The sequence below is a fragment of the Abramis brama genome, assembly GCF_963993115.1.
Source record: "Abramis brama genome assembly, chromosome: 14".
NCBI lineage: Eukaryota > Metazoa > Chordata > Actinopteri > Cypriniformes > Leuciscidae > Abramis > Abramis brama.
The window spans coordinates 29,985,790-30,274,147 of record NC_139976.1 but is presented as its reverse complement, the minus strand read 5'-3'; the positions used below and the strand labels follow the sequence as shown (position 1 = coordinate 30,274,147).

At 37.2% G+C, this 288,358-nt stretch overlaps 11 protein-coding genes across 17 annotated transcripts; 6 read left to right on the top strand and 5 right to left on the bottom strand.

Annotated features, from left to right (window-relative positions):
* The first annotated feature begins 27,992 nt into the window (after window positions 1-27,992).
* mki67 (marker of proliferation Ki-67) lies at window positions 27,993-45,039 on the top strand. 2 transcript variants are annotated; one of them, XM_084134859.1, is made up of 16 exons: window positions 27,993-28,178; window positions 28,679-28,785; window positions 29,725-29,806; window positions 30,042-30,157; window positions 30,290-30,362; window positions 36,443-36,512; window positions 36,663-37,385; window positions 37,938-38,170; window positions 38,255-38,777; window positions 38,893-39,014; window positions 39,184-39,358; window positions 39,440-39,562; window positions 39,656-40,662; window positions 40,863-40,917; window positions 41,079-43,490; window positions 44,519-45,039. In XM_084134859.1, the coding sequence occupies exons 2-16, from the start codon at window positions 28,694-28,696 to the stop codon at window positions 44,611-44,613; spliced, it is 5,901 nt and encodes a 1,966-aa protein (XP_083990985.1). In that variant the 5' UTR covers window positions 27,993-28,178; window positions 28,679-28,693; the 3' UTR covers window positions 44,614-45,039. The 2 variants fall into 2 exon arrangements, with proteins under 2 accessions (XP_083990985.1, XP_083990986.1); XM_084134860.1 differs by lacking the exons at window positions 28,679-28,785; window positions 29,725-29,806; window positions 30,042-30,157 and having other exon boundaries at window positions 28,027-28,178.
* A 1,104-nt stretch (window positions 45,040-46,143) lies between these two features.
* On the top strand, window positions 46,144-59,265 carry ndc80 (NDC80 kinetochore complex component). The gene is made up of 17 exons (XM_084134683.1): window positions 46,144-46,309; window positions 46,839-46,948; window positions 47,089-47,169; window positions 47,533-47,659; window positions 48,057-48,229; window positions 48,392-48,494; window positions 50,657-50,746; window positions 50,853-50,946; window positions 51,669-51,769; window positions 52,610-52,754; window positions 53,481-53,686; window positions 54,905-55,051; window positions 55,177-55,266; window positions 57,422-57,514; window positions 57,668-57,798; window positions 57,878-57,980; window positions 58,923-59,265. The coding sequence occupies exons 2-17, from the start codon at window positions 46,860-46,862 to the stop codon at window positions 59,046-59,048; spliced, it is 1,899 nt and encodes a 632-aa protein (XP_083990809.1). The 5' UTR covers window positions 46,144-46,309; window positions 46,839-46,859; the 3' UTR covers window positions 59,049-59,265.
* A 3,130-nt stretch (window positions 59,266-62,395) lies between these two features.
* tut1 (terminal uridylyl transferase 1, U6 snRNA-specific) lies at window positions 62,396-75,310 on the top strand. Its single transcript, XM_084134559.1, has 10 exons — window positions 62,396-62,590; window positions 63,491-63,681; window positions 64,670-64,870; window positions 64,967-65,081; window positions 68,733-68,857; window positions 68,961-69,187; window positions 69,319-69,428; window positions 69,750-69,872; window positions 71,028-71,120; window positions 73,863-75,310. The coding sequence occupies exons 1-10, from the start codon at window positions 62,458-62,460 to the stop codon at window positions 74,999-75,001; spliced, it is 2,457 nt and encodes an 818-aa protein (XP_083990685.1). The 5' UTR covers window positions 62,396-62,457; the 3' UTR covers window positions 75,002-75,310.
* Window positions 75,311-90,308: 14,998 nt separating this feature from the next.
* pyyb (peptide YYb) lies at window positions 90,309-93,759 on the top strand. The gene is made up of 4 exons (XM_084135871.1): window positions 90,309-90,436; window positions 90,678-90,865; window positions 93,149-93,226; window positions 93,498-93,759. The coding sequence occupies exons 2-4, from the start codon at window positions 90,678-90,680 to the stop codon at window positions 93,517-93,519; spliced, it is 288 nt and encodes a 95-aa protein (XP_083991997.1). The 5' UTR covers window positions 90,309-90,436; the 3' UTR covers window positions 93,520-93,759.
* Window positions 93,760-98,730: 4,971 nt separating this feature from the next.
* mpp2b (MAGUK p55 scaffold protein 2b) lies at window positions 98,731-143,590 on the top strand. 4 transcript variants are annotated; one of them, XM_084135585.1, is made up of 13 exons: window positions 98,731-99,099; window positions 111,259-111,332; window positions 130,251-130,351; window positions 130,674-130,826; window positions 130,919-131,074; window positions 132,445-132,672; window positions 136,226-136,357; window positions 137,002-137,104; window positions 139,981-140,034; window positions 140,354-140,515; window positions 141,365-141,567; window positions 141,762-141,890; window positions 142,606-143,590. In XM_084135585.1, exons 2-13 carry the CDS (start codon window positions 111,302-111,304, stop codon window positions 142,780-142,782), a joined length of 1,629 nt encoding a protein of 542 aa, XP_083991711.1. In that variant the 5' UTR covers window positions 98,731-99,099; window positions 111,259-111,301; the 3' UTR covers window positions 142,783-143,590. The 4 variants fall into 4 exon arrangements, with proteins under 4 accessions (XP_083991711.1, XP_083991710.1, XP_083991709.1 ...); XM_084135584.1 differs by having other exon boundaries at window positions 139,966-140,034; XM_084135583.1 differs by lacking the exons at window positions 98,731-99,099; window positions 111,259-111,332 and adding an exon at window positions 122,062-122,615.
* A 4,644-nt stretch (window positions 143,591-148,234) lies between these two features.
* LOC311096602 (uncharacterized protein) lies at window positions 148,235-152,502 on the bottom strand. Its single transcript, XM_084135859.1, has 4 exons — window positions 152,391-152,502; window positions 150,241-150,287; window positions 149,909-150,161; window positions 148,235-149,580 (listed from the first exon to the last, which is right to left on the bottom strand). The coding sequence occupies exons 2-4, from the start codon at window positions 150,267-150,269 to the stop codon at window positions 149,449-149,451; spliced, it is 414 nt and encodes a 137-aa protein (XP_083991985.1). The 5' UTR covers window positions 150,270-150,287; window positions 152,391-152,502; the 3' UTR covers window positions 148,235-149,448.
* A 1,656-nt stretch (window positions 152,503-154,158) lies between these two features.
* On the bottom strand, window positions 154,159-163,627 carry psmc5 (proteasome 26S subunit, ATPase 5). The gene is made up of 13 exons (XM_084134920.1): window positions 163,545-163,627; window positions 161,450-161,574; window positions 160,853-160,924; window positions 160,136-160,205; window positions 159,913-160,010; window positions 159,769-159,825; window positions 157,925-158,155; window positions 157,676-157,802; window positions 156,491-156,681; window positions 155,787-155,885; window positions 154,631-154,741; window positions 154,441-154,527; window positions 154,159-154,306 (listed from the first exon to the last, which is right to left on the bottom strand). The coding sequence occupies exons 2-13, from the start codon at window positions 161,471-161,473 to the stop codon at window positions 154,253-154,255; spliced, it is 1,221 nt and encodes a 406-aa protein (XP_083991046.1). The 5' UTR covers window positions 161,474-161,574; window positions 163,545-163,627; the 3' UTR covers window positions 154,159-154,252.
* Window positions 163,628-165,232: 1,605 nt separating this feature from the next.
* Window positions 165,233-176,337, bottom strand: smarcd2 (SWI/SNF related BAF chromatin remodeling complex subunit D2). The gene is made up of 13 exons (XM_084134916.1): window positions 175,882-176,337; window positions 174,662-174,858; window positions 171,599-171,641; window positions 171,387-171,509; window positions 170,888-171,007; window positions 170,159-170,254; window positions 169,911-170,012; window positions 168,675-168,836; window positions 167,643-167,740; window positions 167,419-167,554; window positions 167,196-167,318; window positions 166,987-167,088; window positions 165,233-166,878 (listed from the first exon to the last, which is right to left on the bottom strand). The coding sequence occupies exons 1-13, from the start codon at window positions 176,044-176,046 to the stop codon at window positions 166,825-166,827; spliced, it is 1,521 nt and encodes a 506-aa protein (XP_083991042.1). The 5' UTR covers window positions 176,047-176,337; the 3' UTR covers window positions 165,233-166,824.
* A 1,434-nt stretch (window positions 176,338-177,771) lies between these two features.
* Window positions 177,772-186,530, bottom strand: atxn7l3b (ataxin 7 like 3b). Its single transcript, XM_084134924.1, has 8 exons — window positions 186,240-186,530; window positions 185,418-185,538; window positions 185,043-185,175; window positions 181,264-181,435; window positions 180,981-181,078; window positions 180,832-180,854; window positions 179,867-179,912; window positions 177,772-179,387 (listed from the first exon to the last, which is right to left on the bottom strand). The coding sequence occupies exons 2-8, from the start codon at window positions 185,466-185,468 to the stop codon at window positions 179,383-179,385; spliced, it is 528 nt and encodes a 175-aa protein (XP_083991050.1). The 5' UTR covers window positions 185,469-185,538; window positions 186,240-186,530; the 3' UTR covers window positions 177,772-179,382.
* Window positions 186,531-187,107: 577 nt separating this feature from the next.
* Window positions 187,108-216,186, bottom strand: slc4a1b (solute carrier family 4 member 1b (Diego blood group)). Of its 2 annotated transcripts, none has more exons than XM_084134912.1 (17): window positions 216,089-216,186; window positions 210,585-210,765; window positions 209,429-209,564; window positions 207,296-207,362; window positions 206,793-206,835; window positions 206,472-206,656; window positions 204,340-204,550; window positions 202,865-203,068; window positions 201,734-201,882; window positions 201,443-201,637; window positions 199,676-199,924; window positions 199,464-199,553; window positions 199,078-199,244; window positions 188,976-189,217; window positions 188,711-188,880; window positions 188,418-188,591; window positions 187,108-188,271 (listed from the first exon to the last, which is right to left on the bottom strand). In XM_084134912.1, the coding sequence occupies exons 1-17, from the start codon at window positions 216,095-216,097 to the stop codon at window positions 188,191-188,193; spliced, it is 2,553 nt and encodes an 850-aa protein (XP_083991038.1). In that variant the 5' UTR covers window positions 216,098-216,186; the 3' UTR covers window positions 187,108-188,190. The 2 variants fall into 2 exon arrangements, with proteins under 2 accessions (XP_083991038.1, XP_083991039.1); XM_084134913.1 differs by lacking the exon at window positions 216,089-216,186 and adding an exon at window positions 215,440-215,500.
* Window positions 216,187-233,243: 17,057 nt separating this feature from the next.
* ngfrb (nerve growth factor receptor b) lies at window positions 233,244-275,384 on the top strand. 2 transcript variants are annotated; one of them, XM_084134919.1, is made up of 6 exons: window positions 233,244-233,631; window positions 243,540-243,681; window positions 253,332-253,691; window positions 267,224-267,392; window positions 268,545-268,705; window positions 270,950-275,384. In XM_084134919.1, the coding sequence occupies exons 1-6, from the start codon at window positions 233,599-233,601 to the stop codon at window positions 271,276-271,278; spliced, it is 1,194 nt and encodes a 397-aa protein (XP_083991045.1). In that variant the 5' UTR covers window positions 233,244-233,598; the 3' UTR covers window positions 271,279-275,384. The 2 variants fall into 2 exon arrangements, with proteins under 2 accessions (XP_083991045.1, XP_083991044.1); XM_084134918.1 differs by having other exon boundaries at window positions 233,259-233,631; window positions 267,122-267,392; window positions 270,950-275,383.
* Window positions 275,385-288,358: the final 12,974 nt, after the last annotated feature.

Sequence of the window (288,358 nt, the reverse complement as noted above, 5' to 3'; positions counted from 1 at the left end):
AGGGCCTCATCTTTCTCTCCGATCACATACACGTTCCGAAACACTCAAACTGCACTGCTTTCACAGATGCTTTTTTTACTCCAGTAATGTGCCGCCAGATTTTTTAGCTGTAAATCCAACGAAATTGCTGACTTCGTTTAAATGTCAAAGAACAACAAAAAATTCTCACTCAGGTGATATGGATCAGGCAGAGAACATGAACCCTGGTTATATAAAAGCTTAATTATATCTCTTTTTAGCTTCTTCGGACAAATAATTAACATATGCTGACAAAACACAGGTAGACTGCTGCGACATGCGACATGTTTTGGTTCTTTCTGCCAACCAGTTCGCGCCCACGCCCATATCGTGACGTCACATTTGACTCCGGCGAACATCCCTATAGGTGCTGATACTGCTGGTATTATGATTTTGTCTTTTCGTAACGATTTTTTACTGCACGAATCGTAACTACCACAATGTTAACAGAAAATAAACAAAGTTAATAAAAGGCTGATTTGACGTTTACTTGTCTGACAGGACAGCGGTTTCTGTGTTTGCCTAGCAACAAAAAACGCAGTTCACTGCTCGTTCTGTGTGATTGGGGCAGTGCTGTGCGCCTCGCGTTTTCGAACCGGAAAAACGCGTTAGGTGTGATTGGGGCTTTACTCTATTTTGATCGCTATCATAAACATCAGTGTTTATATTTGAAATTTTAACTTTTATCCTAGTACTTCTATGATAATTTTAACTATTGTATCACAGAAATAATGATACTATGAGGTTGAAAAGACTGTTTGTGAAGCTGTTTCATGACGACTCTGAGTCAGCACAGCTTTAAAGGCCATGTTGCAGGTTTTTTTTTTCATCGAATTTGTGCAGTTTACTTGTTGGTAAGAAACATTTAAACTGTTATCCATTGTATTTTATGTTGTTGGGTATCACAAAACGCAATATAATACGAAAAAGTAGGCTATTTTACAGCGGTTTCCAACGATTCTCCTTTCCGCCACAATGCATTCCATTACGTCACGTTGGGGAGAGAATATTCCAAAGCCCGCCTTGAGAGCGTTGAGAGTGACTAGAGAGACGAGTAGTAGACGAGAGTATTCAGATAGCGCAGATTATACAACACATCTCTAGTCACCTATAACTGTTTAAGCTGGTTCATAAGTAACTATAAGATAGATGTTCTAGATAAGATATAAGTTAGATTCATAACTATAATCGTATTAAAACAGGTGGCGTACGCCGTTTTTAACCATGTAAACACTTGAATCGCACTAACTGAAGTGCGCGTGTGTTTTTGTAACGCACCTTAAGCGCGTATTCATTTTAAACTTGACATTAGGAAGTTTTCCCTGAACTCTGTCAACACGACTCACTGTCAGCAGTCTGCCTTCATCCAGAAACAGCTCAAATAACGTGACAGCAGTGTATAAAACTGTTACAGGCACCGACATAATATTTCTGTCTTCATCACGGCACAGAATAACAAAATACGTCCATAAGAACCCGTTTGTTATTTAACGTACGTAATTACGCGCATGCGTGAAACGGATCGTGTACCGACAACAAGCTTTCCAACGCAGTTTCCATGGGACGGCACCGCCGGCCCGGCGCCCACACAAGCACCTGCCAAACAGCGACAGACACGCGGCGGCTGTGTTTGCAACATTTTCACCGGAGGAAGAGGTAAACGCTTAGAAACACTTGGCAATGATGCTGTTACTGGAGCTAGTAGGCTACCATCAAAACGTGGGATAACTAATCATTAATGTGTTTACAACGTTGGGGGAAAGACTTAATTAGGGATTATCTGGAGGGGGTGGATAACAGGTGGGACTGGCAAATTAGCCCATAGCTAGCATGATGCCTTCTATTTCTAGATGAAGACAAAGTTTACCGGTACTTATCTGAACTAATGTCATGATCACTGCCACTAGATATAAAGAAAACGTTGATTTTTTCACTCATTTTTCCCAGTCAGTCGCCATAGTTCTAATACAAACTGTATTGGCTGAGGCTACCTTTCCTCCGCTTCTCCCCAACGTGACGTCATCACCGAATTGCGTAAAAAAAACCGTTCATACCAAAAAACGTAAAAAACTGGTCTTTAAGACCATTTTTGAGACATTTTAAAAATGGTATACATATCTTGAGTGATTAATGTACCCATTGATCAACAGTGGTGGTTAACCTGCAACATGGCCTTTAAATGTTGCGATGTGATTTTGTCAAAGGTTTAATAGACAGACAAAATGGAAGCAGATTGCGTGGGTGTTTGAATCGAGATCACATTTTTTTAAAGATGAATCGTGCAGCTCTATTGTCTTATCTCTCTCCCAGTATATGAGTAGCGCGAGGGCTTTTCAATGCATTCAATCTCACGTCGCTTTTACGCATCCACTTGAAAGGGATATTACGTTACTCGACACTCAAAATTTAACAACACATTTCATCCTTTGTTGGAACGAAAGTGACTTACTTCGGTCAACCTCATCTATAAGCAAGGACAAAAATAAAGCAATTTAATTTGAATTAATATCGATTCTGTAATAAAAAATTTTTTTTAAGATCGTTTAAAAAAAAAAAAAACGCGATACCTAGGTGAATCGATTTTTTTCTCCCAGCACTAGTGAAGTCACTCAGAGGCCCATACGGGAGAAAATTAATAGTTGAATAAAGTCTTTATTTTTTATTTTTTTTGTGTGTACAAAAATTGTTGTCGTCGCTTGATAAACTCGCCAGAATAAAATTGCCTAGAAGCCTATGGAGGAGTGAGCCAGCTCTCATATTTCATCAAAAATATCTTAATTTGTGTTCTGAAGATGAACAGGAGTCTTACGTGGTTGGAATAACATGAGGGTGAGTAATTACAGACAGATTTTTTTGGTGAACTAACCCTTAAACACCGTTTTCATTTCATTTAAATGTTTATATGAAAATATTTGTTGTTGTTTTTTTAAGCTATAATGTAGCGTTTAAAATGTATGATAATCATATGAAATTTTCTGCTTTTTGATATACTGTAAAAGTGTGCACTTATAATTCACATGGTTGTGTTAATAAAAAAATAAAGTTGGACGAATAGTGCAGAATTTTTTTTCTAACCTTAAAATAACATTTTAACTTGAAAGAAAGTGGACATTTTATCGTTCTTTGAATGTTGTATTGATAATAACATTTTGGGGGAAAGAACGTTGCAGGAACGTTATGCTTACCTTAAGATGATGTTCCAGCAACGTTATGCCAATGTTCCAGCAATGTTATGCTAACCTTAAGATAACGTTGCATGAACGTAATGCTAACCTTAAGATGATGTTCCAGCAACGTTATGCCAATGTTCCAGCAATGTTATGCTAACCTTAAGATAACGTTGCATGAACGTAATGCTAACCTTAAGATAATGTTCCATGAACGTTATGCTAACCTTAAGAATGTTCCAGCAATGTTGTGATAACGTTCCGGCAACGTTATGCTAACCTTAAGATAACGTTCCAGCAACATTATGCAAACATTAAGATAACGTTCCAGCAACGTTATGCAAACCTTAAGATAATGTTCCAGCAATGTTGTGCTAACGTTCCAGAAATGTTATGCTAACCTTAAGATAACGTTCCAACAACGTTATGCAAACCTTAAGATAATGTTCCAGCAATGTTGTGCTAACATTCCAGCAACGTTATGCTAACCTTAAGATAACATTCCAGCAACGTTATGCAAACCTTAAGATAACGTTCCAGCAACGTTATGCAAACCTTAAGATAATGTTCCAGCAACATTATGCAAACCTTAAGATAACGTTCCAGCAATGTTATGCTAACCTTAAGATAACGTTCCAGCAACGTTATGCAAACCTTAAGATAATGTTCCAGCAATGTTGTGCTAACATTCCGGCAACGTTATGCTAACCTTGAGATAACATTCCAGCAACGTTATGCAAACCTTAAGATAACGTTCCAGCAACGTTAAGCAAACCTTAAGATAACGTTCCAGCAACGTTATGCTAACCTTAAGATAACGTTCCAGCAACGTTATGCAAACCTTTAGATAATGTTCCAGCAACGTTGTGCTAACGTTCCAGCAACGTTATGCTAACCTTAAGATAATGTTCCAGAAACATTTTGCAAACCTTAAGACAATGTTCCAGCAACGTTATGCTAACGTTCCGGCAACGTTATGCTAACCTTAAGATAACGTTCCAGCAACATTATGCTAACGTTCCAGCAATGTTTTTTCTAACATTAAGATACCATTCCAGCAACGTTTCGCAAACTGGACATTTCAACATTTTTAGAACGTTTCAAGTCAACGTTCCCACAACGTTCTTAGCAAACCTTAAGACAATGTTCCAGCAACGTTATTCTAACGTTCTGGCAACGTTATGCTAACCTTAAGATAACGTTCCAGCAACATTATGCTAACGTTCCGGCAATGTTTTTTCTAACATTAAGATACCATTCCAGCAACGTTTCGCAAACTGGACATTTCAACATTTTTAGAACGTTTCAAGTCAACGTTCCCACAACGTTCTTAGGACATATTTTTGTTAGCTGGGATACGGTCAACTGGACCAAGAGCTCATTAGTGCCCAGTCGTTCAACCTCCTTTCTGGGTTTGGAACTGGACTCTGTGGCAATGACGGCCCGTCTGTCGACACAGCGCGCGCGTTGCATTCGACGCCTGGCCGCTTCCTTCCGGTCGGGCAGCACCGCTCCTCTAAAGACATTTCAGAGGATGCTGGGTTGCATGGCCTCAGCTGCAGCAGTGCTTCAGCTGGGTCTATTGTAGGGATGAACGATATCTCGTTATCGTATCTATATCTAGATATGAACTTTCAAGATATTACTATCGAAAAAAGCAACGATATAGATGATATAGATTTCCCCTCTCCGCGCTCGCCCTGCATACAACTCTGGCATCTCTTTTTTATTCAGAATATTCACAAATGTGTTAGCTATGGCATGAAATATCTGATATTCCGATTGTCAAATACATGCAAGTGGAAGTATATTGTTGTTTAAACACCTTTATAACGATCGCGTTAGTTGAGCTGTATGCGCGATGGGCGCCGCCGTGTTAGTTTGTGCCGTAGACACAGTTCAGAGAATCGGATCTGTTGGATTTACAACCTCTATGTTTACAACACGTGAATTCATCCACTTCTCCCGAAATACTTAAAAGTAAGTGGCTGGTGAACTGGGAATCAGAGTTTCCGCTAGAAAAAAATGGTGCCGGTCAAAGTGACCGGCAGAGGTTTCGTTTTCCGGACATTTTGATAATATGCCGGTCAAATATCGCCTCTCAATTAGTCAAGTTGAGGAAAACTGGAGGCAGGCTATGTAACTTAAAAAATGACATAATCAGGCCATATAGAATGCAACATGTTTATTAGCCTAACTTTCAAATAGACGGAAAAAAATATGAACGTCCGATTGGCGTCAATCAACGCCAATTGTTTTTACTAGGGTTTCACATTCATAGTTTAACAAACCATTGCCAATCCCCCTTCCCCACATAAACTATCTGAAGCCTATTGTTTTTACTCAAGCGAACTTCCCAGTGTCTCCACAACTTGCAATGCGCATAAGCCGCGTAACCTTGTTCTCCGCAAGGCGACTTCGCTGCTTCGTCTTGATACGATTCTGCAGCGAGAACCCCCTCTCTGCAGGAGCACTCGAGACCCATTTTCTACTATGGTTTTGTACGTTTCTTCATTCGGATCTATTTGCGATCCATTCCATTCTAAACAAACAACGCAGTTTATATGCTTCGTCCTTGTTTCATTATTCATTAAGATAATAATTAATAAATGCACGCATAATTATCAGTGAACTTGATAAATGTTGCAGATATGTTTTGCTATGCATGCACAAACATGCCTTTCAACTTATATGTGCAAAATTCAGAATAAAATGAATGTGCAGCAATTTGTACAAATAGAGAGTCTAGGTCTACTATACGTGTTGTAGCCATTAAATAAGCTCATTTAGTTTAATATTTGTTAAAATATTATAATGTTATTTTTTTTAATTTATGTGGATTATGAAAAGTGAACCGCGCGTGTAAGATAGTATGCGCAATATCGGGAGAAATGGAGCGGGTCAGACATGATCTTGACCACTTAATTAAGTTTTTAGTTTTGTAGAAAGCCTTTTTTGAAGTGAATTTCGTTTTGTATAAATTGTATCTTTATTTTAATAATTTTTTTATCAACCAATTGCCTAAATTTAATATAATAATAATATTTTTTAATATAGCAGACCATAGGCCTACATGACAGCGCCCGCTGCATTGCTCGTGAACTGGAGCGCATCTCATCCTAATTTAACGAAACTCAGCGCGTAGGCCTCACAGACATGAAATATATCTTAAGAAAGCTTGAAATGTCTTTTTAACAATTTAAAACTAAAAGAAATAGGCTACTCTCTGATTATGTAATCCATGATGTGCATTTCTCTCTATAGGCGCGTTCACTACGGAGATGGCGATCGTCAACTTCATCTTTACAGCTGTTGTTGCTGTTAATAAACTAAAAATAATAGGCCTATAATTTTAGTCGCCGTCCTCAGTGTCCAGAAAAGCGCTGAAATGGAGATGAAGGGGAACCCGTTTTTATTTATTTTTTATTTTTTGGCTTATGCAGTTTTCTGGAGGCCAACCTACAATCCAAATCATGGCGCCGCTAGTGCTTCGCAGCGGTCTGATATCAAGAAATAACAGACCGCATTCCACATTGGAATTCAACCGAGCCATGTAATAATGTTTAATAACTTTCAAACGGTAGAGCCTTTTCCTTTATAACATAGCCAAAGGTCGGTGTATTTTTGCTTTATACATTTTAGGCTTATTCTGAAATTCAGATTGTGTTAGGGGGGCGGGATTATTAGGCAATTTTAATCGGACAATTTGACCGGAGAGATTTAATTTTGTCGGACATTTCATTTTTTTTCCGGCCAATGTCCGGCAATTAGCCTACCGGACAACGGAAACCCTGCTGGGAATAGAATAGAGTAAACATTGAAGTTACTTACACAATGTGTATCTGATATGAATAAAATGTGTCGAATTATAATGGAAAGGATTATTATTACCTCTTCCATAGACATCATGCTTGGTTTTCACCGAACCGTAGTCATATCGTATTGTATCGATATCGAGATACCTGGCATGAAAATCGAGATATGAAATTTTGTCCATATCGTTCAGCCCTAGTCTATTGCGTATGCGCCCGCTTCAACGCTGGTTGAACGCCCGAGTGCCTCACAGAGCCTGGGCTTCCGGCGGCATTCGAATCAGAGTGACTCAGAGCTGCGTTTCAGCACTGAAGCCCTGGTTAGCGGCCGACTGGTACCAGCGGGGAGTGACAATGGGAGCCGTCTCGCGCCGCAAAGTTATCTCGACGGACGCTTCCACCTCCGGTTGGGGCGCTCTTTTCGAGGGCAAGCCGGCATTTGGCCTGTGGTCGGACCAGGAGAAATGCCTCCACATAAATTGTTTGGAGATGATAGCGGTCGAGAACGCGCTCAAGCGCTTCCTCCCATTCATACGGGATCACCATGTGTTAGTCCGCTCGGACAACATGTCAGTGGTATCCTATGTGAACCGACAGGGCGGTGTCAGATCCAAGAGCCTGTGCAAACTGACAGAACGCCTTCTCGTGTGGGCTCACCGCTCGTTGCGCTCGCTGAGAGCCGCGCACGTGCCGGGCCACTTGAATGTGGGACCAGACAGACTGTCCAGGGACATCATTCCCCCGGGAGATTGGTCCCTGCATCCTCAGACAGTCCAGCTCCTCTGGCGCCTATTCGGCAGAGCGGAGGTCGACCTTTTCGCGTCGAAAGACAACGCTCACTGCCCGATATTTTTCTCGAAAAGCGAGGACGCGCTGTCCCAGACCTGGCCCAGCCTCCCGCTGTACGCTTTTCCCCCGATCTCCCTGTTACCTCAGGTTTTAACAAGGATCAGGGAAACACAGCACCCAGTGCTCCTTATAGCCCCGCGCTGGGAGAACCAGATTTGGTACCCAGAGCTGGTGAGGCTGTCGCACTCACCCCCATGGCCGATCCCGGTGAGAAAGGATCTCCTCTCTCAAGCCGGTGGGTCAATCTGGCATCCCCATCCGGAGCGGTGGTCTCTGCATGCATGGGTAATCAACGGATACCCGTTGACCTGCCAGAAGGGGTCGTGAACACGATCACGCAGTCTAGAGCTCCCTCCACGAGACGGCTCTATGCGTCTAAGTGGTCTGTGTTCTCTAAATGGTGCGCTACTAAGAGCTTTGATCCACGCACATGTGGGGTTCCGCAAGTGCTCTCCTTCCTACAGGAGCTGTTGGAAAAGGGTAGGTCCCCTTCCACGCTCAAAGTGTATGTGGCGGCTATTGCAGCGTTCGCTGAGACGACGCGCAGCCGGGCAATCGGAAGGAATGAGCTCATTATCCGTTTCCTCAGAGGAGCCAGGCGGATGAATTCCCCGCGGCCCCCCTCGGTTCCTATTTGGGATCTGTCCTTGGTCCTGGAGGCCCTGAAGGCTTTTCCTTTTGAACCGCTTGAATCTGTGGATCCTAAGTACCTTTTGCTCAAAACCGTTTTTCTGATAGCTCTGTCTTCAGTAAAACGCGTGGGGGACCTGCACGCGCTATCTATTAGCCCTGCATGTCTTGAGTTCGGACCGAATGACTCTAAAGTCATTCTCAGACCGAGACACGGGTATGTTCCCAAAGCGATTGGTACCCCCTTTCGGGCACAAATCATCTCCCTCTCGGCTCTGCCAATATCCGATAACGAGGACAGTGATAACCTCCTATGCCCTGTTAGGGCGCTGAGAGTTTATATCACGCGTTCCGCCGCTTTCAGGCGGTCCGAGCAGCTCTTTGTTTCTTTTGGCGGACGCACCAAGGGTCTCGCCGCCTCGAAACAGAGCCTGTCCAGGTGGATAGTGGACGCAATTGCAGCAGCTTACGCCTCCAAACACCTGCAGTGTCCTTTGGGTGTCAGAGCCCACTCCACTAGAGGCATGGCCTCTTCGTGGGCCTGGTCCAGCGGAATTTCTATTCACGATATTTGTATGGCGGCGGGCTGGGCCTCCCCATCTACATTCGTGAGGTTTTATAACCTGGAAGTTCCCGCCCTGCAGGCTACACTGTTATCAGTATAAGTGCAGACTATGTCCACATACTGGTTTATTTTCTGGCTGGCACCAGGGGAAGGATTCTTTTCCACAAATAGACCAGTGTTTCTGCTCTATTCCCTTTCCCTATACGTGTTTATGCACTGTGTGGGCCCGCGCTGCCGGCCACACCATTTACACTGATGTATACAGACCGGCTATGCCGCTCTATCATTTATGTGAAGTGAAGTGCTTGGTACAGGCGTTGGCCCCACCGGCCACCTGTTTCAACGCTATGTTTTTCCCCGGTCTCCCTGGGATTCATGTGTTGGATGCTCGGCGCGCACGGCGTTGACAATGGGTTCCCGAAGCGTAAGCTACTTACGCAATACGAGAGAACCTCTCGTAAGAGAACGTACTCGGTTACCTAATGTAACCTCGGTTCTCTCTAGAAGAGGGAACGAGTATTGCGTAACCTGCCGTGACGCGCCGCGTGCTTTTGCGCTTCAGACTATGAAAACCAGAGTTCAGCCTGTGAGCCCGCAATATATACACACTGGCCACACCCTTCTTGACGGTTAGAAGGGTGTGGAGGGCGCGACCCTCATTGGGTGTGACGTCACATAGGGCTCACTGATAGGCTTAAGCAGTTGCCGCCTGGCAGCCAATGAGCACGCTGATACAGCTTGCTTTGGTCTGCCTGCTGCTGCACTGCGTTGACAATAAATGCAAAATTAAGGATAATTTTTTGGCTTCAGATCTCGAAGAAAGAGAACTTTCCCGAAGCGTAAGCTACTTACGCAATACTCGTTCCCTCTTCTAGAGAGAACCGAGGTTACATTAGGTAACCGAGTACGTTTTATGACTTGCTCTAATTTTGCTGGTCTTCGTCTACAACACGCGCTGTTGCACCTCCTGCTGGTGAGATCGACTAACAGCAGATGGAGAGTTTGTTCGGTAATCTAGGCTACTGCTTTTCCTGCAGTTCCTGGACGTCAATGTTGAATTTACTGTCAAATTTGAACCACTGAATTTGTGGAAGCGAATTTGCAAAGCGAAATAAAATGGACCGAAAATTGCCTGTTGAATATTATAGGTTGTATTTTTAAACAGTTTGAATATTTTGGAAGTGAAATATGAAAGGTGAATATGGATTATTGAATTTTTAATAATGAAACAGTGTTAAAATGTTTTTAATTGAAATATTCACAGCTTAAATATTCAACCATGTTGAATTTCAGCCCATAAAAATGCAAGCCCTAAAAATACAATGCATTAAAATGCAAGCATGGTTAATGCAATGCCTATTTTTTTCAAGTAGTGCAATTCAACAGGCTTTTTATTTAAAAAACATTTGACATTATTTTACTTCCATTGATCAGGTGATCCTGGATAGCAAAACATGGGATTTCCAAATCCGGATCAATTTGATCCAGATTACATTTTTTTTTAAACTGGGCCCAGGGGTCTCATTTATAAAACTGTGCGTAGGAACCTTACTAAAAGTGTACGTGCGCCTGAAAGCCAAAAATGACGTACGCAAAAAAAATATTCAGACTTATAAAACCGTTCGTACGCCAGAACCTGCGCAGAATTCACTTTATAAATCCCAGTCAGCGGAAGATTGTGCGCACATGCGTCTCCACCCCGAAATAACCATATATGGAGCTTACAACGCCTAGTTTTACTATGCATATCCTCATCTGCATATCATTTGCATATGATTATTCATCCACGTGATAACGTTTAACGGTACAAGACACATTACATTAATAAAAATCATGTACTTGCCTATCCTTGTCTTGTTTTGAATACATAAATCAAATAGTGTAAAATACATTTCATCTTTTCCACTGGCCGAATAGTATTTTTAATTGATTTATATTTTTAATGGAAACAGATAGGCCTTGGGCATTATTTGCACTTAACTATTTTCTCAGACAATCTTGTATTATCATGATAAGCAATTATCTCTGTGGTTAAAACATTAAAACATAGCACGCTACAGGAAAAGTGTTCAAAAACATCGCATCCACAACAAATATTTCTATTGATTGAATTTGAATATAAAAAATGTTGTAACTTCTCAGTAATGATTTCATGTTTAAGTGTTTAACTCGATTAATTTAAATGGCATATTTAATCTAAATGTTTATATCAGAAGTAAAACATAGTTTAAATCATTATTTTATTTATTTAAACTGTTAGGCTATTTGCGTCAGTTTCACTAAACTGAAGTTGAGATTTGATTTTTCACACAAAAATAGACACTGAAAAGTAGTGAATTTCCACATGACACGCCACATGACATTTCATTAGCTTGTAGACTAAGATATTATCAATCAATAATACCCTAGTTTATATTTTCCACAATTAGCTCATAAAAATAAGGTGCTTTTTGTCTCAACTTTGTCTCAACTGTACCAATATGTGGTACAGTTGAGACAGTGGTACAGTTGAGACACCCATTTCTAATGATGTGAAGGTAACTAACCATTCATTGTTAATATAAAAAATAAAGACAAATAAAGAAAATAACAATTGGGCAGCATTTTTGTTTATTCATCAATTTATATTCATTCATTTTATTTAAATTAGCACTGGTTAAAATGTATAAAGCAGGAACAAGATATGTAACAATATTTATTAATAATACACAGTTTAAATATCACAAATATCAAATTTTATTTTCATTTGCGTCCTATGCTGGCTTATTACGACGTTTAACCTGTTATCATAACGCTGAACAACTAAACAGTGTGTTTCCTAATAGAACTCTATCGGGGGTACAGTATGTGTCTCAACTATCCCCCGCTGGCCACCTCGCACATTTCTCTAGATTTTGCAATTACCTTGCATGACACAATACCATGAAATATGCCAGTTTTTAGGGCACAGAATAACGTTTGTGGTGATACCAGTTACGTTTAACAGTCACATAAGGATAATAAGCTATTCATTGTGGAGAGTGCATGGTGAAGTGAACGTCATATCTTAGAAAAAAAAAACTTTTTCCGATTTCTTCGGATCGGAGATGCGTCCGTTGTTCAAATTTCCCACGATCAAAGAGGACACTAATACGCACGTGCACAGCAAAAATCACAACTTGCTGCGAACGCAAGTTATTTAAGGTGTCTCAACTGTACACATGCCTCAACTGTACACAGTCTACCCTAAATGACCTTAAAAAGAAATGGTCTGATATAAAGGTGGACATTAAACCAAAGCTGTCATTGCCATAGACTAAGGGTTGTATCAATTTGCATATGCTTTTATATGTTCTTACTTAATTGCATAATTGATAGAATATTTCCATAAGGCTCGTGTGACAATATATGTCATTTATTTTATAAATTGCAAATTAATAGCAATGCTTCCCACAGGTGGTGGTGGTGCGATAGACTTGTAGAACCATTCGTTGTGTAATGTTTGCAACTTCACTTCATTGCCTGTAAGAGTCGCCAACGGACAAAAACAATGAGAAATGTACGTACGCCAGACATGAAATTGGCGTGGAGGAACGCACATTCTCGCGTTAATTTCACTGTTAGTACATACGACCGTGAGCGTGAAAGCTGGCGTACGCAAAGTTTTTGTGCATACGCAAGATTGATACATGAGGCCCCTGGGGTCTCATTTATAAAACTGTGCGTAGGAACCTTACTAAAAGTGTACGTGCGCCCGAAAGCCAAAAATGGCGTACGCAAAAAAATATTCAGATTTATAAAACCGTTCGTACGCCAGAACCTGCGCAGAATTCACTTTATAAATCCCAGTCAGCGGAAGATTGTGCGCACATGCGTCTCCACCCGAAATAACCATATGGAGCTTACAACGCCTAGTTTTACTATGCAGATCCTCATCTGCATATCATTTGCATATGATTATTCATCCACGTGATAACGTTTAACGGTACAAGACACATTAGGCTACATTAATAAAAATCAAGTAGTTGCCTATCCTTGCCTTGTTTTTGAATACATAAATCAAATAGTGTAAAATACATTTCAGAGAAAGTTTTTCTCAATCTTTTCCACTGGCCGAATTTTATTTTTAATTGATTTATATTTTTAATGGAAACAGATAGGCCTTGGGCATTATTTGCACAAAACTATTTTCTCAGACAATCTGGTAGTATCATGATAAGCAATTATCTCTGTGGTTAAAACATTAAAACACAGCACGCCACAGGAAAAATGTTCAAAAACACCGCATCCACAACAAATATTTCTATTGACTGAATTTGAATATTCAGTAATGATTTCATGTTTAAGTTCTTAACTCCATTAATTTGAATGGCATATTTAATCTAAATGTTTATATCAGAAGTAAAACATAGTTTAAATCATTATTTTATTTATTTAAACTGCGTCAGTTTCACTAAACGGTCCAACGCGCTCGCTGGCGCGGACATTTAAGAAGGGATGGATATTTGCTTCAAGTGACAGGCTTGGTGAGTGAAATTATATTTCTATTATCTTTCTGTAGATGTTAAATTTTCTTTAGATTTTCTGTCTAAAAGTGACCAAAAAGACACTTAACTCCAGCTCACCATCGGTGTCGCCAATTCCCTTTGTCTCCAGAATGTGCGTACGCATGGCTCAAAGTTTGCTTAAAGGTGCGCACATTGGCCCTCATTTATCATTCTTGCGTAGAAACAGGCGTATATGTTGGCGTAAGATTATGCTTACACTCCTCTCACCGCCTGATTTATAAAGCTGTGCATACCTTTGAAATCAAGGTGTAAGCAATACCTGCCTTTGATAAATGCCGCGGCTTAAAACGATCGTCATTAGAATAACACGCCCCTATATATTCAAGTCTCCGCTTCCCCCACGCCCTCATTTTACGCCATGGACACACGGAAGACGGCAAAGAAGAGAAACTTGGATGAGCAAATGACCTATCACAATGCATTATTTTACAGCACGTGTTTTGAAACAATTAGCATTTAATTTCGTATCACCTCACATGTATTGGGGTGTACAATAGTGATGATGATGTGATGTGGAGTACCATTCATTCACATTAATAATTGCATGACAATTTGTAATATTCTTCTTCTTATTATTATGATTTTTATTATTAATGACGCTTATTGTTATTTAGAAGAAGAATGTCGTTATTATTATTATTTGTATTATTATTATTATTATTATTATTATTATTTAAAAGAAGAAGAATGTCATTTTTATTTTGTCAGTCTGAATTATGTTTTGGTCATTGAAAGCCTTTCATTACTGAACCCAGTCCGTGCGCACCTGCCGGGCCTAACCCTGGCCTAACCATCGTTTCAAAGAATAGTACGATGGCGAGCGCGTCGAGTATAGAGTTTAACTCGTCCGTTTGGGGAGGTGCGCGCGCAGTCTGCGGAGACTCGCGCTGCGGAGCCAGGCGAAAGTATAAACAAGGCTTGAAACGTCAGTTAAAGCGCAGAGGCTCGCAACTGAAGGAATACATATGCCTACAAATCAAATGCTTTGGTAAAGTCACACAAATTAAACATTTAAGTCCATGTTGCACAAAAATAAACACTGAAGTTTATAATTAATATATTGGTGTGTTTTTTTTTACAGTGGGTCATAATATATCATATCTTTTAGTTTGTCAGTGCGTTTTGTGGTGTTAGGAATTGTTTTTCTGCGCATTTCCACACTAACTCAAAACGTGCGTACACCACCTCCTGAGCTGGCGTAGGATTTGAGCGTGCTGTACGCCAACGTCCATATTGATAAATCTCAAAGTCACCGTGGTTTTGGGTGTACGCCAGGGGCCTGATGTATAAACGTTGCGTACGCACAAAATGGGCATAGAAATATGCGTACGCATTTTTCCACGCACATATCGGGATTTATAAAAAATAAACTAGGCGTAGATAAGTGCGCACCGTAAGGATGCTCTTGACCGTGCGTACGCACTCTTTTAGAAGAGTATGTGTTTTGGCGACACCAACTGGCCCAAATAGCAATAACTATTTAAAATGAAAAACTTCTAAATTATCCTATTACATCACCCAATAAATCAAATTGCATCAACCTGAATTATCATTATGATATGATTATGATGGAGTTTGATAGATTCATTGATTTTAATAAAATTTTGACTCTATTTCATTATAGCTCTGCACTGGTGTCTTGCAGAAGATCACTTTTAGACAGAAAATCTAAAGAAATACAAGATAATACAAATATAATTTCGCTCACCAACCTGTCACTTGAAGCAAATATCCATCCCTTCTTAAATGTCCGCGCCAGCGAGCGCGTTGGGCCGTTTAGTGAAACTGATGCAAATAACAGTTTAAATAAATAAAATACTTCTGATATAAACTATGTTTTACTTATGATATAAACATTTAGATTAAATATGCCATTCAAATTAATGGAGAACACTTAAACACGAAATCATTACTGAGAAGTTACAACATTTTTTATATTCAAATTCAATCAATAGAAATATTTGTTGTGGATGCGATGTTTTTGAACACGTTTCCTGTAGCGTGCTGTGTTTAAATGTTTTAACCACAGAGATAATTGCTTATCATGATAATACCAGATTGTCTGAGAAAATAGTTTCGTGCAAATAATGCCCAAGGCCTATCTGTTTCCATTAAAAATATAAATCAATTAAAAAAACTATTCGGCCAGTGGAAAAGATTAAATGTATTTTACACTATTTGATTTATGTATTCAAAAACAAGACAAGGATAGGCAAATACATGATTTTTATTAATGTAATGTGTCTTGTACCGTTAAACGTTATCACGTGGATGAATAATCATATGCAAATGATATGCAGATGAGGATATGCATAGTAAAACTAGGCGTTGTAAGCTCCATATATGGTTATTTCAGGGTGGAGACGCATGTGCGCACAATCTTCCGCTGACTGGGATTTATAAAGTGAATTCTGCGCAGGTTCTGGCGTACGGACGGTTTTATAAATCTGAAAACTTTTGTGCGTACGCAAATTCTGCCTTATGTGCGTACGCACACTTTAAGGATGAAATCTACGCAAAGTTTTATACATGAGGCCCCAGGTGTACGCTGGAAATTTGGTGTACGCACTTTTGATAAATGAGGGCCATTCTCCCGTCAAGTTTGTTTTTTATAGATCACAACCTTTGCGTGGGAACTGGCGTACGTACGTTTCCAGCCCCGTTTTGTGCGTACGCACGCTTTATAAATGAGAACCCTGGGGCCTCATGTATCAATCTTGCGTACGCACAAAAACTTTGCGTACGCCAGCTTTCACGCTCACGGTCGTATGTACTAACAGTGAAATTAACGCGAGAATGTGCGTTCCTCCACGCCAATTTCATGTCTGGCGTACGTACATTTCTCATTGTTTTTGTCCGTTGGCGACTCTTACAGGCAATGAAGTGAAGTTGCAAACATTACACAACGAATTGTTCTACAAGTCTATCGCACCACCAACCGTGGGAAGCATTGCTATTAATTTGCAATTTATAAAATAATTGACATATTGTCACACGAGCCTTATGGGAGTATTCTATCAATTATGCAATTAAATAAGAACATATAAAAGCATATGCAAATTGATACAACCCTTAGTCTATGGAAATGACAGCTTTGGTTTAATGTCCACCTTTATATCAGACCATTTCTTTTTAAGGTCAATTGGGGTAGGCTGTGTACAGTTGAGACACCTTAAATAACTTGCGTTCGCAGCAAGCACAAGTTGTGATTTTTGCTGTGCACGTGCGTATTAGTGTCCTCTTTGATCGTGGGAAATTTGAACAACGGACGCATCTCCGATCCGAAGATATCGGGAAAAGATATGACGTCCACTTCAAAATGCACTCACCACAATGAATAGCTTATTATCCTTATGTGACTGTTAAACGTAACTGGTATCACCACAAACGTTATTCTGTGCCCTAAAAACTGGCATATTTCATGGTATTGTGTCATGCAAGGTAATTGCAAAATCTAGAGAAATGTGCGAGGTGGCCAGCGGGGGATAGTTGAGACCCATATCTACTGTTCCCCCGATAGAGTTCTATTAGGAAACACATTGTTTAGTTGTTCAGTGTTATGATAACAGTTTAAACGCCGTAATAAGCCAGCATAGGACGCAAATGAAAATAAAATTTGATATTTGTGATATTTAAACTGTATTATTATTAAATATTGTTACATATCTTGTTCCTGCTTTATACATTTTAATCAGTGCTAATTTAAATAAAATGAATGAATATAAATGGATGAAAAAAACAAAAATGTTGCCCAATGGTTATTTTCTTTATTTGTCTTTATTTTTTATATTTTACAATGAATGGTTAGTTACCTTCACATCATTAGAAATGGGTGTCTCAACTGTACCATGCACTGTCTCAACTGTACCACATATTGGTACAGTTGAGACAAAGTTGAGACAAAAAGCACCTTATTTTTATGAGCTGATTGTGGAAAATATAAACTACTTGTGGGTATTATTGATAGATAATATCTTAGTCTACAAGCTAATGAAATGTCATGTGACATGTCATGTGGAAATTCACTTCTTTTCAATGTCTATTTTTGTGTGAAAAATCAAAACGCAAAAAGTGTCTCAACTGTACTCAGTCTACTCTACAGTGCGACTTTCAGATCCCACCGCATTGACGGCATCAGCCAAACTCTCCCACTCATATTTTTTCCTTTTGTTATTAATTCCGGAGGACAAAGTTCCAAAAAAAAAAAAAAAAAAATCCGTTTCTACCTCCGATAGTAGCACCTCCAATTCACTTTCTGTAAAGTTTCGTTTCTTGCCGCTATTTTCTTACTGCTTTCTTTTGCCAAAGTGGACTCATTACCATATTTAAATTAGTTTAATTAAGGGAGGAGACTGGGTGGGGCGTTGTGCTCGTGCATGTGCGCTCAATTTTACGTTAACTGGGATGTACAAAGAGAATGGCCCTGTCCCAAATGGCACACTCCGGACTTGTGGACTTCCTCAGAGTCCACACTTTGGTGACGTCATGTAGTGCAGACCTATAGGGCCCTTGGCGCGAGTCCACGAGGGCGCATTGAGAGGTATTTTTGGGACAGACTCGATCGGCACTCCAGAAATAACTGCCTGGTTGTTGTTGGACAGGAGAAATCACATTTTTGCGCTCCGATGTCTTATTTGCATGTCAACTACACATCCTAATTTTACAGTTCTATATTTTGATATTGTGCATATCACCTGGGCATTAAACAATAGATATATCATGCTTATTTAAATGATGTTTACAGTTGTACATAATAATAGGCTACATAATGTTCCATTTGAACTAAGATTACAATTTTAAAACATAATTTAAACATAATTTTTTCAATTTACAGGTTTCAATATTCATACTATGTTTACATATGACTCAGTAAAGCCCTGACATTCGGTACTATTTATTTAATGAATCATAACACGATCGTATTATTAAACACGCTATTATTATGTTTGAGACATCAACCACTGGTCGATGACCATAATGTTTGTATAAACTGTAGGTAACAACTGGTAAAATGTACATTTAGGTCATAAAACCCGTAATATTTTCTTCTCAGCCATGTCAACAATTATCCGTGAGTGAAATCTCCTCCCATCTGTTGTCTGATTGGCCTTTCGCAAGGATTCCTGGGTAGTTAAAGTGCGTGGAGCCTGCTTCTATGCGGGCTTCGCGGAAGACCGCTTCAAGGGTACAAAGGGGGCGCTGCTGAGCACACTTCAGAGCGGTAAAATGCTGAATGGGACGGCCTACGGACTCGTAGACTCAGCGAGCACGCGCAATTCAAGTCCACGAGACCGAAAGTCCGCATGAAGTGCGCCATTTGGGACAGGGCCAATATGCGTGGGATCATTCGTACGCTTTGATTCATACATCTGGGTTTTTTTGTGCGTACGCACATTTACAGCTTTGTCCGTACACAATGTTTTAGTATGAATTCAACGCAAGTCTTTATACATGAGGCCCCTGGTCTTTTCACGATCATCCGATCTGAGAAAACGCATGAAGTGGCCAGGTGTAAACAGCCCCCGAGTGTCTAAAAAAGCGCTATAAAAAATAAATGTATTATTATTATTATTATTATTCCTGGACCATGACAGATCATACTGCCCACCCTTGCTACTGTGCAGTAACCCACCCTGTAGCTAAAAGCTATTGATCTGAATGAGTTTCCTGTTGACAGATACCTGAAATAAATACAGAAAAAGTTGCAAAGGGCCCTTAGTTATAAATTCAATAAAACATCTATTTAAATAATACTTTCATTAGCTATAAATTCAATAAAACATATTTTTAAATGATGCTTTAATTCTATTAAATTTTATTAAAGGTGCTCTAAGCGATGTCATGCGTTATTTAGGCCAAAACATTTTTTGTCACTTACAGCAAACATCTCCTCACTATCTGCTAGCTGCCTGTCCCCTGAACACACTGTGAAAAAACTCGGTCTCTGACAGCCCAGGCTCCACAAATGGCAACAAAAACTGGGCTAACCTGCACCACGAAACATAGCAAACTGTTCCAGCCAATAACCGACAAGAAGGATTTGGGGGTTGGTGCGCGGATGAGGAGGGAGGGAGGGTCTAGCTAGCCTCCGTTTTGTTTGACAATACTTTGAATGTCTACAAGAAGTGACGTCACCCAACATCACTTAGAGCACCTTTAAATGATAAATGTGTTTAGATGTGTAAAATATCTTGTATCACTGAAACTTAATTAGGCCTACCTAAAAATAAGTAAATTAGTAAATTAAGCAATGTCGTACCACATATGCAGTGATGCCTGTAACTAAGTACATGTACTAGAGGACAATTTTGAGGCACTTGTACTTTATTTGAGCATTCTTCATTTTCTGCTACTTTACTTTTACTCCACTATATCCAAGAGACAAATAGGCTACTGCAATAGTGCACAAAATTAAATAAGTTCTGAATACTTCTTTCACCTATGCACATACCTCAGACAAAATGCAGAGACGTTCTTCCGAGCTGATGGCCTCCCAGACTTCTCCCCATCTTAGTTTTCCGAACTTCTTGATTTGGTTTGTATAATAATTTCCATTTATCCAAAATGTTTTGTGAGTTTATAGATTTTTAAATTTCTTCAAACTGGTTTTGCATAACATTGTGCATTTTTGAGACAGAGTGTGGTTTTAGTGCCCCACAGTAATGAAGGTGGAGGTCCTGATTATCTGGTTGTCTGTATTTTGGATTTGATACATTTCTGAGGTTTTTTTTTTTTTTTTTTTTTTTTTTAGAGACTTACAGTCCAAATCAAACCATTTGTCAGTATCTAACTATTTTTTGATTTAACAGTTGTCAAATGACTTTTTGTGCTGTTTTGTATGTTGTTTAGTATGTATGTTGTAATGCCAAATTCATTTTTAGAGTATACCTGTATTTGGAATGAATGTAACAGTGATTGAACTGTTCAATAGCATTGGTGTAATTAGTGGAACTGTTTTCTGTCCATTTGAATGACATCATTTTGTTCATTTGATATGATTGTGATGTTTCTGATTGCTTTATATAGAGGGTGATTTGGCTGTGGTCTGAGAAAGGTTTGAAGGGTTTGACTCTGAATGCTCGCAAAGGAAAGATTGAGATCTGTGATTGTATAATCTACGGTCCTGTTACCAAGAGCTGAGCTGTAGGTGTGTCGCCTGAGTGAGTCCCCTCGCAGTCTTCCATTGACGATGTACAGAGCCAGTCCTTGGCACAGCTGCAGCAGCTGCCTTCCGTGAGCATTCACAGTTTCATCACAGTTTTGTCTAGAGGGGTAAGAAGGGTACAAGTTGTTATTTGCCAGTGATGAATCTGGCACCGTGTGATTCTTAGAAATCAAATTCTTCTCCGGTTCTAGCGTTTAAATCACCAATAAGCAGCACATTTCCCTGGGCCTGCCCAGGTGAAAAAGACGTACTATTAAATATATAAAAAATGTACTTGAGTATGTTTTTAGTACAATACAAATATACTTTAATGCATTTTTAATACATTTACCAGTACATCTTTTTCACCTGGGTGGAAATGGCTGATTCCTCGTTCTATGTTTTGAAAAGTTTCCTCTTGGAAATACGGAGACTCGAGGGGTGGTATGGCACAAAGGAAAACAGGCTGAGATGCTGATATTATTCTTTCTTTAATTTTCAGCCACAGGTGGTATTGTTCTCTATTGACCAATTCTATGGACAGATTATTATCCCTCCTGAGTTTCTTGACTGATGTGAGTCTGACTGATGGTAATAGTATTTCTCTGTATCCTGAGGGACAACCAGTGAACACATCTCCTCTACGCCATGGTTTCCTGAAAGATGATGACATCTAAGTCTTGACGTTCTCGCATAAAGTCAGAATTTATACTTTTTAGGCAAAAGACTGAGGAGTTTAGACATTGGATATTCCATCCAGAAAAACTTTTAAACTTTTAAAATAATATGTATGGTTTGTTTGCCATTGTGTGAAAAGAGAATGACACAAAAAATTACAATAGATTAAATGAAAACAATGAATGATGGAAATAATGTTATGGTAACTCGAGCATCAACAAATAAAAAAAAAAAAGTACATGTACTGTACACCACTTACATTAACTATGTTTTTTTTTTATACCACTGTCCACTGTGTGTTAGTAAGAGAGACTTAGAGACTCAGCCTGTGCGGTGCCTTGCGTGGTGCTTTGGCTGGGACTCTAGATGAGGTGTTGGCTGGGATGTGGTTTCCTGAAGTGTGTCTCGTTAGCTTGGTTGGGTTAGGGCTGGTTCTGCTCCACCTGGAGCTTGTCTGGTTGGTCCTGTTTAGAACGACATCTTTGAGTTTCTTTGAAAGAATATGTACCAAATTCTTATATTGGTGGATGTGATCAAATAGACAGTCAGTGTCCATGTCTGGATGGTGGGCCAAGTGGACATTATGCAGGAGGGCATAGCGTCTGGAGATTTGTTCCAGCGGCTAGAATTTATTTTATTGATTGTGTTGGGATGTAAATTTTTCCTCTGAATTAGAGTGGACAGGATGATTTTGAGTTTTTCTTGCTTTTTCCACAATCGCTCTGAGGGAGTCAGACACTCTGTCCTGTTGGCTCCGCAGGTCGTTGGTGCCCGTATGGATTATGATGTGGCTGGGCCGGCCTAGATGAGATTCTGTCAGGAGCTCCAGGGCTTTTTTCAGTGGTGGAACACTAGAATTTAACAGCTCTGTGTTGTGGGAAAAGTTTCTTTATGTCAATGAATTTGCCGTTTGAATCAATGAGTAGTGCTATTTCAGGTTCCTTTGTTCTAGTTGGTGCTAGGCTGCTGTGATGCAGCATTGTAGAAAAGTGAAGCCGCCAATGTCTTAATATGGTGCTGACGGGTCATGAATGAGCGCAGTAATGAACTCGGGACCTGAGTCTGCGCAGTAGTGAGCATAAAGTGGAGCCCTGGTATCAAGGCCCCGCCCACACTCCCGCAGAATCGGTTGGAACAGTTTTCTGCAGAACATCTCATTATGTTGGTGTGAAATAAACAGATATGGAAATTAAAGCTCCAATCTCCTCCAATTGACAGAAGCTGTCAATCTCAGCTGTCAATCATGACGTCACACTCCTTTTTTTATAGCATCAAATTGAATCATTGAATAATTTATTCAAACCTGTGTTATGTCCCACGTGAAGTCATTGGAAATGTCTACCCCGAGACACTTGAAATTGGAGACCATTTCCACAGATGCTCCTCCAATGAAGAGGGGAGAGGGGGTGTAACCTCTCCTCCTAAAGTCCATGACCATCTCCTTCATCTTCCCCACACAAATGCAGAGGTTGTTTACTCTGCACCAGTGCACAAGTTCTTCCACTTCCTGTCTGTAAAAGAACTCGTCCTTGTGGGATATCTATCACCACAGCTGTGACATCAGCAAACGTCACAATATGATTACCTGGATATTTATCCGAGCAGTCATATGTTAATAGTGTGTACAGCAGGGGACTAAGGACCTCCCTGGGGGGGAAGCCGGTGTTAAGGATGATAGGTGAAGATTAAATGCTATGGACTTTAATAGTCTGTTTGTTAAAAAGTCCAGAACCTAGTTACAAAGTGATGGTTTCAATCCAAGCAGCAGCAGTTTATTGCCTTGCCTGTGGGATAATTATATTAGAGGCAGAATGGAAGTCCCGGAAGAGCAAAATTACATAAGAGTCCCTGCTCTCCAGATGAGTGATAGCAGAGTGGATGACCGATGAAATCGCATCCGATGCAGACCGGTTCTTCCTGTAAGCATACCGATGGGGGTCCACATTAATGTCAGTGTATCCTTTATGTGGTCCATAACCAGCCGTTCAAAGCATTTCATGATTATCGGAGTGAGAGCCACTGCACGTCAGTCATTCATGCAAGTCACGGCCAAGCTTTTGGGCATGGGGATGATGTCTTGAAACACACTGGCAGCACAGCCTGGGAGAGTGAGGTGTTAAAGATGTCAGCCAGCACCCCAGCAAGTTCATGAGTGCAATCTTTTAGAACCCTTCCTGGGATATTATCTGGGCTTGCTGCTTTACATGTGTTCATTCTCAGCAATGACCTCTTCACATCCTCAGCGGACACACTGAAAGGCAGCTCACCTGGCTGGAGTGTCAAGGTCACGGTGTCTTTATTAGTACCCAAGGGTAAATTTGTTGTGCAGACAGAAGATTCAGCAATCCATAATTAAGACAATCCAAAGAACATCAAAACAAACAATAAACATAGAACATTACAAAATATCCAAAGCATAAAAACTTCTAAGAAAAAGATCATGACAATGTGCCTCTACAAACCACGCCCTTTTGTTTTAGTTATGTTTAACTCCAAATAAGATTTGTCACACCAGGTGATAAACTCCTCAATAATAGGACCATGACCGGACTCATTGTCACTTAGCAGACTCACAATAACTGTGTCATCAGCAAATTTCAATATCGTCTTATTTGCATACCTGCTTTGGCACATGTTAGTGTACAAAATATAAAATAAGGGTGAGAGAACACAGCCCTGGGGTGAGCCGGCAGATGTACATAGTAAATCTGATAAAATGCCATTTACTTTCACCCTCTGTGATCTGTCAAAAAAATCCAATATCCAACCCACAAAATGCTTTATTAGTCTTGTGGCTGAAATGTAAGGTTGGATAGTATTAAAAGTCAATAAACAACAGTCTAGCATGACTATTTCTCCCTTCTAAGTGCTTAAACAAATGATTAAATAGAGTAACTGTAGCATCCTCAACTCCTCTATGTGCCCTATAAGCAAACTGCATAGGGTCTAGCTTGCCCAGTTTGCCTCACAATCTCCATCTTCACAAGCTTTTCAAAAGATTTAATTATAAGAGAAGTGAGGACAACTGGCCTGAGATCATTTAAAGCCTTGGGACTATTATTTTTAGGGACCGGGATAATAACAGCCTGCTTCCACAGGTTAGGTACATGTTGTAGTTATAAAGACATATTAAAAATATCATATAAGATATAACTTAATTGTCCTGCACAATATTTCAGTAGTTTGCCACAAATATTGTCTGGACCAGGACTCTTATTTAACTTCTGTGAAAGAAAAGATTTTTCAACTGCTCTCTGATCCAGGACGAGATGATGATTATCTTTTCTCAATTCCTCAGCTTCATCCTTAAAATCAAACTGATCAAATCTCAAATAAAAATTATTAAGAGCATTGGCAAGCTCACTATTTGAACTGAAACCATCCATGACAATATTAGCTCTATTCACACTTTGCTGTACACCTACTATAGTTTTCATACCGAACCAAGATGTTTAGCCTTTAGAATTTCCACTTTAACCTCCTTTTTTGCTGCTTCTCTTTCTAATGTCCCTCCTTGATTGTAAGACAGCTTCTTCTTCTGTAAACGACTTAACTGCTTTAGATCTTTTTGGTACTAGACTTGCATGGTTAAATAAAGGTTAATATGGAATTGAATGTCTCAAAGCATAAAATGTTATTAGGGGGTATCAGTTTAGGACACAATGACAATGTTTGAAAGAAGACCCGGAGTCAGAATTATAAAAAATTGAGGAAAAGTTTTACTGAAGATAGGTTGCAGTTTCATCAGCAGAAGTCAGCTTCAAGACTCACACAGGAGTTTGTAGGCTGCCCCGCTTACAGTTACAAAGATCACAGCAGTTATACCGTTCACCAAGGTCTAAGCTACGTCCTTGCTTCAGGTTGAATGATTCTCATTGGCTAAGAAAAGGCTAAACATAGTAATTCTCCACACATATACAGATAGACTGAAGCATATCTTCATCGATTAGGCAGCTGACACTCAGACCCTGAAGTTAGGCACGTCGTGACCTTCCAGGTCGCCGATTTGGGTTGCTGGGCGCCAACATGTCCAGAACAACAACTCAGTCAATCTCCAATAATGCCAGTGGTTCCTTAACCTGTAACCAAGAAGACTAACACACACACCGACACACAGCTTTTCCAAGGTTGAATTTGGCCAGGCTCTAACTATAAACAGGAGAGTCTTCTCTAAACATCAAAATAATACATTCTTTCTCTCAAGGAGAGCTACACTTTAGTCTAACTGGAAAGTAAGGCTTTAACAAAGAAATGGTCCCTTAAATTATTGGCTTAAATGACCCCTATATGTTTTAACACATGTTGAAGACCTTTCTCAAACACAAAACAAGTCCCTATTTCATTTCTGGAAGCCGGGCTAAATAAGCAAGCACTGTTACTGCGTTCAAATATCAAATACAGACATTAAAGAATACATGAAAAGAACATTTCAGTAATCACACTGGTAACTTCTATAACAAAGTAAAATCTCCAGAGATGTCATTCAACTCATTTGATATTTAGAAGGAAAAATATTGATTCATATCTTGATTATAATCACTCATTACATATTGAAGCAGCAGTGGATTCTAATCCACCCCCTTCAATGTATTCAGGGCATCGGGGAGAGATAGATCTTGAGGGCACATCTATTCTGCTGTAGTCAGTGATGCTCTTGATTCCCTTGCACATTCTCCGGGGATCATTGGTGAAAAAGTGACCCTACATTTTCCAAGTATAATTAACCTTTGCCCCCGACCTCTAGTTGCCTCCTCGTCGCTCTCAATGCAAGTGCATCTCCTGTCCTAAATGCTAAGTTCCTTGCCTTCAGAAGACACTGCACCTCTCCATTCAGCCAGGGTTTCTGATCATGTAGTTCCCTGAGAGCCATGCTAGCGTTAGCACTCAGGGGGATGCACAATAAACACAACTGTAAACTCCTGAGGCAGGTAGTACGGTGGGTTTGGCATTTATGTGGCAAATATTCCACCGCTTCAGGACAGTGACTGCTTACCGGAGAGCAGTTCGTACACCAGCCTTTGTTTATGTAAACACAGATTCCTCCTCCGCGAGTAAGCTATATTTGTCAGTTGGTCATTATGACAAAATACATCCCTTCAGGGTGGTATAAGATTCTGATCTCTCAGTCTGGAGTTTTAAAATAATGCCAGCATAATGTGTGCAACATAATGTAATATCTTACATAGACAGTTTAGTATTTGTTTATTGTCCATTATTTTAGAGTTTATCAGAATTCTTTGAACCTTTTTAAATTTAGATACAGTTCTTGGACTGTATTGTTATTAGGCCACTGACTCATAAGTGAGGCAAAAGAAGTTAGAAACTATTATCCCTCACTCAGATAAAATAAAAGAGCCTGTTACTCTTGTTAGTACCACAAAACCACTTATCCTTACATACTTATTATATTGCTAATTACTAGAGCATTAACATTAACATTTATGCATTTGGCAGACGCTAGGTAGCCTATACCATTATGCATTCCCTGAATCGAACCCAAGACTTTAGCGCTTCTAGTGTCATGCTGTGTTGGTTGACCTACACAGCAATAATCAATAGGCTACTGATGTTTGTTTTTTTCTATATATTTTGAAATATTGTAACTTATTTTATCCGAATTTATCCACATTTATATTCCTTACTGTACAGGCAAGTGATTTAATTTCTGTGAAGTGATTTTAATAGCCTATCTAATTTTGTATATGTATTTTATTTTTTTATATATTTATTTTTACTCATTTTGTACACAACAATATTGTATTTGTTCTTGTTCTGCAATTAAAAATAAATAAAAACGAAAAGAATGTACGTATTCATTCAGTTACAGTGGCCATCTCATTTTTGTAACAAGTTACAATTTTAGTGACCATAATTTTAATTTTGTGTGGTCATCATCATGCAGTGGTTAGTAGATTACTGCCCAGTTTCACAGACAAGCCTTAAATCTAGTCCCAGACTAAAATGCATGTTTGAGCTGTTTAACGTTAAACTGGACGCAACTTATGACATAACTTACAATATGTCAGTGCCATTGTTTTGTCTCAAGATGCACGCCAGTAATTTTTTTTCTTCAAAGGCATGTTTATAAAAGCTACATAAATGTCCTAATTTAACTAGGCCTACTCCTCGTGTGCAACTGTGCATATTAAACTCGGCTCTTTTGTGCTGCCTGCCAGCTACAACCCACGTTTACAGACTAGGGCGGATCGTGTGTCGAGTTTAAATGAGCGGTTGCACATTTAACATGATTTAATTGGCCACCTTTACTGTCGCGTTACGTCAACACTAAATCCTATTGGCTACGTCAAGTAGCAAGTATTACTACTAGCCAACCAAATGCCTTCGCGCGGTATTTTGAATAGTTTTCAAACATTGGAAGTTGTGCGCCTTATATTCCTCCGCAGATTGACAGGGAAACTAGTCCCTCACTTTTATAATGTATTATATGTTATATGAATCTTTGAATAAGGCTCCGATTAATTATTTTCATGGATTATGTGATATTGTGTTTATATGTAGTAAATAACTCTTAGTTGTTTTATTGTATTTTATTTTGCGGAGGGATATATGCCGTCAAGTGAAGACGGCAACACGCGCTGACTGTCGATGCCTCGATAGACAGTGTTAATGTTGGCGCTAGTAGTTTGTGCTAACGGTAGGAGCGACAAGGACAACTATCCGAATGCTGGATTAATCTGATTTTAATTATAAAATCAGGGCTTAACATCGATGGAATATACTTTGACATTTTGATTTACGGAACTTAAGGTAACTTAAAGAGACGTTTCATTTCACGAATACAAAGGAACTGTTTAAACTGATACTATGCTAACGACAGATGCGTGACGTTATTTCTGTTAACAATCAAAATAAATCGATAACTTTAATTTCAGTGATTATGGCCACAAATAGTGTGAACAATATTTGATTCCAGTCGGTCACTAAAACGAAGCCAAATGTGGATTTATACCTGTGCTTTTTTCCTGTTATGTAATGTTTTAAATGTCTTTGGCCATGTGTTGATCTTGCGTTTTCAACTGTGTATGTGAATGTGAACTAACGTTATATGTAGAAACTATACATTGATATGGAATATTCAGACTTTTTTCTTTGTATATAATATTTTTTCTTTGTGTTGCATTTATCTTCGCTTATGATATTCGAGTTATGTTTATGAAACTTTATTGTAAAATACGGCATTTACAGTGAGTTGATGCAAATGTAATCACTCAATTAATTATATATTTTTTTGTCTTTTGCTAAACAAGGTAAGTAGTTTTAAAATGCCTTTGCTGGGGAAGATAGTCGTGATCAAAAGACATGGAGGAGGAGATGGGACTGAATTTCCCCTCACAGCGTCCTGTATGTTCGGAAGGTCAGTAACACATCTTATTACAATAATGGCTTAACATTACATGATGGGTGTAAATATTTTCAACTTTAACGTTACTACCAAGTTTTTATAGTGAGGAACGTGAAAAACAAAATCAAAGGATAAAAATATTACTATAGCACATACACACTATGATTGAAATTAAAATCCAAGTACATTTGTTTAAAAACGTTAACATTTGGTTTAAAATATCTGAAATAGCAAGAGCCAAACATTTATAGTTATTCTTTTGATGCCAGGCGGGCTTCATTGGTGTCAAATTTGACGTAGAGATCTCTCCAGCCAATCAGAATGCGTTATTACTTAACGGCATGAAGTACATGTCATCGTGCTCATTTGCTAATTTGCTAATGCGTGTAACGGGTTATAACCTTTGTGTTTATTTACTATATTTACAGTTATGTTTGGCAAAATATTCACTTACCTAAGTTTTATCTGTTGATGATAGTGGTTTCGAGGAAATTTTGACAAAGTTGTTTAAATATGCTGGTTTAATGTGTATAATAAAAAAAGGAAATTTTGAACAAAAAATTATGTACTTGAATGTGTGGTGCGTATATGGTTTGTCATGCTGTAATTTATTTTTATTTGATTTTTTCTAGACATCAATGAACAAAAACAATGTTGCCTGCAAAAACTAAGACACTAATGCAAGAAGCTATTGCTAGAATATTTCAATCTATTTTAATAACTTATGGTGAAACTAGAAATAACCAATAAATGGAAGATAGATTCGTGTATCTTTGAATATCAACTTAGACCACATGCAAAACAATGTATTGAAATTATATTTTAATCATAAATTTGTTTGAAAATGAAATAACGTTGATTTTTGCATCATAGTTCAATATTTCTCATTCACCAAAAATGAAAATGGGCTGTTTTAAAAGACATTTTAATGTGGACTCTTTACCTTTTTAGGAAGCTGGACTGTGATATTCGTATTCAGCTGCCGCAGGTGTCTAAAGAGCACTGTAAAATAGAGCTGAATGAGAACAAGGAGGTAATTATATTGTGATATTACACTATGACCCTAGTTTCAAAGACAAGGTTTAAGCTAGTCCCAGACTAAAATGCATGTTTGAGCTGTTTTAACTTAAAGCAACTTGCACTGGCATATCTTAAATATGTCACTTTCATTGTTTTGCCTCAAGATGCTCACCAGTAATGTTTTTTTTCTGTGGCACATTCATAAAAGGTACTTAAATGTTTAATTTATTATCTCTCTCTTGTTTAAGCTCATTTTGACCAATTTAAGCTCTGTGAACCCCACACGTATTAATGGACAAGTGATTAATCAGTCTGAACGTTTAAAGCATGGTGATCTCATCACAATCATTGATCGTTCTTTCAGGTGAGTCTGATTTTTATTATAATTATTTTGAAAAAAACATTAAAGTTTTCTTTCTTGTAGAATCTTTGTTCTGGGAATAATTTTAAATTTTATTCATAAATTTTATGTGGTTTCATATTGTCATAATGCTAGGTTTGAGTACCCACCTCCAAAGACACCGAAGAAGAAGAGGCTGTCCACGGCTGGAAAAGACAAAACACCTCAGGTATGTAGTTGATGTGACTCTTCAGGGTTTTTCCTGGGTCAAATTTTTTTATTTATTACTTGATTTCATAGCTTTGTAAGATAAAATCCTTCTTTACTAGACCTGATCATTATTTTGGTATATAATCATATCAATATTAAAAAGTAGCATTGAAAAGTTTATTTTAACTAATAGACTAATTTTCTACCAAAAGTTTTTTACTATACAATTAGCAGCTAGCTAACAACTTGTATGTATTTATTTTTTTATTTTTTCTGGTTTCACCTCACTCCAGTCTAAGCCAAGGTTATTATAGTTTTGCATTTAGTTTTAATTAGTTTTTAAAGTGGGTTTGCTGAAAATGCTTAGTTTTATTTTAGTTTTTATTAGTTTTAGTGTTAGTTTTAGTCTTTTTTTGTAATTTGGGTTATTTGTCAGGGGCAAGATTCAAAAAGGTCAGAAAAAGTATTGTGTAATAATAACTCAACAAAAACATCATACAATTTTAGAAGTATGTATTCAACAATAACACCAGTACATAAAATGTACATATGGGCACAAATATGTAAACAGTCTACACAAGACTCCGCAGTAAGTGCAAAATGTGTAAGTGACGTGTGCCAGGAAAAAAACTAAATAGCCAACAGACTAAAGAAGACATGAACAGCATGTTTTCAATCCATTTTTGAGCCATACAAGACATTGCTGTCAGAGTGTCAGGGAGCTCAATCTGACAAAAGAACATGAAAAATGAAAAAACTCTAGAGGGTCAACACATTTAGATGAACCATCTCAAAATTAACTAGGCTACTTAATGAATTGGACTGCCCAGCATTTGATGCATGTGCTGCAGCTCTATGGCAAATCATTGCAGTTGAATAGCAATACAATACTGTATATACATTAAAGGGTTAGTTCACCCAAAAATGAAAATTCTGTCAGTAATTACTCACCCTCATGTTGTTCCAACCCCGTAAGACCTTCGTTCATCTTCGGAACACAGTTTAAGATATTTTTGATTAAATCTGAGAGCTGGATCACTCCTCCATAGGCTTCTAAGACATTATAAATTGCTGGCCCAGAAAATGTATTAAAGACATCGTTAATATAGTCCAAGTGAAGCCTATGGAGGAGTGATCCAGCTCTCAGATTTAATCAAAAATATCTTAATTTGTGTTCCAAAGATGAACGAAGGTCTTACGGGGTTGGAACAACATGAGGGTGAGTAATTACTGACAGAATTTTCATTTTTGGGTGAACTAACCCTTTAAAGGGGACATATCATGCCAAATGCACTTTTTTAGCCCTTATATGCATTTTGTTGTATATTTGGAGTGTTTAGAAGTACAGAAAATATGAAATTATTCTCTTCAGGTGCTTCGTTGATATCTTTATATTCTGTTTTGGTCATATTTTTCAACCTGTTCCGATTTTTCTGTTATCTATGACGTTTTTTGAACTATTACGTCACAGTATTTGCAGCGGAACTGCCAAATAAGGACATTGACTTCCGGCCCAACACTTCGAGCAATCCGCCATTTTTATTTCTCGCTGCAGTTTTGTAGTCCAAGCTAAAGGATGCAGAAGTTACGAGAGGGTAAGTTAAAATGTTCGGTTGTTGGATGTAGTAACCCACACGCTTCATTACACCGTCTAATGTAGATGAAGTGCCGCGCGTGACAGGGCGCATGTTTAACTGAAAGAACGAGCAGAGAGAGAGAGACACCCCCGGTCGCGCGTGCGCTCACTCTCTCTCTTCAGAGCCAGGCGAAAGTGTAAACAAGACTTCACCGTCTCCAAACTAGACGCTGTCTTGCTCTCTCTCCCTCGCACATATTAATCAAAATAAATCGACACGGTGGTAAAAGGTCGGAAGACCAAAGTTTCATGTGTAAATGCAGTACACACCATTGCAATACATCCATATGAAGACGTTGTTCTACAGGTTCGTCGTCTTCATTTTCATCTCGCTCCGGCTCCGACACTGGCTCGAACATGTAAGGCTGGCTGGACAAGTCTTCCGTTGTTGACATTTTGTTAATAACGTGTGAATAAAAAGTTTCTGTGCCGCTAGATAATCGTATCTCTGCTATCAAACTACAAAAATGGCCGAACGGGGTGGAGTTGAACCGCTGCAACATGGAGAGGGGGCGGGGTATGAAGTGTCTCAATTGTATTTAAAGAGACCGCACCAAAACGAGTTGCTCTCAGACGCACATCAGAAAAGGGGTAGAAAAGGGGCCTGTGGAGCTATAATAATGAGGAATTCAGACCCAAGCATTGCAGTTCCGCTTTATATAGACTACAAATGTATGATTTGTATGTAAAAAGGAACAATTTAAAAGCATGATATGTCTCCTTTAAGTAACAGTGAATATTTTGAACACTTCAAGTACACTGAGATCCATACAGCTGGCAAGATACTGCACCATCTCAGCTGGAAGCTGATTTGGTTTGCTTTTCTATGTTAAGTTTACATCAACTTGTGTCCAACATGGTAAACAAAAGAATGTAAGTCCCCTAATGAATCAGCTGTTTCAACTACAGCTTTTCAATTGTTTTAGTGTGTGTGTGTGAGTGAGAAAGGGTCAGGGTATCCATCTCTCTATACAAAATCCACAAGCCATACCAAAAATCTACACATCTTCTATACAGGGATTAAAGTTCTCCGTCGCTACGACGGATTTCCGTTAATTGCAGCAAGTCTATGACGGATTTCCGTCAATATGGTTCCAGTCTGTCCTTAATGTCTTAAATTCACTTTTCATAATTTTAAGGCCGTAAATAGGCTTTCATTTCTCAAATAGTGTAATAAATGTCTTAATTTTAATTAATAGTTTGAATAGGTCTTAAATTAAGGAAAGACGAGGTGTATTCACCCTGCTGGGGGGGATGTGATCAAAGCCTGGAGTGGAGCAAAAGCACGTTCCTCTCTCCACTCTAAGCATTCTGTAATCACTTCGCTGATGGTCCACTCCGGGTTTTCAATTACTGCTCACGGAAAGTGCATGTCAGGCTACAGTTGAGCGCTGAGGTAGAGAACTATATTTCAGTTATGGACACACTTATAATGCAGGTAGGGCTGGGCTATATATATATATATATATGTGTATATATATATATATATATATATATATATATATATATATATATATATATATATATATATATATATATATATATATATATATATATATATCGATACATTTTTAAAATGCGATATGGAATTAGACCATATCACATATATCGATATAACGTTAGTTCAAATTTGCGCTGTGATCTTTGCTCCCCGCGCCCCCGCTCCTCCTATTCCACTCTGCGTGCGTGTTTAGAGCATGTTATATTATGAGAGGCGCATCATGACTAACGTTACTTCAGAAAACCCAGCACATTAGGAACTACCAGGCAGTGACATAAGTATACGCTGAAATAAAGTTTTTCACCTCAGAAAAACAGACTTTCTTGTCCTGTCAGCCATTATACTGTTCTCGTAGCGCACACTCAATTGCACGCGCAAATCAGCGGCGCGCGCTGTATCGCCTCACTGATCAAGCTAGTGCAAAAGAAACTACGAGCATGCAACGCCGTTACGTTGTAAGTTACCCGAAATAAAAGCAATGCAGGGATGATTTTCATTCTATTCACCAGGAGGAGCAGTTTCCATGTTTCATTAACAGTTATTGTTAATATTGTGTATTCACCATCGTAACTGTCGTTTCCATATTAACCTCAAAATGCCACTATTTTTCTTTGTATTATTTTTTATATTTTTAAATGACTCTAGTGGCTCATACCAACATTGTATTAACAAAAACTAGTTTGGGACTGCTATTTAATAGCTTTAGCATAGGCCTAATGTTTATTTATTAGTACTAGTCTTTACTATTAGTCATATTCTTACAATTTATGTTAAGTAAAGGGGAAAAGTACTTGTGTGTGTGTTAACAAATTTTGTGTAAACGTGTTAGAATTTGCCTATATATAATATATATTTTCCCCTTTACTTAACGAAAGTTTAAGTAAAGGGGAAGGCTTAGCGAAATGGGGGGAGAATGGCCAGCCTTTTAGTTCGTGGACTAAAAAAATCTAACAGCCAGGTATGTGTCTTTGCACAGTATGTCACAGGAGACTTCAATATGGCAATAATGGTAAAAAAGTGCTAGGTCACCATCAATCAGAAGCTAGTCACAATGCTGCCTTTCGTGCTCTACAGTAGCCTACATGCTCCCTGCCTGGTTTTCATAGATTAAAATAGCTTTTATAATACGCCTACTGGCAATATTAAAGCGGTTTAAAACATCTCCCCTTAAAACGCTATTGGTCTCGACTATGTAAAAAGTTAAAGGAATATGACTTGGCCTAAAAAAAAAATTTCAGTCAGAAGAATTTTTTACACTTTAATCCCTGTCTATACAAAATTCACACCCTATACAAATCCCACAGCTGTACAATTTTCACACCCTAGGCCTATACTAAATTTTCCCTAAACAATACTCATCTCGATTGAAGCAGCAAACATTCAGTAAGAGTAAAAAAAATAGATGACATTATTTAATATTTGAATCACAGCTTAATATATAGTGTTCACATCGACAACCCAACTGCATTTTACCTCAAACTTAGGACTAGTTAACTTTCTAAAGAAGGCGCAATCACATCTCGGTTCGACATTAAGTAACACATTGACAAAATTGTATTCAGAATTTTAAATATTTTTATATCACTTTTTAATGTGTGATTGTTTTAAGGTGTTCACGAGATACCAACCTTTCGCAAACTTGTTTTCATGGAGACGCGGTGTGCACAGAGGGGAGGGGCTGTGTGTGTGTGTGTGTGTGTGTGCGCGTGTATGTGTGTGAGAGAGACAGACTGAGGGAGAGCAGGGATGAGAAAGGAAATGCAGCTGAACGAATACACTGCTTGCGGTAAAAAAATTAAAAAATGAATAACGAAACGCAATATGTGGCGGCCGGTGTTGATTCTCGCTCTACATTATCCCTTACATGATTACTGTCATTAATAATAAAATCATTGAATTGAATTGAATATTTTTATTTTTTCAAATAGTTAAATAAAACCGAAAAATAGTTCCAACAGATTTCGCTGTGGTACCGAAATTGCTACCGAGAACCGTAAAATTTTAATGGTATCGGTACCGACTACTGGAATTTTGGTATCGTGACATCCCTAGTTAATATATTAGGTAACCAACATGAACTAACCATAAGCAATACATTTGTTTTACTGTCTGTATTAATCTTTGTTAATGTTAGTTAATAAAAAATACAGCTGTTCATTGTTAACTTCACAGTGCATTAACTAATGTTAACAAATACAACTTTTGATTTCAATAATGTAGGCTATTAGTAAATGGTGAAATTAAGATTAATAAATTCTGCTAAAGTGCAGTTTATAGTTAATGTTAACTAATGTAGTTAACTAAAGTTTAATAAATGGAACCTTATTGTAAAGTGTTACTGATTTGTTATACATCGATTCAGACGTCTCGCGAGTTCAGTGTTGGACAGATCAGTTGTTTAACCATTCATTAAAGTGAATCGGTTCAAATGAGTCATCAGTTAATGAATTGGACGTGTCATTAGCGGACGTGTACGGCACGTGTTGTGTGATTATCCCGGCAGTTAGGACATCGCACAAGATTGGTGTCAACACAGAAAACATTTCATCACTGGATAGGTTTTTTCATTTATTGGAAGTGTGGTTTAATACAGCTGAATGTGCGGAACGCTTTTCAGCGAAGATAATTAAGGCAACTTTTTTTTTAGCACGAAATTCTCGCCCAGCGGTAATTCAGGAAAAAAATAACCTCAGAATGTTCCACGTGAGACTTCGGTCTTCTGACCTTTTACCATCATGTCAAAACTGTCAATTGATTTTGATTAATATGTGCGAGGGAGAGAGAGGCAGTCATCTACATCACTCAACAATCAAATAAGGTTTTGGTGGGACAAATTCGCTTTAGCAGCCGCCAAAAAATGTTCAATGCAGGAAAAACCCTGGTGTTGTGAGACAGATGATGGGTATTTTTTTTGTTAATTTATCATTTATTTCTTTGTAAAATTGATTTTGTCATCCTGTAGGCTTTGCAAGACCAGCAGGAAAAAAGCACACCCGTTCACGCAGAGAAGAGGAAGTCGGAGCATTCGTTTGGTTAGTGATCATGAAATTTATTTTCTATGATATTCTATAAAGTTCTTTGTTTGCAACATGTTTGCTGAAGTTGTTTTTTCCCCCTAGTTTTGCTAATTCTGTTAGAATATAATTTCATATCTGTGATTGTCTTGTGTGCTATATTTACAGACACTTGTTTAAAAGATGGGTCAAATTTACCACCATCTGTGGATCAGTCTGTTGAGAATGAACCAGAAGATGGCAAAATTAAAAAGGACAATATGTCACCTTTTTGTGAGCTCTACCAAATGGTCAAACAGGACCTTGTTGCTAAATCACCATGGAAATCTGAGCTATCAAAAACACCTCTTGCAAGACCTCAGGTTGATCACGAGGAAGCTTCCGCTGCAGATGTTAAAAGTAGCCCTAAACCGGTCACAACTCCATCTACCAAGAAGCGAAGATCCTTGAAATCCAGTTCTGAAGATATTACTGGACCAGCTATCCCTCAGAGCTCATTTAATGCAAATCAGGAAGAGAAACCTGCTGATGATATGCCGTCTGAAGGGTCCATCACCCACTTGACAGAGAAAAGTGTAACTCCTGTCTCCCAGAAGAAGAGAACACCCTTGAAAACGCCTCAGAATTTCAGTGCTGGTGAGGTTGTCCAGCAAATTCTCTTAGAGCCTCAGCATGAGGACAAAACTCCTAAATCCCCGAAAGGAAGGAGAAGTGTTGGATCACAGGATCAGATGCCTTTGGGCCAGCCTCAGACTCCAGGCCCAATAGGTAAGAACACTGAAGTGAAAATGTCACCAAGAACATCCCCAAGATCAAATGCTGGCAAAAGGTTTCAAGTCCAAGGTGGTCCACATGAGATTAAGGCTACAACATCAAGTTCTAAGAACAAAGGTAAGACCGTAAACACTGATGTCTATGGTAGTGATCATAAAAGAGCAAATCACCTTTTAAAAATAACTTGGTGCATCAAATAACGATTGTATCAATTACATTGTTATGCCACTAGGTGGCGACAGGTGACTGTTTAAAACATTTAATTGCCTTTGAATCATTCAGTCAAGAGATTCATTCAAAAACGCTGATCCATCCAGTAATGAAACAAGTGAAGTATTTACGAGTGAGCCATTGAATCATTCATTCAAACCGATGTAAAAAAATAAATAAAATTAATTCAAATTAATAAAACATTTTAAATAGACTGCAGCAATTACATTTTGTTAGAACCGCTGGCAAATTACATGTTATTTTTAGTTGTCTGTTCAGAATAGTGGGAGAAACGTGATCTCTGTTTGAAACAAAATAATCTTGATTCTCAATTTATCCAGAATCGTGCAGCTCTACTTAGTGTTTTCTTGGCATGTACACCATTTGTCAATTAGGTAAATGTTGCAAACATATGCCGTTATTTAAAAATATTTCACCATAATTTTGTTTGTCCTGCAGATGGTACTTCAATTAATGAGCTGTGTGGGGGAAACGAATCTCACACCGAAGTAACGGTTCCAAAAGCAAAGAGAAAGCGAGTGTCCTTTGGTGGACAGTTGACCCCAGAGCTATTTGACAAACGTCTGCCCCCAAATTCCCCCCTCCGCCGTGGGGCAACTCCACGATACAGTTTGGGACCTTCCCAGAAACCTCAATCTCTCCTACGACGAGCATCCACCATTGGTTTTTTGGTAATACTTAAAACCAATTTTTAAGGACAACAACATTTATCTATTGAAAACTTTCAAAGGTTTTTAATGTTTATTTATTTTCAGGCTCTTCGACTTGAAGAAACTGTTCCAGATGTTCAAAATAGTTCTCCGAAGAAAGCTTCACCCAAACGTGCTGCGAAGATTCCATCACCTGCCAAAAAGTCACCGAGTACCAAGGCTAAAACTCCATCACCAAAACATCAAAAGTCACCATCTGCTCCACCCAAGGTACCTGCAACATCCTCTACTCCTGCCACACCCAAGACACCTGCATCTGCTAGAAGAGCATCAACTTCAGCTGTTGAGGCTGCCAGTGACATGTCTTTAACGGAGACACCCAGGGTGCAGGGGAGGTTTTCAGTCTCTCGCATCAGTACTCCATCGCCTGTCCAGGACCAGGAGGAGAAGTCTGAAGTAGAGTCAACCGTTGTAGAAGACATGCCTCAGAAGTGCGAAACACCAAAGATACCCTTAAGGAGGAAGAGCATGAAGTCTTCTGCAAGAAAAACTCCTAAGAGTGCAATTAAAAGTGCACTTGATGTAATTCGTTCAAGACGCAGTGGAGCGTCACGTGCTAATCTAAAAGGTGAAAGATTTAATCTGGTTATATTCATGTTGTCCTGTTTTGAAGTTTTAATCTTTAATTGATTTAGATGGTTTAAATAAATATTTAAAATGTATGTTTCTTTCTCTGTTTTAAGTGTTGACCTCTTGGGCTGATATTGTGAAGTTTGGTCAGATCAAACCTCAAACAGAAGTTACAACTAAGAAAAAACCCACAAAGAGCAACGTAGTCAAAAGAAATGTGGTGGCAAAACCCAAGGTAAAATGTGAAATATTCTTATCAGTCTCAAATGTTTCCCATAAGTTTTCTTCTTCTTTTTTTCTGATTTGTTCCGATTCATTTTTCTCATTTCTGTTGATGGGTTTTAGCTCATTGAATGGCTGATTAATCTGACTTAATTACAAATTGCATTTAATTACCTATGCAGACACCTGCACAGAGGTTGAAGGGTGATATCAGCACTGGGCATGCAGCATCTCCAGTCACCATTGTTGTTGGCAAAGCCCATGTGAGGACTAACCAGTCTTGTGGTGCTGCACCTAAAATAGTCACCAACATGGCACTATTCAAGAAGGACATGAAAATGGACGAGGACTTTACAGGTTTGTTCAGTATTGAAGAAAACAATGTATGTAATAAATGTTCTGTGAAATTGTTAGTTCAAATTCTAAATGTTTTGTTAGGTGTTGCAGACATTTTCAAAACGCCAGCCAACAGCAGGTCTAAGAATATTGTTCCCGTAAATAATGAATGTCCTGAGATGCCTTTGGATGAGATTTCAGTCATGAGAACACCAGAAGAATCGGGTTAGTGTTTTGGACTTGTCGCAAGTTAGTTATCTACTGTGTAATGTTTTGATATCATTGATTTCATGCCCTTGTTTTTCACTGCCCACACAGGAGAAATGATTGTCTCTCCAATAAGTGTGATCTCTACTGCCAAATCTGGACAGTACAACAATGAAGCAGTAACACGACTTCTTTTGGACAACCAGGATGGTAGTTTATTGGAAGATGAAGGTCTTTCTCAACTCACTGACAACTCGAATGAGGCAAGTGGCCATGACATCATTCCAGATCAAGAGATGTCCCCCAATGACCAAACAGAAGAAGAGGCTGCCCCTGAAATGGTAGTCAAAACCCCAAAACAGAAAGCAGCACCATCCTTGTGCCTCACTGGAGTAAAGCGACTCATGAAGACACCCAAACAGAGGGCTGAACCAATTGAAGACTTAAGAGGAAAGCTGCTCAAGACCCCCAAGGAATATAAACCTCCCCAGGAAGAAAGTCTGGAAGGCATTAAGGAACTCCTAAAGACTCCCAAATACAGGGGAGCTCCAGTAGAAGACATGGTTGGAGTGAAAAGAGTGATGCAGACCCCAAAAGAAAAAAACAACCCTGTACTGTGCGCAGCTGGTCTTAAGAGGCTTATGAAAACTCCCATAGAAAAGTCTGAGCAACATGAAGAACTCGCGGGTTTGAAAGAATTGATGAAAACACCAAAATTAAAGGGAGACCTGGAGGAGAATCAGTTTGGGCTGAAAAGGTTGGTGAAAACACCTAAACAGAAGAGAAGTCAAGTTAAAGAGGACCTAACTGGTGTTAAAGGACTGATGAAGACCCCCAAACACAAAGAACCAGTTGAAGATCAAATGGGTATTCAAAGGCTGATGCAGACTCCCAAAGAGAAGGTTGAACCTGTAGAGAACTTGGCTGGTGTAAAGCAGTTAACACAGACCCCTGATCAAAAAGGAGAACCTTTCAGCAATCAGTTAGTAATCGGTAAACTGATGATGACCCCTCAAAATGGAGTGATGGCAGAGGAAGTTATCACTGGCTTTAAAGAACTTGAACCAGAAAATAACAATACCCTGACAACAGAAAATGGTGTGACTGAGCCTTTTGAGGTAAACGGTTAGGTTATTTCTGTTAAACATGCACATCATGTATATGCAGTAAATAATTTAGTTGATTACAATGGAACTTTTTGCCACACTGCTGGCTTGCAGTGTATATATGTAAACGTTATTCTGATAGATGGTATAGTCATTCTGTAATCTAGGTTTTTCAAATATAATTAATTGATCTTCATATATTTAATGTTTAGATTCAAGAGCCTCTTCTAGCAGTGGAAAGTGGTTCTTTATTCGTGCCAGCTAAAGGTGAGTTAAAATTGGGAAATGCACATATGTTCTCAACTTTGTTGTTCTCAGTCCTAAAATTTGGGAAATTATGTATGTTTTGTTTAATCTTAAACAGTAGGTACACAACGTTTAACTACTTGGATTGAGCTAAACTTATGCTGTCTTGACTTATCCCGTAGATTTTGATGAGGAATGCGACAAAGAAAATGTCTGTCCAGTTGAAACCATGGAGACTGAAGTGGATTCCCAGTGCACCACTGAAGTCATTGATTCTATTCACAGTGATGTAGAGACTGATGCTGTAATCCCCCAGGAAATGCATCTTAACCAGATTGAAGAGGAGTCGGTTTCAGTTGAGGCTATTGATGTCTGTTTTTCTGGGACTGATGAGAAAAATGAAGAGCAGTCTGAAGAATCTGTTTGTACCTTTGAAAATAGCAGCGCAACAGTTAAAGCTACCCTAACTTCATCCACTGCTGAGGAAGAGGAAGGAGAGATAATCAAGTCTTCACTTGCCAACAAAATTCAGCGTGGCAGTCGAGGCAGAGTGCCACAGAAATCCAAAAATGCTAACAATGACAAGGTCAAACCTCCTGCTGTGCTGTCAGTAACTGAAGAGAAAAATATAAACGGTCCACTTCCCTCTAGCCCTGCCAGGGGAAGGAGAGGCAAGAAGCTTCTCGAAGTTCCAGAAGTCACTGCCAGCCCAGTCAGAAAATCTGCCCGTGGTAGAATTCCCAAGCACCACTTTGTGGGTGAAGAGGAAAAGAACACTGAGGCTTCCCAAGTTCCTGTAGACTCCATGGAAACTGAGAGACCAGACTGCCTACCTGAAGTTACCAAAACCAGGAGAGGAAGAAAAGCTAAACAAGATGATGTTGCAGTTGAGCTCATTGATGATATAAATGCTGGTGACCCACAGTGTCCTGATGCACCTGCAAATGAAGAGCTTGTCCAAGCCCCTGTTGTAAAACCTGGGAAGAGAAAAAAAATGGTTAAAGCAGGAAGCCATCCTTCAGAAGAACTTGAACAGAAAACACCTGAAATTGTTTGTGAGGTAAATGCTGTTGCACCAGGTGATGTCAAATTGTTGGCTTCACCAGTTACTGAGACTGCCTCTGCACCTAGATCTAGGAGAGGAAGGCCACCAAAGAAGGAACACTTGAAAACTGAGCCAACCCCTACTTTGGAAAATGAAATAACCAGCACTCATGCTGCTGTAGTGGCTGAGAAGCCACTGACACCTGTAGCAAAGTCAGGGCGAGGAAGGAAGGCTAAAAAAGAAATTGTCAAGGAGCAACTCTTGGATAATGATGATGCCATGGTTGTTTCTCAAACTGCGGCAGAGGTGAATGTTGAACAAGATAAGCCTGAAGCACCTGTGATCAAGTCTGGCAGAGGACGAAAGACCAAACAGCAGAAACCACAGATGGCTGAAGAGGTTGTTGACCAACCAGCTGTAGATGCCAGCACACTTTTACCAGTGACTAAGGAACACACTGAAACAGTGGTGAAATCTGTGAGGGGAAGTAGGAAGACAAAGCAGTCAAAGGTGACCGTTTCAGATGAGACTGAGGAGAACATTGTCAGCCTTGTTGAACAAGCAGAGACCCCTGTTGTGAAATCTGGTCGTAAGAGGCCTGTTATTGCAAAGGAAACAGAAGTGGAGGCAGAAGTTTCTGTCAAAAGAGGTCGCCGTGCTGTTGCAAACCCTGCACCACCAGTTGCTGTGGTTTTCAGCCGTGGACGTAAAGCAGTTGCCAAGGCAGAGTCAGAGGTTACTGAGGATGTAGCTTCATCAGAAGAGCCAGCTAAACCTGTCAAACATACCAGGCGAGCAGCAAAAGTACCTGAATCAAAGAGAGAAGAAAATTCCATGACACAGGCAGGTTCTGAATTGGTTGCTGCTGAGAATACAGCAATTGTGGCACTGGAGAAGGTGGGAAGAGGAAGCCGTGGCAGAAAACAGAAGGATTCAACTAAAGACATCCCTAACACCCCAGTCAATGAATCTTCTAAAGCCAAGGAAGCTAGTGAAATTAAACCCTCAAAAACTGTTAACTGGAATCCAGATTTGGTGGTCTCTAAAGACATTGAACCTACTTCAGATGTAGAAAAACAGCTGAAGAAATCCAAAAGGTTAGGCAAAATACCAGCTGAGACATCCTCCACATCAAATCAGTCAACTGGTCTGCCACCCAGAGGCCGCAGAGGAGCCAAAAAAGAGGAACATCCTGTTGAAGAAGTTCAGATAAAAATCAAGCCATTGAGGGGAGGAAAGGCAGTGGGCTCTGCTGCACCTAAATCAGATCTTAGTGATAGTAAGGCATCAACTCCCCCCAAAAGGAAAAGGAATGATTTGCTGGAGGTAATTGACGAGTCGTCAAATAAGGAACCTTTGCCTAAGAAAAGAGGAAGAGTAGCCATCAGCGCTAAAGTTCCAGCTGAGGTCTCCAGCAAAGAGAAAATGCCTGACACTGAACCAGAAAAGGCTGAGGTTAATCCCAAGAAGACTGGTAATAGAGCTGTAAGAGGGCAGAAAAAGACCGCACAGGAACCAGATCCAGCACCTGCTCAGGAGTCCGTTTCAGGTACGCATTCTAGAAATGCTGTCTCTAGTGTATTCCAGAATACAAGAGAACTTTACCTTGGGGTCTAGTAAGACGGGTGTTAAGTCAACCCGATTGTGCATCTTATGACTGTAAAATAGTTTTGTTTTTTTTAGGATGTAGCTTTCATATCTTTCAGTGAATTCTATTTATCACCTCAGTCCTTATCCCTATTTGGACAGGACTAGTCGTCATGGAGGATGTTAGAGAAATTCGTGTTTCACAGGTGTACTTTGTGATTTTAATCCTGTATGAATCTGCTATGTCTGTATTTTTCTCATAAAACCTTAGTAAAACTTCCAGGGCAAATTACCTAAGTTTTTTTTCGGCAAACCCTACAGTCCTCTGGGAAATCTAATCCTGTTCAAATGTCTGTGATTTCAAATATTGTATTATACTAACACTTCATGTTTTTTGACCTACCTGAGCTACCTTTTGCACCCCAATCTTTCACAGACTTTCATTTCAATATGGATGATGTCCGAAAAAAAAAAAAAAAAATGATATGCACATGCACACACAGCAGATGATCTTCTGTAAAACCCACGGCTAGAAAACACTCCCACTTCTGTAATAAACATGGAGATGTTAGTACTGTTAAATCGTTACATGAAATCAGACATTGATTAATAATAATTTAAACTGTTAAATCGTTACATGAAATCAGACATTGAGTAATAATAATTTGAACTGAAACATCTTTTTAAAAACTAGTGCCTTCTGAATAGGGCTTTGTGTCAAAAAGACGTAATAAGCATTGGACCCACTAGCATCAAATAAAGTACAAAATATTTTGCCTGTTTGATCTCACAATAAATATTTATATTTAGCTTTGTGGCATGTAAGGCCACAAAAGCTGATGGGCTTGACAAGTGTCGTGTATATACTGTTTAGACCTGTTTTATGTACATACAGTACATGTTATAATTAGGCTTTCTATTTTGAATTTGTTGTGCTGTATCATTTATTCACGTTTTGAGAGTGAAAAGTTAACATTTGTTTTCTCACAGGGACCACCACTCGAAGAGGAAGAAATGTTAAAAAAGTAGAGGAAGTGGACATCTCTACTGAGGCAGCTCCCGTCAGGCGTACCAGGAGGAAGTAAAGCACTGATCCTACAGAGTGGTCTTAATCTTCAAATCTCAGAAAAAAAAGTTTTAGTTTTATATGTTTGTACTATTTCATTATGATATTTTTCTATAAATTTCTGTGTAATTTTAGCTGCTTTTATTTTTTAGGGAAAAGTGTTTGTGTACACTTATCGAGTGTTTTAATTCAAGAAAATGTTTAAAGACCATTTCTACAGTTTAAACGATAAACTTCTCTCCAAAACATTTATCTTCTATATCCCTTTGTGTTCTTTAATTTGTGTTTTTTTTACTTCTTTAAATGTATTAAAAGAATAAAATAAGCGAGGTGTTACAAAACTTGGCTTAAGCTGTCACAATTTGCATGTAATTTGGTTTAGTGGTATGACATGTTTGATGTGACATGCATTAAAGTTTTCATTAAAAAGATATTTGTAACCTCATGTTTTATTTCTTCTTTTCTTTCTTCTCTCTTTTCAAATTTATTCTGTTCGACTTCATGTTTCAACTTTTCATCCATTCATTGTATCTAATGCAGGTGTGTCAGAGATCAGCAAGTTTCAAAACTACATGTGTGAGGGGAAAACACCTGCAGTGTTTGCAGGTGTTAATAACTTGGTACTTTGATACCATGAATACCATATTCTAAATAGGCTATTATGTATTTTTACATGGTACTCCATTTACTAACTTTGTTTTATCATGGTTGATGTCCAAATCTTAACAGGAAACGTAAAGTGTCATTTCTGAGGTGGCCCAAGATGAATTTCTTTCTTTTGACAGAAGGGCAGCACCTCTAGTGTAAATAAACAGAAAAATTTGTTACAAATTCTGTAAATTCTTTTAATAGTAATATATATATATATATATATATATATATATATATAAATAAAAAGTACTATGTGCTACCATGGACCTGAATGATTGCTATTATAATTTGGCACCATGGTATTTATTTAATACCAGGTACTTCTGTGTGCAATAAAGGTAGTATGGTAGAGTAGTAAGATATCCTTGCAACCTTTAATTTTTCTCTTATGTTAAATGTAAACTCAACATGTTTATTGATTGGCTCTGCTCTTATTAATCTTGAATTTTCATAAATTTGAGATTTATTAAAACTGCCCACTTAAGCAATCTATTTTTTTTTTTTAAATCAGTGGGTAGTAGTTACCTGTGCATTTATTTTGAATATTAAAAGTTTTTAGGTCTAATTGTTAATGGTGGTTTGTGGACAGTAATTCATTTAGATTTGTATAGTAACAAAAGGTTAATATTTTAAAGTGGAACGTTAAAGAGACAGAAGGTCATAAAGGCATGTGGCTGTTGCGGTTTTTATGTTTTAATTTACTAATTATTATAATTCATTGAGCTATCTAATAATTCGAGTGGTGAGGTATTGTAGTGTAAAATTAGTTGTATATTATTATTATTATTATTTAAAATATTTTTTACAAACTTCGAGCCTTGATGCAGAGCGCCGTTCCGCCACACCAGCAGGAGGCAGTACTCCGCGCAGCAGCTCAAACTGAGGCGTTTACGTCATCAGAGTGATCCGTTGAACCGCGTTCGCGGAAATTTTTGAAATTCAACCGAAGCATCGACGGAAGAATAAACTATATATTCGTGATATATCTGGTATGCTGATATTCATATCTGGAGTATAGTACGTATTAACCGAAAATCGTCCTCCATCTGAAGTTTATATCGGAGGTAAGTTGTTTTGTCCATAATTCTCATTTATTGCGTTAATAGCATAATAAGTAAATTAACGTTAGTTACTTTGTTATTCATTTAGCACCATTTAATGTAATGCAGTTTCGAAAGAAACTGATTATTTCTCAATCATTTTAGATGTTGTGTTTCAATGTTTGTATGTGTGGGTTTTAAGCTTATGTTCTTCACGTCAAAGCTAACGGACAAGTTTGTCATATATTGCTAACATATAAGTTACTACAATTACAGTATAGTTTTGCATGGTTGTAAGGTTCAAAGTTCAAAGTAACTGCGTTCTTTGTTTTTACGCATTCCTTCTATTGGACAATACCTATGGTTTATTTACGTTACACGGCTAAGTACAACACCAACGCATTCTTTATTAGTAGTATTTTAAGTCATTAAGTAAGACAATGGCCGAAAATATTAAACAAATCCAAACTGTCTTATCCTGGACTTGATCACTACTTTTCTTTTACTATTACTATTGTAGTAACTGAGTCTTTTCTCTGTCCTACATGTGAAGGGTGTGTTTATAAAGGTCAAGATGAGTCGGCGACCCAGCAGCAGATATTCTGAGATGCCCATGCGAGTGACAGACAGCAGGATGAGTCTGGTCAATGCCACCCCTCAAAAGTACACCCCATCTACATTTCCTTTTACATTATATTACTGTAGATGTATTTAGTGCACATTGAAGTGGTTTTATTGGCCTAAACTGCTTTCAGCGTTCATGCTTCAATATATATGATATGTTAAATTGAATTTCATTACAGCAAGGACAATGTCTTTGGCAAGCTGAACATACCTAAACCTCAGTCTACCACATCTGAGAGACGAACAAGCTTTTTTGGAAAGTGAGTCTGGTAGTTACTTGTGATTGTGTATTGATCATGTCATTTAGGCCTGGTTTCACAGACAGGGTTTAGATTAAGCCAGGATTACACCTTAGTTCAATTAGAGCATTAAAGTTGCTTTTATAAACATGCCAAAAAAAAATAAAAATAAAAAAAACATTACTGGTGTGCATCTTGAGACAAAACATTAGCAGTGACATACTTTAAGATATGACAGTGCAAGTTGCTTTCAGTTGAAACATGCATTTTAGTCTGGGACTAGTCTTAAGCCTTGTCTGTGAAATTGGGGGATAGAGTTTTTATTAAACCACAATTGGTTAATCATATACTGTAGTACAACAGTGTCCGCATCTTTCTCCACAGAGGCATCGGGGCAGGTGGCCAGAGGAACAGCATGTTTGGGGCATATGGGGGCCCAGAGAAGATGAAGGACCCCAGACCCCTACATGACAAAGCTTTTGTCCAACAGTGTATCAAACAACTTTGTGAAGTATGATTTAGTTTTAATGTCATATTGCAGATTGGATTGATAGTTCACCCAAAATTAATAATTCTGTCATCATGTACTCGCCTCTAACAAGTGTACACTTGTCAAGCCTCCATGTGTCAGAATCCTTGTGGAAAACAATATTTCTTTAGAAGGTTCATAGATGTTTTTCAGTGTTTTCACCATCAATGGGTTTTCTATTAGGTCTGTGAACCGATATTTCTAGTTATGGTCAGCTTTAAATGAATAAATATTTTGTCAGCTAGAAATTGCTCTTTGAGGAGGCACACTATATAATATGATTTTTAAAAAGCTTATCTTGTAATTATAAGCAACTTAAAAAGTCAAAGTAATTGGGCCAAAAGTCTTTACAATTAATTTATTTTTCCATTATTTCTAGTTCCTGGTGGAGCGAGGCTTTCCAGGCAGCATCACAGTGAAGGCTCTCCAGTCTCCATCCACAAAAGAGTTTTTAAAGATATTCGAATTCATCTACACTTTCCTGGAACCGTCTTTTCAGATGCCCACTGCCAAAGTGGAAGAGGAGATCCCAAGAATGCTCAAAGATCTGGGGTAATCACATTATCATAAAAACAAAGGATGACAATATTACTTCATTACTACGCCCTGTACGAAACGCTACAATAGTTGTCTGATGTCAAACACACTTTGCTCAGTGTTAACCACCCTGTATTTTGCCCTAATCGTTAAGAGATGATTATCGTTTTGTTTCAGATACCCGTTTGCACTCTCAAAAAGTTCCATGTACTCCATTGGTGCTCCTCACACGTGGCCACAGGCTCTCGGAGCTCTTATCTGGCTCATCGACACAGTCAAGGTGACTCTTCTTCAGACCTTTAACATATTTACGTGAGATATAATCTGTACATAGAACTATTACTGGTTTCCATTTTAAAGTTATGAAATAAGCAAGACTTTCACTGTTGCTCATAGCAAAGCAAACATTCCATAAATATATTTACACTACCATTCAAAAGTCAAGGTTTTGTAGAGTTAAGGTTTTGTCATCATTACCAAGGCTGCATTTCTTTGATCAAAAATACAGCAACAGTAATATTGTGAAATAATATAACATTTTTAACGACTATTTTCTATTTGAATATATTTTCAAATGTAATTAAGTCATTTGATGGCAAAGCTGAATTTTCAGCATCAGTCTTCAGTGTCACATGATCATTCTTAATATCATTCTAATATGCTGATTTGCTGCTCAAGATTTTTTTTTTACAATGTTGAAAACAGTTGTGCTGCTTAATTTTTATGGAATCTATGATAAAGTATTTTCAGAATTATTTGATGAATAGAAAAAAACAGCATTTATTTTAATTAGAAATCTTTTGTAACATTTATTTACTGTCACTCTTGACCAATTTAGGGTAGGGGTGAGCCAAAATATCGATATGGCGATATCTCGCGATATTTTCTCCCGCGATCGATTCTCGATGCGCTCATGCCAAGTAGCGATCTTAAAAGCCGTTAGGGCGGGCGTACACGGTGCGAGTTCGGGCACTCGGGAGGTCGTGAGATCAGTTTAACTGATAATCGCGTCAAAGCAGCTGGTACATGGCACGACTGTCCTGCATGAATTTTATCCCGAGCCGGCAGCAATCACGTGGGCTTTCGCGCTAAACCGTCATGTTGTGAATGGGAGGGAGAGAGAAAAGTGTGTGTGTGTGACAGTGACAGTGCATGCGCACGCTGTATGGTTGCTGCCACTGAGGTATAGCCCCATCAACGTGGTTGTGTATGATTTGGCAATAGGGGACAGCTGGTGAAAAAACATGTTTAAAAATTATCGGGAGGTCAGGAGGTGCTCGTAACGTGCTCGGCTCGGCTTGTAATTCCTCTCACACGCTGCGAGCCGCCACCATGCGAGCATCACCGATTCCACTCAATTTCTCCCGAGTGAAAAAAATAATCTGCAGCAAAACAAAAATAGTGTCTGTGACTGTTTTGTTGCAACTGATAAGACACAAGTTGTTTTTGTTATTGTGTTTCATCCAAAAAAATAAATGAAGATTCATTTTCCTAATTAAAAAAAAAATCTTTTTATTTCTTAAAACATGATATATTGTGAGTTATTACTGATAATATATCGATTATCGCAGTATCGCCATATCGTGATATTATCGGTATCGTGAACAATGTATCGCGTATCGTATCGTGAAGTACCCAGTGATTCCCAGCCCTAATTTAGGGGGTGTTCACACACTTGGCATGTTTGGTTCGATTCAAAAGATTTCTGTCGTAATTGCTCTGTTTGTGCGGCTCATTTGAATATGTGTGAACGCTGCCATCCGACCAAGTCTGCTGAAAAGATGGGGCTTGGTCTACTTCCAAATGAACTCTGGTACGGTTCGACTGAAATATAAATGTAACACGGACCAAAGACCGGATGAGACCCACAAGATGAGACCCTAAAAAGGACCGAATTCTCAAGCATACCTGTTTTTTCTCGTCATAGTCGCGATGTTGTCATCACAGTTCAGTACATGTGATGGAAATGTGGTCTCCTTGTAGCAGATGTTTGTTTGTGTGACGGGGGAATTCTTGCCGCTGTTTTGACCCTTTTACACATTTTCTAAGCTCTTATTCACGAGTTCTCAGCTGGTCCAAATACCATCATACGTACACACATAGACTGAGCGCATTTAGCCCAGAACACAGCATTGTTTTGGATGTTCGTTAAGTTCCGTAAAACAAAAACAAAAAATTCCCCCCTCTCTCTCTTTTTAGGTTCGGCCTTAAAAATGACAGTGTGAAGGCTAAAGAACCAAGAGAACTGAACTACAAGTGTTAACACCCTTAATGTGTCCTTCCTGAATAAAACAATTATTTTAAAACATTGTGCCCTTGAGTTTTGACGACAAGGACCATTTTCACTTGAAACTCTGAAAATCTAGCTTTCCTTACTATCCCAGACTGCAATGTGAACAATAACGTGCAGTTTTGACTGACATGTAAATATTCTCCCTACAGCTCTTCAGTGGTCAGAGAGACCAGGATCTGCTGTTCTCTGACTTCTCAGATGAGCTGTGTGATCTAGAGGAAGGGGCCGAGTACAACAAGGTACCGTATCAGACAAAACGTCTGCTTTGACTGTGTATTTCACTCTTCTGCATAATTGTAGACGTCACATATTTGCCAAATGTGTAAATGTATATTATCTCTGTAGCTCTTTATGGATTACTGCTCTGACACCTACAACAAGTTCATGCAGGGAGCAGATACGTTTGAGGATGAGGAAGATGACTATCTTAATAAACTAAGTAAGTTACACCACAGTGTGATTATGTAAAGTGTACACTGAACTTATTTGGATGGGGGAAATTTAATGGAGAAGATTATGATGGAGATAAATTATATCGGCCCTTCTGAACAACTTCCAAATTTCAGTAAAACTAAAACAAAGTTGGCGGGAAATAAAAATTCACCCTATTTTCTAAATTGTAAACGGTTATTGTAAACAATTTATGTGTACGTGTTTTTTTTGTTGTTGTTTTTTTATTAAATAAACCTCATAATGTTTAATCAATGTCATAACTGGACCTCTGGTGATGTATGCACATATTCTCCAATCATTTACCCACTTAAACCCGCTCCTGCAAGCTTGTTCACCTGCCTCTGCTTTTGAGTGCAACGGCCACATAGCAACATCCAAACAAAACCATTGCATTTTTCTTTTTAATTCTTTTTTACATTTGGATGACAGTCGTAACAAAACCAGATATTTTATTAGGAACTACAACATAATACATGTTTGACTTTGAATGCCTTACTGATGCCACATTGTTTTTCTCCAGCACTCCATGTTTATGTGTGGGATATCCCTCACATTAAGCAACCGAAACAAAAATAATAAGAAGGGAAAACTTTGTGTCTTTATGTTCATAATAATCACAATTTGTATTATTTAAATATATATTTTTAATAACACTAATGCAAAATATGGTTTCATTGCTGATAAAAAATATTTTTGGAATTCTCTCAGAGAAGCTGTACAATGTGGATGGGGCGCTGTTACACTCCCAGCAGGAAAAACGTGCGATACTGATGGAGCACGTGGAGAGACTTGAAAGGGAAAGTCAAACTGTGAGTGTATACATGTTTCCTTCACTTCATTTATCAGGTTCATTCAGATCATGAGAATTACTATAATCTACTAATTTTAGAATAATAGCATAAAATAATAAAGTCAGTCAAAACTATGAAAAACATTAATGTGAGTATGAAGTATGAGCTTCTTCAAAGTTGCCACCCTTTGTCTTGATTTACATCTTTACACACACACATCTCACAACTACCTTAATGAAATGGCTGAAAATGTATGACCCCAATATGAAAAAGAAAAAAGGATGGATTGTGAAAATTAGGCTAGATGTTACATAGGCCATTAAGGTCTTAAACATACAAAGAATTCTGTCATGACAACTCTCTAAGAGAATAATGGATATGGAAAAGTTAATGTATTTGGTCTTTGCGGAATAGATTTGCTACTCTGCTGCAATACCAAGACTTTGCTACAGCCAATACATTCACAGACATTGCTGTGAGCATGTAAGACATGTTGCTGCACATGTAACATGCATGAAATAACCCCTCAGCAAAGCAGGAGACAAGACATGAGAAGTGTAGAACCCTCTTAAAGAGACTACAGTTTGCACTTATCTTGGATGTTGATTTCAGATGCTTTCTGAAGCACGCTGCAGACTGCTAACAGCAACGCTACCGGTATTTGGTTGATGTTGAGCCGCAGCTCATTGGCTGCTGATGCAACAGCAACCAATCAGCTGCCCTATGTAGATGACGATGCGATCGCAAATAAACGAGTTAAGGACCTGCCTAGAGTCATCAGCCTAGAGTTTCATGCCAAAACTAGGTAAAAATAAAATAAAAAAATGATATCAATGTTAATGCTGTGTGTATTGACAGGATCGTTTAGCAGGGAAGAGGACCGAGAAACTCAGATTACAGGCTGATCTGCAGAAGCTGCAGGATTATCGTTGTAATATGGAGGACCATAAAACTAAACTGAAGGAAAAAGCTGCTGGGCTGTCTGAGGAGCTCGAGGCTGTTGGTAAGAGAGATTACAAGATGCAGCCACACATTCCTTGTTCACTTTGCACACTGTATGTTGTCTTATCTTAGCCTGGAAATCCAGACCTAAATCTGAAAGATTAATGGTCTGGCATCGACTAATGAAAATCGGCCAGCTTGACGGGTGGCACCAAGCATGCATTTGAAAATCTCAATGCACGCAATTGGATAACACTACGACCAATCACAACAAGTTATCGCTTAGCTACCAGCGGAGCTAACTGGTAGATTATACTCTTACCGTATCCGGTCGGCAAAACAGCAAAAACGGCAAAGTTCCTTCTTGCAAAGGAACGATTCGAGCGCCGTCTTCTGTTCCTCTTTTAGAGAAAAGGTCTAAATCTTTCATTGTAGCGGCCAAAGCCGTTTCAAACAAATGGTGTTCATCTATAGCCATCTTGCAGTGTTTACTAATGACTTCAATGTTGACTAATGACTAATGTTATCTATATCAGATAACCCGATATGATTGGTGCAGCTCAGATAGAGGGGCATATTTAATGAGCATCATTACTATATGAGTAACATCAGACACCAGAGTAACTCGCTGAGCAAATTCAACTTGTGCTCTCACGAGAACTCTGGATTACCAGGGTAGTCTTAGCTCTGCAATAAGTAAGAATTTCATTGTACTTTGTACACTACATATGATAATAAAGATACAAAGGTTGAATTCAGTTGGTAAGTGTCCCTGTTCTTTGTACAGAGATGCAGTTGGAGGGTCTGAAGCAGGAGAGAACGAGGCTGCAGCACATCCTGGAGAATCAGAAGTTCACTCCAGCTGATATCGAGCGTATTAACCGAGAGAGGAATGAACTGCAGCAGACCGTTCACATCTTAAACCAGAATCTTGTGGAGGCTGAGCAGCTGGTTTGGAATGAGGAGGTCAACCTGTCCAAAACCAAAGAGAAGGTCAGAACTTTACCCACAAACAGACATCCCAGCATGTCTAGTAAGAGTTGTTTCACAGACCAAGGGCTGATTCTCACAGACCAAGGGCTGATTCACACAGAACACGTTTTTTGCTGTTAAAAAAGTAAGATGCCGGTCAGTGGAACGAAAATAAGGTCTAGAGATGTGGTTTAACAACTTTTAACTTCAGTGCCACGTTTTTTAGAATGCTGTGTCATGCATGAGACGTTGCAAAAGACACAAGTGCAATGGTCAATGAATAGGTACTTCATTTGAATTAGTACTTACTTCGTGACCAAATAGTATGTTCTGTAGTGTGTAGTATGAGTGAAATTTGGGCAAACTACATCTACCATGTTGTTATTGTAATGTGACTTACAGTGTCATTTGTCACTTTATGTTCATTCACAACTCCTCTCCTGTGGCCTCATTGGATAGTATTTATCCCCATAAATATCCTGGACACATCTCTGGACACTTTACTGTGTATTCAGACATGACTTTTTTCACATACTTTTTTATCCTTAATATAGTAGGGAAGTAGGCATATTCTGATAGAGAGCAAAACTTCCAAATATGCCTACTACTAGCATGTCATAATTCGAAGCATTCTTAAAACGATGCGTCACTTCACTATCTAATGAGGCCACATTATAGGATTTTTTTTTTTTTTTTTTTCAGGCAGGAAAGTGACGACCCCGACATTGTAGGTCACATGACATTGCCAACATGGTGAATGGTACACACATGCATACTTCATGCACAATGTTTTTTCAACATCCCTGACTTTGAACACAAACTCGCAATTGCGTTCTCCGTGGTCTTGCGGGTATCAGAGCAGAAACGAAACCCGCTGCTCTCTATATGTTTTTCCATTGTCTCCGGTCACGTTCATTTGTAATTTGTGTGAGCTTACTTCATCCATTAGATTGCAAGATCTGAAAAAGCCCTTACATTTACCTGCCCATTGACCCTCCCCTCAAAGAAATCAGGACAGAAGTGGTTAAAAGTGGATGCAAGATATGGATTAAAATACCAGGTGTAAACAGGAATGTGCCTCCCTTATTTACTTGTGATCCGATCGACCAAAACGGATCTTAACACCAGGTATAAACAGGGCCTAGGAGTTGTGTGAAGCCAGCCAATCAGTTTAGAGAGAGTTTTGTTTGTGTTCCATGCAGTATACATAAGTCCGTAAATGTTCACATTTTGTTGCAGGCGGAGGGGAAGGTTGCTGAGTATAATAAACTGGGTCGTAAGCTGAAGCTCATCCCGCAGTCAGCAGAGAATGCCTGTGGTCATGACTTTGAAATCAGAACAGATTATAGTGCCATTACCATCACGCAGTACAAGACACAGATACAGGTACAGTCACTACTGCCATCCATCAGAATTATTTATTTATTTATTTATTTATTTATTTATTATTATTATTATTATTTAAGGATGTTTCTTTTTTCTTTTTTTCTGTCTTGTCTTTACTGTGTTAGAATCCTCTGAAGAATATGATGGTTGACGTGGAGGATGAGTACAGCAGACTCACCAATATGAAATTGAGTTTGGAAGAGACTGTTGAACAGGTGCGAGGCTTTTGTTCTACCTCTTATTCAGTTGCTGTTTATGCCTTGCATAAGAAAACATTTATATCTTGTTAAATACACCAACTTACTGATGTGACCCATAATTATCCTAGTCTGGTGAATCTCACAAAGTCTGTCAAGAAAATGTCCAGTTCATATTTCACTCTCAAATCAACAAAGAATACTATCAACATAAAGAATGTTTTAGTACAATTAAGACTGTACTGTTTATTATTTGCATTGTAACATTATTTCACCAAGTCTTAGTGAATTATATGTATTTTATTATTATTTTTGGTTAGAGTTGATGAATTATGATGGTGTTTATTTCGTAAATTGTTGTAGATGGTTGTGGTAAGAGACTAAGAGTGCATATTTTTGAGAAGCTGGAAGGAGGAATTTTTTTTTTTTTTCTAGATATTATTGGTATTTTGGTTACACAATATACCGCACCTGGCATTTAATTCAACATAAACTCTTACAGCTTCTCTCTAAGAAGAAGCCCAAAAACATTATTTAACAAATTTAATATAAAGATTTTACTAGTATCTGCACAATCTTTTTATTGCCTTTCTTTAAACACATTGTTATTGTATCTGCAAAATCATATCACCCGACCTATCATTTTTATGTATTGATATATTAGTAGCAGCAGTAGGGCTGTCAACTGATTTACAATTTTTTAAAACCTAATTACATGATGAATTAATGATGAATTAATCGAATAAATTGCAACGTAATCACATGTCAATTTTGGCTGAGAAATTACCCCCATTTAAGAATTTTAAAGTCATTTTGTGTTAGATGAGAAAAGCATTGAATAGATATTACAAAAAGTAAATTTATAAAGAAATTATATGATTCAACGTAGGATTTATTACACACAAACTTTTAAGGCTACATTATGTCCATAAATGTTTTTTTTTTTTTTTTTTTTTTTTTTCTTGTTTTTTTAAGCTGCATCTTAAGTGGCATTTTGGTATATTTACTCAAGATGGTTTAATGCAGCTCAGAGGTGGCATGAATATGAATGAAAAATGAAATGATACTCTAAATATGAAACTAAAACTGCCAATAGGTGGTGGCTGTCACTGTCTTAATGAGCTGTTTAGAACTTTTTCATTGCCGAAATTGAGCAATATTGACAATGTAACAAATATTCACTTTTATTGAATCTGAACTGTTGTAGGAACTCCATATCACATTTGCAATCGTGCAGATATTTGGGGGGAAAACAGCACTCTTGATTGTGTGATATTGCTAAACTATATCATATGAAATGAATATGACACAAATCTATACACGCATCCATGCATTCTATTAGGCTTCATCACACAGTCTGCTCTGCATCATGTTTGTTGCTAAACTGCATGCAATGCATTAAAAGCGTTAATAAATTGAACACCTTTTTTCCCCATAATTAATCGAACCAAATTAATGCGTTAAATCGACAGCACTTATTAGCACATAAACCTATTTTTCTACATACCATATACAGCGCTTGTCTTGTCTCTTTAGTCACAGTTGGCCAAGTCAAAGTCTGGACTAATTCTATTGAACAAATTTGGGATTTAGTGGATTCAAAGACAGATCAAACAAAAGTTTCATCTACAGCAAGTCTTTGAGAAACTATTTGGAAGTCAATAACAGACTTTATCAAGGCCAAAGGATGCCACTCAAAATATTTAGTTGTTTCAGTTTGTTATTTGCCTAATAAATGACAATGACATTTTTAGTTTTAAACAAGTTTTTGATAGATTCCTAAAATATTTTTCTCTTTATTATTACAGGTGGTCTATTAAATTTAAACACTGTATATTGAGTATTTTAAACTTGCAGTTAAATGTGAGCCCCAGCCAGTATCTGAGATAAATGATTTTGTTTGTTCTGTATGAACATACAGTATTAATTTCATTTGTACAGGTTGTAAATTTTATTTAAAAACTGCAGATAGATACATTGTTGCAGTTGCTGCCAATGTAAAGCACTTCAAATTAAATCAGTCATTTTTGAGTTTCAGTAATGAAGCTACCTTAAAAGGGAGTTATCTATGGAGAAGTCAGAAAGTGAGACCGCTTTCTAGGTTTTGTAATAAAGCATGTGTTTACAAAGCTTGACATGAGCTCATGTATGTACCACCCCATCTGTTTATTAGGTGAAGTCCAACATCTTTGATAAGGAGAATGACATCAAGCAGCTAAAGGAGCAGATTCGCAGAGTCGACCAACAGCTGGAGCATGACATGCAGGTAAAATGCATCAGTATGGGGATTTCTGATTTGAAACCTGCTGTAATATATTAGCCTAATATATGTTAAATTGGTTTTTAACTGATTTTCAGTAATGACACATTTGAAATTGTTACTCGGAGCATGTGATTGAACTAGTTATGGTGTGTGTAGGAAATGGCACAAGAGGATGAAAAGTGGGCAGCTGAGGTGGACTCTGCTGAAACCCACAAGAAGCGCTTGGAAAAGAACGTAACGCAGGGATGTGAGGAAGCCGAGGAGGAATGCAAAGCTGCCCAACAACAGTGAGCATCTTTTTTCCACTTATTCTTCTAAATACGTCACCTGTCGATCTCACTTTACGTATCTGAACTTCTCCACCAGGTACCATGTGGTCGTGCAGGAGACTAATGAGGAGCAGCGCATGGTGAACAAGAATCTGACTGAAATCTTCTCTTATGCAGCGGACCACTTAGTTACAGTTGAAGTATGTGATGATTTTTGCCTACAGTTACCAGTCACATCTTGACTTGATATGTTCTACATGAGGTTGAACATTTTGCAACTTGAAGGGAAATCCAGATACAGTTCTTAAAAAAAGCTATTATGTATTTGAATTATACCATGGTTTGTCTGAATACTCGATTTTAATTGGCTGGAAGGTGTCAGTTAAAGTTCCGATTACACCAAGAATGATAACTATAAAAGTACCTATATTAAAATCCACACCAACGAACAATAAAGTTCTGGTTATTAGTAGGGCTTGCTGCAGTTCTGCTGCTTTAAAGGCTCGAGATCTGTAACGGCAGGTGGATTCTGATTGGCTGTTGATGATTTTTATCATTCATCAGCTGGAAAACATTCTAAAAGTGATTCCAGCCATCATTGTAGTTGTTGTGTGGACTTCCCTATTCTAATAGTTATCATCCTTGGTTTGAACAACCCTTAGTCCTAGTCAAAATGTATGTGCTGTCTTCATTGAAGCACACACATTAAAATAGCATTGCTTACTCTAAGAAATTAAACTCTCATTTATTTTCCAATCTTAACGTACTACTTCTCTCATTTAAATCTGGCAGATTGATTTAGCAAGTGACCTGTAGCTAAAATGTTTGGCTGTCTACCAGTCAAATTTTGTGCTGCAAACATTAATGACTGCTTTAACTTGTCAGTGCTGGCAAGTGGCCATGGTATAATCGGGATCATCGATGACTAGGTGTGCATTACTTGATTTTATTTGACTCCATGAAGATTCTTTGCTGCCATGTGATGGATTAAAATTGCTTAATGCACACCCAGCCCTGTATTATTCCTTATATACCACCCCATTCTTTATATCTGTACTTCAAAAGGTTATATGACCAGGTTTGTGAATATTTCACATGTAAGCAAAAAAATTATTATTATTATTATTTTTTTGTCTCTTTAGAAACACTGCAACGAGCAGCTGAAAAGGTTTGATAAGATGAAGGAAGTCATCCGTGAAGACGAGACTGACATGAATCAGCTGATGAATCTAGTGGAAAACTTCATGAAGAAAGCGAACAGCTTGTAATGTCTTAATAGTTTTGATTTGTAAATAGTTTTACTGTTAGACTATTTTTTTTTTTTTTTTTTTTTTTTTTTTTCTGATGTTGTTTGATTCTGGCAACCATAGAGTAATGTTGGAGTAAAGACATTGTCTTTGGACACTGAATCATACTTTGTGTATTTATCCTGTATTTACATGTTTGTTTACTAAAAAAATAAAGTTTTTTGTGCTAGTTTGTTTACATTGCTTACATAGGTTCTTATAGTATCATAGTTTTTTAGTTTTTCATGTGTCTGAATAAAACATTTCTCTTCACATTATGTGGAGGAAAAATTGTCTAGTTTATTTTAATAGGATTTAGATCAGATGTTAGTACTATGTTAGCTAATAAGAATACTTAGCCACCTATATATCAAATCAGATATAATTGTCCTTGAGAAATTTCACATTTGTGGGAAAAGTACATTTTATATTTGTACATTATCTAGAGTGTAATTCTATGGTAAACCACTTAGATTTGTCCTCTGAAATTACTGCTAGCTTGTTGGATGCCATATGCCACAATAAAATGCATTTAGCTTGACCTTATTGTTCCATGTGGTCCAGAGGTAATACTGGCATTACCAACTGTGATTTTAACTCTTTCCCTGCCATTGACGGAATATTCCGTCTTTCCGTATTTCCACATTTATATGCTAGGGGGCGCTATGACACATCTTATGGATTTGTAAAATAACGCGATCATCAACAGTAAACGGCATGTAAATCACAGCTGCCTAATGTCGACCCAGGACGAGCTACAGGACTGCAAGCATTAGGGGTGTTGATGGACTCGATCTACTCCATCTTTGTTTTGATCATCGTTCTGAATATGATTGATAGTCTTTTGACAGAAGCGCAATTTTCTCAGCTTATTGCTCAAAATGTTATTTTTTTTAATGAAACTTGCCTACATTCAAGTATTGATTAAAAAAGAATGCAGTTTTTGTTTAAAAGCAGAGATTCTCTTCTTTCCTTTGACATTCAATCAAATCAGCGAATCAATCAAAACTAATTTTAGCTGGAAAATAACTTTATTAAAGAACCGCTATAAAGCCAAAACAATCTTACCTTAAATTATATGCTTATCTCTGTAAAGCTGCTTTGAAACAATCTACGTTGTTAAAAGCGCTATATAAATGAAGATGACTTGACTTGACATATTGCATGTTCAGGAATTCATACAACAGAATATTCTGGAGGCCATGACATATTGGTGAAAATTATCCAAAACGCTGGCGGTGGCTGGCAACTTAAAGGAAACCTTTGCGAAAGGTTGAGACATTTCTATCCAAAATTTAATTAAAAATGCAAAATAAAGTTTATTTTCATAAAAAGTGGCTACTCACTATATAAAAAAATGGTAATCAGGCGTAAGAAATCATGGAATGTTCTTAAAAATGGAATAGCCTAAAAAAGATATAAAACACAAAACAAGGACATGAATAAAAAGTAGGCTATATTTTTCTAATAGAGTAAATTTCCAGGGCTGTGCTGCATAGCATACACAAGACAGAAGTGAGCACAATAACAGTAAAATGTCACTTATGTTGAAACATTCCACTTCTGCCAAATTTCTGGGGCCATTTGTTCAAAAGTAATCTGATTAATCAGATTTCTTCTGTTGGATTGAATCAAAAGAAACAAAGGATTCTGAATTCAGATTAGATCTCAAAATCCAACTTTGGTTTTGATCTGGATCAAATCGTCAGTTTCCATTGTATTTTTGTATATGGAAGTCAACATCTTATGTCAATCTGGTTATCAACATTCTTCAAAATATCTTCTTTTGTGTTCAACAGCAGAAAGAAATTCATACAGGTTTGGAACAACTTGAGGGTGAGTAAGTAGTGACAAATTTTCATTTTTGGGTTAACTATCCCTTTAAAGGGACATGGTGATGGGAGGTGAAATACAAGATTGGAGGAAAGATTAGATTATGATTATGATTAATGCTTTTGCGTTCTTTTGCAAATCTCTTGCAAATGTTTTGCGTTCCCCCAAGAAACTTTGTGTTCACTCTCAAAACCAAATGCAAAGTTTCTTGGGGGGAAAATGCTAAACTTTTGTGAGAGAACGCAAAAATACATAAATATAATAGGCCTATATAATATATATTTCATATTTTTGTCCATCACCATGTCCCTTAAGTGCCTCTGTAGGGGTCTGAAAATTTAAAAATTGAAAATAAAATCATTTTTATGATTCTGACCGGAAATAGTAGACCAGCCGGGTATCTTTGGAATACTCATTAAAGATGACGAAGTAGTATGTCCCCAAGCTTGCCTATACTCTTTTAGCCTACTACACACTCAAAAGTATGTACTTTTTCATTACAAAAGGGCGTAGTATAAGTAGACGAATTGGGACGCAGCATTCCTGTTGTTCTTTACGTAACCTAGGCTACATTGTGACAAGTGATCCTTTAGAGCACTTGATTTGATATTCTGACAAAGTGTGTATCTGGATCAGGGTGTTCCATTTTTTTTCAAAGCACAAAAGTAAGATGGATTACCTGATCCTGGATAGCAAAACATGGGATTTTCAAATCTAGATTCTGATCCATAAACCTTTTGAACAACTGGGCCCTGCCCTGGAGACTGGAAGTCATTGTGTCAGCCAGTATTGGGAAATCGGGATAACTGCAAGCATTCATTGTGCCATCTATAAATGTCATTTTCACAACACCTTTTAGACAATGCATTTGGTTGTCCTGGACGATCCCATCTGAGCAAAACAAATTTACTTGCAGTTTTGAGCCAAAAATTGAGCTAGTTTTTTCTTCTTAGATGTTTACTTGCATTTCTGAAAGAGGTAACGATCATAGAAACTACCCAACTATTGGGTTTTCCCCTCACTCAGCTCATCATTGGCAAAAATTGCAATTGGAAATATAGGATTAAGAAGGAGTGAAAATGTTGATATTTAACCCTGTTTTGTGAGTGCATTACGAAATCTTTAAATCTATAATTATATGTACAGTATTGTTATATTACAGATATACCTTACCTTTTGACAGCACAGCTAAATATCACGAATTGTGATATGTTATAATACATTTTAAAACCCTCCTTTTGGAATAAAAATGCAAAACCTGTATTTATTTCCTAGATTATACTCTAATGAAGTTATGCATATTGTGTTTAGTATTTTTCTGTTCAGTTAACAGTATTTTTAATTTTACGTTTTAGTGTATACACTAAATATACATGCATAAATACAAAATAAATAACTTTAAAGTTACAAGAAATAACTTGTAACTTCATCAGATTATCTCTGGCAACCCTCCTTCTGAAGGGCGGAACAAAAATTCCCCGCTCCGTGATTCTGTCGGGAGAATTACGGGGAGGGACGCAGCGGAACATCATGGAGGGAGATTTGAGTTGTTATATGCATGGTTATATGTAACAACTTGGACGCTTTTCTTCGGAATTACCACCACAGCCTCACAATGGAGCTCGATAAAGACATCCAGACAAAGCAAAAAGGATTTCACTGCAACCTCTGCAGTGTTAATATACCCAACAGTAAGTTGTAATAAACTAAAAACAGTAGAGCTCACGTTAACACAAGTGAGACACGTTTCGAGACGTTGCTAACTTGTTAGTTCACTGTTAGCCAAAAGTACGTTTTAACACATTCTATGGACTATGATGATATTACGGTATTTCTTGCAGCATCTTTGAGTTTTGTAAATATGGAAATCATACGCACCAAAGTATTTCGAAATGCTACAGCTGCAAAAATAGATAGACCTAGTGTGGTTTTGCATCCAATTTTAAATAACGTTACCATCATACGTCTTACAAGCACTGTTTCTGGTAACGTAAATACAAGTGGACAAAAATCGAAAAGAATTAAGGAAACTTAAATTATCAACTAAATTGATATATGATGAAGGTAATATATGAAGTATAAATATGTGAATACTTGAATTCAAAGATAGAATTAATAAAAGAGAAAAAAAACAAATTAATAATATGCATAAGAAAATATGGAAATACTTTACAATAAGGTCTCATTCGTTAACATTAGTTAATGTATTAACTAACATGAACTAACAATGAGCAATACATTTGTTACAGTAGCCGATTTATCCATTTTTGTTAATGTTTGTTAATAATTACACTGTCGCTCATTGTTTGTTCGTTCACAAAGCATTATATAATGTTAAAAAAGAACTTTTGATTTTAATAATTTATTAGTAAATGCTGAAATAAACATTAAAATCAATAAATGATGTTGAAGTATTGTTCATTCTTACAGTAGTTCATGTTAACTAAAGAAGTTGACTAATGGAACCTTACTGTAAAGTGTTACCAAAAATATGAATTAAGAAAATCATCACAAACATTTGACTGTTTAGATACACCGGTATTCCATCAACGATGTTGCTTTCACATTTAACTGAAGTGTTTTTTGTGCAGAGTCGAGCCTGGAAGATCATGTTAAAGGAAAAAAGCACCAGCATCTGCAGCGGCTCAGAGCTCAGCGTAAAGCTCAGGAGGAAAACAGCGTGTTTGTGAGCGGCTTTAAACCAGACACCTCTCAAACCGATCTGAAGGAGTATTTCACACAGTTTGGGCCGGTGTCAGATGTGATCATGGACAAGGACAAGGTTAATATACACACTATCTTTATCATGTGGTATACCGGTTATTCTCATGGTAATCATTTGATCTTTGTCTTGCTTGCATCTTTATTTGAAGGTCTGCCATAAATCAAATTCAGAATATGAAATTATCTTGGCATTTCAACCCCATTTCCAGAAAAGTTGGGACATTTGTAAAATGCAAAAATGTTATTTATTTATCTGACAAAAAAGTACAAGGAAAATATTTCCAATGTTTTCCCTGTCCAACTTAATTGTATTTTGTAAATATAAACATTTGAATTTGATTGCTTCGCTTTCACAAGTCAGAGTTTCCTCTGCGTCGTCCATCAAGATGATTGACAGGTTCGCTCCATGAGCTTATTGTGGCTTTATTTGTAACTGTAGAGACAAACACAAACACCATACGATTGTAGCTGTCATTCCCGCTGGTAAATCTTATACTACACTTGTATTAATACTGCAAACATGCAAACACTAAATGAATGTTATAATGCAGCTAGAGCAGGAATCAAGGCCTCATTCTTGCACTGAGAAGCACATTTTAAGAAGAAGATTTTGGTTTTCATTTGTGATAACTAATGTGCTCACTCACAGAATCAGACACTACTGCTATTTATATAACATTATTGCATTTTACAAAGTCTTTTCTGGAAATGGGATTGTAAATGTGTGGTTAATGTTATCCAATTATCAGTGGTGTTTACTAAGGCAAGCATCACTATTACTGTTGCTTATACAGTACTTGGGCTTAATGATTTAAACAAGCCCTCAAATGATACCTGTGTGTCTACATACTTTACATTTATTTAGAGAGCAGATTATCATAGAGACTTGGGCATTGGAAAGCGTCCCATAAAACAAATATATAAAAAAAAGTTGTGATAAAGGTTGTGATTATGTGAAGGTGTTAACTCGGTAAAGCCAGACATGATATTAGTCAGAAAGACAGAAGAGTTAATGGAGATGTTAATGTGAGAGTTGTTCTGTGTAGGGTGTGTATGCTATCGTGGAGTTCTCCGAGCCAAATAACGCTCAGACGGCTCTGGAACAGCTACAGCATCAGCTCAATGGACTCCAGCTCCGTGTAAAACCCAGAGAGAGGAAAGACTTCAAACTGTCCAGCAGGGGGAAACCCAAAAACATCCAGATCAGCCTGGACAAACTCAACTATGAGATCTGCAAGGCTACATCTGTAAGTGTACATCTAAAGTGTTCTACATTCACACAGCTTTCTTGTTTTAAAGCTTTTTCTCATTTTTACATTTTCTTTTCTTTTTGTGTGTAAAAGGTCAATGAGCAGATACAAAAGGTGGTGGAGTTTTTTGAGCTGAATGACAGTGAGAAGAAAGTGAGAGATCTCCTAGTTCAGCTGCTACAGGGAGTCTTCACAGAGTTCTTTCCAGGTCCATTCTTAACTCAAACTTGAACCAGATTTCCATCATTGCATCCTTATCCTATTGGAAACCAGGGTTTCCAAAATGCAGGGTTCGTGATGGAACTGCAGGGGTTTGTTAGTTTATGAAAAGCTAATAATTAAATCAAATGCAGTAAATGCAGAGAACTTCATCTCTGCATGTGCTATGAGTTAAACATACATTTGGAAATGCAGTGTGTGGTGGGTTCACACTATTTAAATTCACTTTTGTATAATTTCCAACATTTTTGTTGACAAAAGTTCTCATAGCATTTATTTTAGTTTTCTGGCAAAATAAACACTTGAATTTGAAGTGTTAAAAGTTTGAAGGTTTGAACGATTGAAAGTGAAGAATTTAAGAAATAAATATTTGTATTATAACTTTTAGTGTAAAATAAAACATAATTATCACATTTTATTTTACAGTACAATTGTAATTTATAACGGTAATGTATTTCTGTTTTCATTTTAAAGTTAAAACTAATAATAATAATTGTTGTTGTTTATTATTATTAGTAGTAGTAAATTTAATTGGATTCCTAAAACACCAGTTTTAACACCAGTTTTAATGTGGACTGAGTCACTTATCACAACTAAAAAGAGGTTTGTGTCCACTTCAAATCCAGCTGCAAAGTGATCATATCGCAGTTTATATCAAAATATGACTTAATAATCACAGTATAATATTTGGCCAAGTTGTGCAGCCCTAAATATAAATCATTTTAAAAATAAAAGCCACATCTCAAAATCCAATCCACAATATTGCATAGAAACAAGTTTGACCTATTTTTTTCTTTTTTGATGATCCGTTACACTTGCATGTATGTTACAATCTTTGTTGGGCTCGTTAAAATGTAATTTATTACTCTTTACACCTAACTCCTTTCAGAAGTAGTAGTATACTTTACTCATTACTACCTGACAACAGTAATTTGTGACACTCCTTGTTATATTACTTTTCCATTACACGCCACATAATTGGTAATTGCATATTTTTTCCTCAAAATTCTGACTTCATATTTGTGGCTCCTTGTGAATGTTAGGCTATATTTACACATTTATTTTGAGTTTCTTTCAGAATCATCATTTCTATTTAAATAATTTTTTATGAGAACATTTGCTGCACGTGTCACTCGTATTACATGTTCATAACCTGCCCTGTCTTTTCCCGATTGTAGATAGCACATAATTTGTAATTGAAAGGGTTTAATGACAATATCTGTTTAAACTTGAAATGGTTACAAAATAGATGTACTAGATGATAAAATCATATACTATTAATTGTACCCAGCCTGTATGTAAAATGTTACCTGAGGGATAGGTCAAGTGTTGACCAAAAAAAAAGATGCGTCTTTAGCCGTTTCTTGAAAATGGCTAAATACTCAGCTGCTCGGGTGGAGTTAGGCAGGTCATTCCACCAGCAGGGAACAGTCAAGTTAATGGTCTGTAAAAGTGATTTTGTGCCTCTTTGAGATGGCATCACATAGCGCCATTTACTTGCAGAGTGCAAGCTTCTCTAGGGCACTTAAGTCCGAAGTAGTGAGTTTAGGTATGGGGTGCAGAGCCTGTGGTTGTTCTGTAGGCAAATATCAGTGCCTTAAATTTGATGCAAGTGGTTATTGGCAACCAGTGAAAATTGATGAAGAGAGGTGTGAAGTTCGCTCTCTTCTGTTCGTTTTGGGGCCCTTTCACACCTGAAAGTCCGCACCAAGGTCCGAACCAGAGTTCATGTTTTGATACTTTGTATACATTTGGTTAGTTTTGGTTTGGTTTCACATTGCAATTATGCGAGCGCACTAAAGAACTTTTCATGACGTACTTGCGTCCTGTCGTCATCATCTACATGGCTGCATATTGACATTGATTGGTTTGTAAACGGACGTGCGTCTGACGTCAGCGTGTTGTCAATTCGGCGGGTAACTTTGACAAGAATGAATGAGCAGACGCATATCGTTGCCAATATACTGTTATTATCACGGCATTACTTCCTCCAGCACCAACTATACTCGACGCTAGTTCAAATTCGCCAAATGAACGTCCTCGTTGTGCGAACATTTTATCATCGCCGGCAGGACGCTGGCCAAATGTGTGTGTGTGTGTGTGTGTGTGTGTGTGTGTGTGTGTGCGCGCGCGCACGCACGCGAATCAGCTGGAAGAAACGCTGTGGGCAGGACTGACAGATCTGCACATAAATATTCTTCTTCAGTTGTTTAGGCTACGCGGGAACCACCGGGACTTCCTGTAAATAGTCCAAAAGTCCGAACCATACAGAAAATGCTTTCACACTAGAAACGAACCAAACCTTTGAACAGTTTGATCCGGACCGAGACCACCTCTTTTCGTCGGACCAAATTTCGTCTGTTTGGTCCGGACTGTGGTCCGGGGGAGGTTTCACACCTGTAATTTTGATTCGGACCAAACTGAAAAGTCCGAAAGTCCGGACCAAACAAGGTAGGTGTGAAAGGGCCCTAAGACCACTCTTGCTGCAGCATTCTGGATCAGTTGCAGAGGTTTGACAGTGCATGCTGAAAGGCCTGCCAAGCGAGCATTACAATAGTCCAGTCTGGATAGAACAAGAGCTTGGACATGGAGTTGTGTAGCATGCTCTGATGGGAAGGGCCTGATCCTCCTAATGTTGTACAAGGCAAATCTGCAGGACCGGGCAGTTCTAGCAATGAGGTCTGTGAAATTTAACGGATCATCAGTCACAATTTCAAGGTTCCTGGCTGTCCTGGAAGGAGTTACAGCTACCGTCGGATCTTCTGGCTGGAATTAGAGGTAGAGTTGTGTGTCATAAACATGGGAAAGGTGACAGGAAAAGCCATTTTTCTGAATGGCAGATCCTAGTGTAGATGGAGAAGAGAAGTGGTCCAAGCACAGAGCCCTGAGGCACTCCAGTAGCCAGATGTTGCGACTTAAAAACCTCACCCCTCCAAGACACCCCAAAGGACCTACCTTAGAGGTAAGACTTTAACCACTGGAGTGCGGTTCGTGAGATGCCCTTCGTCATGAGGTTGAAAGGAGGATCTGGTGGTTATGTGTTAAAAGCAGCAATCATATCCAGTGTGTGCTGTTAAGATGTGTTTGTCAGTTTGTGGTGTGGAGAATTGGTCACTGATGGTTGTTTTATTTATGAAGAATGGCCATCAGCTGTTAGAGTCATTGAAGGATGGGGAGGAGGAGGACAAAGAAGGGAGGAAAATGGTTTTGAAAAGTGTGCGAGAGTCAGAGGAATTTGTTAATTTTGTTGTGGTACTATGTCGTTTTACCAGTGGAGACATTTGCAGAGAAGGAAGAGAGGAGTGGCTGATACAAAGTCATTGGGATCTTTCGATTACATTACAACACTCAATGTTTATTACAAACACTCAGTGGTGGTTTACAGTAAGTTTTGAGTAAAAGCATAGTATTAATCTTATAAATTGACAAAATCAAAGTAATGGCAATATTTCCAGCCTCTGGATGTAAGCTTTTCCATATTCCAAGTGACTGTAATCAGTGCAGAATATAGTACAACACTTTTTTTTTTAGCAGCATTAGTTTTGGATTTTTTTTCAGAATCAGAAGTAGCTTTATTTCCAACTATGTTTCCTGTTCATTTTCTAGTGATTAAAAAAAGTCTTTGTGTCATGTGTTATAGATTGCCAGATTGTTCCCTTTGGCTCCTCTGTGAACACATTTGGGATTCACTCCTGTGACCTTGATCTGTTCCTCGACCTTGAGAACACCAAAGCATTTCAAGCTCGTGCAAAGACTGCTGGATCGGTGTGTTAGCACTTCTAATACGGGACATCTGTGAACTCAAACATCAAATAATGAATCTATTTACATCTATCTGTAAAATGTCTAAAACTACTCATTTCAACAGACAGGAGAAAATCAGTCTGAGGATTGCCATTCTGAAGACTCCATTTTGTCCGACATCGACCTGTCTACTGCCACTCCTGTTGAAATTTTGGAGCTTGTTGCAACCATTTTGAGGAAGTGCGTTCCAGGTGTACACAAAGTACAGACGCTCAGCACTGCCCGACTTCCTGTGGTCAAATTCAGTCATCGAGAGCTCAACCTCCAAGGAGACATCACAATCAACAATAGGTTGAAAACAGTTATTTTTGATCATTTTCTTTTTGTAAAATAAACCAATTTGAATGTAGCACCCCATTTGACAGTAGTATACTTCAGGTTTTTGAAATCTTTGTCTATAATGTCTTCCCTTTTTACATCAGATTGGCGGTAAGAAACACTCGATTTCTGCAGTTGTGTTCAGGCATCGATTCCAGACTGCGACCCTTAGTCTACGCCATCCGATTATGGGCTAAGCAGAAACAATTAGCAGGTAATATAGTTTTATATGATAATTAATTGTCTATAAAAAAAGGTACATTTTACTGCTGTTAAGTTTTTATTGTGACAGCATATTAATGATTATAACATACATTTTCAGTGCAAAAAATGTATTCTCAATTCTGTAAAATGATGACACTTCATTGTAGAAAAGTAATAAATCCTTTTGTTTTTAATTAAAGTCAGTGTTAAAATAATTCAGACATATACTTTACAGTTTTATTTTTTTTTAAATTACAGTATGGCGGCCTGGACATTTCTTGATGCATGTACAGTTTTCTGAGTTAAACCTTGTACATTTCTAATGTCATAGGGAACCTGTCTGGCCCTGGACCGTTGTTGAACAATTACGCTCTTACACTGCTGGTGATCTTCTACCTTCAGAATCGAGACCCTCATGTGCTTCCCTCTGTGAATCAGCTCAAGAACATGGCCTGTGCGTTAATCTGGACTACTGTTTATTTAACTTCCTTAATCAGTTGTTTTATCTGTATTTTATTACATAGTACAAATTTTATTGATTGTTTTTCAAAGAAATATTAAATTCAAAAGCAATAGGAAGCCAGACAAAACAGCATCTGTCATGAGAGTATGAGATGTGTATTAAAAGTATTAATAATTAGGTGTAAATCATCACTTGCCTCTTGATTCGATTACAATTCTCGGAGCATCACAATGCATCTTTTCCTCCAATTCTTTTATTAATTATTATATTAATAATCACACTATATTTATTTTTTATTTTATCTTTGTTATTAAAAATAAGAACAAAGACGCAAATAACAAACAATAGAGCGAATACAATATTACAAAGAAACAAACTAATTTAACAGTGCTGTACATTTTTTTTTTTTTACATTTTACATCTATTTAACCGAAGCTGTTGAGTAAGAAATACAGAAATTTAATAAATAAATGTAAAAGTAATCACTGCAGTCTTTCATGTATTAATTACACATAAACTGATTTTTTTAAACCTACAAAAGTTTAGAAAAGAACAGTGAGTGGTTCCCTCTTTTCTTCTGTTCCTTGATTAACATTAATGACAGACAGCAGCAGATTTATTATATTGCACCTATTAGACCTAATGCACGGATCTAATATAATGTTACACATCAGAATCCCCCCCAACTGTTTACGTTCACTTAAGACATAACCGACAATGTTTACATGAATACTCAAGACAGATATTTTGAAAAAATGATCCGTTCAAGTGGAATATGCCACTAAAGAGAACTGAATTCACGATTGCATGCTGTCTGAGAGAGGTGTCTATTTGTGTGCACGCTTTGGGTGTGTGTCAGTCAGCGCAAGTAATGTATTGAGATCTTTTTCATGGCTTATTGTTCTTAACTCTTTTTAACATCAAGCACATCCTGCACTTATTCACGTTCATGCATGTTCTTTTCATAAAAACTGCAATATCAATAAAACAGCACATTATTATGTCTTATATGCCTATTTAATAAAAAAATTCTAAGATTCTTTTGTTTTTATGCATCGATGCAGAATTGTTCACATCAGCAGTGCCATGCATCGTAAAAACGATTATATTCCACAGCTCTATTAAAAATGATTTTTGTTTGTGTAGGTGAGGAAGAAGAGTGCGTTATTGAGGAATGGGATTGTACGTTTCCTAGTCAGCCCTTTAGTGTACCACCCAGCAAAAACACTGAAGATCTCTGTGAGTACCACATGCTTTTAGCTCATTTCAGTTGACTTGTCTGTGAGTGTTTACATGAACGTTCTTAAACCAGTTACTCTTAATAAGGTGGCAAAGTGCCTGCTCATGTAAACAAGGCAATCTGTTTTCGATTAAAATGAAAATTCTGTCATTATTTACTCGCCCTCATGTCATTACAAACCTGTATGCATTTCTTTCTTCTGCTGCACACAAAAAAGGATATTTTGAAGAATGTTTTGTTCCCATTGACTTCCATTTTTTTGGTCAATGGGAACTAAAACTGTTTGGCTACCAACATTCTTCAAAATATTTTCTTTTATGTTCCACTGAACAAAGAAAGCCATACAGGTTTGGAACGATATGAGGGTAAATAAATGATGACAGATTTGTCATTTTTGGGTGAACTATCATTTAACCGGCATTCTGTCTGGTTACTGTTCTCATCTTGCGCAGCCAAAGGAGTTGTACAGTTTAAAAGTTTAGTTACAGGTCTAAATGTTTTATTTAACATCGCAAATTATAGTTTGGATACAGAGTTGGATACTCTTCTAATTACATATTCATGTAATTTAGGTAATAATCTGATATTTAAAATGTTTACTTAAACTGGTTGTCAACCGTATTTCAATGCACTATATTACTTTTAATAAACTTTTTTCATGTAAACGAAGGCTGTTGCATACGGAAGAGGATTAGGGCCAAGCAATAATAAAAAAAATAAAACTGTCTCGAGATTAAAGTCATTATAATGCGAAATTAAACTCGTTAAATTTTGAGAAAAAAAAGTCGAAATACAATCTTGAGAATAAACTCATTAAATATCGAGAATAAAGTTGTTGTATTTCGAGAAAAAACACGTTAAATTTCGAGAAAAAAAACTCGAAATACAATCTGGAGAATGAACTCATTAAATTTCGAGAATAAAGTCGTTGTGTTTCGAGAAAAAAGTCGAAATAATCGTGAGAATAAACTCAATAAATTTCGAGAATAAAGTCGTTGTGTACAACAATCATTATAATAGATTTGTGTGTAGGCTAGGCTATACGAAGAAAGCAATGTGGAGCTATAACCAGGTCTGTAAAGGGTTCGTTCTTGGACCATTTAGGAACTATTGATACGGCATATAGCACTATTGCAGCGCACGTGGTATGCAAAGACACCAATAATCAACAAGATACATGCATGAAGTCAAAATTCACTCACTCTCTCGCGTGTCGATGGCTGAAACGCATGCAGTAGGCTCGATGTTAGGATGAATGTGGCCTCAAATCGATCTCGAAACACAACGACTTTATTCTCGAAATGTAATGAGTTTATTCTCAAGATTGTATTTCGACTTTTTTTTCTCGAAATTTAACGAGTTTAATCTCGCATTATAATGACTTTAATCCCGAGATGGTTTTATTTTTTTATTATTGCTTGGCCCTAATCCTCTTCCGTAGTTGCATGTATCTTCTGTGGGTAATGCAATCCCAGAATAAATAGGGAAATGTCTTCCTATTTCTTCTGAGATTGTCTTATTGCCATTTATCTAAATGGTAATTGGTTGGCTAATGTCGACCCACCCTGCTGTACTCAATTAGTTCTTCTAATGTAATCATATAATTTATCTACCAGAATATTAGTATTTTTGATTTGTTTTATTTTGTATATGTTTTTTTTTTTTGTAAGAAATCTGCTTTTGAAACAATAAGGAACATGCTGAACATTGTTTACATCCATTATATATGCTGTGTAATGGTGTAGTTACAACATCTACCAACAGGGGCAACATGGGCTAGTTTTCAGTCAATAAATACTGGAAATATTCATTGAAATCTAATATGAAAAAGGTTGTTCAGTAATTGTGAATGGTTATTTCACACAATATTGTTAGAAAATTAAATTGCGGTTATTACTGAGTGGTTTCTGGATTCTGGATTATTACTGAGTGGTTTCTGGAGTGGTTGAAAGTGAATCAAATGCCATTAGTCAAGTCCCCCATGTTAATTGACAGTATCAGAAAAAGGACAAATGAACAAAATAATGAAAAAAGTAAAGATGATGTTGAACAAAATGTTGTCTGTTGGTGTTTATTTATACAGAACATTTTATATCACAGCTCTCCATGGTATGAGAGTTTTTTTAAAAATCTTATTTTCACTTTAAATAAAATACTTTTCTACTGTCCAATGACAATTCTGAAAGAAAATGCCATGGAAGCCCACTGTTTTGCTTTAGTAGCGAACACAATGCATTTTTCCGTTCCACGACACTGCTTTTTCATTGTTTTTCAATGTAAACGCACTAGACGGACGTGTTTGACAGTTGCCTGTAACTGATCTAAAGATAAACAGCGCATTCTTATTTCAGTGTTATTTAAGCAGACAGTTTGCTTCGTACATTCAGTTTAACAGCAAGGTTTCAACTGAACTATGCATATGCATTTTATACACTTGCATTACGTCCACGCTCCGTCCAGCTATTTTCTGGTGTTATTTTTTGACTGGTTGGGGCGTTCTACAAAATGAACACTAGTCAACATTTTTATCATTGTTTTAATCACCATAAGAATGTCTATTAAACTAAAATGATATTTAACAGCTCTCCTCAGTCATCCAATCAGATATTTCGATACTTTGTTTTTGAGTATGCAACTGGTATCATTAGATTGTGCAAATGATGTAAATTATGTTACATGTGCGTTCATGGACAAGCAAATTGTTATTCTCCATATAAATTTCCCTATCTCCTTTCCCTCAGGCACTTTGCTTTTTGGATTCTTCACCTTTTACTCACAGTTTGATTTCCCTGCATCAGTGGTGTCTCTGCGAGACGGCCGTGTGCTGCCTATTACAGACTTCCTTCGAAGAGACGAGGAAGCGGTAAACGCTCCAGAGGCCTCTAGTCCCAAACCGAAGCGCTCCTCTGCCCCTAAATTGGGCCCAATGAATGTCCTGGATCCATTTGAGCTAAACCACAATGTGGCCGGGAACCTTAACGAACGAACGCAAAAGAACTTCAAGAGAGAATGCTGCGAGGCTGAGAAGTACTGCCGCAGTTTGCAGTACCAGCGCAAATCAACCAAGGGCAAATCCTGGGGTCTTGTGCGGCTCTTTGCACCGTCTGAAACAGGACCCCGTCCGAAGGTCGAGACTGAGAAGATTATGGAGATCAGCATCCCTTTCAAGGCAGCCGTTCTCCCAGAACCCTTGCGTGCCCAGCTGGCATTGGCTGGGAAGGGTTTTAGGGGTCTTTGGTTTGCAAAGGTCTGCTCTGCTGTGCAGATGGTGTTTCAAGAAATTTTAAAATGTTCACCCTCTGAGGAGGCTCAAACTGCACCCCTTTGTCAAAGTCTGGACAAAGCTGACAGAGATGGAAATGAAATGGAGGTGAATAATAACCAGAGTCTAGAAGATACTGGTCCTCAAGCCAAAAGTGAAGCTGGTAAGAAGAGGCCTCTTATAATGGAGGAGGGTCCATCAACCTCCACTGTTATACAAGCTAAAAGACAGAGACTGGATGTTGATATGGAGCACCCAGAGCCGGTCCACTGGACTTGGACTCAAAGGAACTGTGTTTGGGCAGGCCGACGGAAAGTGCGGAGAGATCTCTTGAAGACGAGTGATGAGACTTCCAAACCTGAAGGAGGCTGCGTTCACATTGAAAGCAGGGTGACACAGAGCATTGTGGAGAAAGAGGAGAAAATTCAAGATTTGTTGTTCAAAGTGGATGCAGAAGTGGTTGGCGGGAATGAAAACACCAAGGTTGTCCTCCGTTTTCACCCCAGCCACGATACTGCAGGCGTCTTTCAAGACTTCTTCCATTTTCTAGAGGCCTTCCTGCCTAAGATGGCAGAAACGATCCTAGGGAGAGCAGAGGATGTTACAGAAATGTCATAATTAAAATAATTTTTTGGTTAAACGTTGAATTTGTATAAAATCTGCATATTTTGATGGAGGCATACTTTTTGCAAACCTTGTAAGCAAAAAAAAAAAAAAAAAGATATTTTAGTGATTTATGTTTTCACAATATAACAATATATTACATGCTTTTTGTGTATTGCATGTTTTGAGTTCAATTTTTATTTCCTGTTTGAATTGGGTTTTGCTTTCTTTTTTTTTTTAATGATTTTGGCTTGTTTGCCTCTATAATGTAAATCTAATGAATGTGAATACTGACATTAAAATTTAAACTGAAAGTATAAACCATTAAGACCCGGACTGTAGCTTTCTTTATAAAATGGATAGTTATGATTTCAAAATCTGATTTGATGCGCTGTGTTTGATCTGTTGTGAATATCTGGTATTTGCAAGAGTCAAATTCATTATTATTATTATTATTATTATTTTTTCCCCCAAACAATTACAGGAAAAAAAAAAGACAACATATATGTACTCATCCTTACATAAGAACATATTCTTGTGTACACATGTACATACAGAATGTATACTTGAGCACATATGCACATACATAGGTACACGATGTAATCTTTTCATCTCTATTCTACTATTTCCCCCAATATGATGAAATTCTATTAGTATGTTGTCTTGATGAAAAGGTCAGAGTTTCTGACATATTGTACACATTTACATTTTCTTGCCTTTCATATACAGATGGAGGATCTTCCTTGAGCCATTTCCTTGTAATGGCATTCTTACTAGTTCTTACTTGCTAGTAATATATTAAAAAGGTTTATGTCCTCCTTTGTTATTTTGGAAGGAGAAATGCCCATGTAACATTGTTTTAAAGTTACACTCAAGATTCCACCCCATTATTTCTCTATTCAGATCCTGTTAATAAGTATGAATAACGTTTTTCAGTCCCAAAAGATGTGAAAATTATCAGCCATTATATTTCCTCATTTTTTTCCAGCATTCACCAGCCTTTTGAGTCCCAGTTTGCATATATTTTACTTTGGGGGTTATGAAGAACCCTAGTGCATTTTTCCAAGCAAATTCCCTCCATAAATCTGAATTTGTTGTACTCATCTGTGTTTTACACATAGCCGTTCTTCTTCTGTCTAACTTATATTGGCTTATAGTGGCAAAATATTAATCTTTATAATCTCTATTCGATTATATAAATCTAAAGGTAGGAGAAGCTATCTATTCAAGTCTGTTTTTATGATTTAACCAGGGCATGTGAGAAACAACACGTCATCAGCATATAAACATATCTTGTGTTCTATATCCTTGACTACTCTATTTCTATATCATCTCTGATTAGCTGTGCCAATGGCTCAATAAATAAAGCAAATAGGGTAGGGCTTAATGGGCACCCCCTGTCAGCATCCCCTTTCTAAAGTAATATCATCTGAAATGTCACCATTCATTTTAATTCTTGCTGTAGTTGAATAAATATTGTATAATTCTAAGAGACTCATTTCCAAATCCAAAACGTTCCAAAACTAAATATAAGAAATCCTAACTCACTGAATCGAACGCCTTTTCTGCTTCTAGACTAATTATGAGGGCACTAGTTTTATTCTGAAATGATCAATTATGTGTAGGGTTTGCCATATATTATCATATGTCTTTGTTTTACAAAACCTGTTTGATTGGTATCTATTAAATCTTTTAAAAAATATTAAAAGAATGTGTTCTAATAGTTTAGCTGGATGCATAAAGTTTATAGATCTATACGAGCTACATTCCATCCAATCTTTTCCTTCCTTTGTCAAATTCATTATTTATACTAATTAATACTAATTACTAATTAATACTAACTAATTGTTGTGTTGCTTGGAAACTATAAATCACCTACATATACTCTTAAGACCTATACAGATGTATCTTGGTGGAACAGATGTTCACATTCCTGCTATAAATGGTAAATTTATGAATTTTCACATGGAATTGAGCAAATGTTCTACTAAAACTCTCCTAATATAAATGCATATATAGTATATAATATAGTATTTGAGATATTTTAAAGCTGGTATGCCCTGTATTGTATTTCAGTGGTTAGTTGCCATTCCCATACCTAAATACATATTTTACAGTCACTGTTATGCAAATTGAAAACCACTATATTGTAGTGATCAAACACAGCTCAAAGGCTTTACCAGTGGCTGCCCTTATAGAACCCTGATATGGCAAAACTTTTATAAAATCCACCTGTATACTCAATTTACAGTGGTATTGTGATGTAAGAAAATGAACTAATATGATTTCAATATTAATAACTTGAGTTTAATGTTTTATCCAATATATTAAGACATGATTGTGACATGAAAATGTACAGGAATTACCAACCTTCGGTAAATTAAATTACGCACCTTATATGGCTTTTTGAAGATTTCTTTCCATGTTAATATTCAAGACCTGTTCTACCCATCAGCCTGATGTCCATGTGGTGGATGCTATGGCCGTAAGACATGGTTAGAATGGAAAACCTGTGAGAATTCAAAGGTGTGTGCAGAGATAAATGACTGTAATTACACAACAAGGCATGCTGCTTCATTACAGATAATGTATATGGCACTGGAGGATTAGTCACAAATGAACAGCACATATTCTGCCTTATTTCATGCAGTTTGTTGTGGATGCAAGAGTAATTAAGAGATAAAATGAAGGAGGTAGTAGTATTTTTCTTATTTTTTATTGTTGGAAAGAGTTGGAGAAAATGCAGACCTGTTTCAAATTTTGTAGAATATATATATTTTTAATTTAGGTTAAATTTGCCGCTGTATTTTAAGCATTCGGTTTGATATTAAAATTAATGTCAATATTCCGTGGTGTTCTGGTATATTTTTGAGCATGTATGTATTTATGGGTATTATGCTTGTTTTATGGTACATTACAGATGACGTCATCAGTGACATCTGTGAGCTGATTTTTCTTTTCTTTATTTGTTGCATCAGATTGTCCATTTATGAAGAGAACAGTCAGTGTTTGAAATAAACAGATTAAATAAAATGTATGGAGTAAACCAGTTTGTTAGGGGATTTACAGTTAAAGACCCAAGGACCAGATATGATTAATTAAGACCTGGAGTCAGAAGTGCAGTCAATATAAGACAAGAGTCAGAATTATAATAAATTAAAGACATAGTTTGCAGTTTCATCAGCAGAAGTCAGCTTTAAGACTCAAACGGGAGTTCGTAGGCCGCCCCGCTTACAGTTACAAAGATCAGTTACTTCATCAAGGTCTAAGCTATGTCCTTGCTTCAGGTTGAATGATTCTGATTGGCTAAGAAATAGATAAACACACATTTTCCACACATATACAGATAGACTGAAGCATATCTCCATCAGTTAGGCAGCTGACACTCGGACCCTGAAGTTAGGCACGTCGTGACCTTCCAGGTCGCAGATCTGGGTTGCTGGGCGCCAACGTGTCAAAGAAAACAAGTAAGTCCATCTCCAATAATGCCACTTGTTCCTTAACCAAAAAGACTGACACACACACCAACACACAGCTTCCTCAAGGTTGGATTTGGCCAGGCTCTAACTATAAACGAGAGAGTCTTCTCTAAACATCAAGATAGTACATTCTCTCTCTCAAGGAGAGGACACTTTAAGGCCTATTTATACTTCTGCGTCGAACTGCTGCCGTAGCTACGTCGTAGGCTGTGTGTATCGCGCGTACCCTACGGCGTACCCTGACGTGCACCTCTCCAAAAATGTAACAACGCGTCAATTCTACGCGGACGCAAACGCTGTGATTGGTGTGCCAGAACCCCTCCCTCGGGGTTTCACATGCTCCCTAGGTGCGCGACAACGACGCAGAAGTATAAATTAAAACCAACACGTTGTATAGGTACACGTCCTACGGCGTATAGGCTCCGACGCAGAAGTATAATGAGGCCTTTAGTCTAACTGGAAAGTAAGGCTTTAACTGAGAAATGGTCCCTTAAACTATGGACTTCAATGACCCCTGTGACCATAGTTGTCAGGGTATCCTAGAAAAACAGATGGATATAGTGACACGTTAAAGAAGTCCATACTTAATTTCTGGAAGCCGGGCTAAATGAGCAAAGCACTGAAACTGCATTTCTGGCATTGGGCCAGACCCTCAAGGCCTCATTATACTTCTGCGTCGGACCTACGCCGGAGCCTATAAGCCATAGGCAACGTGTTGGTTTTAATTTATACTTCTGCGTTGTTGTCCGCGTTGACGCGCACCTAGGGAGCATGTGAAACCCCGAGGGAGGGGTTCTGGCAGACCAATCACAGCGCTTGCGTCCGCGTAGAATTGACGCGTTGTTACATTTTTGGAGAGGTGCACGTCAGGGTACGCCGAAGGGTACGCGCGCTACACACAGCCTACGACGTAGCTACGGCGGCAGTTCGACGCAGAAGTATAAATAGGCCTTCAGTCACCTCTCATATATTTACAGACATTAGAGAATACATGAAAATAACATTTCAGTAATCACACTGGTAACTTCTAGTAAAATCTCATAAGCCTAGAGAAGTCATTCAACTCATTTGATATTTAGAAGGAAAAATATTGATGAATACATTGATTATAATCACTCATTAAATATACACTGAAGCAGCAGTGGATTCCAGAATCCACCCCTTCAATTTCAGACACACCCTGTATCTCTCTACACTGAAAAAATGGTGTAGAATTTTTTGTCACTTTTAACAATTTCTTAACAATTAACAACAAAGAAACGGTAAGTAACATTGAATTAAACAGCATTTTGAAGTCGAAAGCCTGAAATAGTGTTTTCTTGTAAAACGTGCTCCAATAATCTTTTGTTTTTCTGTTTACCACTTTGATCGGTTTTATAGTTTCAAATGCTATGCTTCCAAATGCTCCCAAAACCACTAAATCCTTTATTAAACTTTATTAAATTAAAATAATTGATATATAACTGAACATAAATTATAATTAAATAATTAAATTTAATAAAAAAATTCTATTAGATTACCATTGAAATATATTAAATTTAAAATATTGAGTTTTTCATTATTTCTTATTGTAGATTTTTCATATGTAGATTTGAATGCTTTTTTTTTGCCGATTAAAACATGACACTTTTTGAGCCAAGTGAATTTTTCCTGGTTTATTTAAAATGAATATATTAATTTGGGAGTTGGCTGGTTTGTCTTTGATTAAGCCAGGATTAGGCCTAATTATTTAAATTAGGATATTTAAGTAGCTTTTATAAACTTGCCTTAGAAAAAAAAACATTACTGGTGTACATTTTGAGACGATATGTCAGTGAAAGTGGCTTTCAGTTTAAACAGCTTAAACTTTGTCTGTGAAACCAGGCATTAGTTGCATAACTTTAGGTTTATATGCTAGCATTTAACAGTAAGTAGTAATGAGACTGAATGGTCTAGATGTTTATTCTATCTTTAAAGATTTATGAAAGGTCTAGTTTTTTAAGCTCAAACTACATTTTACTTTTTGAGAGAAAATGTTATTGTCGAAAAGTGGAGAAATTGAACGGCAGCGACTTAATGACTCAGGCACAACACATTTAAGCTGTAAATCTTTAACGGCACATCAACTGGTATTTATCTGTTTTAATAAGAGGATGCTAACTGAAGAAGAAAGATTGGCATGGTTCTGTAACCTGAGGTAGACTCTAGGGAAATCAGTCGGGTTGTCTGCATTACGAGTCATTTAGTTTCAGTTGAGTCACTACACTTATTTGTTGTTAGATGCTATTTATCTCCCAGTGGGAGATTTGAGAAATGTCAATGAAACAGCCACACAATAGTGAGCATTTAGAAGTGTGAAGAGGGCATGTCTTCACTGTTTAACTGAGAGTAACCAGTGTCTTTACAGATCCTTTCCCAGTTCCCATCCTCTAACATGTGGTTAACCTTTGAGCTGTACAATCAAACAACGGCATTGTTCCTATGACTTACTACTACTCTAATTTACAAAATGAACTTAGTCTCAATGATATGCTTGTCTATAGGGGTGTAACGATACCCTCATGTCAAGACTCGATACATATCACGATACTGAACTCACGATACGATATTATTCCGATACTCCAAGACGTGAAAAGGTTAACAAAAAATGTACTGTTGATTAAAATGCTAAATTTGATATTACATTGGGTGTGGAAATTAATAGGCTTGGACTTGAAACCCAATGCACAGGACAATGGTGACACCAGAATAAAAATATTCATGATTCTGAAGCTGAAAATACAGAATTATTTTAGAAGAACATGCTTGCACTCTGTCACTGACTAGATAAAATAATATAGGACAGTTTTTACTGGTAACATAAGACATTTAGCATGATCAGGACCCACAAATATTCCCCCATTGCATTATTATATATTCAACATTATAATGTAGTACTGACACTAAAACTCTGAAAACTGGAATTATTTTTTTACACAGTAATTTTTATTTTTGGGCGAACTATGCACAATACATATTGTCACTATCCACGATACATATTGTTGCATTTTTGATTTGATATATATATTTGGGGGTGTAATGCAAAGTAAATTTCAAATAAAACATTTTTATTTTTCAAATGAAAATCAGCTAATTTGCATTTCCCCATTACGTTATATAGTGATAATAATTTAGTTTATTTAAAAATGATTTAATTTTATTAATGTAAAACTTTTACCTAAATTAAAATGATTTTACTGTCTATATAGTTTTTCCCCTCTAAAATCCAGAATTTATCTTTGCGCTTTCTGTTCAAATTGTTGTGATATAATTTTCCCCTCTTTAAAATAATGGTTTGATCATCATGGCATCATATTTACAGGAGTAATATCATGTTTGTGACCACATGGTTAAACAAAGATTAGTTTCTCTTTTATCAGTATTTCATGACGTTTACATGTATATTTTCCTTGTCAAGCTCAAAAGTTTGACTGTTATCACAAAAAATATTCTTTAATTGTATATTTTTTTCAATTATAATGTGTAATTTTAGGCACTCTTTGAAGTAAGTATATAAATATCATTGCGTTTTAGTGTTATGATTAAGAAAAGTAACTCTAAATAACTATGCAGTTTTAGAATCAGCCCAAGGAAAAACACAAATTTGTTCACCATTTTTTATATTTGTGTGGACGTATCCTATATTGTGATCCCTCAATGGTTCGATGGATGGTTTGCCTGGAAGTTTGGATCTGAGATGGTAAAATAAGAGTTCAGCAGTAACTTTTTAAAAATAAATCTCCTGAAATTTCCTTAGAATGGGATCTATTACTAACTCAATGCAGGACTACAATACTTCTAATAGGTTAACAAAGTTTCATCATAAAAACAATATCAGTTTTCACTATGACCTTACTACATGGCCACTCACACACACGCAAACACACATATGTTGATAAGTTTCACTTATCTGAAATGTGCATTAAAGTAATTTAAAGCATGTTAAACACTTTGGAAATGTTCCCTCTCTCTTTCTCTAATGTCTTATTCTTAGTTTTTTTTTTTGGACTGACATTATGCTATCAGTGTTCTGTCTCTCTCAGGTCATCAAACTCTCTCAGGTCGTCTCTCAGAACTGAATCAGCTCGTGTAAACATGCTAGGCTGCTACCAAAGCACTCTGCTCACATTAGTGAGGCCATAACATGCGATAAGTCTGATAATAATTCCATCTTTTCCTCTGACTCTCTAACATTATCCCTGAGACAGGAGGACAGCCATAAATGCAGGAAGTTTCAGGATTTTGTGTGCGTAAGTGAAAGACCGTACGGTAGCAAAGTTAAAACAATGAACGATTGCAGTTTTTCATAAATGGTCATAAATGGCTTTTTGGCTCCTTTCTGTCTGAATGATGGCAGTGAACTTTTCTTGCCTCTGTCTTTGTGTCTATTTTCCACGTGTCTTTTCGGTTCGTTAGGCTTCTCACACAAACATAACCATAGCCAGAAATGGCTTAGTACATATTAATTTCACAAAGATTTAAATACATTTTCACCATCAATCATCAATATTTTTTAACTGATGTAAAAATACGGCCCAATACCGTATGGATATGAAGGACTTTTCTGTATTGATTTTTTTTTACTGGACCACACATTGTAAAACATGATTGCTGTGATTATTTATCACAACTTAAAATTTAACCTTAAAATAAGAAATAATGTGTGTTTCAACTTAACAAAGTATGTGTTTGTGCTTGACTTAAATATTAAGTTTAGTTAACATTAGTTAAGTTGGATATTTAAAGGGATGGTAAAATCAACCTAGGGTCCTTTGCACCATGACCCTGAGCCAAACACCCCCCCCCAGAAGCCTTTTTTCCCTTGGTCGAACATTATTAAAGTTAGAGCTTATTTAGAGATATCAGCCGAATGGCTTAGTGCAGTCGCTAATGGATCCAAGGTTGTATCTCGTAAATTACCCCACTAATAATGCCCAGAATGGTACCTTCTAACTTCTACAGTAGTACAAATAGGTTCTGTACTCATAAAAAGAGGCATTGGAAAGTTTGTAAGTACATCAGGAGTTTATTTAAATAACACTTGCCTGACGGCTAATGCTACTGCTAACCCGGACGTCAAGGTCACTTCCGTGATTTGGGAATAGGCCGTAAAAGTCCTGGCAGAAAGCGATGCATAGTGTAATGACGCCCAGTTCCAGGAATGCACTAATATTTTGTTGGTAGTACCAGTTTGCAACAATTATTAGTTAACACTAAGTTGTCAACACTTCGGAAAAAATAATAATTCATCGTTACTCTACATCCTTTTGCATCGCTTTCTGCCAGGACTTTTACGTGCTTTTCCCAAATCACGGAAGTGACCTCGACGTCCGGGTTAGCGGTAGCATAAGCCATTAGGCAAGTGTTATTTAAATAAACTCCTGATGTACTTATAAACTTTCCAATGCCTCGTTTTATGAGTACAGAACCTATTTGTACTGTAGAAGTTTGGTACCATTCTGGGCATTATTAGTGGGGTAACCCTAACCCTAACCCTAACCCTAACCCTTGGATCCATTAGCGCCTGCACTAAGCCATTCAGCTGATATCTCTAAATAAGCTCTAACTTTAATAATGTTCGACCAAGGGAAAAAAGGCTTCTGGGGGGGTGTTTGGCTTGAGGTCATGGTGCAAAGGACCCTAGGTTGAAATTACTCCGAACCATCCCTTTAAGTTATCTCAACAAATTTGAAGTTGTTATAGCTAATTGCAGCAACGTTTTATACCCAAGTTTTGAATTACACACATACTGTATATTTGAGAAAGGAATAAGAAAATGTTAAACTTTCAGGACAGTGCTGATGCTGTGTCACACCTCATGTCAATTACCCTTAAAAAGCACCCATTAGCAGGGCTGCCAACTCTCACGCATTGAGCGTGAGACTCACGCAATTGACACTTTTCACACGCTCTCACGCCACACATCCATTTTCTCACGCACAGAAAAATTGCGGAGCAAAGAGGTACTTTTAATATTAAACTAATTCTCAGCTCTTAGATTCCGTCAATTTTATTACGAAATTCAGACAAAAATACGTTTGGCGCTTGTAAATGTGACGTGACGGATCGCTGAGCGCCTCAGTTCAAGTGCACGTTGAAGTCAAGTGCTCGGTTCGATCATCTGTTACTTTTTTATTTAAAGATGCAGTACAACTTACCGAAAGTATACATAATATCGACCAATTAGTGTTTTTCAACCACGGAAAGAGGTCAATATAACAGCAGGAGAACAATTATGTCACATAACGTTACATTTAGCTCAGGAAAGCCATTTAATGACCATAGCATGTTAATTGAATAGAAAAAAATAGCTAGAGAGGCGATTTTGCTGAGCACTATATTACATATTTATTATATTTTTTACTTATGTCATTAAATAATTGTTATTATAACAAAAACTGCATTATATTTAATTTAATTTGTTATTTTTAACCTTTAATAATACCAGCAGATTGGGCCCTGTTTACAGCATTAGGTGAGATTATTTTTTTTAATTAATTTTAGATTAATTTTTGTCAAGCAATAATAAAAACTGTATCCTACCAGTCATTGTACAATGTAAACATTGTAACATGTTGTCACTAAACTTCATAAAATTCTCTTTAGTTACCAAATGTTTTGACAATCACAATTACACTTATTGTGATGCAATATTTGTTTTTACATACCCCCCCCCCCCCTCGCCAAAAAAAAAAAAAAAAAAAAAATCTCACTCCAAGCTAAACTCAAAAGTTGGCAGCCCTGCATTAGACATTTGGTGTAAACTGTTTACAATTAAACTCTACATTGCAAATTGACATTGGTGCATTTTCTATTTTAAATAAGAAGGATTCAGTCACAGCAAAAGGATAAGATGTATACCATACTCTATATGATGGAATAGGCCACATTCATGTACAATAATAAACTGTTGTCTTTTTTATCTGCCATGTGTGGCATTTCGGTTTTCCTGCTCTAACCTGTTTATTTTGTCATGTTTATTCTGTAGCCTATATCACTCCCTCTCCCTACACGTTTTTATGATTCTTCATATGATTTCATTTTTATGCCTAGTGGAATTATTACACATAATCCAGTTAAAACCTAAAATCAATACAATTACAACAAGCTCCATAGTAAAAAGGTGTTCCCACCAGTATTGATCAGAAATAACACCATTAATTTTCTTATGGATGTATCTACATTGAACATGCAGAGCACTCTCAGATCAAAACGTTTCTTCTCTCAAGTTCATCCGAGCAGCCTTTCATCCGCACAACAATCTCCGCGTCAGAGGATATTATTTGTAGAGTTATCATAGCGTAAACACTCAGCCAATCAGTTTGTGCTTGTATTATCTGGTGTGGCTTTCTCAGTGTTTATTCATACTGATAAGCTGAAGTGTGAGCATCAATATCTACTGTGTGTTGTTTCTCCTCATTGACTTTTATGGTAGCACTTGCTGGGCGACTCCAACCACCGATGCAATCCTAAAATTTTTACAACAGAAGCCACGGGAAGTGTTCCTGTAAATTGCATGCGTAATATAAACAGAGGAACAAGCAATCTGTATCAATCTTACACATTGTAGGCTGATATCATATTTATATTTGCTGAAGAAAATGTCCTCAAGAAAACATGTACAGACCATGCACCACTGAGATTTACACAATTTCTATACGCCTTCATGATCGGCCATGACATGATGATTCACACTTTAATCTATTCCTGCATTTATGGGAACTCAGAGAGAAAGTGCCCATGTGCCTTTACTTACCTGCAAAAGTTAATAACAAGTTAGAAGATTCATTACTCAGTTGTTGAATGAAGAATACAGATTTATTAGATGAGTAGAATTAATTAGGCCTAAGTATTCAGCAGAGGTGGAATAATATTTAACAATACTACTTAATATTTAACATTATTGATCTCTGACTGTAGGTCTACTGATGCTGCTGTTTGATAACTGAACTGAGCTGGACGATGCCATCATTTTTTGTAGAACTGCTTTATGAAATGAACTTATTTAATAGTTTATGATCTTTACAATGGAACTGAATTAACACTGAAATTACTTTAGCTGAACAACAGCCGAAATGCGTCATTTTTCTGTTTTCACTGTAAAGCTGCTTTGAAACAAAAAAGCGCTATATAAATAAAGGTGACTTGAGGTGGAAGAGTAAACACAAAATAGCAATTTTGAGCAGCTATTCATGAGAAGAATGCAGATTAATTTGTATGACTGTCTGATTAATGGCTTCATAATAAGCAATAGAGTGCTGCATGTATGAAGTAGCCTATTTTTGTGGGCCAAAACCCTGAAATGAATTAGCATTTTAGCACTTCTGATTCCATCGTCCTGAAGTCAATGGGTTTTTTGAATGGGTTTTTTGGTTAAAAGTCTGAAATAAGGTCTGTGGTGAACACATGCTCAAGATATTTCTTCATTTAATTCTATGACATAAAATATATCAGCATTATACCTACCCCCCTTGTGATTTTTATAGCTTTTACTTGTCTTGAAAAAGGTGGTTGCTAACAAGTTGCTAAATGTTTTTAAAATAAAGACTGAAGTTGTCGGAAGCTTAGTGATGGTGACGTTGAAGTTACACGACTATGGTGTAGTTTGTTTAAAGAATACATTTAGCTTTTTACTTCTGTTGACTGTATTTGGGCTTCATAAAAATGTATTAAGATTGTGTTCATTTGTGAAGATTATCATGATGAACAAAAGAGCTCTGCGGAGCTCTACAATAATAAAAAAGCCAATGGAAAAATCCTATCGAGGGAACTGGCCTATAAATATGTAATTGCTGCAGCACTGAAAAAAATTACAGAAATACATAAACTTCAACTCAATCTCATGAGAAATATGTAACTATTTTAATTATGTCATTGATCTTATCATATGAATTTGTAGGAAAAAATGTAAGCATGAAGAAGGTCCATCCCTGACCTGAACCATCAGTAGGGCCTAAAAGCAGATCATCCGAAAATGTATGAATGATATCATACAAATTCATATGATTTACTCAAACACAAAATAGTAGCTTTTCAAAGAGAGTTTGTTGGATTTGTCTGTTCATCCATATTATTTGTATATTATTACATTTCCCTAATTTAATTCCCGACACTTAAGCTTAAACATAATCGAGTTCTTAGTCAATATTTGTAATTTGAGTGCTCTGATAGTTGTCTCATTAAAACACTTGAAGATTAATTCCACTGGCTAGTTAAGTGATCGAGATCAAGATGAATATTGATTAACCACCCCTGCCTTCTTTACAAATCAATGACGTATAATTAACATTTCCAGCTCTCATTTTCTTCCAGAGTCTTTATTCTAAAAGAATGTCTGTCAATTGGAGATTTGAGAGGAATTCTTTGCGTCAAGAGCGGCATCGCCATCGTCACAGTCGCGAGAGAACACGCTCACACACAGCAGAACGTGAAGGCGCCCATTTCCACACAATTCGTTTTATCACTTCTTTTTTTTACCACTCGTTACAAATGTCTTAGTTAATCGTGATGCTAAGACAATAGTGTACAAAGATTCATTTTTTTCTTTGACTTGTGAGTTGGACGCAATCTGGATTAACGAAGGTCAAAACATGAGCTCCACGCTCCATAAAGGCCTGCGTGTCTGCAGACTCTGCACGCATTCAGCACGCGCTGTGTGTTTGCTCAACTCCGCCTAATAATGGAGAAGCATTTTACATTTATTAAAGTAGCCTATTATTTTAGCAGACACTTTATCAAACGCGTCTCATGAATATTTTTCGCAAATACCAACCTTCAAATAGACCTTATTCAATGGACGCTATTGTTTTCGAAGGGGTTTTAGCCTATAGGCTTCCTGGGTGTTGACCATTCATCTGACACAACGACAACACATCTTTCAGAAAAATGTCCTAGTGACAAAAAGTTACGGGAAACGTGTTTTAGTTCAAATTAGACGTTATATTAGGAAATTAAGACGGTAAGGTCATCAAAGCCCTATTTTCATTCATAAAAATATTATGTAGAATGAAAAAGGTCCATAAGCCACTAAAAGCTGTATGCTGATTTTACCACATCAGGGGTGTACGTTTCAGTCAGTGTAAAGCAATTTGATAAAATGACAGTTTGATAATAATAATAATAAAAAAACACCAATGATTATTAAGAAGTTAAATGTATTTAATAACCTTAAACAACTAAATTCAAACACTAGCTGTTTTTGTTTCCCTATTGCAAATTTGTAGGCCTACATTATTGTAAATTTCAACTGATGTGCACTACAGTTGTGTGTATGGACTATTTTACAATAGCTTCAAACACAAACAGTTGATCCAATCAGAGTTTGGAATCTGAACTATTCAAGGAATAGTTTTATTCAAAATGAAAATGCTGTCATCATTTACTCTTCCTCAAGTTGTTTCAAACCTGTATGAATTTCTTTCTTCTGCTGAACACAAAGGAAGATATTTTGAAGAATGTCGGTAACCAGACAGTAGATAGACTTCCATAGTTAAAAAAAATAAAATAATACTATTGAAGTCAATGGGGTATAGCAACTGTTTGGTTACTGACATTCTTAAAAATATCTTCTATTGTGTTCAGCTGAAGAAATAAACTCATACAGGTTTGAAACAACTTGAGGGTGAGTAAATGATGACAGAATTTTCCTTTTGTGAAGTGAACTATTCCTTTAAATAGGCCTACATCATTCCATTCAAGTCGAAATACAGTAGTGCATAACTGCACAGAACCCATTGACAACTATTATCCTTAGTTTACATGTCAGGGAGGGAATATGTATTCCTGTGGGAGAACACCAAATTATTTTTCTTAAAGGAGCTGTATGTAAGAAATGTATTTCAATTAATCATAAAATAGCCCTGATATGTCACTAGACATTAAGAAATCATGTTCATTTCAAATACTTATATCACCGACAACAGTAGTACGGCCAGGATATTGTCATTTAAAAAGTGAAGTTGCAGCCCTCAACTGATGTTGATGTTGTCATGTTGTGTTTTGGCCTGAAGCGCCACCCTCCACCTATCTACCAATCACGAAGTCAGTAGTGTTTCTGCATCCGGGTTGCCAGCTCAGCTCTAGTTACCACAGCTGCAGCTACAAACGTTCGTGCTGGATTCTGCAGCCTATCTGGCAACCTCGAGTCAGGGGGGAGGGGGAGGGGATACACTGTTCTACAGTAATTTGAAAGTGATTGCAGTACCAGTTTTGGCCACAATCTTACATACGGCTCCTTTAACAAAATAATTTTTTAATGAAAATGTATGCCCTTAATATTTTTGTTATGCAGCAACCATGTTATTATGACAGTAAGGCACTTGAGGCCGTGCTGTATTGTGAGTATACCCCTGCTTGTTGTGCTTAACGCATTATAATATTCACAATATATAGCCTACTTAATTATGTAACAGCATAAAATTATGGAAGCTTGCTCCACCATGGAATAAAAAGTAAAAAAGGCAATTGCAACTTTTTTTCTTGCCATTGCAAGTATATATCTCGCATTTCAGACGTTATAACTCGCAATTGCGAGTTTATTTCTCACAAGTCAGCAAGTTATAAACTCGCAATTGCGAGAAAGTCAGAATTGTGAGATGAAAAGTCTCAATTACCTTTTTATTATGTGGCGGAAACAAGCTTCCATATTAAATATATGGCTGAGATGTTATAATTTCAGAACCAAAATTTAAGTTAGTTTTAGTATTATACAGCTGTCTAGTTAATGTTCAGAGTCTCATATATATTGAGATCACAGGGTTGGATGGCTTGAGCCAATGACTCATTAGTTCATTATTAACACTGGTTGTGTGTAAGTGCTGGGTGGGGTTTGGACCTCCCTCTGGGGTGTCCTGAGCTATAAAAGCATCATCGTCTGGTGAGAGAGGAGCAGATCAACGCCAACTACCAACATCAGCTCTACACAATCCTTCTAGGCCTGAACATCTATTGCAGAGTAAGTATCATTTTGCTTCTTTCACTCTTTAGTTGATGATAACTTTAACATAACGGCATCAGAATCAGGACCATGGATAGCTCTGTGACAAAATACATCAGTGAGTGAACTTGACAAAACCGTTCAGCAACAAGAGTTGAAAATCTACAGGAAATGTTTAAATGTTCTACACAGTCTATCTGGATCAAAAGTGCATCCTACTTTGTATGGCTCCCAAAGGTTTTCTCTCTGTGTCTATCAGATGGCAAGTGCACTGAGATCCTGGACTGTGCCTCTGGCTCTTGTGCTGTGTGTCATTGCGTGTCTCAGCAGCCTGGCCGAAGCTTACCCGCCCAAACCTGAGCCTCCAGCGGGGGATGTGGGTCCAGAGGAGATGGCCAAGTACCACACGGCTCTAAGGCACTACATCAACCTCATCACACGACAGAGGTACGGCTACAATTACCTGTGCAGTTAAACAGATAAATCAGGATTAGGTGCTAATAGTAGCACTGATTAGTTATTAGTAACAGTTAATAATAACTTTCCTTAATAATTGTCAGAACATGATATATGCAGAATTTAAAACTAAATGGAAATGTCATGAAACATTTTATTTAATATATTTTAAACATTTGGTAACAGTATTTAATTCCATTTAACATCATTATTCCATTATTTCATCATTAACTGTTAATGAACAAAACTTTTACAGCATTTATTAATGTAGAATAATTCTAAAGTCTGCATATACTAATATGTACATTTGAAATTAACATTAGTTAATCTATTATGAATGAACATCAATCAACATTGAACATTAGGCCTATATTTATAAATTAACATTAGCCTATAGATTATTAATGTTTGTTCATTTCTTATTATTGGAAGTTAAGTGTTATAATTGCATAGTCTATTGTCTTAGAGACAATCATAATTCATGAAACAGTAGAAGACATTCTGTGTAAATTGTTTGAAATGCATCTAAATGGTGGTAACACTGGACTGAATGCAACAATATTTTAAAGAATTATTTTACAAACAATTTATAAGGATTTTTTTTTTCTGTTCGTAATTCATGATTAAAGCCCATTGTATGGATGCAACCCAAGCTGAGTAAGATCAAAGGATTCTTGAAATATGATTCTGTGGAAAAAAAAGCTAATGGCCCAACAAAGATTTCCAGATGATAATGGAGATGATGCCCACATTAATGGAATCATTTCTAACACATCTCTCTCTTGCTCTCATCGTAATGACGTAATTGACTATGAACCAGTGTATTTTTTTCACATCACAGCATTTTCCAGTCATTGGGTTACTTGAGCCTTTATTAAATTTGTTTAAATATCCCTTACAAAATGTATATAACAGGTATAGTTATGGTAGTAAATATTGAGAAAATAGTACTTCGATATATAGGCCTACATATCTTTTTCATATTCCTGTAGAATGATATTTAGGTACTCCAGAGTACTTAAGGAATACCGTGGTACTGCCACAGTAAAAAAAGAAAAAGAAAAGAAAAAAGTATTATATTTTACCAGAACTTCTAAGCTAAAAACTAAAACCATAAAAAACAAAACAAATTCTTTACTTGAAATAAAAAAATGTAAAAAAACGTTTTTTTGATTTTGATTCAGCTGTTCTCATTTTCTATAGTTTAACTTGATGAAATTTTATATATATATATATACAACAGAGATTTACAAACAAAAGGAAGCTTGAGAACCTTAGGGACTAACATTAACATACTATTTTATATATATATATATATATATATATATATATATATATATATATATATATATATATATAATAGTATGTTAATGTTAGTCCCTAAGGTTCTCAAGCTTTCTTTTGTTTGTAAATCTCTATTGTTTGTAAAGCTTATTTGAGCAATGCGGTGTGTGAAAAGCACTGAACAAATAAATTGAATTGATTTGAATCCAGTCCCACTTAGCAATGCAAGAGGGTTCATAAGAGAATAAACCAAATCTATTTTACAGTTTAAACAAAACCTATTTTTTTGTGTGTGTTCATGGTTTTACCAAATTGTGCGTTGCTATGTTTTTATCTAAACACTCACATATGTGCGAGGGGTGGGCTGAGTTGCCAGATATCATTCAACCTGTGCGTAACCCCTCATTATTGTGCTGTGCGCTAGATAGATTGTTATTAAGTGGGATTAACATGTCTGGTAACGTCTCTGATGATGCATGCTAAAGATCTACCCTGATATTTTCTGCAACGCATTTAACCTTAAAAGGCCACAATTAAATGACGTTCATGTGTTATTTTGGTTCTGTTTCTTGTGGATTTCCTTATTTCTCTGAATGATCTACATTTATCTTCAGTTAAATCAGGAAGTTGGATTGTAATCCTTTTTAGTGCTTGTTTGTTCATCACTGCTGTTGCTCACAATTAGGGTAATGGTATTTGAACAAACTTCTGACGCAATTACTAAGCACATACACTGTAAACAAAAGTTGCTGCCTTAAATTTTTAAGTACAATCAACTTGGATGTTTAAGTCATTTCAACTTAAATTAAAAACACAAGTTGAATCTTGTATAACATTAACATTAGAAAATTGCTTAACTTAGTTAAAGCAATGTAAAAGCATATGTTATTGATCATACAATTTATTACAGTGTAACTTGTGCTTCAGACTTGATTGACAGCTCAAATCAAGCATAATTCATTCTCTTACATCTTGCTTTTCATTCTTCAGATACGGGAAGCGCTCCACCACTGAGGACGTTGTGGCTGAACTGCTGTTTGGTGATAATGAACAGGACGTCAAGCCCCGGTGAGCAGTGAGGGAACATGCTAGAATATGTTGCTTACTCTTATATCATAGCTTTGTCCCAGACAGCATCATAGTGTCGGCCCAGATCCGGCCCACATGTGTTACATGTGGTTTACATGCATACCAGATGTGGGCTGGATCTGGGCTGACACTATGTTGCTGTCTGGGGTATTACTGCATGTTATATTTAATCACAGTCACAGTCAGTCCAGAGATATTCAGACAAACCCATGGTGGAGATGTGAAAATGAATGATTTTGTTTTTGTGCAGCATGGAAGAATTGTTATGGTGATGCGACTTCTCTCTTCTCCTCTGTGGCTGGTGCAGTGGTTTATTTCATCCATCCATCTCTATGATAATAAATGAACATCAGAAACCAGCATGAGCCAAACTCTCATCAAAACGAGTTTCCAAAAACACCTCATGATCTGTACATGTCTATCAGCCTCTTTCTCTTTTCTCTTTCTATGATTTAATTTACTCTTTGTGAAAGACAATTGTAAATAATTTATTATTCACTGACAAAATTGACAATAATAAAAAATAACTGAATGTTGAACGCTTGATTTCTCTCTTTATTTATGCATTTACATGTATTTATTTATTTACCTTTTCTTAAACAAATAAAGAAAGATTGTATCTGAACTAGGACATCTGCACACCACTAGATGGAGGAACTCAACAATATTTCTACATTTTGAACATTTGCCTATCATTGTTTCATAATCACAGTTTATAAGATAAATAAAAAATACCATAAATATTCACATTGCACTGAACAAAGACTGGACATCCTTTAACGTTATATGGTATGTATTGGGCTATAAAAAAACTGAAATAAAAATATTAACTGTACGACTCTTTGGGGAACGAATGCCCACTATGCCACACACCAAAAATGCCTGCCCTAGTGTGAAACTGTCTCAGACACAAGCTAGGACGAGAGCACTCGTGCACCCGGCGTGTTGGGGAGGTGCAGACTATAAAACCTGATAAAGGTATGAGGGTTAGCCCAACCAGCTGCCTCACAGATCTCCTGGAGGGGCACTCCTGAGTAGAGGGCCCTAGAGGACGCCATGCCCCTAGTGGAATGAGCCCTCATGGCCAAAGGTGAAGGCAGATTGCGCACCTGGTAGGTCGAGGCAATAGCCTGTACAATCCAATTGCTAATTGTTTGTTTGGATGCAGGGAGCCCCTTCTTAGGTGACCCAAAACACACCAACAGTTGGTCCGACCTCCTCCAAGAAGAGGACCTCTCAAGGTAAATACTCAGTGCTCTGACAGGACAGAACACATGGAGCCTCTCTTCTTCTGCCGACACATGTGGTGGAGGATGAAATGCCTGCAAGACCGTAGACCGTACCATACTGAAGGGCACCTTGGGCACATAGCCAGGTCTCGGATGCAAGATGGCCTTAACTTCGTCCCGGGGCAAACTCTAAGCAAGCTGGCGATATTGCCAGGGCCTGGATATCTCCCACCCTCTTAAGCGAGGTAATGGCTAGGAAAAAAGCCATCTTAAGCGTCAGGTCTTTAGCTGATGCCGACTGAAGTGGTTCGAAGGGGCCAGGGATAACCCTTCAAGAACCACTGCCAGGTCCCAGGTTGGAACTCTGTTCCTGGTCGTCGGTCTCATCCTCCATGTACCACGAAGAAAACGTATGACCAGCTGGTGCCTCCCCAGAGGCCCATCACTTAGTGGTGCATGGAAAGCCGCAATGGCAGCCACATACACCTTAAGTGTGGATGGAGTGAGACCAACAGAGAAACGATCTTGAAGGAACTCCAGAACTGAAGCCACCGGGCAGTTAACTGACTCATGTTCTCTACAACAAGTGGAAAACACATTCCACTTTAGGCCATACAATCTCCTAGTGGAAGGAGCTCTGGAACTAAGTATGGTCTCGGCTACTCCGGCTGAGAGGCCAGCATCTAGGTACTGAACCCCCTCAGTGGCCAGACGCACAGCTTCCACAGCTCCGGGCGAGGGTGGAATATCGTGCCTTCCGCCTGAAACAGCAGATCCATCCTCAGAGGGATCTGCCATGGCGGACCTGTCAGGAGTGCTATTATGTCTGAGAACCATACTCGGGCCGGCCAGAATGGGGCTACTAGAAGTAGACTGACTCCATCTCGACGGACCCTCTCCAGAACTCCCGGGAGCAGAGCGATCGGGGGAAATGCGTACAAGCGCAGCCTCAGCCACACCTGTACCATGGCATCCAACCCCAGTGGGGCTGGATGTGTGAGGGAAAACCACAGTGGACAGTGGGACGTCTCTAGAGACGCGAACAGGTCCACTTCCACTGGGCCGAATCTCTCCCATATCGACTTCACCACATCTGGGTGAAGTCTCCATTCCCCGGGCCTCAGCCCCTGCCTCGACAGGATGTCTGCTCCCTGATTCTGAACCGCTGGGACATACATTGCTCTGAGGGACAACAGTTTCCCCTGGGACCAGAGGAGGATCTGATGCGCCAGTCTGGATAGAGGGCGCGATCCGAGTCCTCCCTAACGATTCAGATAAGCGACCACCTACGCATTGTCTGACCGTATCAGGACATGGTAGCCTTTGATGTCTGGGAGGAAGCTCCTCAGAGCTCTGAACACAGCCAACATCTCTAGGCAATTTATATGCTAAGAGCGATGATGGTCCTGCCACAGACCCCTGGTAAAGCGGCCGTCCATGACCGCGCCCTAACCAGTGAGGGAGGCATCTGTCGAAACGGTTTTCCGGCAACATGACGCTCCCAACACTGGACCTTGTGACAGAAACCAAGGTTTCCTCCATATTGATAGAGAACGAAGGTATCTGCGCGTAACCCTGATCATATGGAAGGGATTTACCCTTGGGGAAAACCCCTTGGCTTTCAGCCACCACTGAAGGGGTCTAATGTGCAGGAGGCCCAAGGGTATTATGTTGGACGCAGCTGCCATGAGGCCCAGCAGTCTTTGAAATTGCTTTACAGTGTTGGCGTGGCCTAGCTTCATCCTGGATACCATGGCCAGGATGGACTCGATACACATGGGAGGCATTTGTGCCCGCATCATAGTCGAGTCCCATACCACGCACAGGAACGTAGTTCTCTGGGCGGGCACCAACATGCTTTTCTTGGTGTTGAGTCTCAACCCTTTGATGGTCACCACATCTGGTGATGGGGGGGTGACCGAACTGCAGTCTGTATGCTAAGTTTATTATACGCAGGACCTATGCAGATATATTGGGTAGGCGTTGCCACGCTTCTACAAAATCTACTAAGGGAACCAGCCCCTTGAGGCTGGCCTCGGGTGTTCTTCGAGCACTGTTCTCAACCCCCTGAAGCGGAGGACTGGCAGGAATTGGTCGAGGAATTTTGTGACCATAGTCTATGCCCGTTTGCAAGCTTTTGGGACTAACAATACAGTGTGCGTTCGCTGGAAATTGATGTGGCCCGAAGCATCCTGGAGGGGTGGCAGCCCTTAGAGGTCCTATTACTCAGGTTAGGACCTCTATCCTGAAGCCCTCTTCACCTGAATGACAGCCCTCAGGTCACCCTTATGGTCAGAGGACTTTGAGCAAGAGCGTTTCCTCTGTTGCCATGGCTCCCGAGAAAGGGGCTCTAGAGGCAATGCTCTCCTTTTGTACCTGGCGGTACGAGGAGCTCGTTGACGGCTGAGGCTGAATGCTCGGTACAGCCTTCTTAGATTTGGATCTAGAGCGGTGAGGGAGGAATTGCTGGAACGCCGCAGATTGCTTCCTCGCCTCCTGAAACCTGCAGATGACAGTATTTACTGCATCACCGATTTACCGCTGCAGGAAGCGCTCATCCAGCTTGCTTTTACTAAGCGCTTCCTGTTTCTCATGCGGCCAGCTGATGTTTAGTCTGGCCACAGAGTCACAACCTCTATGAGCTCCTCATAGGCGGGAACGTGAACTGGCGAGTCTAATTCACGTTCATCCGCCACGATGCTGAGCACATCCACTTCCTCAGAAGCAGACAGCTCGAGCATCAGGTCCTCGCCACAGGCAGAAGAAGCCGCAGCGCGTGCTTTTGCACCATGAACGGGGGCCTCAGAACCTTCAGATGAAGAATGAGAAGGTGCTGTAGCAGTCTCATTCTCATCTGCAAGGTCCCTTTGCGAACCCCATGATCTGAGTCGCCACGCCGCCTCAACGGACGCGGGACCCAGACCACGGGGAACACGAGCCTGGCCATCCTCATCAAAGATAGCAGACTACCAAAGATAGCAGTTCACTCGCCACAATATATATATATTTCTGAGACAGACAATACCAAATAGTAACAGACAACAACAGAGAGGGCTTGCTCAAGAGCGAAAGCTAATGTGTGTGTGTGCCGGCGTCACCTGGTGGATTGGCACATCAGGATTGGAATAGAACAGGATAGTTTCATTCATACTTCAGAGACATACGAGAGTCCCCAAAAAGTCGTTTCTAACGACGCAGTGCGAGTTCCCTTGAAAGGGAACTGCAATTTTTTATCCCAGGGCCATTTAACTACAAAATGATGCAATCTTTGTTAAGAGGCTTTCATTCTGTTTGCAATGCTTCAAAATTTTAATTTTTACTATTTTTTACCAGGTGGTGCCATTTTTTCAGGTCTGGCCTATAAAGCAAATACTTGCTTTATTCCTGTTTTCTGCTTCGGCATATTATAGAGCCAATTGGATAAATTATGCAACGATAAGTGTGTGTGTGTTGGTATGGATGTCTGAGTGTGGTTTGTATGTGTGTAATAAAAAAAAAAAAATGTGTGTGTGTGTGCTTGTAATATTTGAGAGAGAAAAACTCAACTGCAAATAACAAATCCAATCACTGTGTGCACCAGTGAGTTTTGCTGGCATCCAATGGGGAAAATCTGTTACTGCGCCCAAACAAAGCAAATTTTTCAGATATCAGCCTCAAAATTGGAACACAACTTATTTAGATTTATGGCTTTGATTTTCTAGCCGTTTTAGAGTTCAACTTGTTTCATAAAATATATATTTTAAATAAAATACTCATAAAATTTTCATAAACTTAAACATATATAACTTTGTTTTGGATTTACTTATTACTATTTTTTTTACTTCAGCAATAATCTGCCAAGGGTCTTCTTTAAAATGAGACCAAACTTAAGTCTGTGCTCCCAAGCTTCAAATTTTCATGACAGATTGAAAATTTTTTTTGACACGGACACTTTTGTCCTCTATGTACCTATGTGTAACTTTTTTTTTAAATTGATGCACAAGGGTTAAAGTGCCTGATTCGGTATATGTTCAGGATACTTTGGAGAAACAACCAAGCATACTGGTAGCCTATAGCCTAGTGTATCCGGTAGGCAGCAGGCTAGTCTATAGTTTTAATTAATAGAAAATATAAATAATTGAATAGTATGTAGAGACAGAGAGGCTGCGGTATTAGGCGAATTGTTCTTAAAACTGTAAAGGTTTGAGTGATTTAATACGATGTAGAGGGGGGTGAGTTGTGGGGTCCGCAGAGAGGCGTGGAGTGTGTTGCCCCTTTAAGACTCACAGCATCTCAATAAAACAAAAGCGCATCGCCGCCGGTCAGATACGTGATGTAAAGCAGTTAACGTACACAGATTGTTTAAATCTTCGTTTAGTTATCAGGTGACAAGAGGTTGACTGAGCAGATAATCTAGTTTAAAGTGTTCGTGTGATAATATTGCTGTCTGTGAGACTCACTGGTTGCTGTGTTATCAGGTGTATGTAGCCTATGTATGAGTGTGGTAAATAAGACGCGAAATTCTTAATGATTCGAAAGCCGATGGATTATACGCGTTAATTCGGCGACCATCATCATGACCGCCGTCTGCAAAAAGTGAAAGACGTGCACTGCTGGTTTATTTCACCCTGTCAGACATCACAGGTGAGTCAAAGGCGTTCATGACAGATAGTGAAACAGCTCATTACACTTCTTTCTGCACAGCGAGCTACGCGACGCGATAAACAAGTACTTTAGGATATAGAGTTTGATCTGAACTGAGTTTGAGTCTTTTTCACTAATGTCAGTTTTTATCTAAGATAGCTACTCGCGCAAACAATACAATGGTATTATTACACTGCCTATTTTGGATTCTGGTTTAATGGTAATATGGGATTCTTTGGGTAGGCTATCAGGTAAAATAACACGGGATAAGAAAATGGTAATCAGTAGCCTACCATTGAATAGCTAGGCTATATAAGCGTACCATGCTTTACCATCTGATACCATCACTGTACCATACTACATAACTAAATGTGTTCAGGCTGTATTTAAAATGAAAACCATGCATTTTTTGAATAGATCATCATATATAATTATTATTATTTTTTATTTAAAATTATTTATTTTTTTAACAGTTAATTAACAGTTCGGATAATTTACAATGACGTCACCCATCATAAAGACTTTGCAAGATTAATTTTATCACAATGCTTTCATGAGATATTTTAGTTGTTTCCACTTCATAAATCATAATGAAAAGATAGATGCTGTAATTATGTAATTATAATGGAGATACTTTATTATACATGTATATGAGCGAAAACAACAGCTTCACTGCATGATGTTTAGGCCAAAAATATATATTTTATTTTATTTTTTTCTATTTTTTTCTATTATGGTTGGAGACATTTGTCAAGGTTATTTGTTTTTATTTGCTATTTTGTAATTATAATGTTATTTATTTTTAATTAAATTATATGTAGGCCTATTTAAATTCCTATTACCATATTTTTATTATTATTGAATTTATTCTTTTAAAGTTTTTTTTGTTTTTTTTGGTCTTTTCTTTTAACATGTGTTTGCTGGCTTGTGTGGGAAAGTCGACACCTCTTCAACTCCTACATTCTTTTCTTAGTCTCATTCATAAACATGACATGACCTCTCTGCTTCTGTTCCACTCTGTGTGTGACAGCTTTACCCACGTGTGCAGCGCCAGGGACGGTTTCCATGAAAACCGGTGATGTAGTCAGTGCACTCAATAAAAACAAGTGACATTGCAAAAAAACGGGGTATATGACTTAGAAGGTCTAAGATGTTTAATATTTCAGATTTGATTGATTTTGTTTGGATTTTAAAATTGTTATTGGCTATAAGGTAATTCACATGTCTTCGACTGAATAATATATACTGTGAGACACCAACATGCCATGGAAAGAGGTTTTCAGTCACTCGTTTGGCACATTATTGTACACCAGGTGGCACAACAGCTGCCAAAGAGGGAAATGTGCTTATTAAATTATCAGTGTATAGACACACAAAGACAGTTCTAAAAGCTGACCACAGATTGTCCTGAAACTTGAAACCAGCCAGCCAGTTACTTGAATAATGTACATCACAATCTCGTAATAAAGACCATCAATTAACTACTAAATTACATGCCTAAACACAGAACAGCTCTATACAAGATATACTCTCCAATTTTCCAGCTCTTTTGCTCCATTCAAATACCCTACAGTAGAGGCTCTTGGGATTTCATGTGTTGCCAGGCAACCGTTGCTGCAGCTGCGCACCCGGAGAGTTAATGCTATACAGTACTGTTAGTGCTGACCTCCCACTGTCATCTGCTGCCCTGAACGCCTTTGGTTAATTGAGCTTATGTGTGTAACTGTGTGAGTGTTTAAAACGGCTGTATCTGCGTAATTCAGAAGTATTTTGAAAAAAATTGGGAAAATATTTTTGCTGATGAAACTGTGAGTGGGGCTTTGCTTCTGCACATTTACAAGTGGATGGCCGAGACTTATTGCTGTTTGCACCTGTTATTAACATGTTTCAAATGTGTCAGGTGGAAACAGGGCCCAGGGTATTCTGGTCTCTAGATATTTTAAGTCCCTTCTTCAGTATAAGTCAATAAAGTCAGGCAAAACATCATAAGTCTGATCAGGCTACGTTCACACAGTGATGCTCAATTCCGATTTATTGCTCATATCCAAATTTTTTGTATAGCTGTTGTTTACATTGTTTTTTTTTTATTTGGCCAATGTCAGATTCCAGTGTGAACAGATCATGGTCCTGGACTGACCCGCATGCGCAAAAGAACGAAAAATTACATCACGCAGCAAGTGATTGCGTGTTTATTTATAGTGTGATCTTCCTCCATAGCCAGCAAATTTATGCACAGGCAATATAAAATAAATCCATCCTTCCGTTGACTAACTTTTGCAACTGTCTTGATAACTTCAGGTATGTAAAATCTTTGAAGTGACTCTCATGAGTGCAGTATTGTGACGAATGTTGCTCTAGAGTGACGTAAAAGCCGCATTAATTCCGATGTGACTGTTCAGACTGAGGTTGCATTGCAAAACATCTGACCTGTATCGGATTTCTGAGCACATATGGAAGTGGCACAAATCGGAATTGAAAAGATCAGATTCCATGTGGTTTGTGCTGTTTACACTTTCATGAGAACAGTCACAAGTGTGCAATTTTTTTTTTATTTAGGCCACATTTACCTGCAGTCTGAACGTAGCCTTAGTGTAATTCATGTCCATAGTACAAATGATGCAGGATGACTTACTGAAATTTAAGTTTATGATGGCTTTGTTCAAATCCTGCTCTACAGTCGTGATTAAATTCACAATAAAAAGCTGTTGTGCATTGGGGTTCTTCATATAATGAGAAATTATAAATACTGCTCTGCCTTCACCAACAATAGCTGCTTCCAAATGAACTCTGGTGTAGTTCGGCAGATCCGCGGGTCTGGTTAACACTATGGGAGACCTAAGGGTTACAGTGGGAGCGCTTCTGCTCCTCTAGCGTGCCATGTGCCGCCAAGCTGCCGGATGATGGCGCGTGTCCTTCTCGTGGCCTTCTCCTGCTACCCTGTGCAGAGCATCTCTTTTCTCGAAATGGATTTGGACTTGCCGTGTGGCACACTTGCTGATCTGTCGCCGAACATTCAGCCATTGGTCAGACCTTGGACCTGTTGCTGCTTGTGACAGCCCCTCCCTGGCGGATTTCTATGGGCCGGAGTGTCAGGCTGTTGTTGAAAATAAGAACTTGTTCTTAAGTGACTTGCCTGGTTAAATAAAGTGCAGGCATGTTGTTGTTACAACAGATGCCTCCAGAACAGGCTTGGACGCTGTGTGCAATGGGCATGCAGCTTGGGGATCCTGGACGGGACCTCGAATTTTATGGCATACCAATTGCTGACGGTTACATACATTAACCACCAAGGCGAGGTACAATCACGTCGCATGTCACACCTTGCCGCCATTTCCTCTGGAGTCAGCAGCGGCTCAGGTCGCTCGCCACCATTCACATTCCAGATGATCTCAATCGTGCGGCCGATGTGCTCTCATGACTGCTCACTCTTCTAGGAGAATGGAGACTCCATCCCCAGGTGGTCCAGCTGATCTGGAGTCGATTTGGGGACGCACAGGTTGACCTGTTTGCCTCCCAGGAGTCCTCCCACTTCCTGCTCTTTTACTTCCTGACGAGGCACCCCTCAGCACAGACACTTTGGCACATTTTGCCCTGGGGGCCTACGCAAATACACGTTTCCCCAGTAAGCCTGCCTTACTGGCCCACCCGGACCTGGTTTTCGAACCTGATGCTCCTTGCGACAGCCCCCCCCCTGGCGGATTCCCCTGAGGAAGGACTTTCTTTCTCAGGGACAGGGCACCATATGACACCCACGTCACGAGTCACTGGGAAAGCACGACCTGATCATCGGGTTCCTGAGAGGCTATATCCTCCCAGGCCGCCCCTCATCACCTCATGCCATCTCTCTGTGGTCCTTTATGGTCTGCAGAAAGCCCCCTTTGAAAAAATGTTGGGCGGTACTTCTTTTTGTTCATTGGGAATTGATTGGATTGTTGGATTGTTGTCATTTGCTATTGGTGTAATCTCATGTGAGTGACAGGTTGTCCCACCCTCACACTAGTAAACATTTCATCAGAGAAGAGATGTTGCTGCAAGGAGATGTATTTTTTACGGAGCCCCTAAAGGGACCTTTGCAAAAATAAAAATATACAGACTTTCACGTGCTCAGGAGAAATGTATCTCGTGAGCACATGAAAGTCTGTATATTTTTATTTTTGCAAAGGTCCTTTTAGGGGATCTGTAGTATTTTGATTAATTTACAAGTATTTTTTTATTATTATTATTAGTAGTATTATTTTGATTAAAGTTTATCAGGGCACATGAATAAAAAAATAATAATGATGTTTACAAATAAATAATTAATAAATAATCCTTAAAAAATAAGAAATGTCAATTTTGATTTCATAGTTATTTTAATAAAACAACATTTTTATGAATAATTGTGTCTTTAATATTTTATTTAAGTAGTAACCATTTTATAAATTGTATTTGAGGTTGTGTTAAATTGTCAATAGCTTTTTATATGTTTTTTATAGTAACTAGTAACTTATTTTTTTGTAAACACACCCATATCCTTTGCTCAAAAACCAATACTTGGTGTAGATTGTAATTGCTATTTAATGTAGTCTCTGTCATTGCCGTGGTGAACCGGCACAAGGGAGAAAAAGAATAAATAGAAACTGCGTGTAACGAGGAGAGCTTATGGTTGTCTTGGTTACAACCATTCTCCCATGTGAGAAGCCCAACTTGAGGGAGTGGAAAGGGGCTATTTTTAGCCCATTTTCACCAGGACCTGTGGATTTGTGCCTTTTTTGAACATTTGTTTGTTAGAGTTGTGTTCTTACACTGAGCTTAAAGGGGTCATGAACTGAGAAATAAAATTTTCTTTGAGCTTTTTACATGTAAGAGGTTATCATACTATAAAAATATCCTGTAAGTTTCACAACTGAAAACTTCCTTGTTATTCCAAAAACAACTTTAATTGTCACCAAGTCCAGAGAACGACTCGTCCTGGAATGTGCCTCTTAATGACGTAATAGAGCGGTGAAAGACTGCCTCTGCAGAAGAAAATCAACGCCTACTTCACCATTGCAAATTTGGCCCCGCCCACTGGCGTGTTGAGATGACGAGAGTAGAGCTATACAGGATGAACCACAAATATTATCTTCCAAAAGATCCCAAAACTAGGAATATGGTTATTTTATTTATTTTCAACAATGTGAATGTCTCATTTGAGCTTTATTTATTTGTATGCGGTACATTTCACCGTGGATTCTATCGCAATTTTGGCACAGGCTTTGCAAACGGACTTTTACGATATGGACTCGACAGTAATGCCACAACATGTAACTTAATTCTAATGCCTGATCAGTGACCGGTGATTTCTGATATGTAATGATTCATGTACAGTCAGATGTACTTTGTCTATGTGCCAGTAAATCAAACCAGTGAGTGACTTAACGGTCTACTTCACATTGTTTCTCTTAGTAGAATGAAAATAATCTGTTATTTAAACTGTGATTAAATTAGATATAGAATGCGATCAAAGAATCAGGATGCATAGTATCCTGGATCCATGAAGTAACTGGCCTTTAAAAATAAAAATCTGCCTGCCTCTATGGGAATTTAACATAGGGGTGTCCAGACTTATGCACCCTGTATTTTAAGGAAGAACATTTATTTATTTACGATACATTATTCATTCACAAAGAAAATTGGTGTCCTTAAAGGTAGGATTTTTCCTAATTTTTTTAATTAAGGCATTAAGTTCAATTTCCAAAAGATGATTTTTTATTCCTCTTTTTAGTCAACTTTAGCATGGGTGTCTAAACGTATGCATAGCACTGTATACACTAAAAAGCCAAAACATTATGACTGCCTGACTAATATGCTGTTGGTCCTTCGCATGCTGCCCAAACAGTGCCAGCTTAAGACCCCTAAAGGTGTCCTGTGGTTTCTGGCACCAAGACGTTAGCAGCAGATCCTTCAAGTCCTGTAGGTTGTGAGGTTGAGCCACCGTCCCACAGATGCTCAATTGGATTGAGATCTGGGGAATTTGGAGGCCAGGGCAACACCTCGAACTCTTTACCATGTTCCTCAAACCATTCATGAACAATGCGTGCAGTGTGGCACGGTGCATTATCCTGCTGACAGAGGCCATTTCAGGGTGTACCTTCTCTGCAACAATGTCTGGGCAAATTTACTTCCACATGAATGGCCGGACCTAGTGTTTCCCAGCAGAAGGTTGCCCAGAGCATCACTTTCCCTCCACTGACTTGTCATCGTCCCACAGTGCATCCTGGTGCATCACTTCCCCAGGTAAATGGCACACACATACATGGCCATACATGTGATGTAAAAGGAAATGGGACTCATCGGATCAGGCGACCTTCTTCCAATCCTACAAGGTCCATTTCCGACGCTCGCGTGCCCATTGTAGGCACATTCGACGGTGGACATGGGTCATCATATGGCACTCTGATTGGTCTGCTACTAAGCAACCCCATATGCAGCAGAGTGCGATGCACTGTGTGTAGTGACACATTCCTCCATAATAATCATTAACATTTTCTGTTGGCTCTGAGCAGACAGGAAAGCCTTTGTTGCTCTCGTGCACCGATGAGCCCTGGGCGCCCAACACCCTTTCACCGGTTTTTGGTTTGTCTCTAAAACAGGAAAATTATTCAATGATGCAAACAGTTTATTTCACTTGTACAGCAGCTCTAAAAGAAAATTTTGTCATTGTTCAGCTGAAGTCAATTCAGTGTTTAAACAGTTCCGTTGTAAAGACCATCAATTATTAAATTAGGTAATTTAATCTATAAAGCAGTTCTGCAGAAAAACAGTAATGTCGTCATCCTGCTCAGTTCAGTTCTCATCCAACAGTGTCAGACAGGGCAGTCAAATCAATAATATTGTTGAATATTAAGTCACACTGATGTCACTTAATGTTTCGGTTGAATTTTAACGAAAAGTCAAATTGGTTTAGCCAATCAAGCCATTGTTTTAACAATCTAGGTCCATTCTGGTTTTAAGTGCATAAATTCAAATACTATCATTTGTAACATTACACAAATCAACATTACATAAAAAGTGTTGTGAATGACACTTCAAATTTTTAATATTGTGGGAGAAAAAACATTTCAGGATTCCAGATCATCTTTACGGCTCAATACAGTTTTAATGAGAATCCTTTATTCCTATATCATCCACATGAGAAGTGAAAACAAAGCATGTATCATTAATACTATTCACTATTATTATATTAATGTAGACTTGCCAGTGTATTGACTGACTGCTCTATAAAACACCCCCCTCCAAAGATATTAGCAAATACAAACACTAAATATGATTGACAGGCTCTAATTGCTTGCTAGTTTTCTGACTGGCTCACATGGTGGGCTGCAGATGTTCCAAATCTTTTAGCATTATGAGAATAAATATGTTTGTGAAATGCAGTTTCTGTCCTTGATCAGTAGAGATGGTCCATTTCATGTAATGCATGATAAGTGAGAAATCTGAGATTTTAGGAGGAGGAAAGTCCATTAGGTTAAAATCTATTCAAACGGTGCCATTAGCTCTCTTCCAGATAAAAAGGGTGTGTGTGGCTCCAGCATTTGGACTTGTTTCTCGTTACGTCCTCTCCCTCTCCCTTTATTTTTATTTAATTTTTTTAAATTACAGAAAGACTGAACAGTACACAGGATACAAACAGACAGATCTGAAAATTGATCTGTATCCATATGACAGACACTTATATTGTACATGACCGTAACATACATTATTGCAGGTAGTTTGAGGTCTACAATACGGTGGCCCAGTAGTGCACAACACAGTGAAATTTAAAAAGCAAACATAAGTTCACAACACAACGGAAAATGTATAACACAACGGAAATAAGCCACAACACAATGAAATAAAGCCACAACACAACGGAAATGCTCCCGACCACTAGAGGGCTCCTGGAGCGCGATAAAGTTAGTTTTCCTGGCCATTGTTCTATAGAAAAAAAATATATCAACACCACGATTAGTTTTACCAGTATGTAGCTAACCATTGTATATCAATATTTATTAATTCGAAATCACCTACGTGCATTAGGCTATAGCTGCATATTTATACTCTAGAATGCTTTGACGTGCTACCACAGCGCATGATCCTTCGGGAACGTCTGCCAATTCCTCCAAGTTGTTAAAACTTATAATTTGTATTAATTAAAATGACTTTTAACATTCAAAAACAGACATGTTCAAAATCCAAAGCTTGATTGTATTGGTAAGACTGACTTACTACAGGTGACTACAGACAGGTGTCATAGAAAAGTGAAAGTTAATTTTAGTTAAGTGCAAATATACATAAAAAAATAAGATTCATTCTTACAGTTGCAGAGACAGGTGGGATTTCTTACAAGACTTGATATTTGACAGATTGTCAGGACATTTTCTGAGTGACATTCCTTAAATTACCCCTTACAACAGCTTTAAAGTATAAAGCAGTTTGTTTTTATAATTTTTTATTTTATTTTTTATATTAATTTTAAATATGTAGTTTTTAATTAATTAATTAAATCTGTTTTAGTTGTAGTTATTTTGGTAAGTTAAACTACATTTAAATTGTTGCCTTGGCAGCTAGCTGAAAAAAAAGTTTAGTTTTTTTTAATATATTTTATTTTCCATTAATTTGTTTTATTTCAAGTAACAAAAATGTTAAAAATTAATTGTTTTAGTTAAATTTTACAAACCCTGCATCATCCAACCCGATCTCATGAGAAAAAATTATTTTACAAGGCAATTACAAGAATTTGTAACATGTGATACTGATATATATTATACTGATATATACATATTATATGAAAATGTATGAATGAGGTTATACAAATTCATAAGAATTAGGCATCATCTTGCCATAACGTAAAATATACGAATTGCCACGAAAGTGTGTTGTATAAGCCATAAAGTAAAGCTGTTCCAGTTCCAAAACAATTTACTTAAACCACTGAATCTAGCTCAATAAAACTAGAAATTTCATTTGGTGACACTAATGGCACAGACTTTTATTGTGACAACTGAGCTTAGTTAAGAATGTGATCAGGATTGCTTCAGGATGTACCCTGTATTTCAGGGTACCAGTTGCCTTAAAATTATTAAGTAAATAAACTTTGAAAAAAGTAATTGAAAAAAATATTTTATAGCATATATATTATGTGAACGACTATTCCACATAACTTATTTTTTTCAATTATGCATGAAGTTTATTTATTTTTCTCACTTTTTATAAGTAAACTGATCACTTTTTACCCTGCATAGCAAAACATTAAACACTATTAAATCCCCCATTTAACATTAAGCATGCACAAAGAACATATAACACTTAATTTTAGCATTTACCCTCCATTTTGAGTGTCATGACAAAGCATTCTGGGAAATAGAAATCCCAGCCCTGTTTCAGTTAAATTTAAGTTTGTCTAAATTAAAAGAAACACGTTTGCTAAACTCAAAACAATGAAACAATTCAGATTACTTAAAATGTGCAAGTTTTGTGAACTCAAAAGAAAAATAAAGTTCTAAATATTCATAAAAGTTCATTTAATTTAACTAATTTGTTTAAGTTTACCCTACTCAAACCAATTAATTGTTTTGAGCATTAGTGTTTACGATTTAGCCAAGTTTCCACTACTAAAAATATTAGTAGTTGAGATAACATGGTAATTTTAAGTTAAATGTATGAACTGGCTTACTCAAATATTTCAAGTTAAGAGCAAAAGGTAACACTTTATTTCGATAGTCCACTTTAGAAATTCTACTAACTATCAGTAACTTTGCAACTACATGTCAACTAACTGTCATTAGAGTATTAATAGACTGTCTGCTTAATATCTGCTAACACTTTATTTTACTGGTCCCCCAACAGACATTCTACTGACTATAAGGAACTTGGCAACTACAAGTCAACTTATTCTCCTAACCCGAACCCTAACACCTAACCCTAACCAACAGTCTACTGACAGTCCACAACAGTCTACTAATACTCTAATGAGAGTTAGTTGACATGTAGTTGCAAAGTTACTGATAGTTAGTAGAATGTCTAAAGTGGACTATTGAAATAAAGTGGTACAAAAATCTGTTCCAGTTCTGCTTACTTAAACTTTGAATTTCTTAATTGCTAATTACCCTCCTCCATCCCAGCTCCTCCTCTCGTCAGTCAGAATTTGGCATTCTGATTCCCCTTGAATCAAAATAAATTCTCGAATCATGTTGTACTTTAAAAATCTTGAATTAATGATATCTGCAATACATTCATGTTGGTTCTGTTCTGTTTACCTTAAGGGGGGTTAATGCTGCTCTCCCTGCTCTTATCCATGCTAGGCTGCACGGATGCACAGGGAGTTCTTGCCCAGAACAGAACCATACCGCCAATCCTAACTGTATGCTAATTGTCAATCGTATTCGACGATAGTGGTCATGACAGAACTGTGTTTTATTGCAAATAAAATCAGTTTTATGACATTCCATAATACATATAAAACTGAAATGTTTATTTTTGCATACTGCATACTGCTTCACATACTGCTTTAAATATAGTAAGCACAATACAGTACTGAACATTCTGTAGAGTAAATTGTTTTCTTGTTGAATGTATAAACATGGGAGATTGAAAAAAACTGTTTTTCGTGAACGTTTTTGTGCAAAAATATATTTCATTGTTATAGCTAGTAGACTATCATCAAAATTCATTAAGGCTCATGAACAACAACAATAATAATAATAATACATTTTGCAAATAATATTTTTATAGATTCTGAAGGTATTTATTCCTGTTACTGAAGCAGGATTATATTGATTCATAAATTGGATTATGAGTGGTTTTGAATAAATAAGGTGTTTAGTTATATTCTTGCATTTTGTTAACTGTAGGTGGGGAGTGACACTGACTTTGCTGTTGAAAATAATCTTCTTTGTCTTGTGAACCGAAGGGAAACTTATTGATTTATGTTTTGATATGTTATCATTAATATTACACTCTGCTCAAAGTCTTTAGAAACCCTGTATTACAATGTTAGTAGTTCTCCGTGCTCAATCACTGCTGTGTTTCTGTGTTAAGAGTTTGGTTTTGACATTAAGCTAAGGAGAATGTTTAAGAGCACTGGAGCGTAATACACACACTGACACAATCTCTCTCTCACATGCACATTCAACTGGGTTATGCAAAGTCTTGCTGAGGTGCACAGTCAGAGTTTAACAGCTTCAGTGAGAGCTATATTTAACATGGTGCATGTGTAGTAGATGTGTCACACCGTAAGATAGCGCCTTAAAACTCCCCGTAATAAAGTGCTGTTTAGCTGTGTGTGTATCCAGGTGTGCAGCTCAGAGCTAAAACTGTGTGAAAGAGTTGTCAAATTTGCCCATGGCTTCACACATTTTTATTTTCCCACTAGGATAGTGTAACGTGATTCCTTCTCAGGAAAGAAAAAGAGACTAAATGTTGCAATGATTTCTGTTCATGACAAATGTAGAAAGTCTTGGAAAAGCGTTTGTTTGCTTACCTGAAAATTGGATGATTAAAAAAAGAGATTTAAAAATTAAAACAGTCATGTATTTAGAGCTGGGTAGTAACTGATTATAAAAAACACATTTGCATGTTAATGTGTTCTCTAATGTTGTTTAATGGTCACACTGGTATGGAGGTAAACAAAAAAAATCAGATTTTAGAGTCCAAGTATTGTTTTTATTTTAAAAGTATCTATTTTTTCTTTAAATTCATATTAAATTCACATTTTTATGATTCAATTCATTCCGTTTTCATCATCTCACAAACTCATTGCAGTTACTTACAAACCCCAGTTTTGGGAAACCCTGTCATTTAAGGCCTCATGTTGCTGATAATAAAGAATGGAATACATTTTTTTTCTCTTTGTATTTTTATATCAACAAGGTACAGAATAATCTTATTAAAATCTATGAGATAAACATGTTGGGTCAAAAGTAATCTAAAAGTAATCAGAATACATTACCTAAAATGTTTAATCTAATAGATTACATTACTAACTACAATTTTTGTAATGTAATTTGTATTCAGTAATGGACTATAATTTGTAAGTACTCCTTCCAGAAGTGAATGTGTTATAGCTCTGTGCAGAGAGGGGGGATTTGGGGTAAATACTTGGACTGACCATGTGATGAAGTTGCTTTTCATACAGAAACTCTCTCTCTCCCTCTTTAGTTGGACAAATTTGATACGTGGACAGACACAAACGAAAACGAAAATGCCAGTGGCGTCTGCCAGCTCTGACTCAGGTATGATGCTTTATTTTAACAGTTATCTGAACTTAGAGTTTGTTACCATTCCAAAATCTTGTTAGTCCACAAAAGGGTTTTGTGAAATAATGAGGAGGGAAAGTCAGTGACAACCTTAACAAGCCAGTCAGCCATTTCTGGCTGGAACACCACAATAAACTGGGATTAAATGTTAGTGCTTCACTGAGCATCCACTCATCCACCAAGCTTTCACTGGAGAGACACTTGAATCAATATTATTGCATTTCTCTGGACAACTACATAGAATGAAATCAATGCATTGTTCTGTTATGATGTTCTTTTGTTGAAAGAAAGACAAAAACAGAGAGATGATCACATGATGAAAAACAGTGGTGATGAGACAAGTAACATAAGATAAGTAATTAGAGTTTATAGCTGGTACAAAATTTTACTATTGTCAACTATCAACTATTACAGTTTATATTGTTTTTTTACTTTACTCTTAACACCTTTTACCTATTTATTTATCATTCTCAGGTAAGGTAAAGAAAGTCAAATCTGACCTAAACCGTAAGCATTCAAAAGGTACTTACAATTTGGTCAGAAGACTCCTCTGTGGTATGTTCTCATTAAAAGTCTTCCAGCATCATAAATCTCAGAAGGCAGATTTTGTAATCAATTAAATTTCTTTTAATTGGTTACTTTTCTTTTTATAATAAACAAAAGTATAAAGGCAAATAGAACTTCATTGTTTAAGTATAAAATACAATAATCACTTTTAAATCAAAGCTGTAGTAAGCTCTGGGCTTCTTATCTTCTGCTTGGGGTTTCTTGTTCTCAGCTCTGGGCTTCTAGGCATCGGGGGCACTGGCGTATCAGTATCCCAAGAGGCAAACAGTTTGTCAGTCTTTTATACTTCTGTTGTTTACAACAGGCGTTAGGTTGGTACTCCTCCAAAGTTTCCCAGATCCTTCTCCAGGCAGGTGCAAGCGGTCCACCTCTTCATGTCCTTGAACTCCAGTAAACTCAACTAAGATGGCTGAGTTCATTTACAGTTCTAGGAGTCTAGCGCACTTTTCTGCTCCTCTCAACATGGGTTGGCACATATACATACATAACCAATTACTGTACATCTATGCCAAAACAATATAAGCCATCTTTTACAAACAAAATAAATAACAACATTGAATGCAATCCAATACACTGGCTAAATATGTGTAACAAAAAGGCATCTACAATCAACAAGGAGGCAGGTAATTGCATTTCCTTGATATTATACAACAATATTTAGATTGCTTGTCCATATAGGTATTCATTATTTTTTTAAATTGTACCTCATGGCACCATGATATAATTAAAGGATAAGTGTGCAATTTTTGTAGTTTAAGGTGGGACTGTTTTTTCTAAACAGTGGAAGATGGATAGTGTTTGAAACATGTTTGAAAACATTTTTGTACCTCTTTGTATCTCTAATGTACTGCACTGCAGAAATGACTCATGTCGCATTTATTATTTTTTTGCCATTTAATAACTCAGTGTCATGTGAAAAATTAATTAGAAGTTGTTTTCATTTAATTAGCAGCACTTCACAATAAGGTTCAATTTGTTAGAATGCAGGTGTCATGCCCTAACAATGAACGTTTCGGTTACTAACGTAACAACAAATGACGTTTCAGCGTGCCCAAATGGGCGGGCTCATTTGCCTGTATTAGCTGCCACTGTGCGCCATTTCATCAGAATCTTTCAACTGAGGAAGCAGGCAAGTGACTGCTAACAGTGCAAGCATAATAACATGGCAAGCTTATGCAATGTTTGTTCCTGTCTATCTAAGAGAACCGAGGTTACGTTAGTAACCAGAACATTCCCATTCGATAACAGTTCACTCACATTGCGTCGATAGCTGATGCTATGGGGAATGCCAAAGGGCTGTGCTTCGTCACCGGCAGCCCTTTGGTGTAGCCTCCGAAGCACACAAAAAGCTGATCTGATAGCCAGAAGTGGCTGGAGCGCTGAATATACACTCTAAGTGCCCGAACCGGGCACAGCAGGTGCAAAAACTGCTCGTCTTTTTTGAAAAGTTTACTACGGCTGGTAAACACTTTTGTACTACCTTTGGTCCATGGTGATTACATAATAGGTAGGTGTGCACGGAGACTCCTCCTTATTTCACATGGAAATCTGTTCCGGTTCATTTCTCCTCTTTAGTCTATCAAGGTCAGATGTGACCTGCAAGTGAAAACATGAACACACTGGAGTGCTGCTTAGTAGAAAATTAAGTTGTAGTTCTGATAAAATGAAACACTGACATGTTTTTCATGTTTAATATGGTAAAGCTGCTTTTAAGCAATCTATTGTATAAAGTGATATATAAATAAAAGTGACATGACTTTACTAGAGTGCCGAATTGCAAGAGCTTGTGCAAACATCCACATCCAGATGTTTTTCTTATGCTTTATTAAAATGCTTGCTGTTTTATCAATTTTGTTGTTTTATTTTGTTTATTGAGAGGAAAGCGCACAGCACATATTTACATATTCTTCTAACCGACGCTCTCAGCAGAGTGGCTGAGGTCTGATGTTTGCGAACAGTGTACCGCTGGTCATATATTTCAAACTTCGTTTTACCCCTAAACGAAGAACGAAAAAGAACCTCACCGTGAGTATATCGGGGCCTTTAGGTACATAACCATGCCTTGGCTTAAGGATGAACTTACAGTCATTTGGCCCAAACTCAAAGCAGGATGTGCTAATAGAAAGTGTCTACAGGTTACCAACTCTCTTAATCGATGCCAGCACTAGGAAAAGAGTGGTTTTAAGCGAGAGTGCCCAGACTGTATCAGCTCAAACGGGGACCTTGGACCTGAGGACGGCGGACAGGTCCCAAGTCAGAACCTTATGGGGGTGAGTCAGGTTTAGTCTTCGGGCTCCCTTAAGGAATTTAATGATCAGATCGTTCCTACCCAATGACTGGCCAGCAATAGGGACGTGGTACGACACAATAGACCTTAAACGTGGATGGGGTTCACCCGTCATCCAGCCGCTTGTGTAGAAAGGAAAGGATTAATGCCACATCACAAGTTACAGGGTCGTGATTCCGGACTGCGCACCAGTCGGAAAAGAAAGACCACTTAAGGGCATAATGGTGCCTTGTAGATGGGGTTTTCGTCTCCGCAATGTTGTTTATTGTAGGCTCCGCAAAGCCTGCCGCTTGGGAGAGGAGATCGCACTCTGGTTCAGCCTGCCCAGCACATGAGCAGAGGTTGTGCTGTGCCCACAGAAGGAGGCATCCACCGGCGACCACCATCATGTTTTCCGACCAGACCATGACGTGGTGGCCTCTCAGGTCTGGCAGAAAAGCCTTAAAGGGTTATTACACCCAAAAATTACAATTCTGTCAGTAATTACTCACCCTCATGTTGTTCCAACCCTGTAAGACTTTCGTTCATCTTCTGAACACAAGTTTATCAAGTGAGAATACTTTTTGTGCGCAAAAAAACCCAAAATAACGACTTTGTTCAACTATTCATTTTCTTCCATGTGGGCCATTGACGTGAGTTCACGAGAGCGCCACGACGCATGCGTGAGAACTGTGAAACATGCATCTTGCTGTCTCTAACTGTAGACCGGACGGTCCGAACCTTACCCTTGAAGCGCGTCATTGAGCAAACTGGAGTAAGTAGCCTCGTTTGATCGTGTCCAGGACCCCAATCTGATACTCCTGGAATGGCCTCCCATGCATGCCGACAGGCAGCCAGAGGCAGGGATGCTGCGTGTGGCAGGTCGCCGCTCTGAGGCGTGGAGCTGACCTTTACGCTGTTAGGAGAGAGTGTGAGAGAGAGAAAAGCCCTTTTTGTGAAGGTGTTTGTTTTTTGATCCGCTGTAACAGATTATTACGCACACATTTGGTGGGAACGTATGCATAAAAAATTTTAAGCTGTACAAATTAACAGTTTATGTATTTATGAATTCATTAACCTAGATCAGTGGTATTCAAATTGCGGAACCTAGGCCCTGGCTAGGTTCCATCCGGACCGTGGGACATAATTGTGCCATTTTACTGTACACACCACAAGCTCTCATATTCGTTTAAGGTAATAATCTTTCGCCTCTATATCCTCTTGAATCGCTTAATTCAAGCCACTTTCCATTCCGTGCGCGTTGCTTCTCTGAATCTCCGCTGGGAAGGAAATATAGAGACCGGAACTCTTAGAACTTTAATTGAATACCCCTGAATTAGATTAATAAATGTTGTAATAACTGTTGTTCATTCATTGTTAGTACCTAATACCTAATGTGTTGACTAATGGTAACAAATTCAAACCTTCTGGGGCAAGAAGAGTAATGCAGCTTGATGCAGAGGCATGATTTATAAAGACCCTGGGTTAGGCCTCAATAAGGCCTCCCTGGTACAATAGGTCTTTCTTGAGCAGAGTTAGGTCGTCTTTCGCCTCACGAAGAGACTGATTTTTGTCTGCCCGACCCCGCCGTGCAGAGCTGGCATATGGATTTGGGCCGCCAGAATAGGCTCCACTCACCTTGCTGAGCTACTACTCGAGTGTCTGGTTGTAGGTGGGTGGCTTACAACAAGCCCCACTCTCCTAGGCTGGGCGCAGATAAAATTCTGTCACCTCTAGAGCCGCTGGCGGGCCCGCACCCTGTTAAATCTCAGGGTGAGGTGGTAGTATTCCCCTGTGATACAGGGTAGGTCTGAGTAATTCACTTCAGTTCTGTATTATCCTACCTCGCACCATTTTGGCTCGGGTCGAGCGGAAAGTATAACCTTCACTTCTTTTTGGTTGTCAAAGTACGCTCCCGTGAAGCCAGAGCATTGCCATGAGCTGACGTCCATGCGTACAGATGGTAGGCCCATGACTCTGGGGCCTCCGTTGAGGCAGAGTGTTGTACTCCCCTTTCTTAAAGGGTGCTGCGTTTTTTGCTGAGTACACTGCCATGGGCAATGTGATTAGGTACCAGGATGCTGTAGGCACTGTGTAAACAGCTTATCTGCCAACGAAGGCTGAGTCGGTAGGTAGTAGGCCTCAGCAGGCCTCCTTGACTGGGCAGCCCCCAAGAGGGCGCGGTAGGCCAGCTTGCCTGAGGTGGTTAGCCTTAGTAGTTCGGGCAGTAGACTCACTGATGGGTAGTAGACCTTAAACAGGCCTTAAAAGGGAGTCCTTACGTTGTGGGACATACATTTTAGCTGCGACCCTCTAGCTAGCCTTATTAGGCCTCCTGTGGGTGACCTCAATATTTGTGTTGGTGTAGTATGGTTCCCAACGGTATATGTGTGTAGCAGAATAGACTGGCTATCAGCTAGTAGGCCCAACCAGGCCTAACTGATAGCGAGTCCCCGGCAGTATGAATTTGGCTGACAAACAGTGGTGTTGATGGTCAGGTGTTGACCCTAGGCCTCCCTGACCCTGAGCCCCATCATGGAGTGCTCAACGGTTAATTTGCTGGGCAATCAGACAATTGGCTTCAGTGCGCCACTCTGGAGGCTAGCCCCGATTATGATCAGCCAAATAGGATTGACCACTGTCAGGCACTTGGCCTTATCAGGCCACCATGTAGCTTGGTCCCCAACCTTACGGCCATGGCAATCAATTTCTAATCTAAAGAAAGCTTTCAGACTACTGGCTTTAATAGGCCGCTCTGAGACTGAGCCCCAAGACTGGCAGGCCTTAGCAGGCCACCCTGGGACTGACACCCGGAATCAGGGTTCATAGCAATAACCAGTTTTTAGCTAGCTATCAGGTAGTAGGTCTCTCCAGGCCTCCCTGAAGGCAGGTAGTAGGCCTCATCAGGCCTCTCTAGGGGCGAAGTCCCAAGGATGGGCAACTGCACAGCTAGCTTTACTGGCTGCCAGGTAGTAGGCCTCACTAGGCCTCCCTAAAGGCCAGTTCCCACATACGGGTACTAGGTAGCCAGCCATCTGGTTATCAGGTAGAAGGCCTCACCAGGCCTCACCAGATCCTGTCATTGGAAGTGCATAGAGGCTAAATTCGCTTCACATGATCGGTTAAAGGAAACATACTAAAACATGATTTATGAGTCATTTGGTAAAGACTGTTTTTATAGTGGACGAAATTCCACAGGGACAAGCTAGAGTGCTTCAGCAGCACAACATGAAGAAGCACTGGGGGTAAGAAGCATCTCTGATAGTTGGTCAGTGATGTTTGTCATCAGTTTTTAGTTTTATCTACTAATTTATAAAAAAAAATACATTAATATAAAGTATGCCTTAACCTTAACCTTAAAAAGCAATTCATATAATGCTTGAATACACCTTATCTGTGGTTAGCTTTTTTACATTTCTAAATTAAAAATTATTTGGATGTTTTAAGGGCATAAAGAAAAAAATGTCAGGGTGATACAACTGTCCGATGAAAAAAAATCTTAAAAAGAAAACCTTATTAAGCATTTTGCAATTTTAATTTTAATTTCCTATAATTATTTTCTCCACTGATAACTGATCATTTGATATTTTATGACAAGGTTCAGGTTGTAAAATATCATTCGGTGTGGCTCCGCAAATACTTAATTTTAAATAATAGTTTTGTGAAAAATACTTTTTACCTTGAAAAATATATAAACTTTTTGGAAAATAATGATTGAGATGCATATGTATTCAAGGTATAGGGAAAATATGTTACTACTTGATGATTACACCACATGACATTTCATTCAAACTTTTTTTTAAAATGGTATAAAAGTTTGGTAACACTTTACAATAAAGTTTAATTTGTTATAGTTAACTACATTTGTTAACATGAACTAAGAATAAACAATTCTTCATTTAAAATATTTATTAATCGTACAGTTAATGTTCATTTAAACATTTACTAATACATTTTTAGAATCATCAAATGTTGTTAACATTACTTAATTCATGGTGAACTAACATTAATAAACAACAAATATTTGTATTTTTATTAACTAACATTAACCAAGATTAATTAATTATATTGCTCACTTTTAGTTGATGTTAGTTAATACATTAACAAATGAGAATATAGTGTTAAAAAAATGTAAACATGAAACCAGCTTGAATACAAAAAGTGCATTCACTGTGGTTATGATTATATTGTGGTATACAATACTGTAACTGCAAATGATTCAAAAATGATTCCGTTAACAGCATCAGCATGTATTTGAAATCATTTAAGATAATGACTTAAACATTGATTAAATTGATCATTTAATTTAACAATATATACAAATAACACTTCCCATGCAAACTGTCATGCTAGTAAGAAGTGAATGTTGGTCAATAAAAAGACATCAGGAAACAAAACATACTTTTGAGAGAAATAACGCTGACTGCGTATGGACTTTAAGTTAAACTTTATTTCGAAACTTTTATACTGTTGCAAATACAATATAGTAATAGAGGCTTCTATTATAATGTTTATTGTATTCAAATCAGTTTCTGCTAATAATCCCAGGTATATGAATAAATGAATGAATGAATGAATGAATGAATGAATGAATGAATGAGGTATTTATACAGTATAGCGGATTTCCTATATCAGGGGGTCTCAACCTCAACCACCACCAGTATAAAGCATTCACTATGTTCAATGTTTAATATTTAATACATAATTATTTAGATAAAATATATTTTGTGTTATGCAGTAGACACACCCATCATAATGATTTCTATATATTGCCAATCCTGCCTGAAATAAACATTAGAGATAACATCTGAAGTAACAATTAATTTACATATTTCCTAAAAACTAATTCTGTGCAACTAATACGCTGTGAATCGGGTGATTTTAAATCAAAGTTTTGGCTGTCAGTATGTATATAGTGGGCTGTACTTCATAATGCTGCTCAGGTTTTAAACATGTAGCGTTACCAGTCTCTAGTATCCAGCATGCTTTTCTGCATTGTGCTGAGGGAGCAATGCTATTTCAGCAGATTCTAAGCACCTAAACATGCTGATCCAGTAGGCCAGCTCGATTACTCACTGAATGAAGTGCATGGCAAAATGGTTCTTGGACAGAATGCCTTTAGCTGATAGGTTCTTAGGTGGGTTAGGACAAGATTGTCAAAGGTCTTCATTAAAAGGGATGTCAGAACGTTTTTGTTGCCTGTTGTTGGCACTAGCAAGGCTTTTTTTCTATGCACTGGAAAGAACCTAATCAACCTTCCACTTAGCTAATGAGCACTTGTGAGCATCCCCTGCTCTTGCTTCATCCGATCAACTAAAGAAACTGCTTTCATTGCCATTACTTAAGTGTCAGTGTCAACCAGAGTCCTGTTTAGCTCTAGATATATCACCTCAGTTGATACTTGTCATAATGAGGTCCAGTTTGCCACAAATACTAGCTGCCAACATCGTGACAACTAACGTATTATACAGCATGACTCCTTCAGCCAGTTATTAGAACATTATATTGTATTACTTCTACAATATATATTGCAGTTAAATATACATAAATAGTGTACTGTAACTTCACAATGAACAGGAAATGACTGATGTAGCAACATTGTGCTTTAGAATTACAGTGATTATATGTCTGTATTACAGTCATTTCAAAGTAGTTACATTCAAGCTAAGGCATGAAGAATTTTTTTTCAAGGAAAAAACATTTAAATATGTAATTTTGCCTGAGATAAAAAGGTTTGCAAAGATTAAAGAAGAAAGAACCGATTCTAAACTGCATGAAACGAGTCGTCAGTAATTCCAGTCTTGCTTCCTGCACAAACCTGCTAAATTCCTAAAATCTTCATTGGCTGCCCGCAAACAATAGGTGTGTTCATCTTGATGCGGCGCTGTTCAGACCGATCGGTGTATGATATCAAAGTACCGCTAGAGAAATTAGAGAGTAGACGGTTCCGTATGCTTTCGAATTGTCATTTGATGTCATATACAGATCGGTCTGTGCAGTGCCGCTTCAAGTAAAACACACCTAGGGCCCTATTTTAACGATCTGAAACGCAAGTATCAAACGCGAAACGCAAGTAACTTTGTAGGCGGATCTTGGGCACTGTTGCTATTATACCGGCGGGATAAATTACTCTAGCGCCTGACGCAAATCTAAAATGGGTTGGTCTGAAGTAGCTATATTACTCAGGTGTGGTTTGGGCGTAACGTGAAATAAACCAATCAGAGCGACATCTCACATTCCCTTTAAGAGCAGGCGCGCTTGTTCCATGGTGGATTGCTATTATAACGGCGGATTTGCCAGGCGCACGCCAGGAGCGGTTCACAGCCGAGGAGACCGTCATTCTCGTCAGGGCCGTAAAAGACAAAGAAGTGACGTTGTATGGGGATGGGAGAAACTCACCCAAATTAGCTTCAGTTAAACCGGCGTATAATAATTTTGGTAAATGTGTAAGCTAGATTTATGCCTATTTTTTTTAGATCTTCTTGGACACCACAATGATTTCCCTCTGTGGTCATATTTTTCCTTGTAATTATGTATGATTTGCAAAAATGGGAACTGCTGCCTGTGTCTGTGTAGATGAGAGAAGCAAAGTGTTGTGCACACGCTACATTATCGCCAAGCATGCGCCCTTAAAATAGCATCTGAATAATGCGCCACTGACTTTAGACTAGGTTTTTCCTGGTCTGTGGTGGAATTGTTTTCCGAAACTGCAAAATAGCACCAGGGAACATTTGCGCCGGAACACGCCTCCTCTTTTTGCTAAACATTCCCTAAAGTTCATTCCATAATTTACCGACGTGCGTCTGTGGATGGAAAAGTCCGCTGTGCGTCGGGTGCAAAATAGGAATGAGACATGTGTCGGTGTACAAAGTCAATTGCGCTGGGTGCAAGATAGGGCCCCTAATGTCTGCTTTGACCAGTCCTCAAACACTGTAGGTTTAGCTGAGTCCTGGAAGAGTTTGATTCATGTTGTCAACATGTCAAGCAGATTCTGTTCTGCGCTGCGAAAGCAAATCCACTTTGCATGCACTTCCAAAGGACTTGGGCTCGAATTGATTTGGTAAAACTGACTCAATTGTTACAGTTTTTATAACTGTATATACAAGTGCTGAGGAAGCCACTGGAGCTGAAATTCAGATATAATAATGGGCGTTTTATTTCCGACATGCACTGTAAGCTGTTGACCAATCACAATAGACTGGGCCATCTGACCAATCAGAGCTGAGTATGCTCTCAGAAAAGAGGGGTTTAGAGAGACAGGATCCTTTATCAAAGCATTTCGGACACTGTGATAAAAGACGTGATGTGCAATGTATATTTTGAGAAAATTTTAGTTTTTTTCTTTCTTTTTTTTATACCTTGTATGCATGTTGTATACTTATTGTAGGATACCTACAAAAGAAATGTAGGGACACTAAAATAGAAAAATAGCAGCACTTTTACCTAGTTATTTGGATTTGAATTTTGTCTATAATATTATCTTGAAACATCTGAATGAAAAAACTTGTTTGAGTAATTTGAGTAAATTTGACTTATTTTTCAGTGTGGATATGATAGCTCAGATAATATTGGAGGTAGGCTACCTCACAATAAATGTTAATATTGAGATCTCTGATTGCAGATGCATATTGGCAGGGTTTGAGATGTTGTTGAGATCTGAAAATCTACAGCATCTGAGATCTAAGTCTAAGAGACTTAAATAAAAGACTCTATTTACTCTTATGTAATATAATAGGAGAAACATTTAAGGAGATTAGCTTTTCTAGAGATCTCTTAAGTAATTCTTCTTTCCTACAGAGAATTTCCACTCTTTGTTCGCGATCGCATTAGTCATTTTGTCTTCCTCCTCTGTTCTTCTATATTCTGCCTTTCCCTCTTCTGCATTGTCTCCTCTTATTAGGTCTCTGCGTTTAGTTTTGAGCTTTCTCAGTGGGTCTATCAGGCATTGAGACAGACACCGTCTTCAGCTGTTGAGAGGGAGTGATGGGGAGGAGGCTGAAATTTTCTGGCAACCTGTGTATTTGGAAACAGTGCTGTTAGAGTCAGATAGAAGCAAATTAAGAGGCAGAATGCAAAGACGCCCAGTTGTGTATGCTGCCTCAAACTACCTTTTATAGGGAGGGGGGATGAAGAGAGAAGACTAAAACTGGAAAAACAAGGAAGCCTGAGGTGTTACCAGATAGGGAGGGAACAGTCAAGAAATTAAATATCTAGGAAGGTTCAAGCAAGAGGAAGAATGAGAGGTTGGGGAGCTTTCTGGTAACTGATGCTGACGTCAAGGAGATGAAAAAAGGGAAGGAACAGAACATAGGAAAGGAGCGCATGTGAATTAAAGGCTGGAAAAGAGGTTTGAACTATGGCTGGAAGTCTCTATAGATTGTCCCTGGAGGAGATTGGATCGATCAGATCTCTAGAGGGTCCAGGAGGTAAGACACAGAGAACAAACGATCAGCTCAGCTCTTTAAAAGCATGCTGTGGTGTCACTGGATAAATAGGGACTTTCTGCCTTTTGTTGTGATTTTGCAGTTATAACTGTACATGCAACTATAATAATGGATGAATTGATTGAAATGCCTATGAAATGTTGGTATCGAGAGTTGTCATATCCTCATTGTAGTTGATAACATGATCAAGTCATTCCACTTTTGGAATGTTTAAAAGTTAGATGAATCATAATCATTAGGCACTATTTGTGCACTATAAACATCTTTTTATAATTGCTATCATAGTGATTCTATTTTCCCATTCATGGTATTATTATTCTATCAGGTCAAATTAATTGTTTGTTTTATTACAGAAACCTCTCCGCAAGTTACGTACATTTAATAGGGTTAGGAGTTTGTTCAAATCTCTAACCATAATTATGAATAATATAAATAATCATAAATAGTAGTGCTTTTTATTGCTGTTTATATTTTGTATTTTAAAGGCATTCCTAATGCAATGCAAAATAATGCAATCTATTATATTTATTTCCACAACTTCTGATACATTATAATACTTAATTATTTACTCAATGCCAATAAGGTAAAACAAGACAAGATGCAAAAGCTTATGTAAGCAGTTGTTTAGTAAAGGACTAACACATTAAATTAAGTGAGGGTGTCAACTTGATATTTGATATACAGTGGGTTGTTTTAGAATGAAATAAACCAGCTAATACTACAAAACGCCACAGAAATAATCAAATCAATTCACAGTATGCTTGTGTTGCTTTTCCCTACGGAAATGAAATCACCTCTTGCAGGTTGATGTCTTTAGTCCTTATTTAGCAACATGACTCAATGTGTCAAAGTTCGCATGGGATATAATTGTGTGTAATTTATCTTGTAGAACCAGTATGTCCACTAAAAAATAACTGATATGATTTCTGATCTTTTACATTTGCAAATATAAGATTTTATCCAAAACATCAATACTGGATGGGAACATGAAAATGTACTAAGGCTATAAAGAATGTAACATTATACACGTTTGGCATCAGGTTAACAGTGATCAACAGCACATTTCATGTGTTTTATAGTGCTATAACGCACGATACTATTGAATAGTGTAAAATCTAAAAACTTATGTATGAATTATTAATACCCTTATTCATACAGGCTTCATATAAATTGTCATAAAAATGTTCATTCCTCTCTAGAGCAGACTGTGTGTGTGTGTGTGTGTGTGTGTGTGTGTGTGTGTGGAGAGAAGAGACAGGGAGTGGTGCATTGAAAGAGAAGTGACAAACTAGTGTCCAATTAGCTTTGTGCTTGAGAGCACATCCTGTGTTTGTTATCGCTGCCTGGAGAGAATGAGTCTAAGTCCTGTATTTCCACATTTCCTCTCTCTCTCTCTCTCTCTCTCCCTTTCTCTGAGGTTCAAAATACAGTAATTTATGAGTGGAATGCATTCCATTGCATCTTTTCATAAAAAATGCAGTTTTCTCATATTTATACGGACAGTTTCGTCGTTAGACACAACTTTTTATTCTGAATTAAAATTCCAGTGACTCTTGAAATGGTTGACAATATATTGACAACGTGTCCTTCCCAAACACAGTAAGCAGCATCAGCCTCATGAATATTCAATCTGCCTGTTGAATTATGCATGATTACATTCAATCACGTGCTAACACACCTGTAGGACGGCTGGGTATATTGCAAATAGGCGGGCTGACATTTACTATCAATTTTTTTTAAAGACCAACAAGATGAGCCTCTTAATATTCTAGGTGTGTTGTGTCAAGCTGTTGAGAAATCAGTAGAGGGAATTTTGGGTGTAATAATGAAGGGAACTCAAAGATTCAAATTCACAACTACAGTGGGATCGCAGATGGAGCGAAGGAGATTTGATCAGTTGTTCTGGGGATGATATGTGATTTCACATCAGATGATATGTCATCTGATTGGTTGAATTCTACAGAGTTTCCGGCAGATGTGTGTGTTGTGTTCTTTAACGGTCCTCCTGGAAACAAAGCCGCTGTGACGCCAAACCCCCTCATAGAAGAAAAAAGACGTCATGTTTACAACTGTGACAAACGTACTTATCAGGATGAACTGTGATTAATTGCTTTACATGACGGTCAGACGTCCTCTTGGCCAATGAATACCCGCCGTCATTCCGAAGGTATGACTATGCGAGACTAGTGTGAACTGGGCATTACTTTACATTTTTTTCATTTCGCCCATGCTTTTATGAAGTGATTTATAAATGAGGAAAAATAAAAACAAATAATGACAGTTGTAATGATGCATGATCAGGCAAAGTAGGGTATTCATGTACAAAAATATTTCAGATGACTGAACCTTTATACTTTTACATATAATGCAGTATTCTCCAGACGTTTTTGCATAGTTAAACCCTTTCATATCAGAAAAGGGAGAGAATTTTTTATTACATGCTTCATTTCCTGACAATATTAGTTTCTGTGGATCAGATATACATCTGGTATTGTAAGTAGATCATAAAAGAATCGCAATTACACTTGGCTCAGTTGCGGTTACAGATGGCTCAACAACAAAAAATTAACACAACACTTTGCATTTATTTTTTTGAGTTCTGACAACTTTGAATGAAACTAACAAAAACTTACAAACATTAAACAAGCAAGTTATTAAAAATAACAGCATTAAACACTAAAAGGTCTTTCCCTTCACTAAAAAAACATAAAATAACACTTATATATAAAACAAATAACAGTTCAAATCTCAATACCAGCTGGAAAAATGTAGGTGGGGGAGTGAATGAACAGTGCTTTCTTCCACCCTCAATACACCACTGAGGTGCCCTTGAGCAACTAAGGTAACCCTGAGTATGGGTTACCATACTTGGCCTTCACGTCACTCGAACAAGAAATCCACTGGCCATTTTCCCAAGTTATCAAGACAGTTCCATTAAGTCACTAAAACTAAGGGTGGGTTGAAGGGTCAACACTGTATTTATTGATGTAAATACAGAAACCAATTAAAGATTTGTTATTACATGCAGGCATTTTTAAATGTAAGTACAATGTAAAAACATGTATGTACGCAATAAGTGCATTGTATTAAATGTTCAATTTAAATGTTAGTACAGTAGTTATAGACACTTAATATAGAGTTGGACTGAAATATTTTCACTGTTATTGTAAATATTTAGCCAGTGATCCTTTTTGGAGGGCTGTTAAAAGTGTAAAATGGACTTTTCAGTTATGTCAGGGTCCTAATTTTGTCTTTTAGTGTTAGTAAATAAATTTTTGGGGGCCTTTTAATTGTAAAAGTTTTTTTTTTTTTTAAGTATAGCCACTGTTATGAGTGAGTGTGTACAGTACCAAATGCACAAACCAATATAAGATCACTAGTAAAAGATAAGACGAAAAGCATTAAAGCTAAGAAATTATCAAGATTAAAGCCCAGAAGAAGATCCATTAAACCCCATGAGAGGTTTGGAAATATGTAATTAGAAAATTAGGTTGAGGCATTTTTATTCAAGTAAATGAGAAGAGGAATAAATGTGAGTAATAATTTGGGCTCTAGGGAATGAACAGATTGCATTTAGTAGATCACTTGCAGAAATGAGTTGGAGGTTTAAGTGACTTCATTTTTATACACAAACATTTATTTTTAAAAAATTATATAAATCATTAATGCAATTTATATATATATATATATATATATATATATATATATATATATATATGAAAGCAAATCAAATTGGCAACAATGTCTTTTTTACTGACTATACGTGTCTATGAAGGTATTTAAGAGCAAATACATAAATATTGAGACATCGAATAACATTGAATGGCTGTATTTTTAAATACATGGCCATCTGTATGAAATGAATTGATTGTAACTGTGCTGGATGAATATTATTAGGAGACACAATCAGTCTCAAGTTTGAGCTCCACGTGAGAAAATGTCCCTCTAAATGAAAGCAAAAACAGGCATAAGGTAAAAACAGTGGCAAAATTTGACATTTAAAAAGTCATGGGATGATTCAGTTAAATAATGATTCTTGTCAGCCAGGCTTCATGCAGTATGAATGTAAAGGAAGGTTAAAGTCCAACTGAAATCAAAATTGACCCTATTTACTTTGTTAGCGCATATTACTAGTCTTGTGGTGAACAATTAATCCGTGCAAGTTAAAACACAGAAAAAAATTGTTTGCCGTCGTAATCTTTAATCAAAGTCTGAAAAGTTACTTCCAGTCTGGAATGGCGTCCCTTCTCTGATGACGTAGGTTTTGGGTTGGGAAACGCTTAACCACTCCCCTCAAATCGTTAGTCTGTAATGAGTTTGAGATGGAGAGGAGGAGCGCTAGAGTAAAACCCTGCCCTCTGTTCAATATTCCGTTTCACTGGGAAATACGTCACAGCACTGGAGAAAAGTCGTTTGCAACTTCCGGTTCACGCGGACTTTAATAGTTCCAGGAAATGACCGTTGTACTGGTGTGGAAACTAAATACCACAGGCTTTCTCCATTTCTGAAGGAGTGGTGGAAAAGAAATGAGTCAGAAGCTAAACGCTTAGTCCTGAGTTGGGAAAATAAACAGCAGTAATGCAGCTCTTACATATAGATAAGCATTGCAGAATTTCAGAGACCTGAATGAAACCAGACATAATGTGACAGTATACAGTGACAGATTCTTGTTGAACATCAAGGCATGTCCTACAGGTAAATTTGCAAAAGTTAGTCACGTATACGTTCCATACACCTCTCCATAAAACATGTTTTAGAATTCTAATCAAGCATAGCTTAAAAATCTCAGGGCTCAGACTCAATAAATGTGTGTATTTCTTTGGTGTGTCCTTTCAGCTTAAATGTCAGTAAGTCTCGGCAGGATGTCGACATTAAGCTAGTAATGAGCTTGACCCTTCTGCTCTGAGACACACCAGTAGGATGTGTTTCCATAGAGATTTACATCACAGAGCTGTGGTATAAATTATAGCAAAGAGGTCTATAATACCTGGAGAGGGCTCTCCTTTAGCGTACGCATAAATCTCAGTGGTTGTTGTTTGGCTGGCGAAGGACTCTCTCAGAATATGCAACCTAATCCTCTTTGCTCACGGACAACAACAACAACAAAAGAATCTAAAAGAGAAAGGAGTGGTATAGAGTTTTAGTAAAACTCCTTAAGCTGCTTTGGATTTCTATCTCATTAGAACCCAGATCACAAACTCTGTTCCAAACACTAGTCATTTGCTGTGAAAAAGAAGTACACTTTAGCATACTTTTAAAAAGAGTACTTAGTAGAGAAAGGATATACTTTACAAGAGTATACTCAATGCAAACTGAATGTATTGTTTTCAGACACTTAACTGCATGTTAACTGCAATTAAATGAAAATTTATCATAGTTTAGTTTTATATGAAATGCAGTTAGCTGAACTTTTGAGAGCTTTTTTTTAATTACCTATTACATGTTGGATTCAAGTACATATTTATATGTAATTTGACATTATTACAAAGTGCACTTAAGTGTGTTAATTAACAGTCATGAAAGTGCACTCTCTTTAAGTACACTTAAGTGGCGGTTTGTTTCTTTAGTATTAAAAAATCTACTTTTAAGATTTGAATTTATACCATGTAGGTATATATTATACCAAGGACCCAAATATGATAATCCCCTTGTGAGGAACACCAACCATAAATTGTATAAAGACTAATTTATACTGTGTGAGTAAAGCGTGATATTATAAAGACATTAATAGTTGGCTTTTATACCCCAATTCCAGAAAAGTTGGGACATTTTGTAAAACACAATAAAATATAGAATCTGTGATTATTTAATTCTCTTAAACCTCTTGACAAAAATACAAATATATATATATATATATATTATGTTTTTACTGACCAAATTAATTGTATTTTTGTAAATATAAACAAATTTTGATTTTGATAGCTCCAACACACTCCATAAAAGTTGGGACAGAGGCAAAATAAAAGTGAATATCCGAGTTAAACTGTTTAGAAACAGTCCACAATTAGCAGGTGAACTGGTAATAGGTGATCGTCGTGATTGGGTATAGTAGTACCATCCACCAAAGGCTCAGTCTTTGCAAGCAAAGATGGGTCATGGCTCACCACTTTGTGCCAAATTTCACTTTGTGCCAGAGAATTGTCATACAATTCAAAAATCACATTTCTCAATGCAAGATTGCAAAGTATTTAGGTCTTTCACCATCTACCATACATAGTATTGTGAAAAGATTGAGGGAATCAAGAGAAATCTCAGTCCATGTAGGGCAAGGCAGGAAACCTCTGTTGAATGTGCGTGACCTTCGAACCCCCAGACAGCATTGCATGAGAAACCGTCATGCTGCTGTGTTAAATATAGCCACAGCCATGAGTTCTCAGTCTCAAAGACGAAAGACACCATCCAGACTTTCATCAGCGACAGGTACAGGGCAAACATCTGTCATGGTATGGTGGTGCATCAGTGCAAACAGCATGGGTGACTTGCATATGTGTGAAGGTATCATTTATGTGGAGGGGTATATTGGGATTGTACAGAAACATATACTGACATATATCAAGATGGCATCTTTCCTGGTAAGCAAGACAATGCCAGGCCTCATTCTGCACATGCTACAACAGAGTGGTTTCTAGACACTCTACACTGTAGAAGAAATGTGCTTGACTGGCTTGCTTGCAGTCCAGGTCTATTTCTTATTTAAAAAGTATGGTGCAGATCGACCATGAGGGTCTCATGGATCTCTCTAGAATTTTTTTTTTTTTCCATTAAAATAAACTCTGTTCGAGTATGAGGAGATTCAGCTTTGATGGTCCTCCACTGCATTGATCTTCTCTCATGGCTGTTCCAGTGCTTCTCAAGTATGAAAAGAAACGTCTTTTTTTTTAGCATCTATGTACAAACAAGGACTTCAATGGATAAATTATTATGGCTATTCAAGCAATCTATAAACATTATTTTAGCAAAATGACTCACAGAAGACTATAAATCATCTGCTGTCTCTCTGATCTGCCCTGGAACATGATGTTAGATGCTTTTAATGAGGCTTGTTTAAATAATGAATTGCGCACTGAAGAGAAAGAACTTTGTCTTTGATCAGTGGGAAATACATCTATTTCCCATTGACATGTTTCTCATTTTAACAGTGTATAGGGGAGTTCTTCTGAAATAAATATAATTATCTCAATATCATGTTTTATTCATGCATTTTGTGTTTGCTACAATTTTTGTCTCCAGAAGTGTTTGTCATTTGTGTGCACGCTCCTAAAGTCGTCAAGAAACGAAAGTTATAATAGTCTTTTCTTCCCTGTTGTCTCAAACGAGAAGAAATTTATTAGTGTGCTGATAAATCATTTATAATAATAAGTACTTCAATATTCCATAAGAAATCGAGAATTGTCCATTTTTATTTTATGGTGACTTTAAACTGTAGTTTGAGTGTCCCCTCATGCTGTGGTTCAAACTTAATCCAGATTTATGTACAAACGGGCAGCATTTGCAGCAGACTTTATCAGCCTGAACTTTAGACACCAATGGGGCAATGGCATAGACTGCCAATGGTTCTAATAAACCATTGAAAACAGTTATGAAATGGCCTGAATCATTTTGTCTTCCTGTCCTCAGCAATGCTGAGTCTTCTGGACACCTTGAGCGACAGCACCAGTTCCACCACAGCCAATGACCTGGACCTCATCTTTCTGAAAGGAATCATGGAGAGTCCAGTGGTGAGCCACCCAATTTCTTAACTTGATGTCCATTTGTCAACATGAGGCTTTTCTTTAATTAAGAGTTGGGTCTCTGTCTGTAGATAGTTATCATATTTGATCCATTTATCAAAATTGAAAATGTGAGATTTAAACAGGCAATTGCGATTTACAAAGTCTGAATTGTGAAATATAAACTTGCAATTCCGAGAAAAAAGTCAGTATTTTTCTTGCTCAGAATTGGACTTTATAGCTCATATTTGCCAATCGAATCTCACCTTAACTGTTCGGACCTCACATTTTCTTCATTTTAAAGAACTTTTAATGTTTTGTGTGTGTGTAGTCTCGAGAGCACTACGAAGAGCCAAAGCTGGAGGCGGTGAGGGACAATAATTTGGAGTTAGTTCAGGACATCCTGAGAGACCTCACCACCCTCACATCTCACAGTCAGGCGGCGCACGAGCTCGTCTGCATCCTCAAAGAGCCTCACTTTCAGGTCCAGAGATTCAGTCTAGAGCAATATCTTCAATTGTGTTTCCTATAGATTTTTAAAGTGGTTTCCCTCAATACCTGTTTTTTTGTCTACAGTCTTTGCTTGAAACACATGACTCTGTAGCTTCCAAAAGCTACGAGACTCCGCCTCCCAGCCCGTGTGCGTTCATGGACCCTGCGTTCATCAACCAGCCTGTTCCCCCTGATGCTGTCAGGATGGTGGGCATCCGCAAAGTGTCTGGAGAGCACCTGGTGAGACCTGACAATCTGCAGTTACCTCACAAACTGTGTGCTGTTATTTGTTGTTATATGATTCTTTTGTAGCTGTAGGTAATGTGAGCACTATGCAAATAAATCTGAAACTGGATATTCAAATAAGCGAGACATGACTTTGCTTTCATAAAACTAAAATGGAGCATTGTAATGTGAGCTGCTCATTAAAGATGAAGCGTGTCATGTCTTTGCCACGAATAGAACAAAAACAAATGTCAAAAACAACGACTATTTCTAAATAGAGCCCTTTCACATTTCCAGATTTGGAACATGGACTGCAGCACTTTTAGATTTCTGTAGCAGTACATGGACCAGGGTTGTTATTGTTAAAGTAAAACAAAAAAAATATATATATATATTTATATAATTGAAATAATGCTGAAAAAAAGAAGTTAAATGTTGCATTGGCAACTAACTGAAAAAGTTAAAGGTGAAGCACTAAACCTACTAACTGGAATGAACTGAAACTGAAACTAAAATAAAAACAAAGGAAAGGTAAATAGTTATATTTAAAAAGAATAAAAACTAATAAAACACAAAATCACATAGCTAACAAAACTAACAAAATCGCATAACAAAATTACTAAAAATTAAACAAAAATTATAAAGAAACAATAAATATAAAAACAAAATATTAATAAAAAATATAATAGTGTATATTTAAGGGCAATCATTTTAAATATAATTATTATAATTAATAACATTTTAATTTATATAATTATTGTATAAATGATTATGGGTTTCTATTTATAATTAATTATTATAATTTATAATATAATATAATATAATACAATATGATATAATAACATTACACATTTTTTTTTATTACCATTTGGTCCAACAGCACAAGAAAAAAATACACTATTGCATTTCCAGGACGTTCAAGAGATTGATTACGGCATAATAAAAGTTTTACATTTCAAATGTATCGTCACTCCCTCATAAGCTCCATCAGAATCACCCTTGCAGTGTTGACTAGTTGTTTGTAATTAAATGCCAGGGTAAAATAACAAAATATTGTGTTATAAATGTACATTTCATTTAAAAAACACTTTATAGATTTACAGAGTATGCATCATCACAGTCCCTGAAAAGGGATATTTAATAAAAATTACACATTTCATCTGGAAATTAGCCATACGTTTTTTGGTGAATTATTTTTTTTCTTTCATATATAGCTTTATTTTGCACTCTAACTTCTACCCTAGTGATCGATAAATGTAAATTAGTCGAATAAAGTTGATATTGTTATTTAAGAAGCACTCAACAAAAAAAAAAAAAAAAAAAATTGTTTTTTAAAAGTAAATAGTGTCACTTTTGTTTGAATCACATCCTGTTTTCTCTGCCAGGGTGTGACATTTCGGGTGGAGGGCGGAGAGCTGGTGATTGCTCGGATTCTGCACGGGGGTATGATAGATCAGCAGGGCCTGCTGCATGTGGGTGACATCATCAAAGAGGTGAACGGAAAAGAGGTCGGGAGTGACCCGAAGGTTCTTCAGAACATGCTGAAGGAGTCCAACGGGAGCGTGGTCCTCAAAATCCTCCCCAGTTACCAAGAACCACACACACCTCGACAGGTGGGCAACTTTCAGTTATTTAGCAGAATTGTTATCCTTTTTTGAGTAGTAATTGTAAATGTATGTAGACTATCCCCTCAATGAAATCACATTAAAAGTGGTCACAGAGACACATTTGAGACATGCTACTGTACTACCATGTGTAAATGATGTGTTTTGCCTGTCTGCTAGTAATTTATTTAACCACTCCCACCGCTTTTATGTCACAAAACTTTACTGTTCGGGGTCTCTGGAGGCCCCAAACATCCTGAGTGTACAGCTTTTGTGAACAGCGCATAAGGTTTAAGGTAAAAATAAGAGGTATTAACTCTAGCTAGCTATTTCAAATTAGTGAACGTTACTAGTATCATCTTACTACTATGCAATTAGATAAATGACGCGACAAAAGCAAATAGAATCCATTATATTCATTGAAGCTGTCTACAGTGGATGTGGCGCGGTACGACACGACAAATTCCAGACGATAAATAATGCCCCGTTCTATTTCTGATTTACTCCAAACACTTGCTGGGCGGGGGAAGATGTGTCGGACCGCAATGTAGTTGTTTTTGGGGATTTCCGTTTTTTATTATTTCAAATTAATAGTATTAAAATAGTAGGGTTCAAAAACTTTTAGTAAACTATTTTTGGTTTATTTTAATAAATAAAATGATTCATTTTTGTTCAATAAATATACTGTCATTAAATTATGTTCATTTTAAAAATACAGAAACTATTCTAAAAAATTATAAAATATAAATTATAAAAATTATATAAAAAAATAAAGATTCTGAAAGCATTGAATGAGATCCCATAATAATAATGTAATAAATCTTTACTGTATAGTAACAAATACATATATTTTATTATATGAAATGATTAATATAATATGTTTAAATATGATGGTTTCATTATAAATATGATGATTTTCTCTAAGGTGGACACCCAATTTGATAAATGATATTTACCATCTGAATCTAACCATGTCATGTCAACAAATGGAAAAGTCAGCCAGCTGTTTATAATCATGTTCGCCCTGACAGCAGGGGCGCTTTTTACCCCAAAAAACTGTAGCTTTTTTAATTTTTTTTACTTTGAACGTTAATGAAAATCATTAACAAGACCTTTGTCTCAAAATATAGACATTAATTTTAGCGATTCTTTTTGCTACATAAATCTACAACATTTTAAAAACATTAAATGTGAGATCAAATTAGCGCAGAATCAACTTGTGCTGCTGTCAGCGATCGCGTCAAGGTATGTAGATCTAGTAGATCTAGATCTAGTAGTTTAAAAGAAAATATGTAAAAATATATAAGTCAAATGTGCCTTTTACCCAGTGCGCCTTTAGCCCCATTGTACCCTATTAGCAAAATAAAAAAACGCTCATTTGGGCGCCCCTGTGGATGAGCTGCGCCCCTAGCATTTGGCACTTCCACTCAATGCCGCTGGCCGGCCCTGGGCATTCCAGATAAATGAACATGAGTGGAGATAATTCTCTCTCTTCTACAGTGTGATCTTTCTCTAAGCACATCCTCCTTGCAGCAACTTTAACAGCATGTCACGTCCAAAATGGGTGAAGGTCTGTAAATAATGGCGCAAATACCAATAAAGCATCAGTAAACATTTATCCTAAGTAAATCTAGACAGTGATTTTTAACACCAAAAGAGGGTTTGTTTGGTGCAAGCTGTTTGTAAATCTGTTCTAGTCCCTAGTATCCAAATTACATGTGACATAACCACACCCTTTTACCATAGTCAAATGAATTTGCCAAAAAAGGAGGTTTGAATGTGTCTGACAGTTCAGTGAGCTTGAAAGCTCGACAGACGATTGACTATTTGGGCAGTCAGTCATTATTATCTGTTGTAAGGTCAATTGGATCACCCGGGTGACTGTTAATACCAGATGTAACGGGACCGAAATGCTCTGGTACTCGCATGTAACTAACATCTACTGTAATAACCTTGGTTCAACATTCCTCTAAACTGACATCTTTGAGTTCAAACTTTGGTTAGCCCTGCCAGGTTTCAGCACCTGTCTCCACTCCAGAGCATGCTGGGAGATTAGTGCATTATGCCAAAGCCCTCCCTGTTTTTGACACTGCACCAACCCCACAGATTGAGATGAGACACCGACAGTCTTCAAGTCTGCCCTTTTTCACTTTCAGCGGTTCTTACCCGCTTTCTGCATGTCAGAGATCTTCATCTTTGCTGCTTATTAAATGAGAATTAAATGAGTGAAGTTCTGTTTGTCTGCCCATATGGCGCCATATTCACAGCGTCCCATCTGTGCCTGTCTTCATTTGATCCCAAAATAAACAAACAGCTTCCTGTGCCTGCTGCTAATATGGGACTGGACATCTCAGTGTGTTATGTTACTAATGTGATTCACGCTTACATGGTGGGAATATTCATGTTTTTAGGTGTTTGTGATGGCAGATGGTATTGTTGGCATGTGTCGTGTTGTTGTGTTGTGTGTGGAGTAGGCTATGCTTGTTGTTGACTGTTTGAATGATGTAATCCAGGCATATTTTCCGTGACATTGAGGTTCCAGCACCTAATAGCAACATTCCACTGGACTGCCGGTAACTGCAGTTGCCATGACAACAGGGTTTTGGCTCTTACGCTAACATTCGACTTAAAGGGATGGTTCAACCAAAAATTTTAATCCTGTCATAATTTACTCACCTTCATTTTATAAATGCTTTAAAATGCATCGTGTGAATATAAAGGTGTTCACTTTTAATGTTTTTGACATATTGGTGTTATAAGGCTAGTTTTCTTAAGTGTGCTTAATTGAATTGAATGTGCACTTGTTCTGTACTTTAAATCTTAAAAGTATGTTTAAAAAAAAAAAAAAAAAATTTTTTTTTTTTTTTTGTTTTTACACAGGTTAGCATTTAATTTAAACAAATAATATTTCACACTTAATTCACATTTTACAGCTTGATTGCGATTGCACAACTGAGGGAGAGGTGTAATTTGTGTAAACCAGTTTTTTTGTTCATATTTCATAATTTTTTAACAAGTAGTCATTATAAATACATTTTTAATAAATTATTAAATATTAATGAGTAATAATTAGCATTAAATTGTAATTAATATTATATTATAGAATTGGTCAAATAATTAGTATTAATTCATATTTTGATTATGGTTTTTCCTTTTTTAAGATTGAAAACAAGTCTTAACAAGGGTAAAACTATAAAATCTACACATAAAAGACAATTGACAAGTAGAAAAAATTTAAGTTTTATTCTGACCTTCATGTGACAAAAAGTAGTAAAATCAACCTAACATAAAAATGAAATTAATATAAAAGTGCCTGAAGTTGATCATTAGTGAGTGTATATTTCTGTTAACAGAATAAGGAATCATTAGAGATTCAGATAAGGCCAGAACTCTGCAGTCAGCCAGTGATAACAGTAAAGAATAGCTAACTGTGGAAGTTTTCAACAGGCTGACAATATGACACTCTGATGGATGGCATATTCAGTTATAAGAACAATGTGTTTGTGTGTTTTTACTGTATGTCTATCTTTCTCTCTCTCTCTCTCTCTCTCTCTGTCTGCAGGCCTTTGTAAAGTGTCACTTTGACTATGACCCCAGTCATGACAACCTGATCCCCTGTAAAGAAGCTGGACTCAAATTCAGCAGTGGAGACATCCTTCAGATCTTCAACCAGGAGGACCCTAACTGGTGGCAGGTGTGTGTGTGTGTGTGTGTGTGGCCTGGTAAACCCTATATCGGGTAGAAAATGGTATGTGTTCCTACAATGGCACGCGGAGGGTTAATCGCTGGCACGTGAGCAAAAGCGAGAGAGATGTATGTATTCAGAAGTGGGGGAAATTAGTGAAAAGTCTATTAAGAATCGCACCGTCTCAAAAACAAATTTTTTTTTTTTTTCTTGACAAAATGGCACTCAACCCAATTAATTCATCTAAACTTGGGTTTTCTGAGTAAACAAGGCATGTAAATAGTTCAGATTACTAGATTTTTACAATTATGTTAAGACATAAAGTTAACTAAAAAGTGTTAGTTAGAACAACTGTTTTTTTTACAGTGTTAGTTTTACAGTACAGTGTTGTTAATGCTATAAATATCAGAGATATTCAACATTAATATATATTTATATAAGTGTAAAAATGCAGAAAGTTTTGTGTGATGGGTAGGGTTAGTGTAAGTGGATAAAATATACAGTTTGTACAGTATGAAAATCATTATGTCTATGGTCTAAGTCCCCATAAAAATGAAAACACTGTGTGTGTGTGTGTGCGTGCGTGCATGTGTGTGAATATATGACCCTTAAGCTCTGTATTGGTCTTACCTTGAGTCTGGTCTCGCCTGCAGGCATGTCATCTGGAAGGAGGCAGCGCAGGCCTGATCCCCAGTCAGCTGCTTGAGGAGAAGAGAAAAGCTTTTGTCAAGAGAGACCTGGAGCTCACTAGCACAGGTAGGACACAGGCCACTACAGAGTATGGATATGTAGTGGAATATTTATTGTGTGGAAGTTTGATGATTTCTGAATGATCATGTGACGCAGAAGACTATAGTAATGATGACAAGTAAAGACTAGTAAAGAGTAATGATGCTGAAAATTCAACTTTGCCATCACATAAATAAATTACATTTTAAAATGTATTCAAATAGAATACAGTCCTTTTCATTTGTAATTATATTTCACAATGTTACTCTTTTTATAATATATATTATCACATTCAGCTTATGACGTATGATTGTTTTACGTGTATGTTTACATAAACGTAGCTGCCAAAAAATGTCCAATGACTCAGTCATGGTTTGTTAACCCTATAAAGACTACTGTATCATATTTCATACACAATCTTCTCCATGCCTTCTGTCGTCTGACTGATATAGTTGATACTTTTTTTTTTTAGCAAGCAATTTTGGGTTGTGGTACACATGTCTTTTTGCTGTGAAACCTTTAATGATTTTTATAAAGTAAATGCAAGATTAACTTTTATAGTGTTATTATATACTTCAAGAGGAACATTTACTGGACTGAAGCAACTAAAGTTCAGTAAAATAGTGTTAAAATGGAATCATCATTGTTTTGCATTGCATTATATGTTTTGCCCCCCACAATTAAAACTACAGAGCTTTGATCATAAAACTATTACTTTAAAAGCATTTAAGCATAATCTTAGAAAGGACATTTTTGCAAGATATTGAGTGACAACTGATATTTATATGCATTTTATGTACGTAGTCTGCGAAACTGTTATAAATATCTCATTAATACATGCTAAAGCTGTAAGAATTTCATATTACATTATATCTCCATATAAATAACATCTGCACCAAGATGCTCAGTTTGGACCTATGAATAAAAGGTGTTTTTTTCCTCCTCGATCATGAGCTTCATATTCTCATGATATGTGACCCTGGATCACAAAATCAGTCACAAGTCGTATATCTGTGGCAATAGCCAACAATACATTGTATGGGTCAAAATTATCGATTTTTCTTTTATGCCAAAAATCATTAGGATATTAAGGAAAGATCATGCTCCATGAAGATATCTGGTAAATTTCCTACTGTAAATGTATAAAACATTTATTTTTGTGAGTGAATGCAGCACAGCGAACATAAATGGACAACTTTAAAGGCGATTTTCTCAATGTTTCGTTTTTTGCACCCTCAGATTCCAGATTTTCAAATAGTTGTATCTCGGCCAAACATTGTCCTATCCTTACAAACCATACATCAATGGAAAGCTTATTTATTCAGCTTTCGGGTGATGTATACATCACAATTTAAACAATTTTGACCCATGTGACTGGTTTTGTGGTCCAGGGTCACATATCATAAATTATGAAAAAGTAGGACAATAATATCTTTCCATAGACTGCCCCTAACATGGCTTCAAAAGTAAAGACTTTAAATCATCTGCTAACAGCCTGAGACGACACTAAACTGAGAGTAGCGGAAGATCAACAGCAGAATGCTCTGGGCTGAGTTTCCCGATAACGTTGTCTCTTAGCGCGCTACGGAGACTCTTAAGGTATAACTTAACTGAAGGTATACCATTTCTAGGTGTGTTCCCCGAACTATACCTTAGGAAGCTGCTTAAGATATACCTTCTTACGTGCGACGTTACCCGGCGCTGTCCGTGGCGATGGTGCTGAATTGGTTGATATCGATGGCTCGAGAATCAATTATTCTCTCGTGAAGGGGCTGTTTATGTGAGAAAGCGGTGTTCTTTATAAAATAAGCACTTCAGAAATAGTTTAAATTGCATTTATTAGGACTCATGGGATATTTAAAATAATCCAAACTATAATAGCCTATAATAGCCTTGCCTACATATTTTAAAATTGTAGGCTATCATATATTGCTGCCATAATAACCTTTTAAATTTTTTATGTGCTTTCTTCTTTCTTCTCTTTCCCATTTTTGTTCGCTGAGATGGAGCTGCGACGAAATATTGTTCTTGTAAATACTTTCCAGCATTTCAGTAAATAAAAGTGTACGTCACGTACGGTGCTCGGCAGTGATCAAAAAGGATTTAAACAGTGGATTTTGAATCTCTTCTTGTAAACTCAGAGATGTGGATTCAGATGGCAATTAAATTACCACACGACCTGTTTGTCAAAAAACAGTAGGTACTAATTTGGCCAGGGATTTTTACGCGGGTTGGGTGAGAAAAAACACTGATATGGATTCGGACGGCACTAAAATCACCGACTTACCCCTGTAAATGTTTAAAATACTGTACGAGCCCATGAGAAACAATATTAGCGTCCGAATAGGACTTAACTGACAGTAGTGACACTCTTTAATTAAAATAAATTTATAAAATTGACAATGACAATTTTATTCTTTGCATGAAAACACTTGAATTCGCCTAACTGAACACTGTCTGGGTGTATTAAAACTTCTGAATTATATTCGTATAGCCCTGCAACAGTGATAAGGTAAAGCTAAGAGTGGTCCAGACCAACCTTCCGAAAGTATGACTTACAGAAGGTATACTTAACTAAGAACGTTTCGGGAAACACGTATTAACGATAAGGTACAGCTTAAGGTGTAACTTAAGAACGACGTAGCGTTAAGAAGGTTTCGGGAAACCCAGCCCTGGTGTTGATTATATTAATAGGCCATTATTTGTTCATCCACATGTCATTCCAAAACTGTATTGTGTTATTTTTCTGCGTGCACTTGGTTATTACATTAGAACGAACGGAAAGGTTTGATAAGTATGGCCTGAGGTTAAATGTGTTCGACTCCTGCAGTAGACAGGAGTCGTGCTGTGTGTGTCTATACTACCAGGATGTGTGCTGATGTCCGCAGGGGCTCTGTGTGCAGGGATGGGGGGTAAGAAGAAGAAGAAGATGATGTACTTGACCACCAAGAACGCTGGTAAAGACGACTGCTCCATCTGTCCAGTGCAACGGATGCGCATGTGTCATACTCTTGATCTCGGTTGTGCTTGTTGTTGTTGAAGTCAGTTCTATAAGTTTGTTTCATGCTAAAATCGTTTGATGATGAGTTTGCAGTCAGTTCCATTTCAGGGAAGGTGCTTCAGGTTCATAAACGGAAATGCATTTGTTTGCTCAAAGAAAATGAGAACTACAGTACATGGAACCTCAATAAAACTGAACTGGAACTGACAAGTAATAAGTATGGATATAGCGACTAAATCAGACTTAAAAAAGATGAGATGTTTTCACTTTTCCAGAGTTCGACCGACATGAGTTGAGGATCTACGAGGAAGTGGCCAAGGTGCCTCCATTCCGCAGGAAGACGCTGGTTCTGATTGGAGCTCAGGGAGTGGGACGCCGTAGCTTGAAAAATAAGATTTTGGTGTCGGACCCGCATCGTTATGGAACCACAACACCCTGTCAGTGCATATTTATTAGTGCAATATTTATATATTAAATAAATCATAAATACATTTGAAATATTTTTGACATTTTAAAGGGATGTTACCCTAAAAATGAAAATTCTGTCATCATTTACTCACCCTCATGTCGTTCTAAACCCAGAAGACTTTCGTTCATCTTCTGAACACAGATGAAGATCTTTTTAATGAAATCTGAGAGATTTCTGTCCCTGCACTGAAAGTCTATTCACCCAAAACTCTGATCTAAATTAAAGCTGTTTCAGCAACCATGTCTCTTCAGAAGACTTGGATTGGAAACCACTTGGTTATTTTACAATCCCTTTATGAATGTTTTGAAGCATAATCATTTTTGGTGAATAGACTTTCAATGGAGGAATAGAAATCTCTCAGATTGATTTCCGTAGATGAATGAAAGTCTTATGGGTTTGGAACGACATGAGAGTGATTGATAACAGAATTTTCATTTTTGGGTGAACTATCCCTTTAAGGTGGCTTTATGTTGGATGCAATAAAGGTTTTGTCACATTTACTGTTCTGCCAAGCTACTTGGTTTTAAAGTTACTTCTGTGTGAGCTGTGCTTCATAGAGTTCTACACTACTGACAATAGATAATGGACCTTTAATGCTCACGAAATTGTGACCACAATTTTATTATTATTTGTAATTATTATTAAACCAATAATTTACCAGTAACACTACCCTATCAAAAACAAACAACCACCTCAGAACCGTCCAAAAATACACTTAATATTAGCTTAATACTAGGAAATAAAATATACTGTTTGGCGTAAATCAGATGATTTGCACTGCTAATGTTAACCTGACCCTTTTTGTCCCTGTGGACAGACACATCTCGCAAACCCAAGGTGGATGAGAAGGAGGGGCAGATGTACCTGTTTATGTCTCGCAGCGAGATGGAAGCTGACATTAAATGTGGCCGTTTTCTGGAGCACGGGGAATACGATGCAAACCTGTACGGCACCAAGATCGACTCCATCCATGAGGTCGTGGACTCCGGCAAGATCTGCATTCTGGATGTCAATCCGCAGGTGCACTTTGAAATGTTCTATATCCTATTTACAATGACTGTTCACTGAAGCTAAATACAACTAATGCATGATGCTGCTGATTGTATAAAGCACTTACAATGGAAGTCTATGGGGAGATTTTCCATAAATATTACATTTATACAGTTATCACCCCATTTAATATACTTTTCATTGCATACATTCTTCTCCTACAGGCACTCAAAGTTCTGCGAACAGCCGAGTTTCTTCCATACGTGGTGTTCATTGAAGCCCCAAACTTTGAGGTTCTGAAAGACATGAACAGATCTGCCATCGAGGCTGGTGTTGTGACTAAACAGATGACGGTAATTCCTTTCTTTAAAGTTTTTTGCATTACAGCAGTCGATGTGGGCTAAACTGTGGATTTTTTATCATTGCTTTGGCACAAAATGCATGCAATGACTAGTTTTTCTTTTTTAAATTACATGAATTCTTTTCTCACTTAAACTCAACCACCGCAAAAACTCGCAAAAACTCCAAAATGGTTAAACTTAAGTTAAAAACTTAACATAATACAATACTGAACAAGACAGTCATTTGCTACATTTCTAAAATAATACCATATAGAAATATATTCCAAATCTAAAAAATCGAATGCTATCAAAACCATTAGATTAGAATACTTACACAGGTGTTAAGTCTTTCAATTTCATTACCATCTATACAAAATGGAAAAACATGGAAATACTGCAGTGAATTATTATAAACAATAGAGAACTGTCATTCTTGTTTTAAAAAAAATATTTTACAATAGCAAACATTGTCTAGTGCAACCTGTTGTTTTACGAGTGACAAAGTGTGTTTGTTGGATGACAGTCTTTGCTAGTGTTATGGAAGAATAACAATAAGTGTTGTGGTAGTTTTAGTGCATTTTAAATTTGAAATTAACTGCTGTGCCAATAAGAGAATTGTGCGAACATTTTTGAAAAAGTTACTCAAGTATGTGTCCTAGCGATTTAAAAAAAAAAAAGAAAGTACTTCTTAGTTCCCTCAGTGTTGACTATATTAGTGTCTCTCTAGGACTCAGAACTCAAACGGACAGTGGACGAGAGCGAAAGGATCCAGAGGGCGTACAGTCACTATTTTGACCTGAGCATTGTGAACGATAACCTCGACGGAGCGTACCGCAGCCTCAAGAGGGCGCTAGACAGACTCAATACAGACCACCAGTGGGTTCCTGTCAGCTGGGTCTTCTGAGAGCAATTCACCAGTTGGGTTCTTCTCACAGTGGCTAGAGTCTAGTTAACTGCTGTAATCTATGTGAACTCGCCTGTTCTTTAGATTTTTGCACAGAAAATCATGACAATACAAAGCTAGTTTATTATTTTGTAAAAAAAAACCCTGAACTGATCTGTATATCTGTATTTGTTTTAAAGGAGTTCTGTACAGTGCTGTATGTTTGTTATTCCTGTTAGAGTAGGGCTGTATATTTGTATAGAAACTGTAGAATATGTTTTAGCACCCTATGTTACAATGAAGATATTCAGAATCATGTTGGATGTATCAATGCTATATGATTACAGTGTTTTGCAGGGATTGTTTAGTTTTGATGTATTAATAGCAGAATTGAAGAGTGTTTTGGCGTGTTTACGGTTGTCATATTCTCCTGCATGTTCTGATTTGTGTCTTTTCTTGTAACATTTGTTAGTATAAAATCGATTTCAGTTCAGAAAACAACAGCCAAATATTTCACAAAATATGTCATTTGAAATGGATTAGACTGTGTGCATTATAAAAGGTTAAAAGATTCAAATTTTATTATTCCATTCCAAGACTTATAGAATAGGCTACTTCACTGTGACTAATCAATCGCAGCATTCTGCAGTCATATATTTTTCTATAATGACTTAAAACTATATAATTGACTATATTGGCTATATAAACTATATTATTGATATAATTGCCCCAGGAAAGTGATTTCCCACAGATGTACTAGATTCACTGTGTCTCTTGTATCACTCCACACACTCTTTCTGCTCACATAATAAAAGAATATCAACTCAAATCAATAGTTCATGTCCATTTATTTATTTGGCGAGTAGCAATGTAATATGTTAATATTTAGAGTTTGCGAAAATGCTGTGCATATGTATCATCACAATGAAGAAATTAAATGCAATTGCTATTTCTATTCATTGAATTAAAATTGATTTTATTAAATAACCACAGATTAATGTGACTTAAAAGCTAGTTTCATTTAATTATGATTAATTTAATAATTCAAAAATGAAACCAGATTCAGCAAGTATACAAAACAGCGTAATTGTGTGCATGAATGAGTGTAGGCCTACAGGTTTGACAATAGGCCTGCTTGTGAAGTCCAAAATGTCCTCGTTAATATAAGCCTACTGAAACCTGTTGAACACAGACTGAGCTGGACCTCACTAGTTAAAAAGGCTTATGAATTGGCCAAATCAGGTTTCTAATTTAGATTAAGTATTTTGATCGTGATTCTGTCAGGTTTTTAGTGGTCTCATTTATAAAATGTGTGTATGCACAGATTTGAACTTGGAGTTTGTGTACGCATCAACGTTCGTATAAAAACGTTCACCACGTCAGGTTCAAGATGTAGCCTACGCACTTTTTCTTGTGGCAGAGTCGGAGTATCGCAGGTATTTGAAAATCTAAGCAATTCTTGCCTATTTTCAAGTTATTTTGACGTCGACTGGTAGCCTAATCTTTTATATGTGAATGACATTAATTATTTGGCGTTTACAAGGCGGAGATTTTAACAAATTCAGCTGCGCACAATTTCAGGATAATTTGCGATTTATAGATTTCACTACTTAGCCTACTTTATCTTTTAGGGACACATTTACTTTATTGTAAAAATTCTGAAAGTTTTAGGCCTATGTTAGGGTTAAATGGGTAAGCAATGTTTTTCATAAACACTTTTTGTTGGACTAGTTGAAACTCTTTTCACACCCTGATAGCAATCAATTAATGGATGGTATAAATATTTAAAAAATGCAATTGTTGGGCTTTCTTCTGTGTAAGTTGCAGGACCAAAAAATTGTCGTCCAATCGTTGCATTCGGTCCAAAATAGGTCTGAATGCCATGATGCAATTTCCTACCTGCCTGTCAACGTGTATTTATTTACAAACCTCCACACACCCTGCAGAGTTTTGCTTCAACCCTAATCAAACACACCTGAACAAGTTAATCAAGGTTACTAGAAAGATACAGGCAGGGGAGTTTTTTATCAGGGTTGGAGCAAAACTCTGCAGGACAGTGGCTCTCCAGGACCGACGTTCACCACCCCTGCTCTGCCCTTTAATAAGGGTTTCCATGGCTTGATGAAAAATCTCCGGAGCTGACTTGATCCCAAATGGAATAATAACAATATCTTCCCCTGGTCTTGAGGGTGTTCGCGTATTGATGATCTTGTGGTCTTGTAGCTTCAGAGATCAGCAATATAGCAGAAGTGGAAGGACATGTGACTATGGTGGTTCATCTCTACCAGTCTCAGATGAGATGTTAAGACTCATTGCGGAGGAAACTGCTAAAGATTCTGAACAGCAGAGGGTGATTGCTCATCTTCGGCAAAGGTGGATCAAATTCAAGTGTCCACAATATTTTCCAATAAGGGCAGAACTGAATGTGGTTGAGGGAATGCTGTTGCGAAAAAACAGAATTGTCATTCCAGTGTCAATGAACCGCACTAACAGAGCAATCGCACCAGGATTCGTTTTAATGGAACCAGACATGCCAGGTGTAAACACACCCTTAGTGTGGTTCAATGGAATAAGTTTGAACGCTGCCACCCATACCCTGGTGCGCACCAAACAAGCAGACCGCTGAAAAGATGGGTCTCTGTCCACTTCTAAACGAACTTGAGATCTAGTGCGGTTCGAATGATATATGAACACAACATGGAACAAAAACATGTATAGGAAACCAAAAACAGGAAGATGCGACCCTAAAAAGGACAGAATGCTCACGCATACCTGTTTTTTCTTGTCATAGTCATGATGTTGCCATCACAGTTCGGTACAGGCGTCAGAACTGCGTCTCCTCGCAGCAGATCTGCGTTTGTGTGTGTGATGGAGGGATTCCTGTTTAGACTCCTTCACACATTGTATAAGCTCTTCACGAGTTTTTAAATACCATCATAGGATATGCACATACAACGAGTGCATTTATCCCAGCACACAGCATTGTTTTGGATGTTCGTTTAGTTCTGTCTCAAAATAGGCAATACGTCATTTAAGCCGACCAATCAGGTTGTGAATGCATCCTTTTGCCTTTAGGTTTGGCGATTAAAAAATGCCAATCTGAACGTTAAGCGGACCAGGATACTGGTACTGACCAAGCGAACCGAACAACAATGTGAATACACCCTAAGTGAACCGAACATGTCCCCTCCCAGTCACTGTACTTTGCAGACTCTGCTGTGCGCGTTCATGTGTTTTGGAGGAGACATGCCTTTGGAGACTTATGTCCTAAATGGCACCCTAAACACTCACGGTCTTCCTATGAGTCTGCACTTTTGTGATGTAACGCCACTTTGACTGTTGGGAAGAAGTCTGCTGCGGAGCTTGCTTTAGTGCGGGCTCGGCAAAAAGTGCGCATCGAGGGCACAAATCAACCGCAAAGGCCAAGCACCCTTCTGAAACCTATAATGACAAATGGGACACCCTACTAGGGTCTCATGGAGTTAACGGACACGCGCACATGGCAGCCATTGTACAGTGAGGAAAATAAGTATTTGAACACCCTGCTATTTTGCAAGTTCTCCCACTTGGAAATCATGGAGGGGTCTGAAATTGTCATCGTAGGTGCATGTCCACTGTGAGAGACATAATCTAAAAAAATAAATCCAGAAATCACAATATATGATTTTTTAACTATTTATTTGTATGATACAGCTGCAAATAAGTATTTGAACACCTGTCTATCAGCTAGAATTCTGACCCTCAAAGACCTGTTAGTCTGCCTTTAAAATGTCCACGTCCACTCCATTTATTATCCTAAATTAGATGCACCTGTTTGAGGTCGTTAGCTGCATAAAGACACCTGTCCACCCCATACAATCAGTAAGAATCCAACTACTAACATGGCCAAGACCAAAGAGCTGTCCAAAGACACTAGAGACAAAATTGTACACCTCCACAAGGCTAGAAAGGGCTACGGGGAAATTGCCAAGCAGCTTGGTGAAAAAAGGTCCACTGTTGGAGCAATCATTAGAAAATGGAAGAAGCTAAACATGACTGTCAATCTCCCTCGGACTGGGGCTCAATGCAAGATCTCACCTCGTGGGGTCTCAATGATCCTAAGAAAGGTGAGAAATCAGCCCAGAACTACACGGGAGGAGCTGGTCAATGACCTGAAAAGAGCTGGGACCACCGTTTCCAAGGTTACTGTTGGTAATACACTAAGACGTCATGGTTTGAAATCATGCATGGCACGGAAGGTTCCCCTGCTTAAACCAGCACATGTCAGGGCCCGTCTTAAGTTTGCCAATGACCATTTGGATGATCCAGAGGAGTCATGGGAGAAAGTCATGTGGTCAGATGAGACCAAAATAGAACTTTTTGGTCATAATTCCACTAAACGTGTTTGGAGGAAGAAGAATGATGAGTACCATCCCAAGAACACCATCCCTACTGTGAAGCATGGGGGTGGTAGCATCATGCTTTGGTGGTGTTTTTCTGCACATGGGACAGGGCGACTGCACTGTATTAAGGAGAGGATGACCGGGGCCATGTATTGCGAGATTTTGGGGAACAACCTTCCCTCAGTTAGAGCATTGAAGATGGGTCGAGGCTGGGTCTTCCAACATGACAATGACCCGAAGCACACAGCCAGGATAACCAAGGAGTGGCTCTGTAAGAAGCATATCAAGGTTCTGGCGTGGCCTAGCCAGTCTCCAGACCTAAACCCAATAGAGAATCTTTGGAGGGAGCTCAAACTCCGTGTTTCTCAGCGACAGCCCAGAAACCTGACTGATCTAGAGAAGATCTGTGTGGAGGAGTGGGCCAAAATCCCTCCTGCAGTGTGTGCAAACCTGGTGAAAAACTACAGGAAACGTTTGACCTCTGTAATTGTAAACAAAGGCTACTGTACCAAATATTAACATTGATTTTCTCAGGTGTTCAAATACTTATTTGCAGCTGGATCATACAAATAAATAGTTAAAAAATCATACATTGTGATTTCTGGATTTTTTTTTTTAGATTATGTCTCTCACAGTGGACATGCAACTACGATGACAATTTCAGACCCCTCCATGATTTCTAAGTGGGAGAACTTGCAAAATAGCAGGGTGTTCAAATACTTATTTTCCTCACTGTAAGTCCACAAGGCCGAAAGTGCACATGAAGTGTGCCATTTGGGACAGGGTCAACGTGTGCTTGCTGTTAGAAACGCAAGACGCAGGTCGGTGGAACTGAAAAAAGCGCAAGGTCTAGAGCCGCGTTTTTAGAATGTCGTGTCATGTGCGAGACACTGCGAAAGATGCGAGCGCAATGGTTAAAGACATCCATCTAGTTTGTGTTTAGGCCTACATTAAAAAAAAAACAATGGAAAGCTATTCTCTCTAAAATAGCCTACCCTATATTACTGATAACTTGCTGTATATAAAAACAATAGAAGTCTATGTAATGTATTTAGACAGGATCAAGCTAAGCAGGCGTGTGTGTTTGTGGTTTACTTTTTCAAAATAACGTTTATTTAAAACAGCAGTTAAAAATGTGTTAAAACCATATTTATGCTTTTTACAACAGACAACAATGTTCATGTACTTGTGTACAAAGTCATACACAATCTCCACAGAAACGTCAATGTTTTATTGAAAAGCAGCTGTACATTCCCATGGGAAAGCAGGGAGCATTGAGCTGACCTTGTCTTACCGATGATACTTCAAAACACATCTCAAAATATTCAGTGGAGCTAATGCAGCATCCTTACCCACAATACATCTCTTCTCATCTTATCTCACTTCACGAGGTAGTATTTATATATAGCAGATTAACACTTCAAGTTGAACAGTATGGGTATTTTATGCAGTCAGACATTCAAGATAATGATTAAAACAACCTTAAAACAGAACAATAATTAATTAGGAGAAAGCACAGCATGTTTAGTCCTGGAATAAATAATCTATCCTGATAAAGATAAAATGAAGCTGAATTGTACCTGAATAATACCTGCTTTTGTCTTTACTGAAATCTCTCAATAATATGTATTTAATATAATGTATATAATATAATTAATATAAATCTCACTAGGACCCATTTCTCAATACTTAAGTCATTTCTTCAAAACTCTTTACACAAACTATCAAAACAATTAGATGTTAAGAATAATTGTGTGTTTTCTGTTGTCATTGTTCTGACATCATTGTTTTATGAGTGACAAAGTGTGTTGTTGATTGAAAACCTTTGCTAGTGTTGGTTTGAGACATGTATGAAGTGTTTTGGTAGTTTTAGAGCATTTTGAATGTGAAATTAACTGCTGAGCCGAGGTGAAAGTCGGTTAGGAGAACTGTGTGAAGAAAAAGTGACCCAAGTATTGAGAAATGGGTCCTGTAAAAAACCAAATGGATATACATTTCTAATATGTATTGTATTTCAATTTTCAATTTATCCCAGTTATTCAAGATTTGCGTAGTTACATCAGAATATGGTTAAACTTCAGCCATGCCAAGCCATGGTTCACAAAAGCAGTAAACGTTCTTTCTTAAGATAAGAATTATCTATGACGTATGAACTATAAAGCTCCTTCTTTGGGTTTGTTGAGTAATCATATGTCAGACTTTGTCTTCTTGGTATGAACTTTCACAAACACATTTACAGATATGTAAAGATAAAATGTAATAGTTCTCTAAGTTATTAAGTTATTCTAACACACACACACCCAGTCTATTGTTGATGGCTGGATGATTGTGATGGCATATTTAGAGGTGGGCTGTATGGTGGAGGAGGCACGTAGGACGCCTCCATCTCTGAGTCTGGAGCCACTCGAACATCAGAAATATTGAATTTAAAGCTGGCCTGTAAAACAAAACATGATATTAAGTTTAAGAACAGCATTTCAACATAGACATTTTCATTCTGTGGATAAAACCAGCCAAAGCTGTCCTAAGCTGCTCATAGCTGGTTCAAGCTAGTGTCCATATCTGCTGAAAAGGGCTAAAACCAGCCAACAGACTGGGAGACCAGTTAAGACCAGTTCAGCTGTTTTCTTTTCTGGCGGGCGGGCAGGTGGATAGATGGATGGATGGATGGATGGATGGATGGATGGATGGATGGATGGATGGACAGATAGACAGATGGAAAGAAAGACAGACAGACAGACAGATGGGTGGATGGACAGATGTACCTCTGCATATGTTGGTGGTGGACACACTAGCTCGTATGGTGGTGGTGTGTACTCAGAGTCTTCACGGGAGTCTGTCTCGTCTCGCTCGTCTCTCTCTTCTCTCATGTGAATGGGATTTGGAATCACATAGACATGATCGGTGTCTGACAGGTCGAGGTCTAAGTCTGTGTCGGAGACTTTCCTGCAGAATTGGCAGCAGTATCTCAGTATACACACTATCACAGTCAGAGCCAGCAGCGGGGTCAGCAACGTCCTGCATCATGAGACAAACATCTTTTAGTTTGATGTAGTGCCTACATTCACAATGATTTTATGAAGAGTGTTGCTCTTACTGGAGATAGTAGAATATATATTCAGCCATTGAATCGGCCTGGAATGTCTGCAGAGGATTATTAGATATTAATTACTGTACATCTGTGATCAGAACAAGCTGTGTAAAATGCATTAGATTCAATGATGTGACGCTCACTATTGGTGTACAATTATGAATTTATTAAAAAATTCTGCTAATAGAGGCAGTGTCTGGAATGCATGTCTTCTACAAGTTTTTACATCTCTGAATTAAAATTCATTTGGATCATTTTTTGAAGGTCTTCAAGTTAAAAATAGTGGTAGCATCATCCTGAGATTGTGATTTTATGAAGATAAAAGTCTCTGTAAAAGGTTGAAATTATTGAGAAAAAAAAAAATTGTTTCACATATAAATATTCTTTCAGTTAATTTGTAAAAAAAATTTTTTTTTTACTAATAATTTACTAATAATTACTAATAAATAGTGCTGTCAAATCGATTAATTGTGATTAATAACATCTAACATAAAAGTTGATAAATTATATGTATATATATTCAATATATATATATATATATATATATATATATATATATATATATATATACAGTGCAATGCATAAGTGAATACACCCATGCTAAAGTTGACTAAAAAGAGGAATAAAAAATCATATTTTGGAAATTGAACTTAATGCCTTAATTTAAAAAATTAGGAAAAATCCAACCTTTAAGGACACCAATTTTCTTTGTGAATGAATAATGTATCGTAAATAAATAAATGTTCTTCCTTAAAATACAGGGTGCATAAGTGACACCCCTATGTTAAATTCCCATAGAGGCAGGCAGATTTTTATTTTTAAGTATTTTTTTTTATTTTTTTTTAGGATACTATGCATCCTGATAAAGTTCCCTTGGCCTTTGGAATTAAAATAGCCCCACATCATCACATAGCCTTCACCATACCTAGAGATTGGCATGATTTTATTTCAGTTAGCCTAAAAGCTAGTTTGATTTGCATTGAGAGATGATCTTATGGAAAGTACTCCATGCCAATCTCTAGGTATGGTGAAGGCTATGTGATGATGTGGGGCTATTTTAATTCCAAAGGCCAAGGGAACTTTATCAGGATGCATAGTATCCTAAATTTTTTTTAAAAAAAATACTTAAAAATAAAAATCTGCCTGCCTCTATGGGAATTTAACATAGGGGTGTACTCACTTATGCACCATGTTTTTTAAGGAAGAACATTTATTTATTTACGATACATTATTCATTCACAAAGAAAATTGGTGTCCTTAAAGGTTGGATTTTTCCTAATTTTTTAAATTAAGGCATTAAGTTCAATTTCCAAAATATGATTTTTTATTCCTCTTTTTAGTCAACTTTAGCATGGGTGTATTCACTTATGCATTGCACTGTATATATATATATATATATATATGTTACAATAATATTTTCTTCTAACTATATTACTGTACTGTTAGATGTTTTATTTATTTAGTTATTTTCTTAAATCATTATTTAATTCAATATTCCTTTATTTAATTGTAATATTTTATTATTATTATTATTATTATTAAATTGTAGTTTTCATCCCTGTATTGTTCACGTTGTCAAATGTCAAATATTTGTCATTTGTGAAAAAAATTTAACTACTACTACTACTAATAATAACTAGTGCTATCAAAACGATTAATCGTGTGTGTATGTATACATACACATCTATATGCAAACTTTTATGCTAGATGTGATCAATTGATTTGACAGCACTACTAATAAAACATTTTGATATACATCTTATATCTAAATATCTTAAAAAATTCCCTTTAATAACTACAGGACTGAATTTGTGTTTCATGATCTTAAAAACCTTTTGATCTAAAAGAATAATTTAAATGATGTACATTAGTTTTGTAGACAAATATAAATTATGCCTATACAAACTGCTACACAAAGTAGAAAATAATATAAAAAATAAATAAATGGATGAGTTGATGAGTGGATAGCGAAGGAACTCCATTAATTTGTTTAAAATGCATCCAAACCCTACATAACGACATGCTTTACATAACCTTAAATAAGTTTCATAACCACCACTGAATTCATACTTGGTCTAAATTCTTTTTCAGGAACTTGTAAATTCTTCAAAAGTATGTTTTCACATTTAAGTATTTTTTAGAAATGTCATACTCACAATAGTTGTATGTCATCAGACCCAAACCTGAGGAAAGTGGAACTCAAAGTCAGTCAGGCTGTACAGTACGTGCGCTCTAACAGTGAGTGTAACCTCTGACGTCCCGCTGAGGACTTTGAGCTGGACACAGTCATCCGGGGCTGGGTTTGTAAACACCAGGATTTGCGCCATTCAGAACTGAGAATGACTTTTCATTTCCAGTTCATTTCCTCAATTTGAATTGAGACATCACAGGATGCAGACTTTTCATTCCAATTTTAATCAACAGAACTACTATCAAAATGGAAACCTGTTGTTTTAAATAATACATTTCATTTTTAATCATATCAATAATCAGTGTTTCAATCAATGGAAACTTGTAACAACTTTACATATATCATATTTCATAACTCATTTCAGTTTATGGTTCATGGTGGAAGGAGACTTAATTTCCCACAATGCTCCAGTTTAGTCTACATATATTGTGCAATCAAAATTTCCTATTTATTTTGATACCTGAAAACAAAGCGGTGGACATTTTTGGTGCTTCATGAAAAAGTCTGTTTTAATAGTATTGAGCTTATTTTAACAAAATATCCATTGAGAAAAAATATTCTACATATCAAGAGAACAGTCAATGTTTAACCACTAAACTAGCACTGGACTACTGAAACTATGTTTCGTGCATGTTTTCAACATCCCGGTCAGCATGTGGCATATTTCATTAAAATCCACACTCATTAAGTGAAAGAGAACCTTTACCTCTTGTAAATTTAAAGTCTCCTCTCCTTTGATAAATAATGCATTTGATGCATTCATGTGAAAGCCAGTAAATGGAAATGCATCACTTCAAAAACAACGTCCCAGAGCAGACTGAACCAATGTTGAAATAAATTGTCAAATGCATACTCAGCATCAGATTCATAAACATGAAACAGTTTTAAAAACCTCATGTGGTGGAAATCAAGCTTTTAATGTTGTTTATATGTCTGTGGTGTAAAATGCTTTAAGAATGTGCAAATTCATAAGTCAACACCATTGCCGAGTATTTTCTCCTTAAAACTGCAGTGAACCAAAGACAGATCAGTCCTAAGCTGTTTCTGACGTCACAAACAACCTTGTAACCAATCACGTCAACGAGTGGATCTCTGAGCTGGTGTGAGTGAGTGGAGGCGGGACTAATTTGCATATTCATAGAACCACGTATACTAAATGAGGCAAGGGTGAAGAGTTACATTCAAGCTATTTTAAGGCATGAAGTTATTATTATTTTTTTTCAAGGAAAAAACATTTAAATTGGTAATTTTGGTGATCAAAGATGAGTTTTAAGCAATAGTCTTTGACTACAGACTAAAGGATTAACAATCCTTTAAAGCTTGCCCTTCATCTTTGTCTTAAATTGAGTTCTGCACTTACAGTGGAAGTCTATGGCAGCTTGTGTCCGCCACAAAATAAAAAAAGGTAATTGTGACTTTTTATCTCACAATTCTGACTATTTCTTACAATTGCTAGTTTATCTCACAATTTGGACTTTATTTCGATTGCGAGTTTATAGCTCACAATTTCCGTTCATTTCAGTTCAATTAGAATAACAATTGTAAGTTATAACAAATAGTGAGATATGAACTCAGTTGCATTGCGAGAAAGAAAGTCAGAATTGTGAGATTAAAAAATTGAAATTAGCTTTTTTATTCTGTGGCAAAAACAAGCTGCAATTGAGGTCTATGGGACAATCAACTTCGGGAATTGTAAATGCATTTCTACAAAGTGGAAAGAAAAAACGATCATGCTAAGTGAGAAACAATTTATTTTTTAATACATTTGGGTGATGACAATAAAGCAACTTAAAGACAAAAAAAACTGCAGATTATAGAGTCTAATGTTTACTTCCAGAGTTTCTTGATGGACATGTTTTTCTCACTGTCTTTCTGCATCACCTGTGAAAATATAGTAAATTATAAATTAAGAGATATCCATGAAAACAAATGGTTCTAATATTAGGATTGGCAGGTTAAAATATTATTTGTACTAAAGCACAAATCGAAAAAAAAATAAAAAATGTTTTCAGTACCTTTGCCACTGCCATTTCAAAATCCTCTTGGGTAACGTGGACTCTCCTCTCTCTCAGGGCGTACATCCCTGCCTCTGTGCAGACACCCTGTCAGATAAGCACAGATAAAAACTGATTTTCAGCACTGCTTCTCCTGAATAAGTGCCGCACAGATGCCCATAAATGCCTGGAAATGATCCTGTGACCTCACCTTGACCTCAGCACCAGACGCTCCTGGCATCAGCTCAGCAATCTTACGCAGGTTAATACCACGTGTCAGGTTCATTTTACGGGAGTGGATCTTCAAAATGTCCAAACGGGCCTGCAGAGAACAAAATAATGCTATGAGGCTACTAGTATTTATGCCTTCAATATTAGAGTCATACATTACAAGAATGTCAGAAATATCAGTATTTCAGTGTCAAGATTAGGGCTATCGCTAAAGATTAAAGATTTATTTTTGTAGTAATGAAAACAGACCGATGCAAACAACAGCCTTTAAAATGACTCAATAATAATTGGTTCAAATAAAGCATCAAAATCAAGTAATCATGGTTTTATAGAACAACACTGTTAAAAAATACATAATATAATACAATCATGTTATGTATTATAACAAATGTGTGCAGAGGCCTGGTGTTGTTACACTTTACAGCAGATCAGATCCTTGTTTAGTATTGGCCAAACGACATTTAGCTCTTAATCTTTAATATTTATCCACTTCTTTACGGTAGAAATGCTACAGCCATTGTAATATCTTTAACAAGAATATGTGGACATCAAAACATGCAAACTCAGAACGAGGGTATAAACTTTTATTTTGAAATCGCGATGAACAGTTTGCATATTTAGAAACATACTTATGTATTCTCCTGTGTTGGAATAGGTTTATAAATGATTCATGTTAGAAATCTGATCAAATGGCGCACATTGCATTCCCAGAAGCAACACAAACTCACAGTATATGCAGAGATGGATTTTACTGAGAGCATTTACTGTCCATGGAGCTGCTCTGAGATGCACTACATGCATGTAAATAATTAAAGCGCATATATTAAACCCGCAGGGCATATATTTATTTCATTGATTCAGAGTCTTTGTGAATTCTCAATAGCATTATCTATGCTGTAGTATGGTTTTTAAATGGTTTTAATATTTCGTGCAGCCTTATAAATGGTCTAATAATGCGTTTCATGGTTTCTCATTCGTGGAATGCGCCACTTCTAGTATTTTGCCGGTTACTTGACAAGGGTAAATTGAATCAAGCATTTTTTTTAAATCAAGTACTCAAATTGAATCGAGTAATCGTGACAGCCCTAATCAAGATGATAGAGACATTTTTTAAATATGTAACAATCCCAGCTTACCGCTTCATTGGGAGGGGGAAATTCAATCTTCCGGTCAATGCGGCCTGGTCGAAGAAGCGCAGAGTCTAGAATATCAATACGGTTTGTTGCCATGATAACCTGAGGGAAACAAGAAAATATTTAGTAAATTCATACATTTCTTATAGAAAAATGATAAAAACACAGCAGGAGCAAAGCATAGCAATGGCATAGGTGTAAGTTTGGTCACAGCACCCCTGGTGGTGATGATTGGAAAGGCAGTTCAATGAGTCTGTGGTGCTGCAAACAAATGTATTTAGTACTCGGGCATGTGAGCAGCTAAAGACACGAGTAATGTAGTGGATGAAACCACGCCACTCATTCACACGCAAAATATGCAGACTTCCGATTTAAATAGCAATCTTTTTGCACTTTAATATTCATAGGCACTACAGCCCTACAAAAGCTTACAGGCCCTACTTTAGATTTATTCATCCAATATGTGACAAATTCTTTGACTTTCAACGTTATACTGTAAATTCCATTTTTATGACTGGATTCTGCTATTCCATCTGCATTTTCCACATCGTGGAAATCATAGATCCCTATATAAGATGTATGGTAAGTCTAGGAAAATTATATAATAATAATAGTATTCAAATTTGTTTGATATATCTGCTTTTAAAAACCAGAGACCTTTCATGTAAGGATCACAGTTTCACAGTTTACAGATGTTTGCTTCTCACCTTGATGTTCTTGGTGGCTTCGAATCCGTCCAGCTGGTTGAGGAGCTCCAGCATAGTTCTCTGCACCTCACTGTCCCCTCCTGATCCGCCCTCCAGCCGAGAAGAGCCGATGGAGTCGATCTCATCCATGAAGATGATAGAGGGCGCATGCTCCCTGGCCATGACGAACAGCTCACGCACCATACGAGCTCCTGACAACACAGAGAATATGTGGAGTCAAATTAGGACAATAAATCAGAAATCAGACTGATTTTTTTTATTTATTTTCCTATTTCAGAGCTATCAGATGGCTTCAGAAAACTTGGAATACAGCAGATTTGTCTTGATTATAGGTTAATGGTGTGTGTTAGTTCTTTTTGGAGCTTGACAGCCCCTAGTCAATATATTTATTATAAAGAAAATAACAGCGAGAACATTCTTCTAACAGAAGAAAGTCATACAGTGATCGATGGTGCAAGCACTTAACTTGCATTTGCGACTAAAATATACAGCCTAAAACATCTAATACGCGATACAGCCTAATGTGACTATTAAACTTAAAAAAAAACTATGATTTAATTCAATAAATGCGAGCGCTGCATGTTCAAAGTAAAAACAGGAAGCTTTCATAAGATCTAGAGGCTTGCAGTTTCAGAGTAGTTCGCAATTAACGAATACCATGCATTTATGCCAAGCGATTGATTTACAGTTTATGAATTATGACAATGTTTACTTTATGGTGATAATAATGTAATTTTTTGTAGATGGTTGTACAAGTGAGTATATTACTGCCCTCAACTTTTTGTCGTCTTTTATAAATATACACAGTATATATACATTTGTATGTGTGTGTGTGTGTGTGTGTATATATATATATATATATATATATATATATATATATATATATATATATATATACACATACACACACAGTTTATAAAGATTAAAGTAGGGCTATAAATATTTACATAATTATTAAATATAGTTTGAAGCATGAATATTTAAAAACCTAGTGTACTTTTTGTATTCTAATAAATTAAATAATTTTAATTTAAATCATGTAAATGTCACCTTGAAAAACACATTATTTGATACATTTTTGTTCATTTTGAGGAGTTTTTTAATGAGATCCTAAATTTTCCAACCCAGGAGCACGTCCTATTTGTCCTTGTAATATGTTTTTTATTTTTCTGGAAGCCCACCAACCTTCTCCTATGAATTTCTGCACCAGCTCTGATCCAGACACCCTGATGAAGGTGCAGTCGGTGTGGTGGGCCACGGCTCGGGCTAACAGGGTCTTTCCTGTGCCAGGAGGTCCATACAGCAGCACACCCTGCAGACCAACACACACACACACATTACAAAATATGAAGCAGGTACGGCTGCCCAACAGACCAGTAGCATTTTTTACATGACATGTTTGACCTGATAAGAATGTGTAATGCTATCACTTGCCTTAGGCTGTGCAATTCCTAGAGCCTCAAACAATTCTGGGTGCTTGACTGGAAGCTCAATCACTTCCTTGATCTCTTTAATTTGTTTGTCCAGCCCTCCGATCATCTCGTACGTCGAATCTGGCACTTTTTCCACCATCATCAGTGAGACGAGCGGGTCCACTTTGTTTGGCAGGATTTTGTGAAGCGTGTAACTGTCATTACGAAGTGCTACACGGCAATTTGGAGTTACCTGGTGGATATGAGAAATTAGTATACTATAAACGTTAATATAAAACAAGTTCACAAGTTAATACAAATCAGTCCGATTTTTTATATTTTCAGTTTTTCCGTTTAATGACCCACGTGACGAATACCATATTCCGGATCAAGTTCTGAGGTATCATTCATGACTTTAAAACCTAGGGCTGATTGATTGGCACTTCATCACCATCACGATTTCTGCTTCTTACAATTAAGCAAGCATAATTGTCCGCTGTTTAGTTATCCTGAAAACCTTTATTTCTCCATATGACATTTTCCTGCTTGGGGTTGCCAGATGCCAAGAGTTTAAACCCTCCCATTAGAGCTTTTCTCTTAATTAGATGCATTTTCTGCCCAGAGCTTTACTTAGTTTTCTCACACAAACACAATCTCTCTGCAGTGCAAAAAAAATTAAAATAGCACTGATGATCTGAAAATACAACAAATATGTACACTACCGGTCAAAAGTTTCAAATAATTATGCGTTTAAACATTTTTTTTGTCTCTAATGTTGAAAAATATCAAGCAGCACAACTGTTTTCAACAACGATAATAAGAGATGTTTCTTGAGCACCAAATCAGCATATCAGAATGATTTCTGAAGAATCATATGACAATGAAGGCTGGAGTAATGATGCTGCAATATTTAATATATAATAAATAATTAAAATATATTAAAATAGAAAACAGTTATTTTAAAGTGTCCCTATTATGCTGTTAAAAAAGGTTCCTAATTTTGTTTTGGAGGTCTCCTACAATAGATTTACATGCATCCGAGGTCAAATAATTCTCATATTAATTTAATTCTCATAATAAACACTGCAGCATCACCTTATTTCTCAAAGAGTCTGAAAACAGTTCGCTCAAAGTTTCAGTCTCTCTAAACCCCGCCTTTCCAAGAGCCTAGTCTGCTCAGGTTGGTCAGACGGCCCAGTCTGCTGTGATTGGTCTACTGCTTACTGCGTGTCAGAAACGAAACGCCTATATTACCATATCTGAATTTCAGCACCAGAGGCTTCCTCAGCACTTGATAAACAGTGATACGAATAGGAAAGATGCTGTCGGTATTTCCGTATCAATTCCAGCACAAGTCTTCATCCTTTTGAAGTGCATGCAAAGTGAAATTGCAGTGCTGAAAATAGCATCTTCTCGACATGTCGACAACACGAACCAAACTCTTCCAGGGCTCAGCTACAACTACAATGTTTGAGGGCAGGTGTCGTTGTTCCAAACATAAATCTCGATTGTGGTTGCTGAATAAATTTCTCACTTACTCAACTTCTGTGCCACAGTGCAAAGTCTTTTTTGTTTGAATAGAAAATTATTAACATAATTCAGAATTATTGGAATTAATAACTAAACTTTTGAGAGAAGCTTCTTGACATTTTACCAGCTTTTATAATGTAGAGATGTGTTGATGTATATGATGTAAACTAGGTAATTTTATGAGGTAAAATAAACCCTGTGTATGAGTTTATGTTCTCTTGAATTGCTCTTATGTGAAAGTGCAATAATTCTGATGAACTGCAAAAATCCATTTCTCAAATGAGAACGATCATGATGGAAAGTTCAGCCTTTGTAAAACCCAAACAAAACACTTACATCATTAATATCAATGTTCTTATCCACATCCACCACAAACTTTCCTTCAGGATGCACCTAAAAACAAAGCATAAACATACATGAATAAACAATCTCAGCACTGATCGTGCTCACGAGAAAAGCAGAAAATGATGGCTGTCAAACCTTGACCAGAACTTTCTTCTTGTCCATGGCTCTCACCACCTCTCCAACATAAGAGCCCTGCTCCTGCAGTAACTGAAGCTCCTCACGCAGGAGGCGCACTAAAGGAAACAGAGCAAAACAAATCCTGTCATGTCATACTGATGATATTTATAGCATAAGCTATTTGGCATGTGCATCTGAACACCAAAAATGACATATATAAAGTTGGTTGAAAGAGCTTTACCCTTGGCATTTAACTCGTTCCTTTGAGCCTGCAGACGTCTGAGATTTTGGCTTTTATCATTCACTGTCAACTGAGTAAAGAGACAGGCACATTTAGACACAAATTACCTTTGTGAAAAAGAAGTGCACTTGATTGTATTGAATGTGCACTTGTAGTGGAGTATATTTTTTTTAAAACTGAACTTGCAGATAATATAATATTAACAAAATAAAAAGCAATTTAAGTGTACTTAAATAAGTACACTTATTTTGATGTGATGACTTGCACACTAAAGCGCATGTAAAAGTACTAGATTATACTTTTAACTGAAGCATGTATTTTGATATTGCATTTTGAGTTAATATATTTTAAGTGTTGTAAATTGCAACTTCATCAATACAAATGTGTAATTACAAATATATTTAAATACATTACACACAAGTTTCAATAGAAATGACATTAAAGTGTATTTTAGTTTGGCATAAAATGTTTGTCATTACATCCAGCAGTACACTTTAACCATATTTCAAAAACAATAAAAGTAATGATGAATTTACATTTAGATGTGAGTGAATCAAAGTCACTTTTAAGGTAAACTGCATTTAATATACATTTAAAACAAATAATTAATACAAAGATTTCATGTAATTGTAAATAAAACTTTTTGACAATGGTTCTTAATATCTACAGAATAAATTGTGTGTCAGCCAAACTACAATATTTCATGACTAATCTCACCTGAAGCTCCTCGATTTTAGACAAGTAATACTGTCGGAGACCAGAGCCTCCTTTACTCTCCTCAATGTCCATCTGCAAAAATTATTAACAATAATATCAATAACACATACAGTCAGGTTATTAATGGTCAGGTAACGTTAGTGTAATAGTGTCAGGTGGAATGAAGTGATGATTCATGAGGTTTTCTTGAAATTATACATTTACCATGTTATGAAATATAACGAGAAATTTCTCAGGTTATGATTTCATGATCAAAGATATATTTCTTAAGTATAATCAGAGATTTATTATTTTATTATTAGGCATGAAAGACCTCTGTTGTTATTATCGGTGATTTTGCAAGTAAATACGAAACATTCATTATTTGTCATGTAACGTTAATATATCCAGTTATGCCATGTTATGATCAGTCCCAGTCAGTGACAATGAGACAGCAAACTCTGCTTCATTCGGAGCTGACGCGTTAAATTCAGCCATTTCAACTTTTATTTCTAAACACTACAGTTACAGCAGATTCCATCTATGAAATATGTGATGCTAACCAACAGCTAACCATACTGTTCAAATTAGAAGATTTAACACATAAATAACACTTACTTGGTCAATCCCGTCCAACGCCATCTTGAATCTACAAACTTCCGTTTGTCAGCGGCGTTTTTCCGCGTTGTTTTCCTCGGGCAAGATGCATAGTGAAGGAGGCGATCTCTAGCGCCACCGACAGGCTGGAGAAACCACGGTAACGATGTGGACAGAAAAATGTAACCTCCCTTATTTACCGTTTGCATTGTTTGAAACAGCTTTAATGAATAACATGACTGTTAGAACCTATAATTGCTCTTGCTTTTGTACAGTATGTTTGCTGAAGTCCTCTCATCCCCAGTCTCCATCATTCTTTGTACAAGTTTAGCAGCCCAAAAACAGTAGCGAAAAAGGGAACTCTACAAGTCTGTAGGACAGATGACCTTTTTTTTTTTTTTTTTAATATATAATAATAATTTTTTACAATCACCAGGTCACATTTCTCAATATTTAGGCCACTTTTTCAAAAGTCTTCACATAGACAGCACAACATCAGTCTATGGGCTAAACTGTGGATCATCATTGCTTTGGGACAAAATGCATGAACTTACTAGGCCTACATCTTTCAAATTACATGAATAAATGTCTTATTTAGACACAAACTCCATATACCTACAGGTCAGTTTGCACATGTTTACATACTCTTTTCAAATTTGTTAAACTTATGTTAAAAACCTAACACATAAAACCAAAATGATTAAGACAGGAATTTGCTACATTTCTACAGTAATAATACCATATTGAAATATATTCTGAATCTAAAAAAAAAAAATACTATCAAAATAATTAGGTGTAGCTGAACACAACTGTTAGTCTTTCAATTTCATTACCATTTATACAAAAGGGTAAACATAGGAATAATTTTGTACTGTAATGTAAACATGGACTATGTAATATATAGGCCTACTGCAGTGCATTATAAGTCAAGAGAATTGTATAATGCTGCTTTATTTTTATTTATTTTTAAGGTAGTTTTATGAGTGACAATGTGTGTTTGTTAGGTGAAAACTTCTGGTAGTGTTATGGAAGAATGAGTTGATTTGAGACATGTATGTGTTTTGGTATATTTAATGCATTTTGAATGTGAAATTAACTGCTGTGCCAAGCTGAAAGTTGGTTAGGAGAACTGTGTGAAAAGTTTTGAAAAAAACCCCAACTGTATAGAAGACCGGTATTACCAGACTAACCAGGACAACAAACACTACATGCATCAACATGACTGGTGTTTGGCTTTGTCTAACAAACTATCTACCCTCTAGTACAGTGGTTCCCAAACTTTTTGAAAGCATGGCACCCCTTTGTAGTGTTTTTTTTTTTCACGGCACCCTAACCCAATTAAACTAAACGAACATTATGTACATACATACAATTATATCCAGATGAGCAAACAACAAATGAAGCATAAACAGCAGCATGAATTTATTATGAATGCATCACAACAGACATAATATGAGGCGAAACAACCCCTTCAGATGAATCATCAGTCCATTAATAACTGGACACACGTCAACAGACTGATTTTAACCAATTAGGCTACTGTATGTGAGAATCATTGGAACAAAACAGATTTAAAGATACTTATCTCTTTAAATAATAATAAACAACTCCAAATATTTTTGCATATGTTGGTGTTTTGATATGATTTTAAAATATGCTGTAAACAGGGTTAGCCTATTATAGTTTTGCATTTTTCATTAGTTTTTATTTTTATTTCGTTTTGACTTTTTGTTTTCAAATTCAGTTTAGTTTTAATTAGTTTTTAAAGTGGGTTTGCTAGTTTATTTTTTGAAAATGCTTAGTTTTCGTTTAGTTTTTATTAGTTTTAGTCTTTTTTTTGTAATTTGGGTTATTTGTCAGGGGCAAGATTCAAAAAGACATAATGACATAACATTATTTAATATTTGAATCACAGCTTATATAGTGTTTTGACATCGACAACCACAACCAAAAAGTGCATTTTACCTCAAACTTGCGACTAGTTAACTTTCTAAAGCAATCGCTTCTCGGGTCGACAATAACACACTGACAAAATTATATTCAGAATTTAAAATATTTTTATACCACTTTTTAATGTGTGATTGTGTAAAGGTGTTCACGAGATAGAGATACCAACCTTTCGCGAACTTGCTTTCAATGTCGAATGAACACTCGTTCTCATGGAGACGCGGTGTGCACGGAGGGGAGGAGCTGTGTGTGTGTGTGTGTGTGTGTGTGTGCGCGCGTGCGCGTGCGCATGTGAGAGACGCATTAGTGATGGGCAATCCGGCTCTTTTTCGTGAGCCGGCTCGTTTGACTCATCTCACTGAAAAGAGCCGGCTCTTTTTGACTCACAAACGGCTCTTTAAAAAATATATGTTTTAACTCGCTGAAAGTCCACCGCACAACTGTGCAACATGAATATTCACATTTTTAATTGTCCATAACAACCCGAAAACTTGTCTGCTTGCCTTGCACATCTAATTAATGGGCAAAGTTATGACTGACTATTTTTCTTACCTTCTTTTTTTATTTTTTATGTGGATGTTATTGAGCTTGTAGAAGTTTAGCTCTTGCGTTCTTCTGAACATCTTGCGCTGCCATTGCCCGATATCATTTCTGAGTCATATCAGACCATAATCTATCTCTCTTTTAAATGCCTATTCCACGAGTGGTAGCTACGACTGGCTGTTTTAAAATATAACTAATATCGAAACAAAATAACAAAACAACCCAGGCAGTCTCATCTACGAGACGTTTAGGCCTCCTCCAATAGTAGGCTACTGACAGCTAGGGTCATAGCTTGCAGGTTTGCTTAGTGGCAAACTTTTTTCATTTGACTGGTTCAACCGCCACCCGCCCGAATTTAATTAAAATATTATTTTTCGTCACGTCATCCGCCCGATCCGCGGTTTATCCGCATCTAGTGTGTGTGTGAGAGTTAGCTCGGCCCTCCCTCATGCAGTTTAATTGGTTGACAACATTGCGTGTATGATTGACAGGAACAGAATGTGAGGCTGATAAGACAGTCGAAACAAATGTGTGTGCGCCTTTAGGCCTATATAATTATGTTTTTGTTGGTTTTTGAATTAGTCAATTATTTTAAATACAATTAAAATCATTCATTATTTCATTATTAGCCTACATAATGATTTAATTTCTATAGGCTATATTTTTAAAAGTAGAGTCGGCTCTTCAGATATGCGAGCCGGCTCCCGTCGTTCACCTACAAGAGCCGGCTCTTAGATCCGGCTCATTCGCGAACGACCCATCACTAAGACGCATGAGTGACAGAGAGAGCAGGGAAAGGAAATGCAGCTGAACGAATACGCTGCGTGTTTTAAATAGCGTTAAAAAAACGAAAGACCTTGACAAAGACGAAAACTAAGGACATTTACTCTATAATTTTATTTTATTTTAGTTTTGCCAAACACACATTACAGTTTTAGTTAGTTATCGTTTTTTTGTAATGCCTCGTTTTTATTTTTATTTCAGTTAACGACAATGTTTTTTCCCACCTAGTTTTCGTTTTTTCGTTCGTTTTCGTTAACGATTATAACCTTGGCTGTAAAAGGTTATTATATGGTACGATAGTTATTTTAGGCTGTTTAAATTGGAAAATAAAGCTGAGATTCTGCGGCACCCCTAGCCAGTTGTCACGGCACCCACTTTGGGAGTCTAGTAGACCGACATACCTGATTTTCTTAATTCTGCATAAATATTTAATCTAATGATAACATTTAATATTCCATCAAGGTTGATTAAACGCAATGTCTTTTTTTCAGACATTGTATTTTTGATATATTACGCTCAGTCACATGTGAATTCCCTTTTATGGAAAGAGCTTTATTGTTTAAAATATTCCAATTTCCCAGTAAAAAAGTACAAAAGATAAGCATTTGATTGATACAAAAATATAAAACAGAACTTGCGTTGTAAGAACTTAGTTGGCACTTGCACAAAAAGGGCTTAATCCACTCACAAGTAAATCAAAAGTACAAGAGCTTGTGGCATTTCAGATCAGCATTAATACTGTCTGAATAACTCTTAAGCTATTAACAAAATGAAACCATCGAAAGGAACATTCATTTCAGCTCTATCGACAACATCTGTGGCATGCTGTCAATTATAACAAAATCGTTTCAACTCGTCCCTCAGAGATGCATTTAAAAAGACAGTCAGACTTTTGTAACCACTTTATAAACTGGAAAGTCAAAAACGATTTTCTGTGGTAATCAGCAGCATGTCACAGATGTTGAATCTGTTATATTCCTTAACTGAAAATTCAACTTGCTGTCAATAATTACCACAAATGACAACAACACCAATATGAATGATATTTCACGTATTAAAACCCACTTAAACAGAACATTTCCATCAGCTGTTTGGAATGTAGAAGTACACACTGAACTAATCTACTCTAAAAATATGGCTTTGAATACCTGAAAATAAAGAATATGCTGATGGTTAGCACACCATTGTTCACAAATTCAGTCACTGCAGTACGGTCTCTACCACTTCAGCAGACTTTTGAACACTAAATAAGAACATGAACTGGCAATAAAAAAAAAATAAAAAAAGTAAACACTAACGAGATGAAAGTCTGGTATACTGAGCTAAACCAGCTGGACAACCAAATGTGCTGGAGTTCTCGTTGGGGGAGGAAACACAAAAAGATGGCTCTTGAACGCAGTGCAGCACATATTTTCCTGAGAGACCAAATGAAAAAATCCACAATATCGAAAGAAGAAAAATATTGCTTTTTCATTACTAGTCAACCTAATTACAAATAACTGCATCCTGACTCAAAAATTGTGCAATTAATTTGTGAAAACAGAAGTCTTTGTGGTCAGAATTCATTTTGCAATTCCTAATTAATTAATTAACTAACTAACTATATAGTTAACTATCGTCATTAATTAACTATTAAACTATAAACATAAAAAGGATGAACAACAAGAAGCTGTGTTGCATGTGTTACTATAGGGGTTTTAGCCAATTAGCTACAGTACTGTATATCTTACTGTAAAATATACAAAAAAGAGCCCTATTTAACAGGATATAATAAAAGTAAAGATGTGTAAGTCAAAAAACTGAATCATGAAGAAAATTAACTGAATGGCTTATTTTCATATTACATTTTCAGAATATATAAAACAAAATCAGAGACTGAATTCAAAAAGGGAGATATACACTGAAGAGTTCCAGTTAATGTAACAGCATTTGAAATTTGATGTGACCAGATGTTTGCTATGGTACAGTCTGCAAATGCTGCAACTGACAAGAAGTTTATGACAGTGCAATATACCAAACAATACCAGCACCCAAAACTTCTATATGAAGTGCATCTATTGGCTTTTTTCTCATCTGTATTTGAGCAGATTCCATGGATGACTGGATCTGGAGTCTGAATCGTCTTAAGTGAGTCGGATTCCTAGTACCTGTTCCAATTCTTGTCTTCTCTGCTGGACCTGAAAACCAAATAAATAAATAAAAATATAGATATCATTTATTTATAGTATTATAGATACTATAGCATCTGATGTGTTTTGTAATGGAAATAAATACTAAGCACTTACCTTTGAAAATATGTAGCGTCCAACAGCTTCTGTAACCCAGTTTGAGTGATAAAACTCAGTTCTCCTCTCCTCCTCTGGATTACCCACAGTGTCCGTCATTAACTGCATAAACCAAGACAAAACATCATAAATGAAGGATGGAAAAAAAATATCAGAATGACCAAATCCAATGAGGGAAATCCAAATCAAGGTGCAAGCTCTGAGGATACCTTGAGGTCTCGGCTCTGAGACTTGAGCCAGTCCTGGATGAAATCCTGCGGGTTGTTACTAAAGCTGAGCATGAAGTCTCTCTGGGTTTTCAACTGGTTGATGGATTCAATAGTCTCATGGATCTTATGGAGAATGTAAATGTTTGGTTAAAAATAGCCCCTTTACCTTATGTAGGTGGAAAATAATTTACACCAGGTGTCATTTACGTCCTTGCACACGCACCTTCATCTCCAGGGTAGCAATCTCCTGCTGATTGGTTGTGGATGACAGGAAGCTGGTCATCTGAGCCTTCAGAGGGTCGTCCACCTCAACATCGATATCAAAGCATGCAGTCTTTTTCTGATCATTGGGATCCACACTGACAAAATGAAAAAAAAAAAAATATTTCAAATGAGTATGTAAAGTAACTACTGAGAACATTCAGACCAGAAACCATAGGCACACACCTGATGTTATGATTGATGACAATGGGGTCAGGGTGCTGAAGGAGGCTGGCGAGCTTCATGGGAATATCCGAAAATCTCATCCTGGGGCATCCAAAAATCTGCAGGATTACAGCAGTTCAGTGACACATGGCTCAGTCTATAACCAATAAGTTCCTGGTCAAGCACCTATCCCATAGTTGTCTTTGCACAAAGCATGCTATACAGTATATCTCAGATCAAGTACTTAACTAAATTCTAAAGACAACGAGAGTGGCGCTTCCCTGTGCAAAGCTCCCTGCCACTGTGCAGGGTGTTTCTATACGGTTGCTAAGGTCTTCTGAATGGTTGACAGGGGCATTGCAAGGTGGGCCCAAACAAGTCTCTATGATAATCAAGTCTTTACATTTGGCTTGGGTCTCTCTTTCTTTGCATACATGGACAGTTTGAAAAGAGATCTGACATTGAGAGGAAGGACATAAGTAACACGGGAGCTAATGCAGATTTGAGTGTCATCAGCTTAACAGGGGAAAATCCAACCAAGTAAAATAATACAGTGGTTTCAAGCAATTAAGATTTAGTAAAAGCATTTAGACTACAAAGATAATTGGGCCAAGAACCGAGCCCTGGGGGACACCTCTGTTGACAGGTCAGGAGCAGTGGAAATTGTCTTTCTCTGGAAAAAAGACAAATATCTGTCTATCACTATCTATCACAGGTAGGATGTGAACAAGTGCACAGCTGTGCCAGTAATAACAATGGCTCAGAGGCAAGTGAAAGCAGGTTGTGGCAGACATTGCCAAATGCAATGCTTAGATACCAGGGTTTCTGCAGTTTTTCTGTTCTAATGTGTTTTAAAAAGAGCTTCTGTAGGGGGCTGCAGAAAACCTATTAGTTAAGAAAAAAACCTTAGTGATAATTCATTTATAATTAAAAAGGGTAAAATTTTAAAAGAGCTTTCTTAGCGCAAGTGGTTTGTTGCAACCTGGATTTTAAAGAATTGTGAGAACAGGCTAGGGGTAATTTCCTGCTAGGAGTGCTAAGCGTTTTGTGTACCTGTCTGAAGTATCGGTTGCAGTTAATGTACTCTTTCTCATGGCAGTCTTGCAGCTTGTTGTTTTTGATGTAGAGCCACAAGGCTTGCATGATACTGGCTCTGGTCTGAGTGTGGACTCCCAACAGTCGAGCCAGACGTGGATCCAGCTTATACTGCGGAGGCTAAGTCAAGTACAAGGTGAAGACAACCAATAAAGACAACCATATACTCTGTAACAAACAAACTTATGACATGAATAGTCTGAAGTTTTATTTTCTTTTGAAAACCGCGCTGTGACGTCGAAGTCATAAGTAAACATTGCAAGATGGCTATAGATGAACACCATTTGTTTGAAACGGCTTTGGCCGCTACAATGAACAAGTTAGACTTGTTTTTTTATCTAAAACAGGAACAGAAGACGCCGCTCGAATCGTTCCTTTGCAAGAAGGACGTTTTTGCTGTTTTGCCGACCGGATACGGTAAGAGTATAATCTACCAGTTAGCTCCGCTGGTAGCTAAGCATATGGGGTTTATTGTTGTGATTGGTCGTAGTGTTATCCAATTGCGTGCAGTGAGATTTTCAAATGCATGCTTGGTGCCGCCCCTCGAGCTGGACGATTTTCATTAGTCGACGCCAGACCATTAATCTTTCAGATTTAGGTCTGGATTTCCAGGCTACCAGTCTTCAGTCACACGATCCTTCAGAAATAATTCTAATATGCTGATTTGCTCCTTAAGAATATTTTCTTATTATTATCAATGTTGAACAGTTTTTTGCTGCTTCATTTTTTTTGTGTGTGGGAACTGTAATGTATTACCATTCAAAAGGCAAGTACAACAATAAAAAAGTGACAGTAAAGACATATAATGTTACAAAAGATTTCTATTTAATTTAAATAAATTCCACAAAATAGTTGCCACAAAAATATTAAGCAGCAAAAACTTTTCAATATTGTTTTGATAATAAGAGCCATTATTAATAATTGAGCACCAATAATAACTGATAAAATTTGAGCACCAAATTAAGCATATTGGAATGTTTTCTGAAGGATCATGTGATGCTGAAAACTCAGCTTTTCCATTACAAAATGAAATTTTAAAATATATTAAAATAGAAAACAGTTCCTTTAAATTGCAAAAAATATTTCACAATATTATTGTTTTGCTGTAGTTTTCATCAAATAAACACAGCCTTGGTGAAATATTCAAAAAATTTGACCGGTATTGTATGTGTTTGTGAGATGTGTATGTGATACCTGGTGGTCTAGCATGAGAAGGAGAGTACATTTCACATTCACATCTCCTGGTCTCTTCACCTGAAATCCATCAGTCTCCTGAGTTGTGGGCATTCTGTGCCACTAAGACAAAAATATACAGATGTACTACAGATGTAATGACTGGATTTACTGCAAGAGAGTACATTTTGTGTTTGATGAGGCCATCATTATTTAATTGGATTTATTCATTGCATTATTATTTTTATAATAACACTATAATGTCATACCTCCACCAAGTGGTTGTCTGGGCCATAAAGTTCTTTGTCCAGTTCAATGACCAGGCTTTTAAAGAAGGATGAAAACTTTCGTTTCTGTTTCCCAGGCTAAGGAGAGTTAGAAAGAGAGAAAGAAATAGGGAAAAGGGGAGAGAGAACACAAAATGTGTTCAAGCCATTGATTGATACTGCATTGTTTGGAGCTGACCGCACTGGAGGGATTTTTTTTAGAAGCAGCTCACACAGCTATTGCGCCAGTACGTGTTTGCGCAATGCCTTGCCTGTCCCTCCCTTGCAGTACCACACAACTTATAACAACTCAGGCAGAAGAAAGTAAAGAAAAAGAATCATTTTCTCTTTTCATGTGGCAGCAGCACAGCCAGAGTTCTTTAGCTGGCAAATACATGCTTAGACGTTTACGGACTAATTTCACAAAATGGACTAAAGTTTCAATTCCCTTTCCTTGAAAAGTCTGGGAACATGGAACAGCTTAGAGCACATCTGGTTTGAAGGAGTGAGCTGAGGACATGAGCCAGTGAAGTTAAGCTGGCCAACAGACCAAGAGACTCAAGACTGCCAAATAAAAAAGAATTAAGGATAGGGGCGACAATGTCAGATTGTATCTAGAGCCGTTACTTGTCACGAAACACTGTAAATGGACTCCACTGCGTGATCGCTCAAACTTGCCTGGAGTTCACATACGTGCCAACAAGTGAACACATAGTGAAAATCATTACATACATCCTCCAGGAGTTTGCCTTCCACTCGAAGTTCCCAGGATGACACTTTTTCAGCCTCCTCTCCCTCTGGCTTGCCAGGTGTGTAGGTGTTAGAAATGTAGATCCTCAGTTTGCGTTTTTGCTGGATGAGTAGAACAAAGCGCATTGAGATCATAAACAATTTGGTTAATTTCTTCATATCGGCATAGAGGAAAAAAAAAAAGTCTAGTAGCCAGTGAATTCCGAAGCTAAAGCAAAAAGGGTTAGTTCACCCAAAAAATTAAAATTCTGTCATCATTTACTCGCCTTGATGCCGTTTCAAACCTGTGGAACACAAAAGAAGATATTTTGAGAAATGGAAGGTCACCAAAACAGGTTGGTTACCAGCATTATTTAAAATATCTTCTTTTGTCATACAGGTTTGGATATGACATGAGGGTGAGTAAATGTGTGAGCTTCCCTTAAACTTAGCTAAACTAAGAATTCATCTCTGAATTGCTACTCCAGTCTACTACATCTACCGTGATCGGCTTTTTGATGGCCTCTTGTATCTCCATGCGTTTGCGTGCAATGGTCTGATCCAGCTTTCTCTCAAAGGCCAGAAGGTCCATGTAAGCCTGAGACTCTGGGACCAGATCCCTGATCTGAGGAAAACCAAAATCATGAGAAACTATGCACTTCAGCATCACAAAAAAGAAAAGAAAAAAATGTACACTATTCTGGTTAAACTCACCCTCTGTGGGAGCACTTTGTCAGCCATCTTACGCCTCTTCACCCTGAAAATGTAGAGCAGATGTGTAAGGAACATGACTCAACACAAACATATGTTAAAATATTATTTCAATTACAGAGTGCAAAGTTTAAAGCACTTGAGATCTAAAGTGTAAGCCATATAATTATCCTCAAACAAATGTAACTTTTTCTTCATAAATTTTACAGTGAAACAATCATTATTTTGGATAAACATTTGAAAATGATGAATCTTTGATTCATGATCATGATGTTAACTTTAACAGCAGAAATATTTTTATCAAATATTTCTGCTAATGTAATAATGCTTTCAGCTATAAATAAGAGAGTTTTAAGGGTGTGTTCACACTTGGCATGTTTGGTTTGATTAAACGAATCCTGGTGCGATTGCTCTAAAGATTGGTCTTGGACTCTCGGTTTACTTCCAAACGAACTCTGGCGCAGTTTGAATTAAATATGAACGCAACACGGACCAAATGTAAACAAACCAAAAATTGGACATGATGTCACAAGATGCGACCCTAAAAAGGACAGAATGCTCAAGCATACCTCTTTTTTCTTGACATAGTCGCGATGTTGCCCATTACAGTTTGGAACAGGCATCAGAATCGCATCTCCTCACAACAGATCTTTCTTTGTGTGTAACGGAGGGATTGCTGCAGCTGTTTTGACTCCTTAACAGATTTTATAAGCTCTTCACAAGTTCTCAGCTGGTCAAAATACCATGTAGGTTACGCACATAAAACGAGTGCATTTAGCCCAGCACACAGCATTGTTTTCATAAAAGCTGACCAATCAGGTTGTGAACATATCCCTATGCCTTTAGGTTCGGTATCTTTAGGTTCAGTGTTGAAAAAATGCCAATGTGAACGGAACGCTAAGCGGACCAGGTCCAGGACTACTTTTTTTGGTCCGGACCAAACTAACCAAGCGAACTGAACTACAAGTGTGAACACACCCTAAATCCATCCTGCCCAAAAATGAAGAAAAATTTCAACAATTCCAGTTGGGCCTGCTTATAACACAACAATAAACAAGATAAAAGAGGAATGTGATTCATAAGGAGTTTCTTATGCATAAATATGAAGCGATGCATGAAGCACCACTCACACAGAAGTCGTTTTCAAACTAAGCATTTTTCTGTTGGTCAACGTGACTAATTCATCAGACCAAGTTAAACATGAGTGAAATCTGCCTGGGGAACTCTTTCGCCTTTCCGCCAAACTTCTGATCGCATGGATTCCTATTGAAATGACTGGATTTTGCCTGCAAAATTTCGCAGAGCAACGGTAAATGTGACCACACCTTACGTCTGTGGGGTTTTTCACCTGTTTTATCATTCAAAACCCAAAAAAAATCATCTGCTTGTATTAGTAATAGCACAACTCTCCTCAACTACATGCATAATTTAAAGTATTAAGGCCCGTTTACAACAAGAACGATAACTATAATGATAACCATATTAGCATCAACAACAGCGGACGATATTCTGTTTAAGCATGTACTGCCGTTTTGTCATCTGCCGATTTAAATGCTCGAGCTCAAAACAGAATGGATTCTGATTGGTTGTCAATCTTTTTTATCATCAGCTGAAAAAAAAAAAAAACGTTCTGAATGTGATTCCAATGATATAGTTTCTCTGTGCTATTATTTTTATAGTTGCAGTGTGGACTATTCTTTTCATTTCACATGCTTTAAGACAAACCATGTGTAAATTCATGTCAACACCATTGCTGAGTATTTTCTCCTTAAAACTGCAGTGAACCAAAGGCAGTCAAAAACACGGTTTGAAATCACTGGTGTTTTTCTGACGTCACAAACTACCTCTACCTTGTAACCAATCACGTCAACGTGTCATCAACGAGTGGATATTTGAGCTGGTGTGAGTGAGTGGAGGCGGGGCTAATTTGCATATTCATCGAACCGCATATATTAAATGAGACAAGGGTGTAGAGTTGCATTCAAGCTATTTTAAGGCATGAAGAAATATTTTTCAAGGAAAAATAAATGTCATTTTGGTGTTCAATGATGAGTTTTAAGGGATAAAATGATTGACTACAGGTTGACTTTAAGTGTTTTAAAATAGAGGTGAATAAAGTGTGAAAGTATACATATAATATACATGTATCTAATTTCAATGCTATGGCTTTTGTATAGATATTTAAAGATTAAAGACTGTTTGGATTTATATGAAATAGTAACATTTTACAAAAAGAGTCCATTTGAAACATTAACTAAGGTTAATAAAAGTATTGTTCATCTTTAATTTAAAAATTTACTAATACCGGTACATTTTTTACATTTTAAAGTTGTATCTCTTAACATTGTTAATGCACTATGAACTAACATGAATGATAAAGGTATAATTAATATAATATTTTTTTTTATATTTAAAAAGGACAGTACATATTCATGTACAGTTTTTCAATTTTTGTAATAAAGTTCATCAATATTTTATGTTTGTTTTCATTCAGTATCCATTTGAAAAACTATCGAATGATTAATCGGTTATCAGCCAGCGTGGTCCAACCTAGATGTTATTATCGGTGAAATCCACTATCGGTCGAACTCTAGTAACTGCATTGACTGACAGCCTGTCTAGCACGCACAGAGAAATATATCAGCACTTTTTTTGAAAGCCTCTTGTCCCATTTGAGAATCAGAACATTTTAGAATAATAACCCAACAAGCTTATTTATATAGCAAAATAATAATAATTATAATATGGCGATAATATCGCATATTGCGATATTGAGCTACACGAAACCACCGCAAGGGAGATTCCTTTACTGTGACGGCCCAAATTACGAGGACACACACACACACAAAAAAAGAATGATGTGCATAAGTAAATCATTTATAATAAGTACGGCAATATTCCATAAAAATAAAAATAAAAATCATCTAAAACCAACTTTTCTTGGGGCTCCAAAAATAAAACTGTCCTTTGTTCATAAGGCCCATAACCCAGACAGAATTGTGAAGTGACATGAATGCTACAATAACTTAGCATTCATGCACAAACAATGATACTAAATGTACTAACCCCCTTCTCTGACCCATAAGACCACCGGACTGCTGCTGTTGCTGCTGAAGAAGTCTCTTCCGGTTGGGGTCCATCGCGGCTTGAGGCATCCCAGGTCGCATGGGCATGGCTCCACTATAAGACGGACCAGGTAGAGGGGAACCCATAGACCCCATGCCCCCCATTGGCATTCCTCGGCTGGGTGGCATACTTGGGCGCTGTGGGTACGATTGCAGGATTTGAGTATTAGGCTACTACTTTTAACACTCACAAACTGTTATAGGTAAATTTTGTCCAAAGTAAAACTTCACATAGCAGGACTCCATGACTAAGATGGCTTATAAAGGCAGCTTACAAAATACGTTAAAACTTCACAATAAGGTTCCATTTGTTAAAATTAGTACATTAGTTACATGAACTAACAATAAAAATTAGTTCTTAAGCATTTATTAACCTTAGTTAATTTTAGCATTTACTAATACATTATTAAAATCAAAAGTTGTATATATTAACATTATTTAATGGACCTGAGCTAACATGAACAGGTGTTTTTTTTATTAACTAATGTTAAAAGAGATTAATAAATACTGTTACACATTGCTCTTTATTGCTAATTTTAGTTAATTCATTAACTAACTAATGGGAACTTATTGCAAAGTGTTACCAAAAATACTGTTGCGGTGCCATGATACAGTGATGATATCAAATGGCTTTGAACTTTACTTGGATACATATCATGAGATAATGAATACCATATTCATACACGACATTTGTGTGTTAGCCTACTCAACCGCGCAGTAAATATTAAAATATTACTATATTACATGTTCAAACACCTTGGTATTACCATGATATATGTCCAAACAAAATCTTATTACCATGGTATAACAAAATGGAATAGTATTACCATGGTACTTTTTTTGTTTAAGCCTAATGTTTGCAAGTAACTTTAGTTATTCAAAGTAAAGCACGCGCGTTTTCTTCATGGTGGGACTCAAATGCGGAAGTAGATGCTTATTCTTCATGGGCCTCAGCGCTCTTAGAATGATTTTTAAACATTTTCTTTTTGTATTTTTATAAAGAAGCATCATTGTAAATTATTTTCTGACATATTTCATGTCATAAATGTGCCAATAAATGCAAATGAAATGACTCTTCCTCAATTAAGACAGAAGGGAAGACTGAGGCTATGGCGTGATGCTAAACGCAGATAACAAATAAAGAGTGGTTTCTTCACTTACTTGGTGATACTGGTTCGGAGTACTGCCCATCCCTCTGTAGGGTGAATTCTGTGGCATTGCTGACATTCGCATTGCGCTGCTGTGACCCGGGTTCATGAGGTTCATGCTGGGGTTTATTGGGGTAACGTTACTGTGGTTGACGGGGAAACCCGATCTAGAAGCCATTTGTGATTATTTTCACAGCTAATAATAGTTAAGAAGTGGAATTAAAACCGTTACGGAGTCACTCGATAAACGTACGTTGGAGTCACGCGTAACCACATCTCTTTCAAATATCGATTTATTCCTCCGCCTTTACTTGTCGATCGACGTCCGCTGAACGTGTCATATCTTCCTCTAAAGCTAGTCAAACCCCCATTTATCTTAATGATTTCCTCTCAACAACATTTTAAGAGCCTGACCAATGTCGACTACAGTTATCAGTGTGTGGCTTCTCAGATCTCCTCCCCCTGGGTTGCCAAATAACTTTGCCTCGTAATAATAAGTTTGAAAGGCGTTTTGAAACTTTTATTAGATGCCTTGGACCTCCAAATGCGTTCATGACTTTTCGACAGACCCCCTCTTAAAATGTAAAGACAGATAGGCCTATATATTTTAATGTATAAAAACCCATTTATATATATATATATATATATATATATATATATATATATATATATATATATATATTTTTTTTTATTAATGACCGCATATCTAAGATTTACACAAGCGTTCTATTCATATTTGTTTTCTCTCATGATTTATGACCAGACTTGAGAATATTTTAATATTATCAAATTTGGTAAATATGAATGTAAAAAAAACTAGTTGTATTGATAAATTGAGAGCTCGTTAACTTTGACAGCCCAAAAATACAATATGTAATGTATATTAATTATTATAATTTATTTTTTTGCGGACGCCCTAGCACCCGCTGATTAAGTGGGCCAATAAAATTCCCTTACATGAACTTCCACAAAGAGATATAGTTCCAAGACGAATGAACAAGAATATTTGTGTGTGATAATAGACAGAGGTACATGAAATATAGCCTATTTAAATATTACCGATTGGGATCCGTAATATTTCAAATAAAGAATAAAGACAAATAATAATAAAATGCCAAAAGTGGTTAAATAAACAGAAGTGCTCTAACGTTAGGTCAGGGTGTACTTAAAATATTACCATTTTTCCCCCCAAAAAATATTTGCAGATGGATGTCATTGTATCTGCAGCAGTCTTTAAGTAATTATTATTTTTATTTTTTTTACTATTTTATAACTGAATCTTTTAATTTTGAATAGTAATTTGAACCAGTACTTTGGGACCATAAAAAATAAATTTAAAAAAAGGTTAAAAAAAAAATCACATTTTCACTAAGGGAGGCCTTTGGCAGCTGTACTCTGTAATATTACACAAGCAAAAGTGCTATTGTTCTGAATATAAGTGAATATAAGCATTCATTTGATTCAGCTGTAAACACAGACAAGCAGAGTGACACAAACTGTGAAGTTTCACAATGCGTCGAAATCGCATACTGAGTTTGAGTACAACATTTTATAACAAATGAACACGGAGTGTTGGACTACTGGAATGTAGCTCATCCACTCAATTCTGAGGACCAGAACTATCTGTCGATGCAAAAAGTAGCCAATTAATATTCATATTTCTTAACTGCCAGTGAAAACAGTTCCAAAATAAGCCAAAGCCTCAAACATTGCATTTCACCAAGGGATGCACAAACTGCAGAAAATTTGAAATCACCGAGCTCCAGCTTCACTCTGGGTTTTGAAAAATTATTTATTTTTTTTAATCTAATTTCATGTAAAATCTCTTGGTGGTCCGAAATGGGTGCCTTCACAACACCCAATAAATATTTTGTGAAATAAATAGTGTAGCACACACATGAAGCATGTTCAGAGTTCTGATTTGTTTTATTACATGGATGACATGCCCATAAGCGTATGGCTCACGGTCAGGATAGCAGCATCTTTCACCTAGTCAATTATATATATACACAGTTACAAACAAAGTGAGACCGCACAGGACACTTTACACTGTAAACATCTAATACATAAAAACAAGTTGAGAGAAGAAAAACAAATTACAATGATAAAGATTTTCTCAAGACTTAATTCTGTCTGGAGATCTATGCCAAACTCTCTTTGTAACCAATAACTTACTATTGATTTTTTTTTTTATGATAATATGCTATAGAACTAGTGACATAACATAGTACAACTGTACCACATTTTGGCTATTGAACTACAGAGAAAGGAAACGACTCTACTGGATCATGATTCTCCACAAAAATTACATTAAAACATTGTGTAGTAATTACCTAATGGGGAACAGTTCACACTGATTTATGATCATGATTTGCAATTAATCTTTAACAATTTCATTATTAACGGATGCAAAATCCTCCCAGAATGAGAAATTACTCATGAAAATGTATTCGTTAGAGAGAATCCTGCACCTTAGTTATGGGAGAGCTCAACTGGCCCAGCGTCTACGACTCGGCTCTTTCTGCCTGCCGACATGATGATCTGAGTTCTAACTTCCTCCCTGAGAGCATCGTGCAAGTTCCTCTATCCTAGATGTGCCATTTTTGAGAGACCAGCCATCAAAGCTGCATGAACAGGATATGAGAGATTGTGCAAAAATTTCTGAAGACGAAACATGAAGAAAAAAAAACTAAATGTAAACTGAATGACAGAAGAATTAGTCCACATCTCCTCCACTGATCAGCATAACTCAGCTCACACAATCCTGTGATAAGGTAAACCGTGTGGCACTGTGGGTAGTGAGTGACTCCTGCACAGTGTTATTGAGAGAATGTCTCGTCTCTTAGCAAAACACACGAACCGTCCTGATTCTCCACACGCCGTTTAAGAACCAGCAAAGCTTTACGAAAATTATTCACCAGACAGTTTATTATAATGTCTTATCTTTTTGTCAATAACTTTCACTGACTTAAATAAAGACTGTTAGCATACAATATCGCAAGGGGCCGTTAACACGGAGTCTGTTTTTGCATTCCACTACGCTGCGATTCTATTGGTTTCACTGTAAACCGGCTAGACGGATGTGTTCGATTGTTGCGCTCGTGTATTTTGAGTCACGTGCATGACACGACATTCTAAAAATGCTGTGCTTAAGATAAAGGTAGTTCAACTATATAAAAAAAAAAAAAGAAAAAAAAAAAAAAGTGTACTTGCATTTTTTTTTTTCATTCCGTTTTTCGACGCAATAACGCGTCCTGTGTGAATGGCCCCTAAAGGCCCCGATATACTTTAAGCAAAATTGAAGAAAGCTGAACTTGTGGTATGTCATTTTGAACAAAATCAGGCCAAAACAAAGTTCATTTTGGGAGTCGAAACAGCTTTCCAGAAAAGTTTGCTCCAGTCAGTAAATCCCTTCGAAACTACCATCGGTCCATGGCGATTACGTAATGGTAGTTGTGGCTCTGAGGCTCCGCCTTCTTTGATGTGGAAATCTTCTCCACATCATTTCTTCTGTTCAGTCTGTCGAAACACAGTTGTAATTCTAATTGAAAGTCACACTGATTTTTTCATGTTTAGTAATGTCAATCAACTTGCTAGCAATCTATTGTATAAAGTGCTATATAAATAAACATGACTTGACTGAAGTGATGAATTGCAGAGCTTGCGCAAACATATCCATATCGCTATCAGACACTTTCTTAACTGTTGTTTTCTCACCGCTGTCATTTTTGTTTAGTTTATTTTGCTATTGACAGAAATGCATGCGATGCATATTAACATTCTTCTAATTGCTGCTCTCAGTAGTATGGGCGGTATCATGGTTCGCTAATAGTATATCACTGCAAAAGTATTTCAAAATTATTTTTACCTCTAAGCGAAGAACAAAAAATAAAACTTTGCTGTTAGTATATCGGGGCCTTAACACTTGATATACTGTTAATATACTGTTAGAGATTTCACACAATCGGTTTGTTTTGGATGGAAGTGCACATACTTACCATTTTTATGTTTCATGGATTTAGATCTTCTTGGTGAATTTGGATTCTGTACAGAAAAAAAGACGTCAAACATTAGCCTGCAGCCAGGATATGCAAATGAAAGCAATGAAAAGACATTGTAAAAGAATGATGCAAGCAACAGTACGCTACACTCCAGCACTGATCAGAGAGATAATGGGCCCTATTTTAACGATCTAAGCTCATGGTTTAAAGTGCACGGCGTAAGCACACTTAGAGCATGCCCGAATCCACTTTTGCTAGTTTTACGACAGGAAAAATGGTCGGCGTGCCCGGTGCATGGTCTAAAAGGGTTGTGCCTATTCGCTTAACGAGTAATGGTCTGTGTTTTGGGCATAACAGCCAATAAACCAATCAGAGTCTCATCTCCCATTCCCTTTAAAAGCCAGTTGCACTCGCCCCATGGCGGATTGCTATTTAAATGGCGGAATTTGCAAGTGGAAAAAGTGTACATGCATTGTGGACCCACCTATAGGCGTATATTACTAACGCACTCTTTAAATAACAAAAAAAATATTGCGCCATAGACTTTAGACCAGGTTTCAGTTGGTCATTGGCACAGTCTATTTCAGTTGCCTCAAAATAGCAACACGCCAACAATGCGCTTGAATGCATTTGCTATTTAATCAACGTGGTGCAGGATGTGAAAATGATAACTGTGTCGGGCTGAAACTAGCAAAAAACACTTGCGTCACACCTGGCGCTGCATTGCACCGGCTGTATGATAGGGCCCTGTGTCTGTATAAACAGCTTGTATCCAAAACATTATTGTTGACGCAAATTGTGGATAAGAATTCTACACACTTTAATAAACTAATGTTACAGCTAAGTCTAGGAGCACCAGATTCTGTGGCTACAAATGATGAGAGACGAGCAGAAAAAAACCATCTGTAACAGTAAAACAAACTTACCAAGAGTACAGGTTGTTTCAAAGAATGTAAAAATACCTTATCTGACTTTCTCTTCTTGGCTGAAAAGCAAAATATTGTAATATAATGTTAAAATGCAAAAACACACATAGATATTGATAAATAGCAGTCACTATTTAGCAATAATCCAGAATATTCCCAAGAAAGGTGATGTATAACAGTCTCACCTTTCTTTTCTGCCCCATAAGACCAGTCATTGTCGTTGACATCATCGTTGTCTTCTTGATCGCTCTCTGATTTGTTCGTGTTGTTGCCACTTGCAATTCTAAATATACATTTATACACACACATTACCCTCAGATGTTCCAAAAGCACAGTCACATGACCAGCATTATCAATAATGGATTCCAGAAATTCAGACAAGCACAACCCTTTATGAACATGTGCCTGGAGTTCAGGTGGCATCTACAGTTTCCTATGGGCGGTGAAGGTAATGTTTAGTCATAATACCTGCGGTTGGCGATGCGACTGCTGTTGCGGCCCATGCCGAGGCATTTCTCCAGGTGAGGAGCAAAGCGTGAGGCGGCGATGCTCCGGCTGCAGTTGGGACATACGCACTCTTTGTTTTTCCACTGGTTGTACACTTGCCCAAAAATGTCTACTCCAGGCTGGTCCACGATTTCTACAAGAGACAGTGAAAAATTAGTTTCAGGTGGATTTTCAGTTAAAGACTGCTTATATTTGGGTCAGTTCCTCCAAATACTGCATACATCAAGTCGGTTCACTCACTCACATTAGAATAAATGGGAGAAAAGCTGCATTCACACCATGCCATAATAACCATAATGATTCTGAACTGTAAAAATGGCGGAGGGGCAGGGAATAAGAAAAATATATAGGACAGGACTTGATTTTGCCCATCTGGAACTGATTGGATGGTTGTGGTTTCTTTTGATGTGATCTTGAGTGACAGGCTGTCCCGCCCTCACACCAGTAAACACATCATATCAGTGTTGCTGAAAGGAGGAGGGGAAGTTATTTTGATTGAAGATTATTGTAAAAATAATGATGCGCATGAATAAATCATTTATAATAAATACGGCAATATTCCATAAAATAAGAATGGCCAATTTTGCTTTCATGGTGACTTTTAAAGGGCTGGTATAATGCCCTTTTCACAAGATGTAAAATAAGTCTTTGATGTCCCCAGAGTGTGTATGTGAAATTTTAGCTCAAAATACTCCACAGATATTTTTATATAGCATGTTAAAATTGTCACGTTGTTTTTGTGTTATTCCCTTTAAATGCAAATGAGCTGCTGCTCCTGGCATAGGGGGCGGAGCTTCAACAGCTCGTGTCCTTTTACCTCACACAGACATGCACTGCAAATTTCATTTTTTTTTTGCCTTTTATGTTTAAACCAGAGTCATTCAATGATGGAGAGACTCAAGAAGAAGTGACAACATGTAGAATGCAACAGGAGTGTAGTTATCTTCTAGTCACTGATTAGCATATTCTGTCTTGATAATCTATAAATTGCATTCCTGGGGATGAGTTTATGTAAATTTTAGGGTTTGTGATGTCACTAACCCGGGAGGAATGTCGTGTAGTCCCAACCAGCCGTTTGCTGTAGGCCTTAAAAAGCAATTTCTTTAAAAGAAAATATCTCCCTTTGCTTTGAACCTTGTGCATTGTTACTTTGCAGATGTCGTTTATGCTCAAACAGCAACATTACACACTAACTAAAGTTAGAAAAGTGAAATCATAATCAACCACCCCTTTAAATGTTTATGGTATAGTTTATATAAAATTTTGTTGCTGATCTGAAATGTATGTTGTTTAAATTTGAGTTTAAATAGCAAGCAGTTTTTGAGCTTTCGTTATTTCCCCATTCAAGAAGATAGGACACATTCTCTCTGCTTGCAGTGCGTCAATCCCACTTTTCAGAAAAGAACACACACACACAAACATAGTTTTACAGAATCATTCTTCATCAATTGTGGTTCACTTTTTAAAGAGGACTTGGGTATGTTCTGCAGGTGCAAGCTAGAGTTCGGAAAACATGATTGTTCACTTCATCCAAATGGACCCAGGTGTACACCAAAAAAGATAGTCTGAAAGCACCCTAACACTGCAGATCCAATCTACTTATTTTATGGAAAAGGGAAGCATGAACATTCTTCAAAATACCTCTTTTTGGGTTTCACAGAAGCAAAGAAAGTGCTGGGTTCAGAATGACACTAATTTTCTTTATTGGGCAAACTATTCCTTTACGGCCCCTTCCCGACAGTTCTGAACCATCACGTCTAAAGGTGTGGTCACATTTACCAATGTTCACAAGTTTTCATGGGCACAATCTATCTCTCAATTGGAATTTACGATTGAAAGATTCTTTGAAAGATGTCCCCATGCAGATTTTGCAACGGGTTCAAGTTGGTCACTCGAATCCATGCCGTGGACCAAAAAAAAAAGCTGCCTGGTTTGAAATAGAATTTTGTGTAAGCTGTGCATCATACATCGCTACACTAATGACAATGGACCTTTTTGCCAGTGGAATTTTGAATACATTTTGCTAATGTGACTGAAATAAAGTTCCTGCTTTAAAATCATTATCAAAATGTATTCAAAATTAACCACTTTAATGAAATGACCGCACATGACTCTGCTCATATCAGTAGCTATGTTTTCATCCAAAGTTGCTCAAAAGGATAGTTTGAAAACAATTCTGTCATTAATTACTAACCCTCATGTCATTTCATCTTCGGAACACAAGTGAAGATCTTTTTGTTGAAATCTTAGAGCTTTCTGTTCCTCCATAGACAGCTACGCACTTGCCACTTTGATGCTTCAAAAAGTTCATAAAGAGATTGTAAAACTAATCCATATGAATTGAGCATTTTAGTCCAAATTTTCTGAAGAGGCACAAATTGCTTTATATGATGAACAAATTGAATTTAGGCTTTTATTCACATATAAACATTCATCAACTCACACATCAGTTGTGATAAATGGAAGCTCAAGCATGTTCGCTTGACATGCAAGAACCAATGAGGTTCATTCTCGTGTTACGCAGCAAGTTTGAGCTTCTGCAAGAACCAATGAGGTTCATTCTCGTGTTACGCAGCAAGTTTGAGCTTCTGCGAGAACCAATGAGGTTCATTCTTGTGTTACGCAGCATGTTTGAGCTTCAGCAAAAACCAATGAGGTTCATTCTTGTGTTACGCAGCATGGTTCATTCTCGTGTTACGCAGCATGTTTGAGCTTCTGCGAGAACCAATGAGGTTCATTCTTGTGTTACGCAGCATGTTTGAGCTTCAGCAAAAACCAATGAGGTTCATTCTTGTGTTACGCAGCATGGTTCATTCTTGTGTTACGCAGCATGTTTGAGCTTCAGCAAAAACCAATGAGGTTCATTCTCGTGTTACGCAGCATGTTTGAGCTTCTGCGAGAACCAATGAGGTTCATTCTCGTGTTACGCAGCATGTTTGAGCTTCTGCGAGAACCAATGAGGTTCATTCTCGTGTTACGCAGCATGTTTGAGCTTCTGCGAGAACCAATGAGGTTCATTCTCGTGTTACGCAGCATGTTTGAGCTTCTGCGAGAACCAATGAGGTTCATTCTCGTGTTACGCAGCATGTTTGAGCTTCTGCGAGAACCAATGAGGTTCATTCTTGTGTTACGCAGCACGTTTGAGCTTCTGCGAGAACCAATGAGGTTCATTCTCGTGTTACGCAGCATGTTTGAGCTTCTGCGAGAACCAATGAGGTTCATTCTTGTGTTACGCAGCACGTTTGAGCTTCTGCGAGAACCAATGAGGTTTGTTCTTGTGCACCAAGCAGGTGGTTAAGCTTCTGTTTATGTTTGCTGATCAATGGTTAAAAGTTAATAGAATTCTAAATTAAATCTGTTCATCATATAAAATAAACCGCTCAATTTATATGGATTAGTTTTACGATCTCTTTATGAACTTTTTGAACCGTCAAAGTGGTAGTTGCATAGCTGTCTATGCAGAGAGCTCTCAGATTTCCTTTAAAATATCTTAATTTGTGTTTCGAAGATGAACGACAGTCTTACAGGTTTGTAACGACACGATACCCTCGATACTTACCCGACACGAGGGTAAGTAATTAATGACAAGAGTTTTCATTTTTTGGTGAACTATCCCTTTAACATAAGGGCTAAAGTGGAATACTGCATAAACATTTGTGAAATAAATCTCTGCTTCCATCCATGTATTCAAGAGACCAAACAGTTGATTGCCATAATCAAGAAACGTGTCAGAGTCTCACCAAAGTCTTTCATACTCTCCTGGTCTGTATCATCCAGGAAAAAGTATCCCTGTTTGACAGCCCTGTGAACTTCAAAACAAAGACCCAAACAGGTATCTTCCACCAGGTCAGACAGGATCTCTTGAGCAAAGCCCTGTGGGTGAAGGCGCGACACATGCAAGCATTAAAGCGCTTGAATCACATAGTAACATTCAGAAAGATTAACATCACATTCACATCGCACTCACTGGACAGTGGACACAGCTGGGAAAACCAATGAAATTAGTGTCAAATGTATATCCTAAGAGATGAGCTTCATGACACACCCGCATAAGCTTTTGTTTATTTAACACTGATAAAATTAAGCAGAATATAACATTAAAAACAAAGGCTCACCTCCATCTTACTGTTGTCCATACTGGACAGAGACACGTCCTCCATTTTCATTTGCAAAAGCTCCAGGAGAAAGCACTGCTGTCTACATGCTGTAGTGCAGCAGTCATGGGCTGAGGAGAGGCTGAAACAACAACAACCCAAACAAAGGAAGACAAACAGAGAAACAGGCAGGGAATGAGACAGCAATATATGATCCCGGCTGCAATTATAAAAGCATACAAAACAAAAATCCTCACCGTGTATTTATGGATGTACTTATAATATTATGAACAATCGGATATATAAATGATACACACCGCTGTAAAAAAAAAAAACTGCTAGAGGAATGAGCGATACTCAATGCATTGCCTTGAATAAGAGCCGTTTACACTGCATACTGCAAACACTCGAAAATCATATCGCAATGATTAAGGCTGTTTCGTATTAACAAGGGTAACATGTATCATATAATTTTGTCAATCGATGATTGATAACGATAACACGTAAGTTAAATCCCGGCTCGCCTTCGTTCGCCTTGACTGAAATAACAGGTTACGTTCAGAAGCTTGGACACAGATTAACTTAAATGCTGTAATGGCATAAGATAATAAGTGACAAAGTATGTCATTAAGTATGATTGATTCAAAACATTTTATTATTATAAAGATGTTTTACAGGATAAGATTTGCGTCCATTGGCTTGGATAGCCGCCCTCTACTGACTGACTTGAATTTGAGTCGTAAGAGGTTATACTTCATACTGCTTCCGAAAATCCCAACAAATACTGTCGTGTGATCTCTATTGTTTATCTGTATTATATGGACATTACTGTCTGTCACTCACCAGCTCTGGAATGGAGGCTGTTGCTGTTGTCGGTCTGTTCACTCCACTGACTGAAGCTGCTCATCTGTTCAAATCAATAATGAAATTTGTCTCTACTAGGTCTTTGTCCCATTAATGATATGCGCATGAAAGGGAACACATACAACAGGTCCAATGAGACATTTCCCTTAAAGTATTTCCTCACTGACAAAACAAAGTTCCACATTCAGCGTTCAATCTCTTATCCTTGTCCGCAGACTTCCATTTCCCTTTACCCAGACCTGACCAATCGATTCTCGTTCATCGTATGCTGCTGAAATGCCTCACCGTCACCGCAGAATCGTCTAGCCAGGTCTGAGAGAAGGAACATGGAAATTAAACTAAAGTTCTCACTTATCTTGTCGTATCTGCTATATATTCTTATACAGAAACACAACAAAATTAATAAAGTTGAACTAAAATTAAAATGTAAACGGAAAACAACAGCTAATTTAAAATATTAAAGTAGTCAATAATTGTGTCCCTTAAAACTCATCTTTGATCACCAAAATGACATATTTAAACGTTTTTTAATAAAAAAAAAAATCTTTCATGCCTTGAAATAGCTTTACAGCCATGCCTCATTTAATGCGGTTCTATTAATATGCAAATTAGCCCCGCCTCCATACTCGCGCCAACTCGTAGACGATCACACATTGATGTGATTGGCTAAGGTAGTTTGTGACGTCATAAACACCAGCGATTTCAATCTGTGTTTTTGAGACTGTCTTTGGTTAACAGCAGTTTTAAAGAGAAAATATTCAGCAACGGTGCTGACTTATGAATTTGCACAATGTGTGTCTTAATGTAGCCTATATTAAAAATACCACATAGACATACAAACAACATTGAAAGCTTGATTTTCACCACAGGGGGACTTTAATAAAAAAAACAGTATCTCACTGATACTTAAATAATACTGTTGCATTATGTTTTGTTTTGTTATTTGAAATCTTTCCTGCTAGTGATTTATCTATACGCAAGCTGAGAGTCATATTGGAACGTTGAATCCTGTCCATGAACACCTAGAGCAAGTGAAGTGTGTGTCTGAAACCATATTAATTCACATTGCATGAATATCCATATCTGCTAGTATTTAACAGCTGATAAAAGATAAAACAGCTGATTTTTTCAATAAAAAATCATTGTTTGTTAATGTGAGTGATAACCTCATTTGAATTTTTAATCATTCAAAGATGACGGCTGTGTTGACATATGGAAACTACCTTTAGGCTCCCATATGTTACAACATTCTGTTGATGGTAAAGCAAAACAGCATAACAACAAACTATTATGGCCATATTATATAGCATTAGAAGAATATTTATTCCAAATATGCCACTATTATGCATTGTCACATTGGCTGTTTGTTTTTTAGGTTTTTTTTTGCCTGTTACATAGAAAGGAAATAAGCTTGTACATGTTTTTTGATGTAGATCTGTCTGACAGCATAACATACATTATTTAAGAAATACACTGCAGGTCAAAATTTTGGAATAATTAAGTTTTTTTTTTAGTTTTTGAAAGATCATTACTAGCCCAATGACATCTAGACCAGTAATAGCACATCTTAATGGGGGCAAAGCAAATCTTCTCCAACAAGACAAAGTAGGCCTATTTGCAAAAATGAAAAATAAATAAAAACATAAAATAAAATAAAAAAAAGACCGAGGCTACATTAATATTTTCTTTATACGCAGGGAGAATATCTTATCTGTGAAATGTGCTGGTCCTATTTTAAAGGCCTTCATAATGCAGTACCTTACTGAATATTAGTGCAAAAGTTATTAAAGGCACTTGTATATTTAAATGTTGCATGTCATGATGAAAACCACACACAGCAGTAAAATGAACATAATTCATTGTTTTGTCAAATTTTTCATGTGCTGGCTGCACTCTAAAAAAAAAACGAGTTTGGTTGCAGGAAAAGGATCTATAATGGCATCTGAGATTCAGAATACACATCCACTCCTGGCTCCTCTTCAAATGTTGCCTTGGAATCATCACCGTCAAGCTATATTGAAGATACAAAGTACAATGAATTATTATGAAAAGTTAAATGGAAAGTTCACTAGGTTCACTATGACTTGGAATATAGCATGTACGTCAAGTAGACTACTGCTAGGCTACTCTGACTAGGCTAGTCAGTGTGCCACTTACATATTTTATCTCTTGCTCAGTGAAAAGTCGTCCAGTCATGAACATGCGCAGAGGGATGGTGAGTATCAGGATGAACGGTAGAGCCAGTGACACAGGGCTCGATTTCACCATCCACAGGACTGCCAGACACACGATCTGGATCGCAGTGAACACGTGCATTCTACTGGTGCTGACCTGCAGAGGGAGACAGAGACCACATGCAAAAGGCAACCAACCTTGAGAATAAAACATTTACAAGAAGAAGAAATCGAAATGCAAAGAATTCCAATAGAGTAAAGGTAGCACAGACATACTCTTGTAGCATAGGGTTCATTGGGGTGATATTTTTTGGGAATGAGGAGGAGCAGAATTCGATCCCAAAGCTGAATCCCACTGAGGGATGTGATTCCCATGTAGAGAAAGATTCCAAACAGAGCCGCAATAGGAATCATTTTTAGAATAGGCTCCATGAGGATCGAAAGACCTGCAAACGGACAGACAGAGATGTTAATGTATCTCTAGGAAGCATAGAACTGTAAGAACCAGGTTTAGAAGAATGTTAGACGTATGTCAACATACCAACAAGCAAAGCCACTATTACTCCACTGACTCTCTGTTCCAGAACCTTCTCAATCTCAGGTTTTGGTCCCTTGCTCATGACAGTCAGGGCATTGGCATGAGATACGGATCGTACGGTTGCGGCACTCAACCAAGGAACACCAAATATGGCACCCAGACCACCCATGCTCACCAGGATGAGAAGATCCATGTGGAAGCCAGAACCCTTGACCATTTTTCTCTCCGGTTTACTCACAATTAGTCTTGAAAAATGAATGAGAGACAAGTGAAAAGATCAGTTTATAAATAAATTAGCATTGCAAATCATTATTCAGAGAGATATATTTGTTCTATTTTTATGATCTTTTGAAAGCATTAGTAGAATCTTTCATCTCCAATCTAGCAAGGGTCATCACACTAACCCAACCAGTCACTTTCACTTTCTGTCACACTGTGTGTAATACTGCTCCATATAACTGTATATTTTACTCTATGTTGCACTCTTAAAATAAAGGTTCCAAACGGGGGTTTTCGCCATGATGCCATAGAAGAACCATTCTGGGTTCCCCAAAGAACCTTTCTGTGAACATTTCTTATAGTCCCCCTGTGGTGAATATCACATTTAATGTTGTTTATATATCTATGTGGTGTTTTTAATATGCTTTAAGACAAACCATGTGCAAATAATAATAATTACACCGATCTATAAATCGGGTGAAAAGGATATAGCAAGCAATTATAGGCCTATTGCTATCCTTCCTGTAGTCTCAAAAGTTCTGGAAAAGATTGTTGCCGAGCAATTAGCGGAACATTTAGAGTCCAACCAGCTGCTTTATCCACTGCAGTTTGGATTTAGAGACAAACATTCCACCGAAACAGCAAACTGTTATTTACTCGACAAAATTAAGGAATCACTGGATGAAGGAAATGTTGTCGGGGCAGTGTTCTTGGACCTAAAAAAGGCCTTTGACACTGTTAATCACAGTATTTTATTACAAAAATTAAATCAATTTAAAATGTCTTCTGAATCTTTGCAGTGGTTTAGGTCTTATTTGGGCGGAAGACAGCAATGTGTTATAGGCCGGGAGCCAGGTCCACTCCTCAGGATGTTTTTGCTACCTTTTTTTCACTATTATTTCCTATTATCTTATACCTTGGGCCATCACAAGTTGATAATGAGCACCCCCAACTCGGCCCCGTTTGGTCTCAGGGGCCAAAAAACACCCTTTTTGGGAAAAGCTTTTGGCGGAATGATGTAATTGTGAATATAAAGGTACTGCAGCTACATAAATGGCCATATAATCCTAAAATTTTGCATGGTGTATCCTGACACATAGGGGAAACTAGCAGAAAAAGATTCTGGGCATTGCTGCCTTTTTTCTGTCAAATATCACCCTCAACATACCCCAAAAGACAAAAAAATGGCTGTCCGCCTGACAAATTGTCATCAAAAGTGATCATTTTCAAGCATTTTATTATATATATCACTGCCTCAAATGTACATGAAAAACTTCCCAAGTTTATAAGCTTCAATTTAAGTCCAAGATGACCTTTCTATCTAGAGGATTATAGCTGGTATATCAAAGTTCTCCACTGTACCTCAAATCGGAGAAAACAGTACTTTCAAGCATTACCATTCCTTATGGGTTCCATAAGTCCACAAAGTCCTCGCAACACAAGGAATAAAGATGACTCTAGTGTGTAGTCTGTTATCAAAAAAACAACCTTCAATAGAGTAAACGTTAGTAACCTTCTGTACAGGTAAACATTCTTTACAGCCAAATGGCGAAACTAAAATACAGCTCAAACATAAAATAGAAAACATTTATTTGGTTCTTAGATCTTTTTGCTGCTTATCCATGCTGTACTTCGACGACTGGTCATGTTAGTGTGTTGTATTAGTGTAGAATATAAACTCTCAATCATCATTTTCTTCATCTTCATCTATATTTGTATGGATTTCATCAGTTTTTGGAGCCAAGCACTTCAATGTGTTCTACATACCTTCAAGGAGATTGTGAAACTGAGCGAGCTTCTTCTTCTTCGGACCTCTCCACACTGGTGCGGGTGACAGCACAGCAGCGCGAGTGGTCTTTTTTCTCTCTCTTTCTTTTCTTTTTGCTTTTGTTTTGACTTGAGCAAACAAAAGCTGTTCTCACAGCTGGTAAGGTGCGCTTGAGAGCACTCAAAGGCGACGTGGTCGAGAACTTTGCCCAGAAGAAACTGGCTGAAAAGCAGACTGAGACCATCAAGCACATCCTGCCGCGGCGGTCAGCTGCTGCCTCCACCCCATTGCCCGCAGCCCCTCAGTCTGCTCGTCGCCGGGGCGGCCTTCTGTGTCTGCCCTCGCTCCCGCGCCGCAGCAGCAGTCTCCACCTAAGCAGAGCCAAGGAGCCAGTCGCAGGCAGGCCCCCTCCCACCCGTCCAGGCCCCTGCCAAGCAGGGCGGTAAAGCCAAGAGCAAGCAGCCCTACGACAGACGACCCGGAGATGGATCCATCCACTCCACTACAGTGAGAGCAGCTGATGCCCATGTCTTGCGAGCAGAGATCACAGTCCTACTAGGACGCGATAGAGCCAGTCCCTCCAGCCGATATGAGGCCAGGGCACTACAGTCCCTACTTTATTGTACCCAAGAAATGTGGTGGGTTCAAAATGCTCATGCAGAAACGCATTTTCGAATGCATCCGTCCCCAAGATTGGTTTGCAGCGATCGACCTGAAGGACGCGTACTTTCATGTCTTGATTCTTCCTCGACACAGGCCATTTCTGCGCTTTGCGTTCGAGGGTCGAGCATATCAGTACAAGGTCCTGCCCTTCGGGCTGTCCCTGCTCAGGCACCTCAGCCAGTTGCGTCTTCCGGCCAACTGGGAGAAGAGCAAACTCGCCCCCATGCAGAGGATCTCTTTTCTCGGTATGGAGTTGGATTCGGTCGCACAGACAGCACGCCTCACAGAGCAAACGCGCTCAATCGGTGCTGAACTGCTTGAACACCTTCAAAGGTAGGACCCTTTGCAAAGTCAGGGAGGACGAGGAGCAGGTCCAAAAAAACCTGCTGGGCACGCAAAAAGAATGGGCACGCTTCCCCCTATTGGCCCACCCGGACCTGGTTCCCAGAAATCATGCTCCTCGTGACAGTCCCTCCCATTCCTCTGAGGAAGGATCTTCTGACTCAGAGACAGGGCACCCTATGGCACCCGGACCTCTGGAAACTCCATCTCTGGTTCTAGGTGACTTACCCCCAGAGGTACTTAACACCATCACTTCTGCACGGGCGCCGTCCACGAGACGTGTGCCTTGAAGTGGAACCTGTTCGTCAAGTGGTTTTCTTCTCGCCGAGAGGACCCCCGAAGATGTTCAATAGGGTCCGTGCTTTCCTTCTTGCAGCAAGGGTTGGTGCGAAGGCTGTTTCTATCCACCCTCAAAGTACATGCTGCTGCTATTTCAGTTTATCATGACCACATGTGCCATCTATGGAAAGCACAAACTGGTCGTTCCTTAGGGGGGGCGAGAAGGTTAAACCCTCCTCGTCCCCCCTCCATACCCTCTTGGGACCTTTCCCTGGTGCTTCAAGCTCTTCAGGATGCTCCCTTTGAGCCTTTGAAGTCAGCAGACTTAAAGCTTCTCTCTTTGACGATTTTGCTGCTGATTGCACTGGCCTCTATCAAGAGGGTAGGGGGCCTGCAAGCATTTTCGGTCGACGAATCGTGCCTAGAGTTCGGGCCGGGTGACAACCATGTTGTACTGAGACCCCGGCCTGGCTATGTGCCCAAGGTTCCTACCACTCCCTTCAGAGATCAGGTGTTAGGCTGGGTTCCATATGTGTATACTTCCACGGCTGCTCCTAATCGAAGCCCCGTGTCTTTCCCTTGAGCTAAGTTACCCAATATTCATATGCAGTACAACCTTCGGGCTAGTCCATATGTATTTTTCCACATAACTCCCTTGAAGAAAGTGGCTTCCGCAGCGTTCCCCTTCCATAGAATGGGCACGCTTTCCCAGTGTTATCCAATAATCTCACTGTATGGGTTATCATGGAACAACAGTGATGGATACGCTCTGTGTAAGCCCTTTCCTATCGTCCGTCCAGGCAAGAAGGGGTACAGGCTTACACTGGGCGCTGGATGGGGTGCAGCAGCTGTGGCGCTTTGGTAGGGATTCCTATCAGTCGGTCAAGACATACGTCGAGAGTGACCGACCGATAAGGGAACGTCTTGGTTACATATGGTAACCCTCGTTCCCTGAGGAAGGGAACAGAGACGTACATCCCATCATCACATCTGCTGCTGCCCACGGGGGCGGCCAGCTTACCAGGCTTGGCTCCTCAGCAAAAAAGGAGCTCACCTCGCACCTTCTGCTCATTATATACCTGCGCTGCGAGGCTTAACAGTTGATGCAAATGACTGCATGCCAATGTGTAATGGCTCGTTTTAGTTTTACTCGAAGTAGATTGGCCTCTCTAGCGAGATTCCTATCAGTCGGTCACGACGCACGTCTCCGTTCCCTCCCTCAGGGAACGAGGGTTACCATATGTAATCGAGACGTTTCGCCATTTGGCTGTAAACAATGTTTACCTGTACAGAAGGTTACTAACGTTTACTCTATTGAAGGTTGGCTTTTTGATAACAGACAGCACACTAGGGTCATCTTTATTCCTTGTGTTGTGAGGACTTTGTGGACGTTAATAAATCTCACATTTGGCTAATTGATTTTGTGTGAATGTACCCTATGTTGCACCCTGACCCCAGTCCACCTAGGGCAGGGCTATTCCACATACGGCCCGCCAATCATCTCTATCTGTCCCAAAGGCACTCCCAACCTCCCTCCGCCTCTTTTCCTGGCGGTGTGGCTACATTTGGTTAGATATGCGAGTGGCCGTAGTGGCGTGTGCAGCTGTACATCTATACGCACTGTGCATACCATGAACGCTCCGACTAACCTGAGAAACGTTTTCAGTCCGAATATTTCAGCAGTTATTATGTGTGTCCCGTATTTCTGTCGACTGAACCAGCAATACCAATCATTTGTGAATGGTGCGAATCTTTTGTTCGATCTTTGGTTCAATTATTTCCTTTCCATGAATTGGCTAAATGCGCTTGCATTATGGTCTGAAACGATTCAGATTCGTTCGGACCGCTCTGTCACTGAATCATCTGAAGCTGTTTCTCGGTCAGTAACAACAAATATAGAACAAATAGCGCTGTTTTCAGTTTAGTTTCAGATCAACTCGCAGTTTAGTTTACTTTGAACTACGCAGCACCGCCCAGTGGATAACGGAACGCAAGCTTAAAGGAGTTGCGTTTACTCCCGGTTCTGGGGCCTCATTTATAAACGTTGCGTATGCACAAAAGGCGGCGTACGCCGCTCTCTACGCAATAATTGGTATTTATAAAAAGCAAACTTGACAGGAAAATGTGCGGCCCTTCACGCAAACTCTGACCCAGGCGTACGCACAAAAACGGTTGAAATGAGAAATGGCCACACCATCGGCAGATGGAAGAAACACGTGGAAGTGTGTGAAACTGTAGACCGTTGTGTAAAAGAAATGGCAATACTGCCTCTCATAAATAACATGAAGACTTCACAAAGCAAGTCTTACAATTAACAGCCTACACGAACACCCGTTTGATCAATCTGCAGTGTAAAACAAACAAAATCAAACGAAGATTACAACAGAAATGCAAATTAACACATATTTGCAAAAATATATAAATATGTTCTGCAATAATATTAGCATGTTATGCAATTCATCCTCCTAACACATCTGTAGCTTGTCAGATGCAATCAAATGGATGGTAATAAAATGCCATGATGCCATCACAATGCGTAATGACGCACAATGGCTGATCATGCGCTTCACGCTTGCGCGTGAGTGAAGTTACGTTTCTTGGTTTTCCTCTGTGTTAGCCATGATTTCGCAATCGATGAATATTAACTTGTGGGCGTTTCACAGACATGGGCAACTATGGGCGTGACATGAAGCCGCAAAAGCTGCGCTACATTTAGAATTGATTGTGATTTATTAAGGGAAAACTGCGTAGGATGTGTGTGCGCACGGTTTTATAAATCCGAATATTTCTGTGCGTACACACGTCCTATGTTTCATCCGTACGCCACTTCTGACGCAAATCCTACGCAAAGTTTTATAAATGAGGCCCCTGGACACTATTATTAAACAGCATTGCGACATCCAGTGAGAAGTGGTTCAATTTGACACACCTCTGTTACAAACCACAAATCACTCGATGATTTAACTAGTTTTAAATCAGATGAAACAGCCTCAACATTCCCAACACACCTGATGAGGTAAACAGCAGAAACACTGTGCCATGAACGAAGTTAGAAGACTTTAAATCCCCTAATCACCACCTTTACATTTACCATGAATTGTACTGTAGTAATTTACTATGGTTTGGGCAGAAATGTGGAATATTTATACTGAATACTAACTTATAGTCATTTAGGCCTATATTGTAGTAATTAATTAGGTTGGTAGAAGAATATACAATTCATTTTGTGTATAGTTTTTACCTGTGTTTAGGCATTTTGTTATACAGTGGTAGTGAGTGAGTAACCATGTATGGTTTTACCTGTGGTTATCAAGTCTCACTGTTAGAATATTTTCATTTAAGCCTATAATAATTATAAATAAAATAATTCTTACCAATAGCTATGATCTTGTATAATTCATATTTTTGTACATAGCTGTAAATAAGTTATTTATTAAATACTCATAAATCTGCATACTATTGGGTACCACATTTCCAAGTAAATACAATACTTTTTTAGGTTTACTTTAGCTTATTTATTGATACTGTTATGTTTCAATAAGTAATAAATAATGTTTCAATAAATAAGCTAAACCCACCGGACCTCCTCAACATTTCGATTTAATAATCCGGCCCTCGAATGAAGCTAATTGAATAGCCCTGACCTAGGGGCATAACATTGCTCACTTTTCATGCAATTCATTTCATATAGTATAGCTCATAAGTCAAGTCTCAACTCTTGTTTAAGACATTGTTCATATGTAAAAAATATGCTTAATCCAATATGGAATGGTAATGCTTGAAAGTACTGTTTTCTCCGATTTGAGGTACAGTGGAGAACTTTGATATACCAGCTATAATCCTCTAGATAGAAAGGTCATCTTGGACTTAAATTGAAGCTTATAAACTTGGGAAGTTTTTCATGTACATTTGAGGCAGTGATATATATAATAAAATGCTTGAAAATGATCACTTTTGATGACAATTTGTCAGGCGAACAGCCATTTTTTAGTCTTTTGGGGTATGTTGAGGGTGATATTTGACAGAAAAAAGGCAGCAATGCCCAGAATCTTTTTCTGCTAGTTTCCCCTATGTTTCAGGATACACCATGAAAAATTTTAGGGTTATATGGCCATTTATCTAGCTGCAGTACCTTTATATTCACAATTACATCATTCCGCCAAAAGCTTTTCCCAAAAAGGGTGTTTTGAAGTCATCTCTGCAAGCCAACAACATGGGAGTACCGCAAGGGTCCGTACTTGCCCCATTGTTGTACATAAATGACCTACCAAAATGCTGTCTGGGCATAAACTGTCAGATGTATGCGGACGACACTGTGGTCCATGTTTCCGCTAAAACATCCAGTCTGGCAGGTGAATACCTGACAAAAGCATTAAATAATATCTCTAAATGGCTCGAGTTATCCCATTTATCTCTTAATGTTAAGAAAACAGTCTCCATGTGTTTCTCCATACGAAATAGGCCTATAAGCGATATATTTGTGGTTCAGATAAAAAATGAAGTAATAGAAGTAGTAAATGAAGCCAAGTACCTTGGGATTATTCTGGATAACAATTTAAAATTTGACAATCATGTTAAGTACATCTGCAAAAAGGTCAAACCAAATATAAATTGTTTTCGTTTTATAAGAAGGGATTTGTCTCGTCACACTGCAAAACTATACATGCACGCGATGATATTCTCACATCTATCATATTGCGTTACATCATGGGCACAAGCATCCCCATCCAAACTGAAACCTATTTTCTCAATTTACAAACAGACAATAAAAATTATGGACCGGAAACCTATGAGATGGCATCATTGTGATGTTTTAAGAAAGCATTTTGGGCTTTGACAGTTTTATTGATTTTAATTATATTAAATTGGTTTATAAATGTTTAAATAATCATGTTTCACCACTGTTTTCTAAATTAGTAAGTAGGCGTCGAAGCTCTCACAGGGCGAACACACGAGCCACTCTCAGAGGTGACTGCCTAGTCCCAAAGACCTCTTTTGGTCAGTCTGCTTTCTCTTTAAAGGGGCCAAAACTCCGGAATGCTTTACCCACTAATTTAAAACTAGAGACTGATGGCAATGCTTTTAACAGAGGACTGAAACAATAGCTAAAAACTAAACAACAGTGCTCGCATGTATAACCTACAACTAAGATACTCTCTGATTCTGATGCTTTGCTGGTTTTTTTTTCTGTTTGTTTTTTTTTCTTTCTTTTTTTTCCTCCTTAATCATATGGTATATTTTAGTTATTCTTTCTTTTTCTTTTTTTTGGTATTGTTGTTATCACTTTTATTAGTCTTGTTATTGTATTTTCTTTCTAAAAGCCTCCCGTGGACAGGTGTTGAAAATTAGCATGCATGCTATAACACTAAAACCAATGCATATGGTTCGTCCAATGTAATTGTATGTCCATGTCAAATAAAGAGATATATATATAAATTCATGTCAACACCATGACTGAGTATTTTCTCCTTAAAACTGCAGTGAACCAAAGACAGTGTTCAAAACGTGGTTTGAAATCACAGTTGTTCTCTACGTCACAAATATATTAAAACCAATTCCGTCACGAGGGGGGCGGGGTTTAGTCTTTAATTAACTATGCTGCGAAGTAGGGGAGTATCAAGACAAGCCAGGTATATTTTTCTGTTGATATGAAATATCGGGTAGATTTAGCAATATAGCAGGTGAATTATGTATATGATTTATATTACAATGTTATGATGAATTATATGCCTTTCTCCAATGACGTTCTGAGTTGTTCAAAGCGTTTCTAAGGATATTGATTTTTTAGAAGGCAGCTGTCTGACTCTGAGATGGTGAACGGGAACATGGTTTGTGTAACATTAGAACCACATTATTAGCTGTTTGATAATGTAATCATATCAATTACCGTTATGTGTCGACGTTGTAGAGAGTGACACATAAAACGCATTACAATTCTGATAAATCGACATGTAAACGACCCTGTATAATCCACTTCTTCTGAATCAGTTTCTGGTTCAAACATATATGGCTGAATTAAACTGTATTTCCACTTGCCATTGTGCTTCGTTTACTACACTAAAGATGACTGAGAGAAGGCAGGGACCAATTTGCATATTCATGGGTCCAAATACTGTATACTAAATGAAGTATACTAAATGAATATTTTTAAGGCATGAAGAATTTTTGTTCACAGGAAAAAACATTTAAATATGTAATTTTTGTGATCAAAGAGGAGTTTTAAGAGATAAAATTATTGACTACAGGGGGACTTTAAGATATATCCAAAATGATGCACTATACGCTCTGCAATTATACTATGCACTATGTACTGAACACAGTTATTTTGCCTTTCAACATCAAAGTCTGACAGCACTGACCCTCTGCTACATAAGGAATGCTTTTGACATTTGAGTGCATGAAGTGTCCAGCATTCCACACCATCCATTTTTTTTCCCAGTTACCATAATTCAGTGCACCATTCGGGTATTTAAAGTGCACTTTTTCTTTTTGGAATTTTCAGTGTTAACACACTACTCACACTATTTAAATGACAAAATAGCAGAGAATAATGCATAAGTATACAAATGCTCCTTTAGGATGCACCTTTAGTGTGAAGAATATTTCATTGTTCTCTAAGATCGTTTTTGAACCTTTTGTGCAATGGGAAGATTCCATGGATGTTAATTATTCTTAATGGAACATCAATGGTAATAAAGAACCTTTATTTTTTAGAGTATGTGCAGCATTTTCACTTGAGGACTGAAAATTTGTTGGAGCCTGATTCTGTCAGTTAACAAATTGTACCAGAAACTGATTGTACCAAATCCTCTTCCTCCAGAACACATTACTCACGTGGTGATCTGAGACTCAAGGAAGATGAGGATGAAGACCAACATAGCTGGAACAACAGAGGCGAACATCATCCACACAGGGAAGGGCTTGTGTTCACCCATAGGGTTGATTATCCAGCCCCGCATCTTAGGGTTGGACACCTGAAGACCCTTAGGCACCACCAGTTTCTGTAACACAAGTCAAAGGTCAGAGAGGTCAAGACAGTAACTTTACAGGATTGGATCTGAATTGGTGCCCTAAAAGTGCTATCTATCTATAAAGGCATCCAATGCCCATCAGAAACCTAAAAAATAAGGAATCTACTTCTAATCTAAAATGAAAATAAAAATTCCATGGAATTCACTTATAATTAAATAATATTCACAAATACTAAATTACAAACATACCTGAGTGTATGTATCCTCAATATTGATATCGATAGCAACCATGAGGAAAATTGCAATGGGAACTCCAAAGTCACCGAGCAAACGTCGAATCTATGCACCAAACAGATCTTTATATTTTAAGCAAGAACTTACAAACAGCTGGTGCAATCCAAAGCCAGCTATAGACAGTCAAGTTCTCATATTTTGATCACAATATTCAATAATCTATTTACCTTGCCTGGCAGGAATTTGCCATTCTTGAACATGCGTAGGTAGTATGCAATGGAGAAACAGCCAAACATGAGACACATGGACAGAAGAGCGGTGTTGGGATAAGGCTGGTGCTGAACGCTTCTCACGACAGATACATTTCCTGTAGCATTATCCAGGAGTCTCTGATAGTTGACAACTGAGTGCCAAGGGTCCTCAACTGTACTGTTTAAATGTTCATAATTCAGGATGAGAGGATGTTCTTTGAAAATCTATAATGAAGGATGAAACAAAGAGAGAAATGTATATTATTGTACAATATTTGTATATTAATGTCTTGAGAGAGTATCATCACAATGTCTTTGCTGTATTAGCTGTTGCAAATTAGGAAACAAATTTGTGATATTTGAGGAAAATTAAGTGAGTCATGCTTGTCCATGCAAACTCATTGGGTCAGTGCTATGGGGGTTGCTACAGTGTTGCTGAGGTGTTCTGAGTGGTTGTTAGCCTGTTGCTAAGTGGTTGCTAGTGTATTCTAGGTGGTTGCTACGGCACTGCTACGCGGTTGCTAAGGTGTTGTCAGTAGTTGTACGCACACTGCTGTGCTAGGTTGTTCTGCTTGGTTGCTGGTAGCATTAAGTGGGTGTATGACGGTGTTCTGGGTGGTTACAACTTGCTAAGTGGCCCAGTAGCTGGTCCACCTTAGACAAGTAATTACACTTTTCTCCTCAACAACCCACGCAATTTGAGTCTTGTAATTTTCCTTAGCAAGCATCAACAATTACTATAATTCTGCATAAGAGTGATTACTGTTGAAAAAACTTTGGAAGATATTCATTTTCAAAGTATGCTAAAGTAAATTAAATTATATTCTATGTTGGTTGCCTTTTGCGTGTGATAACAGCATGGTCTTCTGTCTCCGGTTAACGAAATTCCTACACTAAAAAATCTTGGCTTATTTTTTCTACCCAAATCCTGGGTTGAGCCTTTTGGGTCATTTATTGTTTTTTTGTTTTTTTTTCCCAGTGTTTGGATAGTTTTTGTGTTACCCAGCTCCTGGGTCAGACGTAACAACCCGGGGGTTGAGTTATTTATCGCGGGCTTTTTGCAACCTCTTCTTCAGGAGAGAGCAGTGCAGCTCCGTCAAATTGATGCATGTCTTTGGTAAAATGCAGGTTTGTGTACATTTTATTTTATCTATAAATTCATTATTGTGCTGTATATCGTTTAATTTTATGCAAAACAACATACAGGGGTATGATGTAAGTCACCTAAATGAGTGTCACCTGACTCGCGTCTGTCTTTTCGTGTATTGGAAACGCCTGATGCTTGCATAAAATTGTATGATTTTATTCAAAAAGAAACAGAATATAAATACTTAGGATGTTAAAATATGTTCTCAGAACAGTTATGGAGTCAGTCACAGCATATTTTGGCTACGAGTGAAACGCAGGGCGGCGGTCTGAAGTTCAAGTTCCCCCACTGAACATGATATAAGCTCCGGCACGAGATCCAGTGGTTAAATCAACCCAACATGCTGGGTTATATAAAAAACCTAATTTGCTGGGTAAAATTAACCCAACATGTGTTCTGTCCTATATTTAGCCAGCCCTTGGGTTAAAAACAACCCAAATTGGGTTGTTTTTAACCCAGTGTTTTTTAGAGTGTAAAAATTAAACAAGTCTTTATCATGCAGCAAAAATGTATGAAACCAAAAGATATACAGTGATGGTTGAATGAAGATGTAAAAGAATGCAGCAAAAAATTAAAATGGCAAATAAAGTATGTACCCTGCCGAGTTTTGCAAAGGTCTCGTAGATGAAGATGAGGGAGATGAGGATGGAGAAGATCTCTTGAGTAAAACGGGAAATGAAGCGGACCAGAAAGCTTCCTTCCAAGGCAACAATCACCACAACGATGACCACCAGCCACGCGCCAACCCACACTCGGCCTACGATGTACTCAATGCCCTGAGACTTACAGAACTACAGCCAGGAGGGAAAGCATGATGGGAGAATTTCAATTACACAATATCGCTTCTGTATATCAGATAAACATTGTAAAGAGAGACAACCACTCACAGTAAAAAAAGCCTCTTCAAACACCAACAGCGGCCCAGAGAAACCGATAACAAGCACAGGTTGGGCAGCGACCAGGCAGAAGATAATGCCCAGCACTGAAGTGGAGATCATCAGCTCCGACACACCCATCATGTTATCCACCTTATCAGCTGTGGAGAGAAGCATAAGAGTGCCAAACAAACGTTTATAAGGTCAGTTTTCAAAAGTCTTGATTTGCATTGTTCGCTCTCTTCAGCTTTGTTTAGAGAGGCAGAAAGAATCAGATTTTTGGTGTAACTGATCAGCTGAAAAACACATGCAGACCTATGGAGCTAAAGTTTTTTGTATACCATATTTTACTTCTTTGAATTTATAGTTATATATTTTCTAGACATTTAACAGAATTGAATTGTTTTTCTGGCATATATATAGATTATAAAAAGGCAGCTTCAAAATTCTGATGTTCTGAGCTTAGTCATCTGAAAACTTTCAAAAACTTTTACAATCTGATTATTCAGATACAGAACATGAATTTCAGCACAATGCTTCAGCTTTTCAATGATGAAAGAGTGCAAGGTAAGATGCAAAAATAAAAACTGTTTTATGATACAAATGTTTAACAACCAACAGTAATATGATGCAAATTACTCGACTCTTTTGTCAATTTTGTTGTTAAAACATCTAATTCCATTTCAATAGAAATTGAAAATTTCAGAGCAAAAATAAACTGTTTAAAAATATATAAATCTATATAAAAAAATGCCACAAACAGCTGAGTTTGGTAAATGTCACATATCTAGAATTCAAATTAATTTAATTTATTAAATCTTTTTTAATCAATTTATTAAATTGAATTAAATCTTTTTATTATTTTTCTAGCTTCATCAAGACTGAGCCCAATCCAGATTTTTGTGTATGTAATGTTAAACACACACTCATTCGCTCATTGTTTCCCAATAAAATGGACTGTGTGGCATTCACTAGTGAACAATGAATGTGAAAATGTGTAATGCCTCTGAAATTTCACATTTTAGGTCTTATCTTTCCACACTGACAGCTATTCTCTAAAAAAAAAAAGAATCAATTACTTCACTTGCAAAATGATGGTGTGAATGTTCAGTCCTTAAGACCTGATTTGGGAAACATGCATACCAAGGAGACCTCCAAAGGTGATGGCAGGCGAGAGAGCAGCAAAGTAGATAAAGATGATGGCAGCAACAACCTGAGCATTCAAAGCATCCTTGATGTCACTGACATAGTGTTGGTATCGTCTCTTCATGTCTCTGATCATGCCACCGAATGGAACACCGGTACGTGCTAGTGGATCTTCTGGAGGGGGTCCTAAGGATTTTGAAGCTGTAGGAAGATAGATTGGCATTAGATATCTGTGCTCTGTTCACAGTAAGATTTTTTTTTTTAAAAGACAGTAATAATCAAAGTGAACACCAACAAGGTGGTCATTACCCAAAGTTGAGGCAACTTATATACCACCTGGAAGGGGTTTATTTTATGATAATATATTATTAATTGAATTGTACATTTCCCACTTATTTCACAGATTATTAATATGAGTATTTTATTGTCAGGCTTCAACTAAGAACCTAAAACAGCCATGAAGGAAATCTGTTTCGGGGTCGTTTTTATCTTGTAGTGTCATTATACAAAAATATTTAGTAACGCTTTACAATGAGCTTCCAATCTCAGCTAATATCAATTTCAACATTTACCAATACATTATTAAAAATCAAAAGTTGTATCTGTTAATATTATTTAATGGACCTGAGCTAACATGAACTAACAATAAAATATATATGTTTATTAACAAAGATTTAAAAATACTGCAACAAACGTATTGCTCATTGTTGATGCATTAACTAATGCGTCCTTATTGTAAAGTATTACCAAATATATGAGGTTGCAAACTGAACAATCAGAATTTAATATACCAGTAAGTTTTTATTCTGTGTAATAAAATTAACTCAATTAGATTTGTGCACAAATGTAATTTACATTATTTCCAATTTCCATTTTGTTAATAACAAATAAGGTCACTTTAAGCTTATATAGTGCTTATAATAAAATATCTCATGCTTTTCAGGAAATATTTCTGCCATTTTACATTTTCTGGGAGCTGCTTTCAAAATGGTCCTAGCCTGTCGGTCCAATTTACTCAAAATTTTAAATGTATACCATCTAGAGATAATCCTGCCAAAAAGTTATTCTCGAAATTTTGTTTCATATGAGCCAATGAAATTGTTGGGTGTGACAATAATGACAATATCTTATCAGTGACACGTCCAGACTTAACTAAATTTTGTACGCATAGACACCTGAATAATCTGAGGACACATGCTAAATTTCATCCATAACAAGAAAACTCTCCAGTCATTTAGGGAAGTTTTAGACTACTTTTAGACTACAATTGTATCCCACAATACATAGCATAGCAATTGAGGTTTCAACTGCTTGAACCCCTCATCTACTTGTAGTTATATATTTTTATAACTCTTATGCAATTATTTATCATCATGAATTTTGTGTTTGCCAGTAAGCACTTGAGTTATGTGTATGCACACATACAGTTATATCCTTTAATCATGGGTTGTACTTTGTGTATGTGTCCTTACGTTTGCGGGGTTTGACTTCCAGGCGGAGTTTGGGGTCAGAGGGGCGGAGTCTCTCTTGCAGTAGTCTCTTCTGGAAGGGGATGAGTGATGTTAGCATAGACTCATTCTGAATCTCAGTGGGCGGAATCACAATGCAGCAGTCCGTGAAGTCTCCCATGGCATCGGTCAGCTCGCGGTCACTCTGAGCCTGGAAAGCTGCTTGGTTAAACACCTGTGTGTGAAAGATAGGTGTAGGAAAAACAAGAGAGAAACTGCATAAAATGTGCTGTTTCTCTTTAATAACTTTAATCTTCAGATAGGCTGAATTAAGATGAAAAGATGGTGTTCTTGTGGTTCACATTCTCCTTTTTTCCCAGCATGCCCTGGGGCATGAATAATTTATATGGTAGCTTTATTAGACCGCACCACTTTTTTACATTTTTGTTGAAGATTTTGTTGTTATTTTATTGTGATGTCAGAATTATCTGTTTCGAATTATTTGTTTGTAACATTCGTAGTGTTTCAAGTTGACCCTTTAGCATACTTTTAAAAAGAGTACTTATTACGGAAATAATATACTTAAGTTCGAAATGAATGTAATGTTTTTCATTTTAATTTTATTTAAGAGAGCTTTTTTTTTTGACTCCAGTACATATTTATATGTAATTTCATATTTACTTCTATTGTCTTTAATATGACCAAATGCACTGACAAGTATGCCAAACTAAAATATACTTTTATGACATTTCTATTGAAATGTGTAAGTCATGTTTAATATTACACATTTTAAGGATGAAGTTGCAATTTAGTACATTTAAAAATATTTTAACTTTAAAACACTACAGTTAAAATTACATCAAGTATTTTGCGTGTGCTTTAGTATGTCAGTCAACACATCAAAATAAGTTTACTTTAAAAAAAATGACAAAATATTACTACATAATGACTTCAAATATACTTTAAAATAAAACTTTAAATTTCACATTATTACAAAGTGCATTTTTTGAAAGTGTACTTAAGTGTGTTAAGAAACAGTCATGAAAGTCTATTCTCTTTAAATTACACTTAAGTGGAGTAGTTCACTTTCAGATGAAAATTAGCCCATGATTTACTCACCCTCAAGCCATCCTAGGTGTGTATGACTTTCTCCTTTCAGACGAATACAATCTTATATTATATATTATATACAAAAGTTATATTAAAAAATATCCTGGCTCTTCCCAGTTTTATAATGGCAGTGGATTGCAACCAACAGATTGAAGCTCAAAAACGTGCATCCATCCATCCATCATAAAATAACTACACACGGCTCTGTGGGGTTAATAAAGGCCTTCTGAAGCAAAACGAGGAGTTTGTGTAAGAAAAATATTCATATTTAAAACTTTATAAAGTAAAATAACTTGCTTCCGGCCAAGTGAACATAATGGATTCCACTTAAGTGTAAAACGCAACTTACGCGAGTAATGTGACGTACTGCTGATATTTACGCTATGCCATTACGCATGCTACTTCTGACGTCATAAGTTTCTTAAGTTGCGCATTAGGGGCAAGTGTTGCCGTTTGGCCGGAAGCTAGAATTTTACTTTGTAACGTGTTAAATATGAATATTTTTCTTACACAAACTCCTCGTTTTGCTTCAGAAGGCCTTTATTAACCCCACAGAGCCATGTGAAGTTCATTTATGATGGGTGGATGCACGTTTTTGAGCTTCAATCTGTTGGTTGCAATCCACTGCCATTATAAAGCTTGGAAGAGCCAGGATATTTTTTAATATAACTCGGATTGTATTAGTCTGAAAGAAGAAAGTCATATAGGCTACACCTAGGATGGCTTGAGGGTGAGTAAATCATGGGCTAATTTTCATTTTAAAGTGAACTAATCCTTTTAATATTATATTATCTGCAAGTTTTTATTTTTTTGAAGATGTAAAGCACATAACAACTGCACATTCGGTACAATTAAGAACAAGAGGAGGTCTGTGTGTGTAGCATTTTAACATTATAGAAAACATGAACATGATTTTGAATAAGTTATGACCATATAAATAAAGGGAGCACTTTGCATACTGCAGAGCTTTTTTTGAAGGATAGAAAACTCATGCTAAATCTAAATAGGTAACTGTTGCAATTTTATTTTCCTGTCAGTTCTCTTACTTTGTCAGCTAGTAGCGCTGCCATTGCTCGGCCAGACTCATGATAGTCCATGTCATTTGTGGTAGGGCCAATCAGGATAAAGATGAAGCGCACAGGCACGGGAGCTTCCAGAGCCGACTCCAGCACCACAGCGTCCCGTAGACGCACGAATGCTACTGTAGGCCTCTCTAGGAACTCCAGAGCACCTTACACACAAACACACAGACACCATTATTGCTGTAAAAAATACAGTCAATGTTTGCTAACAGAAACACATTACTAATTTAGTAAGTCACACCTTTGAATGTAAATGATTGGACTTATTAATGAAAACATCCTCACCTACGAGCACCATTGAGGCTTCTGCAACATCAGCTGTGTCCCTCTTTGGTTGAGAATAAAACCACATAGTAAAAAAATGTCAAATGACTTGTCAATGCATTCAAAACTAAGAAAATAAATTATAAATGACGTGTTAAAGCCCGTTCACACCAGCAGAAGATATTGTTGCTTATTCTGCATGCGCTGCAGTTTTGTTATCTGCTGCTTTAAATGCTCGAGCTCTTTAAAGCAGAATGGATTCTGATTGGCCGTCAATGTTTTTACTGTTCATCAGTTCAGAAAGTGATTCCAATTATATTATTTAAATATAATATTATATATTATATTAAACTAATTATATTGTTTCGGTGCTGTTCTCATTATAGTGTGCTGTTCTTTTATATTTGGAACGATTTTTAGAACTTCTTTTAGAACTATCTTTATCATTATAGTTATCGTCCTTAGTGTGAACGGGCCTTTATAGTTATGCTTGGAACAGTTACAACAAGAAAACTTGTGCTCACTTTCTCTGTGACAGAGAATTTCTGCATCTCTATGCCTGAAGTCAGGGGCTGGGTCTCTACTGACTGGCTGGAGAGAGAGAAATAAATAAAATTAATGCTTTTAAAGGTGAATTGGTTCATGATGACTACACTACAAGTCTGAAGAAAATGAGAAGCATGACCCTGCAAAATTCACTGCCACGATGCTATTCTGTTGTCAGTGGTTGCTACGGTGTCCTGTGAGTGTGTTTTAGTGCATTGTTATGCAGTTGCTAGGGTGTTGTGTGTGATTGCTAAGTGGTTACTAACTGGAGTACACCCCCAATTCTCTATGATATTCTGATTCTTCAAATCCGCAAGTACATAGTTAATGACACCTAATATTAAGTGGGGCCATAATTTTTGTAACTGTTACACTGGCATATGAATGATGTCTTGTATTTTGTACTTGAAAGTAGGGGTGTAATGGTACAAAAAAATTATGTATCGATATCGTACCTCGGTTTTGAAGACGCGCTATGTTTTCTGTATAGCAGGAGGAGAAACAACATAAAATTGATTATTTTTTCCTATGTATTTAAAAAAAAGTCTTTCAAAAGTCTTACAATTCTACGGAGCCCCTGAGGGGACCTTTGCAAAAAAAAAAAAAAAAAACGGACTTTCACATGCTCACGTGAAACTATGGCGTGCGCACGAGAAACTTTCGTGTGCGCACGAGAAACTTTCGCGTGCGCACAAGAAACTATGGCGTGCGCACAAGAAACTTTCGCGTGCTCACGCGTTACAATTTCCGGTTTGGTTATAGTGTCTTTACTACAAATGTGGGAAAAGGGATGAGATGAGAGTGTGCTTGGAGCATGCCTCCAGAGATTTGTCTTATTATAGGGAGTTTGCATTTGAGATTGTTTGTGGACTGTGCTTTACTGTAAGTAAAAAAAGCATGAATATCACATAAATGAATATCAGGTCCCACATCATGGATTACATAATCAGAGAGTAGCCTATTTCTTTTCGTTTTGAATTGTTTCGTTTAAAGACATTTCAAGCTTTCTTCAGACGTATTTCTCATGTATGTGGGGCATACACTGAGTTTCGGTTAACTCAGTGTATGCCCCGTGTGTAGTTTACTCACGTGCTGTCACAGTATGAGCCTTTTTGCAAAATGGAAAACTTTCCAACATTTGCAAAAAAGAATACAACCGTAAAACAGGTCTCAAATACATATCTGGCAAGCCTCTTTAAAGTCTTAGGATTTAGTTTGGATCTATGGAAGCCCATTTCGGCCACATAAGAAAAAAATCATGATTTTGAAAACCATGATTATGAGATAAAAAGTCGAAATTATGACATACTAAGTCATATTTATTAGTCATAACTATGACATCAACCTCCAGTTTCAAGGCTTAAGCCTAGTCCCAAACTAAAAGGCATGTTTGAGCTGTTTAACTGAAAGCAACTTGCACTGATATATCTTACAATATGTTAGTGCCATTGTTTTGCCTCAAGATGCTTACCAGTAATGTTTTTTTTTCTAAGGCATGTTTATAAAAACTACTTAAATGTCCTAATTGAACTAAGGCCTAATCCGGGCTTAATCTAAGCCCTGTTTGAAAGCGGAAGCTTCAAATAGGAGCGTAAAAACTTCTACTGCAGCCTGTATCAATGACTGTGCCCGTGGGATTGTTGTGATTTATGTAAAATTCAGAACAGATAATTCTAAAGACAATTTGACCACAACCACATAAATACCTCGAAATTTTGTGTGTGTGTGTATTGTGTAGGTTCAAGTGTGACAAAAGTCCTTAGGTATTGGACCACTCTGATGAACACTTAATTTTTCACATTAATTTTTTTTTAAATAATTTCGGGTCAAAAAAGGGTGAGGACAATGCTGGACTCATGCTGAAAACGTTTGGTAGGAATACTGTTATACTCATACTTGACACCTAGTAGTGTGGATGCAGAATCATGCAAAGGTACATTTTTTCAATGCTTAGTGCATTGTAGAAATGCCCTCTTTGCAGTCAATGGTTACAAACCATGATTTGATACTTTTTAGTATTTCTTTATGTGTAAAACATTTCAGTGAGGGAAAATTACTGAGTAGGCTATACCTTGATTTTTTTTTTTTTTTTCATAAAGTGTGTGTAGTACCTCTGTTTGTGCATTAATGCTTGAAGAACCTTATCTCTGTCCCCTGGCTGAATCTCCCTTTTGCTAACTAGGGTATCCACAATCTTCTCAATAATACTGGAAAGCATCTTTTCCTCTCTGTCCAGCATCACCACACCTGATCCAAGCAAAAAACATGAAAAAGAATTCAATGCAAAGGAAAGATTAAGGCAAAAGAGAGGATGAGGGCTTTCCACAATAAACATAGACACTATGGCCAAAGCTGAGGAGCACAGGTTGAGCAGGTTTTACAGGACACTTACTATCTACTACCATCTCATCTGAGCATGTGCAGTGAAGTTACATTCTTCCTCATATTCCAGTCAGGACAGGACTGAGACTAGAATGTGAGTGCAAGTTAATCCTTGGAAACGCATCCATAACTCTCATTTATGAAACATTACCAAACATACATTACCATAATTCTTAATATATTAGTAGAGTAGCTTTTTGTACATCAATACATCAACAAAATTATCTGTTAATCATTATATGATGTAATACTTTTTTTTAAACAATGACAGCTAAATAAAATAATGTGCTTCATATTTAAATTATTTTAAGATGCACTGCAATAAATACTTTTACATGGTTACAAGGAATTTCTATTACCAATAAATGCTGTTCTTTTGAACTTTATATTCATAAAATATTCAAGGTTTCCACAAAAATGTCAACATTGATAATAATAAGAAATTTTTATTAAACACCAAATCAGCATATTAGAATGATAATTTCTGAAGGATCATGTGACACTGAAGACTGAAGTAATGGCTGCTGGAAATTCAGCTTTGCCATTACAGAAATAAATTGCATTTTAAAATATATTATAAGCGAAAACATTTAATAATAATATTTCACAATACTACTGTTTTTACTGTATTTTTGATCATTTAAAGGCTTGGTGAGCATAAGATACTTCTTTTAAAACATTCAAAATTCTTACCAACTCCAAACTTTTAAACAGTAGTGTATAATAATGTATATAATAACAAATACTATTATATAATGTTTGGTAGAGTGAGACAGCTTTGACACAGGAAATGTGAAGTGATTTGAATTGAACTTAACGTAAATTAAATGCATTATATTAACTACTAAGATGTGAGCTGAGGTTTGACCCCAGTCACTCCCTCACCCGTGTTCATTGTCCTGCGTAACTGCACCAGGCTCTTGAAGGTGAGGTAGGAGATGTGGGAAGGACCCCAGCGGCCCGCCTCGACATCATAGGTCTCTTCATAGCCCATCCATCTGCCCGTCTCCCGCCAATAGCTCTGCTGGTCTGGGTTCTTCACTGACTCGTTCATCTCCACATAAGTCTGACCACAGATAACAATAAAATGACACAATAAACAGCTCTGCTAACTACCATACATAGGTACACTAAACATCACAATGAATTTAAAGCATGGCATATTGAGTAATAATGGGTCATTCACAGTTAAATAAAACAATACTGAATATTTACATAAAACGTTAATCAACTTTCATGCCATATGGTTTTCCATCCACAAATGAACCAAGATTCACACAAATTCTTAAGGATTGGCGCTGGGTAGATTACTGACAAATTGCAGTCTATTACTGAATACAAATTACATGATTAAAATTGTAGTTAGTAATCTAATATATTACATTACACATTTTAAGTAATATAATCTGACTACTTTGATTACTTTTACTCCTAACTTTGATTTGAATAGTATAATCTTATTTGATAGTTTTTTTTTTTTAGAAACAGATAAAAAAGAATAATAAGACAGAATAAATTAATTCTGAATAAGTAACTGTAGTCTAATTATGAGTGTTTTAAAACGTAATATAATATAAATAAAAGTATTTACTTTTTGGAATCTGATTACGTAATCTAGATAACATGTAATCAGTTACAATCCAGCAACTAAGATTAGTGACTAAGAACAATAAAAAAGCAACAATTATTAGGGTTCAACGCTTTAAGGCCTCTAAGCACATTCGTAAAAAGGTATTATGTTTTATTTAGCAAGCATGTAACCACTTAGATCATAGATGGAAAAGACCATTAACAGCCAATACAGGCAAATTTCTAAGGAAATATAATCGTTTTAAATAGTTAATAGTTTTAAAGCTTTTTAACAGTTATTGAGGTTGTTCTACCATATGGTATGAACGCTGTGGGCATGTGTGAAAAATCGTGTGGTATACAATCCTTTACACATGTGAAAAATGCTAAGGTGCCCCTGGTGGTTGATTTCTCTCGAATTTTTTCACAGGCCTATAGGGCCATGAGTCAAACAGGCCCGGCGAGTTTCGTTCCGAACGGCATTCGTTAACCTTGTCTGACAGCCACTCAAACTTCATTGGCCAATGGAGACCGTGTTTTTCGAGATACACAAATGTCCTCGCAGACAATCGCAGCACCTTGGACATACACACAGCATGCCGGTTTTCAAGTCAATTTAGACTGACTGTTGCGTAGCTATAGCCGTTTAAATACAATTTATTGTCATACATATTTTTTTAATGAGTAAAACCATTAAATTAGTTTGTGTCTCTCAAACTCCACTCCACCATGTTATATAGCTGCTATTTGCCCTTTAAAATCTTAAATGCCCTAAATCCCATTACTTACTAGAAAAGACATAATTTCCATGGAGGGAAAGCAGCCCTAATAGCATCATTTTTTCTCTCATTTCCTCATTTTCAAAAGACTTAACGCATAACATGTCCACCCTGTTGTGTCAGTTTTATACCATTACAATTTATTTATTTTAAATTATTTTTCAAAATAGATTTTATACTGTATATCTCTCAAAATTCTTTATGAATGTTAATTTTCTGCAAGAATATTGTTCTTTCCTAGCTAATGGGCTTTATTGGCTAAAACATAGTAAAAATGCATAGTAAAAATGTAATGGATCAGGGTGGACAAATTTCTTACGATGTGAATGTGAAATATTAGGCCAGGATTATTAGGTCATACTAGCTCGAACTTGACCAGTGTGTTTTTATGATAGACAGACATTTTCTCCCTCTGACAAGACAAAAAATAATTGCGTCCCACTTTATATTAAGTGGCTTTAAGTACTATGTACTTACATCAAAAAAATAAGTACAATGTACTTATTGTGTTCAGGTTGTATTGTAAAACACTTGTGCTGCTATTGAGGTGTGATACGGGTAAGGTTAGGACAGGTGTGGTGGTATAGGTGGGTTTAAGGGTGGGTTAAGGTGTCAGGGGAGGGTCAACAGTGTAATTACAAATGTAATTACATAAATTAATTACAGCTGTAATTACATGCAGGTATTTTCAAAATATAAGTACAATGTAAAAACATGCATGTACACAATAAGTCCACTGTATCAAATTATTAATTCCAATGTAAGTACATAGTACTTAAAGCCATTTAATATAAAGTGGGACCAATAATTGTTTAATAAACCTGCTCAGTCCAAAATCCACCAAACTGTAGGAATGACATACATGTATATTTTGATCAATTACAAGTAGATTGCATGAATTTATGTTCTTATGCTGCAAATTGTTTGTTTTGAAGGTTTTGGCAGGTAACCTAAAATATTCTTCATGTGGGAACTTGTAAATTTATTATATCAATGAATGAGTTTTAAATTAACATTTTACTACATTAGGTTAGACCAGCGCAAGTCATTTAAAGGGTCAGATCAAATAGGAATGCAGCACATCCTGTATGGAAAAACTGCATGTTATTACTTTTTAGTGAATTGAAACAGTGAGATGTCATATAACATCCTTCTTGTTCTACTGGTTGTTATAGTTCAAAGCAGAGATGTAGACAACTTAAACATGATGGCGGGACCTCTGGTATGACTGTATTTGTGTGTGTGTTTCCTGTCCAGTGATGACTGATAAATTAAAGCTCATGTTTACCCTCAAAACATCAGGAGTGTGAGTGGCACAAGGCAGACTGCAAATGTGGAAACTAAGTAAATTAACAGGAAGTCATATTAGAATCATGATGAACTGTAAGGAATTGGAATTTGGATTTTTGTGTGCCACTGCTTACCAGACAGTGTTCCTGGATTTGATATTCACATTCAGAGCAGTTAGAAACAGTGTTGGGGGTAATGCATTACAAACAATGTGAGTTACATAATCAGATTACTTTTGTAAAATAACTAGTGAAGTAACACATTACTTTTAAATTTACAAGTTACTTTTTCAAATAAGCAATGCAAGTTTTTCCATTTATTGACTGACACACCTCTCCTAACCCCATGTTGAGAGAAATGGAGAGGCGCTGTGTGCGCGGTGTAAATATAGATTGATATTGTAGTTCTAGACTAAATGTGAGCATTCATTTACTCATCTTACTTGCACAAAAACAGATTCAGTATTCCTCAAAATGTATAAAAACAGTAAAATGCAAACTCAGAATATTCACAAACCAGCAATAACTAAATTTGTTAAATAACACAAATATACTTTTATGCATTTAATCTCACTTTTATTAACCAATGACATTGCGGCTGCAATGATCCAATTCAACCATACCAATAAGCAAAATTACTTTAGATGAACTGTTTTTAGATTAATTTAGTATATCCGAAATTGCCCCCTATACCCTTAAATAGGTATTCACTAGTAGTTGTGTCCGAAACCATAGTGGACGTTATCGAGCACACTCATTCAATCCCACAATGCACTGCAATATCGAGTGTACAACCCATGTACTGTCAACGGCTAGAGAATACCCATAATGCACTGTGATGGTCGCGCCGAATGAATTCCCGCGTCTTGCCAGAAAATGGCGCAGGCAGCTGAATCATCCATCCATCCATTTTCCAAACCGATGTTCCAATGTGGCTACAGCGTAATATCATACAGGTATAAATTCCCTTTTAATTGATTATTAAATTGTTTAATTAAGGTTTTTTACATGCTAGTTTTCATGATAGAGTTCAAGATAAATCTTTCCATTACTAATGGAGCTGTCACGTTGCTAAGTTTCATATGATTGATTATTGCTATGATTATTAAACAGCAAGCACAAGCTATGCAAATGAGGCAGGCCTTCCGGCGCACTCAGTGTCCGAATTCACTCACTCGTTTTCATTCACTCCTTCAAGTGGACTATATTAGTGGAGTTATGTAGGGTATAGTGAATGAGGGTATAGGGGGGCGATTTCGAACACAGCCAGAGTCTTGAACTTTCTTCTCTTATGCAATCCAGAATGACAGAACACAGCTGAAAGGTTTGTTTGAGCTGTGCCCTCTACTGTACAGGCATTTATTTGCAGTACAATATAAAACTGTTTATTGACTTCTGTTGTTAAAGGCACACTGTATATTAAGTGTCCTTAACCACTATGTACTTACATCAAAAAATAAGTATAATGTCCTTATTGTTTTCATATTGTATTGCAAAACACTTTTGCTGCTATTGAGGAAGGATACAGGTACGGTAAGGACAGGTTTGGTGATATGGGCAGGATTAAAGGTGGGTTAAGGTGTATTACACTTACTTAATTACAGCTGTAGTCACATGCAGGTATATAAGAAAATATAAGAATAATGTATAATACACTGTATAAGAATAACTGTTTGGGGTTAGTTTGTGTTGACCCTTGTACATAAGAAGTGTGTAAATAAAGTGAGACTAATACTTTGTCTCGAAGAATAAAGAGACTAATACTTTGAGCTCATGCAACAATTTTTGCTATTGTTTTTGTGCAATTATAGCATTATAGCAATTATAAGTGAAGCTTTGTAAAAAGAAATATTGTTCCATACACTTTAACATCCAATGAACAATTCATTGTAAAATTTAAATATTTAATTTTTTTTTATTTAATTGCATTTTCATGTTTCAAATATTTGAAGACACTAGAATGTTTCAAATATTTGATAAATATCTATAGAAGTAAACCCCAGTTTAAAACAAATTAAATGAAAGCATTACATATGTAAAACAAATTAAAACAACACAACTAAATTACAGTTAAAAAACAATTGTGACATTAATTGCACTTACCTTAAATTTCTGACCCTACAGCTCAAGCAATATTCTCTGTCACAGACCCTCACAATAGTGCGCAGACCTTTATAAAGTCTGTGTACTCCTGCAGCTATCAGACACACCTCTACACACACACTCCTATACATACAGAGTTAAAAAAAAGTCTGCAGACAATCTCTGTAAAATCTTGTGGGCACATACAGTGACCCCTAAAAAAGTACTTGGACACTAAAGCACTTTAATATCCAAATATCATTGCATTAGAAAACAAAATATCGTTGAAAAATGACAAAAGAAAATGTGAAGTTAATAGTTAAAAAACAGCACTGTTACTTTTTAGATATTTTCAAAGTATCCATATAAACTTTTTTATAAATATCTAGGGTCGTTTTATGTACATGTTTAGATTTGACTTTGAACACAAAAAAAGTATTCAAATGTATCCATATCTCCCTTTTTTCTTTTCTCTATATCACACACAAACACATCCAAGACAATGTGTTCTTGGACTCACCCATAATATTGATGCAGTAAACAATATGTCTTGATAAGTGCACTGGTTGAAAAAAATCCAGTGTATGTGTGTGTGTGTTCTCTGTATCTTATCATACTTATAGAGCCAGTGTCACCTACACACACTCTAGTGACACCAGTTTCCTCTCACCTTCAACATCTCTACGAACAGTGCGCCGCCTGAGGAAGATTCCCTTCTGCTTCATTTCTTGTCCCATATTTTTGTCCATGAAGGCTCACAGGGTCAAGACTCAGTGTTCATTATGAACTGGGCAGGCCTGCGTGAAACCAAATAAGAACGTTGTAAGCGTCAATACATACAAATACAGTTCTGCTTTAGCAAAAAAAAAGTTGATACACAAAAATTTTTTTATACAATACTATTAGTTTAACATTATTACTCACATATGTACTGTATATATATTGCCTGAATAATTGAATATATTATTCACTTTAATGACTTGTTTTGAAAAGTGGAAATTGGTGATCATTAAGAATGAGCAGGTATATCCACACTTTTGTATATTTTATTCATGAATGTTGTATTGTGTTTGAGTTTAGAAACCGTTTGGTTTGGGTAATTTTGATTTATATCTGGCTTTATTAAAACATTCATCTTTCTGTTATATTTCTGTTAATCAAAGCACCATCACATTCTTTATTAGATTTATCTTGGTCCCACTACCACTCTCAAAAATAATTATTTCATTTCTGGCCTGGAAACTCTATACATGCCCACTGCTGTTCTGCATTCTGTGTTTGTGCGAGCAATTTCCACCACAAACAAAAGTCATGTTGGAAAATATTTGTATTTCAGCATTGCACAGCATCAGATGTACAGCATTTTAAAATGTAATTTATTCCTTTAATGCAAAGCTGAATTTTCAGTATCATTACTCCAGTCTTCAGTGTCACATGATCCTTCAGAAATCATTCTGAATTGCTGATTTGCTGCTCAAGCATTGCCCTAGGAACGTATATTAGGTGTGTTCGTAACCCCTGACTTGGGGTCATATAGGTCACCAACTAAATACACTGCTCGGCCAATTATTCCTTATCCCAACCTTATTCTAGAGTGCTGTTGTAGTTTTAACCAAATTTTTTGCTTGTCTTTATTTCATTTTTGTACCAAATGATTTTAGAATTGTATTTTTGTCCATTAAAACTTAAATTAAGCATTATTTTTTTTATCAAGGGACTGCTGAGGAAACTCAGGCCCTGATAGAATGGCGGGCGGCCAACGAAAGCCTTTTCACTTGGAGGCGCAACTCATCCAAAAGTGGATGGGAGTGAGTATTGATTTTGAGTGCTTGTATCATTCCCTGTATGTCTGAAGGTTTGGAGCTAGATTTAGACAGTCTTCATCCATAAAAATTAATATGTTATTAAAGTAGCATCATATCAATCTTTATGGTTTTCTTTTGCCTAGGCACTTCGTTTCCACTTCTGGTTTGGCCATAACTGCCAAACAGGCCAAGAAGAAATGGAACAACTTGAAAGATAAATACAAGGTAATCTGCCTGTTTCTCTGCTTTCTGCTGCTAAAAGAGCCTTACCAAGATTTGTGTAAAGATTAGCCGGTCATATGTGAAACCTAACATGGATGCATTGGCCCTTACATTTTATCTTGCATAGTTTACTCTGAGACTGTAAAAAGAATAGTTCACCCCAAAATGGAAATTCTGTCATTTACTCACCCTCAAGTTGTTCCACAACTGTATACATTTATTTGTTTTGCTCTAAACAAAGGAATATATTTTGAAGAATATTTGTACCCTAACAGTTCTGGGGCACCACTGATTTCCATAATTTTTTGGTGCCTCAAAACTGTTTGGTTACAAATATTCTTCAAAATATCTTCCTCAAGTAGTCATGTTCACTCAGACACGCCGGCAGTTCCTCAGGAGAAGAAAGCTGGGCAGCAAGACATCCTCGGAGATGGTTCCCTGATAGGTCCCTTTCATCCACTGCTGCATTCTCGTCATCCTCGCCATCCATCTTGTCCATGGCTTTCCTATTCCTCATACAGGAGATCAGCTCCCATCACGTAAATGTTGTGGAGGATGCTACAGGCATCAATCACCTTTGGGGTGAACAGTGGCCTGATCTCCAGGCCCCTCAAGAAAATGGCACGCCAGCGCGTCTTTAACATCCCGAAGGTATGCTTGATGATATTTCTTGCTTGTGCATGATGCCTGTTGTATCTGGCTTCAACTTGTCCTGTTAATCAACAATCGTGTAGAAAATGTGTGGTGTATTGCAAAGTCATGAAAGTAACAATTTGCTGTATCTTCAATGTGTGTGTGTGTGTGTGTGTGTGTGGCGGTATGGGGTCATGATCGCAATAGGATACTGCAGGCATGGGTATCCACCATCTCCCAAGAGACAGCATCCAACTGGTGGATACAGAGCCTGTTGGTACACTGGTGATCTGTGCAGCACAAAATGCATCATGTACAGAGCCTGGATTGCCAATGTACACATCTATAAATGCGCCCTTGGCATCACAGGTGCCCTGTGGAATGATGGAAGGAAAAATCTTTCTGTTTATGAAACACTTTTTTGTGGTTCTGCGGGAGGAACAATCCTGATGTGGCACCCTTCGAAGGCGCCAGCAGCACCGCATAATAACTCATGGCCAGCAAGGCGAGCAAAGCCGCCCCCCAGCTCCTACATGTCCTCTGCTTTTGGAAAATGAATAACTTTGTGGAGAATGGTCATCATGTCCTCCATAACATTCTGAACAGTCTTATAAACCATTGCAAGTGGCATGCTGAAGTTGTCTGAAGTGACCCTGTAGGACGCTCCACAGGCAAGCCAGTAAACTGTAACCAGCACTTCAATTTCATGGCTCCATCCATGGGCTTTTTTGACAGGGCAGCATCTGGACCAGAATGTTGATGCCTTTCCTGGAGAACCTGAAGGCTGGTTTTAAATCCTCTCCAGAAAAATAAATACTTACAAACTGCTAAAGTGTAAAAAACAGCTGCTCATTAACACATATCCTGTTCTTGTTATAGACTAGAATGAGTTGGTACAAAGTGACGTCACATATATTAACTCAACGCCAGAAAACGTATTAAGAAATGATGATGTCCCTCCAGCCTCATACTAAAAGAAACTGAAGCAGAATCTGTAAGAAGAGAGAACATACCTCATTAGATATCTTTGACAACTTCAAAGCAGTTACACAGCACAGACAATACAACTGAAACTGTAACCAGAGAAGAGAGTTGTTCTCAGACACGCTTGGATCTAATTTAGCACATTAAGAGTGGAAACAGAACCTGGGAAACTAAAACAAATGTCTTCTGGTTTTTGTCACACGTTGGTTTTGTTGTCTTAAAGGGGACATATCATGAAAATCTGACTTTTTCCGTGTTTAAGTGCTATAATTTGGTCCCCGGTACATCTACCAACCCAGAAAACGTGAAAAATGACAACCCAGTAGCTTTGTTTTGGTAAGCCTTTCTCTGAAATCATGTCAAAAAATAAGCCGAAGCATCGTAAGCCAACTATGTTCGCAAGTTCCGTCGTTATCAGCCGTTCAACGAGTTTCCCAAAACCATCATTCTAATGAACATTCGTTAACAGCATCGCAAAAATGTGTGATTGGAACAACAGCTCTCGACCTGTGGCTAGAAGCATAGTTTCTAGTTTGCATGACAAGTTGACTTATCCTTATCTTGAGCAAAATAAGCAAGCTGAAATTCAGTACAACCTGTGTCTATTTAGAATACATACAAATGTCATTTACGTCTTTTAGTTTGTCAAGAGATTTATAGCACCGTTTTTAAAGAGTGCGCATGTGCGAACGTGCTCTAGGCTACTATGTAAGAACGAGCCTATAATTTAATCTGAAAATAAAGCAAAATAACTGGTTTGATAGAGGAATTCTGTTGGTAGGACAGTTACTGAACAAAGATGGTTTGCTCATGTCATATTCAGAATTTCTTCGGAACTTTAACTTCCCAGTGACACCAAAAGAATACGCAGTTGTATTTGATGCAATCCCTACAGGTTCACTTCAAATTCGAAAACACATATCATTCACAGATATTAGTGCTGAATTTAATATAATTTTTATTGGAGATACAGACATTACAAAGAATGAATACACCAATAAATATATTAGAAATCAAATTTCGTGCTCGGTTCCACCTGCTGCAAAGTTTTTTTGGTATTCAACCATGGGTGATTTAAATTGGGAAAAGGCTAATACTACTATTTATAAATACTGTATTAATAATAAAATAAAAGAAGTTTCATTTAAAATTTTACATCAAATTTATCCTGTTAAAGATACGCTAAGAAGATTTAAAATAAACATAGAAGAGTCTTGTGTCTTTTGCCAATCAAATAGGGAGACTATTTTTCATTTATTTTATCACTGTATGTACACAAAAAAAATTTGGTCTGATTTGGAAGAATTTATAATCAAAAAATTGAATGTAAACATCAGAATCAATATTTTTGATGTCATGTTATACTTTGATTTATGTGGTTTGTCCAAAAATTTAATTTTTGTTATTCAACTGTTTATTATCTTCGGAAAATACCATATTCACAAATGTAAATGGTCTAATTCACAACCTTGCTTTAATGTATTTCATCTGGACTTTAAATCATATTACAAAACAATAGAAAACATGCAAAATATGAAGGCTACAAGAATGTTTCATCTCCTGAAGGAACTGCATAATTTTTAATTTTCCCCTTCTATATATTAATTAATATGTTATTATCCTCTGGTTTGTACATGCCATTTTTTGTTGTGCAGGTTGCACAGTATTTGTAGTGTTCTCTGTACCTATTGTCCTGTGCATTGTTCATAATAAAGTTCGTTAAAAAAAAAATAATTAAAAAAACTTTGTGACAATACAATTTTGGGAAAAAGTCGTGACTAGTTAGTTGATTTCTTCAACGATGCATCATATATGGTAGTTAAGCCGCGAGTTACGTCGTTGTTCGGAAAATGCACACCAGATTTCGCTCCCCTTCTGAGAAGGAAGGGGATGTTATTATAATATTACCGCCCCTTAAACTGCACGTTTCCACCCACCGCGCCGCCATTTGGTTTTGCAACAGTGTAACCAGTTCTAAAGCAATGGCAAAAGTTGGAGCAAAGCATGCAAACTGTTTTGTCATTGGCTGCACAGACCAGCACAGAACACTATTTGACCAAAAAATGGCACAGCTGTCATATAAAGACCTCAGGTCTTTAACTTGTGTAAAAGTTAAACATGACGGTACATGCAAGTTGATGAGATGATGAATCAATGTAACTCCACAACAACTACATAAGTATCCACTAAGCATGTATCCACTAACCATCCAGGTGCGTCTAAAAGCTACAACCTCTTCCTGAGTCTCTCCATAAGGCTGCACTCCTCTACTGGTTATTTCTGAGATTTGACTGAAATTCGCGTTTGTTTTTGACAGAGTATCCGAAGCTCGTGTAAAGGATCGGCCGTCTTCTGAACGGTGGCGGGAAGCAGCAGCTCATTTGCATTTAAAGGGACACACACACAAAACGGCGCGTTTTTGCTCACACCCAAAAAGGGGCACATTTGACAAGCTATAAATGATCTGGGGGATATTTTGAGCTGAAATTTTACAGACACATTCTGGGGACACCCTAGATTTATATTCACATCTTGTGAAAAGGGGCATAAAGTGTCGCCTTTAACACTAGCGAATATGACAATTTTGCACATAATGGTTTCAGATTCTGCATGATTACATAAGAAAGCACAACAGGATCAGAGGGCTCTCTGGCAAAAAAACAACAACAAAAAAACACTGAATAGCATCAAACATCACTACAGCAATCATCTGTACATCTTTTTTCAACTTATTTAGTGTTCTGACAAGTAAAATTAATAGCCACTTAATTTCACTATTAATACTGAAATTGTAAGTGTCAAATTAATTTTGGGTAACACTTCACTTTATTTTAAGGGTCCATAATTATGCTGTATACAACATAGCCTATAGTAAATTCATAGTCATTATTTACTCACCCTCAAATTGGTCCAAACCTGTATGAGTTTCTTTCTTCTGCTGAAGACAAAGGAAGATATTTTGAAAAATGCCAGTAACCAAACAGTTGTGGGGCACCATTGACTTCCATAGTATTTTGTTTCCATACTATCAGTCAATGGTGCCCCACAAATGTTTGGTTACCGGCATTTTTAGAAAATATCTGTTTAGCTGAAGAAAGAAACGCATACAGGTTTGAAGGTGAAGGTGAGTATATTATGACAGAATTAAAATTTTTGGGTGAACTATCCTTTTAAGTCATCATTTACTCATCCTGTTGTTCTAATGCCATATGCCCTTGTTACATTACATTTTGGTCTGTTTTTCACCAAACCCTATCATACACCCCCAGAACACTTGGAATATATGACACGTGTTGCATGGGACATTCTGTGTCTTATTTTAAAAGCTTGACACTGGTCCATATTCACTGCCATTATATGGACAAGAGTGAGTGGGACATTAAAAAAAAATATATTATATATATATCCTTTTGGTCCAAAAAAGAAAGAAGGGCATATGGCATTATAACACCACCAGGGTGAGAAAATTATGACTTAATTTTCATTTTAGGGTGAACTATTCCTTTAACTGAACTCTAATTAGAGTATTAGAAGGGTATTAGTAGACTGTTTGGTTATATCAGGTTTAGGGTTAGTAGAATAAGTTGCAAAGTTACTGATAGTCAGTAGAATGCATGTTTGGGGAGCATCAAAATAAAGTGTTAGCAGATATAATAAACAGACAGTCTAGTAATACTCGACTGGTAGTTGACATGGAGTTGCAAATAATCAGCAAAATGTCTAAAGTGGACTACCAATTACCCATTATTTACAACTTACAAACAGTTTTTTACCATCTAATAAAAAAACAAAAAACAGAACAATATGAATCATTGTTAAATTAGTGTTGGTTTAATTTTTGAGTAATAAATTGCTAAATTTGTTTAATAAATTAAGAAGTCAATTGAAAAGTGAAAAGTATGTCTGCATTACAGTTTTTCTCAATCGATTTGACATTTCTCTAAACTCAGGTCACTGTTCTCAAAACAGTTATCACAGTAACCTGAACACTTTTTAATTGTCCTAGGTTGTACATTTTCCTTTATTTCATGCAAATTACAAATCACATGCATAATTTTCTCAAAACACTGTGCACAGAATTCTCAAATGTTTTCACATTAATTCATACAGCCAACCAAAACTTTAATATATCAGGAAAAAAACAATTGCAGCTCTTTTTATTGGTTTTACAAAAGGGGAAGAGGAAGGGTAAAATTTAGAGGGAGAGGAACAGTGGAAGAGGTAGAAAGAGATGAGGGGAAAGGAATAGATGGTATAGGAAGGAAGAGGAGACAGCAAGAAGAGTTGAGAATTTATTTAGGAGAAGCAAGTTGTAGAAAGAGGAGTAGAGGGATGGTAGAGTGGAAGGCAATGGTAGCCTATTAGTGGAAAGAGCAAGAGAAGAAAATATAAGTCAATGCTGTCTTGGGGCTGTACAACACAGAAAGACTCCTTAAATATTTATTCTCCCTCAATGAAATCCACTTTCCGCAGGGTGATCAGGAACAAATTGAGCGAAACTGTTGTTTGGGACAATTTCCAATTTCACCATTCAGCACTGGTGCAAGAGACCCACATTTCATGATGGTGTTCCTTCCAGCATATTCTCCCCTTGGAGATGGAAAGAATATGATCACAACCAAGTAAGTCTTCCTCAAGTGATGGAAGAGGCCTGTGGAGAAGTTGAGGCACAAGAATGGATCCAGCATTCACGCTATATATGAATAAAATGCAGTGCTTGATTATGCAGTGATACTGAAATGATTTGCCAACATAAGAGTTTAGTTTGCTGTGTTAATTGTTTTGAGAGCAACTACATTCATCTGGAAAAATGTGTCAAATCAATTGAGAAAAACTATAATTATTGATTTGTATGGCACTTATTGAGTGATGTTCAAGTACCATATATCAATTACCCATAGCAGATCTATACAGGTGGAGCTGGGGAAGGAGGAAGGTTTTTAGACGAACTCTGAAAGCGCGCTGCAAACTGCTATAGTGAATGGTAACCAGCCATTTAAATGTTGAGCAACAAGCTCATTGGCTGCAGATGAACCAATCAGCTTGTGCCAAGTAGTTAACACTGTAAATATCATCAGCTTATGTTAAGGAGCCATTAGCCTGTGCCATCAATAGAGTTTCATGACAGAACTATGTATTAATATAGTACTAAAAACAATGTATGGTGTGTTGTGTTCAGTTTAACTACTGCATAAATAATCCCTAATATTACTTTCCAATTATGTTCAGTAAATAATTTACAACTGGTGTGTTAATGACCGCATGAATAAACCCTGAAAATAAAGTGTTACCAAATTTTGTTCCATTATTGCACAGGTAACATGCATAAAAATATTTTTCTTGAGATTCTCTTCTTTAATTTTAATAATGAGGTCTATTTTAGGTAAGAAAACTGAATCAAACCATTTTAGTGCAACATTTTACTGTTTTTTCTGATGCATGAAAAAGGGGTTAAGAGGAATTGTTCTGCACCAGAAATAATTCCTCTGAACATGCTGGAAATGACCATTACTTGGCAACTTCTTGCTCTAAATGGGTTCTCTAATTTGTTCCCATGTTTTTCCTCAGAAGATTTGTGGTGTCTTGTTATTCTCCCTCCATAAGAATTATCCTCCTTGGGATAAGAATGTGGTATATTTCCTTTCCCATTCTCTTTGTTGTGTTTGGATAGTTCTGCTGTTCTGTAAATTATGAAAATGTGCTGCAATATGGTGCGTAGTCTGCATGTCATTCTTTAGTTGTTTCCAAGTGCTCTGTAAGATTTGTTGACCCTGTTGGCTCTTGCAGTGGTTCCCAGGCATAAACTGTCAGGGGTGAGCAAATGCATCTCCATTTGTGGTTAATTTGATATTCCACACAACATTTACCAAAACCATAAGCCACATTTAAGAATGTGTGAATGCCTGTGCATTACATAACAAAATATCAAACCAAGTATAATTTATTTATAAAAAAGATAGCATAGTAAGTTTCTCAAGAAAATGATTTCACAGAAATAAATTAGTTAGGATTTCAATTATGAAAATAAATATGGGCAGAGATTATAATACGGATCAATGAAGAGTGAATAAAGCAATATGAATTGCTATTTGTCAAGGTTACTGGAACATATCCATACAGTAGTTAATGTGATGAACTTCAGCTGTGGTTACTCTGCTTGGACACCTGCACTCAAAAAAAAATGTTTGTCTAAAAATAAGATTTATGTATTTTAATTGCATAACAAATTCCCATGCATTTGGATTACATAGTTTTAACATAAACCAATCAATAATCTGAATGTGATTCATATTTTTAAGTCATATCTAAATGAAACAGATAAGATTTATGTAATTGTATTAATAAACTGAATGTGATTTATACGTGTCAGTCGTATGTAAATGAAACAGGTAAGATTTATGTAATAGTACACAGAAAAACGCCCATGTTAAATTAACACTGCTCAGTGTTTATATGTGTGCACACTACAGAGTTAAAGCAGTGTTGAAGTTAATGAGATAATTAACTTATGATTGAGCATTAATGATGAACACCTGCTGTTAACAAGCAGAATCACTGAAGGAAAGAGAAACACAAGAACTACAACTGACTTCAGACACAGCCTTAGATGAAATCAACTGAAGAGAAAAGAAGACATTAAATCTGTGAAGATCTCAGCAGAGGAGGATTAAACAACTCCACAAACAGCATTACCAGCTTCACTTATTACTAACCAGACTGACTTTATTTCATTTCCGTTTTAATGAAAACAATAGGTGTATTTTAAAGTCACCATGATGGTGGTTAGCGTTTGCTTTAGTTGGGCTCTTGACCATTGACTCTTTAATATAAAATTTTCTCTGGCTGCTATAATTTTGTGTTTATAAAACATGTTTATTGCAGCAAAAAAGCCATGAGAAAAAGAGATCAGGTGATGTCGGCTGTTTATTGATGATGATGATGATGACAAAGTCATCATCATGTAATTGCCTGATTCACTGATCTTGTTCAGTGTCTAATGCTTTTTAATATTGTTTTATTCATAACAGAAGCCATTTGATTTTACAGCATGAAATCTAACAGTGTTGTTTATCAAACAATATACTCTTTTTTTCATTAGTTAGTGCACAAAAACCTTTCATCTATGGCATTACTTAGACTCACACAGACATCAAGAAACAGCATATGAATCTCAACAATGGTGACAAAAGATACAAAAATCCTGATGCATAATTTATTAATGCCGCAATGCATGCTGGGAGATATGGGTGAGTTTTGATTGGTGGTACCCAGCATGCACTGCAGCATGAAGCATTTCATTGATTGTCACCATTGTTGAGAGTCGTACACTGATTATTGATGTCCAAGTAATAATGTAGAAAGTTTAATGCACTAAATGTTTTTAAAATTCTTTATATTATTTGATAACTGTTGGATCTAATGCTGTCAGGTCACACAGCTACTATAACAATTAAAACAAAATCACATAACCCCAATAATCAAGCATTAGACACTGAAAAAGATAAGTGATTCAGGCCACAATATGATGATTACACCTTCATCAATAAACAGCCAACATCACCTGATCTCATGTTTTCTTGGCTTTTTCGCTGCAACAAATGTGTCTTATAAACACATAATTATAGCAACCAGGAAAAATTTACATTACAGAGTCAATGGTCAAGAGTCCAACTAAAGCAAACACTAACCACCATCATGGTGACTTTAAAATATAACTATTGATTTAATTCAAACGGAAATGAAATAAAGTCAGTCTGGTTAGTAATAAGTGAAGCTGGTAATGCTGTTTGTGGAGTTGTTTAATCCTCCTCTGCTGAGATCTTCACAGATTTAATGTCTTCTTTTCTCTTCAATTGATTTCATCTAAGGCTGTGTCTGAAGTCAGTTGTAGCTCTTGTGTTTCTCTTTCCTTCAGTGATTCTGCTTGTTAACAGCAGGTGTTCATCATTAATGCTCAATCATCACTTAATTATCTCATTAACTTCAACACCGCTTTAACTCTGTAGTGTGCACACATATGAACACTGAGCAGTGTTAATTTAACATGGGCGTTTTTCTGTGTACTATTACATAAATCTTACCTGTTTCATTTACATACGACTGACCAATATAAATCACATTCAGTTTATTAATACAATTACATAAATCTTATCTGTTTCATTTAGATATGACTTAAAAATATGAATCACATTCAGATTATTGATTGGTTTATGTTAAAACTATGTAATCCAAATGCATGGGAATTTGTTATGCAATTAAAATACATAAATCTTATTTTTAGACAAATTTTTTTTTTTGAGTGTGTGTGAACCATTAAAATCACCTTGATACCAGCTGATAAAAAATAATTTGCAAAAAAGGTTATGAGAAAAGATAGTCATCAGACCTGTAGTATCATGGGGGCAGTTGTGGCCTAATGGTTAGAGAGTCGAACTTGTAACACGGTTTTCTTACTCTTTCACTGATGAAATATATTTGAGATTAAATTAAATTGTAGGCTATTATTTATTAATTTTATAATATAATATAATAGTGTTGAGATGAAATAGGCTATAAATAACACGGTTATTATAAGGCCGCACAGAGAAAGTGCTTTTTGCGTATGTGTGGTTTCAGTTGTTCCTACATTTCTCGTACATTTAGAATAAAATTTAGTACGAACATTTTTGGTGAATTATGATTGATAATTGATGATTGTTTGTGAAAACGTACGTAAGCAGATTTTAGCACAAATTTGTGTGTACGCATGAGATTCTTCTGCAATACAGAGGTCCCAAAAGTGATCTTGCTTGGCGGGTTCGGGGGTATGTCGCCACCTACTGGCTTAATGATGCAAGTTGCGCAAACACAGACATAATGGCAATATATTTAATAGGTGCTTGTGCAGGCAAAAAAAAAAAGTGTTGTTTATAATTTTGTTCAGTGTATATATATATCATGCCTGTGAAGTAGCCTATGAGATGCGCTCCAGTTCACGTGCAATGCAATATTGCGCAGGCGCCTCCATGTCCTGATTATATTGTCTGCTATATTTGCTTCTCGCTTATTAAATCTAGGCAATTGGTTGATGAAACATTGATTAAAACTAAGATAAATTATACAAAACGAAATTCACTTTAAAGAAAGGCTTTATACAAAACAAAACTTGTGGTCAAAATCATGTCTGACCCACTCCATATGTCTCCCGATATATTGCGCATCAAATTATCCTAATTTACTAGTGCCCAGGGCCGTAGCCACCATTGAGGTTCCCGAGGTCAGGACCTCGGTAATTTTTCGAAGGGCATAATGAAGATTGTGAAATAATTGCCTAATGTTAACTCTACTTTGGTGCTGCAATGATATTGCATATTGCCTCATAACCGACTTCATCTGAGCTGCTTTAGGGGCCATTGTTTGCTCTCACGTTCGTTATTTTAAATGTAGATGCGCGAAAAGTGCGCCCAAATAGAGAGCGACGCCGTCGCAACGCTCGCTTGTTTTCCCAGGCAAGGTGAAAAAAATCAAATCAAAGTAGGCTTTAGGGCTTTATTCACAGAGGGCGCGAGCCGAGCGCGAATTCCAGCGCGACGCTTCACGACACGCTTTCAGTTAACGGTCACATAGAGTGAGTCTGTTGAGATGTAAGTAGCTAAACCAAACAACTGTTTACGATAAAAGTATTAAACGAGTACAGAAACAATCAGTTTGCAAAAACCGTATCAATCAAAGCTCGGCTTTGGGAAGATAATATATACAGGTAAAGATTAGGAGACTGCGAGAAGAAGAAAGAGAGAATGTGATGGAGATGAGAGAGGAAGAGCATACTGTATTGCATACTGTGCCCATGAAATTAACATTATTATAGTGTATTCCTATTTAACACATATAAATGTTATTTGCTGATTACAGTGGAAAATATAAACTCAATTTAACAACACAAGCACCTATTAATTATAATGCCATAATAGCAGTAGCCTATAAATATTAATATTTGTATATGGTCCTTGAATATGTTATATTTCACCAGTATCAGCATTGGGAGTGTTTGCGCAACTTGCATCATTGAGCCAGTAGGTGGCGACAAGTGACTGTCTTCATGAGTGAACAATTGAACAGATTAGTCCAAAAACAAGTTGCTGAAACCAATCTTTGATGCTCATATAAATTGCTAATTTGCCTCTGCATGGCCACAGAAGTATTGCATTGGCAGTGTAACATATGCAAAATAATCCTTGAATTATTTCTAATTTAAGGCCATTCCCGTTTCGTAGCCAATATGTGATTGTGTTTTGTCAACAATAAGCATAAACATTCTGCATTTCCATTTTGAAGTGTGGATCATTCATTGCAGCATTTAAACTGATTCTCATGTTTAAGAATCTGTTATCTCCTTGACAAATAATTTATGCCACTGCCCACTGCTAGCCTACTATTTTCTTTTTTTTAACCTTCAAACACCTTAAAATGCACGTGTAGATGAGAAAATAAAAATGTCGGGGGGCATGCCCACAAACCCCCATAACAAGATCACTATAGCAAGGACCTCTGTATTTATAAAATCCTGCCTATGGCCCTGCTCATGCTGTTCACTTTTCATATGATCAACATAGATAAAATAAAAAAAATAACATTATATTATTTATTTATAATTGCTAGGTTAAAAACAGATATATTATATTATGTAGCCTATAGTTTGTGATATTAGCTCACTTTTCGGCAAAAGCTCAGTTGGCTTTTATTATTTGAGAAATGGTTAATTATTTGTATGACTACATCACAAAGAGTTAAGTCTTGTAAAAGCATTAGATTGAAAATATTGAAATTTCATAAAGTGTGTAAATAATAGAAACGCAATTCAAAATGGCATTTCTTTAAATGCATTTGTATTTCTTTAGTATTTCATTTGTGAAGGTTAAGCACGTAGGCCCCTACTCACTATACTCCTAATTACAAGAAGAAGAAAAAAACTGCTCTTGAACTGGGTCTGTGGCACGCTGTGGAATGGGGTTTGGCCGAGGATAATTTTTCAGTCAAAAGATTTATTTTTGCTTTAACCCCTGCATTCTGGGCACAGTAGGCTATGCAATACCTGCTCTTCCTCTCTCATCTCCATCTCTCTTTCTTCTTCACTCAGTCTCTTTATCTTGACCTGTAAATCTCCCCTTCCCAAAGCTGAGCTTTGAGGCTATTTCGGTCGGTCATTTAAAACTTCTATTGTAAAACAGCTGTTTAGTTTAGCTACTTGCACCCATAGACTGTAAAAAATAGATATCACCATGAAAATTACTGAGTTGATTACTTACATCAAGACAAACAAAAATTGTATTACAAGTTTTTTTTAAATTGTTTGTTAACATGGACAAACGGTGCATAATCTAATTAGGTATGTGCTAATTTGCATAAATACCACAACAGATCTAAACATTGGGTATAGCCAGGTGAAAATGTCTTGTTGAATCTTGTTGACACATAACAGTAAAATACTTGATGTTAAGGTGTGAATGGAACCCATTTAGGCTACCCATAAGCAATAGAGGCAGGAAGAAGTACTTTAGAAACCAGCCTTTATTAATTTTTAAGAGTTGGGGTTTGGGGCTGGGTCTGTGGGACTGTTTCTGGGGGACGAGTCTGAGGGAAGAACAGGAGACAATGGTAAGGAGAATGCAGAAGACAAAAGGTAAATAAAATAAAAAGTGAATCCCCAGAAACAGCCCCACGGACCCAGCCCCAAACCCCATCTCTGCAATAATAATTAATAAAGGCTGGTTTAAAGTACTTCTTCCTGCCTCTATGTACAGTATTAATGCTCATTGGTAGCCTAAATGGGTTCCATTCAGACCTTAACATTAAGTATTTTACTGTTATGTGTCAACAAGATTCAACAAGACATTTTCACCTGGCTATACCCAATGTTTAGACCTGTTGTGGTATTTATGCAAATTAGCACATACATAATTAGATTATGCACCGTCTGTCCATGTTAACAAACAATTTCAAAAAACTTGTAATACAATTTTTGTTTGTCTTGATGTAAGTAATCAACTCAGTAATTTTCATGGTGATATCTAAAGGTAAATTTTTTTACCCTATTCACGTGAGAAAAAGAATGAATAGGCGTATGAATAGGCTATATTTGGGTCTTTTTCAAAACTTTCCCCTAATGGGATTCTTCGGGACTTTTTTTGCCTTCCTCAGGACATATTGAGGATACAAAATCAGTTGAGTTTGCTTCTGTTGCAATTTGTTCAACCTTTTTTCATAAAATGACTGGACTAGCCCACTTTAATGTAGTACTGACTGAGGTTGAACAAATTGCAACAGAAGCAAACTCAACTGATTTTGTATCCTCAATATGTCCTGAGTAAGGAATAAAAAGTCCCGAAGAATCCCATTAGGGGAAAGTTTTGAAAAAGACCCAAATATAGCCTATTCATACGCCTATTCATTCTTTTCATTGCGCTCTTTAAGATCACTAAATTCGAGGCTTTTGGTCATACCCAGATCCACCAAAGGAGGGAGAGCATTTTCACATTTAGCTCCAAAACTCTGGAATAGTCTTCCTGATACTGTTCGTTGCTCAGACTCGCTCTCCCAGTTTAAAACTAGATTAAAGACGCATCTCTTCAGCCAGGCATTCATATAATATTTTTAATCTTACAGTTCAAACTACAATCCGGCCTCTAGTTCATAAAAGCCAGAGGAGAACTGGCCCCAGACTGAGCCTGGGTTCTCCCAAGGTTTTTTTTTTCTCCATTAGGTCACCTGATGGAGTTTCAGGACACCATTAGGTCACTTGATGGAGTTTTTCGGTTCACTGTTGCCTTTGGCTTGCTCAGTTGGGGATATTTTGGGGATATTTAATTTAATTTTATCAATCAATAAATTCCACTAGAAACAAACCTTGTTGTATTATTTTAATTTAATACTATGAAGCTGCTTTGATACAATCTGTATTGTGAAAAGCGCTATACAAATATACTTGACTTGACTTGACACTAAAACTCCGAAAACTTGAATTTTGTCTCACACAGTAATTTTTATTTTGGGTGAACGATACACGATACATATTGTCACCATCCACGACATAGCTATTGTTGCATTTTTGTATTGCGATATTGTGACACGATATATTGTTACACCCCTACTATAGACACAGTTTTAGGTAATAGTGGCCCACCGTTGATTAGCAAAACTATTTCAGTAAGACAGTGATAATATAAGTATAAAATATAAAACACAAAACTATTTTGAACTCCCGGTAGAAAATATATACATCAATAATTATTCATAGCCTACTTAGCCTACAGGTCATGATTCTGAGGAGCAAGCTGGTCCAAATACTGGGTTGACCCATCTTTATTCTAGAGAAACCATTTTGCGATTCCCGCGTTGAACTATGAACTTCTGATTTGAGAAGCAGTCGAGAGCTGGTCAAGTTTTTCGCGGATTGTATAGTGACAGAACCATAAAGCAGTAGGATTCTAATTAAAAACGACTCGTTCAGAGTTGGGTGACTATAACTTTATTTATTGTGCACTTTCGACTTTACAACTTTGCAGAACGTTTACATTTATAAACAGCTATGTAACACATTGTTTGAAAGGTAATATACGAAAGACCATAATAGGGGCACTTTAAGTTAAGGGTGTCCAAACTACTTTATGGGCGCCATGTGGCTCTATTGTGAAGAAGAAAGGGGGATCTATCTGAACTCTGGCAGGTCTAGTGTGCGCGCGAGCCCTCTAGCGGAGGATTTTAGTTCTTCAGCTCTATGTGTATGTGTGTGTGTGCGTGTGTGTGTCTGTGAACTCACGCGCTCCCCGCCGCAGAGAGGAAGAGGTTTCTTGTTACTTTGTTAGTTTAATGTTTCATGAAAGCCTAATGCGTCGTAAACTGTCAGTTCGCATGATTTATAACCTCTTAAGAATAAGATGCTGCTGCAATTATAACTTATATATTATAGGCTACTGAGTGCATAATCTACCCCACAAAAGCCACACTCTTACCAAATTAATTTAAATAATATTTTGATTCAAATATTATAAAGATTTTCTTAATCTCACTCCAAAACCAAACTAAATCGTGACTAGACGCGTTTCCCACAATACCCTATTACTTGTTTATTTGTTTTGTTTTAATGTATGCAACTGAGAGTTATTGTGTCGATGGGATGTGGATGCGGTTGGGAGGGGAAAACTCAGGACTGACATGTGTGTGTGTCAGAGAGAGAGAGAGGGGATGTAAATCTTTCACTCTGTTCAGAGCTGTATCAGTGGACTCGCGCACTGATTGCAGTTGCTTCTCATAATTTATGAAGAGACTCCTCACCACAAACATCAGAAGAATTCATCTGGAAAAACCCGCATTCAAGACTACGATTGCTCAATAATGCTATTCGCTAATTTGTAAAACTTAAGCGGACACACATGAGGAATGATCAGAGCGATTTGAGTCTATGAAGGAAGTATGACGCTGAATGTATTATTTCTGAGCCCATGTAAAGAGTGAATAATCTATCCGCAGTGTACTTCATCCAGGACGCCCTTCATCCAGCATGTTCACTGTGACTGTAGTATTTCTGCTCGTGGTGAGTAAAGTCTCCAACTCAAAATGCACCTCTAGTAGCCTACTTTTTCTTGTCACACTTGAGAAAGTGGAACATAATTTATATAGCAGACTATGAGTAAATGGAGACTATTAAATTAAGTTTAAAGACGTAAAGAAATCGTGAAATGATTTTGTGCCTTTTGATTGTGGAGTTTGAGATTATTGAAATTACACAATATTTTTTTAACGATATTGATTTATTTGATATATATCGTGATTAATATATTTGACAGCACTAATATATATACATATATATATATATATATATATATATATATATATATGTATATATACATATATATACATATATATATATATATATATATATATATATATATATATATATACATATCAGTGGCAAAGTCTCAATTAACCTGCATTCACCCTATTTAATGCATAGGGCACTGTACTGCATTTATAATAACTTATATTACACTTTATAATCAGATGCATATTCTCATGAATAATTTAAAACTATAGTACTTATCTATTCATGCATCTTTTAATGCATTACAAAATGATCAAAACACAATGTCATGTTTTATAATGCATTCAATCCTTTAAATGTTTAACAATGTAGACACGTGTCGTAATGCTTTATAATTGTTTATAGTGTATTATAAGGAATTATGAAGACCTTTATTATATAATTATTATATAATGCATCATACAATGAGGCTTCATACAAACTTCAGATTAAATTGTCACGCCCACTTTGACAGACAGCACATTGTGTTCTTGCACTTGTCTCGCTAGCTGAAATGTTATTTTTCAGGCTAATTGTTATTTAGTTTGTGTGTGTGGGTTGAATGAGGGGTGTGTATGCGTGTGCTACTGATGATTCATCAAGTATACCACATAACTGCAGGCACATTTATGAGCCTAACTGCTTAATTCTCTATGTTTGTACCAATTTCCTGTGTTGTGGTCACATGTCTTGTTTCAAAACCACACCCATCTGAACAGTATGATGGGCATGTGGGCAATAACTACTGTATGTCGCAGACTCGCAGTCAAGAGGATGTCAGCCCGTGTCCTTCATATTAGTGTCATTTTTCTGGTAGCTGAATTACTGTACATTTTTTTCCCATAATATAAGCATACAAACACTTAAGCAGTATAACATGTTTTATGGATGTTTTTACTTGCTTAGAAAAAAAAAGTACCAAGTACGTGTAGACATGTTCCATTCATCCATTTTAGGAGAAAACAAATGAAAATGTTCTGGCAGTTGGCACACTCACCAGATCTCAAGACCCACCAAGATCTGTGTCACAAACTCAATATATCATGCAAGATGTACATGACATGAAACATGTCTGTCTTAGACACATGCATAGAATTAACATTTTATTAAGAATATGTGAGTGGTTCTTTCCCCATGCAAAAGTTATATACGCAGTGCAAATGTGTACTGGGTGGTGGTCACTATAAAGTGGTTGCTTACTGGCCCAACTCTCTATGAGATTTTTATCCCTAGATATGACTCAGGTCCCACCTTCAAAAATAAGTATGTGATTTTTTTTATCTACCAGGCAAAAATCGAAAAGTTTAACCAAGGGGTGCTAGAGGTTTGAGAAACTGACCCTAAAAGTGGTTTGATGACTTTTTAGAGCTTGCCATCAGAGGTGGAAACTCCAGGGGTCAGAAAGTAAAAGTCCTGCCATATGTTTATTCCACCCATGAACTTAGCCACCTGATTTCACTAATTAGTTCTAATTAGCTAGTATCTCCTGGCTGAAAAACTGTGCTAATTAGCAAATCCAGGTGATTGGAACAAAATACCGAGGAGGACTTTTACTTTCTGAACCTGGACTTTCCACCTTTGCTTGCCATGTATCATTATGCCAAATTGCCAACTGTTTATGATACAATTCTAGAGCTTTTACAGGCTGAGGATGTGGAAAAGTAAAGTCAAATAAAATAATAAGATAAAATAGGTGCCTTTGCACTTGAATATTCTTCAAATAGACTCAAGGCTTCTGGAAAACTTAGAAAATCATATAGCTTTTAAGTAGAAACTAAAGCAATTGAGAGAGAATGAAAGAGCTTCATTAGCTCCAGTATGACCATTAGTGAGTCAGCTTTGCCAGAACAGTGGACGACTTTGAAATGTTGACAAGTGCCAACAGGCTATAAGGGTTAAGAGTTAAGTGCATTCAGGCATACAAACAACAGCTCTCAAACATCATAGCCTATGTGACAGACCTAATGGGAAGGAGAAACGTTCTGCAGATCTGACAAATTCCACCGCATGATATGCGCTTACATTTTTTGCCAATCATTCTGTGGTTATTCAGTATGTACCATATCTGTCATGACAACTCACTAAATAAAAATGATGTTAGTTTGGACAGCAGGTTCTCAGTATTATAAAGGAGAACATTGGCATTTATTTAAAAAAAAAAATTGTTTATGATATTTAGTGCATTTATTAAATAATCATGTGCAGATGCCTATAATACATACAATTTTATATATAAAAAAAATATATATATAAGAAATAAAGAGAAAGAGGGCTATGCTTGTAACAGAGAGGCAGGGACGAAGCAGAGAGAGAATCCACATGCGAGCACTACTTTAATAACAATACAAACAGGTAATACAGGGCAAACAAAGCCACTCAGGACAGGAACATGGTACCGCAAACAACAACTGACAAACCACAAAAGAAACACAAGGGCAATTTATACACAAACTACAAAACATGGCACAAGACAGGAAATAACACAAAAGTCCTCACACAACACAAGAACACAGGCTGAGATCGTAACAATACTAGAGCTGTTTAGAGGGTGTGAACAATAAACAAAACCTCACAGTCTTCATAATTCTCAGTTTCACCACTAAATGAATTAACTCAAATTAATTTATGAAATAATAAATAATGAATTATAAAACTACTATAAGTATACCAGCCTTACACGGATACATACGGTACGTTGTGTATATCACAAATCTCAACTGCTTAAATGTTATATCTAAAAGAAAATACCCTTTATTATCGTGCAGCAATATATTAAAAGTTGGACATATAGTACTTTACCTGCATACAGTACATTCTATATACACTATATAACAAATCTCGGCTGTGTGATTGTTTAAATCATCACAAAGTGTAAATAGCTCTATATACAAAGTTATCCATATTGGTATCGTTATCGGCCCAATAAGAAAATTTGGCCAATATATTTAAGCTGATAATTAATGGATTATTTCCTTCAGCTGAGACACTTCAGATGTGCAATGTTCGCCATGATTGTTTTGAATTGCTTGAAATATGATCTGAATCACTTCAAAAAAAGGAAATGAATTGATACACCATTTTACTTTATGCAATATGTGGGTAAAATGGCCAGAAATTAATATTCCCATTCAATGCAATGTATCTATATTTGCACATTAATGTGTTCTTGGAGCAACATTTAATGAAAAAAGAAGTGTAATAATTGGAGTAATAATTAGCAACATTTTAATAATAATAATATCTAATTTTTCATAGGAATATTGATGTATAATTTATTTCCATATTCACTTGTTGTGTCTCCCAAAATGCCTGATAAACATGATTTAAGTCCTGATGTCCTCTACAGTGGACACGTATGAAATCAATGCCCTGTTCTGGAACAGAAAGTCATTTTTTGATTTGAAACCCCATAACGTTTTCCTGAGATGTTGGTTTATGAAATACAATTTGAAAAGTAGTCTGAATTAAATTATAATTACAATATATTATCATATTTCCATACATGTGCTACATTTGATCACTAAATAAATGTCAGACATTTTTAAAGACCAAGGAGAAGTTGTTTTCATGGTGAAACCTCCAAACATTTGGTATCTCTGAAAAGCCCTGAATGTGCTCTTTACAGGACACGTGACATGTGACACGTATGATGTCAGAGAAATTCACTAAAAAATAATGTCCACTACAGTAGACAAAAGTCTATTCCTGGGTCCCAGGAGGCTACATAAAATTATAATGAGAATAATGGATTTTAATTGTGAGACTTTTGTTTTTGTAATCAGGCTCTCAAAAATTATATACAAATTTGGATTTAGATTTATCGCCCAATATATCGGTTATCGGCTTTCAAATATAAAATAATTATTGGTTATCGGTATCCGCCAAAATGTTCACATCGGTCATCCCTACAAAAAACATAAAAGAACTTTGCTGTGAGTATATGCTGTGAGTGTTTCTCAATTCTACATATAGCACCTTTAAGATATTATATATCAAGGTTTTCTGTAAAGCTTTGAAACAATGTGTATTGTGAAAAGCACTATACAAATAAATTTGACTCACTCGGAACACCTTAGAAATGACATAGCAGCACGCTTTTCAATTTCAATATGCTTGCAGGACAAGCACCATTCCCATTTTCTCTAGAAAATGTAAAAATGTGGTTAAAGTTCACTGAAATTAGACAATTTCACAATCATGAAGATTTGACACCAATGATTTGACGAATTACCAGCCAAATGCTGATGAAAGCATTTCATTAGAACCATTCTTAGTTGAATGAGTAGTGAAAATAAATATGCTTTGAAACGTTACACTACTGAGTGTATCTGCCTAAACAAAACTGCACAAGTTACAGCAGCTTGGCCTCCAGTAATGCTGAATGTGACTGCAAACAGGTTCTATGACATGCGTCGTTGTTTTTGACCCTTCACACATTTCTAAAAACTTTGTGCGGCTAAATCTCTAAAGTTACCAATTTGAGTCATTGGCTGCTGAAATTTTGGGGGTTGTTGAACTTTACCTGAGTTGGAATGCTCCTGTAGGGGTGTGTTTGTGTTTTTATGTGTGTGTGGAGGAGGTTACCCGTGCCAGGGGGTAATGTGAGGGACAGGTAGAAACGAAGGGAATGTTAATTTGTGCTTACCCAACCTCCTCTTTTTTTTCACTCATCTCTGTCACTTCTCCAGCTGACTCACAAATGCCTTGAGGGACTCATCTCAATCTCTCTTTCATTTTATCTCTGTCTTTCTTCTCACTCTTTTAAACGTCATTCCACACACCTGTGTTTAACGTCGTTACTCTGACAGCCAGCCAATCACCTTTTGACATTCATGTTACACCCATCAACCATGCAACAGCTGCATCAGTATGAGGCTTATGTTGCCTTCAAGTGATGTTGGAAATATCGTATTTATGTGATGCGCACATGACTGGCATGACAATGTGAGATTTGGAAGTGGGAAAATACCATTTCTCATCAAGAGAATAATAAAACACATAAAGCATTTCTGATTTTTTTTTTTACATAAGCATTAAACTGTCTCAAAAAGTAAAATGAAAAGTAAATAAAAAATAAAAGTTACACTTTGAGATATAAAGTTGCCATTACGAGACAAAATGTCGCAACTGCAAGATATAAACTCACATTTGCAAAATATGATGCCGCAATTATGAGATACAAAAATTGCAATTGGGAGATATGTCACAATTATAAGAATTAAAGTTACAGTTGCAAGATTTATATGATTTAGTTTTATATGATTAATATGATTTAGTCAGTTTAGTTCTGACAAATGGAACAGAAAGAGTATAACAATTTTCAGACCGGAGGGAATATTTCCCAACACTTTTCTGTTGAATAAGACAACCTAGATACGAAGGCAACAACCCCAGAATAGTATTATAAATAATTAGGTAACAGTGCATTTTCCTTCTAATGGACAGAGAGGGCCAGGCTACTCTGTTATACAAAGTGCAATGATGAGTTAAAGGTTTACAATCTGATATAAATCTTAAAGCGCTATGATAAACGGCATCCAAAAAAGAGAGAACATAAGAAGGAGCAAATTGATACACCACATCACTAACCTCTTTCTTACATTAAATGAAAAACAAAACGTGTTTCTAAAATAAAACCCAAGCTTTTTTTTTCTTTTTTTCTTTAATTGAGTTAAGTGAGAGCTAAAAGATAATGTATCATCAACAATGATGCCAAGATATTTATACTCTTTTACTAACTCAATCACATTACCTTGTTAAGTCTGGAGAGGAATAAGATTGTCTACTACCTTTTTCGAGCTTGAAAATAAAATAAGCTTGGTTTTATCAGCATTCAAAACAAGTTTTAGTGTATGAAGCGAAGCCGTGATTGAATGGCATCAAAAGCCATTTGAAGCTTAAGCAAGGCTTGCTGTTTAGAAGGTGCACCACATGACTGTGTCATCTGCATAAAAGTGAAAATTTGCATCCTGAATATCACAATCAAGACTATTTATGTAGATAGTAAATAAAAGAGGCCCCAACACAGATCCTTGGGGAACACCTTTAACAATCTCCAATAGAATGTTTACCTTCAGCCTGAACACATTGAGTTCTTTCACTTAAATAATTTTTAAACCAGAAAATATCATGATTTGATAAACCAACACTCTCTAGTCTTTGCAACAATATTTCATGATCCACTGTGTCGAAAGCCTTAGATAAATCAATAAAAAGGGAAGCGCAATAATCACCTTCATCCCACTGATTCCACAATATCATTTAAAACTTTCAGAACGGCTGTTGTGGTACTATGTTTTTTACGAAACCCTGATTGATTGATTATTATTGATTACTTTGTTTACATTCAAATAACAGGTCAACTGGTCACTAATAAGACTTTCAATTTTTTTTGATAGGACACAAAACTGAGATTGGCCTTTAATTATCTAATATAGTGGGATCTCCCCCTTTCAATAAGGGAACAACAAAAGCTGATTTCCAAATTTCCGGGATAACACCAGTATCTAGTGAAAGATTAAAAAGATAAGTTAAGGGGGTTGAAATAATATCAGCTGCTAATTTCAAATACATAGGTTTCACACAATCAGGGCCTGGTGATTTATTTATATCAAGCGATTTAAGTGCTTTATGGACATCGAAACTCTTGATATGTTCAAAAGTGAACTCCTCCTTTTTAAAATAAGTTTCTGCACTAACAAAATCAAAATCTGAGCGTAGAGATTTTGCATAAGATTTTGTGACTCAAATGATGACCCAGAGGCAATAAAATACTTAAGCATTTGCTCTCTATCAGATATACCGGTAGAATCCGTATTTATACATGAAGGAAAATTAGAGGAATTTTTGTTACCCGGTATGTACTTTATATTCTGCCAAAATTTTTTGGGATTATTTAAATTTGTAGTAGTTTTTGCAATAAAATAATCAGCTTTAGCTTTCCTAATGGCGACTGTACATCTTTTTTGAAGCTGTCTAAAACAAATCCAGTCAGAACTAGCTTTTGCCCAAGCAGCATCCCGCTCGCGTATGAGAACAGACAATGCAGCGGAAAACCAAGGGTTGTCCCTGCCTTTAACTCTAAATTTCTTAAATGGTGCATGCTTATTAATAACCGATGTAAAACCATCATTAAAATATTGCCAGGCAAACTAAAGTTTAAAGTCACAATTTTGTTTTTACTCTGAGGCAGAAACAGGCTTACATAGAATTAAAAGCACAAATTTACCACAGAAATGCATTCTGCTCACGTTTCACGAATGAGGCCCATAATGAGCATCCCATTCTTTTGGCCAAAACCTATATTTATCAGTTAGAAAAATAAATGTTCATGTCAGTTTTTTAGCCAAAATCACAACGTAGTAGGTAATTTTGAGAACAAAGTATGGATTTGTGTACCAAGAATGACTTAGAGATGAAAAAGTTGCAATTGTGAGATACAAAATTACATTGTGATATATTAAGTTACATTTGCGAGATATTAAGTCACAATTATGTGAAACAAAAATTACATTTAAGAGATATGAAGTTGCAATTATAAGATTTAAAGTTACAATTTAGATATAAATTGTAATTTATATAAATATCTTATATCTTTATTTATAAGATATAAAGTCATAATTACCTACTTTTTTTTTTTTTTTACTCTGAGGGTTAGCTTCCACAAAGCACTAATTTTACAAACGATTACCACAGAAATGTATTCTGCTCACGTTTCACGAATGAGACCCCTGATGTGCATCCATTGCTTTTCATTTTGCTGCACTAGTGCCAAAGCCTATATTCATCAGTAAAAGAAAGCAATTTTTCACATCAATTTAATTTCAGCTAAAATCAAACGCACATCACGTTGTAATTGCGATTTTTAAATTTGATAACAAAATAGAGATTTCCAAGAATGACTTACAGGCATCATAAATTATCTGCTATTTTATCTTGTGAACGTAAATACAAATCTTTAGACAGAAGACATGCTTTGAAAGACAGATGCCCTGATCAGCTGCCATTCTTTGGCTGTACCTGTCAATCATTCAGTTAGATGTTCAAACGAAAGTTTTCGGAGAATTGAATTAAGGTTAAATGTACCATGAAGATTTTCTAGTAAAATGCATGTATTCCCTTTTGAAACTCTTTGATTTCTCTAAAGTAATTCTGTTGATAGGCATCATCAGATATTACCAAGACTAAATAGGTTTTGCTACATTGTTATATAAATAGTATTTTTGGCTCTGAGTCTGTGTGGGAAAAGTTGTCAGCTTCTGGGATTGCATCCCCTGGAGATAGACACTACATAGGAGTGGAAAATTCTGTACGGTTCATGTCTGTATCTACATCTGCAGGCTTTTTCAAAATGTTTCCCTATATTGCTTTATTTCTCTCAAGTTGTATAGCTGTAATATTGTTTGTTAGCTAAAACAAACAGGAAGTCCCTCCCTAAACATATGCCATTGGTTGATCCAAAAGCTGACATGTCAGGCCACTCAAAGTAACAGTACTATAGTGTTAGATTCTTTACGACTTAATGAAATGGCTTAAAGTCCCCCTGTAGTCATTCACTGTATCCCTTAAAACTCACATTTAATCACCAAAATTACATATTTAAATTTTTTTCCTTGAAAAACATAAAAAAATAAAAAATCAGTCATGCCTTAAAATAGCTTGAATGTAACTCTTCACCCTTGCCTCATTTAATATACACAGTTCTATGAATATGCAAATGAGCCCTGCCTCCACTCACTCACACCAGCTCAGAGATCCACTCGTTGACGATCACGTTGACGTGATTGGTTACAAGGTAGTTTGTGACGTCAGAAAAACACCAGTGATTTGACAGATGAGACTAGTTGCTTCACTGCTGTTTTAAGGAGAAAATACTGTGTTGCAATGCAATAGTGTTGACTTTTGAATTTGCACATGATTTGTCTTAAAGTATATTAAAAACACCACATAGACCTATAAACAACATTAAAAGCTTGATTTTCACCACATCAAAGTGATTGTCCCTTTTTTAAAGAACAGCCAATAAACTTTAGATAATGTTGCAGCCATGTAATATGCTTTTGCTACTTGCTAGTTAGAGGCTGGTGGTACAGTATTATGGTGCAGTCACACAAAACTTCACTAAGTAGGTTCAATATCAGTTGTGTAGCGATTAGTGGTCACTTCCGAACCAAGCAGCTGTATGTTTGCGAATTTGCATGTTAAAAGTTCAACAAACAGGCATTCGTAGTGTAATCTGCGTGGAGAAATGTTTGCGTCATGTGTTCCTCATGCAGAATTCTCGATCGTGTGGATTCCTATTGATATGACTTAATTTCGGCTGTAAAATGTTGACGTACAAAGGTAAATGCGACCTCACCTTTAGAGAGAGGGACATCCTCATTCTAGAGCATTTAATTGGACACAAATTTGTACACGCCATAAGTGCACATTTTAAATGCGTTCATCAGATGAAATTTTTATTTTTATTTCTGTATTTACACAAAATATATTTTTCTAATTTTCTTCCATATTGTGACATACATACAAATGTAATTTTTTGAAAATGAAATGCATACATAGATGAATTATTCACAATAAGATCTATAAAATCCATTTAGAAAATGTATATTTTAATTTCATTGTCCTCTTTCTCTCTATAGGGGAATGTCTTTTCTTCACAGGACTCGTGTCCTTCAGGGGCGTTCACAGTCAGCGGAGAGTGCTGCAAACAATGCCAACCCGGGGAGGGAATGAAGAAGCCCTGCGGAGCGACACAGACAGAGTGTGAACCATGTCTTGACAGTGAGTATCCACAGAGATGTTGGCCGCAGTGTTGCTAAAATGAAGCAGCTGTCTTATTTAAAATGCCATTTCCTGTGCTGAACTCTCACTTGAGGGGAGGCAAAGGGCTTTTGAGCTGTGAATGGTAATTAGTAGTTAAAGGGGAAATGCTTTTAGGAAATGAGACTTGACAAAACATTGTCTGGAGTGCTTAGAGACCAATCTGGGTGTTTTCAGCCACTCACTGCTGTAAGTGAGAGTAATTAAGGCAAAATCCTGTGGTACATTGTTGTTTGTTGCACTGGCAGGGTCACGTTACAGAGTGTTTGTACGAGGTTTGGGAGTTGGACTTTTTTTATTTACATACTGTAAGCTGGTCCTGAGCCAAAGTCCTGGTCCAGAGCCTGCCAGAATCCCACCACTTCCAAAATGATCTCCCACACGTCTGCTTGCATGACCCAGCTGAACAAGACAAGATAGGAGGAGAGAATGGAAATAAAGAACGATTAGCCAGAAATGTGACCAAAAATAGTCATCCTTTAGTATGTATTTTTGTAGAGATTCATAGCTCCTTAAAAAAATCATACTATATATATATATATATATATAAACATGTATATACATTTTTATATAAATACTTTAAGGTAAAACTTTTAATTTGACATTATTATAAGTGTATTTAAGTATGTTAAGAAACATTCTCTCTGCCCTCTCTGGAGTTCTCATTTATGTTTAATTCATGCATTGATAACTTCAGTGAGGTCCAAAAGTCTAATGTCTTTTACATAAACAGAACAATATCTCTCACAATAAATAGAATTTTTTTGTTTTGAGACATTTTAAAGTTGTCACAATAAGAGGTATTGATTTGTAGATCGCGTATCTAATTTGGGACATTGATCATGTGGATCTCTGGACATTGCAAAATTCATGGTGTTTTTTTTACTGAAAGTGAAAGCTAATAAATAATTTGTAAATGATGAAAATGTTGTGCTTTTTTTAAAGTGCTTTTGGAGAAATAATAGTAGACACAAATGAGACAATTGTTGACCTACATTAAGACCCTTCTGAGATCCCTTCTGAAACGGATCCCTAGAGACACATGATTGATATTACTGGGTTCTTTTTCTTGGGAGAAAATCAGAGAAGTCAGAGACTTCCAGGAGACATTAAATAGATTTCAATTGTGATTTTCTTACCTATGGGATATTAGCATATAAATGGTTTGTTCAACATATTATCACATTGACAGATAATCTAAACGAACCTACTTTTGAGTTCTGTGCTTTCTTTTTTTGTTAATAATTAGTAGCCTTGGGTGAAGGTCAGGGAAAGGCATGTCCACCAAGACCCCTCAACATTAGACCCACCATCCTCCTGTCATTCTCTACAACCCTAAACATTCTTCCATCAGTAATTTCCATCTCTTTGTCAGGCCTTCCCTAAGGGCCTGTGCTGGGACCTGCGTTCCTCATCCATCAACTTTAACAGTTACATGTTGAAAACTCCAAACTGTTCTTTTCACAGCCACATAAGTCATCTAATGCCACTTGACAGCACATCAGCAATAAAGTGTTGACATGTAAAAGTAGCATTTGGGATGAAAACAGATGTTTAAGATATGAAAATTTTCGTTAACCGGCTCATATTAATTCCTAACACACAAGTGCTGTGTAATGTGAAAGAACCAGGTGTGTTTGTTCACCATTTGACGTTCTCATAGTTTATAAAAAGAAAAGAAAAAAAAAATACAATGAGCATCCTGTCCAACCCAACACAGCGACATTGTCTTAACCAATGGCGTGATTCTGGCCCGTTGCACTACAGTGCAATAACAATATATTTATAGGTGGCTTTTTAAAGTGGATAGGCCCCACCCACTTAACGTCCACTTAACATTACTGACTGTAGGGAGATTTTTTTTTACCTTCATCTGCCTTCTGTTTACTTGCAGTTGTCACCACATTCTCCCATTACTGGACTGTAGAAGAATTCAGAAGACTCCTTTGCTTCAGTATTTAGCAGACTTGTGTTCTTCATTCAGTGCTTAATGCTGATAGGTTACTCTAAAACAGTGTCGTGGCTAAGTTAAATAAGATAAAGTCGTTATGATTGAAGTATAGTTTGGGTTCTCTTGAGAAAAAGACGTGTGTTGACCGACAAGGAACACATGCTATAGGACCGTTCGGACCGAACGCAACGATTGAACGAACATTTTATGGTCCTACTATGCCTTCTACAGATGATATATATTTATAAAAATACATTTAGACCGCTTAACAGAGTGATTGCTATCAGGATATGGGAAAACTTTCAACCAGCATAACAAAAAATGTTTCTGCAGAGAATCACCTACGGCACCTTTAAAGCAGTTAATCATTTTATCCCTTAAAACTCATCTTTGAAAAGTTTTTGAAAGTTTTTTCCTGTGAAAATAATTTCTTCATGCCTTAAAATAGCTTGAATGTAGCTCTTCACTCTTACTTCATTTAATATACTCGATTCATCAATATGCAAATTTGTCCCCGCCTCCACTCAAAAGTGTGAAGGCTCAACTAGCAGAGCAATAGTACAGCTGTACATAACACGAAAAATATTTGGTCAATAGTGTCAAGCTGCAGAACTGCAGAACCAGCAGTTTTAGACCAGCAGCCACAGAACGGAAGTGAACGGGTGGCGCACTGGCGCTTATTCATGTAAATGTTTTTTTGTGTGTGTGTTTAAGATATAAGCAATTTTCACGAGGATTTCGATATTTAACAACAATAATTTTAAATGAAGACACTTTGTACAATGAGCAATATTTTAAAACATTGGCTTTTAATCATGTTTGAAGTTAATACAAACACAAGTTAATTGTTAGTTCAATGATATACAACTTTATTTTGATTTAAAAAAAATAAACTATTAATAAATGTGTAACTGTGTTGTAAAGTGTTTTCCATTTGAATGCATTATGTGATATTATGTTCGTCATCACAAATAATACCTTAAGACAGAGTATGTGACGTATTTAATGTCAAATAGCTTACTGTATTTAAACATGAAATTCAAATCAAACATCATTATTTCTATGGCTGGGTATTGACACAAATTTCACAATTCGATTCGATTTTGATTCAGATTCGATTCAATATTGATTATTTTGGATACATGGCAAATTTTCTCAAGGAAAACAAATCTCTTAACTAATGCTGTAAATTATGGGAGTCAGTTGTAGCCTACTAGGCTTCATTAGCCTAATATAATATTGAAGGTAAAAATTAACTGATTTGTATACAAACACTTAAATTACACTTTTATTTATTTTTATAATAATAAAGTTATATGAAATATAAACATTTAAATGGTGGCTGTCATAAAAACTTTCCAGATTTATTCAAGCATGCATTAAATATTGAAGAACATTAAAAATTATAATGAATATGTAATATGGTGCAAATATTTAGCAAAATTCTCCTCTCTAGAGTTAATTTTTCTTGCTGACTAACGAGTTTATGGTCACTGGATATGGTTTTTCTGAGGTAAATGTGACGTTACATTACATTGTTTACAAGCTGTTTTACTGACGTCTTTCCACGGTTGAAACACTGATTGAGCGTTTTCATGTGACATGATACGGATTTCGATTAGTTGTACTCTATCTTTTAACACACTTTCAGATGCTCATTCATGTTTATTTCGCATTGTAACTGGTATTATTAAGGCGTAAGCGAAGATCATGTGCACTCCACGCTGCTGCTTCTCTTGAGCAGAGCTGCGCCAGAAAGATCTCACGCCACAGCGCCAAAACGGTATTTAAGTTTTTGATTTTCGTAAGAAAATGGACGTAATTTGAAATCTGAGACTTTGTTTCATATCAATAGTAACTAACAAAGCACAAATATTATTGTATGGGATGCACGCTACAATGTTCCATTCATTCATCAACTGAAAACAGGATGACTAGCCTAATCAATTCTTGGGATTTAAGAATCGATATCGGTTCGTAAAAATGAGAATCGGTTAAAATCGAGAAATCTATATTTTTTACCCAGCCCTTATTTCTACAACAAAATAATCTTAAATAAAGACTCAACGAAAACTAATGACTTTAAAGCCCATTGTATTGCATGCTATATTACAGACAACTACTCACTGCATTCTCTGTCATGCTTGTTCTGTTGTCAAATTTCTTATTCTTTTTCATAGAGAAATTAACATTTCACTTGTTTAAGGCTTTGCATTAAATGTTTATTTTGAATTTCATATGGATAAATACAGTATATTTGACATAGAATGCCCATGCCTCTGTGTCTTTATAGAGCTAATAGGACTTCCATGTGGAAAGTTGGCATACTTGATGTAAGCAGTGAGATTCGAGTGGTACAAGGGAGGGTAGGAATATCATTGGGGTCATCAGGTGAGCACCCTCCTCCATGGATGTTTCGTTGACCCACAACATCTCCAGAGGGCTTGATGGTGACACCTGGCTTCCCACATACACCCCCCTCAACTCTATATCCTCCCGTCTGATCTTGCCGCCAAGTTGATGTCATTCATTTTAATCCACAGTCAATTGCTGCTTCTTTCCACTGTATTCGACAGGGACTTGATTGCTTGTTGGAGAGAACGACTCCTAAACCCCATTTCCCTCAGTAGACTGGTTGTGGATGTGGTGACAAAACCCCTGCATTCCACTTCCACTGGAAAAATAAGTGCTATTTAAGTGCTATTTGTAACAACATGAACATGAAGGACCATAATACAGTCAAATGGGAAACATTTTACAATACAATACACATTGATTCATATATTTTCAAGATTAAAAAAAGTTACAAGTATTTGTTCTCATTAGTTTCATTAGTTTTAGCAGTATGAACTAACAAAAAAATATTGTTTGTATTATTCATTAATATGATTCTTAAAAAGAAATACTGTTCATTGTAGGCTACATCATCTTATGCATGTATGAACAGAAAGGGAATTTATTTAGTATTTTATTAAGTATTGCTGTTAAATATTGTAGATACTGATCTGATTAAAATCCAGGGAAAAATAGCTCATATTTAATAAAAGAAAATTACATGTAGCCTATAGACTCTGCCCCTCACTTCTGTCCTGTGACTGCTGATTTGAAACCGCGGGGGCGCTGCGGTTCTGCAGCTGAATATATATATCTCGATTTGGTAAACACTCCAGTGCGTATTTGCTATGGAGAATGTCAAATGTTTCAATTTACAGTGTGTTTTTGCAGCGATGGGAAATGTAGCCAATCACAGACATGTTTGTTGATCTCTTGAACGCAGTGGCCAATCAGGGGCGTTTAATTTAGTCAGAATCCACTCACCGCTCAAAACGCAGTAGTTTTTGTTCAGTGCTGAGTTCTGCACGCCCGTGAATACTTTCATTAACAAAGTATAGACACGAAGTAAATAAGAGATTCATTGTGCAGTGTAGACAACTTTATTGATTATAACAGAACTTTGTGAGATCGCAAACTGAGGTGAGTGATTGTAAAGGGAGAGATCTTTCTGTGCTTTCTTGGCTATACATAATCCATATTGAACTTGTCACTGCCAATACACACAACATACTCACGACATGCATGAGCAAGCAAGACATGCTGCTGCTGTACAAGCATACATGAATCACCCCTGTAGCAGATCTATACAGGTGGAGCTGGGGAAGGTGGAGGGTTTCTGAAAGCGAGCTGCAAACTGATACAGCAAAAAATAGGCAAGAATTTGAATGTTGAGCAGCAAGCTCATTGGGTACTAATACAGCAGGAACCATTTAGCTGTGCCCTATAGAGAATGATGTAATTGCATGCAGATTGGGTTAAGGACCTACAGTATGAGTCTGCACCATCTAGAGTTTCATGAAAGAACTTTGTATTGATATGATTAGCCTTTGGCTTGACTACGTTTTCAAACAGCTAATAATGTGTTTCTAATGTTACACAAACCATGTTCCCATTCACCATCTCAGAGTCACACAGCTGCCTTCTAAAAATCAACATCCCTAGAAATAATGTAGGAAAAGTCCCACCCCACACATTGACTGTACTGGTTAAAAGGTTCTTGAAGGTAAAGAGACATGAAAGAGACATTCAGTGTTAAATAGTATCTGAGTCCAGATCAGGGGGCAGAGCAAGCCTTTAATAAAATTCAAGAACGGATCCTAGGTGTTCCTGAAGGGTTTAAGGGAACCCCAAAGCATGAACCTTAATTTCTCTAATTTAATGTAGAATATGCTTTGCATCCATCTATTGTAAGTAGGGGAAGCAGCACACCTCTATTTAAGGAGAATATACCTTCTGGCTAATAGACTAGTAAAAGCGACCACTTGAGCAATGGGGCTAGAGAGGAACCAGTGTATAGTAGAGTACCAAAAAAAAAGCCATTAATGGATTGGGGCTGAGTTCAACATTAAGTGGTTTTCCCAGTCGCCAAATACATTGGACCAAAAGGTTATAAAGTTAAAATATGGATATTTTTCTTACAAAAACACATTGCTTAAGAAGGCCTTTATTTACCCACTGGAGCCGTACGGATTACTTTTATGATGGATGGATGTGCTTTTTTGGGCTTACTAAAAGTTACTGAAGTTACTATTCACTCCTATTATAAAGCTTGGAAGAGCCAGGATATTTTTTAATATAACTCCAATTGTGTTTTGCTGAAAGAAGTAAGTCATATTGACCTAGGATGGTTTGAGGGTAAATTATAGGGTAATTTTCATTTTTGGGGGAACTAACCCTTTAACTGTGCACTGGCTCGAAGGCGCAACACTGCTGAATGCGCTTTCTCTCCAGCAAGAGAGATCTCCTCTCTTTTAGATCAGGAAACGCTCTTTGTGAGGGAATTGGAAGAGAGTGATCACTGTACGCAACCACTCGGCCCCTAAGCAAAAATCTGAATGAGTGGATGCTTGTCGCCATCTTAAATATACCCGTATATGCAGGGGAGTGGCTTGGCATGCAAATTCCACTCGCCAATTCCATTGCCCGTTTTTCTACAACTCCCAAGTGAGACCCCATTTGCCAAAAACCACCAGCTTTGTTCATGAATATTGCACCTTTTCAGTTTTTCAAATGTTTATATTGAATTTTCATTAAATATTATTTACAAGTTTTTAAAAAATCTGCAGTTTTGCTTTGAAAAATTGTGGTATTATAAAGTGGTATAATTAAAAATAGTATTTAACTTCACTTAATCACACTGAATATATTACTGTATTATGCTAACAAAACTCTTTTAAGGGTTTGATCAGGTTAGAAAAAGCAATTTCATGATTTCTGTCATTAAATGTTTTATATTTTGGCTTTATATTGGCAGTTCGCCACCCTGCTCTTTAAATATCTGTATCGCATCAGCCATTAATAACCTGTCGGTTGACCACTACTTCAAACCACTACTACAGTCTCATATCTGATGAAGACGTGTATTATCAATTGTAATTATTTGAGACCATAGTTCCCTAGAATTGTATACTAAAATAGTGAATTATGTGCGGTCAGAATAGATTTCCTTTTTTGGAAATTAATAAATAAAGATATTGACAGGATGTTACCTCAGCATTTTTTTAGTACTAATGTTGATTGTCATGACTATACTCATGATAAGAATCAGTATAGTCAGAATCAGAATCCCCCCCCCCCCCCCTCCCTCCCTCCCACACACACATCTGTTGTCTGTCATAATGCATAGACATTCATTATTGATGGCTAGCATTATGCTAATGGATCTCAGAGGACAGGAATCAGGAGAAGAGTAGACTCAGAGGGAGAAAGGCTGAGTGGACGGGATTTCATCTGCTGGAAATGCACAGATTACCCATCATAGTCTCCTAAATAAAGCCCCAATAACTGGCCCCCAGAAGCCAGAACATTACCCCCTTATTATTAGGGCCATTAGTAGCTCCAGGCCACAGGGGAACCCATAATGTGCAACTCTATTTGTCCAGCACAAAAACACAATAACATTTCATCCACGTTGATGGATAGATCTAAGGATAACTATGGCATTAGCGTGTTATCTTTCTCTCTGCCACTGTCTGGTCAGTGCTTCCTTGAATATCCAGTGGCATTTACTGAAACACTTGGTAAGGTATAGGATACATGGGGCAATGTGCCTTATAGGGTTGTGCATTCACACACTGACACACACACACACACACACACACACACGCAAGCAAAATAGCGTCCTGAATAATTTAGTGATAGCTAGACCTCTATCCTCTAATATAACTGAATAGGATGGATGATAGGAATACAATACCATGCAGCATTTAGATATTTTCTCTCCACTCTTTGCAATATTGACATCATAATTTAGATTCTAGATATCTATGAGAACACATGCGGTCAAAATACAATGCATTACTTTCTTTCATCCTTTTTTCTAAAACTCTGAAATCTAAAACTCTAAAATGGACAGCCAATGAAGACCATAGGTGAGCAATATGCAAATTTGTCACAAACCTACATAGGTTTGTGCAGGAAGTAAGACTGGAATTACTGACGCCTCGTTTCTGGCAGGTCAGAATAAGACAATAAATCAATTTATTGTATACTTTGATCTTTTAAAACTTTGGAGACATTTTACATTCACAAACAGTGCATGAAAGGTAATATTCAATAAAGCATGTTAGGGGCACTGTTTTAGTATAACTTTTATATTTTATATTATAATGTCATTCTATAGAATGGTGCCATTTAGTATTTTAGAAATCATATTTTTATACCACAGCCCCAAACTGGACCCATAAGACATAGACACTGAAGGTCCACCAATATTCAGATTATTGGTCAACAAATATATATCTCCATTTTTTTTTTTTTTTTCAGGTGAGATTATTTAACTATTACCTCAATACTAAATTTGTGGTTGCATTATTGCAAAGTACCAATAGTTATTCATTGTTACTAACCCTAAGCCATAAAGCGATACATTATTTTAACCATGCACAGTAGTTTTAAAATTGATATAATTATAATTTGAATAGATTGCTGTGTAAATTCTGGAGTAACAATTTAATTCGATTGTTCACTTTTGATATTCCACTAGTAACTTTGCAACTACATGTCAACTACCAGTCATTAGAGTATTAGTAGACTGTCTGCTTAATATCTGCTAACACTTACATTTACATTTATGCATTTGGCAGATGCTTTTATCCAAAGCGACTTTGCATTTCAAGGTACACATTTACACTCTTATCAGTTCTTGCTTTCCCTGGGAAATGAACCCATGACCTTGGCGTTGCAAGCGCCAACGGTCTACTGTTTGGAAACAGGAAAGTTTATTTTACACTTTATTTTGATGCTCCCCAACAGACATTCTACTGAATCTGACATGGTTGTTTAAGAAACGAAAAGTTACGCACTCCATCAATTAGGGTTAGAAGAACTTTTGCCAAACTTATAACATGCTAGAAACATAATAATCACTGCAATAATGATCCAATCATAGACTCTTAAGCATTTGCATATTTAAATCCAGTGGCAGTATATAAGTGTATTTTGAACTATGAGGTCAAAAGACTCCCCAAATATGATGTCAGAAAGTCAGATGTCAGATCTATGGATTTACTTTAAGTTAACGTAAAAGCCCTGAAATGCACAACTACAGACTTTTTTTGTATGTTCAGAGAGATTGTCTTTGAACCTTTTCTTCTTTGGTCTTCAGGTGAAACGTTCTCTGAGAACTTCAGCCACACGGAGAAGTGCCAGTCTTGCACACCATGTTCTGAACTCATGCGCATGCTGGAGCCCTGCACTGACGCCAACGATGCAGTGTGTGTCTGCGACTATGGGTTTTTCCTCAGCGACGTGACAGGGCGCTGCGAGGCCTGCACAGTGTGTCCTATGGGCCAGGGTGTGCTGATGCGCTGTAGTTTTGACCGTGACACGATGTGCGAGGAGTGCGTGGATGACACGTTTTCAGACCAGGAGACATCTTTCGACCCCTGCCTGCCCTGCACACAGTGCGAACAGCCTGACATGGAGTTGGAAAGCTGCACTCCTCTCAGTGACGCTGTCTGCCAAGGTAAGACAATCGAGAATCAGAATCAAATAAAAACTATAAATAGTTGGTTTTCATGACACAATGTGACAAATTGTTTTTAAAATCAGTGGTCAAAAAAATGACCCCAAGTGTTGGCCCACAACAGCTCTGTTCTCTGGAGATGACAGTTAAAGTCAAATTATGACAACTAGATTTTTACATTTGTCCATGCAGGTCACAGGTTATTGGATGGTTTTTAGCATTTTTGGTAACACTTTATTTTACAGTGTCCTTGTTACACTTGTTACATGTAGTTACTATAGTAATAAGTATAAATGATGCATAATTACATGCAACTAACCCTAAACCAAACCAAACGCTAATCCTAACCCTATAAGTGTATGTACTTATTCAGTACTTAAAAGTATACACTGTAACAATGACACCATAAAATAAAGTGTAACCATAAAGTTTTACAGTGTTTTAAGGTGTCATTGTTACAGTGTAATTATATTTTTAAGTACTGTGTAATATTAAGCAATTACATGTACTTACTATAGGGTTAGGGTAGGATTAGGATTTGGTTGAGGGTTAGTTGCATGTAATTATGCATCATTTACTGTTATTACTATGTTAAGTACATGTAACATATGTAACAAAGACACTGTAAAATAAAGTGTAACTGCATTTTTTGTGTTGCTGCCTATGCGGTTGCTAAGGCGGATTATTGTCCTACCAATGTTTTACCTGCTGTTGATGATATTGATGAAATTTGATCTTTCACTTCTTTCACATAATGAAATATCATAAACTGTCTCCAAAACACAGAAATTATTAACAATCTGCGAAGCATGAAGATTTCACAACACAGTACTTCCAAAACTCTGTAGTATACAATATTTGTTTAAACCATATGTTTAATGCGTGTTCATTAACGGTTTATAGCTACATTACTGGTAAAATGTTTGGAATATTACGATATTTAAAAAAATGTGTTTGAAAGATATTTCTTATTCTCACCAAGTCTGCATTTATTTGAAGAAAAAAAAAAACGGTTGCATTGTGAAATGTTGTTTCAATTTAAAGTAGTTGTTTTCCGTTTGAATATATTTTCAAATGTAATTTATTCCTTTGATCAAAGCATAATTTTCAGCATCATTACTCCAGTCTTCAGTGTCACATGATCCTTCAGAAATCATTCTAATATGCTTAATATTTTTTTGTGGAAACTATGATACACTTATAATGGGATACAGGAATAAATTACATTCTAAAATGTATTTTAATAATTTTTTATAGTATTATTATGAATATATGTATGTGTATATATATATATATATATATATATATATATATATATATATACTGTATATATATATATTGACGTAAATTAAAGGATTTTTTTTTGTGAAAAGACAAAACTATGACGAAACAAAAAAAAAAAAATTCTCATGATCATCGCATCATTCACAGTTCACTGTTGTGTTTGCACGTAGACAAGTAATTTTGTGATTGCCCAGCTCACTGAACTCTCTGCTTAATGTCAGATGCTCTTGGCGTAGCCAGAAACCTAATATTCATCATCTTATTGCTGAACTGAACTTAGCTGTGAATAAAATTAAAACAGTATCTTGAGCAATGGATCACATTCAAAGATCTGCAGTCAACATTACAGGCTTTGTTCTGGGTCTGGCCACTAACACGCTTTCAGAAGTGGATCAGAGAAAGAGGCTTTGTACACAGCCCAAGTTCTGCCATTACAAAAAAACATACTAAGTGCAGTATAGGGTCCATAAATGGATTTTCAATGTACTTTCTTAATGTATTCTCATTATCGCATTACACACAATATATATATACAATATATATATATATATATATATATATATATACATTTTGAGCATTTTATGCAATCTGTGTGCATGGACACAATCTGTGATTCAGTAGAAAGGTGTTTTATTATCAGCTTAACCAACTGTTCTAGATGTTTCTCCTAAAATTCTTTATATCTTGGCAAATCTTGTTTCTCAATAGGACAATTTGGGAAACAGAAGACTCAATTAGAAGTTTACATTTGCTCTCCTTTTAATTGTCTAAGAAAAACAATGAAGACAGCCTATCTTTTGTAATGTTTCATTCCTACAGATTATGGTATGTTCTGTTCTGTAAATATGTCCTCCACGCAAAAAATAGCAAATCCGATCACTTTGGAAACTAATAGAACACTTCCCTTCAACAAATCACAATTTGAGGCATTAGCATATCAGCACAAAATCATCATTCTCATCCTGCACTTAATGTTATTACTTTAATACCTACAGTGGGATTTCTCTTAAAATCTATGAACCTAAGTATAACTTAAATATCCACAAACTTAAGTATGAACAATATGAATAACTAAAGCTGCTTAAATCTTATACCGCCACTTACTCTAGTATGGAAAACTTGGGAAAGAAAAGTGGTTCAGTTAACTAAATTTCTAACTTCTATATTTTTCTTGATTTTGTTTGACATGTAATTGTTTTAAATAAAGATTATTAATGCCATTGCCAGTAGCTAATCGTTTAAAAACATCAAACACTGATAATGTGGTTTGGATCAGTTTATACCTGTCTGCTGAGGCGTGTGTGTAGGTATGCATGCCTGATGTTTATCTGTCAATGATCAACATGAGATTTTCTCTTTACCCCGTCTGACCTCTTTCCGGGGTATTAACATGAAGGTGAGAGGTCATAGGTCACGGGTGGCTACTGATTTCAGGTTTTTGTTGTCCACTACAATGAAGTGAGGTGTCTGTCTCAAATAAAGAATGTTCATATGTATCAGGAACATTAAAACATTTACTAGACTATTGACCTTATGTAGCACCTCCCCTTTTCAGCGCTGCACTCGTTGTGTTCTGTCTTCCGGTTTGTATTTTCACAGCATGAAGGTAAGATCTTACGGATTTATAAATGAAGCGCTCGTTTTAAAATCCTCCCGGTCTACTGACATATGTTGTGATATCCGCTTCAAACATTACAATGCTTCGTTTACTCTATAATAAGTAAATTCACTTCATCAGCCAATTACTGATGCCATAGAAATATACAGACATAATATTCAAAGACAAAATTCTAAAGATGGCTGCATGCTTGTTTCTCTTGCGCATAAGGTCTATAGATGCTGCAGAAATATAAACCATCTGAGGGTTTTCACACCTGAGTCCTATTTAGAAGAACCAAACTCAGATCTCTCGAAGTGGAACAAGAGGTGAACCAAGTGAAAACAGACTTATGTTTATAAGAAGCATTATGCGGTGTACATGGAATGTTGTCCCGGTGATGTGGCAGTGCTGGAACAATAAGCCACACAAGCTGCGACTCATCCCAATTTAAATATTCAGGAAAAATAACAGTTTCATGAAAGGATATGTGGATTCCAAAGTCTCTTATTTCTCAGTCAGTGTGTCCTGCAGTTGGTCCAGGTGCTGAGCACCATTTAGTACAGGGATGGGCAACTTCGGTCCTGGAGGGCCACTGTAGAGGTCTGCACGGGCTTTAAACTGAAGCCCGAACCCGGCCCGTACCCGCGATCATTTAACCCGACCCGACAATTACATTTACATGTTAAGCCCGAACCCGACCCGAACCCGAGGTCCACTCTATTTCTCACAGCAAATAAATACCATTTTTGCAATATGTTGTATTTAATGATTGCTTGAAACGGTAAACAAATACATGTAGGCGCAGCGGCCCTCCCATACACAAAAGAAATATATTTGAAATATATTTGAATATATATATACAAACGAAATGTTTGTAACGTTTTTAAAGCACTTTTATTTAAGTTATTTAAGTTATTGCTGTTGTTCATTTAATTTGTTTTAAAATTCACATTTCATCCAGAGCGGTTTCTTCTCGCTTTGCAATGTTTTCTCTTTCTTCTCGATGTGCAATGTGCAATGTGTGCATAGGCTACACAGACCACAGACACACAGGCTCTCTCTCTCAAATTTGAGAGAGAGAGTCTGTGTGTCTGTGGTCTGCGTAGCCTACTATGCACACATTGCACATCTGCGCACGCAACTTTCTCTCTCGCGCGTGCCGGTCGCCACAACACAGCAAGCAGGCAAAGCACACGGCACGCAAACTATATATAGCCTATTTAGTTTTTCTTAGTTACAAACCTAAATAAATAAACATTAACCCGAACCCGACCTGAAACCCGCACATTTTTCGGGACCCGTCGGGCTCGGGTCGGGTAGCAGACCTCTAGGCCACTGTCCTACAGAGTTTAGCTCCAACCCTGAAAACCTGCCTGTAATTTTCTAGTAATCCTGAGGACCTTGATTAGCTTGTTCAGGTGTGTTTGATTAGGGTTGAAGCTAAACTCTGTAGGATAGTGGCCCTCCAGGACCGAAGTTGCCCATCCCTGATTTAGTATGTTACAAACAAATGACCTAACAACTAAGAAACGTCCCTCGGGGGAAAGTATGATATAAGGTGGTAAACTGTGGAGGACCACAGTGCCATGACACTTTTAGACTTTTGCTATGCAACCATTTGAGGGGCTAAAAAATGCCTTTTGTGCCATCAATGAGGAAACGGACCAAGAGCAGAGGCTATACATTTTAGAAGAGAAAGAACAGCCATTCTGAATGATGTTTAGATCTGCACTTCTTTAGGTGCTGATGTGCCACATTCGGTTTCTTTCTGAGTTGTGGTTGTTATTTATGCGAGCGAACTGTGAGATAAGCTGTATGTCTCTTATACTGTTTCCTGTTTAGTTGTCTTTGTTTTTGTCTTCCTGCTCTCACGGTAAGCGGCCCTGACTGTGTTCTAGTGTTTTTGCTCCCAGTCCAGTCGGGCCACTTAAATTTCAGTTCCGTTTGACATCACAAGAAATGACACACTTCACCTTTAAGAAATGATCTCTTTATGTTCACACTGTCCCTGCCCCTGAAAGAGGACTCTTTTCGGTCTACTTAAAGGCACAGTATATAAGAATTTTGGATTAAAATATCAACAACAAAAAAAACACTAGAACAATGTTATATATTTTGTTCACTTGTGTACTTACATTATCCCAAATGTTTCCAACAATGTTTAAATCCAGAGAAATTCGCAATTTTAACCAGTGTAACTTCCCTCCTCATCGCGGCACCTGTCAGTGGCACCACGTCCGCGTTATCCTTGGTTTCCGCTTTTACTGCCATAGAAACCATGGCAACACAGTGAGCCTCATGAAAAAATGTGGAAGTCGTAGTTGTAGCATTAGCTCGCCACTCTGTTGCTGTTATCGTTTGCAGCAGGTTCTGTCGCCAATAACTCCAAGAACGTAAACGTACAGGTTAATCAAATAATTTGGAGAGATCTTCAAACAGAATTAGCCGTGATGAACAGTGCAATTTGTATGGAGGCATCTGATGACCAAACGAAAGGGTATTTTGCGAATCGGGAAAATCAAGTGAGCCAAGAGCGCTCAGACCCCTGAAGAGGACCATGTGTGAAAGCACCCAGATCTTCAGATTTTTTCTTTGCTCTAATGGGAGATTAGTCATGTGTGAGAACAGGCACCATGAATGAAGTGGCGTGTAATTTCATTAAAAAGCATGAAGTTGTCTTGGTGTGTGGTGTGTGTCAGAGAGCCCCATAAATCGAGTGAATCTTACAAGGAAAGGTCACATTTCACCCCAAAATCAAAAGGATAAAAAATAAAGAATTTGGCAAAGAAAACAGAGCTTTTTTGTGCAATTAAGGTTTTTTTTTGTTTTGTTTGCAGTGTGACAGTTCTTACCATAATGTATCAGGAAGTTTCACTTTGAAGGTTTTGTTGTCATTGATGATTCTCATTAAATTGTCATTACTGTAATACAATCATTTTGAACCCATACAAACGCAATACAAAAAAAAAACCATAAACAGTATAGGTTTTTTTTTTCACATTACAGTAATGACAATTTTTGCATTATGGTAATGAGAATGGAAATGGGATTAATTGTTGCGAAAAGATAATGCTACAACTTACTGTTACAACAACAAGCTGAAAATTATATTTTAAGGTTAAAAGTTAAAAGGAACCTTGATTAAACTTAAAGCAAGAGGATACAAATTTATTTACATAATGAATAATCTTAATAAATTTGTTATAATTTTCATGTTTAAGATTATCAAAACGAAACTATGTACAAATTGATTGAACAAGCATCATAAACAAAAACGCAGACTGTAATATTGCCTTATTTATTTTTTACAGGAATTATTTTGCCATTATTTAAAGCTCATTTAAATTCAAACTTAAATTTAAGCTTTAAAATCACTAACACGTTTGAAGGTGATTCTCATTACTGTTATACTGTTATTTTGAATCAGTAAAAAGGCAATACCACAAATACTGTCATGATAATACAGAATAAAAAGTATGATTATTTTTTTCACATTACAGTAATGACAATATTTCCATTTATTACAACTTATGTTAATGGGATTACTTATTTTATGAAATAATTCCACAACTTCAGAATTGAAATCTAAATCTTTTTGTATAATTTTAATCAGTTTTGTATAGATGTATTTGTAGATTTTTGAGATATTATAAAATGTTAAAAATGAAACTTTTCATAATGTATTTCTCTAGTGATTCATTTTTGTAAGTGGCCATGAGACTGCAGTGTGTGTGGGTGTGTGTGTGTGTGTGTGTGTGTGTGTGCACGCAAGAAGAGCACACAGAGGAGCTTTATTGGTCAATTTCCCTCCCATCCAAACCTAAAGATTTATCATCACCCATATTGACTCTTTAACTCTGACCTCTATTTCTGCCTAGTACAATGTATGCCTTGAAACAGAGACGTCTGTCTGTACTGGACAGAAATGAAATAATCAGTCTCTTTCTGTGTTTTCCCCACCCTCCTCATCCTATGACAATGAAGTGTGTCCATTCTGCTCATCCCCAGCTGTCTGCACTTGTCTGGCATGTGCCCTATGACATTAGTGGACAGAGCAATGGGCTGTTTTCTGGGGTAACGCAATGCTTTACCCTGATGTGAGGTTCCAGGGGTGACGATCTGGCGTGTGCCTGAGCTAAGTTTTCTGCTTTATGAATTTCTGAAGCTTTTGGGCCAGTCATTCTGTCCTGCTCTCCCTCTGGGATATAGCTGTGATTGTGGCTGGACTTACATCACTGAAATTCCAATATGCCCAGGGTGGAATTTCAGCTTCTTACACAATTTTTCTTTTCTTTTTTTCTTTTTTTTGTCGCCAAAGTTTCCAAGAGAATCCTTTCAGTTGAGAACAATTTACATCTATTCTTTTATCTCACAATCTTCCCCTTCACAACCCCAATGTCAAGGTTCACCCACTATATTGTGTGGCAAGAGTGTGTCCGGATGACATCACTGACATTCAAGCAGAGAAGTTCATTGGCTGGTGAAGTTAATGAGAAGTGGCGGACTGGTGGTTATAGACCATGTTAACCAGGAATCTTTTAGGGGCGCAATTATTTTATACTTTTAAACAAGAAGATATTCAAAGGATTATTCAAATAACAAGTAGAAATGTATTTAACAAGCATAAAAAAGCCTCAAAAATCAATCTTTTGCCCACTGTAATGTTGCCGCCTTGTTTATTTTATAGTGATTTATTTAGCCATCGTCTATAGCATTCACTTGATAGTTCACCCAAAAATAAAAATTCTGTCATTAATTACTCACTCTCATGTCGTTCCAAACCCATTAGACCTTTGTTCATCTTCGGAACACAAATTAAGATATTTTTGATGAAATCCAATGGGAGGGCTCCATTGACAGCTATTTAATGAACACTTTGAAGGCTAAGAAAGGTAGGAAAGACATCGTTAAAATAATCCATGTGACTACAGTGGTTCAACCTTAATTTTATGAAGCGACGAGAATACTTTTTGTGCGCCAAAAAAATAAAAACGACAATTTATTCTTTTCCGTATCGGTCTCCAACGCGCGTTCACGAGAGCACCACGACACAATGCACGCCCTTTAAATACCAAAAAAAAAAAATATTGCGCCATTGACTTTAGACCAGGTTTTTGTTGATCAATGGCGCAGTCTATTTCAGTTGCCTCAAAATAGCAACGCGCCAACAATGCGCTTGAACACGTTTTCAGACCAGCACGCCCATGGGTGCACATATGGGCACAAATGCATTTGCTATTTAAACAATGTGGCGCAGGACGTGAAAATGATAACTGCGTCGGGCTGAAACTAGCATTGCGCCGGGTGTATGATAGGGCCCTAAGTGATTTCAAAAGTGTTAATAGTTACACTTCATTTTTAAGTGAAGTTGTTACTGTGTAATTACTCAAATGTGCATCCCTAACAAATCATGTCCACTACTTTGAAATGCTATAGTATATAATAATGTAACTACGTCACCTTAAAATAAAGTGTTACCATGTTAACATTAGGCCTGGTAAGCCTTCAAGTTCAAATTTATTTCAAAACAGATTTCAAAATACATTTATTTGTCTAAATACCACTAAGTAATCTGTCTCAGAAAAAGGAAATATTCTTGACTTTTAACTGACAGGAAGCCCTAAAGATCATGAGTGGCAGTGAACAGATTTTATGCATTAGCACTTAATTAAATCAGGTAGTAGGAAGCACTGATTGAAGATCAGATTTCCTTGCCAGTGAGCTTTGACTCTGACCAGTGGATGACATTGTTAACTTACCCTAGACTAGGTTAACTTGGTGATTAGAGGGACAATTTGACTCTGTTGACATGATGCAGATCGTACGATTTTCTGGCTTGTGATTATAACAATAGTGAGAGAAGGATTTGAAAGAGGAAGGAAAAAGTTGAAGCAAAAGATCTGAAAAAAGGATGAAAACATAAGAGAACTGAAAACAGGAAAGCAGAAGAAAAGACAGATGTGTATCAGGAGGAGACACAGATTTAGTGGCGAGGGGGGAAAGCATATGTACAGAAGCGTTTGTGGTCGATAATAGAGATGGAGTTTCTCAGCTGCACTCTCAGGTTACTCACACTGACCTTTTGTGAGCGGTATCACATTTTGCTGCAGAGAACAAGCATGCACACGAACAACACACTACATATTCTGCTCTCCTCTCCAGCTTGACAAGGCATGTAGCTGCGTATATTCCCAATAAACATAATGACACAGTCAGATCTCACTTACAGGAAATACTTTTTCCATACCATCATCTTCTCATTATAGACTTTCTCAATCAAACAGTCGTGATTGTGAAAAATAATTATCTGTCTGTGTGTGTTTTTTTTTCTGATTTTGCTTTAACAGGCATACATGATTACAGTAATGCACACGTGCAGACTATTATGCCATAAAATGTGTTAGAATGGAGACTGTTTTTGCCCAGGCCTGTTCTCTTTTGTTGCTCACACTGTATGGGATGTTCTGTAACATTATAATGCGACTTCGATGAAAATGGAAAACACAGTTATTGTCTACACTGGAAGTGACCACAGCCCAATGCTAGGGTGTTCTGGGTGGCTACTAGGGCATTGCTAGGCGGTTTCTTACACCAAGATCGAAAACTGTAATTATAACTATGAACACATTTTTAAAAATCATTGTTACTCTAATAGCAGAGTCCACACCACAACTATAACAATAATGAAAATAAGCCTATAAACGCTTGATTCTCTCTATTTTCTCAATTGGTTTCAAAAATACCTTGCATTTTGCACATACAGTGCTGTGATGAGCTTACATATGTTTTATGTCATATGAACATCTGTATATTTATTTGCATCTCATGCCTTACGAAACGGTCAGTGGATGAGACTGTAAATTTTACTAAATATTTGCTAAACAGCTCTTTCTGACATAAATGTAAGTTTCTAAGGCAAAATAAAGTTATATTTGCAATAACTACGGTGGCATCATTGCAGTGACTTTCTCTGGATCAGATCGTGTCAACTGTGTACTGGGCATGCGCTGAAGTTTTGTTTGGAATACATGTAACGCACATGTAAACCAATAACTGAAGAGACTCTTGTCAAGTGCATAGGAGGGCATGCAAGGAAAGAAACAGAACATTTTTAACCACATATCTGAGAGGATGAAAGCAGCGGGGATGTCCCGGAATACCAAACCGTTTCAAATTAGTATTAAATCCATGAAGAGACAATGCAAAGTTTCATGATATTTACAGACCTTATCTGTTACTATCAGTGGTGGGTAAAGAGATACTGAACCGTTATGTTTCATTGACTGATAATTAATAAGTCTTTTCAAGTTTATTTTGATTCAGACTTGACACAAGTAATGATTCACAGATCAGATGTTTGAATGGGTAAGTTGTTTTCTCTGTAACTAGTCCATCTTTGTCTACCAGTTTGATCCATTCAGGTTGATTTGTGGACCGTTTACAATCATGAAAGCCAGGCATTGTCACATTGTCAGGTAGCCAGTATTTATGCCTCTGAACATCCGCTGATACGGTATTTGTGTGTATAAGAACATGTAAATGTGCTTCATAGAAACAACAAAAGTATAATAAACTACTAAGAGGGACAGAGCAGAACTGTGTAGATGAGTGAGTAACGTCTTTATGAAGCTGAGGATAACTGGCTGACTAAAGGTCAACCATGCATGAGAGAGATGTGATGGAGAGATAATGGAAGAGAAAGAAATACAGAGAGTCAGAGGAGTTCCAGAGACATGGGTATGGAGGGGGATTGTTTCTTGACAAAGAACATCTCTGTCCATGTTGGTGTCTGGTGTCCCTTCTCCAGTGATTCAATATGTGTGAGTGAGTATGTGCTTATGGATTGGCATATTATCCAGAGATTTCAGGAGGAAAAGGAAGCGGATATGAATTGAGAAATTGAATTTCGGGCCTGTTTACCTGCAAACACAATTCAAAGCCTCATAAGATACTCAAATATTGTTTTCAAGACAATACACTAGTGGCATCTGTTAAGGTCGAGATTAGATTGTCATTCACTTCATAGGGTTGTAGTTCTTTCCCTCATCCTTATAGCCATTAAGTACACAGACTTATACCTTTGTCTTTTTGTGATTTTTAAATACTTTTTTTAGGGATGCTCCGATAATGATTTTTGCAGCCGAAACGGACTACCGATTTCTTGTCATCATGATCGGCCGATACCAATCCTGATCCTGATTATTCAAGCTGTATATAAGTGATATGTAAAATCTTTGTTGGCTATCGCTTTTAACCCCTTACACCCTGAAGGCATTTTAATGATTTCATGTGATTTCAAGTGGCATACTTAAAAGTAATCGCTTACTTTTAGTACCTCTACAAAAAACAACAAGGTATCATCAAGTATATGGTTTCATTTGATAGAAAACCTTTTAGAATTTGGAAGAAAAATATAACACTGCTGAGAAAACCTCAGAAAAAGTAATGCAATTTATTTATTTATTTTGTGATTATTCATGCTTGACATGATGACTATTAAGTATATATGACAGGTCATAAAATCATAGGTCATAGTTTTTTGATGATCGTGCACTCCTATTCTATGACGCACAGTAAATCAAGACCTGTCAGTTTGAGAGATAAGTCCAATCCAAGTGCGCTCCAGCTGTAAAACAGTGTCCGATTGTTCTCCACACCTTATAGCCTAAAGTTCACCAACTTTAGCCAAGCAGCATGTCGTGTCACTCCGTGAGGATTTTCTCAAGATCTACGCTTCATGTTATGTTGTGTCTGAGCTCGTTTGAATTGAGACAACCTGCTCTAAATAAAGTTGTGTGATTTACTCTGGTTTACTAATGTTTCGTGAAGTTACAAAGCAGAAAGTGGCACAAAAGCCTTATCTGTATACTGTTTACATGTGCGTCGGCGGCAACTTGGTTCTACCAATTTACTCCTGAGTCATAGAATGTGATTAGCGGCCGATGCGGCCGATCGAGCTGAGCATCCCTAACTCATCTGCTTCAAAGCAAAATTTGTAATGCTGTCTTTCACCTCATATCTGGTTGATTTGATTCATGGCAACTCTTTAACAAATACTTTTTAAAGATTCCTATGGAAACTTCCAGAGCCAAGGCCACTCAAAAAGTGGGTTGCATTATATTAGCAACTGGCTAGAAGTAGAACACATAGCAACCACATAGCAGTATGCTATGTTTCTAACTTGAAACAATACAATTAGAAAAAAATATTCTTATGTAAATTGTTACATACAATTCCATGCAACAATATCGTTTCAAAAATTTCTACAGAATTTTGTTCTACTTGTGTTTCATGAATGAGGTCAGTTACAATGCTGGCCACAAAACAAGCTCACATGCCCAAAATTCCCTCCAAAATGTTTCATTCTGCAGTACTTTGATCAATAAATCCATACCCAACATTCCCTAGAGCATGGCCCTTCCCCCAAACCAAACCCCAAATGACCCCCCCATCCCCCTACAGCCAGAATATCTAATGATCTCCAATGTGTCTGTCCATCTGTCTGTGGTATAACTTTCACACACACACACACACACACACACACACACAGAGTAGCCCTGGGCGAGGCCTGTCCTACTTGGGCTGAACTTATACCTCTCCAATCTAATCATAGTCTCCTACACTATCTGAGTGTCCATTAGGTTGGACTCAGGACAATGCCTGTTTATTACGGCCCCCGATTGAATCAAAGATAATCCAATCAAAAGAATAATTTTTTTAGCTTGCCGGCGAACAGAGCTGACAGGGCCAAGACAAAGCAGTCTTAGTTCTAATGTGCTTTTACTCAATTTTACAATATTCTCTGGGCTGTTTTTGTGTCTTTTATTTTGGATTAGTTTTAGTAACGAATCCTAGATGGAATCTGTAAACTTTTTCCTCAAATGTATTACTACACATTTTAGTAGAACTTTTATCAGACAAACAAATTAGCCATAATGTTAAGTAATAAAACATGCAGGGAATGTGTAGAACTTTCAGTGGAAAGTTTTCCAATTCTGTGGAAATGAGCAGTGGGCACAGATGTCATGTATAGGCCAGCTAATTCTGTAACTAACTTGACCCTAAAAGAAATAGTTTTGTGGAACACATAAGAAGATATTTTGAAGAATTAACCATTTTTATCCATACAATGAAAGTCAATGGGGTCCAACATTTTTCAAAATGCCTTCTTTGGTGCATACATTTTAGAACAACATGAGGGTGCGTAAACAGTGAAAGACATGAATTACCCCTTTAAATTACTAACTTAAACACAACAAAACTTATTCAGGCAAAACTTTATATATATATATATATATATATATACACAGTATGTGCAATATTTCATCGGTACTGAATTGCATGAATGCGCCCCTAGTATCGCTGTTAACTCAATCCTTCCCTGGCTTATTGTGGCTGATTTGGAATAACAACTACATGATTTTATATGCAATTTTAACTTGCTTTAAAAACCTCTTATGCCATTTCACATACTTAAACATCTTTTTAGCAACTAACAGTTTTTGTAAATGTCTTTTTCTTTGTCTTTGTCCCTTTCCTCCAACAGAGGTAGATACTCCTAACAGCTCAACCTCTCCTTCTCCTCCTCCTATTCCATATGTTACACCTGTTCCTTCCCTTCCTACTTTTTCTTCTCCTGCTCCATCAGTTGTCTCGTATACAGACAAGTCTCCACCCAACAGTCCTACGGAGAGCGTGACCACGGCTGACCCTGGGCTGAAGAGACTCCATGGGCTGAGCGACAACCTCATTCCCATCTACACCTCCATACTGGCTGCAGTGCTGTTGGGCCTGGTGGCCTTCATCATCTTTAAACGGTGAGGAGGATCGGAATTATTCTCTCCCCGTGATGTTTCTTATCTCCACTCACAAAGCACAGTGCTATGTAGGCTTTAGTTCAGCTATTTTTATAAAGGAAAAAAAGAAGGTAAGGAAAAAAAATGCTTCTAGGCTGGTTTTCCATCTGATCCATCACGAGCGCATTGTTTATTATGTGGGGTAAAACAAAGTCAGATTTCATTTCTGATTGGATGAAGCACATTCAAAACCTTAAGTGAAAATGGCAATATAATAATCAAGACAGCATATTCAAATATGCAGAATAACAACTATATGTTTTCCCAGACTGAAAATTAAAAGAAGGCCGTTTTCTGAGCAGACACAGATGGAGGTTGTGGAGGAAGGGGTCATAAAATACTAAAATCACTGCTGGAGGGTAACATTGACCCGCTTTGGTTCCTTTAGGGTGTGAACGTCCTGGTGCTTTCAAATCATTGCTTGTTTGGGTGGTCCTACATCTAAATTTCTGGCTCAACCAATGGGGTGTGTTCAGGCGGGACTGGATTGTCTGGCAGAACATGGAAGAGTGGTGCAGAAATGTCAGACTTTAGGTTAGAAGTGAATACGGATTTTAGCCACGTTTCTACCGCAGGAACTTTCCCCAGGAACTAGGAACTTTGGGGTGGTACTCGGTGTGTTTCGACCGCAGGGACCAGTGTCTAAATGAAGTTCTGGGTAAAAATTTCCCCCTCAGAAAGGCCTGCTCACGAGGTAGTACTTTTTCAAAGACCAGGATCTTTCGGGGGTGGGACTCACGCAGCATTTTATTTAAACCACCATTTTTAAAAGTCTGTTGCGGTGCGTGCAGTAAGTTGTTTGCTATTCGAATCAACAATGGAGTTTAAAAATACAACCAATAGACAGACGACGAGGTTCAGGCTTTATTAAGCTAAGCTTATATGCGGAGGGCGAAAACTAGCGGGAACTGGACAGTCGTGCGCAGTCCTACGTCACCGGACTAATTTGCCTTATGTTCACGGTACTTTAGAACACAATGGAAATGCAGACAGCAACAGGTCTGGGGGAAAAATGAGAAAAAAAGTTCCTGGGACAAATTGTTCTGGGTAATTTCGGTGGAAACACGCCATTTGATAATAAAAGCTTCTGATGTTTGCCTTGATGTCTTTCAGGTGGAACAGTTGTAAGCAGAATAAGCAAAGAGCCAATAACAGAGCGTGCAGTGCAAACCCCAGTCAGACTCCTTCTCCTGAGGGAGAGAAACTCCACAGTGACAGCGGCATCTCAGTGGACAGTCAGAGCCTGCAGGAGGGCCAGGGGCCTCCACATACAGGTACAAACTTTTAGGTCAGGGTTCATCAACCTACAGTAATCGCTGGCAAGTGAGCGAGAGAGGTGTATGTTTTTCATTTAGATAAAGTACCTGGCTCCTGCATACAGATCTACATTTTGAGGTAATAATTCCTCATAGTAACACAGCTTGTTTTATTAAGTTAGGAACTACTATTAAAGTGTGAGAATTAAACTGCGCAAGTCTATGAAAACGGACCGCTCTGAAAAACCATTAGTGCGACCACTGCACATCACGAGCCACTGAAAGCACGACGCAGATCCTAACAATAGATGTATCAACAAGTTAAAGGTGGGGTAGGCAGGATTTTTCTAAAAAACTTTTTTCAAAATTGGTTTAAACTGTCTTTATATATCAGTACATAATTAAAATGTAAGTGCTCTGAAAAAAAGATCATAAAAATCGAGTGACTCTAGACCTTTTAATCTGCAATAAACACAGCTCATTATTTCCATCCGGGACGAAACAAATGATTGGCTTGGGCGACTGTCACTCTCTCTCGCAACCATGGCTACCACCCCTGTTTTTACCAGATCTGCCCACATGCGCGCAGCCGCGCACCCGTTTGATTTGAGTTCAAGGCACGGAAGTTACCTAGGTAAGAGCAAAATAATGGCAGAGAAAGATCATTCAAATTTCACATTACCGGCATATGCAGTTAGCGAAGGCAAACAAGGCAAAAAAAGAAAGACAGTACTAGAAAAGGCAAAGAACAAAAGGTTTTCGGATAAACAAAGAAATAAAACTTGAGTAAATATTGGCGTGGCTTTCCAGCGATGGCGAGTACTGAGGGACCTCAAGGGGCTGAAAAGTGACTCCTTGATGGCTTTATTTCTGCTGGACAGGTAATCTTTCTTTTTTCATTTTGATTATACTTTTTGTTTTGTTTATGTTTTCAAGAAGCATGTATCACAAGCACATGTAGCTGCCTAATATAGCTAACATAACATTACTTTGCATTACTACAATGTTTTACACTTAGCAAGCCCTAGTAGAGACGATAAATAAACAATAGGCCTAGCTCAAGTTGATAGCTCTCGTGTTGAATTGTGCAAAATTTAACTTTAGATAACAAAATGCATGTGTAACAGCTAGTAGGCCTACACCGCATCTAGGAACTTTTTTTAGAACTAGCTTTACTCTGTCTAAACTCTTTTACCATGTTCAGCGTGAACTGTTTTTTGTTTTTTTTTCGCTTTGTTTTGTAGCGGTACTTGTCTCCGGAGTGTAGTCCTCATCAGAGTCAACAATGCTTTCATCAATGAAACTCTTATATGCAAAACACCATATATGTTATAAATCTTACACGAAATTACGCGTTCATGTGTTTTGGGGGCGTGGCTTTGGAAGTAGCCCAGAAGGGATGGTGTGAAGTGAATGGAAATAATGATCTGTCTTTAAAACAGTTGTGAGAGGTCTACAGACACTCGATTTTTATACTTTCTTTTTCAGAGTACTTCAATTTTAATTATGTATTGATATATAAATGAAGTTTAAACAAATTTGGAATTTGTTTTTTTTGGAAAAATCCTACCTACCCTGCCTTTAAGTCCGTTTGAGTGCTTATTGTACCTTTGAGAAAAAGTTAATGCTATAAATTTCAGGCATGCTCAAATATAGAGTCCTCTTAAACATAATGATGTTTCCCCGTTCATGTGTAGTGGGGTTCAGTAGGGTCACATTGGAATATATATATATATATATATATATATATATAGTCTATATAGACAGATTATTTCTCCTGAAACCACCCACATGCCAACAAACCAATGAAAACACAAAACAATAATTACGATTCATAACAATATTATAAGCTCTTGTGGATCCGCTCACCCGAATCCCTCTGTAACTGGCACAGAAAATTACCGTCGCTTGGCAAATAAATAATTTACGGACAGTTACACGTGTATCCCCAACATTTATTATGTAAGCTTTATATTACACCTGAAATGACAAGGGACTTTAATGTTAGTTAGCCAGTCCCTGAACTCTAGGAATACAGAGCATTCATAGCTTATATGGACTGCACACCACACCCCTGCTGGATAGTTTGGTATGTTAATAGATATTACAATGTTGATGTATTTGGCCTTGACGGACTAGATCTGCAACGCATGCTGCTGATGTTACTGCTGCTGTTGCAGAGCAAGTATGGTGAAATGCTTCTTTGTAGTCTTGTTTTAACTATATTAATCCAGATGGCTAAATGTATTCTCTTTGTTTTAGTGGTCAAGATAGATGGAAGTTCAGCCCTGTCCTTGCCCTTACACACACGGGAGGAGGTTGAGAAACTGCTAAATTGTACCTGTGAAGGGGAGGAGTCAGGGGCCAACGAGGAAACCGATTGGTGCAGTCTGGCAGGGCTACTTGGATACAAAGAAGAACACATTGCTAATTTCAAGCAAGAAGAGAGGCCCATCCAGGCCCTTCTGTCTCATTGGGCGAGCCAGGATTCGGCTAATATTGATACGCTTTGTACAGCACTGAAGAAGATCAATAGGGAGGATATTGCGCAGAGCATCACTGTCAAACCAACTGCTACATCCACCGTATGAGAGAACAAACACGCACGCTCACAAAATCACACTTTCAAGTGTGCTCCCAAATACACACCTTACATTGCCTTCAGCATACTTCGATGTTGATGTATCACTGGTGAAGTTGTATCACTATATCTTTAACTTTATGCTGTAAACTCAAGTGCCGTTTCCCTTTAAACCCTTGATTATGACCAAATTATGTGCAAATAATGCACTGTTCTCTAAATATTGTTTGCATGTTCCTTTAATTTGAGGAAAGCCATATGGACTTGAACATGGATATTCATGAAGATATTCAGGATAAATTACTCAAAATCATTAACACATTTCAATACAGCAAATATACAAACTACACGCCACATCCAACTTTATCCTACCAATAATTACTCTTAATACGTTTTTTTTTTTTAAATCATTCTACAATTTTATTTGTCTGCCTCTATACAGTATAGAAACTGCTATGTAACATCCATAACGCATATGCTAATGATATGTCAAATGTGGCCAGTTCAGTCATTTGCTAAGTGTACCATATCCACTGATTATATCGCATCAGAGCTTGACCCCTCATGTACACAGTTGATGTTGTGCTTTAAATACTACCAGTGAGAGTATGAGGAGAAGGACCAGTCATAGAAAAATGAAAAAGATAAATCACAATGCTCAATATGGAGGCTGTGGAAATGTTTATCTACAAGAGTTTTTCTGTTATGTGAGCTAAAGAAAGCTAGATTATTGATGCCATTGTTGTCAGTTTATTGCTGATTTGATTGTAAACTAAACCACGATTTACTACTTGCTATTGTTAGTGCCAGGTAGTATTAAGTGTCACGGTTTTGTTGGAAGGCAAGAAGAGTTGAGGTGAGGATCTAAACGCTAGCGATATATTTATTAAATGAGAACAAAAAACAGTCTTGAAAACAGGAGAACAGGAACACTGGAAACCCATTGAAAATACATTGAAAAGATCAGACAAAATGGAACTAAAACACAGGTCTATCCACCTTTTTCTTACGCCCCATGATGTTTTGCACGAATTATGGGAGAACCTACATTTTTAAAGCATTCATGTGAAAACAAACCTGGAATGAATCGTGAGGATTTGGGGAGAAAAACAAAAGATTCTTTGTGCATTCTAGTGAATTATGCATGGGATGAATTGTAACTGAATGCACAGTATATGTTGTCTTTTTTCAGAGGAATACAGAAAAAAGAAAAAGAAATCAGGAGGAAAATAATTCAGCGACTGAAAAGAGCTCTTGCCATAGATATTCTTGATATACCATGTCACGTTAAAATACCAAGCGTTATGCTATTCTCCTGACATCTGAAAATAGAACATGAAGGAAATTTCACAGCTCGTTCAGTCAAACTGACAGATAAAGATTATTTGTAGCGCAACCTTATGATTTGAAATTATTTGTTTCAGTCTTTTTGAGTGGAACTTCCCCAAACCAGAAGTGCCTCCCATAATCTAAAACGCAGTAGGCTCATTAGGAAAAAGGTGGATATAAATAGAATAAACAAGCAACTAAACAAGACACAGGTGAACATAATCAGAAACTATATAGAAACAAATGAGAACTTAATTGGAATTCATCACAACCAAGAAAAAAGGAACTAAACATAGGGACTACAGGAACCGTGGAGTGAAATGAAAATCAAAATAAGTCCTTGAACAAACGTTAACAAAATTAGATTAGACAGTATGGAGTTGTGACATTCTCTAGCATTTATTGTGTACATTTATGGGTCTTTGAAGCAACTCTGGCATGAGTTGTCAACTGCATTTCTTGGTCAACCCACTTGGTAACAGAGAGGAACCATTTTGGTAAGAGTTAAACTATCATGAAGGTGTTAAGTCAGATGTGACGCAGAGAGATGAAATGGTAGGGAAAAAAAGAGTGAAACATCTGAGAGAGGTCAAACTACAGGAGGACACTGTCTCTTTATTAGATGCTTTCTGATGCCAGGTGACAGGATGTTGAATTTCGTTAAAAACAGTGGTAATAAATAATCTTATTCCAAATCTAAACTAGATCTTTACAGTTTCTGAAGATTTATTTGCCCGTGGGTGATTGCTAGGTCTTGATATGGCTTGGGTCCTCCAATTGAAAACTGTAAGTCCAAATTCTAAGTCTAAATTATAGAAAAAATCTTGATTGATGTATAATTTATGCCAGAGTTTAATCAGACATCTTACTCAAAGTATGAGCAATAATATAAGTGATGGCGACATAGACAGACACTACTTAAGTATGTTCATTGTATGATGCCTGCATCTTTTTGGGCAGGTGACTGAGAACATTCTAGAATTAATAAGCAGGAGGTTTTGTCGTCCTGGTGGTCCGGCTGAAAGATGATAGCGGTTTCTTTTTCTTTTTTACTTTTTTACTTTTTTCTTTATTACAGCGGTAACCAGACACTGGTCACTACCTGGCTCAGGTTATCACCATGACAAAAGCGCTTGGCCATGCAGTCTGTGACCCAGATAGAAAAATGTTAAAGACACAAGACACAAATACACCCATAAACACAGAACAAAGAAACAAGCTTCCCTGTAAAATTAACCACTGACTGATATGACCGTCAAGGGTGATTAAACGAGACTCTTTTGAAGGCACAATACAGGGTTCCCACGGTCATGGAAAACCTGGCTGTATCAGGGAATTTTAAAAAGTGGATTGGTCGTTGATTGGTCAACTCAACAACTCATATATTTTGTGTTTATTGTAATGTTGGACTCTTAAGATTCAGCAACATGTTAATGGATACTATACCAAGAATTGAAGTGATCCAATGTAACTTTTTGGGTTTGCAACTGATATATTTGGTTCAAATACTGAAGTGCTCGATGACAAGTAAATCAGTTCAAAAGAAATCTCCAGGGATTTATAATTTCTCAGGGTTTGTGTGGAGATTTGCCCATCTGTCAATTTTCCATGTTGTTATGTCGTCAGTATCAGTGGCCTTATGATGGAGTGTTATGGAAGCACTAGCTGAAGTTAACTTCAGCACAGACATTTGGACTCGAAGAGCTTTTTTACAAGTATGGAAGAAGGTCAGTTTGAGAGGGGAGAAGTGTTGGATTTACTTGTTATGCAGAATATATGAAACATTCAAATTCTGTAGCTGCATGATTGTCAGTATTCATAGATTCTTGTGATGTCCATTCAGTTTGAAAAGCAATGCAGCTGCGTACATTATTAATATTTTTGAATATTAAATAGTGATTAACAGTTTATTTTTTTTTTTTTTCTATACATTTTTGGAAAACTTCAAACATATTATAATTTCTATCTTAAAATGAAGGCATTCTCCATTTCTGGATGTGAATTTTTTTCTCTTTTTAATTCATTTTAAATCTCTCTTTTTTTGTAGCACTTACAAAGTATAATATACATTTTGTATAACAAATACCTGAGATTAATATCAGGTCAGTGTTGTTTTTGTTCTGTTTAGTATGTACATAATTTTGCTTTGTGTATGATAACTGCTTTATTTTTGTCTTTATTCATAGCCTCGAGGCTTGTTATTGGTTATTTTTTTATGTTAAATATAAGCCAATCCTGAAACCACAAACCCAACAAGCTCAAAGAAAGACACATGCTTTGCCATGGTTTACTTACTGAACATTTTCCTTTATACTGTTTTGCCAATTTTGTCTTGTACAACATCATCTTTATTATTTGACAAACAAAACAAAAAAGTTTTGGTTTAAATTTATTTGCAGATTATTTTTTCAGCAATATCAGAGTGCATATCTCTGAGATGGATGTTCTAATGTGGCACATTGCTCTCTGACAATCAACTAAAAACATACTTGTATAGTTGCAGGAATATGGAATTGATCAGAAACCATTAATACCTAGAGACTGAATCTTGCACTTGGTGGAGGAGCTTTGTGAGATGAGTGTGAGGAGCATGAGAGGGTGAGCAGAGGTTTTGTTGGGCTTATTTGGACACAGGTTCTGAAAGAAGAAACAATATTGAATGTTACTTGTATTTACTGTTATGTACACTGTATCATATAAATGTGAATTTACTAGAATTCATAAAGTAGGTTTAATGCAGTTACTATTACAAACAAGAAATAATAAACTAAATAAGATTGCAACTGTACATTTGTCTGATTTTTCCTCCCGCAAAAAAAAACACACAAATATGCTACCAATTTAAATATACGTTTTCTTAAAATGTTAAAAGTGTGTAAATTACCTGATCATGCTGTAAGATTTATAAGCTTGTTTCCTCACTGAGACCTCAATTTAGGTCCCCACGGTGTCACACACACACAAACACACACACACACACACACACACACACACACACACACACACATACACATACACACACAGAGGAATGCTTGCTCCTGTGACGGTCTGTTTATTGGCCCAGAACTGAACATCACAGAGGGGATAAGACATGTGTTGTGTCAACAGTTTCCCTAATACCCAAAATCCTCAGAGACATTTGTGCAGATGTGAGAACTCCAATGAACTCAATAGTGTAAGGAGACCTGAAACCCCAGTGAAATTCATCAAAATAAATCCCTGTGATCCAGTGACCTGATATGTGAAAACATAAAAGTTTTCATTTCAGTTTTTTTTAAATGTAAAAATTCTGAAAGTTTTCTGTGATGGGTAGGTTTAGGGGTAGGGTTAGTGAAAAGGGATAGAATATACAGTTTGTACTGTATAAAAACCATTACGTCTATGGAGAGTCCCCACAAAGATAACGAACCAGTGTGTTTCACCAAAAAATGCAAATTCTGTCATTGTTTACTCATCCACCCCTTGTGAAAAGGAAAAACACTTTAGCCTACTTTAAGATATGTACTTATTACAGAAATATATACTTCAAACCAATATGCTTAAGTATGAACTGAATGTTATGTTTTGGACTAATTCCGTTATTTGCAATTACATGAAAATGTTTTATAGTTTAAATTACATTAAATGCAAGTTAAGTTTTTTTTGACTCGCTTAAGTAGGACTTGATCTTTATATGTAATTTCATAGTTACTTCTATTGTCTTTGAAATGGTTAAAGTGTTCTAAAGTGCACTGACAAGCATTTGTGGTAAACTAAAATATACTTTAATATAATTTTTTCGTGAAACTTGTATGTCATTTAAATATTTGTAATTGTAAATCAGGTAAATTGAGTACATTTAAGATGTACACTTAAATGTAATATCGAATAACACCCATACAGTTAAAATTGTAATCAAGTACTTTACATGTACTCTAGAATGTTAATCAACACATCAAAATAAGTGTCTTCTTTAAAGCATGATAAAGGAAAGGATAATTAAAACATAATGATTTCAAATGTACTTTAAAATGTAATTTGACATACTTAAATTTTATTAGTATTATATTGTCTGCAAGTGCATTTTTAAAAACTTTTAAGATTTGAAGTCCACTACAAGTGCACCTTCAATACAATTAAGAACACTTCTTTTTCACAAGTGTCAATCCAAACCTATGTTGTTTTTTAGTAGAAGTAGAAGTAAAATGACTAATTAAGTAGAATTAGAATTTTGAATAGAAAGATATTGCGAACAACGCAATAATTAATCATTAAAATAATAATTTACTACGCTGTTATTGTGCTATATCCTAAATACAGAAACCAATTTTTTTAATGGCACGTAAAAACAAAATAAAAAACTGTGACTGATGGCCAGGGGCGTCGGACTGGGGGTAAAACCAGTACTGATTACCAGGGCCCCGAAGGGAGAGAGGGCCCTTGAAAAGTCTGGAATATATTTTATGTTACCTGGATATTTTCATTTCCTAATTAAATTTCATAATGAATGTCAGATGAAATGTAAAATTAGTGTATTGGCTGAATAACTTTGTTGATTGACTGACTGGTCCCACCCCTTGCTAATGCGCCAAATGGTTTAGTCCATCAGCACGCATTTTGTTTATGTTAGTTAGTTAAGCATCTGGAGGAGCGCAAACTTCTGCTGTAGAAATGTCTTTCTCAAAGCAAGGCAAATCCAAATCAGGCCCCCCAAAATGAAAGGAACGACATTAGAAGGAAAGAAAACAAAATGAGGGGAAACAGTTGGTAACTGACTTATTTTCAAAGAAAGGTGAGCACAATCTAGAACACGAAATCTGTAAGTTAGTGCTAAACTGCTTGAATATCTCCGCGATCGTTAGTGCTAAAAATCAACTGAGACAACCCATTGAAAGAGCAGAACATACACTTTCAGTTGATAATTTGGTTATACATCTGAGGTAAAGGCTAAATAAATAAACTGTACACTAACAATGCTGTTTGCACAACACACCATTATAATAGCCTAAATTGAAACCTGTTTAATTTTAAATTATTAGGCTATAATATCTAAAATTAGCAATTATATAGCCTACGTTGAGTGTTATATAAAAAAAAAAAAATTGTAATATCATTTAGCTTAAACTTAGTAACCACAGTAAAGTAGGCTAGAGAATGTTGAAAGGAGGTTTGAAATGTGTGTGCACACATCAGGCTACTCTAAGCATTTACAGTTAATAGTTATTACGCTATAAATATCTAGGCCTACAGATTCATGTGTGCAGAGGCCATATTATTATTATTATTTATTTTTTTGAGGAACATGGGGGCCCATCAGGACTGCCTATGCATAGGGCCCGGGATCTTGTGCTACGCCCCTACTGATGGCTTTACACATCAGTCAAGCATTTTCTTCTTGTCTAAATGGATGTTTCTTGGCCAGAATGACCTCCAGTGTGGACCAGACTCTATGCTGATAGTCAAAAGCCTGGATACGTGAGAAAATTTCCAAGCTCCATATCACTTTCTTATTTTTTCCTTCGTAGACAAAAACAGACAAATAAACATGTGGTGCCCATGCCATGAAGTGCTCTGGAAGGCATTTACTGAATGGGAGAGGAATGTGTGTTTGTATTTGTTTGTGTGTGTTTCTGATCATACTTCTCTTTGCTGAGCAAAATAATCAGGATCTCTTGGCTCCTGACGCAGCATGTGCAGTCAAATCTTTATGAATGTGGTTACAGACCAAACAATAAAATGGTTAATTGTGCATTAACCCTCTGGATTTCCTGCTCTTCCAACCAGTGTTTGCTACAATTCTGCCCTCATAAAATGTTTCTTCATTCAGTAATAAGAGGGAGGAATATTCTAATCATGACTGAACTTTTCTTGTCTGTCATTTAAAATAATGCTGTAATGGAAACAATATAGATGTGAGCAGAAATCTTTGGCAAATGATAGTGTGTTTCATATATTCTGGCACCAGTGCCGACTGCAGTGATTATAAATCGCATCTATGACCGATTTACTAGCAGCTGCTGGAGATTTTTCTCATCTTCAAGTTCCTCTTGTCTTACAGTTCTTAATGACATTTCAGAAAATGGAAGCTGCAATCAGGAAGTGTTTAACATATTTTTTTATAGTCTTTCACTTTAAGTTCCATTTGACTTCCATTTCAAAATGTAATTTTAGTCTGGAAACTGCGTGCAGGAAGCACTTAGATTTCTTTTTATAGCCTTCCCGATTTAAAGATGACATTTTTCTTCAATTTCTGATTCTCAAAAGAGTTAAGGTCTAAAGAGACAGTGAGGTTTTGTTTGTGTGTGTGCGTGTGTGTGCGTGTGTGTGTGTGTGTGTGTGTGTGTGGTTACATTAAGGTGTTTATTTTAAGATGTCCTTGTTATACATTTAAGGACTAATAATATTAATGAACTGCTGTGCATGTACTATATGTTTAAGATTAGGGTTTAGTTTATGGTTAATTGCATTTATGGGAGAGGAGTGTATGTTTGTCTTGGTGTGTGTTTCTGCTCATACTTCTCTTTGCTGAGCAAAATAATCAGGATCTCTTGGCTCCTGACGCAGCATGTGCACAGTCAAATCTTTCTGAAGTGCAATTAAATGAATGTGGTTACAGACCAAACAATAAAATGGTTAATTGTGCATTAACCCTCTGGATTTCCTGCTCTTCCAACCAGTGTTTGCTACAATTCTGGCCTCATAAATGTTTCTTGATTCAATAATAAGAGGGAGGAATATTCTAATCATGACTGAACTTTTCTTGTCTGTCATTTAAAGTTGTAATGGAAATAATATAGATGTGTGCAGAAATCTTTGTCAAATGTGTTTCATATATTCTGGCACCAGTGACGTTTCAGAAAATGGAAGCTGCAATCAGGAAGTGTTTAAAATAATTTTTATAGTCTTTCACTTTAAGTTCCATTTGACTTCCATTTCAAAATTACATTTTAGTCTGGAAACTGCGTGCAGGAAGCACTTAGATTTCTTTTTATAGCCTTTCTGAGACAGTGAGGTTTTGTGTGTGTGTGTGTGTGTGTGTGTGTGAAAATTATTTTATTTAATTATTTTATTTAACGTGTAAAGAAACACTGCAAAATACCATCTTTTTATTTATTTAAGTCACATTTCTCCATACCTTTCAAAAACTGTTTTGGGGTTGAAGGTCAGTGCAACATTTGGCAACCAGCAGATACCACTGTACCACAACATTATGTGCTTTGTATAAATAACTATCTGTTCTGTAAAAAAAACAAAAAACAAACATATTTTCATATTGATATTTTCCCATGAAAGAGTTTTGTTTTTCTTCTCATGTGAAGATTTTAAGAGTACTTCTGTTTGAATCATGTAGAAAATTATAATGTCAATCCCTTAAATGTGATTCATGGTCATTTGATTTTCAACCATGGTTTTTGGTAACTGCAGGAACAATAAAAATGCTGCAATTTCTCAGAAACTGCTTAAACCATTTTAGAAAAAAAAAAAAACTTTAGGATGTGAAAACGTGGTATTTTAATTTCAATGAAAGCAAATGTGCTAATAATTGGGGATACTTTTGGGGACATGGAGTTTGATTGGAGTTTGACTGATAACATTTAAAAAGATCAAAAATTAAAAATTTATTTTGCATTACACAATAATTACAAAATTATTGAAATTCAATATCATGTTTATCACATCTATAGAAAATAGTTTCTGCAACGAAAAATAAAAATATAAAAAAGGTAACTGAGACTTTTTATCTCACAATTCTGACTTTATTTCTTGCAGTTCCGAGTTTATAACTCACAATTGCAAGAAAAGTAAGAACTGTGAGATATATCATATCATATCATATCATATCATATAGTATTTTAGTAATGTAACATATCAACAGGCCAAAATTACATTTGAGTCAAAGAATTCTACTCAACAGTAATAAACTTCTAAATACCCCATAGTTATTTCTAGAGTTTATGAATGTAATAGAGTTATCCCTAGATCCCTATGGAAAGATGTGCAAACTCTCAGGCTTTAGCAGGCCTAAAACATCTGTCATAACCCCTTCCTCTGGTATTTACTATACTCCACCCTCACAAGAAACTCACTCAACCAGTTGACTGACACCCATAACCTTTCAACAACAACAGAAAAGTGTGACAGGGCTTAAACAGCTCTTTTCTTTTGGCATCAGTATCATTAGTATTATTAAAGGCACTTTCATAGAATTTGTCAATTATAGTTTGATGGAAGTTATATAGTTCAATGGAATGCTGCGCTTTCATATTGTTGCTCAGTCTATTTTAGTTTATTTTCACTCTTATGTACTGAGGCACTGAAGTTGTCAGTAATTAGTCATAGAAACATTCAGTTTGCTTGTCCTGTCATGCCACTCCTGACTACAGCAGAAAGCATTCACAAACACTCATTCAAGTTGCATTTTAGATAACTGAATTAGAAGAAGTCTCTGGCTATGTGTGTCTCTGTGACAGCTCTCTGCTTCACATGAGCTCAGAACAGAGGCAGGATAGAGAAAGAGTGTGCAGGACTGGACCTGTGCACTTTTATCAGCGTTTGTGAGGAGTGAACGTCCTGTTTTTTGAACACCTGCCTCTCGCTCATACACCTAATCTGCCCGTTTACTGTACTCTATCAGTTTGTAAAAACAAATCTTTTAAAAAAGACTTTGTTAGATATAATCAGCATCAGGGCACATTTGATAGGAACCTAATGAAATATCTTAGTTTAGTCAGTGAAATTCAGAAGGCTTTTGTTGGAGTCGTTATATAAGTGCCTTTGCCTAAATGCATAAAATGCAGTTGGGATGGGGTCAGGTGTTGTTGGGAGATGGCATAAAAATCATACCATACTCAGGAGCCCCTTAAAGGGACATATTGATGGTAAAAAAAAAAAAAAAAAAAATGAAAAAGATGAGATGAGATGAGATGGGAGTAAAATATATGGGTTATTACAAAACATTTACGTTCTCTCTAGAAACTTTCTGTTTGTTTGCCAAAAATTTGTGTTGGAAATAATATGAGGTGGGAGAAAAATAAATATTTCAGTGCTTTTGTGAGTGAACGCAAATATAATCTTCACATTACCTCACATTTTTTTCAATCCATGTTCCCTTAGGGAGTATATTTGGGTAACAAAATAAATCCATGTACAAAACATAAACTAATGTCCATGCCATCTACAGTATTAGTGTTAGTTACATCAGATTACCTTTTCAAGTAACTAATGTAGTCCATTTCTTTTAAATGTACAAAAAATAACAAATCTGAGTTATTTTTCAAATAAGTAACACAAGTTAATTTGTTTTCCCATTTATTGACTGACAGTACTCCTGTCCCAATGTTGAGAGAAATCAGAAGTAAGGTGTAGAGGCGTTGTGTGGGCTGTCTGAATGCCATTATGTTCCCTTAGTCTTGGTTGGACTTTTATGTTACTTCCTGTTCTGTGTGCCATGTTGTAGTCCTTTGTAGTGTTTCCCTATTGATTAGTCTCCCCAGGTGTGTCTTGTTAATTTGTTATCTTGTTAAGCTTGTTTGCCACTGTGTATATATAGGCTAGTGTTTCTCTTGTGCTTTGTCAGTCAAATAGGCGTTTCTCAATACTAAGTCTTAAAACAAAAATGACATTCTTAAGCATAATAGCCACCCAAATGTGGTTCAGGCAACAACTTGTACATTGTTTATGTTCACAGCATGTATTTATAACAAAACGAAACATAAAACAACCCTACCTCTTTTCATTTAAATTTAAAACATAGTAAACATATTAATATGTGGTTCAGGCAATATTATGTACTCTGATTATCTTCACTGTAATAAAATTAAATATGACATAAAAAACAACCCTGTCTCTTTTTGTTAAATTCATTTTCAGTTTAATGATCAATAATAGCCATTATAAAAGTATAAGTCAAAGGTATAAGAAGCTATACAATAGGAAATAAAGCAAACAATTCAGTCAAACATACAAAGTCAATGCTCTAGTAGGCTACAACGGTAAAGTTAAATAGTCTAAATATAGGCTATAAAGAAACTTCACTTTGCCCTCAGCCAAAATGATTAGCCAGGGAACAAATGATAGATTCATGAGACCAAAGACCTCCCATTAGATATACACAAGACAAATTATATCTCATGTTTAACCACTACAGGGACATCAGAGCCAGTGGCGAACGTCATAAGGACTAGCTGAGGTAAGGCAGTTCTCGGCGGGGTACATAAGCGCTGAGCGCCCACTGATTGTCTGGATCTCACAACTCCGAAAACGTCAGATCATGCCAAATAGGAACTAACTTTATAAAGAAACCACAAATTTGAGCTATAAACAACTACATTCTCACCTGAAAAACTCTTAAAACTACATTTCGTGATAAAATAACAGTAGTATTTGTTTCTCTTCCGCTATTGACGCTTGCTGGTTGGTGCGAGATGCATTCTGGGATACCTGGCTGTCTCAAGTCTGCACAAGTCACCTCTTGATGCATCCTCAATAAAAGGGGCGGATTAAGAACACATCCGGGGATTTTAACTGTACTTGGCTAGATGTGAACTTTGAATTGGAACAGTACTTGGGCAGCAACTGATGATGTTTTGTAAGTCTAGAAGAACACAAGTACAGACAAGAACGCATATTGAGATTCGGCCAATGTTTAATGTTCCCTACTTGCAGTGGTTAAAGTGGGATTTGGCAGGTGGGGGAACCCTCAAATTTGAAAAATGACTCACCGTGGGAAATTTTGAGTATTGTGGTATAGCAATACTTTTTGGGACAAGAGTGTCACTGTGGCACCAAGTATCACAATACTTATTTACTTGATATTTTAATGGTTTTATTTTAGTCCATCTACATCTACACTGATATGATGACGATACTATGTTAAAATTGCTGAACACCACAATACGGAACACAACCTTGTTTTTCACAATGTAAATTTAAACATAAAAATGGGAAGTCCAAAACTGTTCCGGACTGTTGTGGCCCACTTTAACCCCTGCCTACGTGTACGTTTTCTATGATCCCTTTGTTTCCTGGTTGTTGTTATGTTTGCCTTTTTATTAAACTGTTGCAGATCTGCCTCATCTCCTGCATTCTTTGGACCCAACATTACAGATCGACTGACTGTTTAATGGATCTAGCCGGAGTACGTCTTCTTCTTCTTTGCCAGGGTGAGTGCTACTTGAGGACCATATTAGTGAGTTTTTGGACATGGCTTACCTCACTCATTTTCCTGACAGTTCACTCATTTAATTTTTCTGTACGGGACTCAATGAACCATTAAAATCTCAACTTCTCAGTGATGGAGTTTGACTATACTCACTGTGGGCTCACAAGTGGAGGAGGAGCCGTCACCTAACATTTTTTGGGGGGGCTATTCAACTCAAGGTCCGACAGCCATGGAGTTTGGCCCACTGCGGACCCCAGCTGTCATAGCTGCCACACCAGTGTCCTCAGCCAACATGGCCGCCACACCTGAGTTTCTAGTGATCACATCCCTGCCCCGAAGCTACAATGGCAGGCCCAAGGCATTCAAGACTGATTTCCAGTGTGACTGATCCGCCGCTGATATCAGTGCGAGCAGCAGGCATCCCTAATGCAGTGCTCTCAAACATGGCGGCCTTTGCGCTCTCAAGCCCGTCGTCGGCCTCAGCGCTCTCAAGCCTGCCAGTCTTGGCGCTGCCTGTCCCAGGTCTTTCCCATGTCCTCTGTGTTCCCTGTGATGGCGGCAGCCATTTTGTGTGTGGGCTGCACACACCTTGTCTGTTTCTCCAGAGGACGTGCTGGTATTCTCCTCTGAACTCTCTGTGTCCCCTGACAGCTTTGTTGTGGCCATGGGGGTCAACCCTGAACTTCCTGTTTTAGCCTGAAATGACCACAGAGGTCGTCCCTGAAATCCCTGCCTGCCCTGTTACGACCACAGAGGCTACTACTGAACTCCCTGGTTTCCAGTTGTTTTACTCCCTGACCGAGGGCACTCTCGGCACGGATGCACTGGCACACAGCTGGCCCCGGGGCCTTCGCAAATATGCGTTTCCCTAGTGAGCCTTTTTTTGCACAGACACTGTGCAAGGTCAGGGAGGAAGAGGAGCAGGTCTTGCTAGTTGCCCCGCATTGGCCCAACCGGACCTGGTTCCCCGAACTCATGCTCCTCTCGTCAGCCCATCCCTGGCCCATTCCTCTGAAAGAAGACCTTCTCTCTCAGGGACGGGGCACCATATGGCACCCGCACCCAGACCTCTGGAAACTTCATGTCTGGTCCCTGGATGGGACGCGGAGGTTCTAGCTGATCTACCACAGTCAGTCGTAGACACCATCGCTTCTGCGAGAGCACCCTCTACGAGGCATGCTTACGCTTTGAAGTGGAACCTGTTCGTTGATTAGTGTTCTTCTCGTAGAGAAGACCCCCGAAGATGCTCGATCAGGACCGTGCTTTCTTTCCTGCAAGAGGGGTTGGAGCGAAGGCTGTCTCCCTCCACCCTCAAAGTGTTTGTTGCCTCTATTGCCGCACATCTTGATGCAGTGGATGGGAAATCTGTGGGAAGGCACGATTCCTTAGGGGAGCAAGGAGATTAAATCCGCTTCACGTCCCCTCCATACCCTCTTGGGACTTATCTCTGGTGTTGACCGCACTTCAGAGACCTCCCTTTGAGCCTCTGCAGTCAGTCAAGTTAAAAATGCTGTCATTAAAGACAGTTCTCCTGCTTGCATTGGCCTCCATCAAGAGGGTAGGGGACCTGCATGCATTTTCGGTCGACGAATCGTGCCTGGAATTCGGGCCGGCTAACTCTCACGTTATCCTGAGACCCCGGGCCTGGAAATGTGCCCAAGGTTCCTACCTCTCCCTTTCGGGACCAGGTGATGAACCTGCAAGCGCTGCCCCCGGAGGAGACAGACCCAGCCCTGGCTTTTCTCTGTCCCGTCCGCTCCTTGCGGATGCTGCGCACGCCAATGTCCATTGGCTCGTTTTTACAATACTTGAAGATGACAGGCTCTCTAGCATGATCCCAATCAGTCGACACGTCGACTACGTCTCCGTTCCCTCCTTCAGGGAACGAGGGTTACATACGTAACCAAGATGTTCTTTTGCCACACACACCACACAACCATTGTTTTAATGGTTATAGCCAGTGTAGTGCGTTCCAGTCCACTTTTAGACCATACCTGTCAAGTATCCCGTTTTGGCCGGGAAAGTCCCGTATTTTACTCTTCTTTCCCGCCGTCCTCCCGTATTAGTATTTTCCCGTAAATCTCCCGGTTTTTAACCTGCGTTATTAAAAAATAATAATAGGCTACCCCGGGCCCAGGCGGAGTAAAAAAAAACAAACAAAAAACATTCCTAATCTGAGTCTGTCAGTAGCCTGGTGATAACTGCCACCTGCAGTAGCCTACTACAGGTACTGTAGGTGGCAGTTGTCGCGAGGTTAGTGTGTGAGGTCAGATGATGAGTGACAACCCTTACAGTCTATGGTGACAACGCGGGAAAAAACAGCTTGCAATGGGCGCCGGAAAATTTCCCTTATTTTCAAATCCAAAACTTGACAGGTATGTTTTAGACACGAACTTGTAAACTTCCCTAAGCACTTCCCCTCATGGGAATCCCTGCTGCCATTTTGAAGTGCGTTCCAATTCGTGAAGTGGACGAGGGAAGTTTATATGGACAGACCCTCGTTCCCTCGATTTTGACCGAGGGAGTGAGTCTACTTCATATGTACACTTCAGGCACCTATATGTCCCACAATGCAGTACGATTGTCACCACAGATCTAATCACCACCACAACTTATCATTTTTTTTTATTGAAAACAACCCAAACGCACCTATATACATTTGGATGCTGCATTAAACAAATTCTTAAAGGGACTTTTTTTTTTTAATAATAAATCAACTCCATAGCTGATTCCAAGTGATCAAGGGCTTAGGACGTTAAGCAAAGCCCATACAGTTAAATATGATTCATAAGCCATTCAGCCAATCTGCACACCTGTCACATGTAAGGCCTGGCCTCCCCTTAGGCCTCCTAGTGAATCCATTATAAAGCTCATAATCACAGGACACAAGGCTGCTAACCACGTACAGATAGATGTCAAACCAATCACACTCAAGATAATGACTCAATAATTTTCCTCCAGCTAAAAGATCTATAAAGCTCATATTTCATACATTTTCCTTTTAAAACATAGCTTTCATTTCCGAACAGACCACCAAACAGGAATATATGAGGCCATGTACTACATGCACGCTTATAAATGTGATTTGAAGCTGAGAATGACTCATGCAATAAAAATGACAAAAAAGACAATTCTTTAAAGTACATTCACACATTTTAGAGTACATTTTCTACCATGTTATTTGAAATTATATTAAAAAGCCAATATTATATAAGTTAATAATACATTTCAAATGTACTAAAATTTAAACTTTGTCATTACAAATGTGTAATTACAAATATACTTAAAATACATGACATAAAGTTTGAATAGAAATGACATCAAAGTGAATTTTAGTATACCAAAAATGCTAGTCAATACATTCAGCAGTACCATATTTCAAAGCTAGAAGTAATTATAAAAAATTGCATATACATGTAAAGATGTTCTTAAGTCCTGCTGTACTTAAGAAGGTAAAAAATGAGTTTATATTATTATATACAGTATTACTTAGTATATCATTTTAAAGGAGATTATATCCGTAATAAGTAAAAAATTAATAAAAAAATAATAAAGTATTTTAAAGTGTACTTTTTTTCAGTCAGTGTCATGTCAGACATAATTTTTTGAGCTGAAAAGAGAGAAGAATGAGGAAGAAGATTGTTTCTGAGTGAGTGTCAAAGAGCATCCAGTTTTCATGCTTCCAGGGCTATAACTGCCATAGAGATGAATAGAAACGCTCATAGACAGGTATATGAGTCTAAAATCACATGACTTGGTAGTTTTACAGGTTGTTAAGCTGCCTTCAAGTCATGAAGGAATTATCATATTTACGAAATGAGTGCATGTGAATGGGACCATAATATCATAATTGCCAGCGGGAAACTCTTTAAGTCCTGACTTAAGTTGAGGGCGTCAAATTAAAGAATCATTGCGCAAGAAAATTTATATTTCTCATTAGTATTCAGAGTTTAGTACAAGGTAGGCTCAATCAACAGCATTTTGTATAATGTTGATTACCACAAAAAGTAATTTTCTTTAAAATACTCAGTTTCAACAGCCATAAACAATACTCAGTGCTCATTAATCTGTATGAAGTTTTCAAATTTAACAAATTTTTTTGCCATGATGACAACGTAATGCCTAAAGTGCCTAATGCCTAACTTTAAATGTAATTCAAAAGTAATTCAATTCAGATTCAAAAGAGTATTTTAATATGCATCTAGGTTGTAAAGAGTTAATCAATTTGGTTGTATCTTGTTTAAATCCTGAACATCTCCTCTTCATTCCTTAGCTTGTCCTTATACATTTCTCTGTCTTTCCACCTGCTGTTACAGTTAATAGGATGCACCCAGTCATACATTCAAAAAAAGTCATTCAGTAAATGGACGTAAAGCAAAAGCTTACTCTCATCCACACTGGCATCTATCCTTTTGTAATTGCTTAAGATCACCAGTCTCACCAGACACCAGACATGATATACAGTACATCTCACAAGATACTACAAAAGTCGCACACATTGAAGGGTATCATGTAACTGACATCCGCTCATGGGGCACATAACAGAAAAACTGAGCACAATGATTTCGTGCACCCTCCTCTAATATTATTAACATGGTACAAATATCTTCACGCCAAAACA

Coding starts and splice junctions, on each gene's coding strand:
- mki67 (XM_084134859.1), top strand. CDS start 28,694: ATGCCTTTGCTGGGGAAGATAGTCGTGATCAAAAGACATGGAGGAGGA. Junction 37,386..37,937: donor ATCAAGTTCTAAGAACAAAG/GTAAGACCGTAA, acceptor TTTGTCCTGCAG/ATGGTACTTCAATTAATGAG. Junction 43,491..44,518: donor TGCTCAGGAGTCCGTTTCAG/GTACGCATTCTA, acceptor GTTTTCTCACAG/GGACCACCACTCGAAGAGGA.
- ndc80 (XM_084134683.1), top strand. CDS start 46,860: ATGAGTCGGCGACCCAGCAGCAGATATTCTGAGATGCCCATGCGAGTG. Junction 55,052..55,176: donor AGTACAAGACACAGATACAG/GTACAGTCACTA, acceptor TTACTGTGTTAG/AATCCTCTGAAGAATATGAT. Junction 57,799..57,877: donor TGCAAAGCTGCCCAACAACA/GTGAGCATCTTT, acceptor CTTCTCCACCAG/GTACCATGTGGTCGTGCAGG.
- tut1 (XM_084134559.1), top strand. CDS start 62,458: ATGGTTATATGTAACAACTTGGACGCTTTTCTTCGGAATTACCACCAC. Junction 64,871..64,966: donor AGATCTGCAAGGCTACATCT/GTAAGTGTACAT, acceptor TGTGTGTAAAAG/GTCAATGAGCAGATACAAAA. Junction 65,082..68,732: donor CTTCACAGAGTTCTTTCCAG/GTCCATTCTTAA, acceptor CATGTGTTATAG/ATTGCCAGATTGTTCCCTTT.
- pyyb (XM_084135871.1), top strand. CDS start 90,678: ATGGCAAGTGCACTGAGATCCTGGACTGTGCCTCTGGCTCTTGTGCTG. Junction 90,866..93,148: donor AACCTCATCACACGACAGAG/GTACGGCTACAA, acceptor TTCATTCTTCAG/ATACGGGAAGCGCTCCACCA. Junction 93,227..93,497: donor GAACAGGACGTCAAGCCCCG/GTGAGCAGTGAG, acceptor GTTTTTGTGCAG/CATGGAAGAATTGTTATGGT.
- mpp2b (XM_084135582.1), top strand. CDS start 122,546: ATGGCTGGAAGTCTCTATAGATTGTCCCTGGAGGAGATTGGATCGATC. Junction 140,035..140,353: donor CTTGACCACCAAGAACGCTG/GTAAAGACGACT, acceptor TCACTTTTCCAG/AGTTCGACCGACATGAGTTG. Junction 141,891..142,605: donor TTGTGACTAAACAGATGACG/GTAATTCCTTTC, acceptor GTGTCTCTCTAG/GACTCAGAACTCAAACGGAC.
- LOC311096602 (XM_084135859.1), bottom strand. CDS start 150,269: ATGGCTGAATATATATTCTACTATCTCCA. Junction 150,162..150,240: donor TATATATTCTACTATCTCCA/GTAAGAGCAACA, acceptor CTCATGATGCAG/GACGTTGCTGACCCCGCTGC. Junction 149,581..149,908: donor CACCACCAACATATGCAGAG/GTACATCTGTCC, acceptor TTTGTTTTACAG/GCCAGCTTTAAATTCAATAT.
- psmc5 (XM_084134920.1), bottom strand. CDS start 161,473: ATGGCGTTGGACGGGATTGACCAA. Junction 158,156..159,768: donor AGAACATTGATATTAATGAT/GTAAGTGTTTTG, acceptor CATATCCACCAG/GTAACTCCAAATTGCCGTGT. Junction 154,742..155,786: donor TTCCCCCTCCCAATGAAGCG/GTAAGCTGGGAT, acceptor TGTTCTCTGCAG/GCCCGTTTGGACATTTTGAA.
- smarcd2 (XM_084134916.1), bottom strand. CDS start 176,046: ATGGCTTCTAGATCGGGTTTCCCCGTCAACCACAGTAACGTTACCCCA. Junction 171,008..171,386: donor CCATCAAAAAGCCGATCACG/GTAGATGTAGTA, acceptor CTACTCATCCAG/CAAAAACGCAAACTGAGGAT. Junction 170,013..170,158: donor CAGACAACCACTTGGTGGAG/GTATGACATTAT, acceptor TTTTTGTCTTAG/TGGCACAGAATGCCCACAAC.
- atxn7l3b (XM_084134924.1), bottom strand. CDS start 185,468: ATGAAAATGGAGGACGTGTCTCTGTCCAGTATGGACAACAGTAAGATG. Junction 185,176..185,417: donor TGGACAACAGTAAGATGGAG/GTGAGCCTTTGT, acceptor CTTCACCCACAG/GGCTTTGCTCAAGAGATCCT. Junction 179,913..180,831: donor AGAAGAGAAAGTCAGATAAG/GTATTTTTACAT, acceptor TTTTCTGTACAG/AATCCAAATTCACCAAGAAG.
- slc4a1b (XM_084134912.1), bottom strand. Junction 199,245..199,463: donor TTGAGGATACATACACTCAG/GTATGTTTGTAA, acceptor CTTGTGTTACAG/AAACTGGTGGTGCCTAAGGG. Junction 188,592..188,710: donor ATGAACCCTATGCTACAAGA/GTATGTCTGTGC, acceptor CTCCCTCTGCAG/GTCAGCACCAGTAGAATGCA.
- ngfrb (XM_084134918.1), top strand. CDS start 233,599: ATGTTCACTGTGACTGTAGTATTTCTGCTCGTG. Junction 243,682..253,331: donor GTGTGAACCATGTCTTGACA/GTGAGTATCCAC, acceptor TTTGGTCTTCAG/GTGAAACGTTCTCTGAGAAC. Junction 253,692..267,121: donor CAGTGACGCTGTCTGCCAAG/GTAAGACAATCG, acceptor TTCCTCCAACAG/AGGTAGATACTCCTAACAGC.